Here is a 288,358-nt window from a genome sequence, read left to right as displayed (position 1 = left end):
CACAGGCTACGGACGCGCAGGCTCAGCGGCCATGGTTCATGGGCCCAGCCGCTCCGCAGCATGTAGGATCTTCCCGGACCGGGGCACGAACCCGCCTCCCCTGCATCGGCAGGCGGATTCTCAACCACTGTGCCACCAGGGAAGCCACAAAAAGACAATTTAAATCCTACACCTCTCTTTCCTTGCTCTGACCTCTTTGTGACTTATTCTCAACACAACAGCCAAAGTAATCCTGTCCTCTCTTGGTCCAAAACCCTCCAGTGTCCTCTCATATGAATCAGAGTAAAAGCCAAAATCCTTGTTAAGGTTGCCAAGTCCTGACATAATGTGACTTCCCTACTTTCCAGATATCAGCTCTTGTGACTCTCTCCTCTCTCACTCTGTCCCCAGCAACCCTGACTCCTTGGCTGTTCCTCGAAACCGTGGGGCAAGCTGGCTGCCTCGGGCTTTGACCTTTCTGGACTTCTCTTCTCCAAGATATCCATGTGTTACTGTCCTTACCTCCTCCAAGTTTTTTCTTGAAAATAACCTTTTTAGTAAGGGCCCTCTCTATCTAATATTTCAGCTTCACCTCACTGAAGTAGGTTCTAGGATGACCAACTTTGGACTAGGAGAGAGGGGTTTCCTAGGACACAGGACTTTCAGTGCTAAAACTGGGTTTGTCCTGGACCAACCAGTCCACTTGATCACCCTGTGTAGTCCCAGAACAGTGCCTGGCTCATAACAGCCTTAATAAATATTTCTGGAAGAGAATGAATGAATGGACGAACAAGTAGGTAAGAGAAATAAGCACTCTTAGAGGGGAGTGTAGGTGGGTGTATATTGCCCCTGAAATCAGAACATATAGGTATATCTGTTCGTCATAGCAACTTGTGAGGCTTCTTCAGCATGGAATGAAGCCCAACTTTCATGAATAGGGAACCAATATTTCTTAATCTCCTAATCAGAAAAGTATGATTTATCATTTTTCTGTTGCTAAAAGTAGTTTGGAATAGTGTGTCCCATATTCATCTTTTCAAGAAACAGTTAGAATGGCCATGTTGGCTTTACATTTTCTTAGACTTCAAAGTGGTTTCCATATTTTATTTTATTATATATATATATTTTTTGGTGGTACGCGGGCCTCTCGCTGCCGTGGCCTCTCCCTTTGCGGAGCACAGGCTCCGGAAGCGCAGGCTCAGCGGCCATGGCTCACAGGCCCAGCCGCTCCGCGACATGTGGGATCTTTCTGGACCGGGACACGAACCCGCGTCCCCTGCATCCGCAGGCGGATTCTCAACCACTGCGCCACCAGGGAAGCCCGGTTTCCATATTGTAAATGGCAATGATGCATTTTTAAAGGTGTGGTTTTTTCCATTGCTAATGATCCTGAGTGCCAACTCCCTCCTCTACCTTAACGCTACCTTCATCTACTCCAGCCAGGACTTTCCTGGGGTTGCCCCTGAGCCATTCTGCTTGCATAGCATGCCCTTCCGATTCCTGATGCCCCTTATTTTCTCACACCAGTCTCCCCATCTTCAGCTTTTTCAAACGAACACAATCTGATGCCGGTCTGTCATACGTCATGTACTTGTTCTTCAAAATATTTTTGGCAAGAGAATTCAACAAGGCAGCATAAGTCAGTGGCTTATTCGTCTTTGCATCCCTTGACCCTAGCTTGGTTTGTACATTCATTCACCCACTCATTCATTCATTCAACCAACACATCTTTTTTGAGTTCTGTAATGTGCCAGGTAATGGGAATACATCAATTAACAAGACATTTTCGGGCTTCCCTGGTGGCGCAGTGGTTGAGAATCCGCCTGCCAATGCAGGAGACACGGGTTCGTGCCCTGGTCTGGGAAGATCCCACATGCCGCGGAGCAACTAAGCCCGTGAGCCATGGCCGCTAGGCCTGCGCATCCGGAGCCTGTGCTCCACAACGGGAGAGGCCACAACAGTGAGAGGCCCGCGTACCGCAAAAAAAAAAAAAAAAAAAAAAAAACAAGACATTTTCTCTGACCCCTCTAGTAGGGGACAGGCAAATAAACAGGAATGATCGCGGGAGTATTAAAACTACATTGTACTTATTCATGATAAATGTAGGGTACTTTGGAAGCACATGGCAGGGGTGCAGTAACTATCAGAGGTCAAGCACTAGGAAAATGTTATTTGAATAACAAATGGATGAGTGAGTGGCTGAGTGAATAAATGAATGAATGAGTGAATATAATTGGTAGGAGAGCACAGAATCTTCATGGTATGTAGTCACCATCACATGGAAAGATGTTTCTCCAGTTTCACTGTTTTGAAGAGGCCAGTTCATATGAATCCCTATGATGAAAAATATAACTTTTACTTCCCCCTTTCTCCTCTTCTCTCCTTTCTCTTCTGACCAAATAGCAGGAATGAAATGAAATGTGACTGCCAGAGTGCCAGCAGTGCCATACATGCCCCATCTACTTTGCTCAAAACTCTAATAAAGTAACTCTGATGTCAGGCAAAATTGCACCCTTCTGAAACTCTTCAGCATTTTCATTATTGATTAGACAAAATATCCGCTCGACTTCAAGGCAGCTGGGTGTACAGCCAAAATGGGTTGCTTAACTTTGCTTACATTTGCTTAAGGGTATCAAATCGTGGCTGTGTTCATTGTGAAGCAGGAATTGTTTTTCCAACTGAACTTCGCCTCTTAGTTTCAGCACATCTCTTCGATCCCTTGTGATGGTTTCCCTGCCAGCAATTTGCCGGTCTATGTTGCTGTTTCTACACACAGCACTGCAGGGTTTATCAGAGGGCCATCTACTCTTCCTGGTAACTCTCTAGTACAGTAAACATCTGCTATGGAACCGGAAAGAGCTAGTTCAAACCAGTTTTTCTTAGTTTCACTGATCATTTTTGACTTTTTACAATGACCTTTCTCTTAATTTCTGTATACCAAATCAGAACCTAAGGAATTTTGCTTTTTAAGAAAACCTTCATTTTTATTTGTTAAAATAGTTAAAGTGAATTATAAATAGTAATTTAACATTTTAGTATGCATTAAAAATTCTTGGGCTTCCCTGGTGGCGCAGTGGTTGAGAGTCTGCCTGCCGATGCAGGGGACGAGGGTTCGTGCCCCGGTCCGGGAAGATCCCACATGCCGCGGAGCGGCTGGGCCCATGAGCCATGGCCGCTGAGCCTGCGCTTCCCAAGCCTGTGCTCCGCAACGGGAGAGACCGCAACAGTGAGAGGCCCGCATACTGCAAAAAAAAAAAAAAAAAAAAAAAAAATTCTTATTTATCTCTAAAAATTAAGGACAAAATTCTGATTCCTTAATACCAAGTCCATATTAAATTTTTCATAATTTGTACCCAAGAGGCCTTTTACAGTAGGCTTGTCAAAATTAGGATCCAATACAAGACCATGAATTGCATTGGTTTGTTTTACACACGTGAGCATTCCCAATACACGGATCTGTGGAATGGACCAGGCCAGCTAGCCTATAGCAAATATGATTCACCTGATTGTTTCGTTGTGGAGTTATTTACCTTGTTCCTAGATCACCTGTATTTCCTCTAAATTGGAAGTGAAATCCAAAGGCTTGATTAGATTCCACTCAGGCACATTTGGCTGGTACATCATTGCTGATAGAGTGTTTCTCATTCTGTATCACAAGAGGAAACTCATGATATCTGATTTTCCCTCTTGCAATCAGAAATCTTGATATAAATTTTAAAATTATAAAAATTCAAAAAAATTTATTTCATTGAAAAAGTAATAACTACCCATATTAACACATTTAGACACTAAGAAAGGTATCAGAGAAAACAAAGTCTCCCTTCTACACCATACTTTCAATCACTAGTCTTCCTTTCATAAGAGGGAAGCATTCCTCCCAGAAATATTCTACACACACAGGATGGGAGCATACTTTCATTTAGAACTTATCTGGGAGGTCCTTCCTCTTCACTACATGTTGAGCTCAGGTATTCTGTTTCTTTTTTGATTAAAAAAATTTTTTTAATTGAAATATAGTTGATTTACAATGTTGTATTAGTTTCAGGTGTACAGCAAAGTGATTCAGTTATACATATATATATATACTTTTTCAGATTCTTTTCTGTTATAGGTTATTACAAGATATTGAATATAGTTCCCTGTGCCAAACAGTAGGTCCTTGTTCTTTATCTATTTCATATATTGTAATGTGTTAGTATCTACTGTTAATCCCAAACTCCTAATTTATCCCTCACCCACTTCCCCTTTGGTAACCATGCTTGTTTTCTATGTCTGTGAGTCTATTTCTGCTTTGTAAATAAGTTCATTTGTATCAATTTTTTTTAGATTCCACATATAAGCAATAGCCTATGATATCATAGCATGTATTCCTTTTAATGGCTCCATGGTTTATCGTCCTGTACATGTTCCATAAATCACTTAACTAGTATTTCACTGATGGATGTTTTGGCAGTTTCCAGACTTGTGCTTTTGCACAAATATGAAAATAATTGTAGGCTACATTCCTAGAAATGACATTGCTCATCCAAGGGTGTGTGAATTCTAAATTTGGATAGATATGGCCAAATTGCTTTCCAAATAGCTTGTACAGGTTTACACTTCTACAAAAACCATATATATGTACGATAGTGACTTTTCTTTATACTCTCAACAACACAAGATATTATGGGTTTTTTTGTTTTTGTTAATGATAGGTGAAAAAAGGTATCTTCTTGTTTTCACATGTATTTACCTAATTTTGAATGTGTTGTATATCTTTTCCTATATTTAATAGGTTAAGGAAATCTATTTTCTTATTTATAGGTTAGGGAAAATCTCCCTTAGTATATCAAATGTATGTAAATATTTGTGGCAGGATACTAGCATTCAGATTGCTTTAATCTGTAAATTATTATTATGCATAATAATAATTTACAGATTAAAAAGAAAGAATAAATTATTATTCTTTCCACCTCTTTTTCCTGCACTGGGAAGATAAAGAGCAAATATTTTCTCTACCTCCAATAAGGGTGCCTTTAGGAAAGTGGACCTCATTTCTCCATTACTTTTGGTCTAATATCCTGTTATATCAACAGAACAAGAGGGAAAGAGGTTTTTCAGAAAACTTAAAAGGTTTTGGGCATTGGGGGAAGTGGGAAAGAGACAGTATGAGCTGCATGTGGGCCACAGGAGCTGAGAATTGATCCCCAGAAATTTCTGAAGAAGGGAGAGGACCTGCTGCCCAGGTGGAAAGAGTCAAGCTGGGCCTGTGGTTCCTTAAGTACCACATTAAGGAATAATGTATCAGTGCTCAGAAGCTGCCTGAACTCCCTGTCAGTGCCTGCAGACTCACTACCCAGCACCTCACATCATCTCTACCAGGTGCCCTGTGCTTCCTGGGGCATCTGACTCACAGAATCATGTCCCACAGTGAAAGAGTGATGGTCAAGCAAGGGTGATGATGCTAGTACTGACCCCAAGGCTTCGCTTGGTCCCTAGCTGGGTACATCTCCCTCTCAAAACACCTGTAAGCCCAAGAAAACGGGGTGGAGTTCTGAAGGCCAATCACATAGGAGAGCCTTCCTCACAACATCAACATAGGTGGGAGGATGGTTGAACTAAGACAGCTCAAGACCCCCTTACTGGAATAGTGGTTACTAACCCTCATTACACATTATTCCCATTTGACTTTACCTTTGTTTAGAGTATTTTGGGTTTTGTGCACACATTGAAATTTTTAATATGGTGAAATTTATGTGTTTTTTTCTTTTATGGCTTTTCTCTTATGGACTTATGTTTAAAACTTTGATCAACCTTGAACTTATTCTAAGAGATCCAACTTTTTCTTCCTAGGTGATTGACCAAATGTCCAACATTATTAAACAATCTAGCTTTCCTCACTGACCTGAAATACCTCCTCTATCAATCCAGCTTTCCCTTACTGACCTGAAATAATACCCCCTTTATCAATACATTAACATTAACATACATTAACATTAACATTATCATACATTAACATTTATATATATATACATATATGTTCCACTGAACTTTTTTTAATACAAGTATCCAGTGGCTTTAAATACTATGTTATATATAGTGGTTATCTGGCAAGGCCACACCTTCCTCATATCTCTCTTTATCTAATTTTCTCATAACCCCTAGAATATACCCCCCGCCCCCATGTGCACTTGAGGGTTTGCATGTCTGTTTCCCCTCAACACTCATGATTTTTTTCCCCTTGGGATTATATTACATTTATTAATCAATTTAGAATAACTTTGTATCTTAAAGTATTGTCTTTCTCTTTATGAGCATGTGTGTAGATTTATTCGTCTTATTTTGCATCATCAACTTTCCTTCAACAGCTCTTACACGTTTTTTGTAATATTACTGCTAGATATTTAATCATTTTGCTGAAAAAATAAAATAGATCTTTATTTCCACTATACTTTCAAAATCGTTGTCAAGTGTATATAGGAAGCAATGACTTTTGTATATAAAATTTTTAACCAGTCACTTTACTGAATTCTCCTGTTTGTAAGAGCTCTCCAGATGATCGTCTTAAGATTTCTAGCTGTATAACCATTTCATCTACATAAAATATAATTTTCACTTTTCCATTATTTTTAATTATCTAAATGTATTTTCTAGTCTTGTCAGACCAAGGCAATAACAGTTGAGGACTGAGCATAATTTTCTGACTTTATTTGGGGCATAATTATTAAATTGGAGTTAGAACCACATGGTTTGAAATACTTTTCCCCAATATATTTTTATTATTATCTATAATAAAATGTGATCCAATTACTATATAAATTTTGAATCTTTCCATCTAGGAAATCTATTTTTTAAGGACTTTATTTGTTACCTGTTTGTCTCTTGGAAGTTTTATCAACTTCCATCACATCAACATTCTATTCTGAGCATTGCACTTACTAACCCAAAATGAAACCTGTGTGTTTCATAAATCTAGGTTGGCTTTTGTCATATATATATATATATATATATATATATATATATATATATATATATATTTATTTATTTATTTATTTATTTATTTATTTATATGATAGAGAGGAGAGAGAGAGAGAGAGAGAGAGAGAAAGAAGCAAGAGCCTGGAACATAATAAGTAATAAATGCTTGTTGTTATTACTATTCCAAAGAATGTCTGTAAAATTTAAAGTATTCAAACACTTTTATAAAAGATAAATTATTTTTAATTTTATTGTTACAAATTGATACATTGTTTTGAAAAATAGAGAGAAATTGGCATGTAGCAAATAGCTCAAACATAAGTCAAGAAAATATTTGACCAAGATAGATTTGAACTCTGACTTTTAAAAAGGTCTTCCAAAACTGTTTATCTATTTTTATTTATTTTAAACAATCAACAATAAGTATCTCATTGAGGATCTATTAGTATGCCTGGCACAATGATAAATACTTTAAGGAAAAATATAAGAAGCATATCACATTGTCCTTGTCCTTAGTAGTTTATAATCTAGCTATTTGTGATTATATAGACACATTTTTAAAATTCTGGGACCTAACACCTTTAAGTAAAATCATCTCTGAAAGTAATCACTTTGGAAGGTTATATGATTATTTCAAAAAATACTAAAATATATTTTGCATCTTTTCCTTTGGGATTGCCTTTGGAGTCATTGTACAAATCATTTAAGAAAGGCAGACTCATTACTTTCATTTTAGTTTAGAATGCTGCTCTATCCTCCTTCTGTACCTAGTTTAGTCTCCAGAATTAATCACTGCGTTTGTTGCTCACAGACTTGGTTATTTTAAAATCCCAAATTCACCCTAAAAGACAAGTTTCACTATTCTTGATTCCCTTCAAAAGCATGTCCTGCAGTATTACTGGACAGTAAGTACCTGGAGGACGAGAAGCCTTTCTCATCAGCTTTGCATCTCCCCCAGCATCCTGCTCCGAGCTTAAGCACAGCAGGAATGCAACATGCATTCTATGTTGAATTGACAGCACATTAGCTGTTCAGCAGCTGGAGACATCAGGGTGGCCTGAGGATAGACGCGAGGAAGGGTTCCAGATGGGGCTTGAGGGGGATTTTTCCATTCTGCTATTTCAGTGTTTTCTTTCATTACTCCTTAGGCATCTGGCTTTGACAATGAAGGACAGAAAGGTCTGCCTGAAGCCGGCTGCAGATTCTCCCAATACTCCCTTCTAGCCCTGTGTTTTTAAAAATATATAGTTAATCAATTAAAAGATTCATGTCTATTTTATAAGTCCAATACTTTATATATATATTGGCTAAATACTCATAAGTTTGGTGGATGATCAGGCTAAAGTAGAATTTCAGTTTCAATATACAGACAGAAAAACTATGCCCATATCCATTAATTCCAGGAGTCTTTCTACATTTCTATCCTCAATAACAATCACTGAGTTTCATACCACCTTTCAGAAAAAGACAACATGTTTGAATTTTGCATGTTTTTGTGAATTATATTCATTCGGAAATTTCTAGCAGGGTCCTTCTAGCTCTACTCAATATTTTAACATAATGACAAGTATATGAAACCAGTTTTAAACGTAATGAGACAAAGTATAATCCTTCAAAAAGTAACAAAAAACAGAATACAAATTAATTTGTCAGTATTTGTGCCTTGTTTTTAGACAAAGAAAGAACACAAAGGTTCCTGGTCACAGACCTTTGTGTTAAATGTATTTTTATAGTTTTTTCCATTTTACCTATGAAACAATGAATAAACCAATATTTTTGGATGATGAAAATGTCAGAAATCTGGGGTGTCTACAGGTTTCTGGGTAATCACAAATTTTTGTGAACATCAGTATGTTTGGGAGTTTAGGGTACAAGGAATGTCTGGCTTTATTCTATAGAATAATGTTTTATTTGAAATTGTTAATGAATTTTAAGGATCCCTAGACAGTGTTTATTAAAATAAGCCATTTCACTTAATCTGAACTATTTTAATCATCATCAAAGTATGCTTTCCTCACCTTTTAATTATATTTCTTTTTTTAAGTAATTTTATTTAATTAGTTAACTTATTTTCTGGCTGCGTTGGGTCTTCCTTGCGTGCGGACTTCCTTTAGTTGTGGTCAGCGGGGGCTACACTTCGTTGCGGTGCGCAGGCTTCTCATTACGGTGGCTTCTCTTGTTGTGCAGCACAGGCTCTAGGTGCGCAGGCTCAGTAGTTGTAGCACGCGAACCCTAGAGCGCGTGGGCTCTGTAGTTGTGGTGCATGGGCTTAGTTGCTCTGCGGCATGTAGGATCTGCCCGGACCAGGGATCGAACCTGTGTCCCCTGCATTGGCAGGCGGATTCTTAACCACCATGCCACCAGGGAAGTCCCTATATTTCTATTTAGTACTTTTTTTCTAAGCATGAGACCTATAAAAAAAAAAAAAAAATCTTCCTGGATAAATATCCATACCTCCCAGAAGAAATGTTTGCCTAAATGATTTCTTGCCTACTTCTACAATCTAAATTAATTTACATTAGGAACGTTGTCCTAAATGTTCAAAAATGAAGACTGTTCTAAATTCTACTGAAATGGATAAAGAAGTACAAAATGGATTAAAGACATAACAGCTCTCATTAGAGAACAGCATAAATTGTGGTTAGTTTCTAAAAGATGGAAAAGATTGACAGGTGAGAGAGAGAGAGACAGAGAGAGAGAATGATTCAAAACAGAACAGTAATTCAAGGAGCCCCTAGAAAAACATCTTCAATAATAAAGTGATTGATTGTAACAAACAGTATAATTTAGATATTGGAAGACCTTAGAGAAGGTGAAGGTCTATTATTCTTTCAACAATAAAAAAGAAAGTTAATTAGAATTTCCTATAAAACCAAACATTGTACAAAGAAAGTCCAACTATGAAGCAAATTAAAGTATGGCCTGAATTTGGACTATGGATAAAATCTAAGAGGAGAAAATCAATTTGACCTTGATGCTTGGAACGTTCTCTCACAAGGGGCTCAGGTTTTGTAAAATAGGTTTATTTCTCTTTCTCTTGGTTCTGCAGTGAATAATGTTTAGAAAATAGTGATCAGGGTACCAGGCTATTAGATTGGAAATTTTATTGGTGGCACAAGATATGATAGATATCAGGTATTAAAGCAAGACAGACACTCTGCAGAAATTTCAAAGTAGGTGGCTAAGGCCAGTCAGATGACTCACTTGACTCTACACTGGAAAATCTAGATCACAGAGACCAATGGGTCAGCTACTTTGTGAGTGAAGAGAGTGTGGTTAAATTGGGATCAGACCATACTCTCAGTTTGTCTCCTTAAAGGAAGGATGAAAAGTCTTCTAGCCAGTTTTTAGCCTAATAGGAGAGAGGGAGCCAGCCTGGGCATATTGAAAATCAGGCTCAAGAGAAACACCAGGAAGGAAAATGAGACTCCCCAAAATAGTGTATATCTATAGTGACCTGCTGAGAAAGTTGGGATCTGAGGGCGAAGCAGAGAAAATTTTTCAGAGAAAAATGCAATGCCTGTGGCATGAGAAATAGACAGAAGTTCCCAGTGGCAGCCTCTGAAGTACTGTAAATACACTCATGAGGATCTGCCAGGCCCAGAGAATGTGGTCTTCCTAATAGGGTGTCAATTAAGCAATACAAGTTTACTCCCTTTTCCATCCACTCTCCTCTCTCTTCGAATTTGAAGAGGTCAGAATCCATGATTAGCAATATGGGAAGGGAGGGTTGGAAGCATAAGACAGAAAGAGAAAGATCAGACTGGCCTTCCCTGGTTTCCTACATATTGAAATCTCCTGCTGGAAAAGAAGAGGTTTTCAGTTTGAAACATGTTCTAAGTCTTTATTTCACATGGAATTGAACACTTAATTACTGAATTGCCACTGTGTTTGCTTTTACTGTGTTTGGTTATAAACCTTGATGATGTAAAAGTAATTGTATACCTTAAAGAAACCAAGAGGTAGATGAGGGAGGAAAAGTAGAGAGAAATGGAGGAAGGCAATTCTTATTTTACAGAGAGTGGAATCAAGAGACACTGCCTCGGGCTTCCCTGGTGATGCAGTGGTTGGGGGTCCGCCTGTCGATGCGGGGGACACGGGTTCGTGCCCAGGTCCGGGAAGACCCCACATGCCATGGAGCAGCTGGGCCCATGAGCCATGGCCACTGAACCTGTGCGTCCAGAGCCTGTGCTCCGCAACGGGAGAGGCCACAGTAGTGAGAGGCCCGCGTACCACAAATAAATAAATAAAAGAAAAAAATATATATATATATCGCTCCGATGTTATAGCTTTAGTGAAAGCAGAGAGATGGGATTGAGCAAGGCAGGAATGGAGGAGGGCAAGGAAACTACTACTTGGCACTGAGTGTTAATGGTGAGGCCTGAGCAGCCGCCTACCCTCTAGTGTTTACTCCCCAACAGCCTCTATCCCCCTCTTCACAGCTCCTTCTAGCTCTGCCCCTTTAATGCTAGGCTTACCTCTGCAATCAGGAAGTCCACGTTTTTCCTGACAAAAACCTCTAGCTGTAGTCGAAAAAGTTTTTTAATTCTAGCTTCATCCTGGTGGTGTTTGTACAGCGTTGTCTGGCAGATCCCCCCTGCTACCAAAGCATCACCTTTGTTGGCTACTTCTCTGGCAAGGTCACAGGCAGCGGTGTTTACAGCTTCCCACTGAGGTTAGACAGCAAGAGTACACATGGTGAACCTGGCATTTTAAAAGTGAGATATAACAGATATCAAAGGGGGCAATGAGCAAGTAGCATGAGGACAAGTCACTGGTTTAAACTGCAATTCGAGAAGACCAGCAGAGTTGGGAATCATCTCCTCTACTCCCATGAGCTTGTATTTCCATATTGTACTTACCACACTGGATTTTAGTAAATGCTCATTTGTTTGTCTCCCATACTTGACTGTGAGCCACTTCAGAATAGTGTCTATGCCTTTGTATCATCTTTGTATCTAGCATAGAGAGTGGACTATAACAGGTACTCAATAAATGTTGGTTGATTGAATGAATAAATGGGCATTAACGTTTACAAGTATTAATACTTTATATTTGCAGAATATCTCACAATACTTCCACATCCTCACCCACTTTTTTCAACAACCCTATGCATGTAAGCATCAGTTATATCCATTTGGCAGAGAAAACCAGTGCTCAATGTCGTTAAGTGTCTAACACAGTCACACAACCAATAGGTGGCAAAGTTGGGTATCAAACCCAATTCTCTTCATTCCTAGGCCAGTGCTATGTTCCCTAGGACCTCCCTGTCTCCACATGGACAAGTCAGAAAAGAAGAATGTGAAATGAGAAGGTAACAAGAGCATCTATAAAGTGTTCTCTCCCTACAGAAACATATCACAGAAGGAAGGCCATACCCTTCTAAAGGCATATTTTCTCCCAGTCCTACTCCCTCCCCTAGATAAAGAGACAGAAAATGCTTATTTATTTACTATATATATATGTTTACATCATGATTAATTACTGGATAGATATTTTATGTGGAGGAGTTTGTAATAAAGTGTAGTAACACATCAGGTCAGTTCCATGGATTCCATCAAGAGGTTATTTTTATTATAGATGACCCCTCTCCCCGCCCCTCTCTGCTCCCACCTGCCCCATTATCATTTCCCTGACTTTCCATTTTGTCCTCACTGGCTGAAAAGGTGAAAGTCTGCATGACATTTGATCCCGCTCTCAAGAATTCCATGTGAAGCTGACGAACTACAAAGGAGTTGTTTTTTCCATTGAAATTTAAAAAGTAAAAATCACAGAAGCTATCATTTTCAGCAGCAGTTCATACACTCACATCTCTTTCAATCATATACAATTTCAAACCTGGTACTTATAAAGAAATTCAGATTCAGGTCAGCAGAATTTAGGGACAAGGCAGAGTCCATACCAAATGGGGGCTGTTTACAGTAGCCTCATGTTGACCTGCCAGTGGGCCCCATGGCCTGGTGCAGTCACATGCAGACACTAAGGCCCAGTTGGCCAACTGTCCCTTGGTCTCTTGGTCTAGAGAGGGTTTATTCATTTGCTGGTGTCATGAAGGATGTAGCTCGTCTACTTACAGTCAGCACTGGAGAGCCCTCAAAGTAGGAAGAGGGAATTCTCACAGTGGGCAGAATGCATATGGGTGGCACCCCCATCAAGTGTATTCAATAGCAAGCAGCTGGGGAGATGCAGTCAGGGAGCTTTCCTTGGCCCATCAGAAACTCCTTCCTCTCTCTCTCTCTCTTCATCTCCTCCCCCACATCAGTCTTTATCCTTGCCATTTCAACACTTTCTTCCTGGTTGAGCAAAGAAGATTTTCTAAAATTAAGAATGAGTTCTTCTTGGGTCAGATGAAATCTTCCTGCTAACATCAGAAAGACAAAACTCTGTCCTACCATATAACTCTGGGTGTCTGATGAAACAGTAATCATGGTCATTGGGTACTTATATGGGCATTTCATGTGGGTTAATTCACAAGTCCTCACAACCAGCCCATGTCATGCCCCCGTGTGACAGATGAAGAAACTGATCCTCAGAGGTCAAATGACTTGTCCAAGGTCACTCAGCTGGTCAGTAGAAGGACCTAGACATGACCCCATGTTTGTCTGATTCACTGTGTATATGTGAATAAAATCAGAGTGAATCAAAAGTTCCATTCCCAGCTTGTATCCCATTTCACCCATATCTTCTTTGGCTTTATTTCCCACTTTCGTTTAGAACAGCAAATACAAAAAAGAGCAAACATAGAAATTAGGTTCCAATTTGATGTTACTAACCAATCCTATCACAGTTTCTACTTCCAACTCTTTCTTTTTCAGCCAGGAGGATGAGGTATAACTGTGTTTATTTCTTTGTCCCTCCCCTCTGCTCAACAGAACCTGGCTGTCTACTGTCTATATTCTGTTAAGCTGGTGGTTACCATTAATCGTCCCTACCAAATGTACTGTTTTAATATCGTATGCAAATTAGCCAGAAGGATGAATCTGAAGCAATAACAGTTTTACTATGTTAAGGAGACTCTTGAATATACAAGGTAAATATTCATGGAACAAATATTGGTATATATATTTTAGCACTCCCTGAATATGAAGATGCAAGTGTGTGTGTGTGTGTGTGTGTGTGTGTGTGTGTGTAGAGGAGGGAGGGAAGGAGAGAGAAGCCCTTTCTTCAGCTCATGTACTGCCACTGTCTCCACATCTTGGCAGTTATGGCAAGTGAAACAGTCCCTAGAAAACGCTCGCAGAATTTCCCTGGTGGCGCAGTGGTTAAGAATCCATCTGCCAATGCAGGGGTCACGGGTTCAATCCCTGGTCTGAGAAGATCACACATGCTGAGGATCAACGAAGCCCGTGAGCCACAACTACTGAGCCCACATGCCACAACTACTGAAGCCCGTGTGCCTAGAACCCGTGCTCTGCAACAAGAGAAGCCACTGCATGAGAAACCTGCGCACCACAACAAAGAGTAGCCTCTGCTCGCCACAACTAGAGAAAGCCCGCACACAGCAACGAAGACCCAGTGCAGACAAAAATAAATAAATAAATAAATAAAATAATTTTATTTTTTTAAAAAAGAAAATGTTCGCTTTTATTTATCTTCTCTCAGTCAGATTTTTTTTTTTTTTTTTTTTTTTTTTTTGCGGTACGTGGGCCTCTCACTGTTGTGGCCTTTCCCGTTGCGGAGCACAGGCTCCGGATGCGCAGGCTCAGTGGCCATGGCTCACGGGCCCAGCTGCTCCACGGCATGTGGGATCTTCCCGGACCAGGGCTCGAACCCGTGTCCCCTGCATCGGCAGGCGGATTCTCAACCACTGCGCCACCAGGGAAGCCCTCTCAGTCAGATTTAAGCAAAATGTCACCCAGATAAACACTCAGGGGTGCTGCTGGCACCGACCTGCATTTGAATGTTCTACTATGGCTTCTGAAGTCCAGAGCCCGGCCTTCATGTAGCCCCTCTTCTCCAGAGTTATGAGAATGCTGCCGTCTCCACCCACAACCTCCCCACTATCCAGACGTTCCAAAATGCCCTGAAGAAGAGAAAGAAAAATCACCTAAGACCCCTCTTTTTTTTTTTTCCCTAAAAGCAGTTTCTAATTTTAGGAAAGGTGGTACAATACTCTCACAGCTCCAGTTCTGTTGGAATCATCCGTGCCTAATAGTATTTCAGAAAGATTGAGAATACCCTATTATTGGACAATCCAGGTACTTGTTTTGTGCAAAGTTCTGTGACTATTTTTTCTCAAATACAATTTAATCTGAGTCAAATTGTAGTTAAAGTGCTGATTCCATAATGGTTATTTTGGTTTTTCAAGATGTTGTGGCAGACACTGCTAGTCACCTAATGTGCATTTTTTTTCTCCTCTTTGCCAATATATTTTGTTTGAGGAGACAATGTTCCCAACTTTAAAAAAAAATCCTCAGGCTCCTTTGCTGAGTGGGGTGGCCATGTGACACAGTGGTGGCCAATGGGAAATAAGTGAAAGTCTGCTGAAGATTTCTAGAAAAGTTTTGCTTTCCTGATACAGATGCCCACTCCCTTCCCTCTTGTCACTTTTTCTCTGTCCTGTCTGGAATGTCAACTTAAGCCCTGAAGGTACAGCCATCATCTTGCAGCCATGCCACTGAAAGCCACATGCTAAGCCTGGGCTGAAAACCACAGCCTGGTGTCTTAATGACATCTTGGAGTAGCTGCAGAGGCCATGGGTGGTGATCGTCCGCTAGACCTCTCATTAAGTGAGAAAAATAAACCTCTTTTGTGTGTGAACCACTGGACATAAACCTATTGGACACAACGTTTTATAATTATACCCTACATTTTCCAGCATGTTCACGGACACGTTATCTTTTGGTACTCTTAACAACTTTGGGAGCTAGGCAAGGCGGATAGTTTTTATTCCCACTTTATAAATGAGGAAACTGAGGTTCAGAGAGGCTAAGTGACTTGCTCAAGATCATAGAGCTCAGTAAGTGAAAAAGCAGACATCAGACCTTCTAAATTCCTAACCTAGTCTCTATTTACCACCTTTCTAGTCAGCCCACCCATAATCTGAATACAAGGTTGAAACCAGAGCAGTTATCCAAGGCTATGGTTTCCATTGTCTACAAAGTGCTTCCCCAGATACCTGAATGGCTCGCCCTCTGATTTTCTTCAGGTCTTTGGTCAAGTGTCATTTTTTCAGAAAGAACTTCCGTGCAATTTATAAAAACTGCAAACACCCCCATGGGGATCCCTATCCCTCTTGTACAGACTGCATTAGTTGAAGATACAGCCTTTTGTTGAAAATACCAGCCAGTTCCTCTCAGCCCTGCCTACAGCTGGACACACAGCAGTGCATGAATGGGGGGGGAAAGGCTCCTGCTGCCCCTTCTAACCAATCATATCTGCAGCCCAGGAAGGTACATTAGAAGCGGTTGCCCTGAGGCTAAGTACCAGGCCACGATCTCCACCACATCTCCATTTTCCTGTGGAGGGAAGTGGAATGGAGCCCAGCTCTGTTAACCATAAACACTATTTTGACAGAGAGAGCTCCTGACTCTGGTTATTTTTCCATGCTTTATATCTAAAGATGAATTTTAGCTGAATGTAGAAGAAATGTTCATGTATTCTATGGTTCTCACCTCTCTCCCTACTCCCTCCATAAAATGAAATTTGCTCTTTTCATTTTGGACTTTCAAAATATGAAAATTACTTAAACTTTCAGCTTTCATTGAGACCTTCCCACATGCCAGGTGCAGTTCTAGGCAGGAGGGGTAAACGCTAGAATAAGACATGGTCCCTGCCCTCAAGAAGCTCCAAGTCTGGCTACCTTGGGGAAGGCCATTAGGTCAACAGATTATCACAGCACAGTGTAATAAATAAATGTTCCAGAGGGACATAGAAGAGAGAATCGGAGGTATCATCATATTTCTAAAATTGCATATTGAAAATCTAACACATTTCAGTGAAGTTAACCAGGTTAACTTCATCAGATTTAATACTACACATCAAACAATTCTAGAGGGGAAAAATGTTAACACACAATTTGGGTGTTATAGGTTAGTCTCTTAGCCCCCACCTCCAATCTGTCATAGGGTTACACCAAGCATATCTATTCAACACATCTCACATATGTCCCCCATCCTCACTGCCGCTGGGCTATTGAAATGGTCTCAAATTCACTCTAGCCTACTCTAAACTATCTTCCATTGCTGCCAGAGCAAAGCTTTGCCTGACCAACTCTTATTCGTGATTACATCCTCCTTTGTCTCCTGCTTAAGTTCATACATCCTCTATTCCTGCATCCATCACCTGTGCTGCAGTATCTGGTTACTTTCCTGTCACCTCTGTTTGGCTGTAAGATGCTTGAGGCTCTATCTCTATCACCTCATACAGAACCTAACAAAGAGTAGGCCCTTAATAAAATATGCCAAGAGTTAGCAGATAGACAGGACTGTTTTGAAAATGGCACATACCTCACATATGCTATAAGCTTGGTTCTGACAAGGAGGAAAAAGATGATACTCTTTAATAGAAAATTAGCTAGGATTTTAAGAAAATGACAGTGCACATTTTGACTGTTGCCTTCATGATACCAAGTAAATGTAAGGCATTTTGATCTGTTATCTGGATGTTTGTCCTACATTTTAAATTTTGCCAGTTTTCTAAACAGCCATTAGCAAAATAACTAAATTATCAATATTTGAATTCAGAGCATCTTTTAGCCCCTCCTTCACTGCTAGACTTACCACCTCAGTTAACTACTACACCTGTATGATCTAAAGCCAGCTCTAGAATGACAGGACTGTGTAAAATAAAGAGCACTGTAAATTATTTGCAGTATATTTATATTTTCATTCCATCCTCCCTTTCAGTGTGGCAGTGACTCTGCCTTGGATCTGATGGTGATCTCTGAGAGGCATTTATGTCCTCTTTTTGCAGATAACAGTATCTAGACCTCTTGGATTTAAGATCTGGCTTCAGAGCACCTCTATTCATACACAGAGGAATAGACCAACTTCACCCTATGGCAGGAAGCTGCCAGAGGTCCATCTGCCTGAAATTGCCACCAGGACTGCTCTTTTGGATTAAAGAAGCAATTGGAGGTGTCCTCTGTAGCAGTTAAATGAATTCTTAAAATGCACCTGTTAGCTGAGCAGAGACGTGAGGTTAGTTAGCTCTGCCCCACTAACATTTTAAATCCCAAGTACACATTAACATGGATCCTCATATGATAATCTTGGTGTTGCAAAGAGCAGAGGCCAGGAAAAATAGAACAGGGACAGCTTATTTTTAAAAACCTTTAAAAAAAATGAACTGTAAAAGTGAACATAGTATTAGAGAAAGTTCAGAGAAAGACATCAGCACAATGTTCTTTGCTTCTTTTTCTTTTTATCATGCTCATTTGCTTCAATGCCCATATTTTACCTTTATAATCAGAAAAACATAACCAAAATATGTTTTTTTGTTAAGTTTTTTAAACCTATATTCCACATCTTATGTAACTACTACCATTATTGTGTCCTTCCTTACAGTGTGTGTATAAATATTTTTATGTAGTTGGGATCAGTCTGTGATATATCTCCTTCTGTAACTTAACATTGCAAAGCACTTTGCCTGTCCCCATACTTAGCTTTTTAATTGGCTGCCTAATAACTTATTAAGTGGATGCACTTTATTTACGGAGCCCACTATTACAGGGCATCTTGGTTGTTCCTATCTTTTTAGTATTACTAAATAAAACAGTGGTGCACATCCCCCCTTCCTTCCCCACCCTCTCTTCTGAATCAGGGAGCACAGGTGGGTTGCCTCGAGGAGTTTGGAGATGTCCTGCGTCCAAGTTCATGCCCTTTTCCTAATTTTGTTTTGTCACCCCTTCTCCCCACCACACACACATCCAGCGTAAAAATGGGGGAACAGGGCGACAGCTGGCGAGCAGATAGGGAAAGGGGAGCCAGGAGACCCAGGCAGCGGCGTGAGATGAGGCGGAGGCCCCACCCCCAGCTCCGCGCACCCCATCCTCCATCCCCGTCGCGGGTCTAAGGGTGTCCATGCCCGGAACCGGTTGCAGGCCAGTCCGAGGCTTGGGAGACCAAGCAACGGCCCTTCCCAAACACACGAGGGGCACGAGCACTGGGGCCATCTAGTCGAAGAGCTGTAGAGGTGCGGGCGGGCGGAGGGCAGGAAATGTGAGCGCGGCCTGAGTCCGAAGACTGGACTTCAAACCCCTGCTCCACCTGGACTAGATCGGTGCCCCTGAGCTAGCTGACGGACTCTGAGCCTCAGTTTCCTCACCTGTAAAATGGGAATAAACGTGAAGAGGAGATAATTTGCATGAAGCACTCGCGCAGTGCAGGGCAGAGAGTAAAGACTCCGTAAGTGCAACCCAATATTGTTATCTCATCCTGACACCTAGGCAGTACCGTCGTGTAGGCGATTCGCGAGCGGGTAAACCGAGGCTCAGAGCCGTCCAGGTGCCTCGCCCAGACCGCAGAGCTTGATTAGGGGCTGAGGTGAAGCCCCGCGGCCAGGAGGGCTGAGTACCTCACGGGTTCCCCGAAACTCACCTTCTTGGCCCCGGGGCTTCCGGCCAGTGCCCTCGCGCGGCGGCTGTGGCGGGCGCTGAGTGGCGGGCAGCGCACGGAGCCAGAATCCCGCCCATCGCCGGGGGGAGGGTCCCACCGCCTCCCGCCGGCCCCGCCGCCCCGGCTGTATGCTGGCTTGGGAGTAGTTGCCCGCGCCCTCGCCCTATGGCCTCGACCTCGCCATGTTCCGTCCGGGCGCGCTGCGGCTGCGGGGCTTCCCGCTGCGGGGCTCCCCCGGCCGCCTACGCTCTGTCTGCGGCCGCGAAGGGTGAGTGGGGCCGGGTCTGCGCGGAGGTCCGCGTCTGGGCAGCTGCGGGGTGCGAGCGCAGGGCTGAGGGGGGTCTCCGGGTTAGGGGTGCTTCCGACCCCGAGAAGTGGGTATTCGGCTTTCTTCTCGAATTATGTGTGTTCTTTTCCATGCACAACCGTTCAAAGTGAGAATATCAAATGGTTCCTGGTGCAAAGATTCTCCTACCCCCATTCCCTTCCCCAGTCAACTGTTAGCAGTGTCTTCTGTATGGGGAGGCAAACGCAGGTGTATATATGGCCTTCTTTGACTTACTTATACCTTGCGTTTTACAATGCGTCTTGGAGAAGCTCATGATCTAGCTAGGAAGACAGACATGCAAATCAATATATCAAGCCACTGAGCAATATTTATAATTAGAGAAGCAGGTACACGGTGAGAGGACGTTGAGCGAGGAAGAGCATTGTACTCCATCTGGCTCTCTTCAGCCTGGAAAACACTGGAGGGAGGAGGTGATCCAAGATTTATAGATAATGGACTTCATGATGATTATGGGATTTTTTTTATGGAATAAAATGTTTATCAGTGTGTTTTAAAAGTAGACTGAGAAAAATTATTCTCTAGATTTCTTTGAGAAAAAGAAGTCATCTGTTCAATTCTTTAGCTCTATTAGGTATCTACAGTGGGTCAGAATTAGGGGAATGGGGTTCAAATGCCTCCTCCTCCCTCCCCCAATCAAGTTACCTAAGTCAGATTGAGGCTCCCAAATGATTGTCAGCACATGTAACTCTCCCAGGCACTAGATGTTAACTACTGGAAGAATAAGTAAGGACAATCACACTAGTCAGAAAAAAACAAAAAAAACCCTATAACTATCATAGCCTAGTAAAGCTACTATTTAAAAAAATGTCTTCCAGAGAAGAAAAGCCACCCTTACCTGCAGAAACAAGATGGAAAGACAGGGCAGAAACAGTGATAATTGGAGGTGGCTGCGTTGGTGTGAGTCTGGCTTATCACTTGGCCAAAGCAGGCATGAAAGATGTGGTCCTCCTGGAGAAATCGGAGCTCACTGCTGGATCTACCTGGCACGCAGTAAGAAAACTATCTCAACACTGTCATATGCGCTGAATTGTCACTTGTGCAATTGTTTTTTTTCCCATTCACAGCTCCCCACTGAGAGCTCTTTAGAGTGAGTTCCCTTTCCATAGCGTTGGAAGGTGCAATTGCCGTTTAGTTGGTACACTTTAAGGGGGTGATCAACATTTATGATGTTGAAAATCATGAGAAGATAATCTTGAACACATGACTCTGGATTCAAATCCTGACTGTCATTTTCTACTTACGTGACTTCTGGCAACTTCCTTAAGTTTCTAGTTCCTCATGTGTAAAATGGGAATATTAATAGTACCTACCTAATAGGGTTGTGATGAAGATTGAATTAATATGTGTAAAGTTATTATGGTAAGTGATTAGTAAATGTTAGCTTTTGTACCGAAGGATAGTGGCTGGGTGATCCTGAATACAGGCCTGAGACCTTTACCTACGTCCCCTCACCTGGCTTTAGTGATCCTTTTATGTTTATTGATTTATGATTTTAAGTTAGTGCTGTGAGACAACAGCTTGGCTTCATGAGGACTTAACTATGAGGGCTGAGAACATGAAACACAGCTTTCATGTTGTGTTAAATGAAACACACGACCAAGTCAATCTTGCCTATTTAATGGTATGCATAATTGTTCCAGTGCTGTATAATAATTGGGCTTACACTGAAAGCTGCTCAGGTAAATGAGGTGATTGACACTGCTTTCATACTGCCAAACCAATTATTTCTGAAGTCAGCTAAGATGGGAGAGGAAGATTTTATGACTGCAGGTGCCATTTTTGTTTGGAGGAAGAGTTGGGATAAACAACAAGGGCCTGCTGTACAGCACATGGAACTATATTCAGTATCCTGTAATAAACCATAATGGAAAAGAATATGAAAAAGAATATATATATGTATAACAGAATCATTTTGCTGTATACCAGAAACTAACATAACATTGTAAATCAACTATACTTCAATTTTCAAAAAGGTTGGGCAGTGTTAGCTTCCGTTCCTCATCCCTTTGCATCATTAGCTTTCCCCTACTGAGACAAGAGGGAACCCTGCTTTTAGCGGCCTTTTGACACCCAGAACCTGCTCACAGTAAGGGATAGAGTTGCATCTCCTGCCTCCAGATGAGTGTCGGGGAGATTGATGCCCAGACTTAAGCCCAGTTTACCCCAGAGTCCCTGTGGTCACATAGTCAGACCACACCCACCAATTGGATGGAGACTTCTAGAAAAACGGCATCAAGCCCTGCTCCTCTTCCTTCTTTCTTCTGCCAGCCCTCTCACTCCTCCGTCTGGGAGGGAGGCCCAGCTACCTGGTCCTCCCTGAGTGTCTTTTCTGAGTCTCCATAGGCACATTTGTCTCTTGTGTCAGCAGTTCTCCCTCAGCTTGCTTCCTGCTACCTGGAGAGAGGGGTCCAGGAAGCCACTGACCCTTCTGGGTCTTCTCCCCTCCCTGAACTAGACTTTCTATGCAGATTTCCTTTTATCATGGAATAGGAAGCCTGCATTTCTCCCACAGCTCTCCTATGACTTCTTTTTAGTGGACATTATGTCAGTCTTTCAATAAATATTTATGAAAAGCCTATATTGTGTCAGGCCAGCACTGTTCTAGGAGATGAGGACACAGCAGTGCGCAAAACAAAGCCCCTGCCCTCATGGAGCCACATTCTGGTGGGGCAGATGGAAAAAACACAAATGATGCTCTAGAGTAATCCGTGCCAGCAGAGTAGAGCGGGGTAAAGGGATGAAGAATGATGGGGATGGAGGAGACTGGAGGCTACTTCGAAAAGGTGACACTTGAGCAGAGACTGGGCAGGAGTGAGGGAGCAAGGCCATGAGGCTCTCCAGGTAAGAGCATGTAAGCAGAGGGAAATTTTGGCAAGTGGGAATATCCTGAGAGGGAGGGCTTACACCCTTTTAACACTTCCAGATTGTTAAGGAGGGTGTACACTTTAATATTTTAATTACTTTTTTGTTCATTGATAGTGGATTGACTGGATGTAACCTGCAATTTAGTTACTAGAATAACTAGAGTAACCAGAACCCCTGAATATTACTTCTTAAACATCCCATGAGTAATAATAATAACAATAAAGCAACATATCCTTAGCCTAAGATCTTTTAAGAAAAGTAGGCAAAGTTTTTAAGATGATGGCTTCTTCTTAAAAATTAACTGTGCAAAATAATTTCCCCTTAAGCAGATACCAGAATGAGTGGAAAAGGCATTTTTCTGCTTTGTGAACAAAGTAGTAAGCTCTGGTTCACAAAATGAGATTCATGCAGGGTGAGCTCAAGATCGACTCAGGCATCAGAAATCAGGTTATTTGGGCCCCTACAAATAAAGGAAAAGAAAACTGGATTGCCCTAGGAAGCTGATTAGAGGATTTCTTGCAAACGAGGGGGTCTCCCACCAAAGAGCATCCTGAAGGAATGCCACAGATTAGAATTTTTTTGACATATAATTGACATAATAGTTTCAGGTGTAGAACATAATGATTTGATATTTGTATATATTGCAACATGATCACAATAAGTCTGGTTGACATCCATTACCACACGTAGTTACAAAATTTTTTTCTTGTGATGAGAACTTTTAAGAGGTATTCTCTTAGCGACTTACAAATATACAATACAGTATTGTTAACTGTAGTCACCATGCTGTATGTTCCATCCCCAGGACTTCTTTATCTTATAACTGGAAGTTTGTGCCTTTCGACCTCCTCCACTCATTTCAACCCCTCACCGCCCCTGCCTCTAGCAACCATCGATCTGTTCTCTGTATCTCTGAGTTCCATTGATTTGTTTGTTTGTTTTTAGATTCCTCTTGTAAATGAGATCATATGGTATTTGGTATTTATAGTTCTTTGTCTTGTTTTATTTAGCATAATGCTGTCAAGTTCCATCCATTTTGTTACAAGTGACAGAATTTCCTTCTTTTTTATGGCTGAGTAATATTCCATTATATATATATATATATATATATATATATATACACACACACCACATTTTCTTTATCCAATCATTTTTTAACACAGAGAAATTTTGGAGCAGATATGAGAATATGGACGTTTTGGGGGTCCAGCTGAAGGGGCAGACTACAAAAATAAAGGCAGTCTCACTGAAGAATAACGTGTGCTCAAGGCTAAACATTTCTGGAACATGCAGGAATCAGATGCGCTGGGGAGGAGGGCACAGCTTGCAATGTGAATATTCAAAATGGAACCACAAATCCAATAGTCTTGAGGTTTTGCTGGATTTTAACAAAACTGTTTTGTTAGCACCCAATACTACTGCAAATATAGAACATTTCTTATAGGATGGAAGGAAAAGGGAGAGAATGGAGCAAGAAGCAGTTTTGGCATATGGGGTCCCCAGGAGAGGCTGCCCCTGGGAATGGTGTCAAAGTGGATGTTTTGGAGGGCTGAGGACTAAGGATGCAAGATTATCCATTTGGGGTGTAGGAAGACAATGCTAGACCTTTTTGTTTATTTTTATCTAAAAATATAAGAAAGACATTAAGCTTTACTAATCTTTATAAATAGTCCTCACCTTTGATGTGGGTGACATATTGTATATGATACCAATGTTGCCTAAGGGAGAGTTTGGTGCTCCACAACCTAGAGCGTCCCCATTCTTTCTTTTGTCTTCAGCCTGTCATGACATATTGCAGATCACACGCTATAGGATATCAATGTTATGATCGATTTTATAGAAACAAGGCTTTAAATAATATTATTTGTGATGAAAGGGAGAGGGAATGACCTTGAGAGTGTTGTACTACACAGAGGTTTGTTGGTTATCCCGTAACAATAATCAAAAGAATTGTAAAACTTAAAGTTTTTCTTTTACAAAAAGACAAGTGTCCCCAGTTTGGTGATCTTTGTAGTGATGGAAGTGGCTGCCAGTCATTCTATGTAGTAGATACATACAAAACAATAGATGCAGTTTATTCCTTCAAAATCAAGGTGATGCTCACAATAAGTGAAAAATAATTTTTGGAAAATAGTCCTGTTGGAAAGAAAGCCTTTTGAGAAGGGGTGTTTGGAAATGTTGGTATCATTATTAGATTTTTCTGGCCAAAATGATATGTATCAGCTAGAAAAAACTCTCATACATGCAAGAGATAAATTTAAAGTTAAGTTTAAACCCATTTAACATTTTCCCAAATGAGGAGTTTCAGTGGGTTTGTAACCATTTTTTAAAATGTAAAATGCAGTACCTCCCAATTAAGTTATAACAGCTGATGGACAAGAGAACGTGAAACATTAATAGTCAAATTTCAGTAAAAACCTTTTGGTAGGTGGTGATGGGAATGGAAGAAGTGGTGTCAAGATACAGAGAGTACAGCCAAGAGGGGGCACTTCTCCCACTTACATCTTTGTATCATTGACAGATAGCTTCTTCAGCTATCGCAGCTATTCAAACCATCGCAAAAGAAAACACACCAAGAAATTAGACCTTCAAATCGCTGTTTTACCAACATTAATCCAACATATATATTTTAGTAATATAAAATATTATATAGCCCTTGCTAAAATATTAATAAGCTTAATATTCAGAAGCTTTTCTACACAATAAATTTTTAAAATTCAAAAACCTTTCTGCACAATCAATAAAGTAAGAATTATTTACAATATTTAATTCATTTCCAGTTGTTTTTGTGTGTTTTATGATCTCTGCTAATATAGTAATACATATTTATATGTCATGTGGGAATAAAGAAATACACATATTTTAGTGGGTATGTGCAAATGTTTTTATTGGATGTGAGTGCATGGAAGCACTGGGATATGGGAAGGCTTGAGGTCAGTCACTGGGCTTTTTGAGGCAGTAGAGGCTCATGACAGAGTGGGAAGGATTATTAAAGAGAGAGAGAACATCACTAGTTTTAGCATCCATGGATGATTTTTCTAACTGCATCATTCCTTTCATACTTATTGTTAGTCTGCTAGAAGGAAGAGCTTTCCACTCTCCCTACTTATTTATTTATTTATATCAATAAGGATTTATAAATTCTTATTTTATTCAAAGGGTTATGTTCTTAATGATTATTCTTTTTTTTAAATTGAAGTATAGTTGATTTACAACATTGTGGTAATTTCTGCTGTACAACAAAGTGATTCAGTTATACATATTTATATTCTTTTTAATATTCTTTAATATTCTTTAATATTGAGCTAAATGTTTTGAATAAGAGCTTTACAAAACAAACCGATGTGACTCTTTCAGAAGAGAGGTCATTAACTCATTCTATGAAAACAGCTTTGCAGGGTGGGGAAGAAGATTGACGTAGTGTAGATATATCATTTTTGGGTGGTCTGGCTTAACCTAGGTTAAACTTAGAGGATCTTGAGGAGTGAATGGTGAACAGAACCCTAGGCCCAGGCTTGTGAATATCCATTTTCTCAACTGACACGAGATATATAGAAAACAAAATTGAGTTCTCTAGAAGATGCCTAGATTCTCTATTATTGAACTAGAAAACTTCACATCACACTAGATACCAAGCATGTAAAGAAGGATGTGATATTTGGCTGAAAGTTAGGGAGCTGGACTCACAGTTGCCTCATTATGGGGCTGTGCTATGAGAGGACCTATGACGTTAGGCCAACATTTTTCTCAGAAAAGTAGCCAAATGCTTGAACAAGTACTTGATAGACATGGAGGATTCTGGTCTATAAAGGATCACTGATGAACTTTAATGGCGGATTTTTTTTTTTTTTTTTTTTTTTTTTTTTGCGGTACGCGGGACTCTCACTGTTGTGGCCTCTCCCGTTGCGGAGCACAGGCTCCGGACACACAGGCTCAGCGGCCATGGCTCACGGGCCCAGCCGCTCGGTGGCATGTGGAATATTCCCAGACTGGGGCACGAACCCACGTCCCCCACATCGGCAGGTGGACTCTCAACCACTGCGCCACCAGGGAAGACCGGATTTTTTTTTTTTAATTGAAGTACAGTTGATTTACAAAGTTGTGTTAGTTTCAGGCGTACAATAAAGTGATTTAGTTATACATATATATTCTTTTTCAGATTCTTTTCTATTATAGGTTATTACAAGACATTAAATATAGTTCCCTGTGCTACATAGTAGGTCTTCATTGTTTATCTATCAATATTTTATATATAGTAGCATGTATCTGTTAATCCCAAACTCCAGATTTATCCCTCCCCTGGCTCTTTCCCCTTTGGTAACCATTAGTTTGTTTTCTATGTCTGTGAATCTATATCTGTTCTGTAAATAAGTTCAGTTGTATCACTTTTTTAAGATTCTGCATATAAGTGATATCAGGAGAACCGAATGCCCAACACGAAGAACTTTATAAATATTCCCGAACAGACTTTATTTTAAACAGATTGTATTCGGATGAGCTTTCCAGGATAAATTAGCTGCTGAATGGGGCCCCAGACACTTAACTGAGAGAACCTGCTTCATATCATTGCTTAGAATTCTTTGTCTGGATACTATATTGCATCTGCCAGAGTTGATAAAAGGGGTTTGGCAGGTAATATTTAGATATTTTCCTGAGAGTGATTATTCACTATTTATTCAGGAAATGTTTGCAGGGTATAATCTATGTGCTCATTCATCAACTGGTTAAGCTATGACAAAGGTCTGTTCACCACTCAACAGGCTCTAATTCCTAGCAATGTTCCACTTCTTCAATTTTGGAAATTTCAAGAAAGAAAATAGGAGAGCCGCTCGATTTAAGGGAATGGTGGAGATCGGGAAAAGGAAAACTTTTTGCTTGCTTGTTCATAGTCCTTTTCCTTCAGGGAACAAACGCTTTGTTGGTTTGAGTCCACATTGTATGCCTTCCCCCCATATTTTTCCTAATAGCGTACAGTCCTAAGTGATTCCATCTAAGTCATTCCATTTTTGAATCTGCAAACAATCCTTTCCCTAATAACTTTTAGGGACTTACTATATATGTTTGTTGGCTGGCTCTCACATTATTTATGTGGTTCAAGTGGGTTCTTAGAACCCTCACGAGCTTTATGCAATGTGCATTCAAACTAGTGCTGATGTGTTCTCATCCCAGAGCACTGGCTGGTGCTTGTCAATTTCTTGCCAGTGGTAAATTACTTCTTAACAGATAAACTGTCCACATTTTGAGAATGTTAATTTTTTTTGGTGTTTCCTTTCCTCCCCACTTTTAAGGCAGGTTTAACAACTTACTTTCATCCTGGAATAAACTTAAAGAAAATACATTATGATAGCATCAAACTTTATGAGAAACTGGAAGAAGAAACTGGACAGGTAAATGCATTTAGCTTGAAATTGTCTTTTAGGTCAGTTTCTCAGAGATACATAAGATTACTGAAGGATTTTGATATCATCATGTATCGCTGTGTGTAGTGACAGCCATGGCATGTGAAATGTGGTAGAAGATTCTGATGAGAGTTTAAGATGAGAACCTCTAGAGCTTGCTTTTCAATCAATTTAATTTCTTGAAGTGTATTACCCATGTAATTACCTGCTCCTGATTTTTTAAATGAGAAAAGAATAAGAAGCAGCTTTCAAAAATATCTTTAGTCAGCTTCTATATCTAGAAACTAAGATATCACAGCCTTTCTGCACTGGATTGCAAAGGATCTGACAACTGTACATGCCAGATTGTCACATGCCTTTGAAAAGTACTTCATTAAAAGCCCCTCACTTTTTTAAAAAAAAAGTTTGTTTGTTTGTTTATTTATTTATTTATGGCTGTGTTGGGTCTTAGTTTCTGTGCGAGGGCTTTCTCTAGTTGCGGCAAGCGGGGGCCACTCTTCATCATGGTGCGCGGGCCTCTCACTATTGCGTCCTCTCTTGTTGCGGAGCACAGGCTCCAGACGTGCAGGCTCAGTAGTTGTGGCTCAAGGGCCTAGTTGCTCCGCGGCATGTGGGATCTTCCCAGACCAGGGCTTGAACCCATGTCCCCTGCATTGGCAGGCAGATTCTCAACCACTGTGCCACCAGGGAAGCCCCCCTCACTTTTATTTTTATCACTTCTCATTTGTATTAGTGCTTTCAAAATAAAGTGGCAGGCAAAGAGTATCCATAGACTAAGACTGAAGTCTACTTAAAATTTTCATGCTATTTTCCTTGCCTAAAACCATCACACGGCTCCCCACAGTGTACAGGACAAAAGACAAAGAAGAAGGGCCTTCATTAGCTAAGCCCTGCCTGCCTTTCCAATGTTTTCTCTTGCCACTCTTTGCTATGCTCAGATGCTTCAGCTATTCTTAATTACGTACAGTTCTAGAATGAGCTGGGCTGTCCGCCTGAGACAGCATTCCCTCTGGTCCCCATTTCAGCATTCACCTTCCACCCTTTCCCGGGGGGCGTCTCCTTTGAGAAGCCATCCTTGACTTTGTTCACCCAGCAGTCAGGCGGAGCTGAGGGCATATCTCTTGGTTCTAAGAACATGTGTACACATACCTCTTATAATACGAACCCCTCTCAATTGTGATTGTTGCTTTACTGATTGGTCTTCCCTACAGATTCCGAGCAACTTGAAGATAATGACTGCATCTTTGATCACCGTCACCCAGGGCCTTGCTGAGTGCTTGGCCAACTAAAGGACTTCAATAAATGCCAGATGAATGTTTATTTCAATTCACACTTCATCTCCTCACTGCAACATTCTGATTCTTCATGTTCCCTCTTCAAATCCTTTGTCTTTCTTTGTTTCACATAATTTTCTTCCACTCTGTACGTGAGCACTATCTCATGTTGTAATTATGCATTTAGCTGTCCATCTTCACCTATAGACTGTAAGCTCCATCCAGGCAGGATCTTCATCTCTCTTGTTCACAACAGCATCTCTGGGGCTTAGCATAGTGCCTGGCACAGAGGAGACACTTAGTAAATATTTGCAAAATGAACATCTTTTCATATGATGTAAATATGGTATATAGCTATCACTTTCACTGCATAGTGAATCTCTTTTCTTACACACCTTCATTTTCATTGTGCTGGAGAAGAACCATGTTTGAGTGCCAAATAATGATTTATTTATGAGTTTTTACTGGCATTGTCATCACAGGTGGTGGGATTCCATCAGCCAGGTAGTATCAGAATTGCTACAACTCCTGTAAGGGTAGATGAATTTAAATATCAAATGACTCGGGCTGGCTGGCATGCAACGGAACAGTATATTATTGAACCAGAAAAAATACAAGAGATGTTTCCTTTACTCAACATGAATAAGGTATTTATCCTAAGGGCATTTTTTTTTTTTTTTTTTTTACCATTTGTTGATTTTAATTAAGATCAGAAAATGTTATTTTAGAAATTTAATTAGAAAAAACTTTGTGCACACATTTTGAATGTCAGAATCAGATGATTAATGCTGGAATTTGGGTAAATTATAAGATGGGCTATTATGTTTGCTAAATACTGTAAAGGTAATGAAAAGTCTTACTAGCTTTCTACCTATTACTACTGAGGAAACATTTTCAGTACCTCTCTATTACTGTGTCCCCCAGATCTGGAGGTTTCTATATAATAAACCTTCTGTTTGAGAAATGCAGAGAAGACAATAACCAGGTGTGACAAATGTGTGTATAGAAAGACTGTGTTACTAACATTTTTTTTTTTTTACAAAATCAAAGGTACATGTTATATTGCTACACAGATATCACCTAACTCATAGCTGTACTCCCCTGACAGGTATTGATCTAACCAAATTTAGCTGAGAAAATCCACTTGGGAATTTAGTGTCTTTTTGCTGTGTGATAATCCCATTTGAATAATAATAACAATGACTAATACTGCACTACCTAACACTACAGCACATACTTAATGTACTAGGTATTATGCAAAGCCATTTACAAGTATAATCTCATTTACTCTTCACAATAATAATAGAAGGTATAGATTATTGCTAAACAGTAAATTGCAGCTTAGATAGTGTACATAGTGGGCCCGAGCCCATCCAGCTAGAAAGAGCTGGAGGAAATTTGAACCCAGGCTCTCTGACTCCTTTGTACATATGCTACCTAAGGGTACGAGGTGGAGCTGTTCAGGGAAGCAGAGATTTGTGTTTCTCCCCAGTGTAGTATCTCTGATGCCTAAGGGTTCATAGCGTTGCTCTGGGAGCTGGGTTGTTAGCCCCTGTGAGTCTTGACAGGTTGCTGGCACTCCCTTTTCAGTAGTTTTGTGTGATGCCAATGTGATGGCAGACTGGTGTTGCATTGCATTGTCTGCGTTAAAATTCTGCCACCACTGCCAGGAAGGATATTCTTATATCTGTTTATATGTCAATCTTGGGATGCTCTGCTGGAAGTTCTCACCATCACAGATTTTTCTCAAGGACATTGGGCAATGGAAATATGTGGGAAGAGTATTCTCTGGCTCTGGGCAGGGTGCCAAATCAAATAGATCTAGGGTCACTGCATAGGGGCATATCCATTATAAAACACCAAAGTGACGTTTAGAAGTCTACAGTAATTCAAATTCCATTAAAACCAAAAGTCTCTTGCACTAAACCTATAACAAGAGATTGGATTAGTAATCCAAAACTTCCCACAAAGAAAAGCTGGGGCCCAGATGGTTTCTCTGGTGAATTCTACCAGACATTTAGAGAAGAATTACTACAATTCTTCACAAACTCTTCCAAAAATAGAAGAGAATTGAACACTTCCCAATTTATTCTGTGAGGCCAGAATGTATTGCTGTGATACCAAAACTAGACAACGACACCACAAGAAAAGAAAGACCTGTATCTCTTATGAATATTGATGCAAAAGTCCTCAACAAAATACTAGCAAACTGAATTCAACAACATATAATACGAATTTTTTTAGCATAATCAAGTGGAATTTATCCTGGCTATGCAGGGTTAGTTTAACATCTAAAAATCAATCAATGCAATATTGCATGAATAGAATAAAAGACAAAAATGCATCATCATCTCAATAGATGCAGAAAAAAAACTGACAAAAGCCTCTTGACCATACTTTGTGCTTAATAGATTTTTGTTGAATGGATGAGAACTAACTGTACTATTTCAGTGCTCATCTGAGTTTTATTCTTCTTTGTTTCCCCGACAGTACCTCAAGCCGTAGCACAAAGTAGGTATTTAAGAACTAGTTGTTGATGACTGAATCAAGTATACATTTTCCTGACACCGATGTATATTTAACATGTGAGTCTATTAACAGTATTAAACAATTAAATATAAATAATTAATCAATTAGTATTAAATTTAACTGCAAATGTTAGAAACCAAAATAATAATGCTTAAACAAGATAGACGTTTATTTCTCTTTCATTTTTGACAGTCCAGGGCTGAATGGTGGCTCTTATCCGTGAAGACTTCAGGGATCCAGTCACCTTCTGGATCATTGCTTTGTCATTCCTAGGATGTGACTCCTTTGTTCTTACTCCAAGATGGCAGCTAGAGCACCAGTCATCATGTCTGCATTCCAGACAGCAGAATGGAGGAAGGGACAAAGGGCATATGCCAGTTGTTTCCTTAAAATGGTTCATGTGACCATGACACTTTCATTTGACAGTTTCATTTGCATTTCATTGACCAGAATTTAGTGATAGTTTTAGGTACCATCTGGAGCTAGTACCTGCCAACTATTGGAAACTCTTTGTTCTTAGTGGTTATGTGTCTAAATAAACATTTGGTTTCCATTGCTTTGTGGGGGAGGGGAGAATGAATGTTGGAGACAATTGCAAGCCTCTGTCAAATAGCCTGTCTACTTAACTCTCAATGTGAGTCCTGCCTAGCTCTGAGCTTGGACATAGGACAAAAAAAGTGGAGACTGATCAATCTGATGCCATGATGCATTTTTCAAGTCCAGTTTTGCTAAACATTTGCTGGCAGGATAGAGTTACACTGAGTGAGTATATGTATTCATTGAATATTGACTCTTTTGTGATCGATTTAGATTTTAGCTGGACTGTATAATCCTGGAGATGGTCACATTGATCCTTACTCTCTAACTATGGCTCTGGCTGCTGGGGCTAGGAAATATGGTGCCCTTTTAAAATATCCTGCACCGGTGACTTCTTTGAAACCCAGGTCAGATGGAACATGGGATGTTGAAACACCACAGGGATCTATGAGAGCAAATAGAATTGTGAATGCTGCAGGTAAGCGTCATTTAAAAAAAAAATACTGTTTTTTTTCAAGTGGCAAAGAAATAAGATATTTAGTCATAACGTAATGTTTTATACTGTGAACATTGTTATGAAACACTGTGGTACTCCCACGGCGAACATTTTGTCTGTTTCTAAGCTACAAAGCTCTCCCTCCATCACTTTGCTCTTGTTGTGTGAGATACAACTCTGTCCTTGGTTGTCCATAGTGAGTTGGTTTTCTTCTCCATGCTCCATTTTATTCTGCTCCGGATAATGTTTTGCCAAATTATGCTTCTTTTTCCTTCCTGTGTTCACACTTTCTTTATAATAATAACCAAATTCTAATGTTCAAATTCACGAGCATCCTCTTTGCTCTCAGTTTGCTTTTTTATTTTTTTAAATTATTACTATTATTATTATTATTTTTTGCGGTACGCGTGCCTCTCACTGTTGTGGGCTCTCACGTTGCGGAGCCCAGGCTCCGGACACGCAGGCTCAGCGGCCATGGCTTACGGGCCCAGCCGCTCCGCGGCATGTGGGATCTTCCCGGACCGGCATGTGGGATCTTCCCGGACCGGGGCACGAACCCGCGTCCCCTGCATCGGCAAGCGGACTCTCAACCACTGCGCCACCAGGGAAGCCCTGTAAAATATCTTTTGAGAAACACTGCTCTATCAGTGTTCCTACAGGAGAGGGACTGTAGGAACCATTCTTGAGCAAGCAGAGCTGAGGAACAGTTTCCGACCCTGCTGACCTCTTGGTGTGCAATAGGCTAACTTGCCTTTAGTACTGCTTTAAACACAGCTTCACTTTACCTTCCTTCTAACCTGAGCCCCAGAGGCAGCTCGAGGGCAAGGGCAGGAGCTATTCACTGTGATGCAAGCTTTTTCTTTGCATGGTGAGGAATGTTTCTCTTGACCTTGTTACAGTTGACTCGTTAAGCCCAGAGATAACTTTGTAAACTTTACTTAAGAATTTTCCTAATATGGTAAATCAGAAATGTTATTGTGTCATGCCAAGATGAAGCCCAATGTTCAGCCAAAAAAGAATTGCTTAATTTTACCAATACTTTGCATCAGAGAATGTCACTGTATAAACATCATTGTCACTGTATAAACCATCTAGTAGAAGTAAACCTGTCCACCAGCCTGTACTGTTCATTTTAACTCCACTTCTGTCAGTCACTGCATTTTTAAAAATGGGAAGCCATTTCTATTGATCACTTTTTTATTGACTCTTCTGTTCAGTGTCTTTTCAGGTGATAATGGTAGGTTATAGAGGATTCCTTCACATTTGTTTCTCTTCCCTTTGAACTTGCTGGGTGGGTGATCTAGCAAGGGTTGAAGTGTAATCCTGGCAAGTTTTATGTTAATTTGATTGACATATAGAGGAAGAGAATGCCAACAGACACCACCACATAGGGAAAAACAGTGTTGAGCTTGCTATGGGGTTTGGAGTAATATAGTTATATGATATTTATGCATACACTTCCACTTTATTTTAATGATGAAGTATGTTAATAAACAAGCAATTAGATTCAGAAATTTATAAATATATTTGAATAAGACAGGATTTATTTTCTTCAATTTATGTTTTTAATTGAAGCAAGTATATTAACCACTGCAGTAGTTTGAATTGCTAGGCTAAATATTTTGGCTTTTTATATTTTAAAACTGCTCCAGTGCATATAAGTAGAATATGTGGCTTTACTATATTATCCTACAAAGTCCTGACATTGGTAATTCACATCTTCCTAGGCAAGAATAAATTAAGTAATTAAATTATTCAAAGACCAGCAAACAGCTCTAATGCCCACAGGTAAGATTTTTGGTTTGCAAATGGACACCCATTTCTTGGGCTGTTATCCAAGTGTGACCAACTTAGCCATTAGGCCAAAACAAAACAACAGAACGCAAGAGTGATGTTTAGATGCCATATAAGAGTACAGTAGTCAGGGTTCCTAGACTCATAAGTGATGATTTGTGACTAGCTCTGAACTTCATAATGACAGAGACTTCAGAACTCCTCATTAGATTGTCAAAAAAAGGAGAAACAGAAATGGTTAAAAATTTAGAGAATGCAGCCTCTAAAGAAATAACTTAAGGAAGATTCCCTAATCATTTGAATGATTATTCAAAATTATTATGAAACAAACAAACAAGCAAATAGAACTCCCCTTCCCCCCAATAATTCGTTGATGGGTCAGGTGACCCTGCATCCCTGCCAACTAATCATTTTTATCATTTTAGATTCTCAAATACCTTTATACAAGTGAAGGAGTCTTGGATTTTTAAAATAGTCTTTCTGTAGCAAGAAAAACCAGTAAGATGTGACCATTTCAGGGTCTCCCAGTGTGACCTTGGGTGTGTCTCTTTATTGTTCTGGACTTTAGCTCCACATCTGTAGCCTGAAGAGTCACCTAGGGGGAGAATCAAGGGTCTTTCAGTCACAAATTATCTGGTTCCATCTTTTGCAAAGGAAAAAAAATAATATTCATTTCCCCCAAGAAGACAGTCCCCTTGCACACTGAAGGGAAAAACACAGGTTGTGGGAATTCCCACTTATCTATGAGCCCTCTCCTCTTTGCTGTGGCACCTCCTCCCCCCTGCTCTGGACACCAGGTGCCTTCTTGCCTTTCCAAGAAAGGATCTTCCAAACATATTCAAACTAAACTTTTAAAAGAACAAAAAACTTAAAAGGTTATCTCTCCCAAAGTGTATACATTTTCAAATGTTAAGTTAACAGAACAATTCTGCGTTTGTGGAATTTTAGGCTTCAACAATTTGGGGAGAGGAGGGTCTGGGGGATAGAGGACTAACTAGTAGGGCTTTATTATGCATGATTATTATGTTGATCACATCTACCCGGGGGCTCTTCCATTGCCTGACCTTCCCTGCTCTACAAGTAAGACCAGTCTATTACTGTCTTTCTTATCAACATTCTATACATTTGGGTTGTTTATTTTTTTTCCTTCAAATAATTTTCTTTTTTGCACACCTTTGCTTATGGGCAAAATTGTTTTTCAGGAATGGAGTTCCCTTAGATTCTTCAAAACTCTGTGGTAGTGTAAAATATTGTCTTCTCTTCTCCGGTTTAATTTTGCAATGGCAAAAAATGTCAAGTTTTTATGGACATTCTTTTTTTTTAAATTTAGTGAAGTATAGTTGTTTTACAATGTTGTGCTAATTTCTGCTGTATAGCAAAGTGATTCAGATATATATTATACATTCTTTTCCATATTCTTTTCCATTATGGTTTATCACAGGATATTGAATATAGTTCCCTGTGCTATACAGTAAGACCTTGTTGTTTATCCGTTCTCTATATAATAGTTTGCATCTGCTAATCCCAAACTCCCAGTCCATCCCTCCCCTACCCCTCCCTTGGCAACCACAAGTCTGTTTTTTATGCCTGTGAATCTGTTTCTGTTTTGTAGATAAGTTCATTTGCATTGTTAGGACATTCTTTAGACTTTGCCATGAGCACTGAAGTATTCTAAATATTTTATTTTAATTGAAATTGCTGTATCAGTGTTGTCTGTGGTATGTTTTTATATGTAGTGACATTTTTAAATGATTTTTTTATTTCAGGGTTTTGGGCTCGTGAAGTAGGTAAGATGATTGGACTAGAACACCCTCTCATTCCAGTTCAGCATCAGTATGTTGTCACATCAACCATCCCTGAAGTGAAAGCTTTAAAGCGAGAACTCCCGGTGCTCCGTGACCTGGAAGGATCTTATTACCTCCGACAGGAAAGGGATGGACTTTTGTTTGGTCCATATGAAAGTCAAGAGAAAATGAAAGTTCAGGACTCATGGGTCACCAGTGGAGTTCCTCCAGGTGGGTTCAGCAAATAGAAGTGTGTGCAGACACATCTATTTTATCTTCCTTGTAACTCTGGGCTGGCTGTAGAATAAGATGACACCATAATACTAGACTATCAGATACCTGGTACATGGGAAGTGAGGGATTCGAGGTAAATTCTGTTCTCATATCCCTTTGAACAATCACAGCAGGGGATAAGGAAAGAGAATTGATGGTGGAGAAGCTGAAAAAGGTGCTCCCCGCTGCTTTGGAAGGCCCCAGGTAATTTTTACCTGCCCACACCAACCTCCTGCACTCCCCTTTTCTCCTCACTCCCCTGCATACTTGGTCTAGTTTCTAGATTTGGATATAGCTGCTCTTGTTCTTTGACAGTTGGAAACACAACAGGTAGCAGAGATAGGACATCCATCCTGTTAAGAATGAAAGCCTCAAAGTCTATAGCAGAGTTGGTAATTTGGTACTGCGAAGTGAAGCCCTCCTGTGCTGCATAAATGGATGTGGAAGAGTCTTAGGCCTCAGTGCCAACTCAGGAGGTACTATAGTTTCTCTTTCAAGTTCTGTAAGGGAGAGAAGGACCTGTTTTTGTTTTTCATGAAACATTTCTGCAGAGCCAGATGAAGGGTTGGTTCACCTAAGGAGGTATCTCAGGTTTTAATCTATAAAAGGAGCTAAAATGTCATTGGCACACAAATATTATAGGGAATATAAAGACATGGAGGTAACTGTGCTTTCTAGAATTATACTTTGATAAGCTACTTGGGCTAGGGAATGAATCCCTCCCTCCTACTCTTCAAAGAACATCTGAGCCCACATTACTGCAAATGATAAACCACCTTCCACAGAAGTTGGGCCAGCCACCTGAGGGCTTCGGTTTTGCTGGGTGGGCTCTGCACATTTGGGCCTGAGGGGAATAGCTCCTGATCCCAGAGGGAGGGCTGATCTACCACCTGGGAGTCTCCTTCTCTGTTCTTCCCCCATGCTGGCAATCTCTCCTCCAAATTAATATTTGAACAAATATTTAATAATATTTATTGAACAAATATTTAAATAAATCCAGTTGGAAGAAGAGCCAGATTTTGGGCTGGCCCTGGGTGTCTACATGCCCTGGTCTAACCCTAGTGATCTGCAGGCCTCCCTGACCTGACATGCAGTCCACAGGAGGGACAAGAGGGAGCTGGCTGGCTGCTGTCCGGGAGCATCCCTGGTATTGGTGGCGATATTCTTTTAGCAGCTCATCTGTAGCCCTGCCTTCAATCCCAGTGCCTTTTATGACTGAGAAGATGCCTGTGCTCCAGACCCTGACTTTTTTCTCAGAGTTCCAGCCCTCGGATGTGTATAGAAGAGGGCTAGAGGAATGAAGCCTCCATGCCATTCCTTCCCCGCTAAGAGTTAAAAGGTGCCTAGAATTCATCATCCTAGATGCTAAAAGTGGTTTTTCATTTATCCCCACTGTCCTGACATGACTTTGCAAACTCCCATTTGCCCTCACCTGAGAGGATGAAGCAGACTTCTATGGTTAATTGAAGGATAAAAGACCTCTCTTGACAAACCAAATTATTATTGTGTGTTTTTTAAAATTGTGATCGGCCTAAATGCTGGAAACTGCTAATATGCATACATTAAAATTTTCTATTAAAAAGGTTAACTTTCATGATTTATTGTTTCAGGAAATAACATTATTCTTCTCAGTAATATAGTGTACTAATATAACAGTACTCATCTGTTGATAGTAAATATCAAGTTTAGACTTAAAAAAGAAAGTACAATACCTTCCTAACGGGCCATCTTTAAATGTAAGCTGATTCAGAGATTTAAATCACTTTTGAGCACACGTCAGGGCAGCTGTGGTATCCTGACCACAATGGCATTTCTCTTCAGGTTTTGGAAAGGAGCTCTTTGAGTCTGATCTAGACCGAATCATGGAACACGTTGAGGCTGCCATGGAAATGGTTCCAGTCTTGAAGAAGGCTGACATCATCAATATCGTCAATGGTCCTATCACCTATTCTCCTGACATTCTGCCTATGGTAGGGCCCCATCAGGGGGTCAGAAACTACTGGGTGGCTATAGGCTTTGGGTGAGTATCTCTGTGTAATTCAACATTTATTATAGAGTTATGTAGTTTAGAGAAGTCTTATCCCATTATCTCAGGCCAAGAATGGAAAATGGGAGAGAGGCAGAGAGTCTTCTCCCTTTTATGACCAGTGAAATGTGAGGAATAAAAAATTTTAGTCTTAAAACTTTGACTTGTATAGGTTTAAAAGATTTGTACACAGAAGGGCAGTGATTTCCTGGTATTTTCTCTTTGCATATTTCCTGCCATTTCCATTATTTATGTTTCCTTTCATGTTGTGAATGTTCAGATAGGTCAATTTGCCCCACTTTTACAAGAATGTTTTCATAACACAATGTGACAAAGATAAATCAAAATATCAAATGTGTAATGTGTCTGATTCAGTTTTCACCATAATTCATGTTTGTTCAACATGATTTTTGTTTCTTTATGATTTCTCTGTTTGCTTACTATTTATGGTTCCATTACCCATTTGATGTTTCATCTCTAATATTTGTCCCATTAATTTGGTGAATATTAACATCAAGCCTACCTTACTATCATATCAGAGTTTCTAATATTTTACTTTTCTTCCCCATTTTATTTGGCCATTTATTCAACTGATATTAGATGATTGGCCAGCTTTGTACCAGGTCTAGTTCTGGGCACTGGGCTACAACTGAGAACAAGGCATTAAGTCTCATCAGAGGCACAAGGCTGGTTGGGGTGCTCTTCTTCCAATACAGTAGAGAGGCTGGGGTCTGAACTAAGGAAGCAGCAGTGGGCACTGAGAGATAGGAAACAAAATTATTTAGATTTGGTGATTGATTGCATTAGGTCTTAAGGGAGAGAGAAAAATAGCAAATGATGGCAACCTTTCTTACTTGACTCCTGGTTGGACGCTGGGGCCAAAGGAAGAAATAATTGGAAAAATAATGAGTTCCATTTTTGACAATGTTAAGTTTAGGTCTTTGGGACATCCAGAGGGAGAAAACCAGATGAAGATAGGAAGCTGGAAGGTGTAATGTAACTGAGGGCTTAGGAAATCCCCTCTAGAGTCCATAGGTAGGCATGTTCATGTGGGAGTGTTTCTCTTGTACATCACTTATATATATCTTCTTTGCAGAAAAGTCTATTTGTATACTTTGCCCATTGAAGAAATTGGATTATTTGTCTTTTTATTGTTAAGTTGTAGGAGTTCTTTATATATTCTAGACACAAGGCCCTTATCCCATACATGATTTGCGATTTTTTCCCATTCTGTGGGTTTTTCATTTTCTTGATCATAGCCATTGAAACAAAAGTTTTTAATTTTTGATGAAGTCCAGACTGTGAATTTTTTTCTTCTTTTGAATGTAGTTTTGATATCATATGTAAGGAACCATTGTTTAATCCAAGTTAATGAAGATTTATACCTGTGTTTTCTTCTGAAAGTTTTATAGTTTTAACTCTTTGCTTTTAAATATATATTTTTTCATGTGGATCATTTTTTTTAAAGTCTTTATTGAATTTGTTACAATATTGTTTCAGTTTTATGTTTTGGATTTTTGGCCTTGAGGCATGTGGGATCTTAGCTCCCCGACCAGGGATTGAACCCACACCCCCTGCATTGGAAGGCGAAGTCTTAACCACTGGACCACCAGGGAAGTCCCTAGTTTTAACTCTTACGTTTAGGTCTTTAATCAATTCTGAGTTAATTTTTGTATGTGCTATGAGGTAAGTGCCCAGCTTGATTCATTTGAGGATAGCCAGTTTTCCCAGCACCAATTGTTGAAAGACTATTCTTTACTCATTGAAATGTGTTGGCATCTATGATGTCTTTTTTCTGACACCACTTCTGACATTTAATTCTCCAATTCTCTGACACCAGCGGACTATCCAACAATTCAATTCAATTCTGCTGCTAACTCCCAGAGTTAGTGCAGACCCCACTAGTTAAGGACTCAGTCCCATAAAACTGTCCTCACTTCAGATGCCAATTTCAGATGTCCTCACTTCCAGGGATCACCTGTAATTCTGACTGAATGGCTACACATTTGGAGGTTCCTGCAACCCCCTCCTCAGGTTTGATAATTCAGTAGAATGATCACAGAACTTAGAATACAACTCAGGAACATCCAAATGGAAAGGATGTATAGCGCAAGGTATGGGAGGGAGGGGTCTGGTGCAGAGCTTCCATGCCCTCTCTGGTGCACAATCTTCCTAGTACATCAGTGGGTTCACCAACCCAAAGGCTCTTTGAACACTGTTGTTTAGGAGTTTTTGTGAAAGTTTCATTACACAGGCACAGTTGATTAAATCATTGACCATTGGTGCTTGAACTTATGGTGACCAGCCCCTATTCTGAAGTTATCTAGTTCCCATGGAGCTATCTGTTAGCATACAAAATAATATAAATTCCAAAGGTTTTAGGAGCTCTGTGCCAGGAACTGGAGACAAAGATCAAATATTTATTTATTTTATTGTACCACATCATCCTTGTCAAAATCAATTCATCATATATGTATGGATTTATTCCTGGACTCTCAACTTTATTCCATTGATCTATACGTCTATCCTTATGCCAGTACCATGCTGTCTTGATTACTGTATCTTTGCAATAAGTTCTGAAACTGGGAAGTGTGAATCCTCCAACTTTGTTCTTTTTCAGTATTGTTTTGGCTATTCTGGGCATCTTAAATTTTTGTGTAAAATTTAGGACCAGCTTGTCAATTTTTTCAAAGAAGCCACCTAGGATTTTGGTAGGGATTGCATTGAATCTGTAGATCAACTTGGGGAGTATTGTCATTTTAATATTGAGTCTTCCGATTCATGAACAAAAGATGTCTTTCCATTTGTTTAGGACTTTTAATTAAAATATTTCTCAATAATGATTTGTAGTTATCAGAGTATAAGTTTTGTACTTCTTTTACTAAATTTATTCCTAAACATTTTATTCTTTTTGATGCTGCAATTAGCTTAATCACTGAATTATTGATTTAGTCAACACATATTTGCAGATCATTGCTCTTTATCTGTGAACAAGAGCAGACAGTATTCCTGGCCTCATGATATTCATATTTTAATAGAACACCTGTCACTAAGGACATTAGGAATTTGCTTTCTTTAGAACACTAGTTATTTATCACCTAGAAATTGTATCTACTTGTATGGGGCTGATGTTGGACTCCTGCTTTGATTGCTCTGGGTAATTTTCCCAGGTTGTAGATGTCGCGAGGTGAATGGGGAAGATAACAGGTCAGGGCAAAGTGCCACACTCTCTCTGACCAATTTGGTCTGACCCCAAAAGGCCTTCTTGTTATTTAAAAGTTGGGATTGCTGAGGTATTTCTTATGTAACATGGTGGAATCATCACATCGGCTACCCCTCCCAATTTATATCACTGATCCATCCCATGGTTCTGAAGGCCAATGATTTCCATATCTGGCTGAGCACAAGGGCTTGTTAAAAAGCAGAATCTCAACTTTGTGTTTAGTCACTTACACGTGTTTCATCCTCCTTTGCATCTTATCTGTGAAATTCTTATTAGTTATCACTAGAATCCATGAAAGGTGTGTGGAATTGGAAAACCAACAAGCAAACAGATTCCCAGACACCCCTCCTATTGATTCTGACTCAGTAGTCTGGAGAGGGGCCCAAGGATCAGCATTTCAGCATTGTCTGTTATTCTAGTCCAACCAGTCGAGAGAATAGGTATTTGCAAACTGTCTACATATATGCCAGTGCTCATTTTCCTTACTCACAGAATACCCTCAGTCAAAGCTGTTTTACTTTTATACCAAATCGAATAAGTTCTTCTGCTTCTAGGTGACTAACACAGTGCTCCCCAAATGTTTAATGAGTTGGATTGAATTGAATCTAGTTATCCTGGCTTAGAACAGATTATAAACAGCAAATTTAAAGAGAGGAGAGACAGTTTCACAGTTATCATAAAAAAGCATACACAAACACTCAAAGAGCATAGCAGCTGGCCCATGTAGAAGAAGTAGGTTCTACAGATTAATGCTAGACCTAGAAGAAGAGCTTCACTCTTCTTTCCTCTTCAAGTTCCCTTTCACTTCCACTTCACATGTTACTTCCTTATGAAAATCTTATCCATTGGGCAGAGGTATACTCTGTTGTTGGTTACACAAGGACCCATAGCCACCATGTACTGTTTGCCAACTATGTGGTTTTAAATGCCATGTCAATTAATTCTCCACCAGCACCATAAAGTGTGCACATGTGGAGACTAAAGCTCAGGGTGGTTACACAGCTTGCCCAAGGTCACACAGCTGGTAGTGGCAGAACAAAAATCCTACCCAGATCTCTCTTACTCTATGCTTTTACACTTTTAACCACTATACCAGGGGCTCTCAATAGATGTTTCATAGCATTCAGTTGTATGGGATTTTACATATAATTTAATAATGGTTATAGAGGTGAAGTTTGTAGAAATTTACTTTTTAAAAATAGATTTGATTCAGTATTATCCTCAAATAACAGCACTCAGCCCCATTTATTGGAAAGAACACGATGGTGTAGCAGGGAGACCACAGGAAACCAAAGCGCAACCCTACCTATGCCCAAGGAGTCTGCAAGGATGTAAATTCTGTTATGTGTGTCTTGGCTGAAGAAAGATTGAGAACCATTGAAGAAGTAAAGTCCAATAACAGGGAGTGTATACTGGGGGCAGAAGACTGAGTTTGTATCCTGAATCTGCACTTTATTGCTGTGTGACCTTATTTAACCCCAGAGTGCAGGCTGGTTTTCTCATTGGTAAAATAGAGTTGCTAAAGAATAAATCAGCTGGTACATGTTAGAAGGAAACAATGCTTGGTAAATGGTAAGTACTCAGTGAATATCAGAAGAACTTTAAATAGTTTCAAGTCTTATAAACAGTATCTCTAGCTCTCAAAAATGGCAAGTGTTGTATATCATACATTGGGACTGTTTAAGTGAATAAACATTTTAAGCATATATTTCACAATTATTTTGAGCATGTATTTAATTTTTTTTTCTTTCTTGAAACTTAATGAGATTGTTTGTGGGTGATTTGGAGGAGCCATGTCTCTTTTGAAAACTATCCAGAGAAGTATAAATTGCTGTCTTTTTATTCTGCTTGAGAAATATCCTTATAACAAATATAAGCATTCATTTTTATAAAGTAGAAAAACTGGTATCTTGTAGAAAAAGTTAGTTAACATTTCCAGTCTTTGCTAAGGTCCTCCCATGCTCTTAGAAGCTGCGATGCTGGCTAAGTAGCTGTCATCTAGGGTACTGGAATTTCTTGCATTTTGAGGTCTGCTCGTGTAGCTCCTTTTCCTGGTCCTCTACCGGTGACTCCCTGCTCATCCAATTCCTCAGAAGCTTCTCTTTTTTAGCGGAGCACAGGCTCCGGACGCGCAGGCCTAGCGGCCATGGCTCACGGGCTTAGTTGCTCCGCGGCATGTGGAATCTTCCCGGACCAGGGCACGAATCCGTGTCCCCTGCATCGGCAGGCGGATTCTCAACCACTGCGCCACCAGGGAAGCCCAGAAGCTTCTCTTGACTTAAACCACAGACGAACCCACAGTAAAGTCCTTCATCAAGACTTTCCTTTGTCCACAAGAATGAATGGGTAGGACTGCCCATGGGCCACGTTAAACTGTGATCCCTCCATCTGGTGTCAAATTATTTGCCACAGTCATGTTCTTGGTTTTAAAGCATCCTCATGTGGAAATAGAAAACAAGCCAACCCTCCCCACCGAGTGACCCAAATTGCAAAATACAGGAGCCATTGTTTCTTCCTCCTCTTTCCCACAAGTCCTTGGGTGAATGCCTCTTTGTCTGAATGCTTCTACGATAATGGCCCAAGATCCTTGTGCAGAGGTCATCGCTATGGGAACCTGAACTAAACTGAGTCTGAGAAGAGATGGGTGTGCCACTCTACAGTGTACTTATTTCTCCTGCAAAGTTCCTATTAGTGAGGATAATCATAGCTCAAGAGGGCTGATAAGGTACCAACCACATCTGCCTGTATGCTTCCTCTCCTCCATTTTCCTAAAGCATCCTTACTAGCTAAGAGTCGTAGACTATTTTGCAGATATACAGCTCTTGAAACTGTGGAAAGAAACTAGCTATCAAGTCAGGCACATTTAATTTGGATGCCTAAACATTTTTTTTTGAGGAAAAAATATGATAGCATAAAGATTATGTTGATTGTGTGTTCTGAATAGCAATAGCACAGAACACTGTAGCTTTGAGGCCTTGTTAAATATATGGACATGTTTCATTGTTGGAGAACAATATGTGTTAGTAACAGGGTATTTATTTCTGTATTTGAAAGGTACGGCATAATCCATGCTGGTGGGGTAGGGAAATACCTCAGTGACTGGATCCTGCATGGAGAACCTCCTTTTGATCTGATAGAATTGGATCCCAATCGCTATGGCAAGTGGACAACAACTCAGTACACCGAGGCCAAAGCAAGAGAGTCATATGGATTCAACAATATTGGTAAAGTGCAAATTTACTGTTGTCTATGAAGTGTGTTCAGAATTGACTTACATCACTTCTGACTTTAGAAGCTTTTTATTCTGTGTATCGTGGGGGAATGGTTAGGGAGTCTAAAAAGCATGTGCTTCTAAGATACAAAAAGGTATCTATATGAATATATATCTTTAATGTGAAGAATGCATAAGTGATTTTAACTTTTAAATCTATTTTTATTTTACCCTTTGATGATCAATATAAATGACAGCTTTGGGTTTTTTTAAAACATAAATTTAATGCATATATATGTATATATATTATACATACATATATATTATACATATAATATATACATATATTATATATATTATATTTATATATATATATGCTTCTAGACTTTAAGTGCTGTGTTTTCCATTTTCTGAATCCCTTCAAAATATTTTATAGTTTTGGTTCTATGCTATTCAGAGCACCAATTTTCCTCTTTCAGTTGGTTACCCTAAAGAAGAACGGTTTGCCGGGAGGCCAACTCAGCGAGTCAGTGGGCTTTATGAAACCCTGGAGTCCAAGTGTTCCATGGGGTTCCATGCAGGCTGGGAGCAGCCACACTGGTTCTATCAACCAGGCCAGGACACTGGGTACAGGTAAGTGAGTGACTTAACCTGCCTGTCATTCTCACCGCAGAATGAAATTTGGGGGTGGAATGGAGGGACCCCAGAGAAGTGCCGTGTCCTCCTCCCACTGCATCACTCCACCCCATTCCAAAGAGCATTGAGCCTTTTCCCACGAAAATCACTTTTTGTGCAGTGTAGGTCTTAGTTTATCCCACATGACATTGGCCCACATCTAGGACCCATGTGGCCTCGCAAAACCTACAATCATCCCAGGTGAAGCCTCTGCTCGGCATTTTCCAGTTGCTCAGAGAACCTTCCCCACCCTCTCCAAATCCCCACATGGCTTCATTTGGCTCCTAAAGGTGTGTCCTGGTTTAGGATGCCTGGCCAAGTCACATAGTATGGAAACAGTATGGAAATATGGATTTTCTATTTGTCAAGCAATAGCTCAAAGCAACTGCTTTCTAGTGTGTGTGCATTGAATCATGCAAATTATATGCACTGCTAATAAATTAGGAGAAAAGGTCATTTACTTACTATTTTAGTTTGAGCTAAAACGTAAAGCACATCACTAAAACAATTTTCTGAATTCCTCTAAAGTTGTTGCCATTATACTTGGATTGCATACCATTGTTGTACTTGGGATTAATAGTGATTATATATTTTTTCTCATGAGAATCCATAAACCAAGAGAAAACAAAGTTTTCTTTTCACGTTAAGTTCTCCTTTTTCTTTCTCAGCTGTGTTGGGTCTTCATTGCTGCACGCGGGCTTTCTCTGGTTGCGGCGAGCGGGGGCTACTCTCCTTTGCGGCACGTGGGCTTCTCATTGCGGTGGCTTCTCTTGTTGCGGAGCACCGGCTCTACACACGCGGGCTTCAGTAGTTGTGGCATGCGAGCTCTAGAGTTCAGGCTCAGTAGTTGTGGCACATGGGCTTAGTTGCTCTGCGGCATGTGGGATCTTCCCAGACCAGGGATCAGAACCCGTATCCCCTGCATTGGCAGGTGGGTTCTTAACCACTGCACCACCAGGAAGTCCAATTCTCTCTCTCTCTCTTTTTTTTTTTTAACCTGTCATTTTGCTTATTCAAACAGGTTTTGATGTCTACTTTAAGATCAGATCTAAAAGGTCCAAAGTATAGTAGAGGGCCAGTTGTTGATTAATCAATTTGGACTCTGTAGTCAGCCAGTGGAGATTACCTGGGGGCAAAATACTGGTTTGGTTTTTCCTAAATGACTCAGATAAATGCCAGATCTATTCTTCACCTTGTGCTATTTGGACCTGGCCTGTTTCTTCTACTATTTTAATAATTAAACCACTGAAAACTCATTTTGCAGACTTAGCATCCTGCTCTGAAGTTAAAATACCACATTAATAGTCCACTCTGTAAAGTAGAAACGACACTGCATAATGAGTTAGGAGACCTTTGTTCCAGGTCCATCTCTGTCATTAACTATGGCAAAGACCCTGGAAGTCACTTTGTGCCTTTTCTGTGAAAAATGAAGATGTTGGACCAGATCCTTGCTTACTCCAGGTGGACCAGCATGAAGCCTGTTACAGTGCAGAATCTAGGGCCCCTCCCCAGACCTGCTGCATCAGAATCAGCATCTTAACAAGTACAAGTGATGTATTTGCATAAATGTTTGAGAAACAACAGACAAGATAGCTCTACCCCTCATATATTCTGGTTAAATTATGTCCCCCAAATTAGTATTTTTAAAATGCTCCCCCCCCCGGTGATTCTAATATGTAACCAAGGTTGAAAACTACAGGATTGGTTAACTTCTAAGCTCTTTTCCAGATCTGAGAACCCACATGGCCTATCTTATTTTCTAGTTAATTAATACTTCATTCACTATGAAATAGGTCAAGGGATAGATGAGTAACTTAAAAAATCAGATTCCAATATATATGTATGATTTGTAGAACAGTTGGCACTTTTTCCCCAAATGAAATTTTCTAGGCAAATAGGGTGTATTAAAATATCCTTATTCTGTAATTTTTTGAAAATGAATAACTCTTGTTTTGTGACAAACATTGTGTTTCAGGCCAAGTTTTCGCCGCACAAACTGGTTTGATCCTGTGGGCTCTGAGTATAAACAGGTTATGCAAAGAGTAGGGGTGATTGACCTGTCACCATTTGGCAAGTTTAACATCAAAGGCCAAGACTCCATTAGATTGTTGGACCATCTCTTTGCAAATGTCATTCCCAAGGTAAATAACCTTAAAGGGGTACAAGGTCCAGGATTCTGGCCTACTTAATTCTCTACCTCTCGTTTTCAAAAAAACCAATATCTTATTTCAATTCACCTAATGATTTCTGTATGAACACCAGAACCCTTCAACTAACTAAGGGTATTCTAGCTAATTTTCAAATTTAAATTTTTGTTGAATGAATTATCATCTAAGGACCTTATGACTTTGTTTAGTTGTGTAAATGGGAACCCCCAGATTGGCTGAAGTGTAATTTTTATGACAAGTAATTATAACAGTCATTTAAACTGAAAAATTCAAAATTAATGGGTTTAGGTTTACAGATAGTTCACACAATTGATATAAATGATAGCATTCAGATGTTTTTCATTGTTGACACCCACATTTTTATTTCTATGTGGTGTTAAAAGGACACATAAGATTTTTATTTCATCCTGAGGTAATTTAAAATTCTTTTGTGTAGGTGGGTTTTACAAATATAAGTCACATGTTAACACCAAAAGGTCAAGTATATGCTGAGCTGACAGTTTCTCACCAGTCTCCTGGGGAGTTTCTATTAATAACTGGCTCTGGATCAGAACTTCATGATCTTAGGTAAGTGTACACCTAGTAAGAAAATTTTACATGGATTATATATTGACCCAGTCTTGAACTGAGGTTTTCTTTGTTTGTTTTTTGGTTTTTTACCAGTAATTGAAAGTACAACTTTAATTCTTAAAATCTTATTGTTTTAAATAAACTTCATGTCTCTTAGGGGAAATTATTTGGAGGGCCCCTCTGACCATCCCCCTCCCAAAGGTAATCCATCCATGGGGTTTACTGGTTTTAATAATATTAACTCCCATTTGTTAGGCATCACCAATATGTCAAAACCATTATTACACATTATCTCAATAAATTCTTTTAATAGATATATCTGCAAGGTATATATTATTCCCAATTTTAGGTGAGGAAAGTGAAGTTTGGGTTAAAGTAACCTGCTCAAGCCAGCCTTGTTGATTCTGATGCCCACGTTTGGTCCACTTTAGTGAACTGCCTCCCTGGTTTTTCTTCTTCCTTTTTCATGCTTTGTGCCACAAAGCTGCATCTAAATCATTGACCTGCCAAGTCAATCCTTCACACGATGCTTTAGTCTACTGTTTAGTCTACTCTAAAATCTCTAATCTTCAGTATTTCAAAAATATTTGGAATATTGTTGTTTGATAAACATCTTACGCTGATAGATTCTCACTCTAGTTGTAAAATGATGCAAATTATATCTCCAATCCAAGGTGCATTGGGAGCCATCTTAGTAGCTTAGCTTTGTGTCAATCCAGATGATCATTTTCTGATAGACTTGTGTAGCTCCAGGGACAGCTCAATAAATTATAAACAAGCCCTATAACTGGGTTCCAATAACTCATCAAGACTCAGAAATTGAAACTAGTCTTTAGAGTTTTAATCTTTTCCTTGTCATTGTCAAAGCAAGTATGTGTCTGGTGGCAGGCACATTATTAACCTTTAGCAGCACAAGCATGCCTCCTATGTACAGGTATTAGAGAAAATTTTCCCAAGATTGAATCATCAGTTTAAATGCAATAGGGCTGTCACTATTTAAAAGAATCGTGTGGCAGAGCTTGTTTAAACAGAAGGGTCCTTTTGTACTGTGAAAAATTGCCCACACATTTAAGTGGGTAGTTTAAAGAGGATCATTTAACATCGCTGGGACTCAGTTCCCTCAACTTTAAAAATTCGGTGATTATATGAAATGACATTCTAGGGACTTTTTGGCAATTCTAGACACAGAGCATTTCTTCCGAGAAATAATCTGTTACCAACATGCATTATTCAAGCAAGATTTAACACGATGTTTATGACTCTCAAATGCAGATGGATTGAAGAAGAGGCTGTCAAAGGTGGATATGATGTTGAAATTAAAAACATAACCGATGAGCTTGGAGTCCTTGGCGTCGCAGGGCCACATGCAAGAAAGGTCCTTCAGAAACTGACCCCTGAAGATCTTAGTGATGATGTTTTCAAGTTTCTTCAGACCAAGTCTTTAAAGGTTTCCAACATTCCTGTCACTGCTATCAGGATATCTTATACTGGTAAGAATTGGAAAACAACCTAGAATAAGGCTCTAAAATTTAAAAGCAGTTACCAGAAATGTGTGCACGCATGCACATACACACAGCACACACACACACACACACACACACACACACACACACATTCACTTTGGTCATTTTAACTTTGGAGAAAGATTTCTCCTGCCTGACTCTTCTGACAATTCTGTTTATTCACTCCTAGTCTGAGGGAGTCCTTCCACAGATTTCCAATTGTTGTTCCAGGCTCATAGCTAGCTGCCTACCATTTGGGAAGGTAGGTAAGAAAGTGGGAAGAAGATGGTTGTTGGAATAGTTGGAAGGGTTGACAGAATATTCAGGCCAGCTGATTCTGTTTGGGAACATTCAAAATGGTCTCCCGTTGATAGATTCTCCCATAGAGAACATCGCGAATGTATCAGGCAACGCTCTTAGAGCATTACCACTGATTATCTTTCTTTCTGATTCTAAGTGCATTAGGGAAGACTTGCTATGCAGCTAACATTGCACATAGGAGATATTTGGAAACAGGGATGAATGAATGCTCCCCATTGGTGCTCTGGGCTCACTTCTAACTCCCTCTAGATTCCCTGTCCCTTCACAGAAGGCGTACTGGGTGCCCAGACATTCACTCAATTACGTGTTGCTCACGTTCTGGTGTTTGTCCTGGAGAAGCACCTCACCATCAGCCCTTGACATGAGGAATGAGGCGAACACACAGTATAAAGGCCATAGCTCTTCCCTGGGCTTCCACTGTCCCTTTTCACCATCCTTCCTCTGCCCAACCTTGGCAAAATGGTGACCAGAATAAAACATAAGCAGAATAAAAAATAAGCAGACTCTTTGGGTTGGGTGTCATTTTCTTTGGTTTTTTGCCCACAGCTCTAATGGTGAATGAAATGACCAAATGGGCAAGAAGGGGGGAGTGGGGGGCATTAGAGACTATGGCTATCCCACAGTGAAGACTATTTGAATAATTGTCATCAGTTGCCTTTATCTTTAAGCCTTGTGATTTGGGGCCAAGGAATTGGGGGTTGAGGTGTCTAAACCTTGAACCCCTTTTCTTGATAAACTCTGCCACGCTAATTCCTCACTTAACATTATGAAGCTGAGGTCAAGGGGCAAGAGTAACTCCTGCATCACAGTCTTTCTGTGTCATGAGATGTCCTAGATGCTACCCTCTGTGTTGGGGACAGGATTGGGCACAAAAGCATCTGTGATATGGCAGGCTCCTTTGCAGTGGGGTTTGGTTGCAACCTTTTTCTGAAGTGGTCTTTTAAAACTCAACAATGTCTATATTGCATAAATGGAATCTCTCCATTTATTGATATATTTTAGCTGATGCACATTAGACTCAATGATCATCATTCTTACTCTGGTGGGCACTTGTGGGTGTATTTCAGGTGAGCTGGGTTGGGAGCTGTACCACAGACGAGAAGATTCTGCGGCACTTTATGACGTTATCATGAATGCAGGCCAGAAAGAGGGAATTGACAATTTTGGAACCTATGCCATGAATGCCTTAAGACTGGAGAAAGCTTTCAGAGCCTGGGGGTCAGAGGTTTGAAATGCTAGCATCTTTATTAAAATTTTACGTGTATTGTATCTGATTTTTATATAAGGGTTAGTTTTAACTGCATTAACATTGGCTCTGGCTGTAAGAGAAAGTATGTATTATAAGAAAAAAAATTTTTTTTTGTTTTGGCCATGCTGTGCAGCATGCGAGATCTCAGTTCCCCAGACCAGGGATCAAACCCATGCCCCCTGCAGTGGAAGCACAGAGCCCTAACCATTGGACCACCTGGGAATTCCCCGAAGTTTTATTTAATTAGGGAAAGAGGTTTTTCTCCTCAATTTCCCAGTTGCAAATTCAGTGGAATTATGACATAATGTTTATTCTGCCCTAATTCCTCCTGCTTAGCAGAGGGCCCTGGACATCTGTCTCTGACTGTGTGTGGAGCTTTGGCTATCCCAAGGGAGCCTGCCTACCCCACGGGACTTGAGGACTACCTTTCAAATTCTTCCTTCTCCTCTGTCACATTGCCCATCCTCAGTTCTTTCTTATCTTTCTTGCTACTTCTTTGGAAGTAGCAACCAAAGGGGTCTTTCTGAGGGGCGGGGGGTGGTGGTCTGGGATGTGTTGGTCCAGCCCACTCCCACCATTAATAATGGGAACTCAGGGTTCCTATTTGTGTAGTTACACACCATTTTCTTTTCTTTTCTTTTCTTTTTTTTTTTTTTGTGGTACGCGGGCCTCTCACTGTTGTGGCCTCTCTCGTTGCGGAGCACAGGCTCCGGACGCGCAGGCTCAGCGGCCATGGCTCACGGGCCCAGCCGCTCCGCGGCATGTGGGATCTTCCCGGACCAGGGCAGGAACCCGTGTCCCCTGCATCGGCAGGCGGATTCTCAACCACTGTGCCACCAGGGAAGCCCTACACACCATTTTCATAGGCATGATCTCAACTACCTTCTCAACTCTCCCTGAAGGAGGTGTTATTAGTGATTCTTGGGCAAGGGCTTGGCAGTTCTACACACAATCCGTGTTCAAAAAAACAATCACACTAAGAAATAGTAAATAACTTGGTCCAGATTACACAAAAGTGGCTCTGTTCTCTGTTTTATCTCCAATATGGCAGGCTATTTTTAGACCCCTTAATTTTTTCAGATTTGCTAGTTGTTTCCTTGGAAGACGTTAAGGTTTTAGGCCTGGGAGGTGAGATAAGGGACAGTGGTAAAAGATGTACTTACTTCAGGGTAGGGTCTCTTGGGTTCAGATGTATCCTCCACCACATACTAACTGTGTGGCCTTAACCCTCTAGAGTTTGTTTACTTCTCTATAAGATAGGGCCAATCTTTCTCTTCCAGAGTTATTGTGGAGATTAGATAGTCTACAAAATGCCTAGGATATAACAATAAATTTGAGGGCAGAGTGGGTTTGAAAGTGCAGGCAGGGTCCCTTGGACAGCTAGACCAGGGGCAGAAGCAAGTGGGCTTTGAGGTGGAGAGGGAAGCCTCCTGGAGCCCCTGAAAGAACAAGGGCCCTGGGGCAAGTCATTGTTTTGCAGGAGAGGTGCTGTGTTACAAGGACTCTCAGCCTACAAGCCGGGTGTGGGTGGGGTTCTTAGCGGAGGCTGCTGCACGAAGAAAAGTAGAGGACGGCTCTGCCTCCACACTCCACAAGGGATGAAGCAGCCTTTGCGGTCAGGCGTTTCTTCGCCTCCCTGCCTTTTCCCAGGGAACCCTCCTCTGAAATGGTTTTCTCCATCCCCGGTCCCTCCGATTTCCCAGCAGTGCCAGCACGCCCTCTAGTGTTAATACATCAATCAAGCATCTGGGCTTTGTTTTCATTTTTTTCCTGGAATTCTGAAACTTTGAGCAGGTAAAAAATAATTTTAGAGGTGCTCAAATGGATTAGGAAATATGAGGCCGAAATTTTATGTTATGTAAAACAAGTTTATATTACTCATCCAGTTCATACGAGGGCTGTGTTGTCTTTTTTTTTAAGTTTGGCTACTTTTTATGAGGTTTAGACCAGTTCTCCTGGAGCAAAAGAGACCAACGACAACAAAATAAACAAGCAAACAAAAATCAGGTCTAGTCCCAAATAGTGGCTTTAGTTCCCCTTGAACTATATTGTAATAACTCAACCAATTTGAAAAGATTGAGATTCAATCTCTATTTTTTCCTTTTCCCTCTCCTGAACTCTGTAGAAGCCATTTTCCTATCACCTGCTTTTTCCTCTACTTATCCCGATTTCTGGATGATTGTAAGATAAGTAAATTACTTAATACCTTTTCAAAACCTATTTATGTAAAATTATTAGATAAAAGCTTCTGAAAATCTTGTTTCTGGGAAGACATATTGTTGCGGTATCCCTCCGATGTTTATTATACAAAGAGAGCCTTGGAAACAAACTGTGAATTTTAGTTTCTAATTTGCTATTGAAATAACAGTATTTGCTGAAAGGCTACATTTGAATTTTAGATTTAAAAAACTTACTTTGAGGCCAGTCCACAATTTTCCTTTTTCAGAATCTATATTCATAGTGAAAAAGTGTTCTCTTCCCTAAAAAGTATATATGAAAGTGATGTTATTAAAACAATTTGCACTCATCTAAGATTTAAAATGTGTGTTTTCCCTTTTAGATGAACTGTGATACAAATCCCTTGGAAGCTGGGCTGGGATATTTTGTAAAGCTAAATAAGGTATGTTTACATTCCAAAGTGTACTTGAAGTAAATCTTAAAATTATGCTGTTTCATGACAGAGCCAAGCTTTAAAATTTAGCCAAGTATGAGTATAGGACAAATGAGTTGAACATATATAGTAAGCATTGCTCAAATGCTTCATATTAAAATTTGTCAAAATTTGATATTAGTTCAAACAATTGCAACGTGCTTGGAGATGTAAGATAGCAGAATCCAGCAACTTTAAAGGCTAGATCTAAATTCTAAGATTAAAAATCAGTAAGGATAAGATGTCAGCAGACACTCTTGTAAATCTTGGTGACTTGTGAAGTCACAATTAGCTAATGAGACATACTGCATTAATTGACTCTCCCTGGGTGCTCACAGCATGAAGCAGCCTCACCCCAGCAGATCTATCCATCTGTTTATTGAGCATCTTTGTATGTAACTGCAACATCTGCATATAAGCAAACTGACACCTTTCAAATATGTTCAGCATAAAACAGGTATTACTGAGAAGCCAATACAGGCCCAAAGAATCATAACTGATATTAACATTCCAAAGGGAACCCCTGCATCAGTGGTTCTCAAACAGCATCAGCATCACCTGGGACCTGTTACAAATGCAAATCCTCAGGTCCCTGCACAGACCTACCAAATCAGAATCCCTGGGGGTCGGGCCAAGAGATCTGTGTTTAACAAGCTTCAGGGGATTCCGACGCACCTAAAGTTTGAGAAACACCACCCTACATAATTATTGTGGAAAAGCTTATTATGAGGCCAATTTATTACAGCCTAGCTCATCTATACAAATCCCACAAATATAAATGAGGTTATTCCATTGTTATGGTCTGAATGTTTGTGTCCCTCCAAAATTCATGCGCTGAAGCCCTAAGCCCCATGTGATGCTATTTGGAGGCGGGGCCTTTGGGAGGAAATTAGTTCAGATGAGATCATGAGTTGGGACCTCCATGTTGGGATCAGTGTTCTTATGAGAAGAAGAGAGATCAGAGGTTGCTCTCTCTCTACTATCTGAGGACATAGTGAGAAGGTGCTGTCTGCCAGCCAGGAAGAGGAGGTTCATGGGGAAACCAAATTGGCCAGCACCTTGATCTTGGACTCACCAGCCTCCAAAACTGTGAGAAGTAAACTGTTGTTTCAGCTACTCCATCTGTGCTATTTTGTTATAGCAGCCTGAGCTGATTCAGACACCTATTAGGCGGTGTTTTAATTACTATAAGAGAACTTAATGGAGGTACAGTTAGCAGTAAGATTGAAGGATAAGGGATGCAGCTGCTTTCGCTCAGGATATTTGTTAGAATTCCAAAATTCCTGTTCTGGCCTGCCTTAGGTGCTAATCAGCTAAAGTAAAGGCTGTTTCCCCATTCTATGGAAATATGTGAACACATGAATATGAATCAGGCTAAGGAAACTTTTTTTCCTTTTTTTTTTTTTTTTTTTTTTTTTGCGGAGCACAGGCTCCCGGACGCGCAGGCTCAGCGGCCATGGCTCACGGGCCCAGCTGCTCCGCGGCATGTGGGATCTTCCCGGACCGGGGCATGAACCCGCGTCCCCTGCGTCGGCAGACGGACTCTCAACCACTGCGCCACCAGGGAAGCCCAGGAAACTTTTTTAATGCCCCTGAATCAGTTCCCAAATTCTAAGCTGAGGTATTAACATAAACATGTATATTTATAGCACTCGATTTTAGGAAAAAAGAACCTCCTAAAGGGTTTTAAAGGGAATATCTTTCTGTGCATTTTCCACATGACTTTTATTTTTATGATGTACCATCTGCCTGCAGACCAGAGAAAGCAGGTGCTTGAAGTTTGGGCAGAGACCCTAGCAGCAGATTGCTCCTTCTGACAACAGAAGTCTTAGTTTAGCTTTGTAAAATAAGGGTGAAAATGACCTGACTCCTGAAAGCACTAAAGTTCTGTTGTTGGTCACCAATAGGTAAATAGATAAATGACTTTTTTGCTTCAGTGTTTGGGTATTATTGTTTGGGAATAAGGCACAAACAATCTCTTCATGTTAAAAATGGATTTTTAAAACTCTCTTTAGGATTATAAGCAGGTGTAGTGTGGATTGCATATTTATTAGTTCCTTTAAATTATTTCAGTAACCAAAGCTCAGCTCAAAACTAAGTAATTTAATAGATAATTATTTTGATTTATGGTATATTTTTATGTTTTCTATATTGTTGGTTCTCATTTTGGTGTCATAAAGTTAATTTCTAATGCTTTCATTGGGTGAAGGTCCACGTAGCACAAAGACCTGGACCTAAGCAAGCCAGTTATTTTTAATTACCACGACTCAGGTCGTTAGTGGGTATCAAGCTAACTGTAGCGATGCTTGCTAATTTCCAAGACAGGTGAATAGGTTGGATCAACTTTGTTTCAAGCCTATTTGGTGGTCTCACAACAATTTAATCTTAGTTTTGTAGCAGTCTCTAATGTAAAACAGGTTCCTGGAAAACTTATTTATATTATAAACTGAACTGTGTCACTTGGTAATTCAAGTCCTGTGCCTCAAAACAAAAATGTTACCCAACCTGGCTTCATACAACATTTTAAAGAATAATATAATGCAAGTCCATATTGCTTTGGAAAATTGATGTTAAATGAAAACTGAAGCAGCAAATACAGGGGGATATTTGTATTGAATACCAATCAGAACAAAACAAAACCCTAAATCCTGACATTTTACAATAGTTTAAAATCAATTCTTTTCTTATCCTTCAAAGTAAATATGTAGACTTCCCTGCTCAGCCCTTAAGTGTTTCCACAGTGATTGTGTAAGCCATAATATGAAGAGAAATATAGAGATACAGGCTGTTTCAGAGTTAGGAGGACCACTGGAGATCACTCAGCACCACCTCTTCATTTGAGGATGAGGAAACTGAAGCACGGAGAAGTGACCTAGGTGCTGTCCTGTGGGCCCAGGTTGAACTCTGACCTCACTGCAGTGCTCTCTCATCCACCACTTTCCCCAGCCAGGTCCTTTCCCATAATGGGCTTATCGGCCTTGAAAAACTGCCCCCAAATATTCTGGCAACATGCATCATAGACTCTGCATGGCTACATTTTATCGATGAATACCTCCCACAGTTATGTTTTTGTTATAAGAAATTTTGTGTTTTGTGGTAGGATCAGAATAGCTGCTTTGGTCATTTTAAGAAGGGAAGTGGGTGGGTGAGGAGATGGATCATCTGACCTCATTAGGCTGAACTGTGTTCTTATCAAAAGTGGTACAAAAGTAGGGAAAAGAAAACTGGAGTATTGGAGACATCTCAGATCGTAAAGATGGCCTTTGCCTTCCTTAACTCTTAGAGTTGTTTGAGCCTTGGTCTCCCTATGGTGTGGGCTTATGTGAAGCAAATATGGATGTGTGTCTACATTCATTCGTCTAGTCAACATTACCTAAGTATCATTTATTAAACACCTCGCTAAGCCACAGGTCTAAAAGTTAAAGATACAGCTTCTGACGGCTCTCAGATCTCATGAAGCTTGGAACAAATGGAACTTTGGAAACTAAAGCTGTAGGATGCATTCTTAACCTTAATTCTGAAAATACTGTTATGCATGAGGAGGGTTGTGTAGTAGCACGTATCAGTACTGTCTTGTAAAGAGTGAGCATAGGGTCCTGACGGAAAGCGTTAAGCACAACTGTGAAACAGGTAAAAATAACTAAATATTTCCTTTTAAGTCTTCTCAGCTAAAACCCCTTTACCTGAAAAAAGTCATATCATTGTGCTTAATAGTATTATAATTTGTTCCAGAGGAAGTTACTTTTGGGGGAAAAAATTAGTGGCTTTTTTTTTTTTAGTTGGAAATGAAAGAAATGCATTAATTAAAAGCCAAAGGAAAATCAGCTGCCTTAGCTTGCAGTCATAAGTATTCTTGGAATTTTCCTCTTGGAATTACTGAATCTATCCATTTCCAGATAACCCCAGCCAAGAGCCACAGAGAATCAAATACTAAAGGTAATGTGTTAAGAGCAGAAGAATTTTTTTTTTTTCTATAAGATCCCCCCACCCTTTCTCTCTCTCACTCTCTTTTCCTGTCTTGAGTTTCTAACCAGCAGAAACAGAATCAAACGTGATATATATTAACCACAACTTAGAAGACGGTATTGATTCTAGAAGTTACAGGGTCTCTCTTTAAGGAAAGATGATTTAAAGCATCGGGCTTCCCTGGTGGTGCAGTGGTTGAGAATCCGCCTGCCGATGCAGGAGACACGGGTTCGTGCCCCGGTCTGGGAAGATCCCACATGCCGTGGAGTGGCTGGGCCCGTGAGCCATGGCCACTGAGCCTGTGCGTCCAGAGCCTGTGCTCCGCAACGGGAGAGGCCACAACAGTGAGAGGTCCGCGTACCACTAAAAAAACAACAAAAAAAGCATAACCATTCAGTAAGCAAAGCAAAACAAAAGGATGGTAAAGAGGCAAAACCCTCACACCAGGCCAGCTGCATGCAAATATTCAATAAATAGTAGTATTAGTAAAACATCGAAGTGGAAATAAATCGTTGTTCACAGACAACCAATTAGAAAGGAATTTCTAGTATGTGATGGTGGTGAAAGTACCCAGCTCTGGGGAAACTTTAGGTAAATGGTAATAAGATTTGAGGAGGCAAAAAATTTTCAGCGACTCTCAGTCCTGGCTGCATGTCACAATCATCTGGAGTAGGATTCCTTTATTCATGCAATTGTTTAAAAAATCCCAAGGCTCAGGCTGCATCCCAGATCAATTAAAAAAGAAGAGCTGGGGTAGAGACTCAGGCAGCAGTATTTTTTTTTTTAATTCCCCAGGTGATTCCAAAAAAGATTGAGAATGATTGTTTTTAGGCCAGTGATTTTCAACTGGCTGAACGTTACCATCTTGAAGAACTTAAAGAAAAATTACCTGATGCCTTACCTCCAGTGGTTCTCAAAGTGTGGTTCACAGACCAGCACCATCAATGTGACTTCAGGATTTATTAGAAATGCAAGTTATTGGGCGCCATTCCAACCCCAAAATCAAACTCTGGGTGGGGCTGGCAATCTGTTTTAACAGGCCCTCCACGTGATTCTGATAAACGCTGAAGTTTGAGAACACTGACCTGCCCAAACCAATTGGATCAACCCTGGGGGTAGGGTCTGGTTTCTTGTTTTTATTATGCAATGAAGATTGAGAACCACTGTCTTATTTTAACCTCATACCTGCTTATGGTCCTATGCATAAACAGGAAAGCAGAAAAACAGCCTGATCAGACAATTGGCTACCAGTTAGTATATTCTGTCCCAAATCTTTTTCTTTTTTTGAGTGAATTTTTTTAAATGTCACCAAATTCTAGCTCTGTGACCTTGGAAAAGCTATTTTACTTCATTTTCCATCTGGGATTGCTAGTCTGTAAAATGAGGGCTCCCTTCCATGTCTAAAATTCTATGAAATACCACCTTGCAGGGTGGTGGAAGACACTCGCTATATTATCTATATGAGCCACACGATTGTGTTATTTTAATTAAGCAATCCTTAGTCTCTTACCCATTTCTGTTGCTGAATGATAAAGGGAGAAAAAAAGAGAAGGAGGAAAAAAAGGAAGTAATATCTAGTCTGAGATCTAGTTTATCATTCTTGAAACATCTGTCAGAGCACATTAAACTAACAACCATTGAATCATTATCCTCATGTATATCCAATTTCTGTTATGAAACAATACTCTATTTCCAGCCTAAAAGCTTAAATGTGCTATTTAGCTGACTGCTTTCTAATTTGGAAGTCTATGGAAACCCTGGGCTAGGAATGAATTGAAGTAATTCTTCAGATTGCTTTTATGTTATTGTTATTATTTTAACAGCTTAACATGCAATAAATTGACATTTAAAGTATACCAGCTAGACACTCAGATCTGTAGAACAAATAAATTAACGTGTACCCTATCGCTAGCATTGCAAATACCTTCATGAAAAGAATACCAAATACAAAAGGTAGAACAAGTCCAAAGTCAGGAAACAAAAATAAAAAAATATTTCATATTCTAGAGATAAGGAAGATCAAAGAGTGTCATCTGCATGATAAAATGATGATCCTACTAAGTATCAAAGAACAGACAAGCCGATATCAGGAAATTTAAGAGAAATATTATTAACAACTAAAATTATAGTTGCATTAGTAGCTCTATAAACAGATGAAATGTATAGGAAAGATGAAAAATATAACATGTAAACTCAGTGCACAAGTGGGGCAAAAGGGAATAAAATTTTAAAATGGAACTTGGAGGGGACATATGTATACATATAGCTGTCTAATAGTGACTTTCAAAGAGCAGAAGTTTTTAATTTTTGAATTTTTAAAGTTCTTATCAATTTGTTCTTTAGTGGATCGTGCTCTTCACGTTGTATCTAAAAAATCTTTGCCTAACCCAAAGTCACAAAGATTTTCTGCTGTTTTCTCCTAGATATTTTATCATTTTTTTTAGAGCTGTGATTTATTTTTAGTTAATTTTTCTTTCTGGTAAAAGATATGGATTGAAGTTATTTTTTAGCATATAGATGTCCAGTCATTTACAGCACCATTTGTTGAAAAAGGCTATATGTTCAAATGGCATTGCCTTTGTACCTTTGTCAAAAAACAGTTGTCCATATATGTTTAGGTCTGTTTCCGGACTCTACTGTGTTCTGTTGACCTATTTATCTTTCTTGATAATGATACCATACTGTCTTGATTACTGTAGCTTAAATCAGGTTGTGATAGTCCCGCAATTTTGCTGTTCTTTTACAATGTTGTTTTAGTTATTCTACGTCCTTTAAATTTCCATGAATCAAAAAGCTTGCTGGAATTTTGACTGGAATTCCATTGTATCTATAGGTCAGTTCAAGTCTTCTAACTCATGAACAAGGTATATCTCTCTGTTTACTTAGGTAATCTTTAATTCCAAAGATGTTTTGTAGTTTATAGTTCTTGCATATCTTTTTACAGATCTATCCTTAAGTATTTTGTATTTTGATACTATTGTAAATGGCATTTTAAATTTCAAGTTTCAGTTGTTTACTGCTAGTGTATAGAAAACAATGGGTTTTGTATATTGATCTCACATTCTGCAACTTTGTTAAACCCACTTAGTAGTTCTAGTACTTCTTTGTGTAGTTCTCTTTTCTCTTTTTTTGTAGATTCCATTGGATTTTCTACATGGATAATTGCATTGTATGAAAATAAAGCCTTTCTTTGTCTCTTTTCTAATCTGGATGCCTTTCAGTTCTTTTTCTTGCCTTATTGTACTGGTTAGATCCTCTACTGGTTGAAACTGCAACAAAGTTAAATAGAAGTGGTAAGAGCAGACATGCTTATCTTGTTTCCTGATTTTAGATGGAAAACATTCATCATCATCATCAGTCTTTCGTCATTAAGTATGATGTTTGCTATAAGTTTTTCATAGAGTAAGCTGTAGGTTTTTCATAGATGCTCTTTATCAGGCTGAGGACATTCCTTTCTGTTCTTAGGGCTAAAAGTTTGGGTTTTTTGTTTTTTGAATTAGGAATATTAGATTTTGGCAAGTGCTTTTTCTGCACCCATTAAGATAATCATATGGTTTTTCTTTTTTACTTTGTTATATGATGAATTACATTTATTCTCAAATGTTAACCCAACTTTAATTTTGGCATAAAGCCCACTTAGTAATGATGTATTATGTTTTTCATTGTTACTGGATTTTATTTGATAATTTTTAAAAGAAATTTTGTAGGTACATCCTCCTTATAGGATATGTTCCAGCTTGCAGTTATTTTGTTCATTTTTCTTGATCTTTTGACATAAACTTCTTGAGTAGAGGTTCTGGCAATACAAAATACATCTTGTTTACCATTTTATCCCCAACACTTATCAGGGCTGGCACATAGCCGATACAGATAATGCCAGAGAAGTACTGGGACCTCATCAGGAAGGGTCTCATCTGCCAGGCTAGGGAATTTGGAGTGTATCCTGGAGAAACTGAGAAGCCTTTGAAAGATTTTGAGTAAGTAGTGACATTCTGGTGATGGAAAACAGATTAAAAGGGAATTACCCTGGTGACTGGAAGATCACTTTACCCAATTATTGAAGAAATCTAGTGGAGAGATGTTGAGGGCTTCAACCAAGGCAGTGGCCATAGGATAGAGAAGAAAGAGGTATGAGTGATAATAAGAAGGTAGGCTTGAGACCACATGAAGGACTATTTGTGAAGGCAGTGGAAAGTAGGATCTAGGATATTGTTAATGAACTAGGAAACACAGGTGGGGTGTGATTCAGCGGTTGGAAGGACTTGCAAAGTTGGAGGCTATGGGACAGCCAAATGGAGAGTCTCACTGGCAGCTGAGCACATTGGTTTGGAGACCTCTGCTCTGAAAGTATGGATTTGGATCATTGATATCTAGGTGGCTATTAAAGCCAGGGGAGTGCTGGGACCCCTCTTCTATAGCACCTTGTACTTATCTCTACCATGATATTTTTACACCCCATAATACTGGCTGCCTCCTTAGCTAGACTCTGAGCTCCTTGGGGACAGAGGCCAAGAATCCTCAAGGCTGGTTCTGTGTCCAATAATTCATACAGGTTTAGTAAGTATTGGAAGGGTCTGAACCATGGCTCTGCCACTAACCTATTCTAAAACTAAAGTTGCTTAACCTAAAAGCTCTTCAGTTTTATCAACTGTAAAATGAAGAAACTATCCACCTTATAAGTTTGTTATAAATATTAGATGAGCTAAAGAACATTTGATACCTCAATAAATGTTAGGTCCCTTCCATCTTGTTGAATGGAATCTAAAACAAATCTTTTATGGAAAACCAACTATAGATAAAAACCCTTTCAGTTTTTTGAAGACTCCAGCTTCATTTCTTTGTGTTTTTCTTATTTCCTTTAAGAAATAAATAATAATTATTTACTTTGCATTTAGGCTTGAGTGCTCTCTTTAAAACACCAAATGGGCAATTGTTCTTCACTGTAGTCTAGAGAGATGAAAGCTGTTATGAAAACTCTATGTTCTAATTGTTGCTAATACAGTTAAGCATAAAAGTACATCTGAATCCCTTTGCTGTACACCTGAAACTAACACAACATTGTTAATCAACTATGCTTCAATTAGAAAAAAAAAGTACATCTGACAAAGCCACAAGTCCATTCCACTGTTTTCCTAAAGTACATCTGACAAAGCCACAAGTCAATTCCACTGTGTTCCTGTGAATCATAAGACTCAAAGTCTGAAAAATAAATATTTTCTTAATATTGAATCTAGTAAAACTCATAAAACACATAATGGGGGCTATTTTCATTTTGAAACATCTAGTTTGGTTTGGATGCTAATTAACGAATTATTGGCCTGGCTTGGGAATCATATTTTAAATATTTTCTCCAGGTTTTACTGTATCCACACCTTTCTTTGGGTTAATAGAGTCCCTTTTCTAGTTATATTAAAGACTTTTTTGAGAAGGAATACTTAATTGATTAGTGATTTGGGTTAGAAAAATGGTAGTTAAGTTGTTTTAAATTGCCAAGAACAGAGAATAAAAACTGAATGTGAGAGTATTCATTTCCAGTCAATAATAGACTGGACTTGCTACACTCATAATTTAATATTTTGCTAATAAAGAGATAGAGAAATTGTGGTTATTATAAACTTACATGGAATGTTACAAAGTTCTGCATAGAGGAAAAGGAAGTAAGAATTGGGAAGCCTGGATTCGAGGTTTGGTAATAACTCACTTTGTCACTTTGGGCAAGAACGTTAACTCTGGGCCTTAATTTTCTCATATGAAAAATGACCTTGGACTAAGTTTTCTGCCTGCTTAAAAACTTCTATGATTCTAACTGTGTGGCTATGAAATGAATGATGGTATAATTTGTCTTGATGGGGTGGTGGGATGGTCAGATCCATTCCCCCAAATGAACGAATCCAGTATATGGCTTCATCAGTTCAACTGCGAGACAAACACAGATGCACCTGGTATTTGACAAATGACCAGAGAAAGTTAAGGTTCACATGGACCACAGGTTAGTCAGGGCCACGTGCTTACCAAAGGGAGTCCCATGAGGACTGTTTTTTTTTTTTTTTTTTTTTTTTGCGGTATGCGGGCCTCTCACTGCTGTGGCCTCTCCCATTGCGGAGCACAGGCTCCGGACGCGCAGGCCCAGCGGCCATGGCTCACGGGCTTAGTTGCTCCGCGGCATGTGGGATCTTCCCGGACCAGGGCACGAACCCGTGTCCCCTGCATCGGCAGGCGGACTCCCAACCACTGCGCCACCAGGGAAGCCCTGAGGACTGTTTTTAATGAATGATTCCTGGCCTCATTTTATTTATTTGTTTTTTATTTTATTATTATTTTTAAACATCTTTATTGGAGTATAACTGTTTTACAATAGTGTGCTAGTTTCTCCTTTGCAACAAAGTGAATCAGTTATACATATACATATGTTCCCATATCTCTTCCCTCTTGCGTCACCCTCCCTCCCACACTCCCTATCGCACCCCTCTAGGTGGTCACAAAGCACAGAGGTGATCTCCCTGTGCTATGCGGCAGCTTCCCCCTAGCTATCTAATTTACATTTGATAGTGTGTATATGTCCCTGCCACTCTCTCACTTCGTCACATCTTACCCTTCCCCCTCCCCATATCCTCAAGTCCATGCTCTAGTAGGTCTGTGTTTTATTCCCGTCCTATCACTAATCTCTTCATGACATTTTTTTCTTAGATTCCATATATATGTGTTAGCATATGGTATTTGTTTTTCTCCTTCTGACTTACTTCACTCTGTATGACAGACTCCAGGTCTATCCACCTCACTACAAATAACTCACTTTCATTTCTTTTTATGGCTGAGTAATATTCCATTGTATATATGTGCCACATCTTCTTTATCCATTCATCTGTCGATGGACACTTAGGTTGCTTCCATGTCCTGGCTATCGTAAATAGAGCTGCAATGAACATTTTGGTACATGACTCTTTTTGAATTATGGTTTTCTCAGGGTATATGCCCAGTAGTGGGATTGCAGGGTCGTATGGTAGTTCTATTTGTAGTTTTTTAAGGAACCTCCATACTGTTCTCCATAGTGGCTGTATCAATTTACATTCCCACCAGCAGTACAAGAGTGTTCCCTTTTCTCCACACCCTCTCCAGAATTTATTGTTTCTAGAGTTTTTGATGATGGCCATTCTGACTGGTGTGAGATGACATCTCATTGTAGTTTTGATTTGCATTTCTCTAATGATTAATGGTGTTGAGCATTCTTTCATGTGTTTGTTGGCAATCTGTATATCTTCTTTGGAGAAATGTCTATTTAGGTCTTCTGCCCATTTTTGGATTGGGTTGTTTGTTTTTTTGTTATTGAGCTGCATGAGTTGCTTATAAATTTTGGAGATTAATCCTTTGTCAGTTGCTTCATTTGCAAATATTTTCTCCCATTCTGAGGGTTGTGTTTTGGTCTTATTTATGGTAGCCTTTGCTGTGCAAAAGCTTTTAAGTTTCATTAGGTCCCATTTGTTTATTTTTGGTTTTATTTCCATTTCTCTAGGAGATGGGTCAAAAAGGATCTTGCTGTGATTTATGTCATATAGTGTTCTGCCTATGTTTTCCTCTAAGAGTTGGATACTGTCTGGCCTTACATTTAGGTCTTTAACCCATTTTGAGTTTATTTTTGTGTGTGGTGTTAGGGAGTGTTCTAATTTCATACTTTTACATGTAGCTGTCCAGTTTTCCCAGCACCACTTATTGAAGAGGCTGTCTTTTCTCCACTGTATATCCTTCCCTCCTTTATCAAAGATAAGGTGACCATATGTGTGTGGGTTTATCTCTGGGCTTTCTATCCTGTTCCCTTGATCTATCTGTGATCTATACTTTGTGCCAGTACCATACTGTCTTGATTACTGTAGCCTTGTAGTATAGTCTGAAGTCAGGGAGCCTGATTCCTCCAGGTCCATTTATCGTTCTCAAGATAGCTTTGGCTATTAGGGGTCTTTTGTGTTTCCATACAAATTGTGAAATTTTTTGTTCTATTTCTGTAAAAACTGGCAGTGGTAATTTGATATGGATTGCATTGAATCTGTAGATTGCTTTGGGTAGTATAGTCATTTTCACAATATTGATTCTTCCAATCCAATAACATGGTATATCTCTCCATCTGTTGGTATCATCTTTAATTTCTTTCATCAGTGTCTTATAGTTTTCTGCATACAGGTCTTTTGTCTCCTTAGGTAGGTTTAGTCCTAGGTATTTTACTCTTTTTGTTGCAATGGTAAATGGGAGTGTTTTCTTAATTTCACTCTCAGATTTTTCATCATTAGTGTATAAGAATGCCAGAGATTTCTGTGCATTAATTTTGTATCCTGCTACTTTACCAAATTCAATGATTAGCTCTAGTAGTTTTCTGGTAGCATACTTAGGATTCTCTACGTATAGTATCATGTCATCTGCAAACAGTGACAGCGTTACTTCTTCTTTTCCTATTTGGATTCCTTTTATTTCTTTTTTTTCTCTGATTGCTGTGGCTAGAACTTCCAAAACTATGTTGAATAAGAGTGGTGAGAGTGGGCAACCTTGTCGTGTTCCTGATCTTAGTGGAAATGGTTTCAGTTTTTTACCATTGAGAACAATGCTGGCTGTGGGTTTGTCATATATGGCCTTTATTATGTTGAGGAAAGTTCCCTCTATGCGTACTTTCTGCAGGGTTTTTATCATACATGGGTGTTGAATTTTGTCAAAAGCTTTCTCTGCATCTATTGAGATGATCATATGGTTTTTCTCCTTCAGTTTGTTGATATAGTGTATCACGTTGATTGATTTGCGTATATTGAAGAATCCTTGCATTCCTGGAATAAACCCCACTTGATCATGGTGTATGATCCTTTTAATATGCTATTGGATTCTGTTTGCTAGTATTTTGTTGAGGATTTTTGCATCTATGTTCATCAGTGATATTGGCCTATAGTTTTCTTTCTTTGTGATGTCTTTGTCTGGTTTTGGTATCAGGGTGATGGTGGCCTCATAGAATGAGTTTGGGAGTGTTCCTCCCTCTGCTATCTTTTGGAAGAGTTTGAGAAGGGTAGGTGTTAGCTCTTCTCTAAATGTTTGATAGAATTCGCCTATGAAGCCATCTGATCCTGGGCTTTTGTTTGTTGGAAGATTTTTAATCACAGTTTCAATTTCAGTGCTTGTGATTGGTCTGTTCATATTTTCTATTTCTTCCTGATTCAGTCTCGGCAGCCTTGTGCATTTCTAAGAATTTGTCCATTTCTTCCAGGTTGTCCATTTTATTGGCATACAGTTGCTTGTAGGAATCTCTAATAATCTTTTGTATTTCTGCAGTGTCAGTTGTTACATCTCCTTTTTCATTTGTAATTCTATTGATTTGAGTCTTCTCCCTTTTTTTCTTGATGAGTCTGGCTAATGGTTTATCAATTTTATTTATCTTCTCAAAGAACCAGCTTTTACTTTTATTGATCTTTGCTATTGTTTCCTTCATTTCTTTTTCATTTATTTCTGATCTGATCTTTATGATTTCTTTCCTTCTGCTAAATTTGGGTTTTTTTTGTTCTTCTTTCTCTAATTGCTTCAGGTGCAAAGTTAGGTTGTTTATTCGAGATGTTTCCTGTTTCTTAAGGTGTGATTGTATTGCTATAAACTTCCCTCTGAGAACTGCTTTTGCTGTATCCTATAGGTTTTGGGTCGTCATGTCTCCATTGTCATTTGTTTCTAGGTATTTTTTGATTTCCTCTTTGATCTCTTCAGTGATCACTTCGTTTTTAAGTAGTGTATTGTTTAGCCTCCATGTGTTTGTATTTTTTACAGATCTTTTCCTGTAATTGATATCTAGTCTCATAGCGTTGTGGTCGGAAAAGATACTTGATACGATTTCAATTTGCCAAGGCTTGATTTGTGACCCAAGATATGATCGATCCTGGAGAATGTTCCATGAGCACTTGAGAAAAATGTGTATTCTGTTGTTTTTGGATGGAATGTCCTATAAATATCAATTAAGTCCATCTTGTGTAATGTATCATTTAAAGCTTGTGTTTCCTTACTTATTTTCATTTTGGATGATCTGTCCATTGGTGAAAGTGGGGTGTTAAAGTCCCCTACTATGATTGTGTTACTTTTGATTTCCCCTTTTATGGCTGTTAGTATTTGCCTTATGTATTGAGGTGCTCCTATGTTGGGTGCATAAATATTTACAATTGTTATATCTTCTTCATGGATCCATCCCTTGATCATTACGTAGTGTCCTTCTTTGTCTCTTGTAATGGTTTTTATTTTAAAGTCTATTTTGTCTGATATGAGAATTGCTACTCCAGCTTTCTTCTGATTTCCATTTGCATGGAATATCTTTTTCCATCCCCTCACTTTCAGTCTGTATGTGTCCCTAGGTCTGAAGTGGGTCTCTTGTAGACAGCATATATATGGGTCTTGTTTTTGTATCCATTCAGCCAGTCTGTGTCTTTTGGTGGGAGCATTTAATCCATTTACATCTAAGGTAATTATCGATATGTATGTTCCTATTACCATTTACTTAATTGTTTTGGGTTGTTCTTGTAGGTCTTTTCCTTCTCTTGTGTTTCTTGCCTAGAGAAGTTCCTTTAGCATTTGTTGTAGAGCTGGTTTGGTGGTGCTGAACTCTCTCAGCTTTTGCTTGTCTGTAAAGGTTTTAATTTCTCCATCAAATCTGAATGAGATCCTTGCTGGGTAGAGTAATCTTGGTTGTAGGTTTTTTTCCTTCATCACTTTAAATATGTCCTGCCACTCCCTTCTGGCTTGTAGGGTTTCTGCTGAAAGATCAGATGTTAACCTTATGGGGATTCCCTTGTGTGTTATTTGTTGTTTTTCCCTTGCTGCTTTTAATATGTTTTCTTTGTATTTAATTTTTGACAGTTTGATTATTATTTGTCTTGGCATGTTTATCCTTGGGTTTATCCTGTATGGGACTCTCTGTGCTTCCTGGACTTGATTGACTATTTCCTTTCCTATATTAGGGAAGTTTTCAACTATAATCTCTTCAAATATTTTCTCAGTCCCTTTCTTTTTTTCTTCTTCTGGGACCCCTATTATTCGAATGTTGGTGTGTTTAATGTTGTCCCAGAAGTCTCTGAGACTCTCCTCAGTTCTTTTCATTCTTTTTTCTTTCTTCTGCTCTGCAGTAGTTATTTCCACTATTTTATCTTCCAGGTCACTTATCCGTCCTTCTGCCTCAGTTATTCTGCTATTGATCCCATCTAGAGTATTTTTCATTTCATTTATTGTGTTGCTCATCGTTGCTTGCTTCCTCTTTATTTCTTCTAGGTCCTTGTTAACTGTTTCTTGCAATTTGTCTATTCTATTTCCAAGATTTTGAATCATCTTTACTATCATTATTCTGAATTCTTTTTCAGGTAGACTGGCTATTACCTCTTCATTTGTTAGGTCTGGTGTGTTTTTATCTTGCTCCTTCATCTGCTGTGTGTTTTTCTGTCTTCTCATTTTGCTTATCTTACTGTGTTTGGGGTCTCCTTTTTGCAGGCTGCAGGTTCGTAGTTCCCGTTGTTTTTGGTGGCTGTCCCCAGTGGCTAGGGTTGGTTCAGTGGGTTGAGTAGGTTTCCTGTTTGGGGGTCTAGTGCCTCTGTTCTGGTGGATGAGGCTGGATCTTGTCTTTCTGGTGGGCAGGTCCATGTCTGGTGGTGTGTTTTGGGATGTTGGTAGCCTTATTATGATTTTAGGCAGCCTCTCTGTTAATGGGTGGGGCTGTAGACCTGTCTTGCTCTTTGTTGGGCATAGGGTGTCCAGCACTGTTCATTGCTGGTCCTTGAGTGAAGCTGAGTCTTGGTATTGAGATGGAGGTCTCTGGGAGATTTTCGCCGTTTGATATTGCGTGGAGCTGGGAGGTCTCTTGTGGACCAGTGTCCTGAGGTTGGTTCTCCCACCTCAGAGACACAGCCCTGACGCCTGGCTGGAGTGCCAAGAGCCTTTAATCCACACTGCTCAAAATAAAAGGGAGAAAAAATAGAAAGGAAAGAAAGGAAGGAAGGAGGGAGGGAGGGAAGGAAAAAAGGAAGGGAGGAAGGAAGAAAGGACGGGAGGAAGGAAGAAATGAAGGAAGGAAGAAAGGAAGGAAGGAAGGAGAGGAAGGAAGGGAGGAAGGATGAGAGGATGGAAGGGAGGAAGAAAGGATGGAAGGGAGGAAGGCAGGGAGGATGGAAGGAAGAAAGGAAGGAAGGAGGGAAGAAAGGAAGAAAGAAAGAAAGGGAGAAGACAAAATAAAGTAGGATAAAATATAGTTATTAAAATAAAAAATAATTATTAAGAAGAAAAATTTCTATAAAAAAATAAAGGGTCGGTCTAACCCTAGGACAAATGGTGCAAGCAAAGCTATACAGACAAAATCTCACACAGCAGCACACACATACACACTCACAAAAAGAAAAAGGGGGAAAATAATAGTATATCTTACTCCCAAAGTCCACCTCCTCAACTTGGGATATTTCGCTGTCTATTCAGGTTTTCCACAGATGCAGGGCACTTCAAGTTGATTGTGCAGCTTTAATCCGCTGCTTCTGAGGCTGCTGGGAGAGAACTCCCCCTCTCCTCTTTGTTCGCACAGCTCCCGGGGTTCAGCTTTGGACTTGGCCCCGCCTCTGCGTGTAGGTCGTCCGAGGGCGTCTGCCCTTCGCTCAGACAGGACGGGGTTAAAGGAGCAGCTGATTCGGGGGCTCTGGCACAGGCCGGGGGGAGGGAGGGGCACGGATGCGGGGCGAGCCCGCGGCGGCAGAGGCCGGCGTGACGCTGCACTGGCCTGAGGCGCGCCGCGCGTTCTCCCGGGGAAGCTGTCCCTGGATCCCGGGACCCTGGCAGTGGCTGGCTGCCTGGGCTCCCGGAAGGGGCGGTGTGGAGAGTGACCTGTGCTCGCACACAGGCTTCTTGGTGGCGGCAGCAGCAACCCTAGCGTCCCACATCCGTCTCTACTGTCCGTGCCGACAGCTGTGGCTCGCGCCCGTTTCTGGAGCTCCTTTACGCGGTGCGCTTAATCCCCTCTCCTCTCGCACCAGGAGACAAAGAGGCAAGAAAAAGTCTCTTGTCTTCGGCAGCTCCGCGCCCATCTCTGGAGCTCCTTTAAGCGGCGCGCTTAAACCCCTCTCCTCACGCACCAGGAAGCAAAGAGGGAAGAAAAGGTCTCTGGCCTCTTCGGCAGCTCCAGACTTCAACCGGACTCCCTCCCGGCCAGCCGTGGCGCACTAACCCCTTCCGGCTGTTTTCACTCTGCCAACTCCAGACCTTTCCCTGGGATCCGACTGAAGCCCGAGCCTCAGCTCCCAACACCCGCCCGCCCCGGCCAGTGAGCAGACAAGCCTCTCGGGCTCGTGAGTGCCGGTTGGCACCGATTCTCTGCGGGAATCTCTCCGCTTTGCCCTCTGCACCCCTGTGGCTGCGCTCTCCTCCTCGGTTCCGAAGCTTCCCCCTCCGCCACCCGCAGTCTCCGCCCGCGAAGGGGCTTCTAGTATGTGGTAATCTTTCCTCCTTCACGGCTCCCTCTCACTGGTGTAGGTCCCGTCCCTATTCTTTGTCTCTGTTTATTCTTTTTTCTTTTGCCCTACCCAGGTACGTGGGGAGTTTCTTGCCTTTTGGGAGGTCTGAGGTCTTCTGCCGGTGTTCGGTGGGTGTTCTATAGGAGAAGTTCCACGTGTAGATGAATTTCTGATGTATCTGTGAGGAGGAAGGTGATCTCTGCGTCTTACTCTTCCGCCATCTTCTCTACTCCATCCTGGCCTCATTTTAAATAAGGAACTTTTCAGGAATGTGTTGAGGGACAGTGGCAGAAATCTTATCACCCAGATTTTCATCTTTGCTCTGCCACTGACAGTAGTTGGTGACCACCGGGTCTCTCTGCAGCTCTCTTCAGGTCAGCAAACGTGGGAGCGTGATTCCACAACCAGTGCTATGCCTGGTCTCTAAAGGGGGCTTTCTTAGGACCCAGGATGTTACATTGATTTTCTTATGCCTTTGGAAACTTTTGACATTTAGATTAAAAGGATTTTGGCCAAAAATTCAATCAAACTGATGACTGCTTTGAATTTTCTGGTGGGTTTTGACCCTAAATATGGAACAGAAGAGGTCCAAAATTAGGTTTTTATCATTTCTCTCCTGGTCTGTAAGAGCCCACCACCCTGAGTTCGTATCAGAACCTTCCTTCCACTGCTGCTGTTGAATTCGTTTTAGCTACACATCTGAAAATTCTCCATTGCTCTGAGAATCCCAACCCCAGATATACTGGCTTAATTTATTTCATTTCCATGTGCTTTTTGATAATATGTGTGCTTTTAATAAAGCTAGTAAGAGATGAGGAGTTACAGTTCACTTAAAATCTACTTAATGTTTTCATCTATGTGGCTGTTATATTTAGGATGCATCACAGGTGGCTGCTTTAATGGCTCTTACTGCTTCTTAAAAATTAATAGATTAGAAATATAAGCCAAAACTATTTTAAGGTATAATCTCAGTGCCCCAGAAATGTATCTCAAAGACATTAACAACTATTTATATAGTTAATTTGGTAGTGACTCATTAAGAAATACATTTCTGTTCTCAGGTCATCCTGAAGGCACCAATTTTAATCACAGCACTTAACCTTCAGACACATTTTCCTCTCTCATTTATAAATAATAACTGTATGATAAAGTCTACAATCTTGGGAGGAAAGCCAAGCAAAATGAGAATGAAATGCTATCACGCCACTTTTAAATCTTCGCAAGACAGGCCCAAGGTTAGCTTGGGAAGGGAGTCAAGGGGCAGGTGTCACCTCTTATCTGTGTTTTAAGTATGTGTTCCTTACTTTTAATTAGGTTTTTGTTGTTGTTGTTTGAGTATTGTTTTCATTCATGTCTAAGAACGATATTGCTGACAAGATCACTTCCTAATCCAGGGATATACAGATACAGAGGTTAAATTTCATAATGTTAACCTTCAGGGTGTTTTCAAATCCTTTCACATAGTACAAAAATATTATTGTGTAGTGAATGTCATTCAAGATAGGTTAGGCTACCTAGAAATAATTTAATTAATTAATTTTTAAATTGAAGCATAGTTAATTTAGTGTTGTGTTAGTTTCAGGTGTACAGCAAAGTGATTCAGTTATACATATATATGTATTCTTTTTCAGATTCTTTTCTCATATAGGTTATTACAGAATACTAAGTAGAGTTCCCTGTGCTATACAGTAGGTTCTTGTAGTTTATCTATTTTATATATAGTAGTGTGTATACGTTACTCCCAAATTCCTAATTTATCCCTCCCTCCCCCCTTACCCTTTGGTAACCATAAACTCATTTTCTATGTCTGTGAGTCTGTTTCTGTTCTGTAAATAAGTTCATTTGTATCATTTTTTTTAGATTCCACATATGTGATATCATATATTTGTGTTTCAAAATAATTTAAAAGAAACATTCTTTAGAGTATTTACATCAGCTGTTCCTGCCAGTGATAGACTCCAGGAACAGCCATTTAAAAAATGCATATGGGCTTTGGTGGCACAGTGGTTGAGAATCCGCCTGCCGATGCAGCGGACACGGGTTCGTGCCCTGGTCCGGGAAGATCCCACATGCTGCGGAGCGGCTGGGCCCATGAGCCATGGCCGCTGAGCCTGTGCGTCCGGAGCCTGTGCTCCGCAACGGGAGAGGCCACGGCAGTGAGAGGCCCGCGTACCGAAAAAAAAAAAAAAAAAAACCTAAAAAATGCGTATGGATAAAATCTAAAGGTGCTGACTTACATAACCGAGCCTCAGGAAAGACCCTTAACTTTGTTGGGCCTTCTCTTCATAAGCTGGGGATAAAATGATCTGTCTTATAGGAATCTTAATGAGGATTAAATGAGCTCATGACTGTAAAGCCGTCAGCATAGTGTCTGGCACATAGCAAGTGCCTAATAAATTGTAAATATTATTAATATTACTTATTTACTACTTTAATTTTTGAATTAAATTAACTTAAATTAATAATGAATTAAATTATTTTTTGAATTTTTTACTATAACTTTTCTCTTTTAAAGGAAGTTTTCTGGGGTGACCATCTTTCCTATTTCTTATGATTAACTGGTACCTTATGTTCCTGCTTAGACTTTGGTAAAATTATGAATTTGGCAGAGTTAGACTCCCCTTCCGGCACTTCTTATTCCCCCCATCCCCATGGCATCCACCCCAGCAGTTTTCGTCCAGCACCCCCCAGAGTCCCCATTTCTGAAAGATTTGGATGCAGTTAGCTTTCACCACAGTCCCTCTGAAGGTGTGGCAGATATTGGCTTAAGAGGCTCAGTGAAGGCAGCTCAAAGTAGATGAAAAGAATGGGCCTGGGACTTCTGAGATCTTGGTTGAGTGTCTTTGGCTAAATTAACTCACTTCTTTTAGACCCCAAATCCACCATCTATGGATTGTTGGGAAGATCGACTTAAAAGCGCAAGGACTTTTGGAGAAGGGTATGCAGACAGTAGTTATCATGAAGCCTCATCTTTCAAACTCAGTTCAAGCTGCTTCCTCTATAAAACTTGCTGACAGAATGCTGCTCCAGCCCCCCTCTCACCCTAGATAGAACTGATCGTACGCCTTCTTGAGCTCCCACTGTACATGCCCCTATCATAGCAACCGTTTGTTTGCATTTCTGCCTTAGACATGCATTAGACATTTTTTTTTAAATTACCAAAATGTTGTGATTTTCACACTCTCATAAAACACACAGAAGCAACAGTGAATCATGTTTCAAATTGGTATAGCTGATTTGTATACTATCGCTGTCATATTCTACCATGTTTCCAGTAATCGCAGATCATTCTTTTTTCCTCTGATATGTGAAAACATTGAGGAGAAAAAATAATTTCAGCGCTGGGCATATTGTGATGTGGAAGGAAGGAGTCACATCTCCTCAGGGACCTCCCAGAGGCTACAAGACCCTATTGTATTTAGCTCTGAATATCCTGTATCTAGTATCTGATGCATAGCAGGGGCATAACAACAGCTGAGTAAATAATTGAAAGAAAATTCTTTAATAGGGACTCAGGAGGACTCCAAACCTTCAAAATCTAAATGAATCTCTATCAGCAAAGATTCAGATTTCATAATAGGAGGTGAGGAAGCTATTCAGGATCTCCCAGCACTCCACAAGACACACTATATAGTGCTTGGCCACTCCACGATTGTGTGCTTTTCCACACAATAAAGTGTTTTTTTTTTTTCATTGCAATCATTGGCTTCCTATTTAGACAAGAACACTAAAAAGCATCCCTTGTCATCATGTATCCATGATAGCAAGTCTTCTTTTAAAAATATACCAAGATAGCAAAAAAATTTTGTTGTAGCATTCTTTCTGTATTTATATAAACATATTTTAACTATAATGAACTTCGGTTTGTTATGACTTGTGTTACCATGAATTTATCCTACATAAGAACTCAAATGAATCAACCTCTTCCTGTGTTTGTTGTTTTGTTTTCCCCAAAAGGAAAAAAAAAAGGTTGAAAAGAGCAGCATTACAGAATAAGCTCTTTGATCAAAATGTCCGTGTTTGACTAATTTTGTAACCCAGGGCCCAGCACGATGCCTCGCATACAGTAGTGTCTCAGTAAATTTCTAGAATGAACTAACGGTGCAACCCAGTAGGTTAATGCATTCCGGGGACCATTATTCTGAAGAAGGAAAAAATGTAGTCATTTTGGAGTCGCTTTGGCATCACATTTCAAAAAAGTGAATTTCCTTCTTAGGAAAGGCTTACTTTAGGTAGAAACTGAGTCGCGCCTTGCTCACTGCCCACCAGTCCCACTGTCCAGAACCAGTAGATACAAGTGTCCCTTTCATAACCCACCATCTCAATATCATGCCTTACATTTTTCTGCCTAGGTAGTTGTGGTAAAATTGTTATCACAAGTTATTACCCTTAGCCTAACCTCTTCTAAAAGAATAGGTGTCATTCAGGGACTAAGAAATATTTGTCTAGACGTTTGATCCAAACTGTATTTTTATTTAATGTGTAATTGGCAAGAAAATAGCAAAGACAAATTTAAATGCTTGCATCTCTAACCTTGTCACAGTGTCTGAGTATTCATTCATCATCATTATCTTGGATTCCTGCAGCCAGCAGACTTCATAGGAAAGCAAGCACTGAAACAGATTAAAGCCAAGGGGCTGAAACGGAGACTGGTCTGCCTCACCTTGGCAACGGACGACGTTGATCCGGAGGGAAATGAAAGCATCTGGTATGATGGCAAGGTGAGTGCTGAGGACCCATAGCGAGGGGCTACTGCAGTGTTTCTGCAGCAGAAACTCCTTGTCTCTGTTTCCGTTTACAGTTTTTTGCTAGTTATATATCTATTGGTGAGATGACACTCTTTTGAATTTTGAAGTGACATTCAAGAAACAGAAATTACTTAACTGAAAGGAAAATGAAATGCTGCTCATTTTGGAAAACATAATATTCTATATGGTTTAATGAAAGAAAATAAACTGCAGGACTTGAAATACATTGGACAATGAGGAAGGTATGATTTAGAAGGTAAAATGACTTCTTGGCTCACCACATCTGTATCTGTGAATGCAAGAGAGAGATTTTATAAAGAATTTAGTATTCTGACTTAGCTTCTCAGGGATCTTTCAGGAGGAAGCAATTTGTACCTTAGCACATTAACAGAAAACAATTTCCAAATGAAAGCATCTATGACAAGAGAGGGTTAAACCTTAGTAAATAAAGGGAAAAGTGGAAATCCTTTGGTTCTTCTGGAGGAGTAAGACTACCTTCTTCTTCCTTTGGGATGCTACGTTTCACTGTCTCTCTTGGTCTTCAGTAAAGCCAGAGAGTTAAATAACCTACCAATAGAATTTCACTTCCTCCACTTTTTATGACTATTTGTAAAACCCAATTTGGCTCAATGTTTTGCTGTGTTTTGGCTGGTGTTATCAGGCAGGGGTTATCAGGCAGGGACACTCAGCTTAGACCATGTGGCGACCACAGGGCCTTCAAGACTCATCTAAACATCTGCTCTGTATTGAGCAGGTTCTGCTTGGTCAACACCCAAATACTCAGAGATTCTATTCCCAGGTTGTTGGGTTTTTTTCTTACGCACTACAGCCTACTTAATACTTGTTTTCATTTTCCCATCTCTTCGGTGACAAAACGGGCACTGGAGGAAGGGAGAGCCAGTGGTGTCAATCTCAGCCTTTGGATTGCTAAAGATATGGCCATTTGGGCTGAGGCAGGGGTCAGTTTGACATGGAAATAACATCTACAGAGTTCCTACTAGTGCTGGATATTTTTATGTACTCACATTTACTTTTTAAAAAATATTTATTTATTTTTTTGTCTGCATTGGGTCTTAGCTGCGACATGCGGGCTCTTCGTTGTGGCACGCAGGATCTTTCATTGCAGCGCTCAGGCTTCTCTGTAGTTGTGGTGCGCAGGCTCCAGGGCACATGTGCTCTGTAGTTGTGGCACGCAGGCGCCAGGGCCCGTGGGCTCTGTAGTTTGCAGCATGTGGGCTCTCTCCTTGAGGTGCGTGAGCTCAGTAGTTGTGGTGCACGGGCTTTGTTGCCCCATGGCATGTGGCATCTTAGTTCCCTGAACAGGGATTGAACACACGTCCCCTGCATTGGAAGGTGGATTCTTTACCACTAGACCACCAGGGAAGTCCCTCTCTCATTTACTTTTACAACACCCCTCCCAGATATGTATGATCATTCCCATTTAAAGATGAGGCTTTGGGGCTCAGAGAGATTAAGTAACTTGCTTGAGGTTACACAGCTATGACATGTGATTGACAAAGTTGATTTCTGACCCAGGTACAGTTGGACTTTGAATTTTTATCCTTTCTTCTAAACCATGCTGAATACCCTTATTTGCTCTCTTCTTTGTCTCTGATGGCCCACTGTATTCTCCTAGGCACTTCATTATATAACCACAGTTCTTGCACATCTGAGTAACAGGTGGATGTTATAGTTTTAGATTCTATGAAGCCAATAGATCTTTTCTCAGATCTGAAGCTCTTTCTCAAATGCCTCACCTTTAATTGTGTTGTTTGCTCTTCTGTTTGAACCGTTCCTACTCTTATCTCCCGGTCTCCACTTCCTGTTTCTGTTCTAGATCTCTGGTTCAGCCCTCTTTTCTTAATATGTTCTTTCTCTGATTTAAGATTTGCTCACAATTTCCACTGATAACCACCTCTGCCATTAACTAACTGTTGGAGCCTCTCTGGGTCTCAGTGTTCTCACCTACAAAATGAAGCCACTGAGTGAAATAATGTCGAAGGTTCTTTCCACCTCTAATTAATTTTTCCCTGGTTGTTACACTTCCCTCACCTCATCTTTTTGTTCTACATTTTTCACTCTATTCTCATCCAACTATGTCAGTCTTCCTAATACAGTCTGCACTCATACTTCTACTGTCTGTTTTACTTGGCCATGGAATGAACGAGAAGCTCTGTCATAACATTCTGTATGCAACCTCACATCCACCATGATCAACTGACAGATTTTTAGTCATCTTAAATGTGACCATACCCAAGTTAAAAAACTGGAAACCTGTACCTTAAACTTATACGATGTTATATGTCAATTGTATCTCAACAAAGCTGGAAAAAAAGAACCCTGGAAACCCAAGCTCCATATTTTTTTATTGAAGTATAATTGCTTTACAGTGTTGTGTTAGTTTCTGCTATACAATGAAGTGAATCAGCTATATGTATACATATATCCCCTCCAAGTTCCATTTTAAAATTTTATTCCCTTTTGCCTCATTTGTGCACTGAGTTTACACATTATAGTTTTCATCTTTCCTATACGTGCCATCTGTTTATAGAGCTGCTAATGCAATTGTAATTTTAGTTATTAGTAATATTTCTCTTAAATTTCCTGATATCAGCTTGTCTGCTCTTGGATGCTTAGTAGGATCATCATTTTATCATGCAGATGACACTCTTTGATCTTCCTTATCTCTAGAATGATATGAAATAAATTTTTTAAAATTTCCTGACTTTGGACTTGTTCTACCTTTTATATTTGGCATTCTATTCATGCAGATATTTTCAATGCTAGCAATAGGGTACATGTTAATTTATTCAACAGAACTGAGTTCTAGTACGTGACAGCAATATTCTAGGCACTAAGGATGCAGCAGTGAACAAAACAGACAAGAATCTCTGCCCCTATGGGAGCTTATATTCCAGGAGAGGGAGAGATAAACAATGAACATAAAATAAATAGCATGTCAGAGGGCAATGAATACTCTGGGGAAAAGTAAAGTCTAATTGGGAGATGGGCAGTGCTAGAGGGAGGGATTATGATTTTAAGTAAGGCTTTATATTAAAAAATCAAGGCATAAGTGTGGGCATGAGAGGGGCTTTAATTAGTTGTAAAAGCAGCTTTGCTGGGAAGTAAGTTTTGAAGAAAAGGTTTTAGAGGAAGGAAGTTTGAAGAGTTTAGAAAGTCTTCTTTTTCATTATTAATAAACTAAAACACACAGGGACAGCCAAAGAAACATAATATATCATCCAATTTAAATTATGTTGCCTCTTTCAAAGGTTATTTACCATGTTATTTTCTCTAAGTCTGTTACAGGCATCTTTAAGTCTCATAATTAAGAGAAGAATGAGACAAGGCTAAAAATAAGTGAGGATTGTTTACATTGGAAAAAAGAAGGCTGACGTTTGATTTCACGAAGAATATGAGAATCTACTAGGCAAAGGGTGAGGGTGGTTTGTTCTTGTGATTCACTGAACAAAACGAAGCAATGGATTTAATTGAATCTGGAAGATTTTAAGGTAGAATGATATAGAATTTATGCCAGGGAAAACCTTTCCCTGGAGACTTAGTAATAAGATAAAAGGAAAGACCAGTTTTCTAAAATACTTTGGACTACCAACCCCTGGATTAGAGAGAAATTAAAGGATAAATGAAAGTAATCGAGCAGAAAGCAAAGCATTCAATAAATATTTTAAGACTAGCACTCACAAAATAAACATGCTATTTCTTTTAAGTTACTAATGCAGAAATAACTGCAAGAAGAATCACTGCTGGGATCTTAAGAGATGGGAAGGCCCAAGGAGATGGGGCAGGCACGCAGTCTCTGAAGAGTGATTGTGGGTTTTTTATCCAGTGAGTTAGGGGTTTGACCAAGAGATTCGTTCAGGATTCTTCCTGTTTTCTTAAGATGCCCAAGAAAACCAGATTAACTTTCCCAGAGCTCCAAACACTCTAAAATCTCTGTTTTAGAGACTCAGAAGTGAAACCAAAGTTACCAAGAAGGTCTTTCAAAAAAGAAATGATTAAAACTCCAGCCACACTGACCCAAATCCCAGTTTTATATCACGGAAATATGATCTAGAGGAGAAAAGCCATTTTGAAACATGTGTGTTATCTCAGCAATACCTTGGCAGTTAATAATCTGCCAGAGAGAAACTTGTACTAATGAATGCATTCACTTTTTTTAAATCACCATAACAAGTTCAGAAATTATATGGAGAGCTTCTGATTTGGGGTTTCAACAAGATAACTAAAAACTGGGGCTACAGTGATAGGAGTCTGTACTTAATGTCATAAATGCCTAAGAGACTAGAAATGCTATAATATGACTGTTGACTATCGTGAGCCCTTTGCTGAGGCAGCTGAAATATCACCAGGCTGATTCATGTCCATGGATGTTTTTGAGCACCAGCTATAAGCAGCCGCTGTGCTAGACAGTAAGGCTGTAAGGATTAATGCGATGTTGCGTAGCCAGGAGAAGCCGTTTTAAGTCGGGCTATGTATCATTTTGCTTTTGTTGTCTTCTTTTTACTTTTTAAAAATGTGTTTACATATATACAATGGAATATTACTCAGCCATAAAAATAAACAAAATTGAGTTATTTGTAGTGAGGTGGATGGACCTAGAGTCTGCCATACAGAGTGAAGTAAGTCAGAAAGAGAAAAATAAATACAGTATGCTAACACATATATATGGAATCAAAAAAAAATGGTTCTGAAGAACCTAGGGGCAGGACAGGAATAAAGATACAGATGTAGAGAATGGACTTGAGGACATGGGGAGGGGGAAGTGTAAGCTGGGACAAAGTGAGTGAGTGGCATGGACATATATACACTACCAAATGTAAAATAGACAGCTAGTGGGAAGCAGCCGCAGAGCACAGGGAGATCATGTGACCACCTAGAGGGGTGGGGTAGGGAGGGTGGGAGGGAGACGCAGAGGGAGGAGATATGGGGATATATGTATATGTATAGCTGATGCACTTTGTTATAAAGCAGAAACTAAAACACCATTGTAAAGCAATTATACTCCAAAAAGGATGTTAGAAAAAGTGGTGTTTAAACCAGTATTGTAATTTTTTTACATTTTTCTTTTTTTCCTTTTCTTGCATCTTTTCCTTCAGATAAGAGGAGTTGTGGAAACCAGATCTAATCTTCTAATCAGGATTGTTATATAGATTTTTTTTGGTAGCATAAAATTATTGTTTTCATCTAAATTTTGATTCCTTGTTCAGTATTTTTCTCTGGTTTGCCATCCCAAGTTATCCTATTTCATCCTTGTTAATTTTGATCATTCACACCAAACTCCACGTCTCCACTCATGTTGGAAAGTTTTATCCCCATTCTCTACCCACCTAACTCCACCTACCTTCAGAATGTAGAACAAATCCTGGCTCACTTATGTTGCCTACCTTGGCTTCCTGGTTATTGTTTCTCGTGTCTGTATGTTAATTCCTCAACTAGGCAGGAAGCTCATGAGGGTAGGAACCAGACCTCTACTCATTCTCCAGAATGTCTAGCAAAATGTTTTGTACATGGTAGAGCTAGAGAGGGTAAAGTTAACATTTATTTAAGTGCCTAGCAATTACCAGGAATTGTTTAATCTGTATATATTCATATAGAAGATTCACTTCACATTGACTATTGACATATTAATAGAGTTTAGTTCAGCACTATTCTGGCAGGCCATTTTCTAAATGCCAGCAGGAACAGTTGACTAGATTTGCATTTGGATTTTTAGATTTTTCTCCTTTGTATCAATTATTGCCATGCTAGTTTGATGGAAGAGAATTTTTTAAAGTTCAAAATGAAAATATTTGATTCTTCTTCCTATCAGATCTCTTGGCATGAAACTGAGCAAAATAGTGCTAGGTATTAAGAAACTAGATGTAATTATTTAAAACTGAGGAATTTCAGAGCAACATGGATGTGTATTTTGAGAATTGTTTTTCATAAGTTTTAAACGTTCATTAAGCTTCTCAAAAAAGTGAAGTTTTCCTCCTAGTGTTATCCTCACAGACAACATATCATAAAACTCTGTAAGTTGAATGTATCTTTTGAGAATTTTCATCTAAAGAGGAAGCACACAAAGCTGTGACCAAGATGCTGAGGATTGTAGGGTCTTATTTTTCAGGTGGTTGGCAACACAACCTCCGGAAGCTACAGTTACAGCATCCAGAAGAGTCTGGCTTTTGCGTACGTCCCTGTAGAGCTAAGTAAAGTGGGACAACAAGTGGAAGTTGAACTATTAGGCAAAAATTACTCAGCAACTGTCATACAAGAACCCTTGGTGTTGACGGAACCAATCAGAAACCAGCTTCAGAAAAAAGGTGGAAAGGACAAAATTTGAAAAGACTTTGAGCAGGCAACTGAATTACGGTTGCTATGTGATTGTACTGAAGATTATAACTGATTTGCTGAGGAATAGGGGAAACCAAAAATTTATTTCAAAATCATCAGAATCTTAAAACTGTTCTCATTTTCTAAGCAAGATAGGATAATGGATGAGTGATTTACATTGTTGTTTCAGATGAAGAAATTTGAAGCTAATGTTTTTACTATTCTATATTGTTGTTTATGAAACTCAGAAAAACATTTAAGTGTTTGCTAACATACAATCATTATTACAACTGAAGTAGAAAACATTATATAATTTTAGAAACATTTGTATCTGGTTCTTGTTAGCTGAAAACAAATTATGTTTTACATAAAGACAGAAGCAGTATTGTTGATGGATTTACTTCATTGAAAACTACTAGTTGAATAAGGGATCATTTTAATTTTTCATAATATATCTAGGAAAAAAACAGTAAAATTTAATATTGGTATATGTAACATTTTTATTCAATTCCTTGAAATATTTACCTTCTTATTGACTTCCCCGAAAGCAGTTTTATGGGAAGTCATTATTATCCTTTCAAAGGTGGTTTTAGAAAAGAAATTGCAAAAAAGAACAGTCTTCTAAAGGAAACGGTACTTGTAAACCTTCTGAAATGAAGCCAAAACATAAATTGTGCCAGTACAAACACAGTCTGAATACTGAACACCTCTCTTTGGAAAAGAATTAATGCAAGTTGACATCACATTGTGCCGTTCTGAATATCATTTCACAAGCATTTGACAGAGCAGGTCAAACAAGAGCTTTAAGAGCTGACAGGATTGCCCTTAACATTGTGTACAGCAAGAAAAAAAAGCCATTTAGAAATAATTCTTTGATGTACCTCTTGAAATTATTTGGATTTAGTTGACAGAATAAATCAAATTTTTCATAAAAGGTAGTTTGTCATTTATCATTTGTTCTACACACACACTTGCTGCCTAGGAAAAGTTCAGTAAATATGTATTAAAGAAGCTGAATGTGAAGCATAATAAGATTCTATAGTTAGATTAGATTTTAAAATAATTTCTTAACTTTTAAGTTTTGAAAACATGCCAAATTTACATGTAAATGTTTAATAAAAGTAATCATTTATCGAACTCTTCAAGATGCCATTCATTTATCTTTGGTATATCCTCTTACATAAGAAATGAAGGAATTCTTTTTGGTAACTAACATTTGCTAATTATTAAGAATATTATCCAGACTCTCTCTCCCAGTTCTGGTATAGGGTATAGGTGCTTTTCATTCTCTGCCTCTCTGTAGCCCAATTGTTAATTGTGTTAAAATTAATGAAAGAATTGAGAAAATATAATGCTACATCAGCGGCACAATTTATTAATTACCTAAGTTGTAACTTTTCAGTAACTAGTTACTGGAAAATTATTTACATAAAATATTATTATAGCAGAGTCTAATCAAAGGAACAGTACTCAAAATTTGTGAAGAAGGCAATTGACTACGCAAACAAAAACAAAATCTAGGGCTTCCCTGGTGGCGCCGTGGTTGAGAGTCCGCCTGCCGCTGCAGGGGACACGGGTTCGTGCCCTGGTCCGGGAAGATCCCACATGCCACGGAGCGGCTAAGCCTGTGAGCCATGGCCGCTGAGCCTGTGCATTCAGAGCCTGTGCTCCGCAACGGGAAAGGCCACAACAGTGAGAGGCCCTCATACTGCAAATTAAATAAATAAATAAAAAATAAATAAAAAGTCAAATTTTAAAGAATGCCAGGAGAAACAACAAAAGATGCTGATGTTACATTGCTAGAAGAAATCAGTAAAGCAGTATTTGAATGCCTTCATCTTTTTCACCAATAATTGGGCACTTGTTCTAAAGCAATAGATCAAATAACGTCAAAGTTTGTTACCATTCAGCCACTTTCTCTGATTTTTAGCAGATGAAGAAAAACTTCAGAAGTTTTTACTGTATGTAATAGAAATGTATGATGAATTTCCTGATAACTTTTTAACTATAGACATGTTTGAAAGCCACTATAATGTTCTCAAAGAACCAAAAGCAGTATTGCAATTCTTGGAGTTTGTTGTGAAAGATTTTTATGAATTTCTGCCAAACTTGTCATTATGTTAAAGTCCTTTCCTAGTTGTTTTTACATCTTGCTCATGTAAAAGAAACTTTTGAAATTAAAAGCTTAAAAATGTTCTTCTATCAACTTTGTGCAAAAATAACTGGATAAATCTGGCTATACTGTCTGGTAAATATTAATATGCAAAGAAAAAATTCAGTGAAGTCACTGTAAAGCTTAAAAACAGGAAAGGTTTATTATTCACAGGCAACAGGCCACTCTATTACAATAGACCAATTTGTGGGTTTAAATATTTTCCTTTTTCAAAACTACTTAGTATAATTTAAAAATATTAACGCCTTGCTTTTTTATACTATAACATTTATTTCTATTTTTCTTATATATTACTGGCATGACTATATATTCTAAGTTTAATAGAAACTTTTCACTCTTTGCATTTCTTTTCTGGTTGTTATTATTTCATTTTGTGATTATTACTAAAAATAATTGTGTCGTGTAAAAGGGGCAGAGAGGGCTTCCCTGGTGGCGCAGTGGTTGAGAATCTGCCTGCCAATGCAGAGGACATGGGTTCGAGCCCTGGTCTGGGAAGATCCCACATGCCGCAGAGCAACTGGGCCCGTGAGCCACAACTACTGAGACTGTGCGTCTGGAGCCTGTGCTCCACAACAAGAGAGGCCGCGATAGTGATAGGCCCACGCACTGCGATGAAGAGTGGCCCCCGCTCGCTGCAACTAGAGAAAGCCCTTGCCCAGAAACGAAGACCCAACACAGCCATAAATAAATAAATAAATAAATTTAAAAGGGGCAGAGAATCGTTATAAAATGGTCATCCAGGGTGGCTTCTTTGCTCACAAGCCTTGGCACCTCACTAAGGTTGATGGCAACACCTGGGGCTGGCAGGGCACCTCTCTCCATGTGGCCTCACTGTGTGACTAACTTGCCAGGTAGTTCAGAGGAGGGAACTTAACATGGAGAACCAGTGAGGGATGCCAGCTGCCAAGCTGACACTAGGACCATACAGGGAGGGGCTGCTAGTGGGAGCAGCAACCATAGAAGAGATTATCCACACCGGTGAAGATGCTGCCCAAAGCAGACAGAAGGGAAGAAACACCCTGGCTTGTTTCTTCCTTCCACCTTCCAATCTCTCACAAGTGCCTCCCACTGGGTGAACCTAGCTGGGAGCCCCATACAAAAGAAAGATCATGAAATGGATTGCATCGCAAAAGACAATGACTGGCATACAACACCAACATTCTGTTCAGCCCTGGCCAAAGGGTCAAGAGGTGCAAACATGGCTACTAGGATGGAAGGAGGTCGTGGGATGGGCTAACACATTTAAAAGGACTACTTACATTACAGTTTTTAAAAAGCATGGTGTATGGACTTCCCTGATGGCGCAGTGATTAAGAATCCACCTGCCAATGCAGGGGACACGAGTACGAGCCCTGGTCCGGGAAGATCCCACATGCCGCGGAGCAGCTAAGCCCGTGTGCCACAACTACCGAGCCTGCGCTCTAGAGCCTGAGAGCCACAGCTACTGAGCCCACGTGCCACAACTACTGAAGCCTGCACGCCTAGAGCCCGTGCTCCAGAACAAGAGAAGCCACTGCAATGAGAAGCCTGTGCACTGGAATGAAGAGTAGCCCCCGCTCGCCACAACTAGAGAAAGCCCGCGCGCAGCAATGAAGACCCAACACAGCCAAAAAAATAATTTTTTTTAAAAAGCGTGGTGTATTACAATATGCAACTTGCTATCATTTAGGTTCAAACTGGAAAAAATGTAAATATTTAAATTGTATTTATATATTATAGACTATCTCTGGAAGAGTAACACTAGTATTTCTGGGGAGGGGTTGAAATTTACTTTTCACTGTATGCCTTTTTAGATTTATTTAAATTATGTACATGTTTCACTTTTTAAAAGACCGTATATATGTTAATTCTGCTTTCTTATCTAGTAAAAGTAGGTTCTTATTTTTTGGTTATATAATGTGACCCTCTTTTTTAATACAGTATTCACATTGGTTTGAGATATGTAAGGATGGCTGGAAAGAGTTGGCTTAGAACCGATTAAGAAATTGGTATACAATGTAAAAAAATTCAATACAGATAAAGTGAATGCAATTCAGTTGTTGTATGTAATATTGTGTGAACACTAAGGCTCAGGCTGGGTGAAAGCTGAGGGTAAGGAAAGAAGATACAAGACAAAATGCAATACCAACATCCTGTTTCTTGATCAGGATGGTGGTTACATGAGCCTGTTCACTTTGTGAGAATTCATTGACCTATGTACACTTTTGTGCACTGTCTTCAGCACACAGAAAATGCTATGTCAAAATCTTTTTTATACAAATGGTACTATTTTCCACTATCTACTCTCATCTAGTTGGTTTTGAGGAGGTAGGAGGCAATAAGGAGGTCAAAGGAGTTTCAATTTGGGTTGGCCATAGCTGTTTTTAGCCAGACTCTCAATTTCAGGAGTAGGGAGAATTTTCAGAGTTAAAAGAAATCTTTCCTCTTTTTTCAAACTGATCCTTTTCCTCTCAATACACACATGTACACTAATACACAGAACAAAACCAACAATAAACTGAAGGTGCTTCTTGGAGAAAATTACCTTCCTACGTGCTTGGAGGCTTGATGATTCTTAATGCCTTGGCAGTAGTTAGCACTGATAGCAGTTAATGCATATAACTGATGCATGTAACTACTGCCAACTTATACACTCATCTCTAAGTCCAGTATATGACCTCCTTACAAGCCTTTAAGAAGACTCTCACCCCCTTACTTAGATATGGTAGAAACAAACCCATCCCAGATCAATTTTCAAAACTAAATATATTTTGAAAATAATTTAATAGCTGACATCTAAAATAACAAAGTATGGCTATTCTTTCTGATATTCAAGTCTACCTCCTTCTGGACTATTCAAGGTAGTGAATGGGGCAATGAGTAACACCAACCACAATTAACCACATTTAGTTAGTAAACTTCAGTTTTTCTCTCTGAAGAAAGACCTCTTGCCATTCTTATCTCTGCCCCAATGGCTAAACCTTTAGAGATAACATGTGTAAAATTGTTTAGCCTTTGTATACAAAATTTTTCATATTCAAAGGCACTGAAACCAAACAGGTTGAGACAAGCATTGAAACACAGGTATCATGGCTTCTGAGCATAGCTTATAGCCAGTTAGCACCATGACAAGAACCTGAGTCTCTGCAAAGCAGAGAAATAAAGAAGTACAACAGAAACATCTATGTGATTTTTTCAGTGTATAGTCTTCGGGCTTTACAACCATTTTCACTGGGGGCTATTTATTCTTAGCTCTCTGTTCTAACTTAAAATGCAATATACTTTTTGTTTAAATGTAAATTATGTTATTACAAAATTGTTAATAATAATACTATTAGAAACAGATAATATACGCTCAGAGTTTAAAATTTATATGTAAGGGATATATTGTGAAAGTCAGTTTCTTTCCTATCCCTGTCTGCAGTCAACCAACCTATCCAAAGAAAACCAATGTTATCATTTCTTCTGTATCCTTCTTGAGATTCTCTGTAAGTATGTAAGCATTTCTCTCTCTCAGTATACGAATATATGTGTGTATATGTACATACATATGTATATATACACACATTTATACATGTAATTTTAAGCAAATGAAAACATACCAAGCATAATGTTCTTTGCCTAGCTTAAAAAAATTAACAGGGCTTCCCTGATGGTGCAGTGGTTGAGAGTCCGCCTGCGACGCAGGGGACACGGGTTCGTGCCCCGGTGCGGGAAGATCCCACATGCCACGGAGCGGCTAAGCCCGTGAGCCATGGCCGCTGAGCCTGTGCATCCGGAGCCTGTGCTCCGCAACGGGAAAGGCCACAACAGTGAGAGGCCCGCGTACTGCAAAAAAACTAACTAACTAACTAAATAAATAAATAAAAAATAAATAAAAAGTCAAATTTTAAAGAATGCCAGGAGAAACAACAAAAGATGCTGATGTTACATTGCTAGAAGAAATCAGTGAAGCAGTATTTGAATGCCTTCATCTTTTTCACCAATAATTGGGCACTTGTTCTAAAGCAATAGATCAAATAACATCAAAGTTTGTTACCATTCAGCCACTTTCTCTGATTTTTAGCAGATGAAGAAAAACTTCAGAAGTTTTTACTGTATGTAATAGAAATGTATGATGCATTTCCTGATGAAGATATTTTAGTGCAAACTTTTTAACTATAGACATGTTTGAAAGCCACTATAATTGTTCTCAAAGAACCAAAAGCAGTATTGCAATTCCTGGAGTTTGTTGTGAAAGATTTTTATGAATTTCTGCCAAACTTGTCATTATGTTAAAGTCCTTTCCTAGTTGTTTTTACATCTTGCTCATGTAAAAGAAACTTTTGAAATTAAAAGCTTAAAAATGTTCTTCTATCAACTTTGTGCAAAAATAACTGGATAAATCTGGCTATACTGTCTGGTAAATATTAATATGCAAAGAAAAAATTCAGTGAAGTCACTGCAAAGCTTAAAAACAGGAAAGGTTTATTATTCACAGGCAACAGGCCACTTTATTACAATAGACCAATTTGTGGGTTTAAATATTTTCCTTTTTCAAAACTACTTAATATAATTTTAAAATATTAACGCCTTGCTTTTTTATACTATAACATTTATTTTATTTCTATTTTTCTTATATATTACTGGCATGACTATATTCTAAGTTTAATAGAAACTTTTCACTCTTTGCATTTCTTTTCTGGTTGTTATTATTTCATTTTGTGATTATTACTAAAAATAATTGTGTCGTGTAAAAGGGGCAGAGAGGGCTTCCCTGGTGGTGCAGTGGTTGAGAATCTGCCTGCCAATGCAGGGGACATGGGTTCGAGCCGTGGTCTGGGAAGATCAGAAGTAGGGAGAATTTTCAGAGCTAAAAGAAATCTTTCCTCTTTTTTCAAACTGATCCTTTTCCTCTCAATACACACACGTACACTAACACACAAAACAAAACCAACAATAAACTGAAGGTGCTTCTTGGAGAAAATTACCTTCCTACGTGCTTGGAGGCTTGATGATTCTTAATGCCTTGGCAGTAGTTAGCACTGATAGCAGTTAATGCATATAACTGATGCATGTAACTACTGCCAACTTATACACTCATCTCTAAGTCCAGTATATGACCTTACAAGCCTTTAAGAAGACTCTCACCCCCTTACTTAAATATGGTAGAAACAAACCCATCCCAGATCAATTTTCAAAACTAAATATATTTTGAAAATAATTTAATAGCTGACATCTAAAATAACAAAGTATGGCTATTCTTTCTGATATTCAAGTCTACCTCCTTCTGGACTATTCAAGGTAGTGAATGGGGCAATGAGTAACACCAACCACAATTAACCACATTTAGTTAGTAAACTTCAGTTTTTCTCTCTGAAGAAAGACCTCTTGCCATTCTTATCTCTGCCCCAATGGCTAAACCTTTAGAGATAACATGTGTAAAATTGTTTAGCCTTTGTATACAAAATTTTTCATATTCAAAGGCACTGAAACCAAACAGGTTGAGACAAGCATTGAAACACAGGTATCATGGCTTCTGAGCATAGCTTATAGCCAGTTAGCACCATGACAAGAACCTGAGTCTCTGCAAAGCAGAGAAATAAAGAAGTACAACAGAAACATCTATGTGATTTTTTCAGTGTATAGTCTTCGGGCTTTACAACCATTTTCACTGGGGGCTATTTATTCTTAGCTCTCTGTTCTAACTTAAAATGCAATATACTTTTTGTTTAAATGTAAATTATGTTATTACAAAATTGTTAATAATAATACTATTAGAAACAGATAATATACGCTCAGAGTTTAAAATTTATATGTAAGGGATATATTGTGAAAGTCAGTTTCTTTCCTATCCCTGTCTGCAGTCAACCAACCTATCCAAAGAAAACCAATGTTATCATTTCTTCTGTATTCTTCTTGAGATTCTCTGTAAGTATGTAAGCATTTCTCTCTCTCAGTATACGAATATGTGTGTATATGTACATACATATGTATATATACACACATTTATACATGTAATTTTAAGCAAATGAAAACATATCAAGCATAATGTTCTTTGCCTAGCTTAAAAAAATTAACAGGGCTTCCCTGATGGTGCAGTGGTTGAGAGTCCGCCTGCCGATGCAGGGGACACGGGTTCGTGCCCCTGTCTGGGAAGATCCCACATGCCACGGAGCGGCTAAGCCCATGAGCCATGGCCGCTGAGCCTGTGCATCCGGAGCCTGTGCTCCGCAACGGGAAAGGCCACAACAGTGAGAGGCCTGCATACCGCCAAAAAAAAAAAAAAAAATTAACAGTATATCTTGGAGATTATTCCATATCATCGTTTTAAATGATTGCTTAGTATCCCACAATTATTTTGACCAGGCCCCACTATTTACCTTTTGCTAATAAAAAATAAGGCTAAAATGAATATCTTGATGCATATGATGTTTCTGACAGAGTATATCTGAAGGATACGTTCCTACAACTGGAACTGCAGGATTAAAGTGTATGTGTGTTTTGGTAGATATGCAGAATTGTTCCCGGTAGAGGTTGTGCCACATTTCACTTGTGGTTAGTGTATGAGGGCTTACTTGACCCAAACAGTAAGTTCTCACGAGTGTCAGTGGTATGTTATTGAAGTTGCAACCTGTATTTCTCACTTGAGTGACGTTAACATGTGTTCATATATTTAATAACCACTTATATTTCCTTTTCTGTAAACTATTATGTTCCTATATTTTGCCTGTTTAAAAGGGATTGTTGGTCTTTTTCTTACTGATTTTTAGGAGTTAAGAGATTTTTTAACTGTAGGTTAAATGGGTTTTGTGTGGGTTAGAATGCAAATCAGGTGTTTCTAATATCTTTTCTATGTAAAACATATATCCCAAGTTCCAAGCACCCCACCTACCAAATAATTAACTTTAATACCTACTTGTGAGCTGTGAGCTGCCTTTCTTTCAGTCCTAATTTTTGCATTTTCAAACTGATTGGAATGCTTTTTATTTCATATTATTTTATGTGATTATGTACTGGGGAAACCCTAAAAAAATCAATGATTTAACTAAAACAATAAAATAATTAAGTATTTGGCAGAATATAAATTACCATACAGAAATCAATAGCCATCATGTCCACAAAAAATAACCAGTTAAAAGATAGAGAAAAAAGCAAAGAAAGCCCCATTTCAGTAGCAACAGAGAAGATAAAATACTTAGGAATAAATTTAACAGAAAAGTACAGGGGGAGACCTTCAAGATAGCGGAGGAGTAAGACGTGGAGATCACCTTCCTCCCCACAAATACATCAGAAATACTTCTACATATGGAACGACTCCTACAGAACACTTACTAAACACTGTTAGAAGACGTCAGACTTCCCAAAAGATATACTTTTTTTTCCTTTTTCTCTTTTTGTGAGTGTGTATGTGTATGTTTCTTTGTGTGATTTTGTCTGTATAGCTTTGCTTTTACCATTTGTCCTAGGGTTCTGTCAGTTTGTTTGTTTTTTTTTAATATAGTTTTTAGCAGTTGTTTTCATTGGTGGATTTGTTTTTTGGTTTGGTTACTCTCTTCTTTCTTTTTTCTTTTTAAAATTTTTTTATTTTTAATAATTAAAATTTTTTATTTTAATAACTATTTCTTTTTATTTTCTCTCTCTCTCTCTCTCTCTCTCTCTCTCTCTCTCTCTCTCTCTCTCTCTCTCTCTTTCTTTCTTTCTTTCTCCCTTTTCTTCTGAGCCGTTGGCTGACAGGGTCTTTGTGCTCTGGCCAGGTGTCAGGCCTATGCTTCTGAGGTGGGAGAGCTGAGTTCAGGATATTGATCCACTAGAAACCTCCCAGCTCCACATAATATCAAATGGCAAAAGCTCTCCCAGAGATTTCCATCTCAATGCTAAGACCGAGCTCCACTCAACAACCAGCAAGCTACAGTGCGGGACACCCTATCAAACAGCTAGCAAGATAGGAGCACAACCCCACCCATTAGCAGAGAGGCTGCCTAAAATCATAATAAGGTCACAAACACCTCAAAACACAACACCAGATGCGGTCCTGCCCACCAGAAAGACAAGATCCAGCCTCATCCACCAGAACACAGGCAGTCGTCCCTTCCACCAGGAAGCCTACACAACCCACTGAACCAACCTTAGGCACTGGGGATAGACACCAAAAACAACGGGAACTACAAACCTGCAGCCTGTGAAAAGGAGACCACAAACACAGTAAGTTAAGCAAAATGAGAATACAGAGAAACACATAGCAGATGAAGGAGCAAGGTAAAAACCCACCAGAACAAACAAACGAAGAGGAAATAGGCAGTCTACCTGAAAAAGAATTCAGAGTAATGATAGTAAAGATTATCCAAAATCTTGGAAATAGAATGGAGAAAATACAAGAAACGTTTAACAAGGACCTAGAAGAACTAAAGAGCAAACAAACAATGATGAACAACACAATAAATGAAATTTAAAATTCTCTAGAAGGAATCAACAGCAGAATAACTGAGGCAGAAGAACGCATAAGTGACCTGGAAAATAAAACAGTGGAAATAACTACTGCAGAGCACAATAAAGAAAAAAGAATGAAAAGAATTGAGTACAGTCTTAGAGACCTCTGGGACAACATTAAATGCACCAACGTTCGAATTATAAGGGTCCCAGAAGAAGAGAAAAAGAAAGGGACTGAGAAAATATTTGAAGAGATTATAGTTGAAAACTTCCCTAATATGGGAAAGGAAATAATCAAGTCCAGGAAGCACAGAGAGTCCCATACAGGATAAATCCAAGAAGAAACACACCAAGACACATATTAATCAAACTATCAAAAATTAAATACACAAAAAAATATTAAAAGCAGCAAGGGAAAAACAACAAATAACATACAAGGGAATCCCCATAAGGTTAACAGCTGATCTTTCAGCAGAAACTCTGCAAGCCAGAAGGGAGGGGCAAGACATATTTAAAGTGATGAAAGGGAAAAACCTAAAACCAAGATTACTCTACAGATCAAGGATCTCATTCAGATTCAATGGAGAAATTAAAACCTTTATAGACAAGCAAAAGCTAAGAGAAATCAGCACCACCAAACCAACTTTACAACAAAGGCTAAAGGAACTTCTCTAGGCAGGAAACACAAACGAAGGAAAAGACCTACAATAACCAACCCCAAACAATTAAGAAAATAGTAATAGGAACATACATATCGACAATTACCTTAAATGTAAATGGATTAAATGCTCCAACAAAAAGACATAGACTGGCCCAATGGTTACAAAAACAAGACCCATATATATGCTGTCTACAAGAGACCCACTTCAGACTTGGGACACATATAGACTGAAAGTGAGTGGATGGAAAAAGATATTCCATGCAAATGGAAATCAACAAAAACTGGAGTAGCAATTCTCATATCAGACAAAATAGACTTTAAAATAAAGACTATTACAAGAGACAAAGAAGGACACTACATAATGATCAAGGAATCAGTCCAAGAACAAGATATAGCAATTGTAAATATTTATGCAACCAACATAGGAGCACCTCAATACATAAGGCAAATGCTAACAACCTTAAAAGGGGAAATCGACAGTAACATGATAATAGTAGGTGACTTTAACACCCCATTTTCACCAATATACAGATTATCCAAAATGAAAATAAATAAGGAAGCACAAGCTTTAAATGATACATTAAACAAGATGGACTTAATTGGTATTTATAGGACATTCCATCCAAAAACAACAGAATACACTTTCTTCTCAAGTGCTCATGGTTCCCAGGATAGACCATATCTTGGGTCACAAATCAATCCTTGCTAAATTTAAGAAAATTGAAATTGTATCAAATATCTTTTCTTGACCACAATGCTATAAGACTAGATATAAATTACAGGAAAAAAAATCTGTAAAAAATACAAACACATGGAGGCTAAACAATACACAACTTAATAACCAAGAGATCACTGAAGAAATCAAAGAGGAAATCAAAAAATACCTAGAAACAAATGATAAAGAAAACACAACAACCCAAAAGCTATGGGATGCAGCAAAAGCAGTTCTAAGAGAGAAGTTTATAGCAATACAATCCTACCTCACGAAACAAGAAATATCTCAAATAAACAACCTAACCTTAAACCTAAAGGAATTAGAGAAAGAAGAACAAAAAATCCCCCAAAGTTAGCAGAAGGAAAAAATCATAAAGATCAGGTCAGAAATAAATGAAGAACAAATGAAGGAAACAATAGCAAAGATCAATAAAACTAAAATCTGTTTCTTTGAGAAAATAAACAAAATTGATAAACTATTAGCCAGACTCTTCAAGAAAAAAAGGGAGAAGACTCAAATCAATAGAATTAGAAATGAAAAAGGAGAAGTAACAACTGACACTGCAGAAATACAAAGGATCATGAGAGATTCCTACAAGCAGCTATATGCCAATAAATTGGACAACCTGGAAGAAAAATGGACAAATTCTTAGAAAAGCACAACCTTCCGAGACTGAACCAGGAAGAGATAGAAAATATAAACAGACCAATCACAAACATTGAAATTGAGACTGTGATTAAAAATCTTCCAACAAACAGAAGCCCAGGACCAGATGGCTTCACAGGCAAATTCTTTCAAACATTTAGAGAAGAGCTAACAACTATCCTTCTCAAACTCTTTCAAAATATAGCAGAGGGAGGAACACTCCCAAACTCATTCTATGAGGCCACCATCACCCTGATACCAAAACCAGACAAAGAAAGAAAACTACAGGCCAATATCACTGATGAACATAGATGCAAAAATCCTCAACAAAACACTAGCAAACAGAATCCTACAGAACATTAAAAGATCATACAACATGATCAAGTGGGGTTTATCCCAGCAATGCAAGGATTCTTCAATATATGCAAATCAATCAATGTGATAAACCATATTAACAAATTGAAGGAGAAAAACTGTATGATTATCTCAATAGATGCAGAAAAAGCTTTCAACAAAATTCAACACCCATGTATGATAAAAACTCTCCAGAAAGTAGGCATAGAGGGAACTTACCTCAACATAATGAAGGCCATATATGACAAACTCACAGCCAACATCGTTCTCAATGGTGAAAAACTGAAACCATTTCCACTAAGATCAGGAACACGACAAGGTTGTCCACTCTCACCACTCTTATTCAACATAGTTTTGGAAGTTCTAGCCACAGCAATCAGAGAAAAAAAAGAAATAAAAGGAATCCAAATAGGAAAAGAAGAAGTAATGCTGTCACTGTTTGCAGATGACATGATACTATACGTAGAGAATCCTAAGTATGCTACCAGAAAACTACTAGAGCTAATCATTGAATTTGGTAAAGTAGCAGGATACAAAATTAATGCACAGAAATCTCTGGCATTCTTATACACTAATGATGAAAAATCTGAGAGTGAAATTAAGAAAACACTCCCATTTACCATTGCAACAAAAAGAGTAAAATACCTAGGAATAAACCTACCTAAGGAGACAAAAGACCTGTATGCAGAAAACTATAAGACACTGATGAAAGAAATTAAAGATGATACCAACAGATGGAGAGATATACCATGTTATTGGATTGGAAGAATCAATATTGTGAAAATGACTATACTACCCAAAGCAATCTACAGATTCAATGCAATCCATATCAAATTACCAATGGCATTTTTTATGGAACTAGAACAGAAAATCTTAAAATTTGTATGGAGATACAAAAGACCCCGAATAGCCAAAGCAGTCTTGAGGGGAAAAAACGGAGCTGGAGGAATCAGGCTCCCTGACGTCAGACTATACTATAATGCTACAATAATCAAGACAATATGGTACTGGCACTAAAACAGAAACAGAGATCAATGGAACAAGATAGAAAGCCCAGAGATAAACCCATGCACCTATGGTCAACTAATCTATGATAAAGGAGGTAAGGATATACAATGGAGTAAAGATAGTCTCTTCAATAAGTGGTGCTGGGAAAACTGGAAAGCTACATGTAAAAGAATGAAATTAGAACACTCCCTAGTACCATACACAAAAATAAACTCAAAATGGACTAGAGACCTAAATGTAAAACCAGACACTATAAAACTCTTAGAGGAAAATATAGGAGGAACACTCTTTGACATAAATCACAGCAGATCTTTTTTGATCCACCTCCTAGAGTAATGGAAATAAAAACAAAAATAGACAAATGGGACCTAGTGAAACGTAAAAGCTTTTGCACAGCAAAGGAAACCATAAACAAGACGAAAAGACAACCCTCAGAATGGGAGAAAATATTTGCAAGTGAATCAATGGACAAAGGATTAATCTATAAAATATATAAACAGCTCATGCAACTCAATAAGAAAAAAACAACCGAATCCAAAAATGGGCAGAAGACCTAAATAGACATTTCTCCAAAGAAGACATACAGATGGCCAAGAAGCACATGAAAAGCTGCTCAACATCACTCATTATTAGAGAAATGCAAATCAAAACTACAAGGAGGTATCACCTCACACCAGTTAGAATGGGCATCATCAGAAAATCTATAAACAACAAATGCTGGAGAGGATGTGGAGAAAAGGGAACCCTCTTGCACTGTTGGTGGGAATGTAAATTGATACAGCCACTATGGAGAACAGTATGGAGGTTCCTTAAAAAACTAAAATTAGAATTACTATATGATCCAGCAATCGCACTACTGGGCATATACCCAGAGAAAACCACAATTCAAACAGACACATGTACCCCAATGTTCATTGCAGCACTATTTACAATAGCCAGGTCATGGAAGCAACCTAAATGCCCATCGACAGACGAATGGATAAAGAAGATGTGGTACATATATACAATGGTATATTACTTAGCCATAAAAAGGAAAGAAATTGGGTCATTTGTTGAGACGTGGATGGATCTAGAGACTGTAACACAGAGTGAAGTAAGTCAGAATAGAAAAACAAATATCGTATATTAATGCATATATGTGGAACCTAGAAAAATGGTACAGACGAACTGGTTTGCAGGGCAGAAATGGAGACACAGATGTAGAGAACAAATGTATGGACACCAAGGCGGGAAAGTCGCAGGAGGTGGGGGTGCTGGTGTGATGAACTGGGTGATTAGAATTGACATGTATACACTGATGTGTATAAAATTGATGACTAATAAGAACTTGCTGTATAAAAAATAAATAAAATTCAAAAATTCAAGAAAAAAAATCTGCCTTTTATTCCTCTCCTCCAAAGACACAAGATAATTATGATTGTGGGTTTTAAAAGTTCTAATAATTAAAAAAATACTCTGTACTTTAAAAAAATTAAAAAAAACAATAAATGCTGGAGAGGGTGTGGAGAAAAGGGAACCCTCTTGCACTGTTGGTGGGAATGTAAATTGATGCAGCCACTATGGAGAACAGTATGGAAGTTTCTTAAAAAACTAAAAATAGAACTATCATATGAGCCAGCAATCCCATTACTGGACATATACCCTGAGAAAACCATAATTCAAAAAGAATCATGTACCACTATGTTCATTGTAGCTCTATTTACAAGAGCCAGGAAATGGAAGCAACTTAAGTGTCCATCGACAGATGACTGGATAAAGAAGATGTGGCATATCTATATACAATGGAATATTACTCAGCCATAAAAAGGAACAAAATTGAGTTATTTGTAGTGACATGGATGGACCTAGAGATTGTCATACAGAGTGAAGTAAGTCAGAAAGAGAAAAGTAAATACTGTATGCTAACACATATATATGGAACAACAAAGAAAATGGTTCTGAAGAACCTATATGCAGGATAGGAATAAAGACGCAGATGTAGAGAATGGAGTTGAGGACACGGGGAGGGGGAAGGGTAAGCTGGGACAAAGTGAGAGAGTGGCATGGACATATATAAACTACCAAATGTAAAATAGATAGTTAGTGGGAAGCAGCCGCATAGCACAGGGAGATCAGCTCCGTGCTTTGTGACCAGCTAGAGGGGTGGGATGGGGAGGGTGGGAGGGAGACACAAGAGGGAGGCATTACGGGGATATATGTATATGTATAGCTGATTCACTTTGTTATAAAGCAGAAACTAACACCATTGTAAAGCAATTATACTCCAATAAAGATGTTTTTAAAAAAGTACAAAACTGATATGAGGAAAAATTTAAAACACTTTTCAAAAAAACACAAAAGTAGACTTTAATAAATGAAAGATACCCTTTCTTTTTAGATATGGAACTTCATATCATAAAGATTTTAGTTGTCCCTAAGTTAGTTTATAAATTTAATTCATTCCAATAAAAATACCAATAAACTTTTTTATGGAATTGGACATGTTTATATTAAAGTTTATATAAAAACATGCAGGAATAGTTAGGAAAGTATTAAAAATTAAAAGCTCTGAGGAGTCACACTCCCTATCACTCATTAAAACACTGTAAAGCCTCCATAACTGAAATGGTGTGGTACTGAGTCCATGAGTCAGCAGGTTGGCCAGTGGAATAGAATAGAATAAAGAGCCCAGAAATAGACCCAAGTATATATGGAAATTAAGCGTATGATAAAGGTGGCATCTTATATCACTGGGGCAATGATGGACTTCTTTATTCTCTTTATGAGTGGAGGTGGGATAACTGAGTAACGACTTGGAAAAAGATAAACTTAGATCCCTATCTCACATCATACACAAAAATAAATGCCAATGGATCAGGGATTTAAATGTAAAAACTGAAACCATACAAGTACTAGAAAAAAAATGTGGGTGAATTTGACTTAAACATTAGTGTAAGGAAAGTCTAACTCAAATTCATATGCAATACAACAAGAAAATATTGATAAACTTGCCTACATAAAAAATAACTGGCATTTCAAATAACACTATAACAAAATATGTGACAGTTGAAAAACTGGGAGAAAATATTTGTGATATAAATCAAAAGAGGTGATATATCTAATATAGAAAGAACTCTCTTAAAACTGAGGGCAGGTCTTCCCTGGTGGCGCAGCGGTTGAGAGTCTGCCTGCCGATGCAGGGGACACGGGTTCGTGCCCCGGTCTGGGAAGATCCCACATGCCGCGGAGCAGCTGGGCCCGTGAGCCATGGCCGCTGAGCCTGCGCTCCGCAACTGGAGAGGCCACAACAGTGAGAGGCCTGCTTACCGCAAAAAAAAAAAAACAAAAAAAACAAAAAACAAAAACAAACAAACAAACAAAAAACTGAGGGGAAAATGACCAAAAACCCAATTGTCCCTTCAACATATGAAAAGATGTTTAACCTTACTCAGAATAAGAGAAATACAAAAAGAAAAACAAAAACTATACTGAGATACCATTTCTCTTATCAGATTGGCAAAAATTAAAAGCATAGTATTTTTTAATGGCTGGTGATAGTGAAAATTGATACAACCCATACACATATGGAAAAGGGGAAAATAGAATTGGAGGTGTTCACTATGAACTCATGGTTTTATATCTATACATATGTATCTATATAATATGTATGTGTATATATATATATAAATACTTAATGTATGTGTATATGTGTACACATATATCTAGTTTCCATCTTTTTAAAAATATTTATTTATTATTTATCTTTGGCTGTGTTGGGTCTTCATTGCTGCGTGTGAGCTTTCTCTAGTTGTGGTGAGTGGGGGCTACTCTGTTGCGGTGCGTGGGCTTCTCATTGCGGTGGCTTCTCTTGTTGCGGAGCATGGGCTCTGGGTGTGCAGGCTTCAGTAGTTGTGGCACGCAGGCTCAGTAGTTGTGCATCGCGGGCTCTAGAGTGCAGGCTCAGTAATTGTGGCGCACGGGCTTAGTTGCTCCTCGGCATGTGGGATCATCCCAGACCAGGGCTTGAACCCGTATCCCTTGCATTAGCAGGCGGATTCTTAAGCACTGTGCCACCAGGGAAGTCCTAGTTTCCATCTTTAGTGGGAGGTCCTAGAAGCAGTGACAGCCCAGTAACAGTGAGTACACCTATAGCACAGATCTTGGTTTCTGGAAGCCATCCTCCACTAAAAGGAATCAGGGTTCCTTGGAGAAATGGCTGATTCCAGGGTTAGGGAAGGAAAAGTACAAGATGAATCTAGACTATCTTGTTGTATCAAAAAGTAAGGGAGTACTCAAAGATTAAAGAGGACATGCCAAAAGGATACAAGAGCCAGACTGAAGAGGCTCCCACTGGCCAAATCAGAGGAAGTTGAGCACTGAAATAAAGTATTATAGCATACTGATTAAAATAATAATCTATGAGTTCAGAGTGATACAAATAAATAAATGGGGAAGAATGCAAAGTTCTTCCTTACAGTAGAAAGACAACTGATAAATTATAGAAAGAATGATAGAATTAGAAAATCACCATTTGGCAATCATCCTAATATTGATTAAAGCAAGAAGCATTCGTTTTAGCAAGTGCTAAAACCAATAAGCAGGGCTTCCCTGGTGGCGCAGTGGTTGAGAATCCGCCTGCCGTTGCAGGGGACGCGGGTTTGTGCCCCGGTCTGGGAGGATCCCACATGCCGCGGAGCGGCTGGGCCCGTGAGCCATGGCCGCTGAGCCTGTGCGTCCGGAGCCTGTGCTCCGCAACAGGAGAGGCCACAGCAGTGAGAGGACCGCGTACCCCAAAACAAACAAACAAACCAATAAGCAAAAGTTTTAGGAATGACAGAATACATACATATTCTCAGAATATCTCCCCATAAAATGATTAATTACAAGGGGAAAATAGTAACTTTACAGGGAGAAATGGTGGCCTTAACAAAGTTATCAAATCCTAAAGCAAATCAACATGTGCCTCAATATGAAGCATTGAGAAGACAACATCATTTTTGCAGTATTTCTGCTCAAACCCATAATCTGAATCTAATCATTAGGAAACAAGACTAACTCCATTTCAGAGATTTTACAATAACTAGCCAGTACTGCACATCATGGGTGTTCAATACATAGATTAAAAATAGAATTCGTTAGCTTTTTAATTAGCTGATGCGCACATTTCCAGAGCACTATTTGCATAAGCTTTTATTTGAAAATTCCGGACATGGGAAGGCTCAGTGAAAGTTTAGTAGTTTCTGGAGCAGTTGGTCAAAGGAGGAATTGTTCCTGCAGATTAGCAGCCATTGTTCCGGCAATTTGATTTCTATCAGGAAGCCTAGAGAGGAACAGTTACGGAGAGAGGGGCGTGCAAGTGCCACCGTGGAAAATTCTCAGCCCTATAAGATCTCCTACAGGGTCTTTAAATGGAATTTTCAACCCTTAACCTAATGAGAGTCAAACAGCGCTTCAAAATTTTTATTTTTACTTTAATGCTAAATTTAAAAATTTTTTCCTGTTAAATTTCATTGATTCCACCAGTGGTGAAAAGTGGATGTAACATAAACTAATCTACTTCATAAAAAGAAAAAAATAAATTCTATGTATGTAAGAGGGAAATCCCACATATTAAAGAATAATTTTCAAAAAAAGATAAAATCGTGACCCTAATACATATATAAAAATGAACACGTTAAAGATTTTATTTAACATTAATGAGAAAACGGGTAAGGTGTTAACACCAGTTCAAAGGACAATCCAAGGACCAGATCAGGAATATTAAATAAATGTGTAAGTGGAGGCAAAACTTTTTTCCGGCGGTGGTGAGGATGCCACTCCACTGGATAGAATTCATTTGCATTTGTATAAACAAGAATTAGTTTCCATTGCTACCGGTTATCTACAGCCTATAAAGTTGTAAAACGATTCCCATGGAATCAGATGCAGATAACTTGAAAGGATGCTGTGCAAAATTTCTTTCCCTACAACTGTTAACAGTTATTGTGTATCTCCAGACACAGAGTAGGCAGTCTTGATGACAATGGGAATATACTGGTCATAAAGCTAACTTCAATTCAATGAGCCTGTGGCTAAGGGAATTTTTCCTTCCATCCACAGGTTATTTCAGGCAAATTAGATACTATACTTCTTTGGTTCACTCCTTGATTCTGGGAGAGCCAGCTCTTAAAGGGCTCATGAACCGGACAAACTAATAAGCTACTCAATGGCCACACAGCACGCCAATCAAGAGCCAGGGCAGCCTAAGTAAAACTGCACCTTCAAAAGGGCACCGTGCAGTCGGAGTGTGTATTTGACCCCTTTTTGCTAGTGGGGAGGAAATGGTTTCACAGGCGTACGCTATTCTTAAATGAATCGGAAACATCACCCAGACCTCTGCCTCATCATCGTCTCCCCACCTGCACGAGGCTGGGTTCTTTTGATAGAAATAATTCTGCTAGAAATGATTCTTTCACGACCTTTAAAACCTCGTAGCTCAAGATCTGGAGTCGGAACTGGGTTTGGGTTAGGCCCAACCAACTACAAGCTTGTTTATTCTGGAAAAAAAAAGAAAAAAGAAAAAAGGCAATAATTGTGATTCCTAGCTGCCAGGGTTGCTCCGAGATTTAAAGAGATGAGGGCTGTGAAATATGCTTTGTAAGCTGTGAAGAGTTAGTACAAAGAACAAATCTGCTCCTCTTTTACGATGCCACGAGGCAAAGCTCTTTCGGTGGAAAGGTAAGAGATCTTAGCTCCTATCAAGCATCAACGGAGTTTCCACGGAGCACGGCAGCAAGGGCTGCCCGAGTTCTTCTCCGCTGGCTCCTCCCCCACCACACGGCCCCGGCTCGGGTCAGAGGCGGCGGAGGCTCCGGCGCCGGGCCTCTCCTGCCCGCGGCCTGCTGGGGGTGAAATCCCGTGCCGGGGCGTGGCAGGGCCCGGCCGCCCAGTTCCTGATTCTATAAGCGGGGCCCGGGGCCCGGGGACGCCACAGGAGCGGGCACCGCGGGCGGCGCAGGATGGGCCCGCGCAGCGCGGCGAGCCTGCCCCGAGGCCCTGGGCCGCGGAGGCCGCTCCTCCCCGCCGTCCTTCCGCTGCTCCTGCTGCTGCTGCCGCCGCCGCCGGGTTCAGGCGCCGGGACCGGCCGGCCGCCCCACCTCGTCTTCGTGCTGGCGGACGACCTGGGCTGGAACGACGTGGGCTTCCACGGCTCGGAAATCCGCACGCCGCACCTGGACGCGCTGGCGGCCGCCGGGGTGCTGCTAGACAACTACTACACGCAGCCGCTGTGCACGCCGTCGCGGAGCCAGCTGCTCACCGGCCGCTACCAGGTACGCAGCGCCCCCGGCGGCCCGGCCGGCCCGCGAGCCTCTTAGAAGTGGGCCCCGAGCCCTGAGCGGGTGCCGGTCAGCCGGGATTGGTTCCCCGAACCGGGTCCCAAAGAGGCGGCTTCTGGCCCTAGCAGAGCTGTCCTCGCTTCTCTCAGGCCCGCAGCCCGCGGCGGCCTCTGCGCATGCCTGGCTCTAGGGCGCCGCTCTTCCCCCAGCGCCCCACCTCTCCGGGTGGTGTTGCTGTCTTCCGTTTTCAAAAGGTCGGGGTGAAGGGGTTTCTGGGCAATGCCAGTTGCGGGGCACTGCGAGTCAGTAGGCTGAAGGTCCGAATGGGCTTTGCCGAGCGGTCTTGAAGTGGGAGGATGGAGAGCGAGCAGGCGGAGCACCCAGGAGTGAAGCAGAGAGAGATGGGGAGCCAGGAAAGCTGGGTGAGGAGGAGCGTTAAAACGAAGGAGATCCCGCAGTGGGTGCGCTTTTGGTTTCTGTAAACCCAGCGGTCATAGGTTAGGACTGCCCTACCAAAGATTTATTTTTCCAACTTCTCAGCAGCCCTGGAATGAAAACCAAGTTGATTTTTCTTGGGCTGCTGACTTTCCCTTCAGATGTAACCTGTATTGAACGCCTCTGAGCATCTTCATTATCTCTTTTAAAACTCTGTAGTTAACAGAGTAAAGTATATTTGTAGGGATCACGCATATATTAGATAACGAAGAATATCAAGAACATTTGCATGGTGCTTTACTGTTTTTAAAGTTAATTCTTGAAACAACCTGTGAGGTAGCTGTTATTTTTAATCCCCTTTTACACATTAGGCAGTAAACCTGTAGAGGTTCAAGGACATGTTAAGAATTATTAACTGAAAAAAGTGCACAATGTAAGAGTTGTGAATTAAATTTTATTTGGAGCAAAATGAGGGCTATAGCCTGGGAGATAGCATTTCAGATAGCTCTCAGACACTGCTCCAAAGAGGTAGGGGGGAAGGTCAGGTTACATATGATTTTAGTGAAGGTGGTGCGTGCAGTCAAGTACACGTTTTGGTGGAGGCTTGCTGCTAGTCACGAGGAGCAGGTGTCACTGTTAATGATTTTAGTGCTTTTCTAGATATGAGGAGATGCAAGAATTGGGCTCAAAATGTTCTCCTGAAAATATCTAACTATCTGAAGACCTCTTCTGCCAGTTTTTCCCAGAGCATAGAGTGCCTCATTCCTGATCTCCACCCTGAACTCCTTCCAGGGTGTGTTGAAGGTCAGCGGCTGCAGTGGCCAGTGACTTAGTCCTTGTAGAGACAGATGGCAAGTTCCAGTTTTTAGTTGGCAGTATCACACAGCTAGAAAGTGGTAAAACTGGGTTTTGTGCCTTTCCTGCATCCACTAGTCATCTCAGGCCTCTAAAATTGGACTCTTTTTTTTTCTTAATTTGAATAAGATTGACATTTTGTGATTATGACCATGTTAAATATACAATAAACAGGTAGTGTTTGTATGCACTGTTTATTCAACAGCCATACTTTGGGCCCTTACTGTGAAAGTCACAGGGATGTGCCTGAACCTTGCCCTCCCAAATCTGTGTTCATGTAGCCTTTCAGATCAACCCTAGCCTCATGTTGTCCTGAGACCAAGGGAAGGGAGGGTTCACTTGCAATAAAGATTTGCACAGTGGTCTGAAGACTTTTAGAAACAGAAATGATAGAGTTTTACTACGGACTGAAAAGTAAGTCAAGGTTTGCAGTGGAGGTAAAGGATGGTTCCCTTCACCATCAGCCCTAAGTACTTTCCACAATTCTAACTGGCTGCTACTTGGAATCAGGAATCTCTGCTCTGATACAAATGTCACACTGGACACTTTGTAGGAGTAAAAGAGCATCTGAATAAAGAAGGGAAAGGAGGGAAGACAGGGTCTGCCCAAATGGTTCTGCATTTGATCTGAAGTAAGAGAACTGAACTCAAATTGCAGAAGAATGGGAGGGCCATTCATTTCTCCAACTTCTTCCCTTCCAACAGTCTTGAACAGGAAAGCAAATACCACACTTAAAAAACTTGTTCAGACTGCTTTTGCCTCCAAACATCCTCCCTGATCAGTCACCAACATTCCATCTTGGGAAGAAACAAAACAAAACAAAAAACCGAGTATTTAGAGTACCCTGAGGTTAAGAAGTGAAGGAAAGGTGGAGGCTGCTTATCCAAAAGCATTTAGAGGCCAATCAGTGTAGCAAGCTAGCCTCCCCAAATATTTTCCTTGGCTTTTCTCCCCTGTTTTATTCTGTTTGAGTTCAAGAGACGTAATTAGAAATTATCTTTGGTTAGCAAGCATCCTCTTTTAAAAGAGTCAGTATTTCTGGGAGCCAAGGAGCCTCACTGGCCTCAGGTACTATATTCTGGTACCATTCTAGGCATTTTACATGTATTAGTTAATTTAACACAGCAACCCGATGAAGTAGGTACTACTATTATCATCCCTATTTGATAACAAAGAAACTGAGGAAGGGGTTAAGAAACTTGCCCAGGGTCACAGGGCTGGTAAGTTGTGGATCAGGATTTGAACCAGGCAGTAGCTCTATAACCACTACACTACATTGCCTACTCAGAATTATTAAAAACATCATCACAAGAGCTGCTTCAGATTTACTAACTAATCTCTCTTATTTTTTGACATATAGGTCATTCCTAAACATCTCAGTGAAAAAAATTAACCCATTAGATTTCAAGTTAGGAATTCCTTATGTTAAATGTAAAGTGAAAATGGGGAGAGAGTTTCATTTCAAAATGAGTCATGTGTTGTGCATAATTTTAGACAATAAAATGAGGAAATTTGTTGACTATTTCAAAATTAGGTACTTGAAAGAACTGCTTAATAGTCATATCTGTGAACCTAACAATCATGCTTTAATAGAGGTGCCACCTTCCTTAATCATCTAACTTTAGATTAGAAAGGCACTAAGTGATAAACAAGTTTTGACTGATTGAACTTTGTATTCCCAATAAATGCTGAATTTTAGGTTTTTAGCTTATAAGAGTATTTAGTGAAGAGGACCAGTTAAGAGTTGTAAGATGTGGGTTTCAGTCTTTGCCATGTCAGCCTTCAGACTCTGACCTCGAAGGACATCATTTTCCACGTCTGTAAAATACGGGAGTTGGGCTGAACTCTAAGGCTCTTTCTAGCTGTAAATTTTTTTGACTCTATGGCTCCTGTGTCCACTAGAGTAAGCTTCTAACTTGGCAAAAGCACATCATTTACCCACTATCTCCATCTACTGGTAGAAAGAGAGATTAATCTTGCCCAACACTGCCTTACAAGTTGCAGGAGCTGTTTGCTGCGCGGCTAGGAACTTGTTTAAAAAGGAACGTGAATTCAACCTTTTATATTGAGACATTTAATTGTTCCGAATCCTCACATTTGAACCTTTTAAAACTTGCATACTTTGGTGAAAATTTCATAGAGTTTAGATGGAGGGGAGAGGGAGATTGATCAGCAGATGAGCTAAGTAGTTACTGGTAATCCAGGAACTAAAATTCAGGTCTCCATATACTTAAGTTAGTTTTCTTCCCACAGCCTTCCCACAGACTCATTCATTCACTATTTTTAAAATCTTTTATAAAATCTATATTTTATTTACATTTTGAATAGGAAATCCATTCACATGGTTTAAAAACTCAAAAGTTTCAAAAAAATCTCTCCCTATACACAGGTGTGCGCGCACACACACACAAACACACATTCTGTTCCTTAGGCATCCAGTTACCTATCTTTGGAGGCAAACAACACTATGTAAATTGTATATATCCTTCCAAAAGTATTTTATGCATATACAAGCAAATATATATGTAGATATTCCTCCCTCTCCTTTGATATGAATGGTAGCATACTCTTTTTTTGGGGGGGTTCTTTTTTATTTCATTTTCATTGATATGTAATTGACATACAGCACTGTGTAAGTTTAAGGTGTACAGCATAATGACTTGATGAACATGCACCATGAAATGATTACCACAATAAGTATAGTGAACATCCATCATCTCATAAAAAAGAAAAGAAACAAATTTTTCCTGTGATGAGAACACTTAGGGTTCACTCTTTTAACAATTCTCATATATAACATGCAGCAGTGTTAATTGTATTTATCATGTTGTACATTACTTCCTTAGTATTTATTTATCTTATAACTGGAAGTTTGTACCTTCTGACTACCTTCATCCAATCTATCCTCCCCGCCACCTCTGCTAACCACAAGTCTGATCTCTATTTCTGTGTATGTTTGTTTGTTGGAGTATAACTGACCTATAACACTATATTAGTTCCTAGTATACGGCATAGTGATTCCCTATTTCTACAAATTCCAAAATGATCAGAATGGTAGCATACTCTTCATAATGTTTTGTACCTCATTTTTTTAACTTAACATTTGAAATAATTTCATATTGTTACATAAAGAGTATCCTCATTATTTTTTATGGCTGTATAATATTTTGTTAGATGGATATATCATAATTTATTTTTTTTAATTTAATTTTTTTTTTTTTGGTACATGGGCCTCTCACTGTTGTGGCCTCTCCCGTTGTGGAGCACAGGCTCTGGACGCACTGGCTCAGTGGCCATGGCTCACGGGCCCAGCCGCTCCGCAGCATGTGGGATCTTCCCGGACCGGGGCACGAACCCGTGTCCCCTGCATTGGCAGGCGGACCCTCAACCACTGCGCCACCAGGGAAGCCCCATAATTTATTTAACTAGTCACATAATGATGGACATGCAGGTTGTTTCCAGCCTTTTGATATATCAGAGAATGCTGAAGTCAATACCTTGTACTTATGTCATTTTGCACATGTTTGAATATATATCTGTAGGGTAAATTCTTAGAAAAGGAATTTTCTGGGTTTAAGTGTAGAGGCATTTGTAATTTTGATAAATATTGCAAAATTGTACTTCAGTAGGTTGTAGCAATCTACATTCTTACCAGCAATATATGATATACTTATTTCCCTATATAAGTATTTTTAAGTTATATTTCACATGCCATAAGATTAATCATTTTAAATATATAAGTCATTGGTTTTTCATATATCCAGAAGGTAGTGCAACTATCACCACTGTCTAGTTTCAGAACATTTCTATCACCCCAGATGAAACCCATTAGCAGTTCCTCCCCATTCTTCTCTTGCCCTAGTTCCTGGCAGCCACTGATCTACTTTCTATCTCTATGGATTTGCCTGTTCTGGACATTTCATATAAAATGGACTCATACAATAAATGTCTTTTCATCCATGTTGTAATATGTATTATTCCTTTTCATGGCTGAATAATATCCCATTGTGTGAATATACCAACATTTTACTTATCGGTTCATCAGTTGATGGACATTGGATTGTTCTACTTTTTGTCTATTATGAATAATGCCACTGTGAACATCCATGTAGAAGTTTTGTATGAACATATATATTTTTTTCTGTTTTCTAGGGTATATACTTAGGAGTAGAATGCTAGATAATATGGCAACTCTATGTTTAACTTTTTGAGGGACTGCCAAACTGTTTCCATAGCAGCTGTGCCATTTTACATTCCCACCAACAATGTATGTGGGTTCTAATTTCCCCACCTCCTTGCCAGAACTTTGTATATTCTGGATACTAAACCCTTTTCAGATATATGATTTGTGAGTATTTTTACCCTTATGTTTATCCTATGCCAGTACTACATTGTCTCTGTTAGGACAGAGTTAGGACAGTTGTGTAAGAGTACAAACTTGCAACAGATAGCAAATGAGACTTAGAGATCTAATGCACAGCATAGTGAATACAGACAAAAATATTGTATTATAACCATTGAACTTGCTAGGAAACTGGAACTTAATGATTCCAACCTGTAAAAGAAAGTATAATTATATAATATGATAGAAGTTCTAATTATCACTACAATGGCAATCCTATCATAATGTATAAATGTATCAAATTAACATGTGGTATACCTTAAATTTATACAATGTTTTATGTCAAATATATTTTAAAAAAAACCACACACATCCTAAGCCAGGGATTGTGAGTTCGTGTCCCACCTGGGGTACCAAAAAAATAAAAAGTAAAAAACACATATAATAAAGATGTTTATAAGAGTGGGAGAATAAATAAAAATCCTTCAGCTTTTCTAATAGAATTTGTATACCCCTTTTAGTTCAAACAAAAGACTTGAAAATACTGAATTTCCTTATTCTTACAAATTGACTTTATTCAGCACAAAATGTTCATTACACCTCTGCACTCCTAGTTCACATTTTAAGCGTGGTTGTCTGTTCTCAGGTCCGGCTTCTCCATGAGATTGCCTCACTTGTCTCTGACCTGGAGAAGCACCTGGTGTTGAGCAAGTCAATGAATGGATGTGCTAAGTGCTTTAACACCTGTGCGTTTCCTGAAAGAGCTCACTGTCTTAACTGCTTAGGGTTGACAGGTCATTTCTAGCGCCCTGGCTTCCTTTTTAAGAATTAAGAAATTAAAAAGGTGAAAGGGTAACAAAACTCGTAGGCCTTAGTAGAAACACTTCCTTCTGGGAAAAAAAAGAGTAAAGTAACTTTGGTCTTCACCTGGGAACATTCTTACCTTGGGACCTGAGGGGGCCACTCCACCAGAAGTCTGAAACCGTGGCAGAGGATAGAAACAATGAAAGATGATGCCGAGGTTTCATTCTTAAGGGACCCACGCCACATTTCTCTTAATCACATTGATAAATGGACAAGACACTTTCACGCCTTTTCACTCACACCTGAAGCAGAACCTTGAACAGGAAATCTAGGAAAGAGGCTGTGCGGGAGCATTGTGGGTAATTTTTGACTTTTGCTTCAAGTTTGCTTAAAGAATGTGAGCAGGGAAAACCCACGGCTGCAGGCAGAATAGGGCATTGCATACTGTGGCGTGAAAGAGGAAGCAGTTCTGCCTGGGGTTGCCCTCACCTCCCTGCTGCTTTTTCTCATTGCCTTCAGTATCCTGCCTGCCCATTCTTTATCAGCCCTCCAAGTGCTTGCCTCTCAGTGTCTCTTGTCCCTGGTTACCTCTCCCTGGCCTCTAAGATTAGAAGTGGGGCAAAGAGGAGTCAAGAGTTGAAAGAAAGGGGCGAGTCTTGGGGAAAGATGTAGTCATACGACTTCCTGGCAAAGGCATCCAAAGAGTGAGTGATAAGAGGAACATGTAGTCCAGAGGCCATAGGTGCCTCCAAAGATAAAGAACTTGCTAGTCTTTATTCCTGTGCTCATTTAAGAGGAGAAGTAAAGGATGCATCAGCTCCATACTGATAAACAAGATGGCCACCTGCTAAAACACATCAGGGTTTTAATGCAAAGAGCCCTGGGGATGACTTGCTCTGATGAGTCTTCTGTTTTGCTGAAGCCAGGTGTCCTTCCTAAGCCTAGCCAGAGCCCAGGAGCATTTTCCCAAAATGGAAGGGGCAGCTGGAGGCCTTCATCTTAGTCTTTAGTGTCTTAGTGTTGAAGATACTAAAAAAAAAAAAAAAAAAAAAAAAAAAATCTGATTTTTACCTTTTTACTTCCCAAGTAACTGGAAAGGAGGAAATAAGTTTGGGGTTGAGTGGAATATGACCCATCATTGACTTATGGGGTTTTTTGGTTGATTGACATTTGAGGTTTGTTATTCCAGGAATCACTTTGAGCATAAGCTGTTACTGTCTGGTAACTGTTTTTGTTCCCTTAAGCATATCACTTTTCTAAAAAGTCTTTTTCCTCCATATTTTCCTTCCTTTTCATTTTGGGCTTTTGGTTGGATTTATAATTTAAACAGAGGAAGGCACTAAAGCAGTTTTTGCCTTATTTATTCCTTTTACAAACAACATCCCTTTGTGGTTTAGTCACATTTATACTCTGCTAATCAACACCAAAATAAATAGACCTTTAAAACTGTTAGTGATACCAGCCAGTTCTACAGCCTGAGTTCTGAAAGACCAGGCCAGATGGCAAAGCCAGGCCCCTAACACACGTAATGTGTGTTCTGTAGCTCTTGGCTTCAGCAGCATGGGCAGCTGACGGCTTTTTAGAAGGCTTAGGGGGAAGGGAGCAGATTCTCCACTATCCATTTGTTCTTTGGGGCATCTTCAGGAATAAACCCTAAGGTGGCCTGAGTGGTACTTGACCATGGTTAAAACCTGTAGTGTTCTGTCCCAGGCCCAGGCTGGCAGTTCCGAACTCCTGGCCAGCCACCAGCATGTTCTGTGATTGTGTTCTGGTCATGAAGCTTCCCTCTAGGCTCTCTGGTGTATAAAGTGGAATAGTAGAGCTGCCTGTTTTTCTGGTTTTTCAAGTATTGCAGGAGGAGGTATTGCGCAAATACATGGTTGCAATGAGTTCATCTTGCGCAGGTCAGACTGACAGGATAGAATCTTCCTCTGTTCACCTGGATGTTGTCTCAACACTATTGAGGTTTGGAGAGAAATAGCATCCATTGCCACGTATGTAGCAGTGGGTCACTTGGCCCCTGGGAGAGTTTATTGTAAGTGTAGCTGAAATAAAAAGGTTCTGTTGTGGGATCCATCCTCCTCGTCCCCCTTCCAGGAGAGTGGTTTTTTCTTTTATGCTCATGAGACCACTCTGATAGTGTATTCCAGGTCTACAGGGGACAGAATAACTTACAGGATCAAATAAATCTTTACATGCAACAAACCATGTAAACAAGGATTTCTCATCAGTTATCTCATAGAAAGAACTCAGAGATAAGCCAGGTCCTTTACTGAATTTGTAGACCCTTTGCCTTTGTGGAGGGAATCCTTGACAGTCAAGTAAAATCTTAGGAGAAGCTGTTTTTCAAAGATTTGGTTTAGTGAGGAAGAGATAGCTACACGTGGAAGAAAGAGAGTAGCCCCTTTGGACTTTCATATATTATCTATAGGACCTCTCCATTCAATGCCTACTCTCCAAACACTGAAGGTGGGTGTTAAAATGAAAGTGTTTTAGATGCTGTTGGGTTGCCCAAGTGACGCTTATTTTTTCTTTTGATTCTTCTTGGTGCTTTGTTATCATTCTTTCCCATGAAGCATGGTGTGGCTCTCCAGTTCTGTGCTAAACTCAAGTGCTGGGTTGGAAGCAGCTCTGCATTTGCCTGTTTACTGCTTCTCTACACACTACAGTTTCCTTATTTCAAACAGTGTTTGAACAGACCAAAAACATGTTTTTGGCCATCATCCAGACTTTGGCTTCCCCTCCCCCAGTAATGCCATAAAAATGTTCTGTCGAATAAATTCTCAGGAACTGAAAAGAATGTTCCCTACTCTGTATGATTGCAGGTAATAGAGGCAGGCTTCAGCTGACTACCTGGTGTGGTGCCCATGTGGCCTCAGAAAAGTGAATCACACAGCATCCTTTGGCAGTGCATTAGAGTGATCGGAGACCATTCTCTGCATGTGATGGATGAGCTTTCCATTTAAAGAAATTTGCATATAACGTTTATTTCCACCTGGTCTTTTGAACTCCATAAAATATTATCCTTCTTTATCCTCTGCTATTGCCAATTAGTATATATTATGAAGTTTTTGAACCCAGGATTAATTTTCTATCAAGGAAACTTCTAGCGTTAACCGTGGACAGAATCCTTCTATTATCTGAGAGATGTGTGTGTGTGTGTGTGTGTGTGTGTGTGTGTATGTTTAGAGAGCAATGTTTCCCTTTCCCAGCCTGGGTATTGTAACATCCTTATTATTCAGGATCCCAGCTGGAAAAAGATGGCACATTCAAATTAGGATAATTTAGGGAGGGTTTATTTGCAAAGGGACTATTTGAAAAGGTATGAATGTGGTGGGGAAACACAAGGCATAGTGTATAACCCACTGGAGCTGTTACTACCCCTAGACCAGGGGGAAGAAAGGAAAGAGGAGTGACCAGAACCTAGAAACAGAGTCCTGTAAAGAAGGCCACCTTTGGGATGGCCTGTAGGATACAGACAGTCTGGCAGCTCAGTGCCACTCACCTCTTCCCTCCTTCCAATCCCAGTCTGGGCTCCCCATTGGCTGAACCCAGTCAGAACCAGAAGGTGCAGGAGCCCTTTGATTTAGCCCCAGTAGGTCAACTTCCCAGGCTGGAGAGAGGACAGAAGGCAGATTGGGGATTTGGAGGGCAAATGAAGGGCATCTAGCATATATCCCAATGAAAGTGTCCAATTATTTCTGCAAGGTATAAAAATCTAAATAGAAAAATTAAACTCATTTTTAAACAGCTTTATTGAGGTATAATTGACATGCAATAAACTATGCGTATTTCAAGTATACAATTTGATAAGTTTTGATATGTATATGCCTGTGAAGCCGTTACCATATAATCAAGATAGCGAACATATTATCACCTTCAAAATAAACCCACTTTAATTTAACATTTAAGATATTCCACATTGTTCTTTTAGGAGGGCATGGAAAGGTATCATGAAATCAAGCAACAGCAGGGACAATTCCAAAGGTATTGGCTCTGGACAGACACACAAAAAAATGAAATTCAAGACAATGTCAAAGCTTATGAGAAAACTATTTAATAGTAAGTAGCTTATAATAAATTAAAAATAAAAGATGGTGAGTTTGAAGGGTTTTTGTTTTGTTTTTGTGTTTACTTTGTATCTGTTTATTGCCATGAATTTAAAACAAAACGAGGCAAAAATCTGTCTGGTTTGAGTAGTCAGTATTTGAATCTGAGAAAATCAGTGATAAATCAGTATGTAATAGCACCAGCAGAACTATAGATTAGAACCAGCATACATGTCATTTGATGTTCATATGTACCACATCCCACTCCAGGGGGCAGGCCCAGGCTTAGGTGCATTTTCTGTATAGTGCCACCCCATCTCCTCAAGAAAGTGTATTGAGATGTAGGTGAGAGGGCATGATGTGTTATTGATGACAATGCTTACAGTATTACCATGACAGTTGCTGAGTGTTTAGTGTATGGTTAGTGAAAGAGCTGGGATGGGATTTAATTTTCTGAGCTTTGGGCTACTATGCTTTAAATTATAAAAGCAAGTAAATCATTTGCAAACACATTTTTTCTTTTTACCATTTATTAATAATTGCTTGCTGCCCACCTGCCAGCTGATGGAGGTGCCAGAGAGTCATGGCGGGGTTGAGAACTGGCACTGTCAACCTTTGGTGTCCCCAGAGTCCCATTTATTCTAGGGAAATCAGGAGTGCCCAGTGAGTGCTAGGGAAAGCTGGTGTCGGTGAAGAATTAAATGTGAGACTCCACCCCACTTCCTAGAGAAGAGCATCTCCCTGTCTAAGCAAGGACAAGGGATTGGGGCCGGGGGAGAGGGGTAACATTGTAGGGAAGGGAGTGTTTGGGTAGGCAATGAGGGAAGCCACCAAGGACCCCCCTTGTGCACCAGCAGTGGGTGCAGTATCATCCCTCAGCACTGGAGCTGTGACAAGGGCCACGCTGGTTTCCATGTGGCCTTCAAACTTACCTAGCAAGTTCAGGGCCTTTGCATTCTTATTCCTTATGCCTAGATGGCCCTGCCTCAAATTTTTGCAAGGCTCTCTCTTACTCTCTTATTTTATTCAGATTTCTGCTCAAGTATCTCCTCCTCAAAGAAGCTTTCTTTTGCCATCCTCTCTAAAGAGTCACCTGTCACTATCTCCCTATTTTCCTCATAACAATGATCACTGTCAGACATAACGTCCTTCTCAAACTTTTTGGTTTTAGGACCTCTGTACATGCTTAAAAATTGAAGGCCCCTTAGAGCTTACGTTTGTGTGGTTATATCTTTCAAAATTTACTATGTCAGAAATTAAAATAGAAATTTTAAACTATTTTTATTCTTGAAAAATAGCAATAATAATTCCATTACATATTAATGTAAATAACTTGGGGAAAATAACTGTATTTTCCAAAACAAGAGAATTACACAACAAGAATGACATTGTTTTATATTTTTAAAATTTAATTATTTTTATACAGCAGGTTCTTATTAGTTATCTATTTTATGCACATCAGTGTATACATGTCAAACCCAATGTCCCAATTCATCACACCCCCCACACCCTGCTTTCCCCCCTTGGTGTCCATATGTTTGTTCTCTACATCTGTGTCTCTATTTCTGCCTTGCAAACTGGTTCATCTGTACCATTTTTCTAGGTTCCACATATATGTGGCAATATACGATATTTGTTTTTCTCTTTCTGACGTACTTCACTCTTACTTCACAGTCTCTAGGTCCATCCACATCTCTATAAATGACCCAATTTCATTCCTTTTTATGGCTGAGTAATATTCCATTGTATATATGTACCACATCTTCTTTATCCATTCATCTGTCAGTGGGCACTTAGGTTGCTTCCATGTACTGGCTATTGTAAATAGTGCTGCAATGAACATTGGGGTACATGTGTCTTTTTGAATTATGGTTTTCTCTGGGTATATGTCCAGTAGTGGGATTGTTGGGTCAAATGGTAATTCTATTTTTAGGTTTTTTTGGGGTTTTTTTTTGCGGTATGCGGGCCTCTCACTGTTGTGGTCTCTCCCGTTGCGGAGCACAGGCTCCGGACGCACAGGCTCAGTGGCCATGGCTCACAGGCCCAGCTGCTCTGCGGCATGTGGTATCTTCCTGGACCAGGGCACAAACCCGTGTCCCCTGCATCGGCAAGCAGACTCTCAACCACTGCGCCACCAGGGAAGCCCTAGTTTTAGTTTTTTAAGGACCCTCCATACTGTTCTCCATAGTGGCTGTATCAATTTACATTCCCAGCAGCAGTGCAAGAGGGTTCCCTTTTCTCCACACTGTCCCCAGCATTTGTTGTTTGTGGATTTTCTGATGATGCTCATTCTAACCAGTATGAGGTGATACCTCACTGTAGTTTTGATGTGCATTTCTCTAATAATTAGTGACGTTGAGCAGCTTTTCATATGCCTCTTGGCCATCTGTATGTCTTCTTTGGAGAGATGTCTGTTTAGGTCTTCTGCCCATTTTTTGATCGGGCTGTTTGTTTTTTTAATTGAGCTGCATGAGCTGTTTATATATTTTGGAGATTAATCCTTTCTCCATTGATTTGTTTGCAAATAATTTCTCCCATTTTGAGGGCTGTCTTTTCATCTTGTTTACAGTTCCCTTTGCTGTGCAAAAGCTTTTAAGTTTCATTAGGTCCCATTTGTTTATTTTTATTTTTATTTCCATTACTGTAGGAGGTGGGTCCAAAAAGATCTTACTGTGATTTATGTCAAAGAGTGTTTTTCCTATGTTTTCCTCTAAGGGTTTTATAGTGTCCAGTCTTACATTTAGGTCTTTAATCCACTTTGAGTTTATTTTTGTGTATGGTGTTAGGGAGTGTTCTAATTTCATTCTTTTAGATGTAGCTGTCCAGTTTTCCCAGCACCACTTACTGAAGAGGCTGTCTTCTCCATTGTATATCCTTGCCTCCTTTGTCATAGATTAGTTGACCATAGGTACGTGGGTTTATCTCTGGGCTTTCTGTACTGTTCCATTGTTCTATATTTCTGTTTTTATGCCAGTACCATATTGTCTTGATTACTGTAGCTTTGTAATATAGTCTGAAGTCAGGGAGTCTGATTCCTCCAGCTCCGTTTTTTCCCCTCAAGACTGCTTTGGCTATTCGGGGTCTTTTGTGTCTCCATACAAATTTTAAGATTTTTTGTTCTAATTCTATAAAAAAAATGCCATTGGTGATTTGATAGGGATTGCAGTGAATCTGTATATTGCTTTGGGTAGTATAGTCATTTTCACAATATTGACTCTTCCAATCCAAAAACATGGTATTTCTCTTCATCTGTTTGTGTCATCTTTGATTTCTTTCATCAGTGTCTTATACTTTTCTGAGTACAGGTCTTTTACCTCCTTAGGTAAGTTTATTCCTAGGTATTTTATACTTTTTGTGGCAGTGGTGAATGGGATTGTTTCCTTAATTTGTCTTTCTGATCTTTTGTTGTTAGTGTATAGTAATGGAAGAGATTTCTGTGCATTAATTTTGTATCCTGCAACTTTACCAAATTCATTGATTAGCTCTAGTAATTTTCTCGTGGCATCTTTAGGATTATCTATGTATAGTATCAAGTCATCTGGAAACAGTGACAGTTTTACTTCTTCTTTTCCAATTTGTATTCCTTTTCTTTCCTTTTCTTCTCTGATTGCTGTGGCTAGGACTTCCAAAACTATGTTAAATAATAGTGGCGAGAGTGGACATCCTTGTCTTGTTCCTGATCTTCAAGGAAATGCTTTCAGTTTTCACCATTGAGAATGATGTTTGCTGTGGGTTTGTCATATATGGCCTTTATTATGTTGAGGTAGGTTCTCTCTATGCCCACCTTCTGGAGAGTTTTTATCATAAATAGGTGTTGAATTTTGTCAAAAGCTTTTTCTGCATCTATTGAGATGATCGTATGGTTTTTAGTCTTCAATTTGTTAATATGGTGTATCACACTGATTGATTTGCATGTATTGAAGAACCTTTGCATCCCTGGGATAAATCCCACTTAATCATGGTGTATGATCCTTTCAGTGCATTATTGGATTCTGTTTGCTAGTACTCTTGAGGATTTTTGTATCTATATTCATAAGTGATATTGATCTGTAATTTTCTCTTTTTGTAGTATCTTTGTCTGGTTTTGGAATCAGGGTGATGGTCGCCTCACGGAATGAGTTTGGGAGTGTTCCTTCCTCTTCAATTTTTTGGAAGACTTTGAGAAGGATGGGTGTTAGCTCTTCTCTAAACGTTTGATAGAATTCACCTGTGAAGCCATCTGGTCCTGGACTTTTGTGTTGGAAGATTTTTAATCACAGTTTCAATTTCATTACTTGCGATTGGTCTGTTCATGTTTTCTATTTCTTCCTGGTTCAGTCTCAGAACGTTGTGTTTTTCTAAGAATTTGTCCATTTCTTCCAGGTTGTCCATTTTATTGGCCTAGAGTTGCTTGTAGTAGTCTCTTAGGATGCTTTGTATTTCTGCGGTGTCTGTTGTAACCTCTCCTTTTTCATTTCTAATTTTATTGATTTGAGTCCTCTCCCTGTTTTTCTTGTTGAGTCTGGCTAAAGGTTTACCGATTTTGTTTATCTTTTCAAAGAACCAGCTTTTAGTTTTATTGATCTTTACTGTTGTTTTCTTTGTTTCTATCTCATTTATTTCTGCTCTGATCTTTATGATTTCTTTCCTTCTGCTAACTTTGGGTTTTGTTTGGTCTTCTTTCTCTACTTCCTTTATCTGTAAGGTTGGATTGTTTATTGGAGATTTTTCTTGTTTATTGAGGTAGGATTGTATTGCTCGAGATTTCCCTCTTAGAACTGCTTTTGCTGCATCCCATAAGTTTTGGATCATCGTGTTTTCATTGTCATTTGTCTCTAGGTATTTTTTTATTTCCTCAGCCATCTCTTGGTTATTTAGTAACGTATTGTTTAGCCTCCATGTGTTTGTGTTTTTTTACGGTTTTTACCCTGTAATTGATTTCTAATCTTATAACGTTGTGGTCAGAAAAGATGCTTGATACGATTTCAGTTTTCTTAAATTTACCGAGGCTTCATTTGTGACCCAAGCTGTGATCTATCCTGGAGAATGTTCCATGTGCACTTGAGAAGAAAGTGTAATCGGCCGTTTTTGGATGGAATGTCCTATAAATGTCAATTAATCTACCTGGTCTGTTGTGTCATTTAAAGCTTTTGTTTCCTTATTAATATTCTGTTTGGATTATCTGTCCATTGGTGTAAGTGACGTGTTAAAAAGTCCCCGCACTATTATTGTGTTATTGTCTATATCCTTTTTTTTTTTTTTTTTTTTTTTGCGGTACGCGGGCCTCTCACTGCTGTGGTCTCTCCCGTTGCGGAGCACAGGCTCCGGACGCGCAGCCTCAGCGGCCTGTATATGGCTCATGGACCTAGCCACTCCACGGCATGTGGGATCTTCCCGGACTGGGGCACGAACCCGTGTCCCCTGTATTGGCAGGCGGACTCTCAACCACTGCGCCACCAGGGAAGCCCGATTTCCTCTTTTATAGCTGTTAGAATTTGCCTTATGTATTGAGGTGCTCCTGTGTTGGGTGCATATATATTTATAATTGTTATATCTTCTTCTTGGATTGATCTCTTGATCATTGTGTAGTGTCCTTCCTTGTCTCTTGTAACATTCTTTATTTTAAAGTCTATTTAATCTGAAATGAGTATTGCTACTCTAGCTTTCTTTTGATTTACATTTGCATGGATTATCTTTTTCCATCCCCTCACTTTCAGTCTGTATGTGTCCCTAGGTCTGAAGTGGGTCTCTTGTAGACAGCATATATATGGCTTTTGTTTTTGTATCCATTCAGCGAGTCTTTGTCTTTTTGTTGGAACATTTAATCCATTCACATTTAAAGTAATTATCAATTTGTATGTTCCTATTACCATTTTCATAATTGTTTGGGATTTGTTTTTGTTGGTCCTTTTCTTCTTTTGTGTTTCCCACTTAGAGAGGTTCCTTTAGCATTTGTTGTAGAGCTGGTTTGGTGGTGCTGAATTCTCTTAGCCCTTGCTTGTCTGTAAAGCTTTTGATTTCTCCATCAAATCTGAATGAGATCCTTGCCAGGTAGAGTAATCTTGGTTGTATGTTCTTCCCTTTCATCACTTTTAACATATCGTGCCACTCCCTTCTGGCTTGTAGCATTTCTGCTGAGAAATCAGCTGTTAACCATATGGGATTCCCTTGTATGTTATTTGTCATTTTTCCCTTGTTGATTTCAATAATTTTTCTTTGTCTTTAATTCTTGTCAATTGGATTACTATGTGTCTTGGTGTGTTTCTCCTTGGATTTATCCTGCCTGGGACTCTGTGCTTTCTGGGCTTGGGTGGCTATTTCCTTTCACATGTTAGGGAAGTTTTTGACTATAATCTCTTCAAATATTTTCTTGGGTGCTTTCTCTCTCTCTTCTCCTTGTGGGACCCCTATAATGCAAATGTTGGTATGTTTAATGTTTTCCCAGAGGTCTCTTAGGCTGTCTTCATTTCTTTTCATTCTTTTTTCATTATTCTGTTCTGCGGCAGTGAATTCCACCATTCTTTCTTCCAGGCCATTTATCCATTCTTCTGCATCAGTCATTCTGCTGTTGATTCCTTCTAGTTTATTTTTCATTTCAGTTATTATATTGTTCATCTCTGCTTGTTTGTTCTTTAATTCTTCTAGGTGTTTGTTCTTTAAGTCTTCTAGGTCTTTCTTAAATATTTCTTCCATCTTCTTGATCTTTGCCTCCAGGCTTTTGCTGAGGTCCTGGATAATCGTCACTGTCATTATTCTGAATTCTTTTTCTGGAAGGTTGCCTATCTCCACTTCATTTTGTTGTTTTTCTGGGGTTTTATCTTGTTCCTTCATCTGATACATAGTCCTCTACCTTTTCATTTTGTCTATCTTTCTGTGAATGTGTTTTTCATTCTACAGGCTGCAGGATGGTAGTTTTTCTTGCTTCTGCTGTCTGCCCCTTGGTGGATAAGGCTATCTAAGAGGCTTTTGTAAGCTTCCTGATGGGAGGGACTGGTGGTGGGCAGAGCTGGCTGTTGCTCTGGTGGGCAGAGCTCAGTAAAACTTTAGTCCGCTTGTCTGCTGATGGGTGGGGCTGAGTTCCCTCCCTGATGGTTGTTTGGCCTGAGGCGACCCAGCACTGGAGGCTACAAGCTCTTTGGTGGGGCTAATGGTGGACCCTGGGAGGGCTCACGCCAAGGGATACTTCCCAGAACTTTTGCTGCCACTGTCTTTGTCCCTGTGGTGAGCCACAGCCACCTCCCGCCTTTGCAGGAGACCCTCCAACACTAGCAGGTAGGTCTGGTTCAGTCTTCTATGAGGGTCACTGCTCCTTCCCTCTGGGACCTGATACACACACTACTTTGCTTGTGCCCTCCACGACTGGAGTCTCTGTTTCCCCCAGTCCTGTTGAAGTCCTGCAATGAAATCCCACTAGCCTTCAAATTCCAGTTTTCTGGGAATTCCTCCTCCCATTGCCAGACTCCCATGTTGGGAAGCCTGACGTGGGGCTCAGAACCTTCACTCCAGTGGGTCATCTTCTGTGGTATAATTATTCTCCAATTTGTCACCCATCCAGCGGTTATAGAATTTGATTTTATTGTGATTGCACTCCTCCTACCATCTCATTGCGGCTTCTCCTCTGTCTTTGGATGTGGGATATCTCTTTTGGTCAGTTCCATTGTCTTCCTGTCAATGTTTGTTCATCAGTTAGTTGTGATTCCGGTGCTCTCTCAACAGGGAGTGAGCTCACATCCTTCTACTCTGCCATCTTGAACCAATCTCCCTGTTTTATATTTTTGTATGTGTTTCCTATTAATAGAAGATAGCTAGATTGTTACATCTGGGGCTTCCCCAGTGGCGCAGTGGTTGAGAGCCCGCCTGCCGATGCAGGGGATGCGGGTTTGTGCCCCGGTCCGGGAAGATCCCACATGCCGCGGAATGGCTAGGCCCGTGAGCCATTGCCTCTGAGCCTGCATGTCCGGAGCCTGTGCTCCACAACAGGAGAGGCCACAACAGTGAGAGGCCCGCGTACCGCAAAAAAAAAAAAAAAAGATTATTACATCTGCTTTTGCATTCAACCTGTGCAATACAGTTGCCCCTTGAACAACATGGATTTGAACTGTGACGGTCCACTTATACGTGGATTTTGTTCACTAAATACGTACTATGATGCTGCATGATCTGTGGTTGAATCCCTGGGTGTGGCCAACTGTGACGTTATACTTAGATTTTCAACTGCACAGGGGTTAGTGCCCCTAACCCCCAGTTGTTGAAAGGTCAACTGTATATTGTTTTGGTAAAAGTCGTTGAAGAACATCCAGCCTTACACAGATATGTAGTTGGAAAAGAGAGGATTTTTTTGTGTATGTTTTTAAAATAAATTTATTTTATTATTTATTTTTGGCTTCATTGGGTCTTCGTTGCTGTGTGTGGCTTTCTCTAGTTGCAGCGAGCAGGGGCTACTCTTCGTGGTGGTGCGTGGGCTTCTCGTTGTGGTGCGCGGGCTTCTCTTGTTGTGGTGTGTGGGCTTCTCTTGTCACAGTGGCTTCTCTTGTTGTGGAGCACGGGCTCTAGGAGTGCAGGCTTCAGTAGTTGTGGCTCACGGGCTCTAGAGTGCAGGCTCAGTAGATGTGGCGCATGGGCTCAGTTGCTCTGTGGCATATGGGATCTTCCTGGCCCAGGGCTCGAACCTGGGTCCCCTGCATTGGCAGGTGGATTCTTAACCACTGTGCCACCAGGGAAGTCCCCAAGAGAGGGTTATTTTAATAGCCTTTTCATATAATTGTGGGTATTCTATTTTAATATTACACCAAGACTCAACACATGATAATTTCTTAAAATTAGTTGTGTGGTGCTTGCACCCTGGTGATACTTGTGGGAGCCACTCCTAACCTATGGATCAGATGGCCACCTTTTTATTTTTTAAGGAAAAGTTGGTCACTGTCTTTTGAAATTATGCTTTATGTAAGGTAGAATAAGAAATGCTAATCATTATACTCTTTTAAAAAATCAAGTCTTTGGGCTTCCCTGGTGGCGCAGTGGTTGAGAGTCTGCCTGCCGAAGTGGGGGACACGGGTTCGTGCCCCAGTCCAGGAGGATCCCGCATGCTGCGGAGCGGCTGGGCCCGTGAGCCATGGCTGTTGAGCCTGCGCATCCGGAGCCTGCGCTCTGTAACGGGAGAGGCCACAACAATGAGAGGCCCGTGTACTGCAAAAAAAAAAAAAAAAATCAAGTCTTTAAAGATTATAAAAGCTTCTTCTAATCAAACACCAACATCTCATGTGCATAGAAATTGGAACACTTTTTCCTTTATAGATCCACACTTCATATTATGGCTACTTTTTTGAGGTAAGAAGTGAAAACTTAACAGTTTCTAACATAGTTTCTGGATAAATATTTGTTGAAACTATCTAATATTTCTTACCCTGCTTTTATTCATTTCTTTCAAATTCTTATTTATGTCTATTACCTTATTTGAATAAGTGAGAAAAATGCCTTTTAGAAATGCCTTAAACTGGTACAGAAATAGAATTAAACATTCGTGTTTACACATATGTCCAGTAAATTAGGCAACCACTTTATCTGCTTGTTCAGAATGTTTCAACATCATTAATCCATAATTTTATGTTTATCTATTTTAAGATCCACACAGGTTTACAGCACCAAATAATCTGGCCCTGTCAGCCCAGCTGCATTCCTCTGGATGAAAAACTCCTGCCCCAGCTTCTAAAAGAAGCAGGCTACGCTACCCACATGGTCGGAAAATGGCACTTGGGAATGTACAAGAAAGAATGTCTTCCAACCCGCCGAGGATTTGATACCTACTTTGGTAATGGAAATGCACATCTTTCTTTAACAGCTCAGGCAAACTGCAGCCCTCTCATAAAACACAGCCAAGTGTAATCAAATGAAATAACTGGAAACTTGAACACAGAGTAAATCAGTCAGCACTGCTGTGGGGCCACTGTCTAATGCCACCACTGTAAACATGCCTGTGCACTCAGCTCGTGATGGGACAGGCAGTTATCTTTGCCAGGGTTCTACATGCCACGTAGGGGCCTTTGCAGAGTCTGCTACCTCCAAGTCAGAGACCACTCTACTCTTAGAGAACCTTATAACCAAAGGGTGACACAGATTGATTTTTTTAAAAAAGTCCAGGCAAAACCCAATACAAGAATATTTCCTTCACAAAGGTTCAGGATATTTTTTTCTCCTCATGAATTGTGTTCAGAGGTTTTATTTTGTTTTGTATTTCCTGGAGATGATAAAGAAGACTCTTTTTCAATTGACGTCCTCTTTCCTTCTGTGAGATCTGTTTTTGAAATTACTAGACTGGGGAAGATAGATCAAATAAAGAAAATGGGAGGGTAAATAGCAAATGGTAATAGGAAAGATACAAAATAATAAGTATTTTATGGATTTGATAGCCCTATAAAAATAAATGTAAAGCCTACAGTTTTTTTAAAAAAAATATGCTCTCTTTAAACCTGTTACAAACCATTTCTTAACAACCTATTTATCTGTTTATCTTGCCAGGGGCTATATAGCTTTCTGTCAAGTTCTTTTCATATTTTGCTTTTTTTAAAAAATTGGGGTGTAGCTGTTTTACAATGTTTGTTAGTTTCTACTGTACAGAAAAGTGAAGTAGAGTTCCCTGTGCTATACAGCAGGTTCTTATTAGATATCTATTTTATACATATTAGTGTATATACATCAATCCCAATCTCCCAATTCATCCCACCTCTCACCCCCAACTTTCCCCCTCATATTTTGCTTTACATCTAGCTATTCTATTTTATCTGTCTAGCTGTTTAGCTCCCTACCTACCTCCCATTTGTCTCTTCATTTATTTACAAGCTGCCATATCCAAAAAGGAACACACAATGAAGATAAATTTATAAAAACTAAATAGAATTTAAAAATCAGGGTGAGAGGAGGCGGAGTCAAGATGGCAGTGTGGGAAGAGGTGGAGTTAGTGTCTCCCCACAGCTAGGGCGCCTTCTGGCCACTGGTGGGGGACTCTGCAAGGAGACAGGAGGAACCCCAAAGGGAACTGGTAGGACGTAAGGGGACTGAAGGGGGAGGAGAAGTGGAGACCAGACAGGATTGGCATCCCTGAGGCCAGGGAGATTAGGAGAGGCAGGTTAGGGGGGGGCCCTCTGGGAGAAGCAGGAGAGGAGTGGAGGGTGATTGCCCTGCTCACTTGGGCCCAGGTAGCCTGCTGAGCTCCCAGGCCGATCCCCTGCCCTCCAAAGCCCCCTCCAGGCTGTGTAGGTTCTTGGGGGCATAGGAGGGAGGCTGGGGAGATCAGGAGAGGCAGGCAGGAGGCGCCCTCCCAGACCAGAGGAGCAAGAGAGGAGGGTGTTTGCCCTGCCCACTCGAGCCCAGGAAGCCTACTGGACTCCCAGGTGAGGTCCCCTGCCTTCTGAGACCAGGGCTAGGGGGGCACGCCTGGGCCCCTTCTGTTCCTTGAGCCTAACTGCCCCAACCCCCGCACACTGTCCAGGGCATTTCCCAGACCTGTGGGTCCTGAGCATCAGCTCCGCCCACCACCCAAACCTCACCCTTGCTTAGCCCCCACCCTCCACAGCCAAGGCCTTCCCCCCCTTTTTTTTCCCCTTCTTCTCTTTTTTTACTATTGTGGTACTATTGTACATTCCAGTTGTTGATTCATCTATATTTTTATTTTTATATTATTCCTATCTGTTAGTTTTCTAGCCTAATTTTATTTTTTACTTTGTTATTGTTTTTTTGGTTTTTCTTTTTTTTTTTTTTTCTGCCTCCCCAGGTGGCTTGCAGGATCTTGATTCACAAGCCCAGGGTCAGGCCGAAGCTCCTGCGGTGGGAGCTCTGAGTCCAAACCACTGGACTAACAGGGAACCTCAGACCACGGGGAAAATTCATCAGGGTGAGGTCTCACGGAGTTCCTCATCTCAGGCAAGACCCAGCTCTACCCAATAGCCTACTAACCCCAGTGTTGGAAGCATCAGGTCAAACAACCAGTAAGACAGGAACACAATCCCACTTATTGAAAAAATAAAAATCAGATGGCAAAAATATATGTCACAAATGAAGGAGCAAGGTAAAAATCTATAAGGCCAAATAAATGAAGAGGAAATAGGCAATCTACCTGAAAAAGACTTCAGAGCAATGATAGTAAAGATGATCCAGAATCTTGGAAATAGAATGGAGGCACAGATTGACAAAATACAAGAAATGTTTAACAAAGATCTAGAAGAACTAAAGAATAAACAGAGATGAACAACATAATAACTGAAATGAAAAATACACTAGAAGGAATCAGTAACAGAATAACTGAGGCAGAAGAACGAATAAGTGAGCTGGAAGACAAAATGGTGGAAGTAACTGCCAAGGAGCAGAAAAAAGAAAAAAGAATGAAAAGAATTGAAGACAATCTCAGAGACCTCTGGGACAACACTAAATGCACCAACATTCGAATCATAGGGGTCCCAGAAGAAGAGAAAAAACAAGGGTCTGAGAAAATATTTGAAGAGATTATAGTTGAAAACTTCCCTAACATGGGAGAGGAAATAGTCACCCAAGTCCAGGAAGCACAGAGAATCTCGTACAGGGTAAACCGTGGGAAAAACACACCAAGACACATATTAATCAAATTAACAAAGATTAAATTCAAAGAAAAAATATTAAAAGCTGCAAGGGAAAAACAAAAAATAACATACAAAGGAATCCCAATAAGGTACTCAGCTGATTTTTCAGTGGAAACTCTGCAATCCAGAAGGGAGTGGAAGGATATACTTAAAATGGTGAAAGAGAAACACCTACAACCAAGATTACTCTACTCAGCAAGGATCTCATTCAGATTCGATGGAGAAGTCAAAAGCTTTTCAGACAAGCAAAAGCTAAGAGAATTCAGCACCAGTAAACCAGTTTTACAAAAAATGCTGAAGAAACTTCTCTAAGTGGGAAAGACAAGAGAAGAAAAAGACCCACAAAAAACAAACCCCAAACAATTAAGAAAATGGTAATAGGAACATACATATCAATAATAACCTTGAATGTAAATGGATTAAATGTCCCAACCAAAAGACATAGACTGGCTGAATGGATACAAAGACAAGACCCATACATATGCTGTCTACAACAGAGCCACTTCAGAACTAGGGACACATACAGACTGAAAGTGAAGCGATGGAAAAAGATATTCCATGCAAATGGAAATCAAAAGAAAGCTGGAGTAGCAATACTCATATCTGATAAAATAGACTTTAAAATAAAGACTGTTACAAGAGATAAGGAAGGATACTACATAATGATCAAAGGATCAATCCAAGAAGAAGATATAACAATTATAAATGTTTATGCACCCAACATAGGAGCACCTCAATATATAAGGCAAATGCTAACAACCATGAAAGGGGAAATCGACATTAACACAATAATAGTAGGAGACTTTAACATCCCACCTACACCAATGGACAGATCATCCAAACGGAAAATAAATAAGGAAACACAAGCTTTAAATGACACAATAGATAAGATAAATCTAATTGATATTTATAGAACATTCCACCCCAAAGTGGCAGAATACACTTTCTTCTCAAGTGCACATGGAACATTCTCCAGGATAGATCACATCTTGGGTCACAAATCAAGCCTCGGAAAATTTAAGAAAATTGAAATCATATCAAGCATCTTTTCTGACCACAACACTGTGGGATTGGAAATCAATTACAGGAAAAAAACTGTAAAAAACACAAATACATGGAGGATAAACAGGGTGCTACTAAATAATCAAGAGATCACTGAAGAAATGAAAGAAGAAATAGAAAAATACGTAGAAACAAATGACAATGAAAACATGACAACCCAAAACCTATGGGATGCAGCAAGAGTGGTTCTAAGAGGGAAGTTTATAGCAATACAATCTCATCTTAAGAAAAAAGAAAAATCTCAAAAGAATCTAACCCTACACTTAAAACAAAGAAAGAAGAACTAAGAAAACCCAAAGTCAGTAGAAGGAAAGAAATCATAGAGATCAGAGCAGAAATAAATGAAATAGAAACAAAGAAAACAATAGCAAAGATCAATAAAACTAAAAGCTGGTTCTCTGAGAAGATAAACAATATTGGTAAACCCTTAGCCAGACTCATCAAGAAAAAAAGGGAGAGGATGCAAGTAAATAAAGTTAGAAATGAAAAAGGAGAAATGACAACTGACACTGCAGAAATGCAAAGGATTATAAGAGACTACTACAAACAACTATATGCCAAAAAATGGACAACCACAAAGAAATGGACAAATTCTTGGAAAGGTACAATTTTCCAAGACTGAACCAGGAAGAATTAGAAAATATAAACAGTCCTATCACAAGTAGTGAAATTGAAACTGTAATTAAAAATCTTCCAACAAAGTCCAGGACCAGATGGCTTCACAGGTAAATTCTATCAAACATTTAGAGAAGAGCTAACACCCATCCCTCTCAAACTCTTCCAAAAAATTGCAGAGGAAGGAATACTCCCAAACTCATTCTATGAGGCCTCTATCACCCTGACACCAAAGCCAGATAAAGATACTACAAAAAAGGAAAATTACAGACCAATATCACTGATGAACATAGATGAAATAATCCTGAAAAAATAGTAGCAAACATAATCTGACAGCACCTTGAAAGGATCATACACCATGATCAAGTGGGATTTATCCCTGGGATGCAAGGATTCTTCAATATGTGCAAATTAATCAGTGTGATACACCACATTAACAAATTAAGAAATAAAAACTATGTGATCATCTCAATAGATGCAGAAAAAGCTTTGACAAAGTTCAATACCCATTTATGATAAAAAAAAAAAAAACCTCTCCAGAAAATGGGCATAGAGGGAACCTACCTCAACATAATAAAGGTCACGTATGACAAACCCACAGCAAGCATCATACTCAATGGTGAAAGCATTTCCACTAAGATCAAGAACAAGACAAGGATGTCCACTCTCACCACTGTTATTCAACATAGTTTTGAAAGTCCTAGCCACAGCAATCAGAGAAGAAAAAGAAATAAAAGGAATACAAATTGGAAAAGAAGAAGTAAAACTGTCACTGTTTGCAGATGACATGATACTATACATAGAAAATCCTAAAGGTGCCACCAGAAAGCTACTAGAACTAATCAATGAATTTGGTAAGGTTGCAGGATACAAAATTAATGCACAGAAATCTCTGGCATTCCTATACACCAACAATGAAAAATCTGAAAGAGAAATTAAGGAAACACTCCCATTTACCATTGCAACAAAAAGAATAAAATACCTAGGAATAAACCTACCTAAGAAGGCAAAAGACTTGTACTCAGAAAACTAAAACACTGATGAAAGAAATAAAAGATGACATAAACAGCTGGAGAACTGTACCATGTTCTTGGATTGGAAGAATTAATATTGTAAAAATACCTATACCACCCAAAGCAATCTACAGATTCAGTGCAATCTGTATCAAACTGCCAATGGCATTCTTCACATAATTAGAATAAAAAATTTTACGGTTCATATGGAAACACAAAAGACCCTGAAAAGCCAAAGCAATCTTGAGAAAGAAAAATGGAGTTGGAGGAATCAGGCTCCCCGACTTCAAATTATACCACAAAGCTACAGTAATCAAGACAGTATAGTACTGGCACAAAAACAGAAATATAGATCAATGGTACAAGATAGAATGCCCAGAGATAAACCCACGGACATTTGGGCACCTAATTTATGACAAAGGAGGCAAGAACATACAATGGTGAAAAGACAGCCTCTTCAGTAAGTGGTGCTGGGAAAATTGGACAGCTATTAGAATACTCCCTATCACCATACACAAAAATAAACTCCAAATGGATTAAAGACTTAAATGTAAGACCAGACTTAGAGGAAAACATAGGAAAAACACTCTTTGACATAAACCACAGCAAGATCTTTTTTGAACCCCCTCCTAGAGTAACAGAAATAAAAACAAAAATAAACAAATGGGACTTAATTAAACTTAAAAGCTTTTGCGCAGTGAAGGAAACCATAAATAAGACAAAAATACAACCCTCAGAATGGGAGAAAATATTTGCAAATGAAAAAACAGATAAAGGATTAATCTCCAAAATATACAAACAGCTCATGGAGCTCAATATCAAAAAACCAAACAATCCAGTTTAAAAATGGGTGGATGACATAAATAGACATTTCACCAAGGAAGGCATACAGATGGCCAAGAGGCACATGAAAAGATGCTCAACATCACTAATTATTAGAGAAATGCAAATCATAACTACAATGCGGTATCACCTCACACCAGTCAGAATGGCCATTATCAAAAAATCTAGCAACAATAAATGCTGGAAAGGGTGTGGTGAAAAGAGAACCCTCCTTCACTGTTGGTGGGAATGTAAATTGATAAAACCACTATGAAAAACAGTATGGAGGCTCCTTAAAGAACTAAAAATAGAATTACCATATGACCCAGCAATCCCACTACTGGGCATATACCCCACAAAAACCGTAATTCGAAACGAGACATGTACCACAATGTTCATTGCAGCACTATTTACAATAGCCAGGACATGGAACCAGACTAAATGTCCATTGACAGATGAATGGATAAAGAAGATATGGCACATATATACAATAGAATATTACTTAGCCATAAAAAGAAACGAAATTGAGTTATTTGTAGTGAGGTGGATGGACCTAGAGTCTGTCATACAGAGTGAAGTAAGTCAGAAAGAGAAAAACAAATACTGTATGCTAACACGTGTATATGGAATCTGAAAAAAAAATGGTACTGATGAACCTAGTTGCAGGGCAGGAATAAAGAGATAGACATACAAAATGGACTTGAGGACATGGGGTGGGAGGGCGAAGCTGTGGCGAAGTGAGAGTAGCATTGACATAGCATCTACATACGTACACTACTGAATGTAAAATAGTTGGCTGGTGGGAAGCAGCAGCATAGCACAGGGAGATCGGCTGGGTGCTTTGCGATGACCTAGAGGAGTGGGATAGGGAGGGTGGGAAGGAGGCTCAAGAGGGAGGGGATATAGGCACATGTGTATGCATATGGCTGATTCACTTTGTTGTGCAACAGAAACTAACACAGTATTTTGAAGTAATTATACTCCAATAAAGATCTATTTTTTAAAAAACAGGATGAATAGAAAAAGATGGAATAGTTGCTTGGCACCGAGTTATTTTAAAAAAAAAAACAACACCTGCCTGGCTGTAGCAGACTTCACATTCAACTCTGAAATTTGGGACTTCTTAAGTTCAAAGGAAAAAAAAAGCAGTCTATAAGAGTCACATTATTTATAAGTTAAATGGAAACCAGATGTTCAGGAAGAGTAAAGCACTTTCTGGCTCTTAGACCTGAGAGAAATTTCTCCTTTGGGAGAAGGTAAGGTGACAGCATCCTCAAAAACATCATTTTAGTAATAAAATGGTGGTTGTCTTATAAATGTTTCTTGAGACATTCTCTTATTCAAGCTAGGACCAGAGCATCAAAGTACATTTCAGTTCAAGTGATTATATGGGGCCCACACAGTGCAGTTGAAGCTCACAACTCTATAGTGCCTAGTTGGAACCACAGTTTAAGTCAAGATGTAAGGACATCCAGATGTGACACCGTGTGCCCCACTCCCTTCTGAGTTGTCTAGCAGACATTGCTTAATCAATAATGCCTTTCTTGATGAATCTGGATATATCCTCAGTAGCCTTAAATAGCTGTTAAAAACAGGACTTGGGTGTAAGACCTCTTTGTCATCTTGGAAATTCTAGAGGAAAAAACAGCTTCTATGTCCTTTGACAATTTCAATCAGGTCTTTGCTTAATGATGGGTCGATACCTGTACTCTGGCAACTGAAAGAATATTTTAATTGTTTTTATTAAAAACCAAATTTTGGGCTTCCCTGGTGGCGCAGTGGTTGAGAATCCGCCTGCCGATGCAGGAGACACGGGTTCGTGCCCTGGTCCGGGAAGATCCCACATGCCGCGGAGCAACTAAGCCCGTGAGCCATGGCCACTAGGCCTGCGCGTCCGGAGCCTGTGCTCCGCAACGGGAGAGGCCACAACAGTGAGAGGCCCGCATACCGAAAAAAAAAAAAAAAAAACCAAATTTTATATTTTAAAATTATATATTTAAACCAAATTATATATTTTAAAATTCAGTTGGACAGAGGTGGAAATAATATCCTTTTATGAGAATTAATAAGCCTAACTTGATTTAGACACCCCACCACACATTCATGGAAGGGAGACTTGCAGAGAAGGAGGGCATGATGACCATGCAGTTGTTATCACTGTTATGACTTAGATGTTCTGTTAAAAAACAGATGGTTGGGCTTCCCTGGTGGCGCAGTGGTTGAGAATCCGCCTGCCGATGCAGGAGACACGGGTTCGTGCCCTGGTCCGGGAAGATCCCACATGCCGCGGAGCGGGTGGGCCCGTGAGCCATGGCCGCTGAGCCTGCGCGTCCGGAGCCTGTGCTTCGCAACGGGAGAGGCCACAACAGTGAGAGGCCCGCATATCACACAAAAAAAACAAAAACAAACAAACAAAAAAAACCAGATGGTTGTGGGCCTGGTTGCACAACTCTTGAGTACACTAAGAACCATTGAACTGAACAGCGTAAGTGAGTGATTTGTATGATATGTGAATTATTCTCAATAAAGCTGTTAAATACAGCAGTCAGATTTAATTGTTCAAAATGTAGTTTCTCATTTTTCCCCAAAAAGCATCGGCTGCCGTCTTCTTTAGACTTAGCATGTAATTTCAAATTTGTGAATCATTGTTATGAGAAAGTTCTATGTGACTGTCACATGGTTGCTTGGTATTAGTTTGGCCAAGTATGTGAATAGATAGTTCTATTATGTGAATAAAGAGTTCTATTGGAATCCTATTTGTACTAACTTTTTAATATTTATGGTTTATACATCTTTTTATCAAGTATATCCTCTGCATGTATTTCCCCAAATGATAGAAAACAGTTTATTCTTACAGATAAAGAACTGAAGTGATTCTTCAAGGTGTTACCAGCAGTTACGAACCCCAAATAGAACACCAGTGTCCTGACCCCTTTAATTACCCATATAAGGACTGAAATTATTTTCATGGATACATTTGTTTTTCGATTACATATTAACTAGCAAACACAATGGCTTTCCCTTTCTGTTACACATGTAGGAGAAAAGATTACCATTTAAAGAGTTATCTTAAAACTAAGATATTCATTGTATTTAGGACCTTGAATTTACTGAATCATGGAAAAGGAGGAAATTAATTTAAAATGAATTCATTTACTAGGTAAAGTATGTAGGGCTTTTAATTGTGATTATAAGAAATATTTAGAACTGGGGAAAGAGGCCAATTTTATTATCTTCATTTTAATGTTAATAAGCAGTGTTTGTCAGGAGATAGCTCAGAGTCCAGCACAGTTATTTCTTTTGAATAGCTCTATTGAAGTATAGTTCACATACCATGTAATTCACCCCATTAAAATGTACAATTCATTGATTTTAAAATAAATTCACGAGGTTGTACCACTGTCACTACAATCCAAATGTAGAACATTTCCATCACCCTAAAAAAGAAACCCCATACACATTAGCAGTCACTCCCCATTTTCCCCCAACCCTCATAGCCCTAGGCAACCACTAACCTACTTTCTGTCTCTACAGATTTGCCTATTCTGAACATTTCATATAAATAGAATTATATAACATGCACACAGCTTATTTTAATATTTTAGGAAAATATGGAACATTTGCAGGAACAACTAAACTTGAGAAAACATTTCTCCCACGTTTAAGTCTAAATTGTGGGATAGGCCATTGATGCCATTTAAATTGGGGGTGAAACTGAGATCACCAAATGTAGAAAATTCTAATTTCAACGCCAAATGTTAGTTTGCTCTTTTGGTGGTTATGTTTAGAGATCCTCTGTTTGGAAATCTTTTGTGTCTTTCACCAGTGGGTGTCAGCATCTGACTAAAGATGATGCCTCCAAGAGCTACTTCTGTAAATAACCTTGAAGCCAGTCGACCAAGGTCAATATCAATGTTATTTGAATTCTGCATTCATTTATGTGATCACCTCAGAGTAAAAATTTGTAACAAATCACCTGAACCATATGCTATATTAACCATTAGATAGCTTTAAAAGATTAAAATGTCATCACCTTTACTGAATTTAAACTCTGATTTTTAAAAACATATTTACTTGGAATCACCCACTTTGAGAGTTACGTGATAGAGCTTATATTCTAAAGACTTGGCTAAGGGATGGATTTGAATTTTTTTTACAATAACATTTTAATGCCTTATGCTAGCAAATATAGAGATGTTAAGAAATGGTTCTCTGATTAGCCTGGTCATTTGATTAGCCCCGACATGGATAATCAATTGCATTAGGCAATTAAATGCTGAAATCTTCATTTGTTTAACATGTTTTATGCTATGCTGACTACTTTCATCTCCCATTCTCCTTGTAGGATATCTTCTAGGTAGTGAAGATTACTATTCCCATGAGCGCTGTACGTTAATCAACGCGCTGAATGTTACACGATGTGCTCTTGATTTTCGAGATGATGAAGAAGTTGCAACAGGGTATAAAAATATGTATTCAACAAATGTATTTACTGAAAGGGCTACAACCCTCATAACTAACCACCCGCCAGAGAAGGTAAGTCTTACTTTTTTATTGATATCAAAATTGTGTGAAGATAGCATCTCTTCAGGTGAATATAGGAAAAGGCCACTGTCCTTTAGGGAAACACCTAATAAATTCTAGGGGAGTCGCTTTCAAATTCTAGAGTACCTCAGTGTCACCTGAGAAGCTTGTTAAAAATAGAAATTCCTGGAGCCCACCTCTAAAAGTCTGATTCATTAGGTCTGGGAAAAATCCATATATCAATATTTTAAGGAAACTCAAGGGTGATTCTGCTGCACGTGGTCCCCAGATCACACTTTGAGGAATGCTGTGCATATAGTGTTTCAGTACAAATATAGTTTTATTATTTTAGTATCCTGTGTGCAGGTGTGGCAATTAGTAAATTGACTTTTTCAAAAAATGTTAGGCTTATGTACAAGATGAGGCATTATTATGGCAAACTTTCTGTTAGGTATCCACAAACTTAAGGTTCAGGGCAAGTTCTCTAACTTTGTATTTCCCACCTCTCCTCCAAGGTTATTTTGGCTATTCTAAATATTCTACATTCCCATGTTTATTTAGAAGCAGCTGGCCAATTTCTACCAAAAAAAAAAAAAAAAAAGTACCTGCTTGGATTTGGATTTCATTGAATCTGCGGACCAACTTGGGGACAATGACATCTTAACAATATTGAGTCTTCTAATCTATAAACATGGTACACTGATGAGCCTGTTTATCACATCTACCATACTGAAACTATTTGTGTATGTCATGTGCTGAAATCTTTTGACTTATTTACAGATAAAAGTAGAAAAGAGTCTGAATAGCCTTGACATTTGTTGTTGTCGTTGTTAATCTGGAGTTAACCTCCTGAACCCAAGTTTAAGCTGAATTCTCTGGATTTAGCTTATAAATGCCTTTAAATCAGATATTTGTGTGGTCAGATATTGGGCCCAAAATATGGCTTCATTAAGAACTGTATTAACATGCCCTCAAAATTAGACCTTCAATAGGACTCTAACACAGCAAATTACAGAATGTGCAGTGTTATCCAGTTTTTCCAGTTTCCTGAGCTTTGCCTCTTTGGCAGTTACTGAAGGTCCTCAGTGCAGATCACCATTTGGATTCCTGTTTAGATACCTGTTCAGACTTGGTACCTGGCTCCTGACTCCCTTTTTGACATAGTTTCTTCCTGCCTACCCTAACATAGCATTGAGTGTCTTTCCTGGTATCTGTCCTCAGCTTTACCCCACTTTTGGCTTTTTTTTACTCTTTCATGCTGACCTGTTGGAGTGGCCATGCTTGCTGTGGAACATGGAAGAAATTGGAATATTCTCTCAAATATGTAGACATAAGCAGATTTTAAATCTACATCTAAACCAGTATTCAGGTAGTTGGACAGATAACTGCTAGGTAATTGGCTTAAGTTCTCAGTTTTCTTCTGTATGCTTGGCATGTTATAGATAAGGTTAAAAACCCAAAGAACAAGATAAGGTCTTGAGGGAACTGTGATCCTTGTCCTGTCCTTTGAAGTCTGAGGTGGGCATCATTTTACAGGTAAGCAAACTGGCTTAGAGAAGTGAGGTAACTTGTTCAAGACCACAGAATCAGAAACTGTACTGTTTAACTCCAGAGCTCAGTGCACTTGACAAGCCTCCCTAGTTCACAGTTTATATCCCAGACCAGAGACTGTGAGCCCCAGTGTGTGATTCAGCTTAATGGTTCCAGTATACAATACAATGACAGTATATTGGGATCATCTGGAAAGCTTGGAAGAAATACCACTTCCAAATATTGTGATTTTTTGGTCCGGGGTGGGACCCTATCACTGGTATTTAATTATCCCTCTGCCCCTACCTCCAACCAGTGATTCTGATGTGCAGTCACTATCGATTCCTCTCAAGCACAGAGAAGCAAGCAGAAGCCAGCTGCCCTTGACAAGTTCACAATATACCACTATTTAATCATGCAACAAGTATAAGATGCCTACAATAAAAATTAGTTTCCATTGAGGAACAATAGAGTATTCTCTCCCAGTGTCCATAACATTAATCAAATAAGAGGAAGCACCTGGGGTGAAATCATTCCTGGTGGGTGGGCTGTCTCAACTGGTGTAGTGGGGGAAGGCTCAGGAACTGAGGAAAACTGTAGGCCCTAAGAGCTCACAAGCCACCCACACCCGTGTGATGAGTATGGTGCTGCTCAGAGGAAATATGGAAATTGCTGGGTGAGAGGTGGTCATTTTCCTACAGTGACTGAAATGTTCCGAAGCAGTAGCCAGCCTTTTCAGCATCCCCAAAGTCAAGTTTGAAGCATAGACATAAATGAATGAAATAATCAATGGCTGAGTAATAGCCCCAGAAAGTTTAAGACAACAAATGCCAATGTTTATAGTTTCAATTCTCAATGAAAGGATGCAGCACACCAATTACAGGACTTTCATCATTTTATTCCAACATTGAATCTAATTCTGTTCTAACTTCTCTGTGCTATCTACAGACTGTAACATAGGCAACTTGCTCTAAGATGGAAATCATTAAAGAAATACAAAGTATCCACAAGCTGACTTAAAAATGTGTCTGTTTTAAAGAGCACTCAGAGAAAAAAAGCATATGTAGCTATTTTTTAACAGAAACACAATTGGTGCTGGAATCAGGGAGATATTGCTAATAACCATTGCGCAGTGTTAAGAAGGAATGTCTTTTCTCTTTTTTCTACAGGATGATTCCCTTAGTACTAATACTACAATGTGAAAGTAACACATTCACAAAATATTGTTTGGTTAAAAATAGCCCCCCTCAAAACTTTGCAGAATAAAAATAAATGTTTTCTCCCATACCTCATCTACTAGCAGCTTCTTAAAACAAATGTGACTTTTTAGTGGTAGACACTTACTTTTTCCTGTCACAATTTGGAAAGAAATGTCTTAATTTGGAAGTCAAAGAGAATAACACTTTAAAAACATATCATATGCTTTTTTAAAAGTTATACTTTAAATTAGGGAAATGTACTAAAGAAATGAATTTAAGGCTTTCTTCCTTACTGGAATTAGCATAATGAGAAAGGGAAATGAACCCTTAGCACCATTTTAATATGCTAATAACTTTAGGTTATAATGTCATACTTCTACTTAATACCTAAACATTTGGTTGGTCATGATTCACATTTAGGATTCCATTTATAGACCTAAAGAAAGGCATACAGCTAGGGTTGGTGTAAAGGTGGCAGCTGTAACTGGGTTGGTGAGGGCAGAGATCTGGACCCAAGAAAGACCAAGGGAGAGATCAAGGTCCTGCAGAAACCCGGAGATCTATGGAGATCAAACTCGGGTCCAGGACTTTGGTGTTTTGAATCAGGATGTCAGTAAGGTCAGAATGGGCCTGAAAGTCTCCAAAGGCTAAGGGTCCATTAGGTTGGAACGCAAGTCAGTAGACAGAATAATAATAATGCGCCCATCCCCAGGATGGCGGCGGCTGCTCACTTTGGGCTAACAGTGAGCTGAGGTTGGCAGATGTAGGGAAATTGGCTACAGCTGTTTACTGGGAGGGTCTTAGGACAAGAGGCTGCAGGTGGGTTCCTGACTGTGGTGGAGAACCTGGGGGCCCAAGTTAATTGTTTTTTCCACTGGGCTACCATGTGGTAATAAGAAGAGTACTCTGTTAATTTTTTTTTCAGTTTAAAAGTAGTATAGAAATGTTTCACATCTAGCACTGTTGGCAAATGAGTTGTTCCATGAATAAAGTTCACCTTGTGAGAGCTGAAACTTTATTTTTACAATATTGGATGGAAATACTTTAAAATGTGGTACATTGGTCCTCACCTCATTAAATGGGCTACACTGTTTATCATTCTGACTCCTGGTGACCCAGAGCCGTACCGATGTGTGCAAGGATGTTTACCCATACACTAAATGGTCCTAGATCACTGTTGACGAAATGGGAACAGGCAACTTGTTTTGTTCAAGAATCACCTTTACCTGTAAGTCTAGTTGGCAGGTAGCGCCCTTTGCGGGGCCTGTAACAGTCATAGGCCAGGGAAGACTGCATCTCCCAGGGGTTGTTTTCATTTTCTCTTCTCAGTTATGCCTCTTCTGTTTGAATTAACAGGAGCCTGACCACTGGAAAAATGGGGGAATTGTTGTAGTATTATCATTTTAATCCCTCAAGAGCGAGGGTCATGTCTTCAACCACTAAAGAATAATTACAGGAAAGGTTTTCAAGTAATTTCTTGCTATATTTAACAAAGTGTGATTTCCACACTGAATATTTATAAGACCCTTTAATAATAGTCCCAGAAACATTCTTTTTTCCCCAGAGTGGTTATGAGATCTCCCCTCCACCACCCTCCCCAGCTATCGCCTCCAGGGATCACTTGTTGGCTGGAAATGACCTGCCTTCCTTCCCCCTTTCTCTCCTTAACCACGGGAGCTGCTGAGTTGCCCGTAATGGCCTGGGTGAGCACTTTCTCGTGAAACAGTGAGCTCCCTTTCTCATTTCTCCACCCCTGTCCACTGTAGAGAATCCAGACCAGGGTCACAAAGTCTAATGTTTACAAGGGCCAGGCTGCTACCCTAAATAAATGAAGTCATTCAGGTAGGACAGTGGGGAGACTAGAAAATCAGAGAGCCCTTGGGGGAGGCTGGGGGTCTCTGTTTCTCATACTCCAGCCATTTGTTGTCAGATGGAGTGTGGACCTGGAGTTGTCAGAAGTTCTGATTTTTCAAGAAAATAAAAAAACTAAACAAAACAGGTTTTCATGTGACATTTCCTGATTTTTAAAACTTCATGTGGGTTGTAGATTGTTGTAGCTTTCCAAGTTTTTAATCCGTCCCCATCCAGACCGTGGCTGGTGGCTGGGGCATGGGCTTGGTCTACTGCTGAAGATCCAGACGGCGGTTCCCACTGCAGAACCTCACTGTGCTGGCAGGTCCTGGATGCCCCTGCATATCCTTTCCCCTCCAAACGTCTTCTTCCTCCCCACCTGGGCGGGGCATCTGCTGGGATTCCCTTCACCATGGTCTGGAGGAACAGGACTTTTCAGTGTGACTTGTGTGGCTGGAGGAGAACGTGCATGTGTCAAGAACAGCAGAGGCAGAGCTAAAGCCGTGTCAGAGTGGTTAGTGTTGCCTTTTGGAGTTGGAATTTGGAATGTGTTCCCATGGAAACAATGTAAGAACAAAGCCTAGGGTCTACCTCATCATGGTTTTTATTCCATCACCTGCATCCTTAGTAAAATAGGTTTTAAAGTGATGTCTTTGATATTGAACGGTCGTTTTGAACATTTTGATTTTGGGGAAAAGGTGTTTCTAAGTTCCAAAGATCTGAACTAAAAATACTGTCTTGGGTGTCTATTTGAGTTCTATATGTATATACCCATTACTGTATCACAGTGATGTGTAATATGTAATTAAAACAACAGTAATGAATGAAATATGAGCCCACCTCCCAGTCTGCATTCTAACTTTTCTCCATTCCTTTATGAGATTTAAATGCCTCAAATACTCCAACAGAATTATGTTTTTACTCTTGGGTTGAGCCAGTTGTTGTCTCTGAGGGTTTTCAATTCATTAAAGAATTCTATAGGAGCACAGTGAAGAGAGCCTTCAGAAAGACTCATTAAGGGGAAGAGGCTGACTCAGAATATCACTAACATTAAATTCTGTAAGTTGGGTAAGAGGTAAAATAGAATCAATGTATCATACTCCTTAGTTTCCAGGAATTAAATTGTCCTATGTTTGGTCCTAGATCAAAGACTAATAAGGCATGGTGTTCACTTGTTTTCTTATAAAAATATAAACAATCCTTAAACCTCTCCTAAAAGGTGGTAACTTATTTTTCAGCTAAAGCAGAAAGCTAACCCATCTATTGGGACATAGCCACACTGTAATAGTGGGGTTTCCAATAGGAAATTGCTCTGCAATTAATATGAACTTGTGCAAGTCATATAACCTTTCTAAGCTTCAGTTAACTTACCTGTAAAATGGGTGTAGCAGGGTGGTTTTGAGTATTGTATGAGACAGAATTATTGGTATTATTATTATTATTTGTTTGGATCAGAGCATTCTAGGCCATTTTAGAACTCAAACCTTTATTTTCATAAAATTCACCCATTTAAAGTACACAGTTCAATAGTAAATTCACAGAGTTGTGCGACCATCACCACAGTCTAAGTTTAGAACATTTTCACCACCCCCAAAAGAAGACTTGTACCTGTTATAAGTCACTCATCCCTCCTCTCCCCCACAACTCCCTACAGCTTCAGGCAAGCACTAGTCTACTTTCTGTTTCCATAGATTTGCCTATTCTGGACATTTTATATGAATGGAATCATACAAAACGTGATCTTTGTGATTGGTTTCTGTCACTTTACGTAATGTTTTCAAGGCGTATCTATGTTGTAGGATGTGTCAGTACTTCATTCCTTTTTACGACTGCATCATATTCCTTTTATTGCTGTATATTGCTGAAAATATACCACATTTTGTTAATCCATTCATCAACCGGTGGACATTTTAGTTGTCTCCACTTTTTGGCTATTATGAATAATGCCACTGTGATCATCCATGTACAAGTTTTTGTGTAGATTTATGCTTTTGTTTTTCTAGGAATGGAAATGCTGACTCAAATGGTAACTATATCTTTAACAATTTCAGGAACTGCCGAGTTGTTTTTCAAACTGGCTGCACCACTTTACATCCCCATCAGCAATGAATGAGGGTTTCAGTTTTTCCACATCCTCACCAACACTTCTGATTTTCCATTTTAAAAATTATAACCCTCCTAGTGGGTATGAAGTGGTATGTCAGTGTGGTTTTTATTTGCATTTCCCTAATGACTAATGATGCAGAGCATCTTTTCATGTGCTTATTGGCCATTTGTATATCTCCTTTGGAGAAACATCTATTCAAATTCTTTGCCCATTTTGTAGTTGGGTTAATTGAGTTTTCTTATTGAGTTGTAAGAGTTCTTAATATATTCTAGATACAAGTCCCTTATCTGATATATGACTTACAAATATTTCTAACCCAGTTTGTGAGTTGTCTGAATATTACTTTTATTAACTGATAAATCTGGGCTTCTCTCTATATATTTAATGCTTCCAGGCCCTCTTAACTGATTTGCACAAACTCTCTTTCCAGCCTCTGTTTCTCTACCTTGCTCTCCAGTCTGTCCACGAGCCCCTTCAGGTCCCTGGGGAATACCTGAAGCCATACGACTTTATCCAAGATAAGAATAGGCATTACTATGCAGGAATGGTGTCCCTTATGGATGAAGCAGTGGGAAATGTCACCACAGCCTTAAAAAGCCGTGGGCTCTGGAACAACACAGTGTTCATCTTCTCCACAGGTAAGTCCGTCAATAGGAAAATCATCTCTTGGCAGAGCCTAGGACATAGTATTCAATAAATGGAATGAAGATAAATTTGAGCATTTAGCAATTCCTTATTAAAATAAATGCTACAAGAGTGGAGACATGATAATAATGGATAGAAAAATGTGTCTAAGAATTATGAGCCTTCTCCTGTCTTCCTTCAGATATCAAAATATTGTGGGAGTATGCTTGAAAACAAGCTCTCAGTAACTGAGTAAGTGAGAGTGGACAACACTCCTATGCAGGGCAGCTGGGCAGTGAATCCCTGAACTGACTTGTTTCCAACAATCTCTACAGCCCAGGCATCCTCTATGAAGAGGACTTCCGCTAACTAGAGGGGGTCTCTGTATCGGTGCAGGGGCAGATTGTGACATTATGAAGACACTTAAGAAATGGAACCATTTAAATCTAGGCTAGAGTCTCCAAGTATAGATTTTTTTATATTAAAATTTTCTGACAATAAAGTCATACATCACTGATTACAGAAAAAACAAAAGAAGGGAGAAAAAATTTTTGACAAATCATTTTCATTATGGCAATGTCATTCTGATTCCTAATCTGTTATATATATGTGGTTTTTGGTTTTTTCCCCCCTTCTCATTAGACATAGTTTTCTAAAATTTCCCTATGATGTGCTTTAGGTGTAGATTGTGGTTTATTCATTATGCTGAGTACTCAGAGAGCACTTTCCATCTGAAAATGCAGATCCTTTTGTTATGGGAAACTTCCTTGTGTTCTTTATTTCAGTATTGTTTGGCCCTCCATCCCAACTTTCTCCTATTCTCTCTGTACAAAACTCCTGTTATTTGGATATTGGATCAATCCTCTAATTTTCTTAGTTTTTTTCCTCCCCTATTTTCTTTATTTTTCTTCTACTACTTGGGAAATTTCCTTATCATTATTCTCTAATCATTCTATTGAATTCATTGCAATCGCCATTTTATTCAAGTCTATTTTATTGTTTTATTGGAGCATAATTGCTTTACAATGTTGTGTTAGTTTCTGCTGTACAACAAAGTGAATCAGCTATACATATACATATGTTCCCCTATCCCCTCCCTCTTGTGTCTCCCTCCCACCCTCCCTATCCCACCCCTCTAGTTCGTCACAAAGCACTGAGCTGAGCTCCCTGTGCTAAACAGCAACTTCTCACTAGCTATCTATTTTACACATGGTAGTGTATATATGTCAATGCTACTCTGGCAATTCGTCTCACCCTTCCCTTCCCCACCTGTGTCCACAAGTCCATTCTCTACATCTGCATCTCTTTTCCTGCCCTGCAAATAGGTTCATCGGTACCATTTTTCTAGATTCCATATATATGCGTTAATATACGATATTCATTTTTCTCTTTCTGACTTACTTCACTCTGTATGACAGACTCTAGGTTTTTCCATATCACTACAAATGACCCAATTTCATTACATTTTATGGCTGAGTAATATTCCATTGTATATATGTACCACATCTTCTTTATCCATTCATCTGTAGATGGACATTTAGGTTGTTTCCATATCCTGGCTATTGTAAATAGTGCTGCAATGAACATTGGGGTACATGTATATTTTTTTGTTTTTTATTTTATTATTATTTATTTAGTTAGTTTTGGCTGCATTGGGTCTTTGTTGCTGTTGCTACATGTGGGCTTTCTCTAGTTGCGGCGAGTGGGGCTCCTCTTCGTTGCGGTGCACGGGCTTCTCGTTGCCGTGGCTTCTCTTGATGTGAAGCACAGGCTCTAGGCGCGCGGGCTTCAGTAGTTGTAGCACATGGGCTCAGTAGTTGCGGCACGCGGGCTCAGTAGTTGTGGTGTGCAGGCTAAGTAGTTGTGGCTTGTGGGCTCTAGAGCTCAGGCTCAGTAGTTGTGGTGCACGGGCTTAGTTGCTCCACAGCATGGGGGATCTTCCTGGATCAGGGATCGAACACATGCCCCCTGCATTGGCCGGTGGATTCTCAACCACTGCGCCACGAGGAAAGTCTCTGGGGTACATATATCTTTTTGAATTATGTTTTTCTCAGGGCATATGCCCAGTAGCAGCAACCACCATATTTTTTAATTGTCAAAAACTCTTTCCTGTTTTCTGATAACTCCTTTTTTGTAAAGTTTATTTTTATTTTATAAATGTAATAATTTATTTCTCCAAAGCCTGTGCTCTTAACCATTAATTATATATATATATATATATATATATATGTATGTGAATGTGAGTGTGTATGTAGGTATGTGTATACATATACATATATGTGTGTATTAGGTATACACATACATGTATTTTTTTTTACTTTTTAAAAAATTTTTGTCAGAATATAGTTGCTTCACAATATTGTATATATTTTTAAGTTTGCTTGTACTCCCAACTTTTTCTCTTCTAAGGTCATTTGTATCTTTCTTTTGGTCTGTCTTTCACGAAGGAGGCTTTTTCAGACCCCTAGTGATCCTTGGCTAAAACCCAAAAATTTGATTGGAAACTCCAAGGATGAGGTCAGGACTTGTCATCTGGTAAGTTTTACTGTAAAGTGACTGTGTGAGAAGTATGAGGTGACACGTTGAGGAATTAATCTGGGTATTCTACTTATAGATTTTTAAAAGAGTTGTTTTGTTTTGTTTTGCTTATAATTAGGCATGGTTATGGAACATAGCATTTACTGAGTACTTACCATGTGTGGGACATGGTTCTAAGTGCTTTACATGAATTAGTTCAGTTAATCCTCACAGTAATTCTCTGGGGACTCTTATTATCCCATCTTGCAGATGTGAGAACTGAAGCACAAAGAGGCTAAGTAACTTGCCTAAGGTCACACAGCCAGGCAGAGCCGGGTGTCACCCTTTCTGCCTCTGACACGTTGATCTGGAAGTTCTTACTGGACCTCAAGATATAGCAGTGCTTTCCCCGAGGTGTGCTGCAATTTTGATTTGATGAGAAGCCTCGGCAGGGCCGGGGTAGCATCCACCCTGACCAGCCTTTTTCAGTTGCTTTAGTGCTATACAAATACTATAATTTTCTGAGTGTGTCCTACTGTGGAAAAGGTTGAGTATAGATAACATATGTTTTCCCCAAAAAACTTACCCTTCAGAAAAGAGGGCAACATCTTATACTAAAGTCCTTACAAGTTCTCTCATAGTCCGAGAGTCGTTTTCAATTTCCTTTATTTTGAACAGCCTGGTAAAGCACTTTGATCAGTGCTGGTATTGAATGCTTATAGAGGTCACTGGAAAGAATCAATTAAAAAGGAGTCCAAGACATTTAATACTGATTTAGTAATTGTTCCTGGGAAATGACCTCACTGTTTTAAGAATTGGAAGTTATAAGTTTGTGAAACAAGCCTTTCTTGTAGATACCACAATTATACAATTTAAGGATAAATTATATCCTGAAATGAACATATATATGGATTGATGTATCATACACAGACTGAGAAGTACTCAGACAGAAGTGAAAATGGTAGCTCTGGAAAACTGTTAAACGTCTCAGGGTGGCTCCTGTGACAACAGATACTGATGTCAAGTGTGCATGGTGAGAGGTGGAATACAGTTTTTTCATGATAAGTGAAGGTGGAAAAAAGCAATATTTTAAGATCTGTATATCTCTTTTATTATATGATTTCACATGTGTATACATAGATATATTTTAAATAGATAGTTGACTATTTCATAAATATCCATAATATTTATTTAAGTCGGCAAAAATAATTTTTGGAGCTTTACACTGAGAAAATGGGAATTACCTTATAATTGGGTTGCCCTATTCTGACAGTTTGGTATATTAATAGATACATTAGTCTTGGACCATCTTTGCTTTGTTGAGCTAAATCCAACTTTATAGTGTGTATGTATTTTAATTATACTGCTGGATTCAGTTTGCTAGGGTTTTATTTAGAAGATTTGCATTGATTTAAAAGTAAAAGTGGAGTAGGTGGTTTCTTTTCTCACTGTTGGGTTTTGTTGTATTGGTTATACACGTGTCGTAAAATACTTTGGAAGTTTTTCCATCTTTTTCTATGCTCTGGAACACTTTGCAGATTGTTTGAAAAATCCCTCTCGTAAGCTGGTCCCTGGAGCCGTTTTAGGAGGCTTAAAAAAATTATCTCCATAGTTTAAATTTTTTGCTTAATTATATCTAGGGGTGTGGGTCTTTAAAATATTTTAAAATTAATTTTGCCTGAAATACAGTGAGCCCTTTGATCTGCATGCTGAGATTATTTTTCACTCCAGGAAGTCTTCCTTGTTCATATTTTAGCTTATTGCTTTTGTTCTGTTTGATTTAATTCTCAAAAATGTCTTTAATTAGTAGGTTGAATTACTGACTCAGCTTTTCTTTCATCGGTTTCAGTTTTTCCATCCTTTTTCTCAGTCTGCTGGAGCTCTTTTGCATTACCAGTTAGACATTTGTGCAGTTTTAATTCTGCTCTTTAATATGTCCAGTGGAGATTACTATTGATAGTATTTTTAACATCTTTGCAATCCTTTCTTTGCCTCAATCAGTTCTTTTTTCTTTTAAGTTTGTTAGTAATAATAATGACTACTGGTTATTAAATATTTACTACATCCCAGGCCATTCTAGTGCTTTTCCTATACTTTCTCATTGTTAATCATGTTTTAATCATTAAAGTTCCAAGTAGCATTGTGAAATGGGTTTCTTTATCCCTACTTTAAAAATGAAGAAACCAAAATTTAAAGAGGTTAAGTGATTTGCCCAAGTCTACTGCTATGGTCTGAATGTTTGTGTTCCCCCCAAATTCATATGTAGTGGTGTTGGAAGGTAGGGGCCCTTGGGAGATAATTAGGTCATGAGGGAGGACCCCTCATGAATAGGATTAGTGCTTTTACAAAAGAGACACCAGAGAGATCTCTAGCCCCTTCCTCCGTGTGAGGACACAGTGAGAAGATGTTGGCTGTGAACCAGGAGAAGATTCTCACCAGAAGGTAACTATACTGGTGCCTTGACCTTGAACTTCCCAGCTTCTAGAGCTGTGAGAAATAAATTTCTGTTGTTTATAAGCCACCCAGTCCATGGTATTTTCTTATAGCTGCCGAACAGACTAAGAGCCATACATCTAATAGATGGAAGAGGAGAATGCAAACTCAGATCAACTTGAGGTCAGTACCTGTTAAAGCTAATCAGCTGTGCTTTTACATCTCATCTTTTCCTTCTGTCTCATCCCATTGTCCCTAATCTCTACTTTTTGGCTTTCTACACTTCTATCCATAAAACCCAAGATTTTCCTGAATCTTTCCAAATAGAACTTTTCTAAAATCGTCATTTCCATAGTAAATCATTTCCAGCTATATACTCTTCCTCTGAGTGTAAGCAGTCGAGGATCTATCCACCCAGAGTGCATGGCCATCTCTTGGCCTCTGGTCACTGTCCCCTGGTTAATTCCTTCTCAGATCTATAGCTTGGGGTCAGGTTGATGCACACAGATCACTCTGTTCCCAGTGGCCTTTAGGCATTGAGTGTCCTACACTCCAGTGAACCTGACTGACCTACTTAACATTTTCTTATCTTCGGGCTGCTTCTTTGGCATGGCTACCAGATTCTTCCTGTCTCCACACCTTCAGGGCTTTACTTCGGGGGGCATTTGCCAGGGCAGTGTGCCCCACTGTCAGGCCCCTTCTTCTGCCTGCCCACTGTTCTCTGGGAGTTGTGATCTCTTACTGCAGATAGGAATTTGAAGAGGTAGTAATGCTCTGGTCATGTCAGATATGAGCACTGTCCCCTCCCGGGCTGCCTTACTGCCTCTTTTCAGGTAGGCAAGTGGCTCCACGTCGAGGCAGAGAGGGTAGACCAACCCTTGTTTCTTCAGCTCAGTTTCTCCAGCCCTACAGCTTATGGAAATTTCTCCAGGGTTCTCTCTGACATTACAGATTGTCTGTGAGTCCTGGTTTCTCGCATTGTAATGAATTTTCATCTTATTCTAACTCATCACAACATGATGTTATTCATCTTATTCTATGTCTATGCAATTTTAGCAGAGTATTGGTTAAGAGAAGCAGCACTAACAGCCATTAGGAAGATACCATTTTAACCTGGGCTCCTATCACCACAGCTGAGCTTTATAGTTGCTAAACTCCAGGAATCTTCACAGAAGTCTAACCCTGAGTAAAATGAGCTAAAATTTGAGCCAACTCTGGAGCAACTTGATCATGAATTAAAACTAGGAAAACTGAGTCTAAAACCTTGAAGAGAAAATAACGATTGATCTCAACATCTTTCTGCAGCTATTATATGTTTATATTAACTCTTATCAGAATAACCATTTTCACTTACATTTAGAGGAGAGTTTGACTGTAAGGACAAACCTAATTTCCTCTGGAGACTTTTTCTGTGTTTATTGACAATTTCATTGCCTGAAGTTGAATTTAATAATGTGCTGTAGTCATGTGATTAAAACCCAAGGAAACAAGCCCTGGATCTGGCTGGTTATAGAATGGTGATTCATTTTTTCCAGTTTTCTCACTTTACTTCACTTGGCACTGCTCTTCTTCACAAGCATAAAAATACTGGGTGCGGGCTTCCCTGGTGGCGCAGTAGTTGAGAATCCGCCTGCCGATGCAGGGCACACGGGTTCGTGTCCCGGTCCGGGAAGATCCCACATGCCGCGGGGCGGCTGCGCCCGTGAGCCATGGCCGCTGAGCATGCGCGTCCGGAGCCTGTGCCCCGCAACGGGAGAGGCCACAACAGTGAGGGGTCCGTGTACCACAAAAACCAAAAAAAAAAAAAAAAAAAAAAATACTGGGTGCATCCAAACAAATAACTGTTGAATCCAGTAGTATAGAAAACCCTGACATATACTAGCTTCTTGGTATCACACTTATATTTAGTGAAGCGGAGAGGTAAAGGCATATATTTTTTAGGTGCAGATGTTTGAAGACACTTTTTAAAAAAATCTTCTCTTATAATCTGCAGGAGACCCATGAGGCTTCCTCATCCCTTGTCATCATCATCTGAGCACTTAAGGTGGTAACTCAGTGTGCCAGCTGGGAACCACTTGCAGCAGTGGAGTGTTTGTTAAAAATGCACTTGCTGAGGTGATGGCTGTACAACATTGTGGATGTACTAAAGGTTACTGAATTGGACACACTAAAATGGTTAATTTTATGTTATGTGAATTTCATCTCAGTTTTTAAAAATACAATTTCTCAGACTCTATTACAGACTTACTAAATCAGAACCTAAATGAATGAAATCAGAAACCCTGGGATCGGGGCCCAGGAATCTTCATTTTTAACAGTAATCCAGGTGATTCTTCTGTATAGAGAAATTTGAGAACTTTTGATTTAAGGTAACTTGTTCAAACCCTGGAAATTTACCTAATGAAGAATAGAGAGAGAGTGACAGAACCCAGTAGCACCACCGTAGAGGAACCCTGACCAGATCCTGTTCGATCACACATCTCTACTTGAACAAACAGAGTAATTTATTCCAGAGCCTAAACTTTTAACATTTATTATCTGATTATCTTTCACAAAATTATGTGTGATTTAATATCTTAGAGTGATAAAGATTCTTAACTAATTCCCCTAAATCTTATGTCCCTTTCTCCCTCGTATGTTGGATTCCCTTCAAAACTGGTACCAACAAATGGAGAACTCCTTCACAGTTTAAATGTACTTACTAGGCAGTTGGCAGACTTATAAATAGTATAGAAATTCTGTGCCAGGAACCAAGTAATTTGATGTTGGCAAATCAATCTCACTAAGTTCTTCAAACTCTTAAATGCATTTCTGACAAAGCTAAGGAAAACCTGTTAAGTGAATAAGTGATATAGTGGATCCACACTGGCTTTCTCTTTGCAAATAGTGCTTTTTTCAACACAACTACCATAGAGGGAAATAACACATAGTTCAAAACTATGAGACGAGAACTATCTTCTCCCTAGCCAGAGGTCATTAACCCATTTCACCTCTTTAGAATTTTCATGTTAATGTCCATGCTAAAAGCATGTCAGATCACTTTAAGGTTTTGTTAGTAATAGGCAGTAGTGCATATGGATTTGTTGATTACTTTATTGAGAGAAAATAATAATCAATACATTTTAAAGGCCCCCAGAACAAAGTCTTGCACTTGTATTCTCTGTGACAAACCATTGAATCCACAAGCCCAGAGTCTAAAGCAAAGATGCTTCTCGATCCCTATGTTTATCAGATATTCCATGTTTTATCATAATTCTACTTATATACTATAATATAATATCGTATTATTGGTGTTACGAATTTCTTAGCATGAGAAACATGAAATAATCTTTACTTTCACACTTCTATGAGAAGTGGCCTTTCCCTGAGTTTATACTTAATGGAAAATATATATTGAACTGAGCAAGCATACTTATTGACTAAATTACAAGCTTTCCAATTTGTTTGGTTTACTTTCGCCTCTTGTTTTGCACCCCATTTTAAAGGTCACATTTAAAATGGATTCATTTCTTATATTGTACATTTCTCACAGAGCTCATTAGAACCAAAAGTCCCTGTGGAGGCGAGGGGAGTGTTAGGTTGGACAGGCTGCACTGGAGAATGAAGCAAGGTGAAAAGGAGGTTCTACATAAAAATAATCATGTGGGAACCACAGTCACAGCAGGAGGAAGGGGCTGAAGTAAAGTCAGGTCACCCCAGTTATAGATGCAAATACACAGTAGGCAACCAGAGGATGAAAGAGGGGACTAAATGGCCTAGGAATTATTTGTTTCTGAAATAGCAGAAAATAGATTGTATTTCAGGTGTTTTGCGCCTGGAATTTTAAAAAATCAATGCCATTAATTATAAATGGAAGATAAAAAGTTAGGAACCAGTATTTTCAGTTGACAAACAAAAGCAGTGTATTGTTTATTTATACTCCTATCTGCCAGGATGTAATGGGGATTGACTGTGTGCTAGTTTTTTTAAGAAAACAAAAAAATGAGAGTGACTAAATTTTAGCTACTAAAGAACCCAAACAGTCTAATTCTTCCCCATTTTACTGTCCATGTGTGGGGTTCTCCTTGAGGCAGTGGTAACTGCTGTGCATGTGTGTGGAATATATTTGAAACAAGGCATTTGCTCCAAAATTGGAGCATTCCAGGGCTAGCTTGTGCCGGCATTCTGTCCCAGATTCCTCTCCACTTTGGGTTTATACAGTGATTGCTGTGGTTTTCCGACTTGATCTGAGGCCCCCTGTTAGGCAGCTGAGGAAAGGCTGCTGTCTCCCTCCTTCCCAGGAGTTTAAGGAGACTTGCTCTTCCAAGGAGGGCCTGGGAACCAGGGCCGAAGCTCTTTGTGGGAGATAGCCCTGCTGTGCTTGGCCTCTAAAAGGCTGCTCATCCTTTGCTCTCAGAAGCATGAGATTCCCCTGGCCAGGCCTAAAAACAATAATAATGATATATTTGAAAAAATCCCCATCGTGTCTCTTGCTGACTTTGGCAGTTAGGTACCAAGCATCAACAAAACACTGTATACAGAAATCTGCCTTCCAGGCTTGTTCCTTTCTTACAGAATAATCCTTAACCTAGTGGGGGCTCTTTTTTCACGTGTCCTTAATGAGAAAATATTTCAGAGATTATTGGCACCACGGGTTTGTTCCTTTCTGGCGGCTGTCACCCTTAACCAACTGTGGTCTCTATGATCTCGTTCCTATTTTTCTTTCACAGTATGGTCCACACTTAATCAACCCCTCCTAGGATGACTGTGCCAAGTACAGTGATTTGTTTCTTTATTGTCTCTACTCCAGAACACTTTCTTATTTGGGCAGAGTTTTTAAAAAAGAAAAATGGCTTCAAAAAACTTAGCAAACATTAAAAATGGCATCCACTTCTGTGGAGACTACCAACAAAACCCAAAGCTGTATCTGTTTTCGAAACAGCCTGTGATCTGGTAACATGTTCTGACATCCACAGACATATACACGTTTGTCAACAGTGTACAAGAAGGAAGGGAGTGCTGTGTTTGGACTAAGAATGTTGGCTTTATGGTGCTGCTTTAAAATCCCGTTTTGGTGTCATGTTTGATGTTAGAAGGTCTTTCTCGAGTCCAGAGGTAATAGAGCAGGCTAAATGGTGGGATCTGTTGAAAATCCACTTCCCAAAAGTGCCCTGTGTGCAGTACATACAGCTCACATCGGGGAGTCCCTGAAGGGAGGGGCATGATTGGTATCTGTGGTGGGTTGTGATCATCACGCTATCACCAGGTGAGGTCACCTGACCATGTGCATCATCATTTTCTTCCTGACAACAAGAATTAGTCAGTTAATAAGCATGACTCTCGATTTTATTTAGGACAATGTGTTGGTCCTGAGGAGACCAGAAGCTAAAGATGTGAGGCATAAGTATCACATTCCCTTGGGGCCGAGGCAGGGGCCAGGCAAGCGTATGGCTTGGAGAAGTCCTTTCCCTTGTCTGGGTCTCTGACGCATGCACTAGAAGGAGTTGTGCGTTTTCCCTGATCTCCAGGCTGAAAATCACTTAGTTCAAGGAGAAATGTTACAGAGGGCAGTGTGAATGGTCACAGGGAAGACAAAAAGTCTGTCGAGCCACTAGTCCAGCACAGTGCCTAGCACAAAGCTCAAGAAATATTTGCAGGTGGAGGAGTGTGCTTGCATTCGAGATCCAGCAACACACCCACCTACCAACAGGCCACAGGTCTAAGTCAAGTGAGTGGAACTGAAAGATGAAGTTTGGAAGAGAGCCTCTGGATCAGGGTCAGCAGGAGAGGCTTCATGAGGAGCTAGGATATAAATTAAACTGTGCTTGAATGATGGATAAAATATCAGCAGGTGAATGGAAAGAGAGGGCAGGGCATCTGGGGCATGGAGAGTGGCATGAGCAGACGAGCAGGGGGAGGGAAGCAAAGGTGTGTTCTGGGTGTGGTGACTAGGCCAGTCCAGCCTTCCCATTGGTGTTCAAAGGGACATCCAAAACCATGGATGTGTCCTCCTGGAATGTTAATTTTGCTTGAATGTAGAGAAGGAAAATTATTTAATTTAACTGGCTAGTAATTTAAAACATTTTTATATTAAAAGAAATGGGGCAAGTTATGGAACAGAAAACATTTAATTTCATGGATTTTTTTTTTTAATGTTCAAAATCTCAGGTTTCCACTCTTGATCATTTAATGGAAGAATTTAAAGTTCTTTAAAGGAGATCAACTCCATTCATTCACCAAAAATTGCCCACTAATCCTTACCTAGAGCTTGAGGCAAGAGCTGTGTTTCCTCGAAACTGCCAGTGGGAGGTGGGGCAAGCAGTCTAGCCCTTGGCCACATGGCCAAGGATTTTGCTTATCTGTGAGAGAACCCCATGTGACACTGGGACACTGCATGTCCTGGATGGCAAATCTTGATGGTGGTTGGTATGGCTCTTCTTAAAGGATGTGCGTCCGTCCCACACAACAGACATGAAGTACCTTTGTGCGCAGGTCTGGGCCATGGAGTCTGCACTCTTGCTGAGAATGAATGCAGGGAGGCCTGGCCTCCTTGGTCTCCCTGGATAATGGAATGAAGGGTCTTCAGAGGCACTTCCTGAGTCTTCAATTTCCTTTCCTTTCTCCCCTGCTGTTCCTAAGCTCTAAATTCCTGTCTCAGCTTCTCCAGCCCCTCTGGCTCACTGCTCTCTCCAGGTCCTTGCCCCCTCGCTATTCCTTTGTTTTCAGCATGTTTGGGTTGTGAATGATTAGGCAACTTAGATCACAGGTTTTGTTTTTCCTAGGCAAAGGCAAACCCCTCCCCTTGAAAGCTGTCTCCAGCTTTTCCCGGTTTTGAGAAAGCCACAGGCAGCCTCTCCAAGCTACAGTGGCATCTCAGAGGCCAACCAGAGGCCAAATTGTTGGTGGGTGAAAGAGCTTCTAGACCTTTCTTTACCATTTCTGTTTTAATTTCCACTTTTTCTGGCATAGGTCAGATTGACTTTGTTATAGCTTTTTTTGTTATAATGCCAAACTCTGCCCAGTGTTACAGACAGCTTTCTTGTACCATCATCATCTACTCACAAGTGAAAGGAATTAAGAAAATGTCAAGAAGAACTCAGTTAATCCAATACGAAGTAGCTCACTAGCCTTCATTATTTGGGGAAAAAAAAGATCCAGATCTGTGCTGTCCAATAGGTGCCCACTAGCTGCAGAGGGCTATTGAGCATCTGAAATGTGGCTAATTTGTATTGAGATGTGCTGTAAGTATAAAATACTGAATTTCAAAGACTTGGTATGAAAGAAGAATGTAAAATAATATCAATAATTTTTTATATTGATTACATGTTGAACTGATTGGGTTGAATAAAATATATTATTAATTTTAATTTTAACTGTTTCTTTTTACCTTTTTCAAAATGTGGCCACTAGACAATTTTAAACTACATATGTGGCTCAGGTTATATTACTGTTGGACAGTGTTGCTCTAGATTGTAGCTTTGCAGTAATTCATTCCTTGTGAGAGTTCCCCAGGGATTACTTACCAAAGATTTTCTCTCTTAATGATCATGCTAAGATGAAAATAACACATAGTAGACTGTAAGGTTCTACAAAGCAAGAGCTGTGTCTGTTAACCTCCTTCTTTGGAGGCAGGAGTGGTGAGGTCATTTTGCTTAGGAGGCTTGTAAACTGGCTCTGAAGATGTTTCCAAAAACAGCCTTGAGCACTGACAGCATCACTGAAATAAGGGTATTGCCTCCCAGTGACTCTACCGAAAGATGTGATTCCTTTGGTTGCATAAATCAGGGGTTGGAATATCGAAAAAAGAAAGAAGGCAGTCTCATTACTTGAAGTCCATATTACTCCAGTGGGTCTCAGCATGTACAGAGGCACTTGGGCAAGAACCATGATCACCCCTATTACCATTTTATAAATGCAGAATGCAACATGATGGAAGCAAAGGTGGGAAAGAAAGTCTTTTCTAACTGCTCTAAAGAAAACCCAAAATATTTAACTTGTTTGCTGTGATGTGATAACACTCCTCGTTGGTGCCAGAAGAAATACTGTTACAACATAGAACAAATAGGATTATGAGATCTGGGATCAACGTTTTTTTTTTTTTTTTTTTTTTTTTTTTTGCGGTATGCGGGCCTCTCACTGTTGTGGCCTCTCCCGTTGCGGAGCACAGGGTCCGGATGCGCAGGCCTAGCAGCCATGCCTCACGGGCTTAGTTGCTCCGCGGCATGTGGGATCTTCCCGGACCAGGGCACGAACCCGTGTCTCCTGCATCGGCAGGCGGATTCTCAACCACTGCGCCACCAGGGAAGCCCTCAACGTATTATTAAATGCCCATGCTGTATAAAAGTTTCTTTGAAATTTTAATCATTATGACTTATATAGGTCGAAGATACTCTCAAGGCTTCTGTATCCATTTTCAGCAATCTTTTTTAAGATTATAAAATCTTTTCTTTTTTTGGGGACAAGTTCACTATTAGGAAAGTATTTCTCCATAAAATAGAAGTAATATTTTCCAAAATGGAAAGTTTTGGTTTTTTTTTAAGATTTCATTTTTTAAGAGCAGTTTAGGCTCACAGCAGGATTAAGGGAAAGATAGAGAGATTTTCTATATCCTCCCTGCCCCCCACTCATGGTGGCCTCCTTGCTTATCACATCCCCTACCCACCAGGGTGCTGTTGCTTCTTAAGGTCTTTAAAATGTTCCCTTTGTTTTAGTGCCCCATTGTCTTCTAATTCTCTGGGGTAGATAAGAAATAATTATCACCTTTTTGTAAATAGGGATATAATCCCAAGGGAGGTGATTTGTTGAAAAGCATAGGTGACCAGTAACAGAAATGGTTTGAAAACTTAGATTTTTGCTTTGCATTCCAGCTACTACATTCATAGTATCACATGGCTCTTTGAGAAATCGAATCTTTTGTCCACAATAGAACATGCTGCTCTGAAAAGTGAGGAGGTATATTCATTTTTAGTTGCACTTCTTTTTATCAAATTCTACACTGCACTTTGTTCAATAATGTAGTTATTTATACAACGTTTAGAAAGTTAAGAGAAGTAAATTGAATTCTTGATCTTGGTACTTTTACTTTCTTCCTAATAGCAATAAAAAAAAGATTTAAGCATCCTTGCTGGCTTCTTGGAGGCCGGGTTGCTGTGAAGCTATGAAACCTTCGTTATCACATTCCCACTGCTTGAATTGTCAGCTCATATTCTTGAAGAATTTAATCAATCTTATTGCTGTGTATGACAATGGCATTTATTTTCTCTGCAAGAACTTATTTGCTTTTTCTCTTAGATGGCTCTCCCTTTGTTGATAATCTTTTCTCAAGTTCTGAAGCACTGATTGATTTTGGAACTTCAGGAAGATCAGTGGTTACATGGACTGAGGAAACGGTGTTTAGTGCATAGTCTGTGTAACCATCAACGAGGGATCCTGCTGAGAATTGTAAATAAGAAAGATGTGATAGGTTGTGAGAATAAGGGGCTCCAAGCGTGGGGATTCAGGAAGGAGCAGACATAAGCAGTCTCTTCCTTGGAGACACCCTACAGTCAGCCAGTGTTTGTTTCCTTAAGCATTCAGGGCTTGAAAAATGTCAAGAATCTTGAGAGTATGTTTGCAAGTGCAGAAATAATGGTCAGTGGATCTTTCCTACACAGTGTGTGAAGAGTAAGAAGTAAGAAACAGTTTGGAAAAGAAAAATGATTTTAAGTGTTGGCATTTCAGGACAATGCTTTGTTTTTAAAGTTACATGTGATTATCTCACCTCCAGTTCAGTGTATTCCATGAAGCCCATTCAACTCTTGCCCTTGTGCTCTTTTACTATTCTTGGCCTTGGGCATATATCGCTCATCATAGGAACTTAGTAATGGACCTAGATTTTCTCCTAACTCAAAAGAACACCCAAAATTGATATTACATTTTAACTCCAAAAGACTGCCCAAGTCAGATGCCTGATAGAGCAACATAATATATGCCAACAAAGATTCCAGTTTCAGTCCATCTAGAATCCCCTGGAAATCAACTACTTGGCATAGTGGGAACAGGGAGAGGTTAGGAAGCCAGATCTGGGCAAAGCCAGGAATAGGGGCCTAGGCTGCCTACAGGATTGTCTTCTGAGGTTGGGGCAGAGTCTGATTTATAACAGACCAGAAGACGTGGCAACTCAGGGGCCCATCTTGGAGAGACAGTGTAGCAAATGGTTAAGACAGAGCAGGGGCTGTCTAATCAGACAAACCCGAGTTCAGATCCTCGTTCTACCACTTACTAATTGGGTGACTTTGGGTAAATTACTTTTCTGAGCATCAGTATTCTTGTCTGCAAAATGGGGGTAACGCTTACTTACAAGACTATTATGAGAATTAAATAAGATCATTCATGTAAAGTACCTGATACCAGGCCTGGTGTAAGGAAAGAATTTGATAAATACAGCTATGATTATTATTATCATCACTATCTGAGCTTTTTACACTGGTTGACCAGGACACCACAGCAGTAATCTCTGGGCAATATGTTATTGTACAAATATTTTATGTGTGTTTAGGTTCCAAAGGTCCAGGAACTCTCTGTACTACATTCACAATGTTCCATACCTCTAAAACTGTTCTAAAATTAAAAGTTTTTAAAAATACATACATACATATAATACATATACATATATGTGAGAATAAGGGGCTCCAAGTGTGGGGATTCAGAAAGGGGCAGATATGAGATATATATATATATATATATATATATATATATATAAAATATTTGAAAGACCGTTAAAAATCAAATCAGATGAAGTCTATAAACTGAAAGGGAATATTCCTGAAAAGTTTCCGTAAGTATAATTCCACTTAAAATAATTCCACTTTAATTGACAATATGTTGGTATTGGTATTGGTAGTTTTAGTTCCTAGTAGTATCATCAGAAAACCCTGATGTGACAATATTTAACTATGAAATTGCATGTGGAATTTTTAGTTGCTATATAGGAGATACCTTTCCAAGGGGAAATAACAAATCTACCCTTTACTAATAAATCTACTCTATACCTCAAACTTACAGTTATAAACTATGAATTAATTGTCTTTAGGATTGAAAGGATATCTCATGAAGGTGATGGGCCAGCATGAGGAAGTGTGGTGACAGTTTGAGCTGTGCCTTTCTCTTGGTTTGTTCCATTATAAGTTTCTAAGAAGTTAACTGACTTTGGCCAAATTTGATTGAAGAGCATTCGGTTTTCCTTGATTCTGGTCAAACCTGTGGTTTAATTTGCCACCTTTAAACACAATTGCATTCAAAAAAGGATTTCAAATGGATATGTATCCTATCATAAATACATTTCAATGAAATTAAGTAGGTGGGTGGCATAGATAATGGAAGAAAAGTGATGATAATTACAAAATTTGATTTGAAGTTTCTTTGTGGTTGATTGCCAGGCATTATTTAGCTTATGTTTTTCTCGACAACAGAAAATTATTAGGAATATAGTTAATATAGTTTTTTTTTACACTAGGTCCTCATTGGTTATCTATTTTATTTTATTTTTGAATATTTATTTATTTATTTTTGGCTGCATTGAGTCTTAGTTGCAGCACACTGACTCCAGAGCACATGGGCTCTCTAGGTGTGGTGTGCGGGCTCAGTAGTTGTGGCGTGCAGGCTTAGTTGCCCTGTGACACGTGGAATCTTAGTTCCCCGAACAGGGATCAAACAAGTGTCCCCTGTGTTGCAAGACCGATTCTGAACCACTGGAAGACCAGGGAAGTCCCTGGTTATCTATTTTAAATAGGGCAGTGTGTACATGTCAATTGGTACATGTAAATTGGTATAGCCACTATGGAGAACGGTATTGAGGTTCCTTAAAAAACTAAAAGTACAGTTACCATATGATCCAGCAATCCCACTCCTGAGCATATATCCAGACAAAAACATAGTTCGAAGGGATACATGCACCCCAATGTTCATTTCAGCACTGTTTACAGTGACCAAGACATGAAAACCACCTAAATGTCCATCGACAGATGAATGGATAAAGAAGATGTGGTACATATATACAGTGGACTATTACTCAGCCATAAAAAGAATGAAATAATGCCATTTGCAGCAACATGGATGGACCTAGAGATTATCATACTAATTGATATTCCAATCATACTAATTGAAGTAAGTCAGACAAAGACAAATATCATATGGTATCACATATGCAGAATCTAAAAAGAAAATGATACAAATGAACTTATTTACAAAACAGAAACAGACTCGCAGACTTAGAGAATGAACTCTGGGGGAGTGGGAAGGGTCGGGGGAGGGATAGATTGGGAGTTTAGGATTGACATGTACACCCTGCTATATTTAAAATAGGAATATAGTATTTAATTTAAAAGAAACTTTGGGGGCTTCCCTGGTGGCGCAGTGATTAAGAATCCTCCTGCCAGAGCAGGGGACATGGGTTCGAGCCCCGGTCCAAGGAAGATCCCACATGCCGTGTAGCAGCTGGGCCTGTGTGCCACAACTACTGAACCTGCGCTCTAGAGCCTGTAAGCCACAACTACTGAAACTGCGTGCCACGGCTACTGAAGCCTGAGTGCCTGGAGCCTGTGCTCTGCAACAGGAGGGGCCGCCGTGATGAGAGGCCCACACACCCTGTGAGGAGTGCCCTCGCTCGCTGCAACTAGAGGGGGCTCGCACACAGCAATGAGGACCCAACTCAGCCCAAAATAAATAAGTACATAAATAAATATATACTAAAAAAAGAAAGCAACTTTGGTACAATGTATCCCACTGTCCTAACATTGTATTAAAGAGGGCCTTTGAACTTGAATTCCCTCTGTATGGAACTCTCTTCATCTTAACCATCCCAGGGCTGATGCCTTGTCATTTTAAGTCTCAGCTAACAAGTCAACTCCTCATTTGACGTTGCCTTCCCTGCCCCCTCACTCACTGTCTGTCCCATCACAGCGTTGGTTTTCTTCGGAGCACTTATCACAGTGGGAATTATCTTGTCTGCTTGTTATTTTTCTTGTTTATCAAATTAAGTTCCAAGTGAGCAAGGGCCTCGTCTGTCTTATTCATCACTATATCCCCTGTGGTTGGAACACTGCACATAGTAAACTGATACTTTAAGTTTGACTTTGCAATGCATATGTGTAGACATATATGCATTTATAATTCCTGGTAGAAAACGGGCCAGAAAGATCCCCCCCCCATGAACGAGTAGCAATCTCCAGTTACTAAGTCCTTTTCTCATTCCTTACTCTGTTACTGATCTCCTTAGACACTTATATTGCTTTTAAGGCATGATAAATGATACAATTTAATAGGAAAATGATAAATCTCAAGAAGAAAACTTTGCATTAAGATAACATTTTATCTGCAGAACAAATTGGTATTTTAGCTGCCTTCTTATCTTTTGGTTTTTGTCAGTAAGAGAAGAATGACTTGGGATAACATGGGCAGTTTGGGGGTGGGATTCCTGGGGTTATCTCAGTGACCTCTTGTTCTACCTAAATATTCCCAGAAGACAGGCAAGTTTAGTGTTTTACCACAATAACCCAGAAATTTGATCAAATCTGCTCTTGGCTTTAGACTAAAAAAAGCTTGTCCATGTGCCCAGACCCCGACTTCTTTGCTCTGGAATGGAACAAGCCAGGGAGAAGCTTTCTCTTTCTCCCCAGAAGTCAGGGCACCTTGTTGTAGTTGGCCACTTATCTGCCTTGGAACTTGCATGGGAAGCCTTCACAGAACTGCTGAGATCCTGAAAAGAAATGTAGGGTAGAGTGTGTGTTTATTATCACCTATTCACATGTGAGATGTACGTATGTGTCAGGAATATTTTGAATTTTGTGGGAGCCATGCCTCACTTATCACATGGCATCCTCATCCAAGATTTCAGTTTCCTATTAAAATTATAATAGCTCATTTAGCTTAGAGGATATTTGTAATAAATGCTGATCTCAGAATATAAATGAAGTCACAGACTAAGATTACATAGGGGCAAGTCAACATCCACTTAGATCTGACAGATGTCAGATTTCATTTTACCTTCAATTTTACATCCTCTCCCTTCTTTTCTTTTTTTCCCTAGTGAATAGTCTTCTTGTTTAATAGAGAGCCCATTTGACCTTCCCCATTACTGCCTCTAGGGCATCTTTTCTCTTAGTGTATAAAGGTAGCTTGCCTCAGACTGACCTGAACAAATTGCTTTACTTATCATGATCCTCAATGTAGAGGGTCTTTTCCTGGGATCACTGGTTTCCTTTTAGGTACAGTATCTATAGAGCTCAGAAGTGTCCCTTATGCCATGACTGATGAAACTCAAAAAAAGAAGCCAAGGGCCTAGATATGTCCGCTGGATAAATTGTGTCCGTGTTAACTGAAGTGGCAGCAGTAGTTAGTTGGTCAGGTAGTTATCAGATAACTCAAGAAGGTATCCAGGAAATGAATGGGAAACAGAAACCAAACAGATTGCACGTTGATCATAAAGACCATATTTATTTGGCAAAAGGGAACGTTTCTACCAGAATTGAACTGTGTCTCTTCTGGTCAGGAATACACAAGTAAAGAATGAAGAACATGCTCAGGGGCTGAAGAAACTAGTCTATTGGTTGGCAAATTATGTGGAAAATTAATAGGAATGTTTAATATCCATCAGAAGACTTTCTTGAAATATAATGAATATAAAATGTCTCAGTGGCATCATATGATTCCAAGTATTTGGGGGCCACTCCATTCAGGTATGTGGGCCACCCTGTTCCAACAAGGTGGGGCTTAGACAGGGATTGGTGGAAACACTGAGGGCTTGTTTCACTTTATAATTTTTAATAATTTGGCTCTAAAATGTACTTTTCTCTCTAAAAGTACTTCTCCATTCATTAATTTCTTCTTTGTAAATTAACATTTAAAATAATACATTCTAACCTTTGGATTCCAGAGTAGACTTTATTTATACAATGAGCCACACTTATTTTAGATTTAATATCAGCTTTTGAAAGAAATCCTTAGTATCCTCATTAGTTTGTTTAAAATTAATCATGCTTCTGATAAAAAATTATACTTGATAATGGTAGAAAACTAGAAAACTATTGAAAGGTATAGAGAGGAAACTAAATGATCCATTATTCTACTACCCAAGGTAAATACCTAACTTTCTATGGCAACAATTTTTCTGATATTAAAAATTATTTAAAAACATGATTTTTAACAATAGCAGTCATTTTAAGAAATCATGCTTTGGGTGACTCCAGCTAGAAAAGAGAGGGTTTTGGGGGGGTTTTCATTTTGCTAAAATTTTGGGTATCTCAATTTGATATTTTGGCATATACACTTACACATAGTGACAGAGAATGGTTGTGATGTATCTAGGATGGCAGGTCTGTAAATTTCAGCTCCAAGCGCAAATATACAACACAGGGCCTATATTGAAATATGGATAAAGAGACTCAAATGCGCTTTTGTAAAATAAACTGATAGGAACCAGGACATCTGTGTCAGATCCTAGCGTGAGAAGCATGAGACTCAAATGAAATAAATAGGCTCCATTATACAATAGGACATGAAAACTACCAAGTCCACCCCAAACTGCTGCTTTTGTCTGTGACTCAGCCTCCTTTATGATGCTCAAAGTGAATTAAAACTACCCTTTAAAAGCCTGCTTCCCATCATAATTTGGCAAGAAATTGGACTGGTGAAGGAGGCACTGCTCTGGCTGACCAGGACACATTAGTGGATCCCAGTGACGCCCTGACTCCTGTCCCCAAGCTCTCAGTGTGTTTTCAGTAACCATGAAAAAATCTTTTAGTGATGAAAATGATACGTTGATTCTTCTTTCTAATGCCTCAAATATTCTTTCAGCATAAGCTGCTTTAAAAATTATTTTTGATTGTATGTTTGGTTTTTATCAAGAAACGGGAATGGATAGTGGGAATGTGAATTGATCCCAAGAGAAAAAAGTTCCCATAACATGTAAGTGCCTTAGTCAGATAGTTGGAGAAGCTCCTGCCTGACCCGCTGTTCCATATTCTGAGCTCAAAACATACCTTTCCCTCGGCCGTGTGATGTCATGTTGTCTGGTTGAGTGAAATGTTGCTGTTGCAATTACTTGGATGGGTGCAGTGCTTTCTGACCCACCTGCTGTGTTGGTAAACCCGAAACCATCCTGGCAAGTATGTTTATTTGCTTTCCCCTGAAATGTGCTGTCCCTTTTTACCTCCTGCCGATAAAAACTGACAGGTCCTTTTCCTGCTAGCCAAAAGCAGTGATGGGAACCAGGTGGAAGATACAGCTCTTAAAATGTAGTTTTAATTCATTTTAAGTCCCATAATGTAGGCTGAGTCACAGACAAGCTGGGGGCCTTACCAAATCACTCCATGACCTCACTTTCCCTCTGGCAAACCTCTCTCAGTGCAATACGGTGATCTCGCAGATGGAGTATCAGAAACAGCTTGCTTGAGAAGAGCTTGCCTGTGAGCTGTTAAGGCTGCCAGATGGCATCGCTCTAGTCCATCTTCTCTCTTTTTCTTTATTCTTCAAATACATATGGTCTTCATGTACTACAACAATGTTATTAACCAACCTCACCACAACCACTTAGGTTGTAGATAGCGAAGGCCTGGTTACATAACCATTCATTAAAAGTGTGGTTTCAGAACTGATGAAAGCTGTATTGACTCCTCAGTTTCTTAAAGTGGATACTTTGAATGAAACCACTGGAATCTCCAAGATGATTATTGACCTTACTGTTGTGTACTGAGATCTCTATTTTAAAATTCTCCCCGGGCTTCCCTGGTGGCGCAGTGGTTGAGAGTCCGCCTGCCGATTCAGGGGACGCGGGTTCGTGCCCTGGTCCGGGAAGATCCCACATGCCACGGAGCGGCTGGGCCCGTGAGCCATGGCCGCTGAGCTTGCGCATCCGGAGTCTGTGCTCCGCAACGGGAGAGGCCACAACAGTGAGAGGCCCGCGAACCACAAAAAAAAAAAATAAAATAAAATAAAATAAAATAAAATAAAATAAAATTCTCCCCAATTACCTTATTTTTTTTCCTATCTTTCAATTTATTATTGCCATTGTAGTCAAATAATATGATAGACAGAGATTTGGATGGGCTTCAGGAAAAGAGTTTTTATTGTGGCTTTGCTTCTAACTCGCTGTGCAGTTTATCGCATGCTATTTAATCTTCCTTGACATCATCATCTTTGTGTTGATTTCCAAGATATCATTTGAGACTTTGTGGTCCAATAATGAATTCAAACACCCTTTTCTACAGGGCAGAACACCTTCTAGGCAGGTTTGCCATCTTCTCTGTATTTCCAAAGCACCTTGAAAGCCCTCTCAGAAGATTCTGGTTCCCCAAGTGATTCTGTAGTGTAGCCAGGGTGAGAACCACTGTGTGTGGAGTCTAGAGTAGGGGCTCATTATTATAAAAATTTCTCCTTTGCCACATTTTTTTATCCTTAAGTAAAGGTCAATTTTACCCTTCAGAAAATAACTGCTTTTATAATTCTTTTATAATTTAATCCTCACAAAAGTTAAGGTCCAGCCATTTTCTCTTTGTGTGACTTTTGTGAATATTCTGCATGGATTCAGTACCCATTTGTGTTCTTGCTTATTTTTCCGCTCTCACTCGTCAACCACACTTGACCAGTGATTCAAAAGAACAACAAAAAAGATGCATAGTAAAACAGGTTGACTTTAATGTATCAGCCATTCAGCCTCTCTCTGGAGAAATGGTTTTCAAAGTGTGGTCTCAGAAGCATCATCATCACCATCACCAGGGAACTTCTTTGAAATGCAAATTCTCAGGCCCACCTCTGGACCAGAAACTCTGGAGGAGGGACCCAGCAATCTGTGCATTAACATACCTTCTAGGTGATTCTGGTACATGCTGCTGTTTGAGAGCTGTTCTAGAGAGATTTTCATATTTTCAGAGAGTTGGATTTTTTTAAGTGTGCTTGGATATTTTTGAAATAATCATTGTCCAAACTTACATGCTCTGGAAATAGAAGGGATATTACATTTCTAAAGGGGATATTTCTCTGCCTTCCTTTTTTAAAAAAAATATCTTTTAGAAGTGTTCATATTCCTTTCTGTTCTTAGAAAGCCTATCCATATCTCTGCCTATTTGCATGCTGAAATTTGAGTCTTAAGTTAGTTCTTTTATCATGATCTGTTGTGACACAGGATACAATAGATGGAAAGTGACTAGTAAAACATTTATTTCTACTCTTTTATTTGTTTTTTTTTAAATTGGATCTTCCAAATGGCATTCTTCTTCCTTTAGAACATAGACAAGGATGATTTTTTTTAAAGTTATCCTCAAACAAATGGAATTGTTTCATAATAGACCCAGAGGTTGTCTATGTCCCTTGTCAGAGGGACATTTTTACTAAGTCGAATGCTCTCTGGAAGAAGGTGTGAGCAGAAGCTAATATCATGAATTAGAGGATGAAGAAGAGGATAAGGGCATCTGGTCCTCAGTGAGGAAACTTTGACCCAGAAGCCTTTTGTGGTGGCAGAAGTAGACTTCCAGTCCCAGGCTCTACTCTTCCAATCCAGTATTCTCTGCACGAAACGTCACTGCCTTCAGGACCATGCCGTTTACCTAACTGGTTGAATTTTTGTCAAAAGCTTGATCCAAGTGAGGTTTTCTTGTTTGTTTTGATATATAAAGCGTTTGCAAGTTCTTTCAAGGGCAGCACATAGCTTTATTTAACTCCCTCAAGCCCTCTCATCTCTGTCAAGCTGCACCAGGAAATTCAAGATCTAACCAGAGGCCCCCAAAGAGTTAAAAAAAGACAACCCGCCTGCAGAGTAGAAGAAACTGATGTCAAAAACATATGTTCCTCTGTGGGGCCTCGCTGGATTCCTAAGTCTGGATAAAGCCAGTGTGTATGCATGCACGTCAAAAAGAAAATAACACAGTCTTGGCCAGTGTCGTGGAGCAGTGAAGTGTTGTCCCTCATCTGCAATTCCTCTTGAGTCCCTGCTGCATGGGAGCCCTGCTGAAGGGCTCCCGGGAAGCTGGTGGCCCTCACACTTGAGCCATTAACTCAGAATGCCAGCGAATCCCTTGTTTTCCTTGTGAGTGTTCCGGCTGAGAGGCCCGTACAGACCCTGCCCGTTTTCATTGGCTTCGGGGGTTGTTTTTGGAGTGGCTGACAGCTGTCTGCCAGGCTGTCTGAAACCGCCTTCCTGTGCTCTCTGCCTGCTGCTCAACTTCACAGAACTATTGTTCCTGTTGAGCCTTTTTCTTAAAATCTTTCCCAGCTGTATCCTGATATGGTAAACCACTTAAATTAGCTCCAGATTGTTCTGTTTATTTTGTGTTAGATAAGCGACAAAATACAGTCCCGGCAGCCAGCCAGGAGGAGGGTGGAAGTGGGGGGATGGGGATGGAAGGACACTAGCAAAGTCTTTTACAAAAGGTAGAGTTCCCAGACAGAACTGTGAAAAGGAACAAATGTGATACAGTCACGGGTCCTGCCATTTACATGTGATCCTGGTGGGCTGGCCAAGTAATAACTTTGGATCTGAGCACACCCCAGTTCAGAAAAGAAAACCAAGACCCCAGCATTAAGTCACACAAGCAGGAAGCTAAATTTCTATTATTGGAAATAGATACAGTATCTCTGTCAGCCACAGGTCTGGTTACCATGGCAGCTGTCCACATACCATGCTTGATGCCCTGATGGTGACAGGGTCTCTTTTGTTTATTTATTTAATCATCCGTTGGTATTGCAACGCATGGTAGCTGATGGGCTCAAAACTGGCTGACGTTCACCAGCCTCCCTATAGGCTCAGCAATTGAAAACATTCTCTGCCGTGCTGTAATTTAAAGCTAGAAATCCAAAGATGTTGAGTCACCAGCATAGGTATTTTCCACACAGCTGCAAGTGAAAATTCACAATGGACTTGGCCATCTGTGCAACCGTTCTACCCGTGGCCTTTCCTCCTCTGTGGCTGTCTGCTCACAGGGGCTCTCCGTGCAAAGCCTTCCTGAATACTTAACAAAAAGTATTTTCAAATATAATAGATGCTGTCCTCGAATGAAGATACTGCCTTTGTGATTGTAGGAATAAACCCAAATAAAATATGAAGACTAAACTTCCGAATGTTTTAACTCAGCTGAAGCACACGAACAGTGCCAGCAACCAGCTGAGTTACAACCATTATTGAGAATTTTGTCTGTGGTAATTCAAGACTCCCCAGGAAAGATCCCATGACTCACTCCAGCATGACTGGGCCTCCAGTCCTCACTCTGAACCAAAGTCCTGGAAATGCTTTTTACCAAGTTGAGGGAAGGGGAGGGAAGAACAGGGTCAGGAGTAATAAAATGCCCTGAGAAACTGCCTCTTAGTTTTCCTTTGGGCAAATAAACTCAATGTGTAATAAAAATGTACAAAACCAACTTTGGAAGAATAATTACCCCATCAAGCCCTCTCCCCCTTGGGTGGAATGTGCCTTTTCCTCTCCATCAAGGTCTGGCCCAAGGTTGAACAGCCTCCATGTCATCCTCTCTCATTCCCCAGTTTTCATCTCTCTTCTTTCTCTGTATCCTTTTTAACCCAAATAGTGGACAGTCTTTTATCTTTCACCTGGGCTGGGCTTCTCATGTCCCTTGAGAGCAGGGACCATGTATTGACCCTCTGTCGTCTTTTTCCACAGTGCTGACAGCAGTCATGGGCACTGAGCAGGTGCTTAATTAAGGCCTTTCAAATAATAGTTTTCTTTTTTATTCTTACCTGGCATGAGGCGTCGTTCCTTCTGTTTCTATATAAATTCAGGCAAAGGTAAAAACAACAACAAAGTAAAAACGAGCACCAACAAAACCCAGGACCAGATATCACAAGTCCCATGGGCCTATTCTCGTTAAAATCATGATGGTACCCTACTGGTGCTGGGCAGGATGGAGCAGCCACGCAAAGCCTATCTCTCTCATGGATTACAACTAAAAACTCTGGAAAATACAGAAAACAACTGCCTGGGGCACCTAAAAAGTAAACAAAAGCAAGCAAATGGTGAACAGGGATGAAGTTAAAGCATCACCAATCCCCTCTACCCGGGGTGAGTTTTGTGGGCTTTGTTTTCACTCTTCTGTCTCTTGGCTTAGACCCAAGGGCTGATGGAATTATGAAGCAGGTGTTGGCAGCAGGATCTACAGGTGAAACCCCCTATTTCAGAACAGAGGTTTGGGAACGGAGTCTTTTGCTAGAAAATGTAGGGGAATTCACATTTTATTTGTTTCTTTTTTCTTCTCTCTCTTTTCTCTCCTGACCCTGCCCCAAGGCCAGCCCCACTTGAGGATCTGCATTGCTTTTGTGGTAGGGGTTTGGGCTCCTAAAACGCAATAAGAAGGTTCTTTCTGACCACAGGACCAGGGAAAAGGGGCCCCTTTTGTCCAAAGAGAGTAGGAGGATCCTATTACTTTATCTCTCTCTCTGTCTTTTTGCTGCTTTGCTCCAAAAGGCATCCTCAGTTGTGTTTTTAGGAGGCTAAAACCTTCGAGAAACCTGTCTTTCTGACCAGAGGAGCCAGGAAAAGGGAACGCTGGGGGCTGGAAAGTATAGGGGAATCTCTGAGAGGAAAGAGCTGGAGAAGAAGATCCCCTGATTCTGTGTGTGAACTGACATAAGTCCCAGGCTCAGCTCCAAGATGCGCAGGTGTCACATAGACCCAAAGAAGCAAAGCAAAGACTTCAGGAACTCACCTGTGATGTAAGTCACTGCCCGAGTCCCAGACTAACCCCTGGGTTGGGCACACACTGGGTAAACCCAAACGTCATTGCAAAGACTTTAAAAACTAAACTGATATTAGGACCACCATCCACAGACAAGACAGACTTGTACTCTGAATCTAATTGGGTTAGTTATAACCATTCTCCATGAGATAAAGTTGAACACTCTTGAAATGAATGGAAAAATAAAAATTGTCAAGAGAAATAGAAAGGGAAAAAAAGAACCAAATTGAAATTTTAGAACTGAAAAATACAGTACCTGAAATTAAAAATTCACTCTATGGGCCCAATAGCAGAATGAAGATGATAGAGGAAAGGGTCAGTGAACTTCAAGATAGATCGGTAGACATTACACTGTCTGAAAGACAGAGAGGAAAAAGATGAAAACTTGAGCTGAGGGACCTATAGAACAATATTGAAAGGTTTAACATTTATGTCATTACAGTCCCAGAAGAAAAGGAAAAATATTGGTGCAGAAAAAAGTACATGAAGGGATAATGTCTGAAAACTTCACAGATTTGGTGAAAAATACATGTATAGATTCGAGAAGCTCAGTAAGATCAGATCAACCCAAAGAAAACCACATCTACATTGTAATCAAACTGCTGAAAACCAAAGATGAAAAAACATCTTGAAAGCAGAAATTCTGATCATGGGGATTTACCCAAGAGGAATGAAAACATGTTTGTACAAAAACCTATGCCCCCATGTTTATAGCAGCTTTATCAATAATTGTCAAAAACTGGGAAAAAACTCAAATGTCCTTCAACTAGTAAATAAATGAAACTGTGGTACATCTGTACAGTGGACTATTACTCAGCAATATAATGAACCATTATACATGGGCTAACTTGCATGAATCTCAAATGCATTATGCTGAGTGCAAGAAACCAGACTCAAAAGGTTACACACTGTATGATTCTTCCTATATGACAGTCTGGAAAAGGAAAACTTTGAAGATGGAAAAAACGTCAGTTGTTGTCAGGGGTTAAGGGTTGGGTGGAGGATTTGACTATAGAGGGGTAGCACAGGGGACTGATTCTGGGGTGATGGAGTTGTTCTGTATCTTGTGTTGACCTTAAAAGTTATTTTACCAGCAAAAATGAGTTTATTCAGGAATGGCGAGGAACTGCACATTCAGGACAAGCAAGATATAGCAAAAGAATAGGCAAGTCCAACAAAGGAGAGGGGTATTATTTTATAGAGAAAAAGGAAGAAGTTGGGAAGGGTTGTTTTGAATGAAAGTCCATTGGAGAAAAGTGAGAGTTCAAGGTGAATGTGTTTTTTCATTGGCTGAGTAGCCGAGGTGGTCGATTTCTTGTAAGAGATGCAATGTATGTCTTTTCCCGTTGAGGTCCCATATTTGATGATTCTTTCCTGTTGGTGATTCTTCTGTTAGGGTCTGTAATTGACAATTCTTCCTGAAATTGACGTTGACTGGTACTGTGTGAGAACTTCCCCTTCTGGCCTTCAACTCCATTTTAGTGAGTCTTCCTTTTATTAATTTTCACATTTAATTGTGGTGCTAGATATATGACTTCATTTGTCAAAATTCATAGAACTACACACCAAAACAAGTGAATTTTACCATACACAAATCAGAAAATAAAAAATAAATCACTAACAGTATTTCATATCTGATAGGGTTAATATATCTTCATATGACTACATGAAGTATGGAAAGATTCATGTAATCTCTTATCTATTTTGAAGTTATTTTCCACTTGATTCAACATTTAAACTTGCAGGAAGCCAAAAATGGAATAAATAATGAAGCAGTCTCTTTGGGTACATACAAAAAGCTTTCCAAAAGAAAATTTTGTGTCTCACATGCCAGGCAGATGTTTTGTAGAGTCAGCTTACCACAAAAGGCCCTGATGAAAAACTGAGGTATAAAAAGTAAGGGTCTGTAAGAGAAAGAAAGACACATTGATTCTAGAAAAGATCTACTGTTTTTAAAAGAAGCCAAGTCAATTTGATAGATTGGTGAAAACAAGAACAAAGAATCTGCCATGTCCTGGAAGCTCCGGGTTTTGATAATTAGGGTGGTGTTGAGAATGCCCTGTCTAGAAGACTCACATCTGTTGTACTGAGGTATAACCTTGCCTGTGCTCTGAAATATACATGGAGTGGGCAGGCTTGGACTATTTCCATGAAGCAGATCATATACATTTTAGTGACAACAGGAAGAGTTTTCCTGAATGTAGGGTTTCTTCCTTAACCCACCTCTCATCCAAAGGGCAAAAAATGTAGAATGGATGCTTCATTGCAGTGAGATCCCACCGGCTGACCAGAGCTGCACTTTACCCCACTGCTTATTCTGCCTTTGAAGTTATATTATCCCTCTGTTTCATCTTACACTATTATGGGTCTTATCAATTTTAATACATCAATGTATTACCAACCCTGTTGATTTTAAGAACATTTGCCTACCTCCAAGTCACAAGATATTCTCTTATGTTTTTCTATAAAAGATTTATGGTTTTCGCATTTACATTTAGGTCTTTGGTCCATCTTTTTCTTCTCATACAGTTTTGTTTTGTTAAGATATAATTCATATCACCATCAAATTCATCCTTTGAAAGTGTACAATTCAGTGGTTTTTAGTATATTCACAGAGTTGTACAATCCTCATCATTATCTAATTTTTTTATCACCCCCACAAAAAAAAAATCCTGTACCATTAGCATTTTCCCCTTCCTCCCAGGCCTTGGAAGCCACTAATCTACTTTCTGTCTCTATAGATTTGCCTATTCTGGACATTTCATGTAAAGGGAAAAATACAGTATATGGCCTTTTTATCTGGCCTCTTTCATTAGCATGTTTTCAAGGTTCACCAATATTGTAGAATGTGTCAATACTTCATTCTTTTTATTGTGTTCCTTTTTTTCCCTGTATATTGCTGAAAATGTATCTTATCCATTCATCAATTAATGGACATTGAGTGTTTCCACTTTTTTTGGCGGTTATGAATAATGCTGCTATGAGCATTCATGCACAAGGTTTTGTGTGGATGTATGTTTTCATTTCTCTTGAATACACACCTAGGAGTGGGATTTCTGGGTTATGTGGTACCTTTATGTTTAACTTCTTGAGGGACTGCTAAACTATTTCCAAAGCAGCTGTGCCATGTTACACTCCCACCAGCAGTGTATGAGGGTCCCAGTTTCTCCACATCCTCACCAACACTTGTCCTAGTCTTTTTTATTATAGGCGTCCTAGTAAGTGTGAAGTGGTATCTCTTGTGGTTTTGATTTGCATCCCCTTGGACATTTTTTTCATGTGCTTCTTGCCCATTTGTATATCTTCTTTGGATAAATATCTGTTCAAATCCTTGGCTCATATTTTAATTTTTCTTTTTTACTATTGAGTTGAAATATGAGCCATCTTCAATTAATTTTTCTGTAAGTTGTGAAGTAGGGATTGGTCAAGGTTCTTTCTCCGCCCCCCCCCATAGATATTCAGTTACTCTAGAATCATTTGTTGCAAAGACTTTTTCCTTGACTGGCTTATTTGGCACCTTTGCTAAATATCAGATAATCACTAACAGGTGGTTCTTTTATTAGGCTCCCTATTCTAGTACCAGGCTGTCTGGATTACGGTAGCTTTATAGGAGGTCTTGGAAGTTGGGTAGTGTAATTCTCCCAGCATCATTCTTTTATTTGAAAATTACTTGCAATCCTAGGATAAGCCTCATTTGCTCATCATGATTGTGGTAGGCAGGGCAATGTTCCCTTTGCTTCCCCCAAAGATGTTCACATCCTAAAGACCTGAACCTCTGAATATCTTATGTTATATGGCAAATGGGAACTAAGGTTGCAGATTGAATTAAGCTTGCCAATCAGCTGACCTTAAGATGGGAATATTATCTGACAGGGCCAAATAGAATCACAAGAGTCTTTAAAAGTGGAAGAGAGGGGGCTTCCCTGGTGGTGCAGTGGCTGAGAGACTGCCTGCCAATGCAGGGGACACGGGTTCGAGCCCTGGTCTGGGAAGATCCCACATGCCGCGGAGCAACTGGGCCCGTGAGCCACAACTACTGAGCCTGCGCATCTGGAGCCTGTGCTCCGCAACAAGAGAGGCCGCGACAGTGAGAGGCCTGTGCACCGCTATGAGGAGCGGCCACCGCTCCCCACAACTAGAGAAAGCCCTCGCACAGAAACAAAGACCCAACAAAGCCAAAAATAAATAAATAAATTAATTAATTTTAAAAAAAATAAGTGGAAGAGAGGGACAAAGAGGAGGTCAAAGTAATACCAAGTGAGAAAGACTCAACTGCCATTGCTGACTTTCTGAAAGGGAATGCAGCCCTCCCAACACCGTGATTTAGCCCAATGAGACTTGCTTCAGACTTAAAACTATAAGATGATGAACTGGTGTTAAGTGGCTAAATTTGTAGTACTTTGTTATGGCAGCCATAGAAAACTAACATAATCACGTATTATCATTTTTATACATAGCTGGATTTGATTTACTAAAATTTTATTGAGGATTTTTGCACCTCTGTTCAGTGTAGTTTTCTTTTTGTGTAGTGTCTTTGGCAATGGAATCACAGTAATGCTGGCCTCGTAGAATGAGTTGGGAAGTTTAGGATTCTCTCTGTTTCCTTTTTTTTTTTTTTTTTTTTGTGGTACGCGGACCTCTCACTGTCGTGGCCTCTCCCGTTGCGGAGCAGAGGCTCCAGACGCGCAGCCTCAGCGGCCATGGCTCACGGGCCCAGCCGCTCCGCGGCATGTGGGATCTTCCCGGACCGGGGCACGAACCCATGTCCCCTGCATCGGCAGGCGGACTCCCAACCACTGCGCCACCAGGGAAGCCCCTCTCTGTTTTCTGGAAGATAAATTCTGATTTTTATTCTCATGTTCATCCCCGCTCTCTTTCATTCTTCTGTATTTCTAGTGTGGAATGGCCTCCTTTAAGTCCAGTTGTATTCATATATAGTCCAGGCAATTATCTAACCACTTTGCTATATTTTCTCTGCCTGCATGTTTTCATATGAAATACATACTATTTTATTATCAGTTGCCATTTTTCCTTTATATTACATTTAAAGTTATTTTAAAAATTAGGTGTGCAAGTGTAATGTGTATGAATTCCATTACAGGGAGTCAAAGGAGCACAACAAAACATTTGTTATAATAAGGGAGTGTTAGGCTTGAAAGACTTGAGAACCATGATATAGAAGCTTTTTTTCCCTATTTCAGAACTTTCCCAGTTATTACAGGTGCTATTAGATAAAAAGGTAAAATCTGTGAATGAGCCTGCAGGCAGGTCACATATTACCACATCCACAATAAAAACCAAATAACCACAACGGTAAAAACACCTTCTATCTCACCTGCAGGGTAACTTAACACAACTATTCTAACCACCAAACACAGGGTGTCCAGCCATAATGCTCACACATATGCCTGGTAATCACACGTTTCAATCCACGAAAGTAGACGTGCAAAAAAGTGTAACTTGCTCCCTCCCCTCCCCCGCCTGCAGCTGAGCTCAGTCCTGCTGGGGTCCCAACTCTGACCTGGAATCATTTTCTCTCTTTTCCGTGTATAGGCTTTTAACTCTATGCCATGACAGTAAAAGTTTTTGCATGCCTGCAGTTGTGACCTAAAAATGACAGGTGGAGGTGGTCACATTATATTGATCTAGGTGGGATCAGAGACGTGAATATGGGCTATAAACCTTTTTCTAGGTCTAAGCTGTCCTTAACTATACCCCGAGCCTCTTATATACGTCTTAATGATGTAAGGTTATCATTTTAATTTTTTCATTATTATGTTATGCTTCATACAGTGGTGTCCTTAATATACATCAGTGTAGATCACTTAACACTAGAAAACCAGGGAAATTCTTTTTTTAGTTTTAAAACTAAAATTCATATTTTTTTTCTTTTAAAATGCGTATCTTTTCTGCTCCTTCCCTCATTCTTAGGAGACCAACTCCAGCAGTCTGCACCTACCTAACCTGCTATGAAATTAGGAAGCCAGCCATCATACGTATTATTAGAATCGTGTCTGAAACCAAAAGGACCCTGAGTTAGGATCTGATTGCAGGGACTTGGTGATGCCTATTGTGGTCACTCGGGGCATTTATTTTGATTTGTTTGGTTGTTTGGTTTTGTTCTTTAACCCTAGCTCATGGCTGATCAGAAGACGTTGCGTTTCCCAGGTACCGGACCTCTCTCTCTCTCAGCATCCTTTGGTCTCGCTAAAGTGCCTCTACTTCACTACTTGCCTCTCATTGGGTGAGGGACCCAGGCTGCCTGCCACGCGTTCTCTTCTCCTCCAGCTGCCTTCACTCCCAACAGCTAGCACTGTCTTCCCCTGCCCTTGGGATGGCCAGGGTCACCTGGACCTCCCCTCCCTCCCACTGTGTCATCCTGGTCAGAAGGGGTACTGCCCACCTCACGTGGTCAGGAGGACCAGGAGTCTGAGAACTCAAAGTTTGTTTCACTCTGCCTTTGGATCAGGTGTTATCTGCAGATCTGAAGGGAATCTTGTTCTCATACCTTTATTAAGTATGCATTCAATATTTGAAATTCTTTTAACAAACTTCTTAGTATTTAGGTGTATTGAATTTTTTTGGTTTGTTTCTGCAATTAAATGTTTCGCTCTTCTTTTTGTTCTTCTTCTTCCAGCTTTATTGAGATATCATTGACACACAGCATTGTATAAGGTGTATGGCATAATGATTTGAATTATATACATCATGAAATGATTACCACAATTAAGTTTAGTGAACATCCATCATCTTGTATAGGTACAAAATAAAAGAAAAAGAAGAAAATATCTTTTTCCTTGTGATGAGATCTCTTAGGATTTACTCTTCTGTTTTTCTTCAAAGAAGATTGTGCTAATCAATGTTCTCATTACCTTTTTCTTGGTCTCTCCTGCCATAATTAGACAATCACATACTAGTGAGATCCTTTAGCAGTTAGCAAACTTCAGAGAAGAGCTTTGGGGAAAGAAAACTGCCTGTCCACTCAGTTTGGTTTATTGATTTTTTCCAAGTAACCCTAAAAGCAAATCTTGCTACTTATGAAGTAGAGATCCAGTAAAATGTTGTTTCTGCTTCAAGGGTAAATTCAGAACGTTTAACTTGTTTTGTAGATTTGGAAACATAAAGACAAGTTAAAGTAGTTGATGCTTGCCCAAATAGAATATGTGAGCTTTCTCTAGTATCATTCTTTCTGAAAAAAATCATTGACCTCAATTCCCATCTTTCTCACCATACAAGTAGTCCACTTACTATTTTGCAACCCCAATTTTACTTTTTTCTACCTCTTGATGATATTTTCACTTCTCTCCTGATGTCTTTGAACTTGCCAGACTCTAAAGCACTTTTGTGATACTTTTTTCATCTATCACTTCTTTATTGGTGTTAGTGACAGATAAATAGCTATCTAGTAAAAAATTATCTGGCCACCTTAAAGGGGTTTCAAGTCTGGAAGGGGAGCCAAGTAATTTGTGAGTAAATGGTACTCCGTAAAGATGTCAAAACATTTTAGTTTGCCCTGAAATTCATAACTTTATTAGCTTAAAAAAAAAAAAAAAAAAAGCATTCTTTCAAGAGCGAACTGCAGGAAAAGCAAGGAGAGCTTTAGTTGTTAAGAAAGGACTGAATAAACATTTGGTACTTTTCTTGACCCTAAATATTCCAAACAAAGGGCTTCTGTGCTACTTGTTAGGGGATCCAGAATGTGGAGATCAAAGCTAGCATTACCCTTGCCATCTAAGTGTGAGTGACTCATAACATTTTGTGCTTACAACTTTCATTTAAGGATCTCCAAGATCTGTGAGTACCTATGATTTAAACTTCAGAAAAAAGTTCAGTTATTTGCCTACCAATATGTCATAAATTAGGACACTGTCTTCCAGTTTCCAGTTCCATTTTAACTTTTTGAGACCAAATGTTTTCAATCTTTCAACAGACTTTTGAGACTTTTCATCCTTAATAAGTTTTAAAGGAGAAGATAAAATCCCATTGGTATCTCATCATTATAAACAATGACATTAGTCCCATTAAAATCAGGAAATCTTTTACTACAACGCTATGTAATTTTTTTTTCTTTGTGACCCCCATTCATTCCTGATTTTGCCCTTCCCCTGCATCCGTCTTTCTTTATCTTTAGCTCTTTTGGTGGCTGCATCAGTTATTTGACGTCTGGCTGCCAATTCCATTCCACCAGAATCCCCCTTAATGCTAGCTCGGCAGGAACACTCCCCTTGCTGGTTCTTTTAATCAAGATGTAAAGTATGGTTGTGTCTGACTGGGAGTTGGGGGGGGTCAGAGCGTTGATCTGCCCTGAATGCTGCAAACCATTTAAAACCCCTACAAATATTCAGATGAATATCTGAATAAAGATTCAGTTTCTGAAATTTAATTTGAATGACAGGCTATGGCCATTGTACCTCTTTCTTTGATAATTGATATGCTTTATTTAAATTCATGGAAACAGAAAGGAATCGTAACAAAACCCCTCACAATTCTTCATGTTCTTATGATGTTCAAGAAATTACATACAGAGAAGAGAGTGCTCCTTGGAAGGGTCTATGCTTGAAATACCTTCTTACAAAAGCATGGCACTTCAGAGTATGGTTATAAAACCTAAATCTAGCATCTGTTTAATAAATACCCAGCTGGGAGCCTGTTCTGCTCTGCATACTTTGATGCTGCTGCTGGTGGTGGTTATCATCAATGAAAATTGCTAATATTTATTAAGCACTACTTCTGCGCCAGGCTCTATGTTAAGATGGGTATTGTTATTATCCTCATTTTTCAAATGGGGAAACTTAGGCTCAGAGAGAGAGTGATTTGCCCAAACTCACAGCACTTAATTCCTATCCCTTGAGTACACTTCGATAAAATTAGAAATGTGACTGTGGTAATGATAGGAAAAAATAATATTAGTCATAAAACAGACACCTTTTTGTTTATATCTAGTCATCGTTCAGCTCAAGTTTTCCTTAAGTTCAGAGTGGTTCTTAAGAGTACGGTTAATTTAGTCTTTACTTAAGAAGCTTGACACAGAACACCTGCCATCTAATGTGTAATTGAATCAGGCCTTTGAGCCTCCTGCTCCTCGTGCCTGGGTTCTCCTCTCTCTGATGGTGGTTGCCTCTACCCCGTCATTCCGGTTACAGGTTCTCTGAGAGGCCTAGTCACCAGTTACCACTAGTAGCATTTCCCCAAAGCTAGAGTGGTCCATGGGCCATGAAATCCAGAAAGATTTGTTAAGGGGGTGAGTGAGGACTCTCTTCCCATCCAGGACCGTGCTTCCTCAAATGCACTCCAACAACCCCTTTGACTTTGGGTAACTGATCCAGATTGGACAAACAATTCTGGTATTTGTGGGTTGGATTTGTTTAAATCCTCATGGGGTTCCAGGAGTGCCGCTTGCCAATATCCTGTAAAATAAGCAGCATCTGTGTGCAGAACAGCTTCCTAAAAGTTAAGGTCATAGGGTGGCTGGATGAAGGCTCAGAAAACCCTATGCAGTAATCAGAGTTAATTTTTAGTGTCTTCAGCCTCCCATTTTTGTTGGCCTTTTCTCCATTCACTTATTTGTTCCCCCCTCTCCACCCTCAAATCTCGACCTTCCTCTTTGGCACATCCTGTGCTAGGTCTTGGGGAATGCAAAGAAGAATGAGACATTGTTCTTGTCCTGGAGAGCCAGAGTTCTCGGGGAAGAGAAACCACGAATAACTAATTAACACCATACAGAGATAAATGTGACAGAAAAGTATAAAGTGCAGGAGGACAGTGAAGAGACAGAGTTTGTCTGGGGGGAGTAAGTTAAAAACAGCAACGTGACATTTAAGTCAAGGAGGAAAGATGGGGAGGGCATTTTAGGCAAAGGAGCCAACATGTACCCAGGCAACGTCAGCATGTTGTATTCTAACAACAAGAAGTAAGTTCTCTGTGACCGAAGCACAGTGCCTGCTTTGTGGGGAAGGGCAGGAGCTGATGCCCCAGAAGTAGTTTGGAGCCACATATGAAGGATTCCATGTGTTGGACTGAAGTTTGAACTTTTTCCTGATTGGGAAGCAGTTAGAGGTCTTTAAACACGCTTGTGGCCTGATTGGTTTGGGCTTCACAAAGATGCCTCTGATAGCAATGTGAAACATTCTGTATGTTACCCCAGGGGTCCAGGTGAGACCGGTGATGGAGATATACACTGATGGTTCAGGGCAGCCTTCTAAAGCCAAGCCACAACGTTACCGTTTGGGGAGTAGTCCTAAAAACTAATGCTGTTGTCATGGTTCCATCTTAATTTTTATCAGCTGGATGCGAATGAGGCTTCACTGTCATATACTTAATGTGTTTGCTCGGATCTTTGGCTAACCAGTGTTTTTCCATGACTTTTTGACAGCTATTTTTGTTCAATAATGTATAATAAAGTGAGATTTACCATCTGTAGATGACATTTGTTTTAGTTTGACATTTATTTTCTATACGGCACAGATTTTATAATTAGGTTTTCCCCCTGCCAAAAACATTGCTGAAAAATGATTTCCCCCCAAAAAATGTTTCATAGCTTCCTTTACTAGTTGGAGTCATCTTTTTTTTTTTTTTTCGGAAACCAATTGAACTTGTACTGACACCAACTACATGAGTCTCCTCAGTAGCCTTATGGGAACGGATAAAGTGGCTTGACCCAAGATAACACTGATTGGACTTAGCGATGTTACTTTTAAATAAAACCAACCCTATTTTCCCCCCTAAGGTGGCTTAGAGTTCATAATGGTCATAAACTAATACTACAGATAAAACATTTAAAATTTTGATCCAAGCCTTTTCTATCCTCCCACAACTTGAAAGGTACCTGATGAACACCAATTTCCCAATCCTAGCATCGCTAGCTTACAAACGTTAGGGTTTAAAACTCCCTTCTCATTTACCTAGTGTTCAATTTCCATCAGTTTCTATATATACTAGTGTAAATACCATGACTATTTTGCATGAAGTTAAGTATTCTACAGATCCCAGAGTCATAGGATTGAATCAGGAACTCCCACCTTTTATGTGAACTTTAGTAGTACCGTGGAGGCCAAGGCAATTTAATTTAGGTTAACCAGGATTTGTTTCAATTTGTAAGAGAAACATCTTGGAACAGGTTTATTCAATTCTCTTAAAAAATGGTGGCATTCCTTTATTTTTCACCTTTTGGAAGCATCAGTTACATAAATGGAATAGTAGATTAAGTCTAAAAAATGTGGGCCCTAGTCAACTTTCATTATGTTTCTGCATATGATCATGATAAAGGATCACGACATCTTTCACATTTCCAAGGAAAACCCAATTTAAAGTTTGTCCTTGCCAAACTACATATAACAGCCACTTTAGAGTAAACCAGCAGAGCACTGCATCACCCCAGTAAAGCTGTAGATTTCATCACATGCACCAACAAATCGACATGGCTGGTTTCTGCACTCCTCTTTTACAGAATTTTACACCTATTGTACCAAATGGCATTTTTTAAAAATTTTATTTATTTTATTTTTTTGGCTGCGTTGGGTCCTTATTGCTGCGCACAGGCTTTCTCTAGTTGCGGTGCGTGGGCTTCTCATTGCGGTGGCTTCTCTTGTTACAGAGCACCGGCTCTGGGCGTGTGGGCTCAGTAGTTGTGACACGCAGGCTCAGTAGTTGTGGCTCACAGGCTCTAGAGCGGAGTCTCAGTAGTTGTGGTGCACGGGCTTAGTTGCTCCGTGGCATGTGGGATCTTCCCGGACCAGGGCTCGAACCCGTGTCCCCTGCATTGGCAGGTGGATTCTTAACCACTGCACCACCAGGGAATCCCCTAAACAGCATTTTAAACACGGACGTATCAACTCCCTAATAAAGCAAAAACAAAGGCATTTCCCTTATTAGAAACAAGGTACACCATCACTTAAAGTCTTCAAACATTATTGCACTTTAACTTTCAGAATTTGACAATGCATTCAATGAACAATCTGCTCACAACTAGTTTTAAGAGACATTAAAAAACACTTTTAAGCAGACATGGATGTCCTAAACTGTTTATTAGGTAAGAATTTTACAAACATTACTTATATTAGCAGTAGCAGTGGAGCTGGAGAGTATTGCGCCTTCTCCAGGCTGCGCAGCGAGAACCACCGATCGTGTCGTGGAACTTGTGGCCCTTGCCAAGGCTGCAGCTCTTCCTGCCTGCAGACGTCAGCCCCCGCATCTCCCTGTGCTTGTCGACTGGTTTGGTGATCCACTGGGTGTCAGGGTGTCTTCTGATAGCTTTATGGAATGTATCAATGAGGATAACCTCAAAAAATTTTTACATAGAATCTTCACCAACCCAGTAAGAATTCAGGACCCACAGGGCTCCACAGTGGCGTCCAGCTCGCTCCTCGGCAACAGACTGAAGGCTTTGAGCAAACGAGCTGGTTGACACCATGGTTGACAGGCATGCTGTAGGTGGCACCCTTAGGAACTGGGCGTTTGCGGCCACCGCGGCGCACACAAATCCGACATATGGCATAACCTTGCTTGGCCTTGTAGCCCAGCCTGCGCGCCTTGTTGGGCCATGTGGGGCGGGGTGCCCGGAGCAGTGCCGTACTGCCGGCAGCGCACCCTGAGCAAAAGCGCATCGCATCCGGCAGCTTCCTCCTCCATAGCTCCTGGAGGTACTTGTAAGCACGCATCTCGGCTCACCTGATGGCTGCTGCCAGACGGAAGGGCGAGTCATCTTATTTTGATTTGAAAGTTTTTTCGTAAGTCAGCCAGGAAATGAAACCTGAAAATTTTCTCTTGAAAATTAATTCTTAACAAGAACAAAAATTAACTTTTGCCCAAAAGAAAATTGGGAGAGAAAATGAAAAGAAATGTGTTTGAAATGGTGGTGGTTCCATTGTCTTTTTGAACTTTATGTCAGACTTAAGTGAACGACATTGGAAGCCCCCTTCTCTACCTTGTTTCAAATGAGCTGATTTTATTCTTGCTGTTACTGTGATCCGTTTTATGTCCAACTCCTTGAAATACCTAGGCAAATGCACTAGAACCAATGGACAGCACCCTATTTCTCAAAGGCCTAAGTCTGTGGATGTTTGCTGATAAGTGGAGACCATCAGCCAGTGCCGCCTGGCCAGGTCCCTGGCAAAGCTGAATTGTCCTCTTCATGCAGTGGATTCTGCAGTTGGCTTTGTGACTGGGGAGCCCAAGAGAATGAGTTGCAGGTGTGTCAGTTAACAGTGGTTTCTCCCTGGAGTGCTCTCAAAAAAATGATGGAGGAAGCCACATCAGTAACAGATGATAGAATCGCTTATCATTGCTAATGGGGAAAACATCACAGAAGCTAATGCAAAAATAGTCACACGCACTGCATCAGCACCTCCCAAATAAGATGTGGAAACACCTTCCAGCTCCTATGGTAGCAGCCATGGCCAAATTCTCGTTACAGCCCAGAGTATTTTCCTTCCTAAGTCATACCTCAAGGGCCTAAGATCAGATTCCAGACCCACCCCACGCTTCTCCCCATCATCTCCACTCTTGATTCTACCATCTTCATCATCCACCATTTTTGTACTGACCACTAACAAACAGGTGGAACTGAAAGAGACATTATCTAATATTTCAAAGGAGTGTTATCTATCAAAAATGGAGACAACAGGCATCTTCTACAAGCCCTGATCCAGTATCATTTATAGCAATACAGACAACAGAGGGAAATGGTAGTGCTGTCTTAGCCATTCGTGACTTCACAGGTAGAGTGTAAACACTTCTTTCCAGTGTATTTTTGTATCACATGAATAGCACCTTCTTTTAAGTTTTTTTTTGTTTTTTTTTTTTTTTGTGATATGCGGGCCTCTCACTGTTGTGGCCTCTCCCGTTGCGAAGCACAGGCTCCGGACGCGCAGGCTCAGTGGCCATGGCTCACGGGCCCGCTCCGCGGCATGTGGGATCTTCCCGGACCAAGGCACGAACCCGTGTCTCCTGCATCGGCAGGCGGATTCTCAACCACTGCGCCACCAGGGAAGCCCATTCTTTTAAGTTTTGATACAGTGGTTATTGGTGACTGATACTCAGTGGAGTGTGAGGAATTCCCTTTATCTAAAGATGGTGCCCCCTGTTTTGAGTGTGCAGGTCTGCTCATGTGAAATAGAATGTGTATTTAATAAACTGGCTTGGGTGACCGTTTGCTTTGTCAAGAAGAGATGTGAGGTTTAAGAAAAGGTTCTTGTCTGATAGCAAATGATGAGATTGATTGTCACCCACCTGTGTTGAAGCACTGTTACCTTCCTCTAAGGTAGCTCAAGACTCTTCCTTCTCCCCCTCACAAAGTACAGAGAAGAACTGAAGACCTGGTGTGTTAAGGGCTTGATCAGAAGCCTCCTTGACAGTAGAGCCTTGAATTTCTTACCCACCAGCAACAGAGGCTCCTCGTAAGGGAATTATCATCACCTTGAGATAGCTCTCCTGCTGTATCATGGGAAGAGTGTAAACTTAGCTGAGATTGACCTTATGTTTTTCATAGAGAAGTAAAGTTTTATATAGATATAAAACTCACTCTATGCCAGGGACCTCAGGAGCAGGGCACTCTGGGGGCAGGAGGAGCCTGGGAGTCACACAGACATTGTTTGAATCCTAGCTTTGCCACTTATTAGCTGTTTGGCATTTTCAAGTCTCTCTCTCTCTCTCTCTCTCATGACAAAATAGTTATAATACTAGACTATTTGTATTGTTATAAATATTAGCTACCATTTATTGAGCACTTAGATTGTGCCAGGTACCCAGCCCCAAACCATTATTATAAATGATGTCACTTAATTCTCACCATAATACATGAATGAGGTAGGACTTATCTCTACATTAAAGATGAGAAACTGAAGCAGTGTATTGCCCTGGGTCACACACCTAGTGAGTGGCTGGCATCATCCTTCAATTCCAGAGTCTGTGATAATGTGAAATTAAAAGGGTGCCTGGTAGGGCTTCCCTGGCTTCCCTGGTGGCGCAGTGGTTGAGAATCCGCCTGCCGATGCAGGGGACACAGGTTCGTGCCCCGGTCCGGGAAGATCCCACATGTCGCGGAGCGGCTGGGCCCGTGAGCCACGGCCTCTGAGCCTGTGCGTTTGGAGCCTGTGCCCCGCAACAGGAGAGGCCACAACAGTGAGAGGCCCGTGTACCGCAAAAAAAAAAAAAAAAAAAAGAGGTGCCTGGTAAAGAGCGGGTGCTTAACAAATACTGGTTCTTTTTCCTTCCATGAGCATCCTTTGGCTTCGATAGAGCTTGATTTCTCTGTTAGGTTTCTTTATACATAATGTTCTATAGAGCACATCTGTCATACTGCCCTCCTGTGGTTCATTTGGATAACAGTGGCTTTTAGAAAACATTTAATCGGAGTGTAATGCACATGCAAATAAGTGATATTTAAAACACATCTCTAGGGCTTCCCTGGTGGCGCGGTGGTTGAGAGTCCACCTGCTGATGCAGGGGACACAGGTTCGTGCCCCGGTCCGGGAAGATTCCCACATGCCGTGGAGCGGCTGGGCCCGTGAGCCGTGGCCGCTGAGCCTGCGCGTCCGGAGCCTGTGCTCCGCAGCGGGAGAGGCCGCAACAGTGAGAGGTCCGCATACCGCAAAAATAAATAAATAAAATTTTAAAAATTAAAAAAAAAAAAAACACATCTCTAAAGTCACCTAAGTGTATGAGTACTTTTAGAGATAATATGATTCTACAACCTCAGTATGTAAGAAATATGACTTTTTACTTTCTACAGTACAACTTAATTTCTAACTCTGAGCCCCACCCAGCTGGTAAGATACTGAAGTCACTTTTGTATCTTCTCTGGCTTCCCCAATGTCCTCCATTCCCTTGGCTGTCTTGGGAGAGAAACCTTCTCTTCCCTGGCATACAGTATACTATGAAGCTTTGTCCTGCCATCCTGTCAAGAAGGGAGGAATTTTTCTTGCAATTATTTTTTCCAATCAACTGTTCTGTGTACAGAGACATTTAACCCACTGGCGAAGTCTTCAACTTTCACACTTAAGAGTTCAGATCACCAGGGAGTCAAATGTTAATTCTGTTACCAGTTTAAATGCTAGAAAAATTTTCCAGGAAGAAAATTAAAAGGTTCGCTATCCCCACTAATTAGGAGCCTTAGGTTCCTAAGTGAAACTTATTCAGAGGTGTCTTTTCATGTACGGGGAGGGGCTCCACCTACCTGGGTTCACTCTCCTGTGTTACACAAAGTTGCATGCATGCATTTGAATCCTAGTCATTGCTCAGCACAGGGCTCTATCCCAAGCAGTTCCCTTCAGGGGCCTTCCTTGTTTTTCAGTGGCCCTCTCCATGGAGGATTTAGAGGTCTAGTGTCAGACATGTGCCATGCTGAGCCCTGGTTTTGTCTGTGGGATGGAGGGTTGTGTTGGGTGGGAGGAGGGTAGCTGGTATGGGAGAGGGGAAAGAGGAATTTTCTTTCTTAGTTCCTAAGCACCATTTAATAATAACATGCATCCAAGTCTTCTGCTCTTAAATGTATCTAATAGTTAGCCTTGTCCTCATGCCATGACCTAATTGTGTTTCAGATAACGGTGGGCAGACATTGGCAGGGGGCAATAACTGGCCCCTTCGAGGAAGAAAGTGGAGCCTGTGGGAAGGAGGCGTGCGAGGTGTGGGCTTTGTGGCCAGCCCCTTGCTGAAACGGAGGGGCGTGAAGAACCGGGAGCTCATCCACATTTCCGATTGGCTGCCGACCCTGGTGAAGCTGGCGGGGGGCAGCACAGAGGGCACCAAGCCTCTGGATGGCTTCGATGTGTGGAAAACCATCAGGTACCTGCCCACCTGTCTCTTTTCCCTCCCAAGATAGAAGCTCTAAGAACAGCTTGACTTGATTGAGAAGGATCGCTTTTGCATGAATATGATAGTTCAGCTTGCAAATAGATGATTAAAAAAGAAGAACGGCCTTTAGAAATACTGTAATTATATATGTATATATTTTTAAGTTCTGGATTTGAGATTGGGGCCTGTGTTTTCTATGAAGAGCAAGATCGTCCTCCGTGGCTCACGCTCCATGAGAGGTCTTGAAAGTGGAAGCTGTGCTAAGAAGGATAGGGTATTGTTTGCTTCCTGCAGAGGGCCAGGGGACCTGCCCTATTGCCTGCTAGGAGAATGGAGGACCAAGCAGGGGGAAGAGCTGGAATTTGAGTGGGGGAGCAGCTGTATACCCTTATTACATAATAAGTATCTAATGAGCACCTACTATGTACCAAGCCCTTTTCTAGGTGTGGAGGAACTAGGAATGAACAAGACAGGCACCATCCTGGCTGTCATGGAGCTTATATTCTAGTTGGGGAGTCAGGGGGGCGGGGGGTAGGAATAAACAAGTAAACCCATAAATAAGTAGATGACGTTCCATAATGATCTGCACTAGGAAGGCAGTAAAACTGTGTGCTGTGGTACCGAGAGCTGGCAGATGTGAAGGAGGTACACAATCTGGGGAGCAGGATGCAGACTCAGCTTTGGAAATGGTGGCAGGGCCTTCCTGTTTAGCCACCGCCATGCCGAACAATGGCCCCCCAAATGGGGAGATGTACACACCTGCAAGGGTGCAGGAAGAAAACTTTAAAACTTGTATTTGTAGTTAATTTTATCTCATCTTTTTTTAAGTGTATATTTTATAAGATATATAACATATTAGTGGATTAGTACATATATCCAATTGATAAACAAATATTAATGTACATATACTGGAGGTATTATTTCTACTGATGGAGTGACAATGTCTAGTGTAATCGTTTTAAACCTCTGTGGGGTTTTACAGCAAGGGGTAGTGGCTGATTGACTGGTCCCCTAGTGACCAGGGGAAAATGACCTCCTCTGTTTACAGTTTGGATTTTCCCCTTAGATATAAGTGAAATTAAATAATTGAACTAGAGAATGGCCATTTTTATTTATTTATTATTTTTCTCTTGCTTTTTTGTTCAGAAAGCTTTTTTCTCAGCTTGAAATCTGCTAAACATTTATATTTTCTTCTAAGTGTTGTGGTTTGATTTTCTTCCATGTAATTCTTGAACTGTTGTAAAATGATTTTTTTTGTTACGTGAGGTCAAAATCTAAATCAGAGGAATGTGGTTTTTCTCAGATTTTTGAATCACAGAGCTCCTTGGGACTCTGAAAGCTATGAGGTTACCAAACAAAGTACCTAAGCATATGTACAATAATTTAGATAGAATTTATTTTTATGATGTTAGATATTGATTACACATTCTTTTCTATGTACACATAGAAAAATATGACATTCTTTGAAAACCTTTGCCTCTCACTCATTTTTAATGCAAAAATTAATACCTACTTTATGATAAAAAGGAAATAAAAATTTCCAAGCAAAGCAAAACTTGAACTTCAGCTTATTGCCAACTTCCACCATGAAGGCTGTTGATGTTTGACTTACAGAAGCAGGAGAAAGTTTTGAGTGGTTTTGATATGATAACATGTGTCAGGCTTGCCATCCAATCAGTTTTGATTTTTTTGTTTTGTTTCATTTTGGTGGCAAAAAAAAAAAAGCACACTTGGCTTATTGTGGCTTATAAAAGCACACATGAGCAACTGGAGCTATCGTGGCATACTTGGCCAAATGAGGGTAGGCTTGAGTTGAGAGACAGTTGAATTTATTTTGAATAATTTCCTCTGTTCCCAGATTCACTGAGGTTCTGATCTTTGGCAAAGTGCAAGTCATTGATGTTCATCCATATCACTAATTTTGGACTATAAACCCACATTTCAATCTTAAAATTATCTTTGTCAGAAGTAACGTTTAGGAGTTTGGCACATACTTGCTTCTGCCTGCCGAGGAATTGGAAGAAGTTTTGCCACCTTTAACTCCAGACTGCAGAAGTTCTTTCCTCAGTGTCAGAGGCATGCTGAACTCCTAGTGACCCATTTTGAATAGAACAGGAGCTCTGCGTCCTTCAGCAGCAGACATAATGTTGACTGCAGAGCTGTAACTAGAATATTACCACCAAAACTATTGTCCAAGTACGTGAAACCATGAGACAGTGGCTTTCCTTTTCTATTTGAAAAAATGAAAATTTCTGCCCAATGTCTAATCAAGCATTTCAAGACTTTCCTCTTGAAATTCAGCAAATTTCTGTTTAGTAAGTGAAGAACTGCTCTCATTCTGCTCCATTTTCCTGATAAAAGATCCTGAAAGCAGTGATTCAGCCCCCACTGTCCCGATGAAGTTGATGCTTCTCACAGCACTAGGCAAGCGTTCATTCAGTACCAGTGGCAGAGCATTTGTCACCCATGCCGGCCGATGCAGAAAGCAACCAGTCACATGGACGTCAGGAGCTTCTCTTCCAAAGCAGTAAAAACAAATGGACAGCCAAATGTCAGAGATTCTCAGTCTATGCCCAGAGTTCTCGACCTTTTTTTCAGTAAGATATTTACTTGGAAATACCATTTTCAAGATGATGGTAGTTTCTGAAAATTTCAAAAAGGTCTCATGAAATAGGAATGCTAGTAATGGCAGTAACAGAGTCAGCTATGCTGAGAGCATCTGTTTCACTAGTTGTGTAGTTATCAATTCCTCTTAGGTCTGCTCCAAAATATTAAATTTTAGAAGAAATAACCATTCTGGAGTGGGTGACATTCTTTGCAATCTGAGTTCCTTGACTGCTTCAGTTTTTCATCTGTTCGAAGCCACAGAACATGTTTGTCAATTCTAGGGAACATGGCTTCTCCAAGTTCTTTCTGATTCTGTATGGTTTCTCTGCCTTTCAACTTGATAAGCAGCCTATAGGTTGTTTCAAGACACTTCGAAGGATTTTTAAACTTACTTTATATTTCATTAAATTTATATAACCAAAGCAGAACCCCTAATCATAATGGTAGGAATGTTTTTCCTTTCTAATCAATGGGAAACTCTTCTAGATGTTATAACATCACAGTGGGGACTTCCCTGGTGGCGCGGTGGTTAAAAATCCTCCTGCCAATGCAGGGCACACGGGTTCGAGCCCTGGTGCAGGAAGATCCCACATGCCATGGAGCAACTAAACCTGTACACCACAACTACTGAGCCTGTGCTCTAGAGCCTGCGAGCCACAACTACTGAGCTTGTGTGCCACAACTACTGAAGCTCACGTGCCTAGAGCCCGTGCTCTGCAAAAAGTGAAGCCACCACAATGAGAAGCCCATGCACTACAACGAAGAGTAGCCCCTTGCTTGCTGCAACTAGAGAAAGCCCAGGTACAGCAACGAAGACCCAACACAGCCAAAAATTAATTAATTTATTTATTTATTTAAAAAAAACATGACAGTGGTGACAATTGAATATTACCTGATGATGTGAAATATCTTAAAAACTTAGTATGAAACAATAAACATTTTCCCCACCTATGGTTTCAGTTTCAAGAGGAATTTTGAAGGAAAGATAAGTCACTTTTCACCTCATTTTCACAGATACCGTGAAGCCCAATGAAGTATAATTCTTAATGAGCCAAAGTTTAAGAACCTCTGAACTAAAATGATGCTTTATTTCAAATATTACCAAGACAACCCAGACTAATTTTTGAGTAATTATTATTGAATAATAATTTCATTATTATTATTGAATATTTCCTTTTTCACTGATTTGTAGTACCACTTTATGTTCTAAGTTCTTATTAGTGCTATGATCTGTCTTGGTGCCATCTATTTTAGTGCACTGACTTAGCTATTCTTGTGTTAGCACCTCACTGTTGTAATCTGTAATCTGTTGTAAACATACCTTTTAGAGTATATTTAAATACCTGGCAGAAATAACTATCCACCTCCCCATTGTATTTCCTTTACAAAATTTTCTTGACAAGTCCCACTTTTTAATTTTTTCTGATGAACTCTGGAATTATTTCATTAAAAGAAAAGCTTCTTAAAAATTAAATGAGATTAACCATGAAAATTAATTTGGGAAGAATGGAGATATTTAGTCTTCTCACCTGGACACTTGAAGTTGCCCTCTGCTTGCTGATGTTCTTTTCGTTGTTGTTGTTTTTTTCTTAATTATTTTTTCTCTATGTATTTCACTTTGGATAGATTCTGTTACTATGCCTTCAAGATTATTAATTATTTTCTCAATTCCTAATCTTCTATTAATTCCATCCAGTATATTTTTCTTTTTTAAATCTATTTTTAAATGTGATAAAATACACATAACAAAACTTACTGTCTTAGCCATTTTTAAGTGTACAGTTCAGTAGTGTTAAGTGTATTCATACTGTTGTATAACTGATCTCCAGAAACTTTTATATCTTGCAGAACTAAAACTCCATATTCATTAAATAACAGTTCTCTACTTCCCCCTCCCCCAAGCCCCTGACAACCACCCTTCTATTTTCTGTCCCTATAAATTTGACTACTGCAGATACCTCATACAAGTGAAATCCTACAGTATTTGTCTTTTTGTGACTGACTTATTTCATTTACCATAGTATCCTCAAGGTTCATTCATGTAGCATGTATCAGAATTTCCTTCCTTTTTTAAGGCTGATTAATATTCCATTATGTATATACCACATTTTGTTTATCCATTCATCCATTGTTGGACAGTTGTGTTGTTTCCACCTTTGACTATTGTGAATAATGCTGCTATGAACATAGGTGTACAAAACTCTCTTTGAGACCATGCTTTCTATTCTTTTAGTTATATACCTAGAAGTGGAATTGCTGCATCATATGGTAATTCTATTTCTAATTTTTTGAAGAACTTCTGTACTGTTTTGCATAGTGGCTGTAACATTTTATATTCCCACCATCAATGTGCAAGAGTTCCAGTTTCTCTTCATCCTCACCAGCACTGATTCTTTCCTTCCCTTTAAAAAAAAAATTTATAGTAGCCAGTCTAATGGATGTGAAGTGATACCTCATTGTGATTTTGATTTTTATTTCCTTTTGTATTTAGTGATGTTGAGCATCTTTTCATGTGTTCGCAAGCCATTTGTGTATCTTCTTTGGAGAAATATCTACTTGAGTCCTGCATCCATTTTTTTTTCTTTTCTTTTCTTTTTTTTTAACATCTTTATTGGAGTATAATTGCTTTACAATGGTGTATTAGTTTCTGCTTTATAACAAAGTGAATCAGTTATACATATACATATGTCCCCATATCTCTTCCCTCTTGCATCTCCCTCCCTCCCACCCTCCCTATCCCACCCCTTTAGGTGGTCACAAAGCACCGAGCTGATCTCCCTGTGCTATGTGGCTGCTTCCCACTAGCTATCTATTTTACGTTTGGTAGTGTATATTTGTCCATGCCACTCTCTGTCTTTGTCCCAGCTTACCCTTCCCCCTCCCTGTATCCTCAAGTCCATTCTCTGGTAGGTCTGTGTCTTTATTCCCATCTTGCCCCTAGGTTCTTCATGACCTTTTTATTTTTCTTTTTTCTTTTTTTTCTTAGATTCCATATATATGTGTTAGCATACAGTATTTGTTTTTCTCTTTCTGACTTACTTCACTCTGTTTGACAGACTCTAGGTCCATCCACCTCACTACAAATAACTCAATTTCTTTTCTTTTTATGGCTGAGTAATACTGCATTGTATATATGTACCACGTCTTCTTTATCCATTCATCTGTTGATGAACACTTAGGTTGCTTCCATGTCCTGGCTATTGTAAATAGAGCTGCAATGAACATTTTGGTACATGACTCTTTTTGAATTATGGTTTTCTCAGGGTATATGCCTAGTAGTGGGATTGCTATGTCGTATGGTAGTTCTATTTTTAGTTTTTTAAGGAACCTCCATACTGTTCTCCATAGTGGCTGTATCAATTTACATTCCCACCAACAGTGCAAGAGGGTTCCACAATTTTTATGGAAACACAAAAGACCCTGAATAGCCAAAGCAATCTTGAGAAAGAAAAATGAAGCTGGAGGAATCAGGCTCCCTGACTTCAGACTATACTACAAAGCTACAGTAATCAAGACAGTATGGTACTGGCACAAAAACAGAAATATAGATCAATGGAACAGGATAGAAAGCCCAGAGATAAACCCACACACATATGGTCACCTTATCTTTGATGAAGGAGGCAAGAATATACAGTGGAGAAAAGACAGCCTCTTCAATAAGTGGTGCTGGGAAAACTGGACAGCTACATGTAAAAGAATGAAATCAGAACACTCTCTAACAGCATACACAAAAATAAACTCAAAATGGATTAAAAAGCTAAATGTAAGGCCAGATACTATCAAACTCTTAGAGGAAAACATAGGCAGAACACTCTATGACATAAATCACAACAAGATCCTTTTTGACCCACCTCCTAGAGAAATGGAAATAAAACCAAAAATAAACAAATGGGACCTAAAGAAACTTAAAAGCTTTTGCATAGCAAAGGAAACCATAAACAAGACGAAAAGACAATCCTCAGAATGGGAGAAAATATTTGCAGATGAATCAACTGACAAAGGATTAATCTCCAAAATTTACATGCAGCTCAGTATCAAAAAAACAAACATTCATTTTTAAATGAGATTGTTTGGTTTTTTGTGTTGTTGAGTTGCAGGAGTTCTTCATATATTCTGGATATTAACTCCTTATTTTATATATATATATATATGGTTAGCAAATATTTTCTCCCATTCTGTAGATTGCCTTTTCATTCTAATGAATATGTCCTTTGATATATAGTTTTTTTAAAGGATTCATGAATTTTGTATATTTAAAATATTTGAATGCAAGTTATTACCTTAATATTTGTGAATCTTGTACTAGTCATCAATAATCTTATAAATCATGTAATTGAAAATATTCAGAACTTATAATATCACTTATTTATTTAAATAAAATACACTTGATTTACAATATTGTGTTTCTGGTATACAGCAAAGTGATTCAGTTACATATTCATATTTTTTCAGATTATTTTCCATTATAAGTTATTACAAGATATTGAATATAGTTCCCTGGGTTATGCAGTAAATCCTTGTTGCTTATCTGTTTTATGTAGAGTAGTTTGTATCTGTTAATCCCATACTCCTAATTTATCCCTCGCCCCCTCCCTTCCCTTTGGTAACCATAAATTTGTTTTCTATGTGTCTGAGTCTGTTTCTATTTTGTATATAAGTTCATTTGTATTATTTTTTAGATTCCACATATAAGCAATATCACATAATATTTGTCTTTCTCTGTCTGACTTCACTTAGTATGATATTCTCTAGGTCCATCCATATTGCTGCAAATGGCATATTCATTCTTTTTTACAGCTGAGTAATATTCCATTGTATACATATACCACATCTTCTTAAACCAATCATCTGTAGATGGCCACTTGGGTTGTTTCCATGTCTTGGCTACTATGAATAGTGCTGCTATGAACATTGGGCTGCATGTATCTTTTTGAATTAGAGTTTTCACCTTTTCAGCATATATGCCCAGGAGTGGGATTGCTAAATCATATGGTAGCTCTACTTTTAGTTTTTTAAGGAACCTCCATATTGTTTTCCACAGTGGCTGCGCCAGTTTACTTTCCCACCAACAGTGTAGGAGGGTTCCCAGAAAGGGGAACCACTATTTATTGTTTGTAGACTTTTTCATGATAGCCATTCTGACCAGTGTGAGGTGATATCTCATTGTGTTATTATTTGCATTTCTCTAATAATTAGCGATGTTGAACATCTTTTCATGTGCCTGTTGGCCATCTGTCTGTCTTCTTTGGAGAAATGTCTATTTAGGTCTTCTGCCCATTTTTTGATTAGGTTGTGTTTTTTTTTTTATATTGAGTTGTATGAGCTGTTTTTATATTTTGGATATTAACCCCTCATCAGTTGCATCATGTACAAATATTTTCTCCCATTCTGCAGATTGTCTTTTCATTTTGTTGACAATTTCCTTTGCTTTTAAGTTTGATTAGGTTCTATTTGTTTATTTTTGCTTTTATTCCTTTTGCCTTGGGAGACTGAGCTAAGAAAATACTGCTATGATTTATGTCCAAGAATGTTTTGCCTCCATCCAGTATGTTTTTCATCTCACATGTTCTAGGTTTTCACTTGTAGAAGTCCAATTTGGATCTTTTATATCTTTTTTATATCCAACATTCTAAACATACAGAATATAATTTATAATAACAGTTTTAATGTCCTCTGATAATTCCAACATCTATGTCAGTTCTGGGTTGGTTGTGATTGAATGGTTACCTCATTATGGGTCATGTTTCCATGACTTTTAATCTTTGATTTGATGCCAGGCATTGTACACTTTACCTTCTTGGATATTTATTTATTGTTATGAATCTTCTTACTTTGTTCTGAGATGAAGTTAAATTAGTTGAGAACACTTTGAGCCTTCTGGGTATTGCATTTATGATTTATTAGGCAGGTCCAGAGCAATGTCCAGTCTAGGGCTACCTATTCTTCACTGCTGAGTCAAAACCTCCCTAGTAATCTACCAAGTGCCCTGTGAATTTTCAGTTTTTCCAATCTGGCTGTTGGGAACAGATACTATTTTTCCCAACTCCATGTGAATGTTGGGCACTGGTCCGTTTAATCCTTTCAGATGGTTCTTTCCCTAGTTTTGGGTAGTTCTCTCACATACATCTGATCAGTGCTCAGCTAAATATTCTGAGGGGGCTCTCTGCAAATCTCCAGGGTTCTCTTTCTGTGCAACTTTCTCTTCTCTGGTACTCTATCCTATCAACTCTAGCTCCCTGGATCTCCCTGGGCCCTCAGCTCTCAAATCAGGGAGTCCATTGAGTTATGCCTCAGTTCCCCATCCCTATACCAGGGCTTAGAATCTTATTATTCTCAAGGTAGTAAGCTAAGGCAATGATAAGACTCACCTCCTTTGTTTCCTGTCACTCAGGGATCACTGTCCTTTGCCTGATATCTCATCTTTTGAAAATTGTTGTTTCATATATTCTGTCTGTTTCTCTTTAGGTTGTTTTAGGTAGGAGGGTAAATCCAGTCTGCCTGTTACTCCATCCTGGCTGGAAGCAGAAATACCCAAAGAAAATTTTATTGTGCCTTTACTTTTTTGATCAATATTTTCCTGTTTATTTTCTACTTTCAAGTGCTTTTTAATTCAGTCTGGGATCATAGACCCAGCTTTCTGAAATATAATATTGTAAATCTTTTAACTCTTCTAAAGAGTTTTTCTTCTGCATTCAACTTTGTAATAACATATAGAGAAAGTATGTTTATTGATCTATATGTTAATTACTTTTTATATTACAAATACTCCTTAACTTTCACATTCTCAGTTCCTAATTGTAATTAATCTTTTGATCATTTGGTAAATACTTTAATTTTCATAGAGGCACATAAATGATAAGTTTTTTTTTAAAAAAATCTTTGCATATGGAAGAATATCTTTCTATTACCTTCAAACAAAAATAATAATTTGACAAAGAATTCTTGTCAAATCTTTTCTCCTTATGATTCTATAGACACTACTTTATTGTCTTTCTCACTGTTGTGGCCTCTCCCATTGCAGAGCGCAGGCTCCGGACACACAGGCTCAGCAGCCATGGCTCATGGGCCCAGCCGCTCTGCGGCATGTGGGATCCTCCCAGACAGGGGCACGAACCTGTGTCCCCTGCATCGGCAGGCGGATTCTCAACCACTGCGCCACCAGGGAAGCCCTTTATTGTCTTCTGATAAGTACCTTTACAGCAAAGTGTACCAAGTTTACCTGCAAACACAGAGAGAGCTGAGATTACAATCTTGGTATATCTGACAAGGTAGAATTTATGTCAAAATTATTGTTAAGAATAATAGTGGAAATGGTGCAAATGGTGACTTCTTCTTTGACCCATGTGTTTAGAAGTGTGTTGTTTATTTTCCAAATATTTCAGGTTTTCTCTGTTAGATTATTGATTTCTAGTTTAATTCTGTTGTTGTCAGAGGACATACTTTTTATTATTTCAATCCTTTTAAATTTGAGACTTGGTCTACTTTCTTGGAGTCTATGCCATGTAGTCTTGAAAAGAATGTGTATTTTGGGGCTTCCCTGGTGGCGCAGTAGTTGAGAGTCCACCTGCCGATGCAGGGGACACGGGTTTGTGCCCTGGTCTGGGAAGATCCCACATGCTGCGGAGCGGCTGGGCCCGTGAGCCATGGCCACTGATCCTGCGCGTCCGGAGCCTGCGCTCCGCAATGGGAGAGGCCACAACAGTGAGAGACCCGAGTACCGAAAAAAAAAAAAAAAAAAAAAGATGTATTTTGTAGTTATTAGGTTTTTCTTTGTGATCCAATCAGAAAATATTTTATTTCAGTAGATGAGTTTGTATATATTGCTATGATTTTTAGTCTTAGCTTTGTTGTATTGTTTTATGTTATATTTATTTTGTATCTTTGATCTTATATTGGTTCTTTTAATATTTAGAACAATGTATAGTTTATTCTAATATCTTTATATAATTCTCTAGTCCCTTTTTAGGTTCTGCTATTTGGTTTGTCAGCTTTAAATGTCATCTTCGACTCCCACTTATTACCTATAAGGAAATCAACAACTTATTCAATTTTACCCTTTCTCTTGCCTTTCTCTTTCAGTTTTAGTTTTAGTTCTATTATTTCTACTTTGTCAGAGCATATAATATATAATGCTGTTCTTCTATCCTTGTCCACAAGTTTGTTTTTGTCTTAGGTCTATAATAATATATTCTGTGTGAACCACTTGTCCATTTAGAAAGTGTTCTCAATTATCTCTTAGTTGGAGGAATTCATTCTTTAATAGGTTTCTCAGAATTCTTTGGATTTTTACCTGTATATTAAAACTATTCCTAGAGTTTTGATAATAGCAAAGCAGTTCAACTGATATAAAATCCTTGTCTCATACTTTCCCTTCCTTGAGTTTCTGGAAAATGTTACCCCACTGTATACTTGTTTTGTATGTTGCTGTTGATAAATTTAATGTTACCCTGATCTTTTCTTTTTTAAAAAATACATTTATTTACTTTATTTATTTATTTTTGGCTGCGTTGGGTCTTCATTGCTGCATGCAGGCTTTCTCTAGTTGCGGTGAGCGGGGGCTAACCTTCATTGCGCTGTGTGGGCTTCTCGTTGCGGTGGCTTCTTTTGTTGCAGAACACGGGCTCTAGGTGCCTGAGCTTCAGTAGTTGTGGCACATGGGCTCAGTAGTTGTGGCTCACAGGCTCTAGAGTGCAGACTCAGTAGTTGTGGCACAAGACTTAGTTGCTCCCCGGCATGTGGGATCTTCCCAGACCAGGTCTCTGGAGGTCTGAAAGATTTTTATTATCACTATTATTATTTAAAGTCTAAGACTTTTTTACTAGGTATGTCTCAAAAGTGACCAAACTGGGTCAAGTTCCCAGATGCACAGTAGGGTACACTCAGATCTTTTATTTAAGAGTTTGTTTTAATTATAGTTTTAAATTGACATTCTATTGTGTTTCTTTTTCAGGGACTCCAATTACAGATATTATTGAACCTTGTTTGCATATCTTTTGCTTCTTTCAGTTCCTTTCTGATCATTTTTACTTCTTTTCTTCACTTATTTTGAATTAATTAGCTTCTCTCTTTTCATTTTCATTCTCTATATGCTTTCATATACATTTAGTTATATATAATGGCCCTTCATTTCTGAGATTTTGTTTTTTCTTTCAGTTTCTTCCCCTAGTTTGGTACCTGAGTTTTTAAATGTTTGATTCATGGTAACTTTTTTAATATCAGTGTTTGCTGATTTTGTTATATTTAATTCATGTTGAAATATTATATAAATGTTTTCTTCTGCTTTGTGACTTTTTTCCCATATGGGAGAATATTTTCATTTGTCAAAATTTTGAATTCTCATTTGCTATTTTAAAAAATTTCTATGGTAATTTTGTTTAGATGCTGAGCTCTTTTTGTCATGTTCATGTATGTTAGCTTTTCCTGGACTCACAATAGCAGGTGATCAGTGGGGGTGGAATTTGGATGGTTTAATTTATTTCTTAGTTCAAGAGCCCCTTCTTATGTTGCTCCAGTGAAGTACAGTTTCTTTAGTAAATGCTGCCACTTTCTTTCTGGTCCACCTTCTCATGATTTTATGATAGATACCATGTCATTACAGGAGGACCATGATCTTTTGCCTCTGCCTCCTTTCCCTTTACCATCCATCTTCCAGAAGACACCTGTTCTTCAATGCTTCCCTCAGAATTGGCACCTGCCCAGGACTGCCACTCTGCTCCTGCACATTTTCCAAGCCACTCCCTTATGACTCTCCGGTAGCCAGTCATCCAGTCCACCAGGTACCAGATCTTTGGTCACTCAGGGTGGGGCCCACTTTCTGGGTTTATTTAATCAGATATGATCTGAGTCCCTTCCCCTCTTGTACCCTGCACCCTTTTTGGCATGATCCCAGCCTGACCCTTCCCTAGAGTGAGCACTGGCACTGACCCTTCAGGTCTTAGATGGTTATTTCCTCATGTCCATCCAGGTTTAAATATGTTCTCTCTCCTGCTTATGTTGTAGTCTTGGGTGTTGGGTGACTTTACTTTCTTTCCTTTTCAGTACATTTTTTAAGGGAAGCGGGTGGAGAGATTCAAATGTAGATGGCCACCATTATTCTATGGAAATCTGGAAATTCACATGTTCTTCAGCTTTTGCTCCAGTGTAAGAAAAAGAGCACTAGAAACTGGAGGTGGAGCATTATAAAAATGGCTTATGAAATAAAGATGATAGGGAACACCGACCAGTAGCCCTGCATTCAAAGTCTATTTGTGTAGTCACTGCAGTCAAGTAAATATACATATATATATATATTTTTTTAAGTTAAAGCAAAATGTTTCCTACTGTATAACACAGGGAACTATATACAATATTTTGTAATAACCTATAAGGGAAAAGAATCTCAACTGGAACATTTTATATATATATATATATATATGGCTGAATCACTGTGCTGTATACCTGAAACTAACATGATATTATAAATCAACTATACTTCAATTTTAAAAAAAGGAAAAAAATGTTTAAGAAGAAATGATTTTTTTTTGATTCCCTACTTTACCCTTTTGGGGATTGTTTTTTTTTTTTGTTGTTGTTGTTGTTTGTGGTATGCGGGCCTCTCACTGCTGTGGCCTCTCCCGTTGCGGAGCACAGGCTCCGGACGCGCAGGCGCAGCGGCCATGGCTCACGGGCCCAGCCGCTCCGCGGCACGTGGGATCCTCCCGGACCGGGGCACGAACCCGTGTCCCCTACATCGGCAGGCGGACTCTCAACCACTGCGCCACCAGGGAAGCCCCCTACTTTACCCATTTTGACAAAAGAGCTTCTACACTATGTCCATAGTTATGTAGTGCTCTGAGGGTTGTTTCAGACATTTTCTGTCTGGCTGCATCACATTCGCGGATGTGACACATCTATCTAGTTTCTTCTGTTTCCTCCCAGGTTGGTCTGGTGTTTGCTGTCTGGAGGGACATAGAGAGGGAAGAAACTAGCAGTGAGAGAGAAAAGGCATGATGGGCTACCTCCGGAAGACAGCCTAGAGGAGATCACTGCCCACTTTTGGTTTAGTGCAGCTCCTGAGTTCTATAGCTAGAAGTAGACAAAGTGAATCCATCTTTTTCGATTTTCTTTCAGGCTGGGTTTTGATTCTTATGGTAGAATCCAAGAATATGTTGTTAATCTCTTCAGCATTGACATTAGTGAAAATCCCCTCAAGACTTTGGCATCTGGTCTTCTCTTTAGTTTCCAACACTGTTGCCAGTTTTCATCTTTTTGTAATTCTTCACAGATATTATAATGGAAATTGGAAAAAAGGCACATTAGGTTCTGCTGATTTGCCCTGATACTAACCCAGAAGTTCTACCAATTATTTTTTAGTAATGAATAGGAAAATATTGTAATAAGGGCATGATTCAGTTATTAATAATATTACATATTTCTCAAGTAGCCTACATTAAACATTTAATGATTCCTTAATAAAAATGTACATGAAAACTTTCTCTCCTCATATAAAACTCTTACAACAGATGAATTTAAGTTACGTATTTCCTCACCAAATTTAGTCAAAAGTTTATAATTTCTGTGGCTAAACACTTTATTCATGGTAATGTTTGCATGTTAAAATGGCTTTTGAAGGAGCATGGAATTCACACAAACCCAATACCACCTTCACCCACATAACAGAGAAAATAAGTCCTGTGGGGAATTTCAGTAGTGTAATGGTTGAAAATGTGAAGTATGTGGTTAGATCTGGTTCAAATCCATCCTCTTCCCTTTATTACTTGTATGATCTTGAGAAAGTTACTTTACAACTCTTAAGTATCAGTTTCCTCATGCGTAGAATGTAACATTAGTATGCCCACCTCATAGGCACTTGTGTGAAGATGTACTGAAAGAATATGTATGAGACACTTAGCACAGTGCCTGGAACATAGTAGCAACTCAGTAGCTTGAGGGGAAGATGATAAGGATGATGATGATGATGATGCTTACAAAAGGTAAACAGGGTGGATGTTACTCTGTGGGTGTTTCTTGAATTTTTTAGTCAGTAACTTTTTTTTTTTCAGAATTTCATCTCAGGAAATATTGCCATGGCTACTTCTGTTTCTAAAAATTTGATACTGCCTTCCAGGGTGTGTCTTTTTTTATGACAGATGGTCAGCAGCTAGTGGTAAAAGAAGTGCGGAGTATCATAGTACTTCATTTATTTATGGGAAATGTTTTACTGCCCCACCCTTCAACTAGTTGGAAAATGAAAGTCAAAAACTGGAAACTATTTATAAATGGACAGTGCTGTGATCTCAGTGTCTGAAACTGTAGACTTTTAGAAAATATTTATAGCATATTGGAAACTAGTTACTGATCAGATCAGTGCATCCTTGCCCCCTTTTTTAAAAAAAACTAACCCAGAAAACATGAAATTGGGTTAAATTAAAATTGAATACTGAAATGGCATCAGAGACAATTAGCTATGTATTATTTTATGTAAGTCTTTAAGAGAAGAGGATGGAGAAAATTATTAACTCTTTTGTTAATAGAGGCATTTGAAGTGAATAGAGATATTTGTTAATTCAGCCTAAAAAATAAGGTGAACGGGGACTTCCCTGGTGGCACAGTGGTTAAGAATCCGCCTGCCAATGCAGGGACACGGGTTCAAGCCCGTGTCCAGGAAGATCCCACATGCCGTGGAGCAACTAAGCCTGTGCACCACAACTACTGAGCCTGCGAGCCACAACTACTGTGCCTGCACGCCACAGCTACTGAAGCCCGTGCACCTAGAGCCCATGATCTACAACAAAGAGAAGCCACCACAATGAGAAGCACGCGCACCGCAACCAAGGGTAGCCCCCACTCGCTGCAACTAAAGAAAACCCATGCACAGCAACGAAGACCCAACGTAGCCAAAAATAGATAATTTTTCAAAAAGAAAAAATAAGCTGAACGAATGGAAACATTATACATTTATAAAGATACTGAGGCCATGTCTACATTTGACCAAGGAGGCAATTTAGCATAGTGGTTAGGAGTGGGGAATTCAGGAGTTTGCCTGAGTTCCAAACCCAATTCTGTCACCTGCTCAAAGAGGTTATCTTGGAAGTCACTCAACTGCTCTGTGCCAGGGTGTGTCTACGTCATAATGTTGAGGATTAAGTGAGATAGTACATGTAAAACATTTGAAATGGTGTGTGGTACATAATAAATGCTCTCAAAATTCTAGCTACTATTCTTCTAACTAGCTTGGCCAAAACAAACACTCTCCCCTGCCCCTTATTACTCCAGTTTGGTTGTTATGAACGTGCATGAGACAAGCCCATTTCACTGGTTTAGAGATAGGTCTCTGCATTAAGTGGTCAATGTGAACATCTTACAGTTCTTTTTTATTGTGTAATTCTTACCACCATGGTTCTTACTGCCATGACCATTAATGTATGCCAGGGCGGGTAGTGAACATTGCAGGAAGGAAGGGTCTCTGAACAGTCCCCTAGGTGCCTATGTTAAAGAAGCTGATTAGAGGACTCTGCTCCTATCAGCCTGGAGCCCAGACTTTTGCCCTAATAAAAACACCCATTACCTTGCCATAATAAAACCAGGGCATTTCATGAACTTGTGTGATTATTGAAAAATCATTTTCCATGAACATCATTGGTCATTATTTAGAGCTTGACATTTTGCAAGTGGAATCAACAATCTAATGAAGATAATATTGCTCATACAGCTAAACTATACCATATGCTTAATCCAAAAAATAGGGGAGATTCATAGATAACAGATTGCAATGTATCTTTTTTATGTGCAGTTCGTGAGTGGACTGTGTGACTTGGCTGTATTTGGCACTGATAATTTTCTAAAAAGAGATCCTCACATGGAAGAGAATATCGTAATATATCTTGGAAATTAAAGTTATAGCTACACCAGTGTATTTCATAAGGAGAACTCTTGCCAGCAAGAGGGATGGATAGGAATATTAATGTTCCATTTTATCTATATATTATTCTTGTATCTGTATCTAGGTTATAGTCCTGTATCCGTGATTATATTCTTTCCATGTTTACAGAATCAGGATCCGAATTTTGCAACAAAAGGTGTTGTCATTGTTTTTAAGCTGTCAGCTTATTTAGCACTTAGTATATAGCCCAAACATTTTACATACGTTTCCCCATTTAATTCTCATAACAGCAGTGTATGTAGGTGTTTTTTATCCACCTTCTGCTAGAGAGAAAAACAAGGCTCAAGTTTATATAACCTTGTGGAGTTGAGATGCAGACCCTGAAAGGTTATGCTCTTAACGACAGCTCAGGGCTGCATGTGAGAGAGTGAGGCCTTTGGAATTGGTGGGAAAAAAGACCATAAACTGTTGAAGCAATTGACATTTTCCACTTTCTAGTGCTTCATTTGTGTGGAAATGAAACTTTGGAACAGGATGATATACAAAAGAATCATGAAATGCCACAATAATTGTAGCATTACCTGTAAATACATAGATACATATAGAAGATGAAAGTTAACACACTATAATATAGCAATAATCAATCCCATGAACATTTTATGAGCTTCATGAGGCCACTATTTATTCTACAAGATTGTGATAATCACACAGTTGATATTGCTGAAAAGTGTTATGAATATAGGAAACACACTTTTTTTTTCCCTCTAGCTCACTTTGGTACACACACCTTTGAGGAAGAAATTGTATCATCTGCTAAAAGTTCGTGTTCAAGGTACTTATACAGGGACATATAAAGGAAGTGAATGTAGGAAGTTGTCAATAGATTTCTTAAAGTATTTTCTGGCACACTGACTTCCTTTCAAGAGGAAGTCATTATCGTTATATATGGACTCATTACATAAGCACCCTAAAAGATTAGCACCCATCTTTTGCTCTACAGAAAAAAAAAATCAAGAATTTAGAACATACAATCAAAAATGGTGACCTTATATAGCAAGGCTTGAAATTAGCAATCCTTATCCTAAGCTGTGTGTTAGAATCAGCTGCATTTGTGTGTGTGTATGTTTGTTACTGAAGTACAGTTGCTGTACAGTATTACGTATAAGTTACAAGTGTATACTATAGTGATTCACAACTTTTAAAGGTTACTCCATTTATGGTCATTATAAAATATTGGCTATATATTGTTGTACAATATATCCTTATAGCATATTTTATACAGAATTGTTTGTACCTCTTAATCCCCTACCCCTATATTGCCCCTCCCCACTTCCCTGTCCCCACTGGTAGCTGCTAGTTTGTTCTCTATATCTGTCAGTCCATTCCTTTTTTGTTATATTCACTAGCTTGTTGTATTTTTTTATTTTTTAATTGAAGTATAGTTGATTTACAATGTTGTGTTAGTTTCTGGTGTACAGCAAAGTGATTCAGTTATATATCTATAGATAGATAGATAGATAGACCGATTTTCTTTTTCAGATTATTTTCCATTATAGGTTATTACAAGATATTGCATGTAGTTCCCAGTGCTATACAGTAGGACCTTATTATTTATCTATTTTGTATATAGTAGTTTGTATCTGATAATCCGAAACTCCTAATTGATCCCTTCCTACATATTTCCCCTTTGGTAACCATAAATTTGTTTTCTATGTCTGTGAGTCTGTTTCTGTTTTGTATATAGATTCATTTGTATAATTTTTTAGATTCCACCTATAAGTGATATCAGATATTTGTCTTTCTCGGTCTTACTTCACTTAGTATGATAATCTCTAGGTCCATCCATGTTGCTGCAAATGGCATTAGCTTTTTTTATGGCTGAGTAATATTCTATTGTGAAATATATATATATGTGCATATATGCCACATTATATAAATATGATTTGTATACCACATCTTCTTTACCCATTCATCCATCAGTGGACATTTAGGTTGCTTCCATGTCTTGGCTATTGTAAATAGTGCTGCTATGAACACTGGACTGCTATCTTTTTGAATCAGAGTTTTCATCTTTTTAGGATATATGCCCAGGAGTGGGATTGCTGGATCATATGGCAACTCTGTTTTTAGTTTTTTAAGGAACCTCCATACTGTTTTCCATAGTGGCTGTACCAATTTACATTCTAACCAACAGTGTAGGAGGGTTCCCTTTACTCTACACCCTCACCAGCATTTATTATTTGTAGACTTTTTAATGATGGCCATTTTGACCCGTGTGATGTGATGCCTCATTGTGGTTTTGATTTGTATTTCTCTGATAACTAGCAAAGTTGAGCATCTTCCTATGATTATCGGCCATTTGTATGTCTTCTGTGAAGAAATGTCTATTTAGGTCTCATGCCATTTTTTGATTGGGTTGTTTGCTTTTTTGTTATTGAATTATATATTGAGTTTGTATATTTTGGAAATTAAGCCCTTGTTGGTTGCATCATTTGCAAATAGTTTCTCCTATAATTTAGGTTGTCTTTTCATTTTGGTGATGGTTTCCTTTGCTGTGCAAATGCTTATAAGTTTGATTAGGTCCCATTTGTTTCTTTTTGTTTTTATTTTATTGCCTTGGGAGACTGACCTAAGAAAACATTGGTATGTTTTATGTCAGAAAATGTTTTGCCTATATTCTCTTCTAGGAGTTTTATGGTGTCATGTCTTATATTTAAATCTTTAAGCCATTTTGAGTTTATTTTTGTCTATGATGTGAGGAAGTGTTCTAACTTCATTGATTTACATGCAGCTGTCCAGCTTTCCCAACACCACTTGCTGAAGTGTTGCATTTTTTAAGATTCCATATAGAAGTGATATCATACAGTGTTTGTCTTTCTCTGTCTGACTTTTTTCACTTAGCATAATACCCTTCAAGTCCATCCATGTTGTTGCAAATGGCAAAATGTAATTCTTTTTTAGGGCTGAATAGCATTCCATGACATATATACACACCACTTCTTCTTTATCCATTCATCTGTTGGTGGTTACTTGCTGCTGTCAACATTGGGTGTATGTATCTTTTTGAATTAGTATTTTTTTGGATATATATCCAGGAATGGAATTGCTGGGTCATATGGTACTTCTATTTTTAGGTTTGTTTTTATTTTCGTTACGTGGGCCTCTCACTGTTGTGGCCTCTCCCATAGCGAAGCACAGGCTCCGGACGCACAGGCTCAACGGCCATGGCTCACGGGCCCAGCCGCTCCATGGCATGTGGGATCCTCCCGGACCGGGGCATGAACCCGCGTCCCCTGCATCGGCAGGCGGACTCTCAACCACTGCGCCACCAGGGAAGCCCCTATTTTTAGTTTTTTGAGAAACCTCCATACTGTTTTCCACGGTGGCTGAACCAATTTACATTCCCACCAAAAGTGTATGAGGGTTTCCTTTTCTTCACATCCTCACCAGCATTCGTTATTTGTGTTCTTTTCGATGATAGCCATTCTGACAGGTGTGAAGTGTTATCTCATTGTGGTTTTTATTTGCATTTCCTTGATGATTAGTGATGTTGAGTATCTTTTAATGTGCTTGTTGGCCATCTGCATTTCCTCTTTGGACAAATGTCTATTCAGTTCTTCTGCCCATTTTTAAATCTGGAGAATCAGCTGTATTTTTGACAAGGATGCCAAGATAGTTCAATTGGGAAGAAGAATCTTTTCAGTAAATGTTACTGGATAACTAAATATTCACATGCAAAAGAATGCAGTTGGATTCCTACCTCACAGAACACACAAAAATTAACTTAAAATGGATCATAGACATAAATGTAAGAGCTAAAAGCATAGCAATCTTAGAAGAAAGCATAAGAGTACATCTCTATGACTTTGCATTAGGCAGTTATTTCTTAGATAAAATACCAAAAGCAACAAAAGAAAAAATAGTTAAGCTGTACCAAACCAAAATTTAAATTTTTTTTTCTGCAAATGATACTATTAAGAAAGCAAAAAACAACCCACGGAATCAGAGAAAATATTAACAAATCATGTATCTGATACAGGATTTGCATACAGAATATATTAAGAATTCTTACAATTCAATCATAAAAAGACAAATAGCCCACTTTTTAAATGAGCAAAGGATCTGAATAGACATTCCTCCAAAGAAGTTATACACATGGTCAATATGCATATGAAAAGGAAAATGTAAATCAAAACCACAACGAGATACCACTTTGTATCAGCTAGGATGGCTATAATAAAAAACATAGACGTCCATAAGGGTCACTAATAAGAGGATGTGAGGAAACCGGAATACTCATACATAGCTGGTAGGAGTATAAAGTTACCATATGATGTAGCAAGTCTACTCCTAGGTATATACCCAAGAGAAATGAAAACAAATGTCCATACAAAAACTTATACATAAATATTCATAATAGCATTATTCATAATAGCCAAAAAATGTAGAAACAACTCAAATGTCCATCAAATGAGTAGATAAAGAAAATGTGATACATCCATACAATGACATATTATTCAGCCATATAAAGGAATTAAGTATTGATACATGCTATAAAATAGATACACCTTGAAAACATTATGAATTGTATAGTTTGTAAGTTACATTTCAGTGAAGCTAATTTGACAAAAATCAGCTTGGGTACTTTTATAAATTTTTATGCCTAGGCTGAACCTAGATCAATGAGATCACTGTCTTATAGTGGAATTCAAGCATCAATATTTTTTAAAGCTCTGCAGGTGATGGCATTGTGTAGCCAAGGTTGAGAATCATTGCTCTAAAATTAGCTCTAATCTAAATGAGTTTCTGATTTAGGAAACTCCAGAAGAGTTTAGATCCGATGTAAGAAGACTCTAGATTTCCCCATCTCTCTACTCAAAGTGTGGTCTTCAGACCAGCAACATCAGTATCACTTGGGAACCTGTTAAAAATGTAGATTCCTGGGCTCCCCTCACCCCCGGCCTTTGTAAATCAGAATCCAGTTTAATGAAATCCCCAAGTGATCTAAATTTTGAGAAGCACTGCTCCAGGTCAGTGGTTCTCAATCTTGGCTGAATGTTGAAATCATCTGGGAGTTCAAAAAAAATATTGACGCCTGGGTTCCACCCCCAGTGATGCTTCTGGTATGAGGTACAGCATCTGTATTTTAGAAGTTCCTCGGGTGATTCTAATGTGAGACAAAGAGAGAATAACTGATGTAAATATACTGTTTGGGGGACATTTAATGGTGAAAAGAAGAAAAGCTAGTTAAAAATAAAATTTATTTATTTAGTTTTTGACATAAAGGTAGAGGAACATGCGTAAGCAAGTGGAAATTATTGATGACAAAAATTTGCAGAGGTGTGGCGAAGGAACGGGAGTACAGCAACAGTAGGGAAGGTTTGCCCTAAAAAGATACAGGGGGGCTTCCCTGGTGGCGCAGTTGTTGAGAATCCACCTGCCGATGCAGGGGACACAGGTTCGTGCCCCGGTCCGGGAATATCCCACATGCGGCGGAGCGGCTGGGCCCGTGAGCCATGGCCACTGAGCCTGTGCGTCTGGAGCCTGTGCTCCGCAACGGGGGAGTCCCGCGTACCGCAAAAAAAAAAAAAAAAAGATACAGGAAAAGAAAAAAATGACCAAGCATTGCATTTTCCCCTCCAGGTACAGGAGTGTGATCTTTTATATGATTATTAGAGACTACTCAGATTTAAGTGGCCAGTGGTTTGTGAGTTCTTTTTTTTTTTTAAGGACATTTTATTTATTTGTTTGTTTGTTTGTTTATTTATTTATGGCCGCGTTGGGTCTTCATTGCTGCGCACTGGCTTTCTCTAGTTGTGGCGAGCGGGGGCTAATCTTTGTTGCAGTGTGCAGACTTCTCATTGCAGTGGCTTCTCTTGTTGTGGAGCACAGGCAGGCAGGCTTCAGTAGTTGCAGCACATGTGCTCAGTAGTTGTGGCACACAGACTTAGTTGCTTCGCGGCATGTGGGATCTTCCCGGACCAGGGCTCGAACCTGTGTCCCCTGCATTGACAGGCAGATTCTCAACCACTGTGCCACCAGGGAAGCCCCTATGAGTTCTTAAGGGAAGACTGTCTTTAAACCGCACTGGAAAATATGTGGCTACTTACTGAACTTACCTTTCTTTTAATATATTTTTTTTTAAAAAGAGTGTTTATTAATCCAGTGGTAGATATTCCTTCCCAATAACCAGATTACCAGTGTCCCAGTATCGGTGTCCAGTTTCTCAGTTCTGGGGAAATTGAATTCCTACAGACGGTGGGAGCTAATCTGAGTCAGAGGTGTTCTTCCTGGGTGTGTCATTTGGGCCTGTAGGATTCCCCTCACCAACAATGGGCCTCACCTTGTAATGACCAGTGCCTCTCTACCCGTAACTGGTCTTTGCAGAATCACTTTAAATACTCTAAAGTATTCCCTAGGCAAAGTTATGAAGCTTGCAGAGCAGGTCTTTGCGATCTCTCATTTCATCCCGCACCCTCCCCATCCCTCCCACCACCCTTATTCTGCACCTGTTCTTCTCCAGGTGATTTGGGTCCACTTCTTTGTTCCAGCATCACTATACTGTGCCCTTGTCTCCGCTGAAATTAGCCACATGGAGTTGATGTGTGTAGTGTGTGTGCACGTTTAAGTGCTTTAGTGAGTCTCTGCTAACTTGGTGCATAACTATTAAAGGAAACCCACAGTCTCTTCTCCCTTTCCTTCTCCTTCTTCTTCCTCCTCCTCATCTCCCTTTTCTCCCTCCCTCCTTTCTCCCTAACATCTCTCTCTCTTTCCTCTTATTCCCTCCGTCTCAGGCACTGAGGCTCTGAACCCTTTACCAAAATGAAAAGAAGTGACTTAAGTGGTGAGACATGAGAACCCAGTGACCCTAAAACCATTACTGTTTTTTCTAAGGGCAAGCCTGATCTTAAACATACAGGGAAATTTCTACACTCCTGAGAGGGAAATTACATGATCAGTTATTATCAGTATATGATAGCACATACGTGGGTAGCATGCAATTAAATTCCAAAAATCAACTAATGCATTTAAATACTGCAGAACTACCTTGTAGTTCTGGATAGTTTTCCTGTCTTTAAACTCCCAAACTCTGTAAAATAGCTGAGTTTTCTCTTTGTTATACTTTTTAATGTCTTTATGGAAGCATAGAAATTTTCACAAGTTCTATACTTTAAAAAAGATTAAAATTTTCCTGATTACAATAATAATGCATGCTAGTTGTATATTTTTTTAATTTTTTTAAATTTTTTTTTTTTTGTGGGGGGGCGATACGCGGGCCTCTCACTGTTGTGGCCTCTCCCATTGCGGAGCACAGGCTCCCGACGCGCAGACTCAGCGGCCATGGCTCACGGGCCCAGCCGCTCCGCGGCACGCGGGATCTTCCCGGACCGGGGCACGAACCCGTGTCCCCTGCATTGGCAGGCGGACTCTCAACCACTGCGCCACCAGGGAAGCCCGCATGCTAGTTGTATAAAGCACTGTAGAAAATAAAAGTCTTTTGTAGTCTCACCCCACCCATCCCCCTATCCCAGCTAACAGTTTGCTGTATATTTTTCCATATTTCCATTATTACCATCTTCCCTTCCCATGTATATATGCCTCTTTTAAAAAAATTCACCTGGAAATATTTCTAAAATCCATCACTTTCCAAAGGACTAGTTCCAGGGAATTGGTACATGACCTTCTCTAGGGATTTTAATAACTTTTAACATTTTGATGTGGAGTAACCCAAGATTTATGATACTTTATTCAGTTCCCTTAAATGTACATTTGGTTTTCCTGATTTATTTAATAACTTGGAGTCCCTAGGGTGTTTGGTTATTGTTTTAATCACTTGTCTTCTATTGTATTTCCTTGGCATATATCTCCAACCACATCCTTGTCAAAATATTCTGATTCGTACATTTTAAAAAGTAGCATCACAGCATGCTTAGGAAGGTTGGTTGGCTTTTGTTTTTTTCATCATGATTTGTATCATGATGATTCTGCCTGTGATGAAATTTCCCAGCAAATAATTCATCACTGGGATTACTCACAACCTTTAGTGTTCAAAATTCATCTCATCTTATTAAGTTCCCTTATTTTGCAATATCTGTGGCTCTTCTGAATAATGAAAAACTGAAATAAGTGAATAATATACAGATAAACTTTCTTTAAAAGTTATTAGAAAAATATGTTTTATTTAACCATGCCTAATACTTTGGGGGTATTCCAGTGAGCTCTGCTTTTAAAGATGAGAAATTTGGGGGTTCCTCCTTCTTTCTTGCATTTTTTTTGGATTTAATGAATTTTGTTTGGTCCTATCTTTGTTTTTAAGTTACCTTAAAATTTTAACATGCAAATTTTACTTAGCTAAATCTAAATTTAATGAACAGCTTTACCCTCTTCCAAACAATACAAAGACTTTAAAATGCTTTCATTCTGATTTCCCCTCCTGACTTACTTGCTATTTTTATCATCCAGATTTTAGCTCTGTTTGCTTGTTTTTAACCCCACAAATTAGACACCATCATCATCATTCTGTTAAGATTTTCTCACATTCACCATTTTCTTTGCTCATCACTCCTACTTGCATTCAGAGCTTCCAGGATCAAACCCTAGTTCCTGTCATTTTGGACCGGTTGACAGTCTCATGGTATACAGGTAGTTAGTTAAATGCCTCAGGAAGAAAATGAGAAGTCCAGGGAAATATCGCCCCCGCCATAGTGCTGCCCACAGGCCTAGAGGCATCCTTGCATATTTCCCTCTCACTCTCTAGTTAGTGGGTTTTATGGAATAGAGAGGAAAAAGGAAATCTTTTAGAATTCTAAAGTTAAACATATTCACTTTAAAGGACTGTCACTTATTCTGAGATTGTATTCATCCTACCTTTTGTTGCTATTAAAATTACCTTTATTTTATGGTGATGGTAGTTGAAAGTTTTTTGGTTTTGTTTTTAATTCATGAATTTTGTTTTAACATTTCCTTACTTGGCAAATACAACGTTGCCAATCACAATCCAGATTTTTTGAAAATTTATGGGTCCTTGAAATCCCAAGCCACTGCTATAGACAACTAGCTGTGCGTTTGGGGTGTGGACATTGAACCACCTGAAAACATGTCCTCTTATTTTCAGGGGCCTTATTGGTTATTCCTATGTGGACAAATCCTATGGTGTTAACAGTACTTTGCAACCTTTTATTGGATTATCAAGTAGTCCAACGATTGAAATTATATCTAACAACTTCTTCCATAAGGCTGAGTCTATACTAGCAAAATGACATGGGTGCCTCATGCACACCCGGCATACACCTGGTGGTGTTTATGCTCCCAATTTTTAAAAAACACCCACTACCCATTGTTTGGCCAGTAACTTACTATGGGCCTTTCTCATTTGTAACATGAGGGCGTTGGACTAACTGATCTCCAAGTTCTTTTCAACAGTAATGTAGGTTGTGATTATATTTGCACATACAATTTTAAAAAATCTTAAAGAAGTATTTCACATGTATTTGTATTACATACAAATTTCATGCTGTAAATTCAGACATGGAAGACATTCGTTTTTCTCACGCAGGCTAATATTTAAAAGGCATGTTGCATCTGTGATATGGGCGCTGCCATCTTGACAGATGCTCTTTCTTCATTTCCCTGTGACTGTTCAGCATGAAGTCTACACTGGATGACTTGAGTTCTCATTTCACTGCTGTAACGAATGGTCATGTTTAAGTACAGCCAGATTATTTATTGCAAAGGGTCACAGGACGCATTTTTTAATTGTCACGTGCTTGACCTTGAAGTTGTTATGTAAACATTCAGTCACTGTGACAGTATAGACAAGTGTTGACTACTTGAAGATGCATAACCACACATTCTGGAGGCCTCTGAATTCATGACCAAGTTGTTAACTGGCAGGTTTGTTATTTCCTGTAAATATGAGGAAAGGAAGTATTAAAATCATCAATACCCGTTTGAGAGAGGAAATTAACATTTTTTTAAAAATTCTTTTTTAGTGAAGGAAGCCCATCCCCCAGAATGGAGCTGCTGCACAATATCGATCCAAACTTCGTAGATGTTTCACCATGTGAGTACCTTGTTTATTGCTACTAATTTAAATACTGTTGGCTCACAAAGACAGTTTTATTACCTAGTGTCTCTCTAGCCTAATTCTCTTTCTCCAGTTGAGTTTGCTATAAAGGTAAACAGTTCTCCATGGCACCTGTTGTACCAATCTCACTGTGGCTTTGGTGCCACAAAGGGTGAATGCTGCTTAATGGCTTATATGACCTTATAAGCCATTTCCCTCTCCATGACTCAGTTTTCCCATCTATAAAAGGAGAACCCATGGGATCTCCGAGCCTCCTTCTAACTGTAAATGTCATGCTGTTGTTGCCCTGTTCTTACCTGAGAGTGTCAGAGCCTCCTTCTAGAAAACTCAAGGTCAAGTAAGCCACCACATCATCTGATCAGGCTGGTCAGGTGCTGCCAAGACCTGCTGGGTCTCATAAATCCATGATTTCCCTGGCAAGGCTGCAGTTTAGCTTGATTCTGCCTACTGCCTAAATTAACCCATAGGGAACCCTATTAATTCCTGCAGGAAAAGAGGCCATGTGGTGCTTTCACATCCCCACAGGTTGTAATAGTCCTATATAAATACCATGCTAGTGGCCCTGATATCCCTACGTCATGAGTTTGGGCCTGGAAAACCTTAACTATTAGGCCCTTTGCCCAGGTTCCATCATAAGGCCTCATCGTAAGACTGTCTGCAGAAAACAGTGCTCTTATACTCCCTTCCTTCACTTGGGTGCTCACATCTCCTCCTTTTAGACATACTGCTACCCCATCATTCAGGCTCTCCTTACTCTTTTATCCTCTCCAGTCTGTGTTACAACCTGCCTTAAGATTCCCCCTTCTGGAGAATGACCCCCAGTAATTCTGAGTATGTCTTCGGGCATTTGAGGTCCAGCTCACCTCGCCAGCCTCACTCCAGGCCCTCCTTGCCATCTTCTTGCCCTACTAGCCACTTGCCATTTCCAAGCATGCAGACCGTCATACTTATGTCTTGAACATGATTTTCCCTATTCCTGAAACACCTTTCCATGCCTCTCCACAATTTTTCCTCATCCCTTAAAACCCAGCACAAATGTCCCACCTCTGTGAATGCTTTCCAGAAGCCCTGGAAGAAGCAGTACTCCTTCCTCTGTGCACCCCCTTCATATGTATCTCTGTATAGTGTTCACCAAATTCTCCTGTATGTGCCTGCATTTCCCACTAAGCCGAGAGCTCTGGATATCAGGGTCTATGTCATATTTATCTTTACATCCTCATAAGTTAACACAAACACCCGGCACTTGGTAGGTACTCAGTGATGATTACTTAATGATTGAATGGACAGTTGGAGGAGAGTTGAAATGGAATAAAGACCCCCTAGAATCACTAGACCTGGAAAGGAAAGTGCCCTGAGATAGGTAGGAATGGCTACAGGATGGAGAAGTTTCTATTTTTATTGGAGTAAACAGACATCAGTGAGAGAGGCAAGGGTAGTAATATGTTCGATACGGTAGCCACGAGCCCTGTGTGACTACTGAGCACTTGAAATATGGCTAATTGTGGATCAAGATGTGCTGTGAGTATGCGCACATCCGATTTTGAAGACTGAGTATGAAAAATATAAAACATATATACATTTATTACTTGTTGAAGTGGCAATACTTTGGCTATATTGGGTTTAAATATATTGATTGCAATTTCATGTTTCCTTTTCCTTTTTTAATATGCTTTATAGAAAACTTAAAATCACATGTGTAATTTGCATTACATGTCTCTTGGTCTAGAAGAATTGTTCTAGAAAATGCTTGGAAATGATTTGATCAGCTGTGTGAGAGGATCACAGACCTATGATTAGTTACTGTGGAGCAACGTCAATCGTTTAAACTTTTCTCTGCCCCGGCACACCTAGGGATATGACACATTCCAGTCTGTAGCCGGCTCACTGCAGAAGTGATTGCTAACCAGGAGCCAGTCATATCAGAATCCCTCAGGGTGGCCAGAGGGAGGCAGGAATGATTTTTACAGCTTCTGAGTAATTTAATGCACTGCAAAGCCCAGCATAACCTCCAGGGATGTGCTGAATATGCTGCCCACATTACAGTGCTTTTGAGCTGTCCTCATCCACTAAGTTCCATCTACAAGTGAAAAGCCTTAAGCCCCCTTCACTCACTAAGCTGCATTTTGTCATGGCATCAGAAATGGGAGCTTGAGAACTATACACCCATGTGACCCGACCATAGTGCTGCTTGCCACGGGCTTCTTAGCACAACCTGCTGTGATTTTTGTGTCCCCTCAAGTGCCTCTAGCAAAGTAATAGCACAGGCAGAAAGTTTCACCAGTGTAAGAATTGGGGCATGGAAATCAGAAGAGAGAACTGTCTTAGCCTTGCCCCTCATAGAGTGTAAGGTCTTGAGCAAGTCCCTTCACTTTTCTTCAGCTTAGTTTCCCATATGTTAATTGCTGGACTTACTGAGATGCTTTGCTGCTGTCACAAGTTCAGAGACACTCTCTGGCTGCCTGCTGCTCCTTCCCTGCTCCTAGGAGTCCACTCCAGGCCTTCCTGTTGGCCTTTCCTGCCAGCCTGGGGACTCTTGCTCTAACCCTGAATGTAATGAGGGACGTTGTCAGGCCCTGCCATTGACAAAGAGCCACATTCACTGTTGGTTCACAAAAACAGGGTGTCCCCTACTGTGTGTACCTGCGGGTGGCAAGGTGCCGCCTCCTCCTTATGCATGGGCAATACCGGGGGGCCTTTTCTGCCCGCTTTTCATATCCATTTCACACCACTGTGTGGCAGAATTAGGAAAAGGGGGAGTTATCTTTGGGGTCCTGCACCTCCAGAAGATGGTGATACAAGCCCAGTTTCTTTTCTGGGCAATTAGTTTGTGGGGGAAAAATTAAATTCAGCTATAAGAAAATATGTATTTATAGGACAGCCAAGTCTGCATTGTTATATTCACAGAATATGTTTTATGACTATGTTCTAGAGGCTGTTGTGGAATAAAATCAGAAAGCAGCCAATCTAGGGTGTCAATGAAGGATTGACAATTGAGTCTGTGTTATCATAGAAACAGTTCTTTGGTTTCTAACTCCAGCACTTCCCAGATGATGTGTACTTACTTATGGGAGAAGAGAGTAATATTCCACCTCCGCCTTCCCCAAAGCCACTTCGTCACTTCCTCATCTGTGAGATGAAGACTGAATTAAGTGACCTCTAGGATTCCTTCTAGCTTCAGCATTCTGTGGGTTTCTGTATACACAGGACCTCAAGGGAGCAAGCTGCTTCCTCACTTTCTCCTTTTTCACCCTGCTGGAAAAGGTGCATGTGTTAATAAGCAGTGGTGTAGCCAAAGACATGGCTGTAAATAGATGAATACATGTGATAATGTTAGAAACATTATAAGCACTACAGTAATATGAATATTATCTGATTTTGCTGTTACTACATCCTGCCCACCTTTCTGATCCCCGTTCTAAAACATCACTGCATCATTCCAGTTTTTCACCTGCACTGTCTCCTTTAGCTGGTCTTGTTGGCAGTGGTGGACCAATGTCTCCTCCTGTCATGAATTAGAGGAATCAATGTTAGACTTTTCCCAGGGAAGCCCTTCCTTCCATGTAGGACCAGATCCCTCAAAATCTGGCCTCTTGGGTTTTAACATCTATACCACCTCCCTCTTATTCTAAGAGTAGAGGGCACCCCCAGAGGCCCTTCCTACTTGTGGAGTTAGGGTTTTTTCATGGCCACATACTCTTGGTAGGTTGTGGCTTGGGTACTAATAGTAAAAATATTTCCAAAGAAGACTAGTGTACACACACTCACACAAACACACCCCAGAAGTCATAGGATCTCCCATAGACCAGGATAAATAAAGCATAGAGATGTCTCGAAGAACCATAGATCCTACCCATTGGAATGGCTATAGGCAGAAAGGAAGGAATGGAGGAAGGAAAATAACAACTATTGATGAGGATATGGAGAAACTGGAACCCTTGTGCATTGCTAGTGGGAATGTAAAATGGTATATATAGCTGCTATGGAAACAGTATAGCAATTCCTCAAAAAATTAAAAACAGAACTACCGTATGATCCAGTAATTCCATATCTGGATATATACCCCCAAAGAACTGAAACCAGGGACTTGAACAGCACTATTCACAATAGCCAAAAGGTGGAAGCCACCCAAATGTCCATTGACAGATGAATGGATAAACAAAATGTGTGACATACATACAATGGAATATTATTATTCAGCCTTAAAAAGAAAGGAAATTCGAACATATGCTGCAACATGGTTAAAACTTGAGGACAGTATTGTAAATGCAATAAGCCAGTCACAAAAAGACAAATACTATCTGATGATTCCACTTACAGGAGGTATGTAGAATAGTCAAATCCAGAGACAAAAAGTAACATGGTGGTTTCTAGGGATTAGGTGGAGAGGGGAATGGGAGTTGCTGCTTTATAGTGGGTATAGAGTTTCAGTTTTACAAGATGAAAAGAGTTCTGGAGATGGTGGTGATAGTAGCACAACAATGTGAATGCACTTAACGCCACTGAACTATGGTGGTTAAGATGGTAAATTTCATGTTATGTATATTTTACCACAATTTTAAATATTAACAGTAAAATGTAAAATCCAAATAAAGCATAGAAACTCCATGAAGACAGGATCTATACCCTTTTCATTTACTGCCACATTCCCAGTGCATAGCACAAGGCCTACCATCATACTAAGTTCTCAATAAATATTTGTTAATGATGAACAGATCAACAGGTTAAAGTCTCTGTTTTATTGTCTCTTAGCCTTGAACCTAAAAGTGCCTCCAGATGGCAATTCACATTCTCCTCTTAAACCCTGAACTCCCGTCCTAACCTTTCATGCCTAAAAAAGAAGTAACACTCACAAGCTAGTTTTTATTTTAATTAACATGATCACATACAGATATTTGAAACGATTTATTCAGCATATAAATGCCCACCCTCACCCTTCCCCTAATTGAAACTATCAGATGATGTGGCATTTTCCCTGCCCTCTTCATTCCTTTCCCCTAGACCGCCTTGATGGACAAAGCCCCTGCCCCTATTTCAGCTCAGCCTGACTTCCCCTCTGAGTTAAGGGCGCTGCTTCTTCTTCCTGTTCTTTGTGCTCTGTTCCCATCCCTGCCTTCCTGGAAGGCTCCCTTTCATTGTTGCATTGGTCACGGGCTCTCTCAGTGCCCCCAAACCTGGCTCTACTTTTATCTCCCCCGCTGCCGGCCCCCATGGCCAGTGTCACACATGTGGGCTGGAGTTGCTTTCCTTTGTGCTTTGAGGAAACTTTTTATTCATCTTCAGAGGCTTTGTTCTCAGGTGACCTTGCATGGACACGTTCTCACGTAGTATCTTTTTCTTCCCTCCTTCCTTTCTAAGATCCTAAGATTTATTCTCCCCCTGTGGACGCCCCCCCGCCCCCGCATTTCTTTAAAGTGTTTCTTTCTAGCAGGCTGACCTGACTCAGTGTCTTTCTTCAGCATTACAGAGTGGGCGGTGGAGGAAACCCGTGCGGGAGCCTGAGGGAAGGGAGCCCGAGGGAAGGGGACGATACCCTTTAAGCTGATGTAATGGGAAAGCCTAAAAACATCCAAAGTGGTGGCGAGCAGCTGTGATCCCAGATTAGGCTCCGAGGTCCCACAGGTATGAATTCCACTCAACCTGGTTCTGAGGCACTCCAGCTCCAAGCTCTGTGGCTCCCCTCCGTTCTAGTCAGCCTGCCTCAAACCAGGAGGAGAAATGATTTCAAAGGCATTAGTTTGCCTTAGAGAAGATATATATACTGATCCTACAGGCCCCAGGCTTGGCCTGGGCTGTTCTGAGGTAAAGATGCTACGACCTCCATCTGTGAGCACAACTCAACTTGGAAGTCAGACGTGGCATATTCTGTGAATCGTCAGAATTCTCACATCTGTCCAATTGTGTAATGTGTACGTAGATACCCTACACACACGCACACATAGAAAGCACTTAGACTCTGCTGGCAGAAGCTTGATTAGAGATGAAGGGCCCTGACAGATGTTAGCATTTTCCACACCAAAGGCCAAGTCTTCAAAGTGATTCTATACAATGTTGTTACTATTTCATTGAAAGGGCCTCTTCTCTTTAAAGGTTATAATAGGATGTTATTTCTGCTCGTGATTACAGGGTGAAAGAACAGTCTTTGCTCTCTCCCCTCTCTCACGCATGCATTTCCTGTGCTGAAATCGCCAGATCCATACTCGAGATCCAAGAGTCATCCAGGTTTGCATGCTTGGCACTGCTCCGTGTTTCCGCTTAAGAGCAAATTCAAATCCATTCCCTGACATTAGGTTGCCATTTCTGAGATGATTCATTCAGGAGATACTGCCTGCCCACGACGTGCTAGGTACAGTTGTACGTACTGGAAATCACGTAGGCTTTAGGTTTTGTTGGAAGAGAACACAGACACAGCCCCTCACTTCCCTGCTTGATGGCTGTCAGTGGTTGCCAACTGCCTACAGCCACAGGCAGACTCCTTAGCCTACCTCTTACAACCTCTGTCTTTCTGCCAAAGCAACCCCTCAGCACCATTGCAATGCCCTCCGCCATCTTCCTTTGCTTCTCTCACCCTTCTCGGGGGCCCAGGTCACATACTGCTCCATGAAGCCCTGCCTGATCCCTCCAAACTAGAGTCCCTTGAGTTTCTCCAGAGAATCCTGAGACACTGAGCTCTTGCTTCCTCATACTGTAGTTATTTATATTCATGTGTATATTATATTCAAGAAGGGCAAGGTTTCATCAGCATAGCTCTCTCGATGCCTCATGTATAGGAGATTTAGACATACTGAAAGAATGAGTGCTAATAAACTAGTCATTTAAGTTCGTTATCATCCACTCATTTAATTAGAATAACTCTAGCAAGAACAATAACCTTATACATGATTTTCAAAGCATGTTCATTTCTTTCTGGGCATATTTGAGAAGTCGCAACACAGGACAACTTTCTGTCTTTCAGCCTGAAATGAGATGTTGAGCAGAATTTTAGAAGTTAGATGGGATACATGAGGCCAACCAGCCATCAGTGAGATTGCCCGTCATTCTAGCCGCTAGAAGGCACGTTGGCAGTCTGTTCATCTACCCGCTTTACAATCCAGATGGAGAAACTGAGGCACCAGGTCACAAACAACTAAGAGATAACAGACCTGGAACTCGGGGCTCTCCAGGTCCAGGCCTCACATATGATATGATCTACTGACTTCAGGGGTCTCTTTGCTTTCTGTTCTACACTGTTCTTTGTTTTTTGTTTTGTTTTTTTTTAAAGAAGATGTTAGGGGTAGGAGTTTATTAATTAATTTATTTATTTATTTTTACTGTGTTGGGTCTTCTTTTCTGTGCGAGGGCTTTCTCTAGTTGCGGCAAGCGGGGGCCACTCTTCATCGCGGTGCGCGGGCCTCTCACTGTCGTGGCCTCTCTTGTTGTGGAGCACAGGCTCCAGACGCACAGGCTCAGTAGTTGTGGCTCACGGACCTAGTTGCTCCGCGGCATGTGGGATCCTCCCAGACCACGGCTCTAACCCGTGTCCCCTGCATTAGCAGGCAGGTTCTCAACCACTGCGCCACCAGGGAAGCCCCTCTACACTGGTTTTGATGGAAAAGTATAATCATCTCACTCAAATAACAGCATGTTGATGGAGAATTATACATTTAAATGAGGCTGGGAAAACAGATCTCCTTGTGGCACTAACCTTGCTATTTCGCATGTAACCTGACTCTGTGGATGACGGCAGCTTCTCTTTGTAAAGCTAGTTATGGAAACCCGGCTGGTGCATTGTAGTAATTACTTTCGAGGCTGGTGGTGGGATGAGGCAGCAGGGTGTGGGGATAGGGCAGTGTAGCCTAATGGAACATACGGAGCTCTGGGGTGTCAGAAAGACCTGAATTTGAATTCCAGCTTTGACTTATTTCCTGTGAGCCGGTGGATAAGTTCTTTTGAGTTATCTGTTTCATCACCTATAAAATGGAGACAGTTATAGCTATCACCTGTAAATATGTCCAAACAATAACTAACAGCCTATATCCTGGCTGTCGGATTGGAGGTGCAGTGTCTGCACTTTTTATGTTATGTATTTCTGCAGTTTTATTTTTTAGTAATGAGCACGCATTACTTCCATAATCGGGAATAAAGCCATAACGATTTATTTCTAAAAACCAGCTTAGAGGGTTCTTATGAGATTGTAATATCTAGAAGGTTGCTGGGTTCTTAGTGAGTGGAGGTATGGGCCATACAGAGTTCTTGGTCTCTATGCCCACCTGTCCTGGGTCAGAGAAGCTAGCATGTGACAGCATTTGTCCTCAGCTATTAGCCCTGATACCCTGACTGCCGGAGTTCCATTCTTTCTCTCTATCAAATATAGGAGCTCATTTTACAGCTTGTCACAAAGTTAGCAGAATTTTGTGTCTTCTCTAGCTGCCAGTATTTTTCCGTAGCAGCTCGTCAAATTTTCCTTGGTCTGGGTTGGTACATACCCTCAATCCCAGAGCCTAAACACAGATAACTTTTCTCCTTTTGAATTTTCAAAGGCTTTTATTCTGCCCCCTTCACTTTGGGGAGTACTAAATGTGTTTGGAAATGTGGCCTTTCTGATGCCAAAGGCAGTCCCACAAGCCTCGTTTCCCATCCGCCCCACTTCACACAGTGCATCTCAAGTAACATACATCAAACCTTCGCTGTTAACACTTGGTGCTGGCGTACTGGCTTTCGTCCTGAGAAAATAAATAAACCAAACCAAACCCACAGCACTTTAAAAACACTAACTAATCCTCACCACAGGCCTAGACTACACAGAAATGGCAAATTCCACTGCCCCAATTTTATGTTTGGAGAAATCAGGGTAAGCACCTTTTTTAAGGCTTCTCAGGGCCAGATAACAGAAACTGACTTGAAGGGCTTGGGCTGGGCCTACCTCTGGGAGAAGGGCATCTGGCCATGTGGTTACTTGTCCAAAACCCCATTTACACATCAGCTTTTATTTCTCCCCCCAGGGTTACGATGATGCCAAATCCTCTCATTTCCAACTGACCGCTTATTTATTTGGTTACTTTTCTTTAATTCTGGTAGAGCTTAGAAATTTTAGCAATGGCTTCCAAGAGTAGCCTGACAATTCTAGTTTATTAGAAGGTCTATGCTGATTTTGATACTCAACACAGAAATAGACTACCGTCCAAATAGTCCCTTTCAGATCCAGCCCCTGTGCCCACTCCACCCTCCACACTGGAGCCTTCTTTGTACCCAGGCCTCTTCAAGATTTGGGGATGGCCAGACTGTCTCCTTTCTCTCCCAGTCTAGACCAGACATCTTCCAACCTCAATTCCCCAGTCTTACAGCCTGTAAGGGTAAAGATATATACCATTCTTGAAATTGTCAACCGCAAAATTCTGGAAAAACATAAAACCTCACTAAATTTTATGGAACAAATCCAGTGGAATTAAAGTGTATTAAGTCCACTTTCTAAATGTTGACTAATCTGGTCAGATTTTTTACGGGCTTTAGGGTGTTTATGTATAAGGCTGAAATGAAATTTTTTAAAGCATTTCTGAGAAGTACGCTGCAGAAAGCTGAGGACATGGTCTGCCTTAAGTAACCCATAATATAAGATGTTAGTAATCAGGCATTTATAGAATAAAATCTGCTACCACTGGCAGCAAATACCTAGAAGAATAAATACATGGTCCATGCTTCTGAAGAGCCTTTTGAATCAGAGGAAAAATATATATGCCCATAAAATGGTATTAACACAATTATAAAATAAAGTAGCAACAAATGATAAGTGATAATAAATCAAATACATAGGCATAAGGAGAAATGAAGAAATAATGAGAGGCATTTGGGGTGATTAAGGTAGACTTCCGCAGAAAGTATAGTTTTAAATTTATTATTTCAACAACTTTGGTTTTATCTTTCTTGATTTTAATGTGAATGAAAGAAAATAATAGTTAACATTGTATTAATTTTCTATTGGTGCTGGACCAAATCACCATAAAATGAACGACTTAAACCAACAGAAATTTATCTAGGTTAAAATATGGATCTCACTGGACAAAAATCCAGGGTGTCAGCAGGCCAGCGTTCCTTTCCGGAGGCTCTAACGGACAATCCATTTCCTTGCTTTTTCCAGCCTCAAGAGGCTGCCTGCCTCGCTGGTCACGTGGCCTCCTTCTTCCATCTTCTCCTTCTTCCATCTTCAAAACCAGCAGTGAAGAGTTGAGTCCTTCTCAGAGCACATCACTCCAGCCTTGCTTCCATCATCACACCTCCTCCTCTGAACTCTTCCATCTGTCCCTTCCACTTAAGAACTCTTGTGCTTACATTAGTCCCAGCTGGATAATCCAGGATACTCTCCCTATTTTAAGGTCAGCTGGTTAGCAACCTTAACTCCATCTGCAGTATGAATTCCCCTTTGCCATCTAACCTCACATACTCACAGGTTCTGGTCACTTGCTTACAGGTGATATCTTTGGGGGACCATTATTTTGTCTACCACAGATAACTACTCCGTTGCACTAGACTTGATGAAAAATACAAAAAGTGCTTATAATCGAGTTGAAGAGAAGAACAAAAACATACAAAAAGTTAAAAGAGAATCAAATACACTTGAAGTCAAGCATGGTAGAGATGTTACCAGTTCTGCTTGATTAACTGCCAGATCATTGCCCTAGAGTCTGATAGAGAGCTGCTGTGCAAGGCTAGTTCATGAAACGAAGGGAGCCTTGCTCTGAACATGGTTGTAAGATTTCCTGAGGTGGAGATCAATCCCAGGACGAAGTGTGTCAGTAAAAGGGTGTGTGAGTAAAATTGTTCTGGGGGCAAAGGGAAGGCAGGAAAGAAGAGATGCAAAAGATAAATAAGGATAGGGTGTTAGACAAAAGAGATTAGCCTTGATCCTGTTTGCAGTGGGAAGTTCCCTGTTTTTTACACAAATAATACATGGGAGGGTTTTTGTTTAGAAATTCTGAAAAATATAGAAACGCTCAGGGATAAATGTAAAAAATCACTCTAATTCCACTATCCTGTCACCCCAAAGTAAGCATTGTTAATATTAATGTTTGGTGTGATTTTCTCTTCTCTCTCTCTCTCCCCTCCACACCCTCGCTCACAGACTGACATACACATACGCACACATTCTTACAGAATGCAGATCATCTGATATATTATTTCATTGCCTAATTTTTTTTTTACTTTTTAAATATTATTTTATTTTTATTTTTTAACATCTTGATTGGAGTATAATTGCTTTACAGTGGTGTGTTAGTTTCTGCTTTATAACAAAGTGAATCAGCTATACATATACATATGTCCCCATATCTCTTCCCTCTTGCGTCTCCCTCCCTCCCACCCCTCTAGGTGGTCACAGAGCACCAAGCTGATCTCCCTGTGCTATGCAGCTGCTTCCCACTAGCTATAGGTTTTACATTTAGTAGTGTATATATGTCCATGCCACTCTCTCACTTTCTCCCAGCTTACCCTTCCCCCTCCCCACATCATCAAGTCCATTCTCTACTAGGTCTGTATCTTTATTCCCATCCTGCCCCTAGGTTCTTCATGACCTTTTTTTTTTTTTTTTAGATTCCATATATATGTGTTAGCATACAGTATTTGTTTTTCTCTTTCTGAGTTACTTTGCTCTGTATGACAGACTCTAGGTCCATCCACCTCACTACAAATAACTCAATTTTGTTTCCTTTTATGGCTGACTAATATTCCATTGTATATATGTGCCACATCTTCTTTATTCATTCATCTGTCAATGGACACTTAGGTTGCTTCCACATCCTGGCTATTGTAAACAGAGCTGCAATGAACATTTTGGTACATGACTCTTTTTGAATTATGGTTTTCTCAGGGTATATGCCCAGTAGTGGGATTGCTAGGTTGTACGGTTGTTCTATTTTTAGTTTTTTAAGGAACCTCCATACTGTTCTCCATAGTGGCTGTATCAATTTACATTCCCACCAACAGTGCAAGAGGGTTCCCTTTTCTCCACACCCTCTCCAGCATTTATTGTTTGTAGATTTTTTGGTGATGGCCATTCTGACTGGTGTGAGGTGATACCTCATTGTAGTTTTGATTTGCATTTCTCTCATGATTAGTGATGTTCAGCATTCTTTCATGTGTTTGTTGGCAATCTGTATATCTTCTTTGGAGATATGTCTATTTCGGTCTTCTGCCCATTTTTGGATTGGGTTGTTTGTTTTTTGATATTGACCTGCATGAGCTGCTTCTAAATTTTGGAGATTAATCCATTGTCAGTTGTTTTATTTGCAAATATTTTCTCCCATTCTGAGGGTTGTCTTTTTTTTTTTGTGTGTGTGTGTGTGTTATGCAGGCCTCTCACTGTTGTGGCCTCTCCCGTTGCGGAGCACAGGCTCTGGACGTGCAGTCTCAGCAGCCATGGCTCACGGGCCCAGCCGCTCCCCAGCACCTGGGATCTTCCCGGACCGGGGCACGAACCCGTGTCCCCTGCATCAGCAGGCGGACTCTCAACCACTGTGCCACCAGGGAAGCCCTGAGGGTTGTCTTATTGTCTTGTTTATGGTTTCCTTTGCTGTGCGAAAGCTTTTAAGTTTTATGAGGTCCCATTTGTTTATTTTTGTTTTTATTTCCATTACTCTAGGAGGTGGATCAAAAAAGATCTTGCTGTGATTTATGTCAAAGAGTGTTCTTCCTATGTTTTCCTCTAAGAATTTTATAGTGTCCAGTCTTACATTTAGGTCTCTAATCCATTTTGAATTTACTTTTTTGTATGGTGTTAGGGAGTGTTCTAATTTCATTCTTTTAGATGTAGCTGTCCAGTTTTCCCAGCACCACTTATTGAAGAGACTGTCTTCTCCATTGTATATCCTTGCCTCCTTTGTCATAGATTAGTTGACCATAGGTGCATGAGTTTATCTCTGGACTTTCTATCCTGTTCCATTGATCTATATTTCTGTTTTTATGCCCGTACAATATTGTCTTGATAACTGTAGCTTTGTAGTATAGTCTGAAGTCAGGAAGTCGATTCCTCCAGCTCCATTTTTTTCCCTCAAGACTGCTCTGGCTATTCGGGGTCTTTTGTGTCTCCATACAAATGTTAAGTTTTTTTTTCTGGTTCTGTAAAAAATGCCATTGGTAATTTGATAGGGATTGCATTGAATCTGTATATTGCTTTGGGTAGTTTAGTCATTTTCACAATATTGATTCTTCCAATCCAAGAACCTGGTATATCTCTCCATCTGTTTGTATCATCTTTAATTTCTTTCATCAGTGTCTTATAGTTTTCTGCATATAGGTCTTTTGTCTCCCTAGGTAGGTTTATTCCTAGGTATATTATTCTTTTTGTTGCAGTGGTAAATGGGAGTGTTTCCTTTATTTCTCTTTCAGATTTTTCATCTTTTGTGTATAGGAATGCAAGAGATTTCTGTGCCTTAATTTTGTATCCTGCAACTTTACCAAATTCATTGATTAGCTCTAGTAGTTTTCTGGTGGCATCTTTAGGATTCTCTATGTATAGTATCATGTCATCTGCAAACAGTGACAGTTTTACTTCTTTTCCAATTTGTATTCCTTTTATTTCTTTTTCTTCTCTGATTACCGTGGCTAGGAATTCAAAAACTGTGTTGAATAATAGTGGCGAGAGTGGACATCCTTGTCTTGTTCCTGATCTTTGAGGACATGCTTTCAGTTTTTTACCATTGAGAATGATGTTTGCTGTGGATTTGTCATATAAGGCCTTTATTATGTTGAGGTGGGTTCCCTCTCTGCCCACTTTCTGGAGAGTTTTTATCATAAATGGTGTTGAATTTTGTCAAAAGCTTTTTCTGGATCTATTGAGATGATCATATGGTTTTTCTTCTTCAGTGTGTTAACATGGTGTATCACATTGATTGACTTGCGAATATTGAAGAATCCTTGCATGCATGGGATAAATCCCACTTGATCATGGTGTATGATCCTTTTAATGTGTTGTTGGATTCTGTTTGCTAATATGTTGTTGAGGATTTTTGCATCTATATTCATCAGTGATATTGGTCTGTAGTTTTCTATTTTGTAGTATCTTTGTCTTGTTTTGGTATCAGGGTGATGGTGGCCTCATAGAATGAGTTTGGGAGTGTTCCTTCCTCTGAAATTTTTTGGCAGAGTTTGAGAAGGATGGGTGTTAACTCTTCTCTAAATGATAGAATTCACCTGTGAAGCCATCTGATCCTGGACTTTTGTTTGCTGGAAGATTTTTAATCACAGTTTCAATTTCATTACTTGTGATTGGTGTATTCTTATTTTCTATTTCTTCCTGGTTCAGTCTTGTCTAAGAATTTGTCCATTTCTTCCAGGTTGTCCATTTTATTGGCATAGAGTTGCTTGTAGTAGTCTCTTAGGATGGTTTGTATTTCTTCCATGTCTGTTGTAACTTCCCCTTTTTCATTTCTAATTTTATTGATTTGAGTCCTTTCCCTCTTCTTCTTGATGAGTCTGGCTAAAGACTTATCAATTTTGTTTATTCTGAAAGAACCAGCTTTTAGTTTTATTGATCTTTGCTATTGCTTTCTTTGTTTCTATTTCATTTATTTCTGCTCTGATCTTTATGATTTCTTTCCTTCTGCCAACTTTGGGTTTTGTTTATTCTTCTTTCTCTAGTTCCTTTAGGTGTAAGGTTAGATTGTTTATTTGAGATTTTTCTTGTTTCTTGAGGTAGGCTTGTATTGCTATAAACTTCCCTCTTAGAACTGCTTTTGCCACATCCCATAGGTTTTGGATCATCGTGTTTTTGTTGTAATTTGTCTTTAGCTATTTTTTTATTTCCTCTTTGATTTCTTCAGTGATATCTTGGTTGTTTAGTAATGTATTGTTTAGCCTCTATGTGTTTATGTTTTTTACATTTTTCCCCTGTAATTGATTTCTAATGTCATAACATTGTCATCAGAAAAGATGCCTGATATGATTTCGATTTTCTTAAATTTGCTGAGGTTTGATTTGTGACCCAAGATATGATCTATCCTGGAGGATGTTCTGTGTGCACTTGAGAAGAAAGTGTAATCTGCTGTTTTTGGATGGAATGTCCATAAATATCAAGTAAATCTAGCTGGTCTGTTGTGTCATTTAAAGCTTGTGTTTCCTTATTAATTTTCTGTTTGGATGATCTGCCCATTGGTGTAACTGAGGTGTTAAAGTCCCCCACTATTATGGTGTTTCTATCGATTTCCTCTTTTATAGCTGTTAGCTGTTGCCTTATGTAATGAGGTACTCCTATGTTGCGTGCATATATATTTATAATTATTATATCTTCTTCTTGGATTGATCCCTTGATCACTGTTTAGTGTCCTTCCTTGTCTCTTGTAACATTCTTTATTTTAAAGTCTATTTTATCTGATATGAGTATTGCTACTCCAGCTTTGTTTTGATTTCCATTTGTATGGAATATCTTTTTCCATCCCCTCACTTTCAGTCTATATGTATCCCTAGGTCTGAAGTGGGTCTCTTGTAGACAGCATATATATGGGTCTTGTTTTTGTATCCATTCAGCAAGCCTGTGTCTTTGGGTTGGAGCACTTAATCCATTCACGTTTAAGGTAATTATCAATATGTATGTTCCTATTACCATTTTCTTAATTGTTATGGGTTTGTTTTTGTAGGTCCTTTTCTTCTCTTGTGCTTCCCACTTAGAGAAGTTCCTTTAGCATTTGTTGTAGAGCTGGTTTGGTGGTGCTGAGTTCTCTTAGCTTTTGCTTGTCTGTAAAACTTTTGATTTCTCCATCAAATCTGAATGAGATACTTGTCGGGTAGACTAATCTTGGTTGTAGGTTCTTCCCTTTCATCACTTTAAATATATCATGCCACTCCCTTCTGGATTATAGAGTTTCTGCTGAGAAATCAGCTGTTAACCTTATGGGAGTTCCCTTGTATGTTATTTGTCATTTTTCCCTTGCTGCTTTCAATAATTTTTCTTTTTCTTTAATTTTTGTCAGTTTGATTACTGTGTGTCTCGACGTGTTTCTCCTTGGGTTTTTCCTGCCTGGGACTCTCTGAGCTTCCTGGACTTGGATGGCTATTTCCTTTCCCATGTTAGGGAAGTTTTCGGCTATAATCTCTTCAAATATTTTCTTGGGTCCCTTCTCTTTCTCTTCTACTTCTGGGACCCCTATAATGCAAATGTTGGTGCGTTTAATGTTTTCCCAGAGGTCTCTTAGGCTGTCTTCATTTCTTCTCATTCTTTTTTCTTTATTCTGTCTGTGGCAGTGAATTCTACCATTCTGTCTTCCAGGTCACTTATCCTTTCTTCTGCCTCAGTTATTCTGCTATTGATTCCTTCTAGTGTATTTTTCATTTCAGTTATTGTATTGTTCATCTCTGTTTGTTTGTTCTTTAATTCTTCTAGGTGTTTGTTCTTTAATTCTTCTAGGTCTTTGTTAAACATTTCTTGCATCTTCTCGATCTTTGCCTCCATTCTTTTTTCGAGGTCCTGGATCATCATAACTATCATTATTCTGAATTCTTTTTCTGGAAGGTTGCTTATCTCCACTTCATTTAGTTGTTTTTCTGGGGTTTTATCTTGTTCCTTCATCTGGTACATAGTCCTCTGCCTTTTCATCTTGTCTGTCTTTCTGTGAATGTGGTTTTTGTTCCACAGGCTGCAGGATAGTAGTTCTTGCTTCTGCTATCTTCCCTCTGGTGGATGAGGCTATCTAAGAAGCTTGTGCAAGTATCCTGATGGGAAAGACTGGTGGTGGGCAGAGCTGGCTGTTGCTCTGGTGGGCAGAGCTCAGTAAAACTTTAATCTGCTTGCCTGCTGATTGGTGGGGCTGGGTTCCCTCCTTGTTGGTTGTTTGGCCTGAGGCAACCCAACACTGGAGACTACCCTCTCTTTGGTGGGGCTAATGGTGGACTCTGGGAGGGCTCATGCCAAGGAATACTTCCCAGAACTTCTGCTGCCAGTGTCCTTGTCCCTGTGGTGAGCCACAGCCCCCCCCCACCTCTGCAGGAGACCCTCCAACACTAGCAGGTAGGTCTGGTTCAGTCTCCACTGGGGTCACTGCTCCTTCCACTGGGTCCTGATGCGCACACTACTTTGTGTGTGCCCTCCAAGAGTGGAGTCTCTGTTTCCCCCAGTCCTGTTGAAGTCCTTCAATCAAATCCCGCTAGCCTTCAAAGTCTGATTATCTAGGAATTCCTCCTCCCGTTGCCAGACCCTCAGGTTAGGAAGCCTGATGTGGGGCTCAGAACCTTCACTCCAGTAGGTGGACTTCTGTGGTATAAGTGTTCTCCAATTTATGAGTCACCCACCCAGCAGTTATGGGATTTGATTTTATTGTGATTGTGCCCTTCCTAACTTCTCGTTGAGGCTTCTCCTTTGTCTTTGGAAGTGGGGTATCTTTTCTGGTGAGTTCCAGTGTCTTCCTGTCGATGATTGTTCAGCAGTTAGTTGTGATTTCAGTGCTCTTGCAAGAGGGAGTAAGTGCATGTCCTTCTACTCTGCCATCTTGAACCAATCTCCTATGTTTACTCTTTTAGTAACTTTCAAGTATACAATACAGTATTGTTATTTATATTCACCATACTATACTTTAGGTTCCCAGAGCTTTTGAATCCTGTAATTGGAAGTTTGTACCTTTCAACCACCATTCCCATTTCTCCTACTTGGTTGGAAGCAGTAGTCCTCACCTTATAATTTTCAAGGTTAATTTCTTTTTTTTCTTTAATTTATTTTTATTTTATTTATTTATTTTTTGGCTGTGTTGGGTCTTCGTTGCTGAGTGCAGGCTTTCTCTAGTTGAGGCTAGCAGGGGCTACTTTTGGTTGCAGTGCGCAGGTTTCTCATTACAATGGCTTTTCTTGTTGTGGAGCACAGGCTCGAGGCACAGGGGTTCAGTAGTTGCAGCACATGGGCTCAGTAGTTGTGGCACGTGGGCTCAGTAGTTGTGGCTCACGGGCTTAGTTGCTCTGTGGCATGTGGGATCTTCCCGGACCAGGACTAGAACCCATGCCCCCTGCATTGGCAGGCAGATTCTTAACCATTGCACCACCAGGGAAGTCCCAAGGTTAATTTCTTAACATATCACCAATGCATTTGAATTTTTTTCTTTTAAAAATAAACTTATATAGCTTGTTTTGCTGTTTTGGGAGGGAGGGTCTATTGAGATTTCTAGTTCACCATACTGCCAGAAATGAACATTTACTATGAGGCATCAGTTAGAGAACTATTTTTTTTTATTCGGTTAATTTTTCAGCATCGTGTATTGAATTATTCATTCTTGTTCACTGTCTTAGTTTTGGTTCACGAAAAAGTAGAACATGAGACAAAGACTTGCATGTAGTCAGTTTACTTGGGAAGTGATCCCAAGGTGCAGGAGTGAATAACAAATTTAATTTTATGTAAATTACTTATAGATGTCAATGTTTGCTTCCTTTTACTATAACTAATTTTTCTTGAGATAGAAATTTCATTTTGATTCTTTTTTTGGTTGGTTTAGGTACATCTTTGAATTATCTTCTTTCCATGGAAATTTCATGGGTGGTGTGCTTTCTGAGGCCTTGAATATTTGAGAATCTTTCTGTTACTTTCATGCATAATGACAACTTTGTTGGGTGAATAATTCCAAGGTCACAATTTTTCCCTTCACAATTCTTTAGACATTGCTTATGGTCTCTGACATTTATTATTACAGAAAAGTAACCTCAGTACACCCTGATAGCCTTACTTCGCAGTATCCAGTTTTTCTCCCTCTGCCTAGATAATTATAGTGTTCTGTTTTTGGTACTGATAGTTAAAAATATTTACATCACCAGTGTATTTTGGATTTAGTTCATCAGCGTTTCCTGGTACACAGTGAGCGCTGCACAAGTCAGGGTTTGTTTGTTTGTTTGTTTTAAATCCCAGAGAGGGTTGTTTTGGGGGTTTTTTTGTGGTACGCGGGCCTCTCACTGTTGTGGCCTTTCCCGTTGCGGAGCACAGGCTCCGGACGTGCAGGCTTAGTGGCCATGGCTCACGGGCCTAGCTGCTCCGTGGCATGTGGGATCTTCCCGGACCAGGGCACAAACCCATGTCCCCTGCATCGGCAGGCAGACTCTCAACCACTGTGCCACCAGGGAAGCCCCATCCCAGGGAGGTTTCTATCTGATATGTGTTTGGATTTTATCTCTGTTAAATGTGCTCTGGTCTTTTGGGCAGTAACACGACTTATATGTGTGTTAGATAAACTTTTTCCTTCATGTATATGTTTTTTCACTTCTCATGTTTATGTCTTTGCCCTTTTCCTCTATAGTCTGGGGTGAGTTCCACTTTGCTGATTTTATTTTATTTTTTCACAGATCTCATTCTACTTCTCTTTTATGCTTCCAATGGCGTTTCAAAATTTAAGATGGCAATTATCTTTCCTCACTGCCTTTCTATAGACTTCCCAGCTCTTTTTGTTAAGAAAAAAATTACCAGATTTATTGTTATATCTTTTGCTTCTTCCTTCACAGAGTTAATATTTCACTTGGTTGTATGAAGTACACAAAATTAATGCTGACAGCTTCCTCTTTCTCTTCAGTAAATAGTTTTCAGGTGTGCTGTGCCTCTGCCTCCAGTGATATGTTCATCTCCTTCTTTTATGTTGTGAAATAGGTTCATATTTCTATATATTTTAATATGTTCCATGTTGGCATTGTTTTGTTACTGAGTGTAAATTAGCTGGTTTTTGCTAAAAATGGCATAGATGGATTATCTTTGGGTTCCATCTCTGTATGTTGTTAGAATAATCTCAACTATAAAAACAGAAGAACTAGTTTACATGAGATATAGAGAACTAGTTCAGTGATCTAATAGCCAGTGGATGAGGAGGAGTGGTCTGGTGCACTGAGCCATCCTAATAAGGGAAAATAATCTTTAGGTGATCTCTTTGTGTTTGATGTAGCCATTGATGTGGAGAGTCAGTTTTATGGTCATTTCTCGTCTACCCAGATTCTGTTCCAGGTATGCAGGTTCCTTTCCTTGTGCTACTGTACCCCATATTAGGATGGACCCCCTGCATGCAATCTTCCCATCTAGTGTTCTAGAGATGCTCTTGGGCTTCCTGGCATAGGTGATTTCTAATACTCTTGACCCATAGTAATCAAAGAGGTTCTCACTTGGAGGCTTCCTTTCTGTTCTTCTGACCTGCCCTGATTTCCAAGTTAGAAATGTTTGTTAAAGTCTGCTACTGTGTCTCTTACTTATCTCCGGGGGCACTGGACTATTTTCTCAGGAAAGGAGCTGTCAGCCAGCTTTAACTCCTCCCTTGAAAATGTGAGGGGTGTTAGATGCCTGTGCTAGTTGCCCCCTTTCCTAAATGTGTCCACATAAGCAGTTTTGAACACGGTACACACATGATTTAAGTAAGGGAATTGAGAGAAAGCACATGAAGGAAAATAAAGAAAAGAAACGAATGTTGACAATTCACTGTGTTCTAGGCTCTCTCTAGGCAACCTCCGTCCCCTCCCCCATACCTGCATTTCTTTTCTTTAGAGTGCATATCACCATCTGGCATAATTATATTTTAAATACTTATTTGTTTATCATCTTCCTCTCCCATTAAAATATAAATTCCACAAGGGCAGAGAGTTTTGTTTTTCACATTCATAACTGTCCCCAAGTGTCTAAAGCAGTGGCACAACAAAAAGCAGTGGTCAAATACATGTCCTTCTTTATTTAAAAACAAGTGGAAGGGCTTCCCTGGTGACGCAGTGGTTGAGAGTCTGCCTGCCGATGCAGGGGACACGGGTTCATGCCCCGGTCCAGGAAGATCCCACATGCCGCAGAGTGGCTAGGCCCGTGAGCCATGGCTGCTGAGCCTGCGCGTCCGGAGCCTGTGCTCCGCAACAGGAGAGGCCACAACAGTGAGAGGCCCGCGTACCGCAAAAAAATAAATAAATAAAATAAAATAAAGTAAAATAAAAATAAAAACAAGTGGAAAAAGGAAAGACTTGGGAAAGACTTAAATATCTTGTAAAAAGAGATTAGATAGATATCAGAATACTTGATTTGTAATAGCTAATGTTTGTTCATAAAATAAGACCAAAACCTTAGATTTGGCTTAATTGATGGTAAATAAGAGTCTGACACTAGTATAATTTATAATGACTCAAACAGGAAGTCACGATTATTTTGACCACTTAGAAAACTTCGTTTCAGTGCCTTTCTTCTATATCATTTTGTAAAAACTCCTTCCAGATAATAATTTGGTACTTACCTGACTTTTAGCTCTTTTCTCAAAAGAGAAAATAAGAATAAAAGAGGAAAGAGAAAGAAACTCAGCTCAAATACCACTCTCCTTTATAATCATTTGCCTGAGGTGTAAGAATTATTTGTAAGATATATATTTCATTTAAAGAAAGTCGAGGGTTAGATTTTGGTTATTTCTTGGACAAGTTAGAATATAGTACCTGATTTCTGTTAATAACTAAGTTTAAAAATTTTAGTGTTAGAGACAGAAAAATCTAAACTTCTCTCTTTTTTCTAATTTCAACCATATCTTCAAATTTATGTGAGGTTATTTTTCTTAATCTTTCTACAAGTTACAGAGGGTCATTTTTATTCTTCATTGAGCTCAATACATTCTTTTAATATGAAAATACTGACAGTGGAAACCAAACTAGAAAAGAATGGAAAAAAATGTACATAAATCACCAGACAATTGGAAGAGCATGTAAGCAAATCTAAGAACTACATGTTTTTCATATTTTATATTTTCCCTTTAAAAAAATTCACTTTCCAAATTGTTGATGATTTGGCAGTTCCAAGGATGACATCAGCTCTTCCATTGTACAGTATCTGCTTTCTTTTAGATAACTTGATGGCACTTCATCAAGTTTTGTGATAAGGTTGAATTAAAAACCAACTGGGTTATAATTCAAAAAGAGTCATGTACCACAATGTTCACTGCAGCTCTATTTACAGTAGCCAGGACATGGAAGCAACCTAAGTGTCCATGGACAGATGAATTGATAAAGAAGATGTAGCACATATATGCAATGGAATATTACTCAGCCATAAAAAGAAATGAAATTGAGTTATTTGTAGTGAGGTGGATGGACCTAGAGTCTGTCATACAGAGTGAAGTAAATCAGAAAAAGAAAAACAAATACCGTATGCTAACATATATATGGAATCTAAAAAAAAAAAAAAACGGTTCTGAAGAACCTAGGGGCAGGACAGGAATAAAGACGCAGACATAGAGAATGGACTTGCGGACACGGGGAGGGGGAAGGGTAAACTGGGATGAAGTGAGAGAGTGGCATGGACATATATACACTACCAAATATAAAATAGATAGCTAGTGGAAAGCAGCTGCATAGCACAGGGAGATCAGCTCCGTGCTTTGTGACCACCTAGAGGGGTGGGATGGGGGGGTGGGAGGGAGATGCAAGAGGGAGGAGATATGGGGATATATGTATAGCTGATTTACCCTGTTATAAAGCAGAAACTAACACAGCATTGTAAAGCAATTATACTCCAATAAAGATGTTAGAAAAAAAAAAAAAAAACTGGGTTTGAGTTTAAATTCCCCCAACTTCTAAACCAAACATATTCTTGAGCCTAGGCCTGCTTGTAAGCACTCTTGAAAACTTATATTGCACATAGGCTGCTTTATTTCTAGAAGCAGAAGTAAGCAAGAGAAAAACTCCTTAAAGTTCTGGATCTTATCTGTCAAAAGGCACTGTATTATCAGTGGAGTACTCCAGCCATTCAGATGCTTTCACACCAAGCATCCTCATTTCTCTCATTTAATCTGACCCCAAATCAAAAGGATAATCATCTTGGCATTGTTTTCCCACCTCAGAAAATCACAGATCGTTACCTGAGCTATAGTCTCTCTCAGCAGTCAGGGTTAGCTTCTGACCATCAATGAGTGGTGATGAAAAGATTAAATTAGGGCTTCCCTGGTGGTGCAGTGGTTGAGAATCCGCCTGCCGATGCAGGGGACTCAGGTTCGTGCCCTGGTCTGGGAAGATCCCACGTGCCGCGGAGCAGCTAGGCCCATGAGCCATGGCCGCTGAGCCTGCGAGTCCGGAGCCTCTGCTCCGCAACGAGAGAGGCCACAAAGATTAAATTAGAAATTAAGTTGTTAATGGGGAAGAAAAACGCAGTCTGTGAACAGTACTAACAACTTTCCTGCATCACCTGAGAAGTCATCTGTGACCACCAGGTGACAACACTTGCATTCGAAAGTCTGGTCTGTTACCCGAGTCTAAACCAGTGCTTCTCAAACTCGAATGAGCATGTAGATCACTCAGCTCAGTTGGGCTGGGATGGGGCCTGAATCCAGTGTTTCTAACAAGACCTCAGGTGGTGCCAATGCTGCTGGTTCTCTGACCATCCTTTGCATAGCTGGTCCCTAGGCTAGGAAGGAGTTTTACTGGATTTGAAGTTCAACATTTACAATTTAAAATGTTTGCATGAATATTTGATTTAAGACTAATTAAATATTGTCGTGAGATATGCAGTTAAAGACAGATACGAGACCTTAAATCTTAGAACTGTTTTATAGGTCTTTATAAATTTCCCCCCAAGTTCCTATTTAGGCTAGTTGGATAGCAATTTACATTGTCTTTCTCATTATCCAAATGCCAAATTGTTTTCAGATCCTAAAGTAATCTGGTGTTTGATGAAAAAAAATTTAGAATATATTCAAACCAGTGAGGCGTGAAGATTTTAGAACTAACCTCAGAAACTTGGTTCCTTTTCCCCTTTGTTCCTGATGTTCTCATTCTGTCAACATTCAGGAAGAAAACCCAAGCTTCCAAAAAATGGTAGTAAACTGAGCATATACCACCCAGGAAGTGGTTCCCAAGTCAAGAATGGGGTAGCCAGCTTCTTTCACCCAAATTCTCTGAGACCCTGCCTTGGTTGTGGGTTCTAACTCCTTCTAGGTATTGCTCTGATCTTGCAGACTATTGGGGATGAGTACAGAGAAACTCCAGTGAACCCCCAGAGAGACCATGTGGAGAAACTCAGAGGCTAAGGGTGCTGTGTGGGAAAGAAGATGCCCCATGCTCACGCCTTTGTAAATGACTGAGAGGTTACTCTGGTGTGGGTTTGGACATGCATGCATCCATGTGGCTGGTCAAAGCAGGGGCTGGGAACCCTGTTGCTCTGTCACTCTGCCTGCAAGGAACACAGAGCATCCTCACCTAGTGTCGTCATGTGAGCTTGTCATGCATCCTGGACTCAGCAGGTTCGTTTTCTCTTATCACCTCTCAAAATTAAAAACATAGACATGTCTATAATTTCAGAGCACCTGAAAAACATATCATCACTTACCACATTTAGAGGTAAAAATGGTAGAATCTGATGTTCCTATCATATTGTGAAGAAGAAAACCTATTCTTTTTTTCCCCATGAGTTGATGCCTTTTTTTGGAACATCCTAAGAGGACTCAGTATAGTTTTTCTTTAAAGTGTTTAGAGATGAGAAACAAAACATTATATGCATATTTAAGAGAAAAAACACAGAATATAAAATTTTATATTCAGTATCATCTCAATTGTACACGAAATATAGGCATCAAAATAGGATTAGAAGGAATACGCCAAAATGTTATGATGGTCCACTAGCTTTGGTGAGATTATGGATGATTTTTATTATCTTTCTCATTCTGTTCAGTATAGGCCAATTTTTTTTACAAGTTATACTAATACTTTTGCAATAAAAAAAAAAAAAAAGGAACAAAGGAAAAGGAAACAAAGCAACACTGTGATCAGGCTGACACTCCCTGAGCCTATACCTCCTCGCACCAAACACGCCTAAATCTCTGTTCTGGGACTTGGGTCTGTAGTTAATTGTTTGATGTTTCTATGTGGTATAGATCTGTGTACTGCTCTGGTGACAGGAATAAATTAGCATGTCTCTGTAAAGACCAAATTCATCAATTTTCCAAAATCTGTATTTGATTAATTCTACAAAGGTCCCGGTCAAAGTTATTCCTCAAACTTTATTATTTTAATAAAGAAGCCCAAAGTTTCCATGTGTGTCAGGAAATTCATTATCACTGTAAAATAGCAAAAGGTCACAAAATGTCTCCTTCCATAATCAAATAGCATATAAGAAAAATTTCTTTTTCTCAACAATTCATTACCCCAGCAGAACCAAGAGAAACCTCTGACATTTGCTTCAGGGGAAATAAATGTTCCATAGATCATGGAGAAAAATGACAAACAAATTAATGAAAAACAAATACACTCCTGCAGTATCCCCAGCCATGCCAGACCAAACACAAGTCAAAGTCAGCTTTTATTCTCAGGTCTTTCCAACTCTGAAGAGTGACAGTTTCCATAATGGCATCAGCACTTTACTTACAGAAAGCTGTACACACACCAAAGAAACACAAATTAAAGAAACATGCAGTGGAAAAACAGAAAGAGAAATTCTATCATTTCATGCATATTTAACTGTAGTGGGAAAGTCATTGCTGGCAAAGCATTATTGAAATCTTAAGCTAATAAGTGGAAGCATTCTAGAAGTTACCCCCCCACCATAATGCTCTATACAAAATTGTGACTTAACCGAAGTCAGCAGTGCTCAATTTTCCCACATCCTAAAAATTCCTTCCTTTAATTCTGCCTCATTCTAGCCAACTTTCTTTTCATCTTTAAACTTTGTCAAGGAGTAGCATGCATGTACTTTCTCCATATCTTCTATTTCCATTCATTTACAAACTATTTAATTTTAACACAAAGTATATTTTCATTTTTTAAAGATACAAGAAGTACAAATAAAGCCAAAATTTACTGTGACCCCTCCAGCCCCAGGCCCCTTCCCAGACATGACCACTGCTAGCAGTTTTGTCCTTCTAGACCACTGAAGATGTACATACTTATATAATATGGAATTATGTATGTGTGTATATATAGTACCTTTTTTACATAAATGGTATCATAAAATGTACTTCTTTGCCACATTTTTTTTTTTGGTACCCAATGATCTACCTTGGACATCTTTCCAGGCCAGTACATATAAAGCAGTGGTCTTCAAATGGGGGCAATTTCTAGAGACATTTTTGATGATCACAGCCTGAGCGGAGATGCTCCTGGCATCTAGTAGGTAGAGGCCAGGGATGCTGCTAAACATCCTACAATACACAGGCAGCCCCCAAAACAAAGAATTATTCACCCCAAATGTCAATAACGCCGAGGTTGCAAAATACTGATATGAATCTACTTTATTCTTTTAACTGCTGTATAGTATTCTGTAGTTTCTTTCAACAGTCATGTAACAATGTACATTTAGATGAATTTTTTAAAACATGCTTATTTGTGCCCATTAGTGAGTGTTTCTCCCATTTACTTTTTACCCAACTGCAATCTGCCTTCTCCCTCAAATACCCTCTAAGTCACCAGTAGCCTCCTAATTTCTAAATCCATTGGCTCCTTTTCGGGATGAGATGACTTGGTCTTTCTGTGACATTCATCTGGGCTCATCTCCCTTCTCCTGGAAGCATGCCGGCTGCCCTCCAGGCACCGTGCTAACCACTGGGGATGTGAAGATGCACTGAGAAGGTCCCTGCCCTGGAGACCCTCTGGTCTAGGGGACAAGCACATACACCAGCTGCACAAAGTGAGACACACCCTAATCAGGGTATATGCTGAGTTTGCTGAGTGACTGAATAAATGATTAAATAAAGTGTCAAAGATTTTAAAGGACAATAGAAAATGTTTTCCCTTCACGGTTCTGAATTTACTGCATATTTGATCTTCATGACTTTTCATCCACCACATAGATTTACAAAAATAAATCAGGAAAAATGCTTTCCTCACATGTTCCCACCACCACTCTTTTTTTTCTGCTTTGAAACAGCAACTGCATTGTTTCACACTTGCTCTACAGGGAATGCACTTGGCCTTGGCCAAGGCAGAGAAAAGATCAAATTAGAGAGCAAGCTGGCTTGCTGCTGGACCAGGCGGGAAATGAGATTGGCTCACCCTCCCCTGCATCTGGAGCCTCCTTCCTCCCCCCCCCCCAACCCCGCTTCATGCTTTGCACCTCCTGGGGCTGTGAGCCCTTCCCTCCTGTGAGGGGTCTCTGGAGTGGGCTGAATGCAGCTGCCGCCTGGTCCTTGTTTCTCTGGATCAAGGAACCTTAAGCCCCTACCTGAAAACTGACAGCAAAGCAAAGCTCCCCTATAAATCCAGTTCAGTGCTCAAAGTGGACTCCTTAAGCAAGGACTGAATGGTCCCTGGGCGGACCCTGAGAGGTACAAAGATAAAGGGGATGTGGCCCTGCCCCAAGGAGCTGGAGGGAGCTGTGGGTAAAGAGCATGTATAAATAGCCACTTAGAATGCAAGGCAGAATACAGTTAGCCCTAAAAAGAGGACTGAGCCAAGTTGCTTAAGGAGAAAGAGGGGATTAGTTATGACAGGGGATCAAGCAAGGCACTTGAAAATCATTTCCCCTCTCTCTTAGAAATACAAGCAGCTTTGTTTGATGAATTCTTTCGATTTAAACACAAGGGAGGTAGGATTCCAGAAAGAAGGGATGAAGTGTTGTCTAGAGAACTAGATTCTAGAGTGCCGGTCTGCCCAGCGCCATGTAGTTTGGGTAAGGCCCCTGAACCTTAGATGTGAGAGTTTAATCTCAGATATTTATCTCAAGACTCAGTAAAAACATCCAGGATGGTGGCTGTCTTTGCCCCAAATACTCAAGTCTAAGCAGCCCTGGTGGTATGTCAAGGATCTTACTTTGACTCATTTCCATTCAAGACCATTTTATGCAAGTCACATTATCTAATTCTTAAAGGCACATCCACTGCATTGCTCCAGATCTGTGTAGATCTGTAGACCACTACAAGAGGACAGAGGTGACTTTTTTTTTTTAATTTGAAAAGATTGCAAAGGGACAATGAAGTTTTTTAAAAAGCCATGTCCAAACCCATCTTCATGGATAGCTCAGAGGCATCCTCTTTTGCCTCTCCCATTTTAACTTACCCCATCCCAGTCATAGTGGGGTTTTTTTGTCTTTCTATTCCACAAAAGTTATTGTTCAGATGTTGGTCTTGGTCGTTTTCCAACCAATTTTAAGATAAAAGGCACTGAGCATAATTTGCAAAAAAAAAAAAAAAATCTTCTATATTTGTATTTCTAATGGCTTAGGTTGAAGCCGTGTGGGGTCCCGAGTGCATAAAGGACACAGCTGGAGCACAGAGGCTTTCACTGTAACGTACAAGCCCAGCTAGACAGAGGGCAGAATGGAAGATTTGACAAATGTGCAGGTTTGGGGAGGGCAGCGCTAAGAGGGGAGAGAATGAAGTAGTTGGTTGAGTGGGTCAGTGAACAAGGACAACAATAATAAGAACCAGAGCTGGAGTTTGTTTTTGGTCTATGAATGCCCATTCTTTATCTCCCCAAGTAGAGAAGCAATTGAACTAGAGTCGGGAGGCATGTGGAGGAGCACTGCTCCAGACACTCCCAGAGGGCTGCTGGGTTCACTTCCTGTTGCTGTGTAACAAATGACCACAAATTTCCCAGCTTCAAACAACACCCATTTATCATCTTCCAGTTGTCAGGGTCAGAGGTCTGGGCAGGCTCAACTGGGTTCTCTGTTTAGGGCCTCACCAGGCTGCAGTCCAGGTGTGGGTCAGGCTGGGCTCGCACCTGGAGGCTCTGGGGAAGAATCTACTCTCAGGCTCTTTAAGTTGTTGGCAGAATTCGGTTGCTTGTAGTTGTAGGATTGAGGTCCCTGTTCTCCCCGCAGGGCTGTTCCCAGGTTCTAGAGCCCGTTCTCACATCTTTGCCCTGTTACCCCAGAGCCAGAATCTTCCTCTTGTCGAATCCCTCTCAGGTCTGGAATGTCTGATGTCTCTTCTGCTGTGAGTCAGAGAAATGTCTGTTTTTAAAAGGCTTGTGATTAGGTTAGGCTGCCCAGATAATCTTCCTATCTTGAGGTCACTGATTCATAACCTTCATCACATCTGCAGAGTACCTTTTGCCACGTAAGTCACATAATCACAGGAGTAACACCAGGGAGTGAAGGTCATGGGACTGAGAATTCAGCCAACCACAGCTGCCCAGGGTGTGGTTCCATCTGACCTTGAAATGACACCTGGAGATCCAGGACCTAGGGCCCCAAAAACCCGTGACTGAGGGTGGTGGTGGGGAATGGTGAGCGACACAAGGAAGGAAATATCCTCCAGGAGCCAAACAGAGAAGGACTTTTGGAGGCAGAATTAGAGGAGGAATTCAGCTCCTTTCATCAATAAGCATTTTTGCTGAGAAGTTTCTTTGCAAGGCACTGTTAAGCGATAGAATAATGAAGGAGAATGTGGGGTCCCTGCCATTTAGGAGTCTACAGACTAGTGAGATTATGAGATATCTCCTAGACTGGATATGCTATCCTGATCAAATCTGTACCCTGAGAAATCTACATATCTTCAGGAAAGTACTTTATATATTTTACAGACCTCCCTGAGTACCTGCTGCTATTGCAGCCACCACCAACTTTCTACTCAAGGGGGTAACTCAGGCCCTGAGAAGCAGGGACTTCAGAACCAAGGTTGTGGTTCTGAAAGGGACCTCAAGACCTCAGGGGGCTCCAGCAGAAGTGGCAGCACAGGCAGGGACCAGAAGCTTCACATTATAGGGAAAGGGCCTTCATGGAGAAGAACGGGTCCCAGGAGGCTACCTTGCTCAGATCAACCATAAACTACCGAAGATGGATCATTCCCTATATTATTTCAAAACATCTCCAGAGATAAGAATTCCTCAGTCTCCTTCATAAGGCTAAAAGTTCTTTACCTTTTCCCAACCTGTAAATTCTTTTCCCTTTGTTCATTCCTCTGTGGAAATAAAAAGCAAGTGCTTTACGCTAGTTTCAAGATAATATGTTATGCAGCTTTCTTCTGAGAATTCAAATGAATAATGTTTGGAACTTTCCTTATTACTTAATAGCATCTGGACCTGAGCAAAAAGAGTAAAGTCAGGTAAAAATGGAGCTCTAGAAAAACTCTCTTCAGGAAAATGTGGGAACAAGGATAGTAGGTTCAGATGCTTTCCTCCTCGTTTTTTGACAGGCTGCCATGGACAGTTTCTCAGGTTGCTAACTGCACAAGGGCACAGCCTGTCCTCCATCTGCCAAGTTATGCTTCCTGGCACAGAAAGTGTGTCTTGTTCTAATTTGAATAACGTACTCTGTAAACTTGTAGAGCCCTGTTCTTTGCACCTGCTCTCTCCTTTTCTTGAGCTTGTGAGTCACAGTGAAATGGGTGAAAAGTAATCAATCTCTTGGACAAAAAGCAGGGAAGGAGCATTGGAGACAAGAAGGAAAGCCAAGGAAAAAATTCTTAGGGAAAGGTAATAGGGAAAGGCAAAGAGGGGAATGGGAGGTGACCATAAGACCTCCTAATTAGAAGTTTAGGAAACATGGTTTGCCCTGTTCAGCAACCATAATACTAGAAAATAAGCATTTTCTTTAAAATAACACTTCATTTTCAGTCAACTTCATGAAAAGATAATTGCATTGTGATTAAGCTTATAGACATAAAATTAAGCCTAGGGCTTCCCTGGTGGCGCAGTGGTTGAGAATCCGCCTGCCGATGCAGGAGACACGGGTTCGTGCCCTGGTCCGGGAAGATCCCACATGCCGCGGAGCAACTAAGCCCGTGAGCCATGGCCGCTGGGCCTGTGCGTCCGGAGCCTGTGCTCCGCAACGGGAGAGGCCACAACAGTGAGAGGCCCGCATACCGCAAAAAAAAAAAAAAAAAAAAAAAAAAAAAAAAAAAAAAAAATTAAGCCTAATGCCTTTAATTTCACACTTTTTTTGTTCGGTTTGTTTGCTTTTGCTGTTGTTGTTTTGGTTTGGTTTGGTTTAGTATGGGGTTTTGGGGTGCCTTTGTATATTCAACAGATATTTCTTGGTACTGATTATGTTCACAGCACTCTCCTAGTTCTTATATGTAGTCCTTGTATATAGTGGTCCTCAATCTTTACAGTGCATAAAAATCACCTGGGCAGCATGTTAAAAATGTAGCTGCCTGGGCCCCCTCTCCATATAGCTGCAGGATCTCTGAATCTATGGTGTGGTCAAACACTCAGGCAGTTCTAGTGATACAAGGATAACACTGACAAAGGTTGCTGTAGGGATGGAAAGAGTATAACCCAGAGTTCCTTGTCCACAAAGAGCATGTAAGAGTCAGGGAAACAAAATGTAGATATATTTCAGTGGATGCTGAAGATCTAGATGAGTAATAGAGAAGACAGATAATAGGGAGATGTTATATGGGGAAAAGAAGAATATTCCTAAATAGAGTTCTCGGGAGACTTCAGGAAGGAGATTGAATTTCAACTGGGCTTTTAAAAGAGGGGAGAAGCCATTTCAGGTGGGGAAAACAGATGAATAAAGGCACTGCGATTTCATGCAGTGACAGACAGCTCAAAGCAACTTAGGGGACACGATATCTCCTCATTGCATCGTTGGTGATCCCTCTTGAACCACAACCTCATTCTTCTTCCTCATGAGGTTGCTTTTAAGAATCCTTCATAAGAGGTTGCACATGTACATCTAAAGAGAGATTAATCAGAATAAAGACTCAGACATAGAGAATGGACTTGAGGACACGGAGAGGGGGAAGGGTAAGCTGGGACGAAGTGAGAGAGTGGCATGGACATATACACACTACCAAATGTAAAATAGATAGCTAGTGGGAAGCAGCCGCATAGCACAGGGAGATCAGCTAGGTGGTTTGTGACGACCTAGAGGGGTGGGATAGGGAAGGTGGGAGGGAGAAGCAAGAGGGAGGAGATATGGGGCTATATGTATATGTATAGCTGATTCACTTTGTTATACAGCAGAAACTAACACAACAGTGTAAAGCAATTAAACTCCAATAAAGATGCTTAAAAAAAAAGAGAGAGATTAATCAGTGTTTAAATATATGCATGAGTTATGTATAATTACAGCCTGATTTGTTTAAGTGTCTCTAATGTTGAAAAACAATATGGATTCCAAATGGCATCTGATTATTAAATTCAGATGCCAGAGCCTTTCATTAACAATGAACTTTTTATTCCGTGTACTTCGTTTGTTCTTTATATGTTCCTTCAGAAGTGGCAGGTCTACAGACATCTCAAACTATACTGCCAATCAGTGAAATAAAGGCAGTGGATGTGAAGACACGCTATCAACCTTTTGTAATGTGGAGACTTTGTTTATTCGTACAACCCATATTTGGAGTTCATTCTTTTTAAATGGATTTAAAAATCCCAAGTGTTGTTACTGAAGAGTGTTTGATACTTGTGTTTTCTAATTCTTTCTCACTCAAGTAATTTTGAATATCAGAACACAATTTCAGAAAATATATTTAGTAAAATCAGAAAAAAACGAAGAGCACTCTCTCTTTTGCTGATACTCACAATAAATACAAAATGAAAAAAATAGGTATTTGTGTAGTATTGCATGACTCTATTATTTAGAGTACAAATCATTGCTGTGGCTTTTTTAAAGTGATAAATAAATGTTGTGTGGCTTCTGCTAGAGACTGTATCTAAAGTTTAATATGTATAACTGCATGGATAGAAAAACTATTAGTGGAAATACATTTATTTATTCTTTAGATGTACACTCATAATTTGTAAACTTTTTTTTATCACCATCATCAATTATTATATTCATGTGTGCCCAGGACAATTCTGAGCCTTCTAAGCTGCAGCTAATGCTATGTTGTGTGAGTGATATTGTGTATTTGAAAAAAACTGTTCCTGTGACTTTGCTTCTAGAATGTGACCATATCAAATATTTGGGATTACTTTAAACATATTAGGATTAATTTCTACCAAATTGATCTTGACTGTTACATTGCCATTCCCAATCTAGTACATATATATGTGTATGCATATATGTGTGTGTGTGTGTGTGTATATATATATATATATATATATTTTTTTTTTTTAACACGTAGATCATATTTGAAGTTTCCTTGAACAACTTTCCCAGCCTGGTTTCACATTGGTTGTTCATTAAGGAGTTGATCTGCTCTCTCTTCTCCTCCTCACTATAAATACTTTTCTACTTTTCTCTCAGGCCAGGTGGTTGCCCCCCAGAACACTATGCTTTCCTTCCTGGCTTGCTGCCTGTGCTCTTGTTTGTGATTCTTCTGTGCACTTCCCAGGACCTAGCAGACAGCACAGCACTTGTCTACTGCTCTGTAAGTTCTGACCCATGCCTCGAGTGGGGCAGCCTTTGAGCCCTTTCCTATCTCCAAACTGATGAGCTTGTGGATCCCAATATGTAGACACACACGCATAGGCCCCTGGTGTACTCTTTCCTGCTCACAAGGATGTGGCACTTTTCTAATTGCTTGAACAGTTAAGTGGATCTCAGTTCACATCTTCCAGGCAGTATTTGGCCAAAACTTCTGAATATTTAATCTCTGGTGCAGGTTTAGTTCAGTTGGCTGATATCCTTCCAGTTTGAGAAGAAATTGTGGATGAAGTGTGAATACACTGTTAGGTTTTTCATCTGCATTAATAATTAGTATTTTCCAGATATTAAGTTTCTGCTTTTTATATTGCATTTTTAGGGACATAGTATGGTCAAGAGTCTGTACTCATTGCTTCACACAATATGCAGTTCCTGAGATAACTATATAATTCCGAATGTTGATACACCCATAAGAGAGTTTGCTTTTCCTTCTCACACATCTGTTTTGCTTTATGCAAGAGAAATTTCTCATGCCAGAATGACTTTCAGTGGATATAGGCAATCTGCTTTATGTTGAGCCTCTGCAATTCACAGATGCAAATGTTTAAAAAGCAGTGAAGTTAACATAGTTATTTCTTCATCTGAAACGTCGCCAGTCACTACTTTTGTCCTTAAAAAAAATCTTATTGTGTTATAAATCCATTGTGTGTAATTCTTATAGCCTTGCCTCATAATTCTCATATAAGAACTGAATTAACTCTTTAGTGGCCTCCTAGGATGAATTTCAAGGTCCCAACTAGTTTATATCGCTAGTTTCACTGTGTCTTCTTGATAGAACTTGGGTTCTTAGGGAGGGAATAAGGGATGCAGTTTCATCACCCAGAATAGAATCCCACTAACCAAAAGAGCCACCCCTAAAAGTTTAGCCTTATCAGTATGTGCCCTCCATTATTAAATCAACAAATACGAACACCCGTTGCCTCAGTCTGCGAGGAAGTGTGGGCAAGCAAAAATATATGGATGCCAACCTCAGGAAATGTGCAGTCAGGCTGGATGGATGAAACCTAAAATAACAATGGCTGGCAGTGCATGTCAAGTGTCAACTATCCTGCTTCTGTGCTCTTGCTGCCCTGCAAGAAGGGAGAGCCCTCAGCTTATCACACCCACACATACAGACACTTGCTCCAAACCTTAAACTGAACCTGACCCTCCAGAACCTGAATTTTCCAGATAAATTTACCTAACTTTTCTTGTATTGCTAAGTTGTTATATGGTATAAAGCCATCTGCATAGCAAGAAGTTTAAGTACATTAACAGTAGGTCAAAGATTCAAAGCCTTTGAGAGCTTGACAGAAGTCCAACCGCAATCATTTTCTGGTGCAATGGAACATGGGAGGGTTTGGTGGTTGAAAGTTCCTGAAACTCTCAAAGCACAGGAAGGCCGAGTACAGATCCTGGTTGAAGACTGTAACTAATGGAGTCCCTGGTGACGCCGAGTGTTTGCAGAAGGAAGCTCTTGTGTTTTCTGAAAATGAGTCCTCAATAAAAGCTCAAAAGCCATTCATTCCATGCTAATTACAGTTGCAGGATTGAAGGTACAGCTCTGTTGGTGTCTAGAATTAGAACAGCAGAGTGCGTCCCCCAGCACATGAGCTCACGTGGCAAAAACAGACAAAATCCACCCCCGCCCCCGCCAAACTGACTGTCTGCAGAAATCTGGGTCTGCTTTCTGAAATGGAATGTAGGTTTCCAAATTCTGTAGACAATCTCTTTCCAAAGCAAAGAGAAACAAATAACTCACAGGCACCCACTTCATTTTTCAGTTCAAAGCAAGGGGAGTTTTCACTATGCTGTTTCTGTCTTTTCACAACTGAGTTCTCCCCAGAATCCCAGTACCAATGGTACTAGAAATTCATGGGATCAGAGATCTGGTTTGGGACATAAATGGAATCACTTCCATTCTTATTTCCCCTCCTGTTCTGACTTCCTGCATAGCAGGCTCTGTCTGCATCTGTCTCCAAAAGAGAAATGACTGTCCTACTCTGAGCACTTGAAGGACAGACAGATTAACATTCATTCTGCCTCAGTAGGGAGATCTGTAGGGGCGGGGGGCAGTGAGGCATAGGGCTGACAGGAAGTTGGAGAAGTGAATAGAGATTAGGAGAGCAGGTTTGCTAAGGGTAAGCTGGGGTGCAGCGCCTTTTCTTCTGGGATAGCAGATAGACTACTGGCTGCCTAATCCAGGGATCGAGGAGAAAGCTCGCCATGCTGCATCACTAGACTGAGGTTTCTCAGTGGAGGGAGGGGGATAGGCCTGAGATGAACCCTGCTTTTACAGTCTACATCTTCTGCCAACATTCAGCTGCACCGATTCCTCCCTGAGACCGGGGGTGCCCGGGTCAGCTGGAATCACAGAACCAGGCAAGTGGGCCTGGAGCTTAAGAAGTAAGTCGATGGGATGGGGTTCAGGACCAGGCCTACAGGCCTGTTGTGGGCAGAACAAGGCAGGCCCCAGGTCTCATGGGCAGGTTGCCAGGCCATGGTTATCAGAGCAGGAGCCCAGGGCTGAAAGCCTACAGGCAGCAAGTGTGGCCAAATGCTTTGTCCCAAACAGCTGCAGGGCTGCCCCTGCCTGGTGTCAGGCCTGGTTTGGGGCTCTGGCCAGCCTCAGCCTGACCGCAGCATGGATCGCGCAGCTCCAGCTGAAGGGCAAGAAGTGCTGCTGACTCTGGAGCTGAGCCAGACCTGACAGCCTCTACCCTCCTCCCCAGACATGCTCCAGATCATCTGTGTCCTTGTTTGTTCCTCACTTGTTCCAGCTCCTCCATGGGACTGGCCCTCGGTGTAGACACACGAGAGAGTCAGCTACAGTATGTGCCAAAAGGTCTGTCACCAGATGCTTCTCCTGCTGGCTGGAGGTGGGCCTGAAATCCTCTCTATAAGAGTTACTTAGCACTGCTCAGTGAGACCCCAGTGCTGCTGCAGAATAGAGCTGGGCTCAAGTCCACACTGTAGAGGCCCTGCCCAGGTGAGGCCCAGCCACAGGGTCCAGCCCCATTTCCTGACCCTCCCTCCCACTGCTCAGCAATGCTGTGTTCTTCCTGTCCCCCCCCCCCCCCCCCAAATAATGCCACATGCTTTCCTGCCTCTGAGCTTTTCCTCATGCTGTTCCTTTTGCCTTGACTGCCCTTTCTTGCCTTCCTCTGCCTGGTAAAATCTGGCTAATCCTTCAGTTCAAATGTAACCTTCCTCGGTAAAGCTTTCCCAAGCAGCACCACCACCTCCTTAAGAATTAAGTCCTTATTGCTCCTTCCTCAGCGACCACTCAGCACCTCTAGCCCATTATGGCAGGCTAATTCATGTATATTTTTTGTTAGATTCCAAACCTCTCAAAGACAGGGAGCTGGATGTCTGTTCATTCATCTTTGTGTCCCCTCCCAGCACATCGTTTGTAATTTACACAGTCTTATTGCAAATCTGTTTGTAATTTACCTGGAACATAGTTTGTAATTTACACATCTTATTACAAATCTGTTACCTAAGATGGCCGCCTTTAGCACTCATTAACATTTTAGCTCTGACTAGTTGAGAAAGTCAAAAGGAGGGCAAGTGGAATAGCTAATATTTATGCCTCTCTGTGTGCTGCCCCCCATCACTCCACATCCAGCAGAAGTGTCAGCCAGGACATCAGCCCCAGCAGGGAGGGACTGGACAAGGGGGGCAGAGTCTGTCCAGTGACACTGCAAACAGGGCGGAGGTGTCAGCTGATTGAGTACTGAGCTGTCCTGAGGGCGGAGTGAGATTGGTCCCTGGTGGCCTTCCAAAGTATTTGGCTTTCTGAAGCTGCCTGGGGCTCCGGAAATCAGGGAAATGCTTTAACGGGAGTGCTTCTCTGTGCTGGGGGGTATAAATGCAACATGAAATGAATTTGCCTCCACCCAGTACAGGATATGCTCTGCGAGCATGTACCCCATGCCAGCTACGCATACAAGGATGTGCACTAGGACAGTGTCCTCCCAGCCACCCTGGAGGTGATGCAGGCCTCATCAGAAGAGTGTTGTAAAAACCATGTGGATATATGTGGAATCTAGAAAAATGGTATAGATGATCTTATTTGCAAAGCAGAAATAGAGACACAGACATAGAGAACAAATGTATGGACACCAAGGGGGGAAAAGCAGGGGGGATGAATTGGGAGATTAGGATTGACATATATACACTATTGATACTATGTGTATCAGTGAGAACTAATGAGAACCTACCGTATAGCTCAGGGAACTCTACTCAGTGCTCTGTGGTGACCTAAATGGGAAGGAAATCCAAAAAAGAGGGGATATATGTATACGTATGGCTGATTCACTTTGCTGTACAGTAGAAATTAACACAACATTGTAAAGCAACTATACCCCAATAAAAATTTTTTTAATTAATTACTTAAAAAAAACACACAGAGTCAGACATCTGAACGCTAATTGGATATCTTAGTCCATTCAGGCTGCTATAACAAAATACCACACACTGGGTGGCTTATAAACAACGGAAATTTATTTCCCACAGTTCTAGAGGCCGGGAAGTCCAAGTTCAAGGTACTAATGGAGTCACAGCCTGGTGAGGGCCCACCTCCTGATTCACAGCCATGACTTCTCCCTGTGCCCTACAAGGTGAAAGGGGAAGGGATATCTCCGGAGCCTCTTTTATGAGGGCACTAATCCCATTCATGAAGGCTCCACCCTCATGACTTAAGCACCTCCCAAAGGCCCCGCTTCCTAATACTGTCATCTTTGGGGGTTAGAATCTCAATGTACAAATTTCGAAAAGACATAAAGATTCAGACCACAGCACTGGATATGTGAAGCTATTAGAGAATTACTGTTAATGTTCTAGGAAACATTGCTCATCTCTGCCCATTAAATCACTATTAATGTGATGATGGTATTACAATTATGTTTTTTTGAAGAAACCTTGTCTTTTAGAAATATATACTGAAATATTTACAGGAGAATTTTATGATGGCTGGGATTTCCTTTGACACAATGTGGGGAGGAGGGGGAAGCAGGTAAAGGTGGAAGAAGATTGGCCACAGGCGGATTATTGCTGGAGTTGGGTGCCTTGGTGCTTGTTATACTAGTCAGTTTACTCTTTTGTGTATTTGAAATTTTTCATAATAAGATGTTTTTTAAGTATGTAGGAGAAAAGGTGGAAATAAGTTTATTTTGTTCTCATCCTCTCAATTCTTGGATTCACTTTATTGTGTTTCTTTGCCTTGCCCAAGATCACCTCTGAAGATTAGGGAAGAGGACCCAAATTATTGGCTTCTCCACCCCTCCAGCACCTTCTTAAAAGACCTTTCCTCAGGTTTCTCAAATATGTTTCAGGCCTTGTAAAGAAGACTCATCTCCTCCCATTGGTCAGGTGGCATTGGGGACAGCCCTGAGTTCTGGACAGCATATCTGCGCCCAGAGCACTGGGCTTCGCCTCCTGCTGGGATTAAGCACTTACCTCTCCCCAGAGGTAATGGGAGAGATGCCTCATTGATGACAGGTTATAGAAGAGAAAGTGCCACTTCATTGTGCTTGTATCCCAGGGGAGCTGGCAAGGGCACCTTTTAAAAGAAAGACAGCTTCATGGGGCTAACTCTGCTTGGAAGCCAACTGATGAAGACTTGTTATCTGATAGAGTCTGGGGACCACCAGCCACTTAGGAACAGACAGTGTGGCGGGCAGGCTCAGCCCTGAATTATTTAATCTCTCAAACGTTTCCATTTTATCTCCCTCCACAGACTGGATGCTCTGAAGTCCATTAGCTTAATGTTCTCCAGAATAGATTTTCACTGGTCTCATTTCCACCACCCTCTTGTTTCTAAAACACACCCCCCTTTGCACGTGCACACACACACATAAACACACACACACACACACACACACACACACACACACACACACACTTCACCTTGGGATGCTCTGTGCTCACGCTATGGTCCTCAACCACTTCCCAGCTCCCTGGCCCAGCTTTCCTCCTATGCAGCCCACAGACATAGTTGCAAGGGAGCTGAGAAAGACTAGCTCATTCAGGGTGACAAGGAGTGGAGGAGTAAGCACGGCAAGTGTGCACCAACTGGTGGAGTCTTGAATGGAACCATGTAAAACTTAAGAGTTTGGGGAGATTTCCCCTTTTGAGTTAACATCTTGTCTAGCTTCCTGTCCATGTTCCACTTTCTAGTGGTGTGACTTGGAGGAAGCTGCCAAAGCCATATTCACATTCCAGATGCCATAAGAGCTGTGGTTGAGAACGAGTACAGTGGACAACCAAGTTTGGATACAGGAGAAGCCGAGAGTCAAGAATAATGAGACAGGGCTTCCCTGGTGGTGCAGTGGTTGGGGGTCCGCCTGCCGATGCAGGGGACACGGGTTCGTGCCCCGGTCCGGGAAGATCCCACATGCCGTGGAGCGGCTGGGCCCGTGAGCCATGGCCGCTGAGCCTGCGCGTCCAGAGCCTGTGCTCCGTGACGGGAGAGGCCACAACAGTGAGAGGCCCGCGTACCGCAAAAAACAAACAAACAAAAAAACGAATAATGAGACAAATCTAACAGGCTGGAATGCGATCTGGGTAAATGTAAAGAGCTGTGCTTGGGGCCCTTTGCAAAGAGCAGGGTGAGAAGGAATCTCAGACTGGGAACTTAATATGAGGCAACAGAATGATGGGGCTGCACAGACCCACAAACACATTTTTTAAAATCCAGTTGGGTGGATAATTGAGATAGAAAGCATCGAAACCATAACATGTCCAGAAGGGCCAATCCAGATACCATGTTTTGTTTCCTGTAAGTTCTGGAGGGAGCCATTACAATAAACGTTACCTGTTAGTAGGAAAGGTGTGATTATTTCTGTGATGGTGCCTGATGACTGTGTGTTGCATGCAGAAGTTGGTCCATAAAGATCTTTCCTATTGACATCCTCATGGCATCCTTCAAGTATCAAATTGTTATGTGTGTCAGGGGGCGCTGTGACTCTGTTGTTGTTTTTCATTTCCTCTGAGTGGTGGTTAGTTTTGTTGCCATTGCTGTTGTCTGCTTTAAATTCCTAAGTTACACAGAGGGTGGTAGAAAGGAGGATGGGGCCAGAGTAGATTTTATAATAATAATAACGATCACAATGAAGGCCACCATATTTTCCCTCTATTTGGTGCCAGGCACTGGCTCAGCACTTTGCATTCATTGGCCCCTTTAATCCTCACAGAAACCCCAAGAAGATAGGTGGTGGTGTTATTCCTATTTTATAGAGAAGTAAGCCTTAGAAGAGTTAAGTCATTTGCCTATGCTGCACAGCTGGAAGGGGTCAGAGCTGGATTTGAGGTTCTGTTATTGCCAGAGTCCAGGCTCTTCCTGCCTTTCCAGTGCTGCCCTTTGGACAGCCTGAAGGGACTGTTCCTTGATGTATTCCTTGTGGGGCTCTGTGCTTTGGTGAGTGCCTCAGACATCCTTTCTGGGTGTGTGCATATACCAGAGCCTCGGAGCTGGCGGTGCTCTGGCAGTGATAACCAAAACTTGGGAAATTTGCCTTGAAGTGGACATGCCAGCTCACCCCACCGTTTTCCTGATCAGAGGACAAAGCGGTGTTGAGCATATATTTATCCTCACTTATTATCATTCCCTCTCTTTCCTGTTTGCTTTTCTAGTCCAGGTCAGAAAGAGAGTTTTGCTTTCTCAGAAATAGTTCTTACTGCCATGGAAAAGAGAAGACAAGTTTGCATTTGCCTATGCCTTCTGCAGTGGAAGATGGATAGAAGGAAAATAATTAGAAATAAAATTAATGCATGGAAACAAAAGGACATATTTCTTCCTAATCACTTCATTATGTTCTCCTTCTAGTCTTATTAAATCTTCATCATGTAGCCGGTATAAAATCACATATCCAATATAAAAGTGTAGGTTCTAACAATGGAGTAGTAGCTGCCTATGGGCTTCGCTGGCTTAATTCTGCTCTGGCATGTAGCTGAAATGTCAGATTCCCACCACTGATAAGGGGCAAATACAGAAAGTAAATCAGCATACAGGTAAACCTGATATGACTCTAGGATTCAATTTGATGCTTTGGTTACATGATCCAGCGATCATTAGGAAAAAGCTTTGGTGTTTTCAACTGTCCCTTTGAAATGTGATTTATAACTTAGTTGGGGTTTCACTCACCAGCGTGCATCCCTTTGAGTAAATCGGTGAGGAACTTCCCATTTCTAAGAAACCATGTCTGTGTGTTCTTCTCACAAAACCCTGGCAGCCGATGCTGAGACCCCACCAGTGGTCCCTGGCCAGGAGGTACAGGAATGTTGCAGGGAAGGATCAGTCACTCAGCAAATACTTATGGTGCTCTTACTGAGCTAAGTCCTAGTAATTTGAAAGGAACTTAAAGGTCTAGTCCCTGCCCTCAAATGGTCTTGATTTTATGAGACTTGACAGGGGCCTCTGAGGACACAGGAACACCTGGCCATATTGTCCTGATGCCCCACGAGTGCACAGCTGTGGGGACTGCTGCCCATGAGCAGGGAGGTGAGGATAGGCCGACAGCTGTAGCCAACCCCATGGGGACAGACGGGCCATCCCCACTGGGCCATCAGCAGCTGTGAAAGTAGGGACCGCCCACTTTATCTCCTCTCGAGGGCTCACTCTGAAAGCACTTGGGTAATTACAGCTTCCATTTCTGCCTTTGGTTGTGAGTTTTAGTGTATTAATTATCTGCCATGGCAAGAGATTTCCCCTGATCCCTGTGAACTGTCGCCCTTGTCCTCCCAGTGGCTGTTGCACCCTGCTTGTGAAGTCAAAATAGTTCCACGGCTTCTGTTTCTTCTGTCACGTGAAAATCAGGCAGTTTCCAACCATCCTCTCCTCTCTAACTTACCCTCTCCCTTTTTCCTCTGGAGAAGCTTATGTGATTACATCAACCAAATTCTCTAACCTCAGTGGCAGGTGGGTTTGGAGGAGGTGGCCAGGCATGGAGAAGAATGAAGCCGTTTTGAAAAACTTCACCAGAGCTAGGGTGAAGCACTCTTTTTCTTTTCATTTCACAGTTTGGTTACATCTGTGTGAGCACTGACTAATCCTGAGAGAGAATCTCTCCCCTGGTGTTTCTGTTTCTTTTGGCAGGAGTCTAGCTCTGCATGTATCTTAGGTGAGCTCCTTGAAACTTAGGGGCTTTTCTTTTCTATTCTCAAAACATTAATGGCTAAAGAGTCTTAGAGCCATTCGGGCACTCTGCTTGTACGCTTGACTCACCAGGACTGCCAGGCAGCCTGTCTGATTCTGCCGGCCTCCTTCGAGTGCGGGGTAAGGCCACTGAAACAAGCAACAGGCCCTTTGCTAGACATAGAGCTCCTGGCCTGCAGGGAATAGCATTGGAGCATAGCTCCCTGCGCCTAGTAGATGCTCAATAAATAATCACTGAATGGAATAAAACCAGTTCCTGGTATGGCACCAGGTTTAGAGTAAATGCTCAATAAATGTTTGTTGAAATATGAATAAATTACAGTGTTTCATGGAGGAAGAATTCCAGTCTTCATAGAGCTTGCCTCATTTGAACCTCTGAAAAGGACTCAGGCTGGGTAAAATAGGAAAGCATCCAAGCCCTCCAGCCAAGGAGACCAGCACTGTTTCTGTGGGAACTTGGATGCCCTGACCTCACAGAAGCTTGCAAGAGTGGAGCAGGCCTGGGGTGGTGCAAATCTGGGGGCTTCCTCTCCCACTTTGGCATTCTTAGCAACATCTCATGTTTTGCTGTGCCAGGTCCCAGCTTCAGCAGCTTGAACAGCCCAGTAATTATCTCCTGATCAAGGGAGGCAGGGATGTGTGTGGAAATCACTTTTTAGTAGCAAATATTTCTTTTGGAAAAGCCCCAGTAAGCTGCCAGCTTTCCCTCAAGTGTTCGCAGCATACCAGAGGACTGACAAGCCAGTTTAATTGTATTAATACAAGAAGTGTCCTCAGCGCAGAGGGAAATATGTGATAGTGAAGTGTCAGTTTCAGGGCTGGAGCTCCAGCTGCCACAGGTGCGTGAAAACACTCTGCTTGAGAGCAGAGGAGTCGGGGAGGGGGAAATGCTGCTTTCCAGGTCCCAGGGTGCCTGCTCTTTATCCCTCCACGGCAAGCTATTTATCTCATCCCGGTAAGGACTTGTTTCACTCTCAGGAGAGCAAACACAACCAAATAAGGATGTAGATGTGTCCTCCTCATGCTTGCAAACAGCCCTCCTTCTCTTTGACCATTCAGGAGAAAAGATCCTGGAGATACCAGTTCATTGAAATCCATCACAAGAACCTCAGGAGACACCCTTAGATCGAGAGGTAGGGCTGCAGGTTCATCCTGGCCACAAATTCCCTCTCAGCTATCAATGCAAAAACAGAAGAGACCAAACGTTTTTAGTTTGGCCTAATGCAGAGCTGGCTACCTGACCACAACACCCTCCTCGGACACCAACTATCCAGGTCAGGGAGCTTAGCTTCCATGCCCTCATCTCTGCAAGCGGAGCTCAGGCTACATGATGTCTAAGGCCCCGCGGGAGGTTTAACATTCTTCATTCTATAGTAATTATCTCCTTAATTATTCTAGTGTCTTTTCTCTACACCTTATTCTTTTGGGGGTGTGAGATTGAGATACAGATGCTACCCCCGCATGTATATTTCCCACAGTCGGATCTTGGCCGCTGCTCTCTGTCCAACTGTCCCTACTTAGCTCTCTCTCAAGTCTAACCATCCCCGGGAGCTCCAGCTCAGTCACTTAATCAGTAATGTTTATCAGCTCACAGCGCTCGTGTATGGTACGCTGCTGAACAAAATAGTCATGGTCCCTGCCTGTTTCGGGTCTTATACTTGTAGAGGGAGACATAGAAACAAAGAAATAAATAATTACAGATTGTAATGTGGGTTACAAAAGATGAACAGGGGTTGACCTCATTTCATTTCAGAGGTCAAAAAAGGCTACTCTGAGGAAGTATTACTTGATCTGAGACCTTGAAAGGGAGTTAACCAGGCAAAGAGTTGTAGAAAAAAAAGAAAGGTTGTTCTGTTTCTAGAGAGAGGGGGGAGCAGGTGCAAAGACGCCTGCAGCAGGGAAGGGCCGTTCGGAGGAGCAGAACTCAGTGTGTCCAAAGAACTGAAAGAAACCAGTGTGGCTGGAACATACTGACAAGGGGAGTAGATAAGACCAGAGGAGGGATGGACTCACTAAGATAATGCTGGCATCTGGCACAAACCAAAACTCTCTGATAATCCAGACATTTCTCATTCGTGTAGAGTACAAGGTAAGTATTCCTAATCAGTAGACAGCTCTCTTCCCAGCAGTGTTTCAAGGACCACAGCTCCTGCTATCTTTGGCTCTGACATCTGTAATGAGCGGCCAAGGCAGCATGCTTGTCTGCATGGAGAGTTGTGCACAAGAGGGTTTTCTGGGCCCAGGCCTGCCTGGGATTTGTGCTCCCAGCCCATCCGCATTCCACTGGCACAGAGCTAACTACAAGGAGGCCAGGAAACTGGTGGGATTGTGATCCCCAGAAGGAGGCATAGCAGATCGTGCAGGCCCCTTGGGCCACGTTGCAGGACTGAGGCTCTATTCCTGGAGCACCTGCGGTACATCCATCATCACGTCTAAGCCTACGTGTCTGCTTGCTTGTGTCATACAACGTGTCTAAACCTAATTCATCATCCCCCTCCAAAAGCAACCTCTCCCCCGCGGTGTTTGCTTCTTCTTTCAGTGATGCTGTTCCAGACCTCATAGTCCTTTTTTCCCCACTCTGCTGTCTACAGACTTCCCTTCTGCCTCCCAGACCTGGACTGTTTGTTTCAGTACTCTCCCAGCGAGGCTGTTTGATTGGGTTCTTCCAGCTCTGCTATGGAATGCTAATTTACACATCTGCAGTGTGGACTACCCCTTCCCTGTTATTCCTGGCTGCGATGTTTTTGCAGTATCGAGTCATCTGGGAAGCTTAATAATCAGGTCATAGTGAACGTGGAAATGAGTCTTCCTAAAATGTGCCTTTCATGCCTGCTCAAAATTACGTTACTGGCTACCAGTTACCTACTGCAAAAAGATCTAACTTCTATAGTTTGGGGCAACTCAGTCAACCTATCCTTTCCAAACTGTTCTTATCCCAGACCCCCTCCAGCCAGCCAGGGTGTCCAACTATTATCCCCCCCCAAATTTATTTTTTTCCAAGTGCTCAGTGTTTATTTGATTCTCTCTCTATGCCCTCAGGCAGGACAGACATTTCATAGATACTGAGGTCCTATGACTTGAAGGTCACAAGCCTATGTCAGAGGCAAATGCAATAACCAAGTTAAAGTGGACACACATGAATCACTACCAGTGAGGGCTTTCTGAGAATCAGAACTATCCTCCAGAGTCAAACAGACTTGGTGAATTCCCATCTCATACTATTCCCCTCTGCCTGGGACATCCTCTTCCTGCCCACCCATCTCTCCAAATCCTACCAATTATTCAGGGCCAGCGCTCATGCCCAAGTCTTACCTTCTCTGGGAAGCCTTTCTTTACCCCACCAACTAGCAAATAAGCTTTCTGTCTTTGGAGTCCTGTTACACTCCCCAAAGTCCTTTGCATAATGGATTGCAAATACTAGGTGCTTAATTAATGCCTATTTATATTATATCTTAGCACTTCTTTGGCATTTATCATGTTTTACCTTTTATTGACATTTATCCTTCCAATCCATTCTAAACTTCTGAAGCAGAGCTACTTTTCTCAATATCTAAAACAGTACCTGGCACATCCTCAAAAAAAGAAATAAGTAATTAATGCTTTTCTATAATTCCTAAGACACATAGTTCCTTCAACATAGCAGATGCCCAGAACATTCTTTTTGATTTCTTGTGGTGGTGGCCATTGTTGCTGTTGTTTGAATATATGATCTCTTCTAAAATGTAAAGCCTTAGCCAGTTAAGGGGGAATGCTTCTTCTGGGAATTCCAGCCCCAAAGGGAGATCTTTGGGCAAAATATTTGATGGGTAGCCATGCCTGCCAGTGAGTCCCTAGCCGTCTGTAGGCAGCTTCCTACTTTGTTTCTTCTGCCCATTCAGGAGGCCAACTCTGGGTTTGTCCTGAAGGGTTCAGTTACAAATATTCCCATTTCCCTGTTTACAATACTCGTTTCCCCCAAGAAAGAGGTTGCAGAGAATAACAGTATTGCCCTGGAGGTCTGTCTTTTAGATTTTCCATGTTATCAAGATTTTTCACATGAAAAACTGTACAAGAACCAGAAGACGGCATCAGACCAAAGGACCATATGTGCAGAATCTCCCTGGCTCTCTGGGGTTTTGATCACCTAAACCATTGTAGGGCACCATCCTCTAGTTAGATGAGCCCCTGATAGGATAGCTGGCCCCTCCGTTCCATTTCTAAATCTGCCTGCTTCTCAACAGTCTTATTTGAGTCAGATGGGAAATTCGGTACTATCTTGGGGTTTTTTTCCCCATCTTAAATGGTTTCCTGTATGCAGGCGTCAGAAACAGGGCTTTGCTGTTCATATCCTCCCTTAATGTGACGGAGGCTGACACTAGTGTCAGGGGAAAGAGAAGTGGGGAGTGACATCTAGAATGGAGTCCCTCCTACCTGCTTTGGGCCTCAAAAAGGCATCCTGACTACTAGGAAGAGAACGTCTGTCCAGACTGGGACGGCCACCCCTGAGTCACACTCTGCCCCTTCTGTGAGTCATTTCAGGAATTGTGTGAGGTGCCTAACAGCCAGCCTTCTTCAGGAAGCACTTTCAGGATTATGGATGTGACAGTTAATACGGGGTTTTCAGGGAGAGGACCGAGGCTTCAGGAATCTCAGGATATCTGTCTGGTGGACTCCATAATCAAGCTGCCAGATTCAAATCAGCATCTGCAGATTCATGAATCTTTAAGGCAGGTGCTCCCTGGAACCGAACGTTTTCAAGTTGATCTGAAGAGTTATTGGCATCTCTTGACCATTTCATTCTCTCTAACTCAGTTGGAGAGCAAAGACACCATCTTTGCTTACTGTCTCCGATGCGTTTCCAGTCTTCCATGGAAAGGGAGAGTGTGCTCTGAATCCTGGTTCCTGTGAGAACCTAATAGTCTCAAAATATAAAACATCCTTCGTTTCAACTGGGCTGCTGCCAACAACCCGGGTAGTCTAGAAAGAGTTGGCGCAAATGTTTGCTTTTTTACCTTTGGCAAGCAGCACCTAGTGTTCCTCATTTCAGTGATTATAGGGTTTGTGTAACATGCTGGAGTTTGGGCCATGGAATAGCAAAGCTGGGAAGGGCTGTCCTCAGAGCAGTGCCAACCAGCTTCAGTTTCCTGCACTGTAATTGTTGCCCCTGCTGCCCCAGTTTGAGCTCCAGGGTCAGGAGGGGTGGCATCACCAGATGCCCAAGAGCAGCCAGGCCCACCTGATAGCCATCATGGGCTGATCCCATGGGCAGGGCCCCCATTCCAAATTAAGGATTAAATTAGCATTATTTCATCCTTATCCAAAAATGTGCTCAGTGCCTAGACGTGGCCTTCAGTAAGGCATCTTGGACCGTGAGGCTTTGTGGTTGGGATTTCACTAAATGCCATGTTGGGGGCAGGGGAGTCTTTCATCTTTCATCCCTAGCCAGGGAACAGATGACTCGGCCTCGTTCATGCTCATCATCTTAATCACAGGCTGAAGATGAATATTTTTGGTTAGTTTCCCTTTTTTTTATATATACACGGTGCCTATTTATAGCTATTTGCTGACAGACTCTACCAATTACTTGAAAAACTTGTACTTAGAGAGAGACAGACTAAAAATGTGAATTCAGTGGATAGCCATAGTTCTGCATAGATGAGCCCATTGTGGGGCAGGATCAGAATGGAGACGGTGGCTGGCACGTGAACAATGATGCCAGAACTGGAAATGATTGTCCACTGTCACATTCTTTGGAGGCTGATTAGAGAAAACACACACTCTTCTATGTCTTATCTTTGTTATTACAAGCTCACTGGACCCCTCATTCATGTTTCTTACGGCCATTATATGTTCTAAGCCCAGTGAAAGTCCATCTCCACAGCCATCAGTGACATCCTATTTGCCAAACTCAGGCTCTCTTCCCTGCTTTCCCATACTTTCCTTCTCTTTGACATGAACTGTTTTCTCCATGGAATATTTCCCCTGGCATCTGAAGCATTCTTCTAGTCCAGCTCCTCCTCAGTCTTTTGGAGGCTGCTTCCCTTTCTGCTTTGCCTTTCAAGTGATGGTTCTCCCCAGGGTTCCATCCTCCACCCCTTTCTCTTCTCAGTCTGTATGTTTCTGCCACTTTATCTGCAACAGGAAGATGTGGAGATAAAGCACCAAGCTTGGGAGTCCAAGACCTGGCAATGGGTGTGGAACATCACAGAGGAGCTGCCTGTAGAAGCTGTCCTACGGGCAGCCGGGTCTACAGGATCGCTCTGACACCTGTCCCTCCTCCTCACCCCAGTCACAAGGCTGAAGAACGGCAGGGTGGCTCATGGGGGCAACTGAGAGGTGGTGGAGCCAGAGAGAGTACTTCAACTGTTGTCCGTGGAGGAGAGGGGAGGAACAAGCTGTTTTGATGCTCAAGGCCATAAATAGGGGATGCATGTCAAATTCCCTGTCTCCAAAGGCAGGATTGGAGTGTGATGGGAAGGGCAACGTGTGAGTGAGGCAAGGCTGGGCTCCAGCTTCATGGTGCCTGGGCAGGTTGGCCTGGGATAGAGACATGCGGGATTGCACAGACAGAAGAATGTCTGGGTAACAGATGAGATTGTGGAGTCCAGCATACCCAGGGGAATGTTAAGCATTGACCCTGGGGAAGGAAAACACTTAAGAGATGAACAGAGAAAGAAGAAGCCAAAGAGGCTGAAAAATGATTTCAGGTAGGAATAATAACTAACTCTGATGGAGCAGTTTCTCTGTGCCAGGCACCCTGGTGAGTGCATAAGGACTCACAATAGGGAGAAGAAAATTTCAAGAAGACACTCCCCGTCCTTGAATCATCTTTGTCACCTTTTCTTTACTGTCACGTCATCCTGTCCTTTAGGGCCCAGCTCAGAGAGCACCACCTTTCTGGATCCTCCCAGGCAGCTAGCATCTCCTTTGGAATCACCCAGCACTTTGCGCATTTTATTCAGTCCGTCAACACACGTTCATTCCACTAGTTTAGAATTTCTGCTGTTTTAACAAAATTCTTTTATTATTACCTGCTGGACTCTAGTTTTTACATGCTGAAGATTTAGTATCTAACACGTAGAGTGATCAACAAAGAAATATTTGTTTAATAGGCAAATGAGTGATTAATGTAAAATAGGATAGTTATTCAAGATCCATTTGAACCAAAGTATGAGAAGATCTCTCATCAATCCATTTGCCGTATAAATTGCTTAATTGACTAGGACAGTTGTGACTTGAGGATTCCCTGAATGGTGCTTTTCTGTGGCTTTGGTTTACACTGTTCAATTGACACTCTTGGTTAATGTCAGACATGGACCAACTGTTGAAGTTCCCTGTAACACAGGCACATTCTCGAATACTTATTATGCACAATTCAATAATGATTAACATTTGAACTCTGTCTAGGCTGAGCAGGCCACATCAAAGCTCTTTTTTTCACTAGGACTTTTAAAATATCAAATATGGACTGAATGAGTAGGTGTTGGAGAAACTGACTTTGTAAACCAAAAATCATAAACCTAGATTCATTTGAAATCTGTCATGTGGAGTGCATATATAAAAATTATGAGCATTTTGATTTTTCCCTTGTAGGCCATAAATAACGTCTGTAATATTCCTCCTCACCTTTTTCCGATTAGCTTTATGTCTGGCATATTTTCCCCAACACTCCTGTTTCCTGTTGTAAGGATTTCACCAAGGAGAGATGAGATTCTAAACAAGTCCTGTGGGTGTAACAATGAACTTGCAGCAATCAGGGTTAAGTCCAGAGATAAGAGGCAGGATGAGTTTGGTGAGGAATTTTTAATGGTGGTCAGGCCTCCCTATTTTTCCCTTCTCTGGGTACACACCAGCAGGGCTGCACAGGCCCCGAGGGGTGGAGGTGGCCCTGAAGAGCAGAGGACACGTGGCCCACTGTAACCCAGACTCGCTAAACAGAGCCACCATCCGCCAGTGCTAACATGCTCCCCGGGCCCCCAGCCCCTCACCTGTAGCACCTGTGGCCGCGTGGGTGCATCCGGCAGAGTGCTCTGAGAAGATCAGGCACGTTCTGGGTGGTATGGCCGTAGACCGGCAGAGTGCTCTGGGCCGCTGCCTTTTACCCTGGGGTCTGTGGCGCCCAAGGGGTCCTCTGGGGCCTGCTGACAGTGAAGCCAGGTGGAGACCGGACAGCTCTGCGTTTAGCTCTTTTATATGATGGGCAGCTCCACAGAGTTTGTTTGGAGGGAAGAACTATGTAAGACCATGGCAAGCATAATAGATGCTGCTTGCTGACGATGGTGATTTCACGTCGTTGCAGACTGGGCAGTCCATGTTGGCAGATTGGGCCAGGCAAGAGACCAGGGCTGAGCTGCATGGGGCTCAGGGAGCAGAGTTCAGTACTAAGATGACTACCGGGGTCAGGTAATCCCATTGTAGAACCAGAATTGGGAATCCCTGTTCTATCTTTCACTCTATTTCCACAATTTTGGCCAGACCTCTGGTTTAGCATAAAAAATTTAGGTGGTGTCACAACATTTTTTTCATATAAAATTTTTTTTCTTTCTTTCTTCATTCATTCCTTCATTCATTCACTTTGAAACCACTTTATTAAGGTATGATCTACATACAAAAAGCTGTATGCATTTAATGGATACAACTTGGGTTTTGAAATACGTATACATTCATGAAACCAGTACCAGAGTCTATGCCATAAACACATCCATCACCTCCAAACGTTTCCTCCCACCTCCTTTATTTATTATCATTTTGTGTGTGTGTGTGTATGAAATAAGAATGCTTAAAATAAGATCTACCCTCTTAGCAAATTTGTAAGTACACAACACAGTATTGTTAACTGTATACATCATGCTGTACAGTAGATCTCTAGGATTAGTCTTGCATAACCAACACTTTGTACCCTTTGACTAATACCTTTGACTAATTTCCCCATCCCCTTCTCCCTATAATTGTCTAATAATACCTTATTCCAGCTAGTTCAGATCTCTCAGTAATTACAGGGGTGGGTAGTTGATCACACCTTGATTTTGATGGCTGTCAATCCAAGGCCACAGGTTCAACTTGACTTGAAATGATTTTTTTTGAGTTGGTCAGTAGGTTTTGTCTCTGTGCCACAATTGTCTCTGTGGCAATTGCTGTGGAAATTCAAGACCTGTAACCAGGCTTTTTCTACTTATACTCACCATCAATAGGATCTCATTTCATCCTCACAATCATCCTGGGAGGTAGGCATTATTTTTATCCTCATTTGACATACTTGGAAACAGGAAGTCAGAGTGGTTAAATGATCTAACAAGATAATAGAAAGAGATTATTCTAAAGGCCACTGAAATGCACAGTGGTTTCTCTGAGTTCCTTTTCAGATCTAGAGAGTAAGAGGGATTGCTGCTGCGTTCCTAAAAGCTCTGTGGATCCCAGCTTTTGAGCTGGGAGGGCCGTCCCTATGGTTGTTAGGGGCTTTTTTTTCATCTCTGAAAATTAAGGAAAGGGGGTCAGTAAAGTGTCAGCTCAGAGTGTGGCGGTTCTAACCAGTGTTTTTCAGGAACTATTTTTAGAGGAAAAACTTCTATTTTTAGATCCAGAATGATTTTTAAAAACAAACTCAAGACAACAATGAGCACATTGGCATCTGGATATGTAAGTCCTTACCACACAGTGAGATGGGAGGCAGCTATGGCCTGAGCTTTCAGGACACGTAAAACCGTGAGCAGACTGGAGATTTGATCCACATGTGCACCCCGCGTGTCTCTCCACAAGTAGCCCGAATGCACCATGATGTGGGCGGAGGTGCGGGCAGTGGGGCAGTGGGGCTCGGACTGGCCGGCACAATAGGGACCTTAGTGATTTGAACTTCACCTTGAATTCGGGATCCCTTGAACTTCTATTGGATTGAAGAAATCCAATCAAATGTTTTGTGTAAATGAAACTTTAGTGTAATAAACTTTAAGAGACACGTTTGACTCACATAACAAACTGACAAACAAGCTACTTTCAAGAACATTTAAGGGCTTCACCGGTGGTGCAGTGGTTGAGAGTCCGCCTGACGATGCGGGGGACACGGGTTCGTGCCCTGGTCCGGGAAGATCCCACAGGCCGCGGAGCGGCTGGGCCCGTGAGCCATGGCCGCTGAGCCTGCGCGTCCGGAGCCAGTGCTCCGCAACGGGAGAGGCCACAACAGTGAGAGGTCCGTGTACCACACACACACAAAAAAACATTTAACCACGAAAGTTAAAGGTAGTTGTTGCTAATTAAACTTAAATCCAACTTGTTCACTAAAAATATACCTGAAAGGATTGCATTTTAGAAAACACCTTGATAACCAAATACCTGGAAAAGCTGGGGATTTTCCCCGGTAGCCCAAATGATTAAGTTTGCAGTAAGTATATATGCACTGTCATCAGAGTACAAAGATGGCGTCACGCTAGCATGAGGAATAAAATGGGTCATTAGAGGTAGAATGAAATTTTAAACTGATCTCTGTGAATTATAAAACAAACAAAGCAAAAACAAATGGAGCTCAGTGGGAATGAATGACAGGCCATATAACAGGGCAGAAAAGGAACTAAACCCTCAAAGTGACAAATTAATGCTTCCACTATAAATGCTTTTCTCCCCAATCCTGTTCAAACTCTGGAACAACATGGATGGGGGAACAAATAGGTCCTCTCCAAACCCAGACCAGAGAAATGATTTGTTTTGTTTTATTTTTTGTTTTTTTCTGGTGTAATAATGAATTCTGTCTACTTTCCTCTTCTTTGTAAAGTCTTGAGAAGAACAGTATATAAAAGAAAAAACCTATTTTAAACTGATAATAGCTAGCTTTCAGTGACCTTTATTGCCAGACATTATTACCTATTTCATAGAGCTACTGTGGGAATTAATGAGTTAATTAATGAGTTACTATACATAGAACACTTAACACAGTGTTTTATGTTTTTCATCATGTAGTAAGTGCTTATAAGTATTAGCTGTCATTATCTTTAATGTTGATAGTGTTGACAACATACCACATACTATGCTAAGCACTTGTATATGCCTTATCTCACTTGCTGTTGTTCTACTAATTTTATTGATAGTAAACTGAGGCATGGGAGGTTAAGAAAGTTGCCCAAGATTGCATAACTGGAAATAATAACATTTATTGTGCACCTACTATGTGCTAGACATACTGCTAATAAACATTTTCGATGTGTCATCACATTTAGGCCACACAACTAGTCTGTGAAATATATTAGGTTATCCTGGTTTTACAAATGAGGAGACACCTAAGATCACAGCCAGTGAGTGATAGAGCAGAGATTCGAACCCAAGCAATCTAGTTCCAAAAGTATGTGCTCTGTACTGCTATGCACCGTGGCCTTCTGGGAGAGGGATATAAGGAACTCACTTCAATCACCCAGCCCTTTCCTTTTGCCCTCATTACCATTCCCAGCAGTGCTTTCCTTTGGGGGTTACACATTACCTCTTCATAGGCCCTGTTCTCCAGCCATAACCAGTCCATTCTACTCGGACGTTACAGAGAGGAAGAGACCCCAGCCCTGCACTGATGCTGGAGACTCCTTGCCCCCCTGCCCAATTTTCTCTAAACCATGGAAACTTTGTTTTCTATGAGCTTTCCTCTTCTTATTTGCAAGTCAGCTAACGTGACTTAACATTTTATTTAAGCCTTGTATAGTTTAAAATCTCAAAGGTTATACACCAGAATGTTAACAGCAGCTAATAAATTTACAGGTAGCTTTAATTTTCCTGTTCATACATTGTGTTTTCCAACTTATATAACAGTAAACATATAAATTACATAGAAAAAATAATGTATTTTATAAAATACTATCATAGACTATATCAGAGGGTAGTTTCCCAAGAGTCAGGAGGATCTGTTGTATAGCCAAGAGGACAAGATTGCCTTTCTTGAACACCAGACCATCAGAAGTGTCCCAAGTATCCCTCAGTCCCTTCCCATTTAGTGTCTCTCAAATTATCTCAGCCACAGACCCTTTTATCAAAAGTGTAGAGAAGTACAATATATTTAGCAAATACATATTACAGATTCTTCCTTAAGGGTTAAACTGCGCTGATTGAAATGGAGATGGGACCCTGGATCCTCACCCATTAACCCACCATCCCATCTAAAGGCAACTCCCAAGGTGTGTCTGGAAGCCCTTCTGGCTCTGGAAAATACAGTTCTCCACTGAAACTGATGGTCCACCTCATTCTGGAAACTTGAACTCCTTTAGATTTCCAGAGTTTGCTCAGATAAGGAGCTCTGTAAGTTTACTATATATTATGTAAGATAGTGATTTTCTTCATCTGCCCTAAATTTTTCTGCTGATCTCCTCTTTACATCCAAAATCAATGCACATGACTAATCCATCTTATAACTGAGTATATCTGTCTGACCGGAAAGCTTTATTATCTATCTCAGAGGTGGCTTTCAGCTCAGAAGGAAAGGAGAAAGATGCGTTTGTTTATGCTTCTGTCTGAACTCCCTTGTTTCTGCCCAGAGGTTAACAAATTTTATGCCCTTTTCTCATTCATCAAGATGATGGATGGTGGCTTCCCTGGTGGCGCAGTGGTTGGGAGTCCGCCTGCCAATGCAGGGGACACGGGTTCGTGCCCCGGTCCGGGAGGATCCCACATGCCACAGAGCGGCTGGGCCCATGAGCCATAGCCGCTGAGCCTGCGTGTCCGGAGCCTGTGCTCCGCAACGGGGGAGGCCACAACAGTGAGAGGCCCGTGTACCGCAAAAAAAAAAAAAAAAAAAAAAAAGATGATGGATGGAATATTTGGTACTTTTGAATCACAGTCCGAAGCCTTCTGCTCTCTTGACTTCTCTGATGTCCTTTTGAACCGGTTTTCTTCCTCATGTTATTTTCTTCTCCTCTGCCTCCTTTGCCTACAGTTTTCCTTTGGCACTAGTCTCTGTCTCTGGGCTTCTGCTTTCCTCTTACTTCACTCTCCAAACAGCTAATCCATTTCCAGGATTCCATGATCACTGTATTGTGTATGGTGCTTGAATCAGTGTGTGCCTTCAGTCTCTCCTATAGAGTCCAGTGTTTTAGCTCCATGGGTAGTGGATATCTCTCTCTTGAGTTCATATTAATTCTTCACAGTCAGCATGCCTAACTCCAGGGTCATATAATCACCACTATTTCCAGCCCTAACATCTCTATTCTGCCAATATCAACAATATTCTCTCAATCAACAAACTTGAAACCTTGGAATTTTATCTTTTATAACCTTTAGTCACCAGAAATCTTAGGTTTTACCTTCAAAACTTCCCTTAGATGTGTCTTTGCTCATCACTTCATGTCATAGAATTTAAGAACACAATGCTCTCTTATCACATAGTTGTTAATAAATATTTTCTAAATCTGGATGTAGTCCAACTATGTCAGTAAAATTCTGAAAGTCATTAACATTCTAAGAAATCTCTGCTTCCTGTCCTTTGTCTCAACAGTGTGTCTAATACACTGTCAATTTAATAGTGAAAACACAAATTTAATAATTCTAAACACAAATTCTCTTATGTATATAGATACAAAAAATCCTCAACAAAATACTAGCAAGTGGAATTTATATAAAGAGGATTATACACTATGACCAAGTGAGTTTATCCCAGGAATGTAAGGTTAGTTTAACACCTAAAATCAATTAATATAATGCACCATATCAGTAAAATAAAGGACAAAAAATATTTAGTAATCACGATAGATGCAGAAAAAGCTTTTGACAAAACGTCATACTTCTTCTGGATAAAAACACTCAAACTAAGAATAAAAGGGGACTTACTCAATTTGATAAAGGGCATCTACAAAAAACCTACAGCTACCATCATACTGAATGGGGAAAGACTGAATGCTTTACCCTAAGATCGGGAATAAGACAAGGATGTCTGTTTTCATTATTTGTTTCAGCATTATATTGGGGATTCTAACAGGGCAATTAGGTAAGAAAAAGAAATAAAAGATATCCAAATTGACATGGAAGAGGTAATACTACCCATATTTGTAGATGACATGAGCTTGTATATTAAAAAATCCCAAGGAGGGCTTCCCTGGTGGCGCAGTGGTTGAGAATCTGCCTGCCAATGCAGGGGATACGGGTTCATGCCCCGGTCTGGGAGGATCCCACATGTCGCGGAGCGGCTGGGCCCGTGAGCCGTGGCCGCTGAGCCTGCGCGTCCGGAGCCTGTGCTCCGCAGCGGGAGAGACCACAACAGTCAGAGGCCCGCGTACCACACACACAAAAAAAGATCCCAAGAAGTCAACTAAAAAACTATTAGAACTAATAAACAAGTTCCACAAGGTTGCACAGTACAAGATCAATGTACAACAATCAGCTGTATTTCTGTGCAATGAACATGAAACATGAAATTAAGAAAATAGACCCATTTGCAATAGTATTGAAAAGAATAAAATACTTAGGAATAAATTTAAGAAGTACAAAAGCTGTATTCTGAAAACTATAAAACACTGTTCAAAGAACTTAAAGAAGGCCTAAATAAATGGAAAGATATCCCATGTTCATGGACCAGAAGACTTAATACCATTAAAATGGCAATACTCCCCAAATTGATTTATGGGTTTAATATACTTCCTAACAAAATCCCATCTGGCTCTTTGCAGATATTGATAAACTGATCCTCAAATTCATAAGAAAATTCAAGGGACTCAGAATAACCAAAGTAATCTTGGAGAAAACAAACAAACAAACAAAACATTGAAGGACTCATACTTTCTGATTTCAAAACTTACTACACAAATTATAGTAATCAAGGTACTGGCTTAAGAATGTAGACATATAGATCAGTGGAATAGAATTAAGAGTCCAGAAATAAACTCTTACATTTATGGTCAACTGATTTTCAACAAGAATGTCAAGAGAATTAAACAGGGTAAGAATAGTCTCTTCAACAAATGGTGCTGGGACAACTGGATATCCACATGCCAAAGAATGAAGTTGAACCCCTACGTCTCACCACATATAATATAATTCAAAATGAATCAAAGATCTAAACATAAGTGCTAAAACTACAGACCCTTAAAAGAGAACATAGATGTAAATCGTCATGACCTTGGGTGAAGCAGTGGTTCCTCAGATATGACACCAAAGCATAAGCAGTGCAATAGAAATTAGATAAACTGGAATTCATTAAAATTTAAAACTTTCGTGTTTCAAAGGACACTGTCACGAAAGTGAAAAGACAATCCACAAAATGGGAGAAGATATTTGCATCTGATAAGGGACTTGTATCTGAAATATATAAAGAACTCTTACAACTAAATAATAAAAAGACAAATAACCTAAATTAAAATGGGCAAAGGATCAGAATATACATTTCCCCAAAGAGGATATACAGATGGCCAATAAGCACATGAAAAGATGCTCAGCTTCATTAGTCATCAGGGAGATGCAAATCCAAACCATAATGAGATATCACTTCACACCCAATAGGCTATAATCAAAAGACAGGCAATAATAAGTGTTGACAAGTATATGGACAAATTGGAACCCTCATACTCTGCTGGTGAGATATAACATGGTTCAGTCACTTTGGAACAGTCTGCAGTTCCTCTAAAGATTAAACATAGAGTTACCATATGACCGAGCCGCTCCACTCCTTGGTCTATATCCAAGAGAAATTAAAACATGGATCCATACAAAAACACGTACATCAGCGTTCATATCATTATTCATAATAACCAAGAAGTGAAAACATACCATATGCCCATCAACCACTGACTAGATAAATAAAATACAGCATATTTATACAATGAAATATTAGCCATTAAAAGGAGTGAAGTACTGCAACATGTTACAACATGGATGAAACTTGAAAACATGCTGAGTGAAAGAAGCTACATATTATATGATTTCATTTATAAGAAAGGTCCAGAATAGGTAAATCCAAAGAAACAGAAAGTAGAGATTAGCAGTTGCCTAGGGCTGGAGGGTGTGGAATGAAATGGGGAATAACTGTTAATGGTATAGGGTTTCTTTTAAGAAAATGTTCTAAAGTTTATTGTGGTGATGATTACACAACTCTATGACTATGCTAAAAACCATGTAATTTTATACTCTAAAGCAGTGAATTGTATCATATGTGAATTGTATCTTAATAAATCTGTTAGAAAAAACAGTTCAATCTTAAAAAAACATATTTAAATTCCTCTTGTGTCTTCCTACTGATGAAGGGGGAAAGCAGCAATTTCTCAACCTTGTATTTAGTGCCTTGACGTTGTTTCACCCCATATTCCAACTGTCTCACCCAAACTTCCAACAGCAGTTACATCACTATGCTTCAAATGCATTCATCATTGGGACTGTTTTTCTCATTCTTCAGTCTAAACTTCCCTTTTCTACCTCCAGTTTATCCAATTTTTAGTCATTTGTTGATTCAGTAAAGCATTGTTGAGCACTTATCATTGATGTGCCAAGGCACTGGGCTAACCTTTGGGGTTATAGAGATGAATCCGACTTAGGCCATATCCTATATTGTTTTACACTAGAAATGGGGAGGAGTGGTGGATAACAAAGGGATGCATCTTTCAAGTCTTTACCTAAAGTCTCACTTACTTCCTCAATCTTTTCTCTGTGCTTCAGCCTTCATCAACTTCTTCCTACTATGACCTTTTTATAATATTTACTGTTTGATTTTAATCATATTCTGTATCATGCTGTTATTTAACCATTTCATATATAATCTCCTTTCCTCCTAATTAATGTGTAAGATTACAAATAATAGAGCCCTTGTGTGTTAGTTTTCTATTGCTGCTGTAACAAATTACCACTAATTTAGGTGGCTTAAAATGACACAGATGTATTATCTTTCAGTTCTGTAGGTCAAAAGTTCAACACAGATCTCACAAGGCTAAGATCAATGTATCAGCAAGGCTGTGTTCCCTTCTGGAGGCTCTAGTATAAAATCCATTTCCTCGCTCTTTCCAACTTCTGGTGGCTGTCCACATTCCTTAGCTTATAGCCCCCTTTTCCATCTTCAAAGGCAGCAATGTTGCCTTTGGACAATCTCTCTCACTCTTCTTCTGGCCAAAATTCCCTCTGACTATAGTCAGAAAATAGTCCCTGCTTTTATGGACTCATGTGATTAGAATGGGCCCATCCAGATAATCTGGGATGATTTCCATATCTCAAGGTTCTTACACTTAATCCTATCTGCAAAGTTTCTTTTGCCAAGTATGGTGACATATTCACAGGTTCCGGGGACATTCGGCCATGGGCATCTTTAGTGGTCATTATCCTGCCTACCACACCCTTTTTTATACTTCTTTGTATTGCATATGAGCCTAACGCTGAGAAGATAGATGGAAAAAGATATACTATTCAAAGACTAACAACAACAACAGCTAATACTGCAGTATCTATACATCAAAGTAGACTTAAAGAGAGAAAACATTATTAGAGATAAAGAGGAATTTTTCAAAATTATAAAAAGAACAATCAGGGACTTCCCTGGTGGTCCAGCAGTTAAGACTCCATGCTCCCAACGCAGGGGGCCCAGGTTCAATCCCTGGTCAGGGAACTAGATCCCGCATGCCACAGCTAAGAGCCTGCATGCTGCAACTAAAAGATCCTGCATGGCACAACTAAAGATCCCACACGCCATAAGGAAGTTCCTGCACGCAGCAACAAAGATCCCATGTGCCACAACTAAGACCCGGTACAGCCAAATAAATAAGTAAATAAATAAATATTCTTTTTAAAGGGGGGGGTGATAAACCAGAATTTTGCTTCTAAATTTGTAAGCACTTAATAATATAGTCTCAAAATGTGTGAAGCAAAAAATGACAGAACTAAAAGGAGAAATGAACAAATTCTAAATTATTGTGAAAAATTTTCAACATAACTGTCAGTAACTGATACAAGCAAAGAAACCAAAAAGTCAGTACAGATATAAAAGATTTGAACAGCATAGTTAATAAACTATGATATTGTACCCAACAACTTGAGAATACATGTTTTTTCAAGTAAGAATGGAATAGTACACAATTGACCATGTGCTGGGCCAAGAAGCAAATATCAACACTTTTCAAAGGATTTAAATCATATACTGTACATCTAAAATGATTCTAAAATTTAAAGTTTATTTTTAAAACTCAGAAATACATTTTCTAACCATAATGGAATTAAACTGGAAATTAATAACAAAAGGATAACTAGGAAATTCTTAAATGTTTGAGCATTAGACAATACTTTCAAATAAACCATGAGTCAAAAAGAAAGTCACAATGGAAATTAGAGAATACGTTTATCTGAATAATGAAGATGCATATTTAAAACTTGCATGATAAAAAAATTGGTGCTTGGATAAAAATTTATAGTATTAAATGTATATATCAGAAATGAAAATCATGCTGAAAATCAATTATTCAAGAAGTTATAAAAGACAGCAAATTAAGCCCAAAGAAAATAGAGGGAAGAAAAGGATAATGATAAGAGATGTGATTAATGAAATAGAAAAACATACTACAGTGAGGATCTAAAGCTCAAAAATAGGTTGTTTGAAAAAACTAATAAAATCAATTAACCTTTAGCAAAATTTATCATGGGAAAAAAGTGAAAAGGAAAAATTGCTAATATCAGGAATGAAAAGATGGTATTACTACAGATGCTACAGGCATTAGAAAGAGAATTTAAAAGCCAAAAGTTTATATGAACTAGGCAAATTCCCAATAAAATACAATTTATCAAAACTGACAAAAGGAGAAATAGAAGATCTGAATGGCCCTATATCTGTTAAAAAATCAATAATTTAAAACCTTCCCCAAAAGAAAACTCTAGGCCCAGATAACTTCACAAATGAACTCTTCAAAATATTTAGGGAGTAACATTCATTTTACACAAACTCTTCAGGGAACACATCCCAATTCCTTTTATAAGACTTATATAACCTTAATTCAATAACATGATAGGAACATTACAAGAAAAATTTTAGAGAAATTTCTGTGTTGAGCATAGGTGCAAAAATCTTAAAATGTGAATATTTGCTGGCAAATATAATCAGTCATAAACAAAATGTGAATCCAGCAATATATAAAAAGGATAAACATCATGACTAAAAGCAGTTTATCCCATAAATGCAAGGTTGGTTTAGCATTTAAAAATCAATAAATACGGGCTTCCCTGGTGGCGCAGTGGTTGAGAGTCCGCCTGCCGATGCAGGGGACGTGGGTTTGTGCCCCGGTCCGGGAAGATCCCACATGCCGGTGGAGTGGCTAGGCCTGTGAGCCATGGCCGCTGAGCCTGCACGTCCAGAGCCTGTGCTCCGCAACGGGAGAGGCCACAACAGTGAGAGGCCCGCATACCACACACACACACACAAAAAATCGATAAATATAATTCATTACATTAAAGGATAGAAAAGAATAATTATATAATATTCTCATTTTATGCAGAAAAAGCATATGATAAAATTTAACAATCACTTATGACAAAATACAAATTCTTAGTAAATTGGAAATAGAAAGGATCTTTAATCTGATAAAGTGTATCTACAAAAATTTTATATTGACATCATACTTAACAGTGAACTATTAAAAGCTTTTCCTCTGAAATCAGGAATGAGACAGAAATTTGCACTATCACTACTTTTACTCAAAATTATACTGGATTTTACCACCTATTTTACTTTGCCATAGATTTTTTTTTTTTTGACTGAAGTGTGGTTGATTTGCAATGTTGTGTTGGTTTCTATGTGCAGTAAAGTAATTCAGATATAAAAAAAAATTATACTGGAGATTTTGTTCAGTGTCATAAGGTAAGAAAAGGAAATTAAAAGATGTAAAGATAATACAGGGAGAAACAAATGTTGTTATTTGCAGATGATACGATATCATGTGTAGAAAATCCCAAGAATCTATAAACAAAGGGTTAGAATTAACAAATGAATTTGGCAAAGTCACTGATACAAGGTCAGTATGTGAAAAAGTCAATTGTATCTTTATATACTAGCAACAAACATGCAGAATGTGAAATATATCTTAGAATTTGTATTAGTATCAAAAAACATCAACCAACTGGGAGTTAACAAAGGATGTGTAAGACCTCTACACAGAAAATCATAAAATGTTATTAAGAGAAAAATTTTAAAACCTAAATAAATGTCAGGATCCACCATACTCGTGGACTGTAAGTCTCAATGTTTTAAGGCATCAATACCCCCAAACTGATCCCTGAAGTCAGTATCATTATAATCAATATCCCAGCATCTTGTCTGGGAATTTGACAAGCTGATCCTAAAATGTATATTGAAAATACAAAAGGCCAACAGTGATGAGATGACTCTTGAAGACCAATGTTCACTGTGGGATGGCTTATGCAGTTGACCCTTGAACAATGTGGGGGTTAGGGGCGGCAGCCCTCAGTGCAGTTGTGCAGTTGGAAATTCGCATATAACTTATAGTCAGTGCTCTGTACCCATAGTTTCTCCGTATCCACAGTTCCACATCCACGGTTTCAAGCAACCTCGTATCCTGTAGTATTGTAGTATTTACCCTTGAAAACAAGCTGTGTACAAGTGGACCCATGCATTTCAAACTCGTGTTGTTCAAAAATTTTACAATTTGTATGGAAACACAAAAGACCCCAAATAGCCAAAGCAATCTTGAGAAAGAAAAACGGAGTTGGAGGAATCAGGCTCCCTGACTTCAGACTATAATACAAAGCTACAGTAATCAAGACAGTATGGTACTGGCACAAAATCAGAAATATAAATTAATAGAACAGGATAGAAAGCCCAGAGATAAACCCACACACATATGGTCAGCTTATATTTGATAAAGGAGGCAAGAATATACAATAGAGAAAGGACAGCCTCTTCAATTACTGGTGCTGAGAAAACTGGACAGCTACATGTAAAAGAATGAAATTAGAACATTCCCTAACATCATACACAAAAATAAACTCAAAATGGATTAAAGACCTAAATGTAAGGCCAGACACTATCAAACTCTTAGAGGAAAACATAGGCAGAACACTCTAGGACATAAATCACAGCAAGATCCTTTTTGACCCACCTCTGAGAGAAATGGAAATAAAACAAAAATAAACAAATGGGACCTAATGAAATTTAAAAGCTTTTGCCCAGCAAAGGAAACCATAAACAAGACAAAAAGACAACCTTCAGAATGGGAGAAAATATTTGCAAACAAAGCAACTGACAAAAGATTTATCTCCAAAATATACAAGCAGCCCATGCAGGTCAATATCAAAAAAACACAACCCAAGCCAAAAATGGGCAGAAGACCTAAACAGACATTTCTTCAAAGAAGATACACAGATTGCCAACAAACACATGAAAAGATGCTCAACATCACTAATCATTAGAGAAATGCAAATCAAAACCACAATGAGGTATCAACTCACATGGGTCAGAATGGCCATGATCAAAAAATGTACAAACAATAAATGCTGAAGAGGGTGTGGAGAAAAGGGAACCCTCTTGCACTGTTGGTGGGGAATGTAAATTGATACAGCCACTATGGATAACAGTATGGAGGTTCCTTAAAAAACTAGAAATAGAACTACCATATGACCCAGCAATCCCACTACTGGGCATATACCCTGAGAAAACCATAATTCTAAAAAGAGTCATGTACCACAATGTTCATTGCAGCTCTATTTACAATAGCCAGGACATGGAAACAACCTAAGTGTCCATTGACAGATGAATGGATAAAGAAGATGTGGTACATATATACAATGGAATATTACTCAGCCATAAAAAGAAACGAAATTGAGTTATTTGTAGTGAGGTGAATGGACCTAGAGTCTGCCATACAGCGTGAAGTAAGTCAGAAAGAGAAAAGCAAATACCATATGCTAACACATATATATGGAATTTTTTTTTTTTTTTAAATGGTTCTGAATAACCTAGGGGCAGGACAGGAATAAAGGCGCAGACGTAGAGAATGGACTTGAGAACACGGGGAGGGTTAAGGGTAAGCTGGGATGAAGTGAGAGAGTAGCGTGGACTTACATATACTACCAGATGTAAAATAGATAGCTAGTGGGAAGCAGCCGCAGAGCACCGGTATATCAGCTCCGTGCTTTGTGTCCACCTAGAGGAGTGGGATAGGGAGGCTGGGAGGGAGACGCAAGAGGGAGGAGATATGGGGATATATGTATATGTATAGCTGATTCACTTTGTTATACAAGAGAAACTAACACAACATTGTAAAGCAATTATACTCCAATAAAGATATTAAAAATAAATAATTAAATAAAAGTAAAATAGGATCATTTGAAAAAAAAAAAAACCCATATTGTTCAAGGGCAACTGTAATAACAAAAATAAATAAGTAAAGTAACCTAAATTCCCATTAAAAGGGGAATGCATAAATAAAATGTGGTATTTTTATGTAGTGAAATATTAAATAGTTAAAAAGAATATATATATATACATAATTACTGAGCTTTAAAAACACAGTAGTAGGGCTTCCCTGGTGGTGCAGTGGTTGAGAGTCCGCCTGCCGACGCAGGGGACACAGGTTCGTGCCCCGGTCCGGGAAGATCCCACATGCCGCAGAGAGGCTGGGCCCGTGAGCCATGGCCACTGAGCCTGTGCGTCCGGAGCCTGTGCTCCGCAACAGGAGAGGCCACAGCAGTGAGAGGCCCGCATGTGGCAAATAAATAAATAAATAATAAATAAAAACACAGTAGTGGATGAAAAAGCAAGCTGCAAAATATGTATAGCATAACACATACATGTACATTTCTAAAGTATAAAACTACTGTGTATTATTCCTTGACACACATATGTGTTACTGTATTTCTAAATGTCTGAAGGAGGCACTGAAGTCGTGACAGCAGCAGCCTCTGGGGCAGTGGGTGAAGGGACTGGGATTGAGGATGGAGAAAAAGGAGTCTGTCAGTTCATCTTAATTGTCCTACTTCCCTTATTTTTTAAAAAAAGGCAAATATGACAAAATGTTAACATCTGTTCATTCTGGGTTACAGCTCACAGGGTGTTAGTTATATTATTCTTTGTGCTTTGCTCTTTGTTTAATTTCTCAAAATGAAAAAAACTTAAGTTGAGATAACAACATCTTTCATCATTTAGTCTTAGACTTATTTATTGTTTAGGTATTTTATGTTCCTGTTTGTTTTAAAAATAAATGTATATAAAGATAAGTATAGCTGAGACAGCTAAATTTCCCTTCTTTGTTTATGTTCACATAGCGTACTTGTTTTATTTAACATTCTTTGCTATCAAAATGTGGTCTTTATATATAAACTTGTGAGTAGTAAATCATGAGGGCTCACAGTTCTGCCACAGTCTGTATATTAAGAACATACTTCCTATGGTAGACGTCCTCATACACCTTGATTGCTAGAAGCATCCGTTTGCATTGGAGCCAAAATAGCCACAAGCAAACAGAGAAACAAGAAGTCCAAAAGATTTCCTCTTTGGTGCTGTTGATTTGTTGGTACTGATTGTTAAGACTGAAGGTCTGAAACCACCAATGTTTATTGGCTCAGCCTGCAGTATGCGTCTCCAGGGTCATTCCCACAAGATTGACAAAAGAATGAAACTCCCTGCCTTTTCCACCACTGACAGTGCTTTCCTCGTTAAGCTGCGTGCAGCACAGAAGTCCCTCTCAGGCGGGGTGGAGGGCACTCTCACAGTCCTTTATCACATGATGGTGATGCTGGACAGATGGTGGTGAGGGCGCTTTTACAGACACATAGCACACTACAGCTATTAGTCATTGGACAGGTAGTCTGACAGCCTTTGGAAGTACACCCAAGGTGATTACTATGACCATATTTGAAAAGCTGACAGATAAATGTGGATTTAAAACTGACTAAATATTAAACAATTAAGCCCCCAAAGTTGAGGCTTTTAAACATGCACAGGTAGGAGTGAGGTGGGGACCTCCGTACCTTGCCTTCAGGGATCCACCAGGGTCTTCAGCTAGAATAGAACTCAGGTCTCTTTCACCTTATTCGCTCCTCCCCACAAGCAGGTGCAGACAGAAGTTATCCGAAAGAAGGAACTGAGCATGCTCAGTTCAGACCCTTTTGTCTGTCTAATTTTGCAGCCAGCCTGTCCCCAGGATATATGTCAACACACAAGGGTCAATTATTAGCAAGGCCTCTCTGACACAGATCTGAAGTTATGTTCTCTCCAATCAACTTTATCAGTAATAAAAGCAATATTTTTAGCTCCATCTCTCTGGCCTCTACCTCTCAACTGGTTCCAAAGTCAAGAGGGGAAGAGCAAGCAGGTACTATTAATTATTCCCCTCAAAACCTGATGATCAATTAATATAAGATCTCAAGATGATAAATTAATATAATCCATGATTCCAACCAATAATTTACATACCAGAATTATCTTGTCTGAATAGTTAACTGAGCGTTGCTCACTTACTTTTAGATTTCATAAGTGTGGTTAAAAAAATAAATGTATGTACTATTTATCATGGCATGCTTGAACTCTCATAGCTTGAGACAGACTCCATTAAAATGTGCATTTTATAATGTATTATATTATCTGCATAGGTGTACAAGTATACACAGAGAATGGATTTAACTCAATCATTTAGCAGCAAAAACAAAACCTACCAAAGAAACAACCCCACATGCTGTCACAGAACACAGTTCTGCATATGGCCAGCTGTCCGTAGGCAGAACATAGTGGTTTTAAGGATGAATTAGTGTTCTAATCCCTTTGGGATTTCCTTTATATTAGTGGTGGTTTATGACTGACGTTTAATGTAACTGGAGCTTTCTGTTTATATTTAATAGAAGATTCACTTCTGTGGCAGGATCCACATTTACACTCCAGTGTTGAATAAAAGCTACTGTTCTGCAAGAGGGATGTAAAATGTTGATTTATAACGACACATTCCAGTAACAGTGATCTAATTCTTCCAAACCCTCTCACCAGGTCCTGGGAACAGCATGGTTCCGGCAAAGGATGATTCTTCCCTTCCAGAATATTCAGCCTTCAACACATCTGTCCATGCTGCCATTAGACACAGGAACTGGAAACTCCTCACGGGCTACCCAGGTAGAAGGCTTAACATTTCCCACTAGGACAGCTAGGAAAACTTTACCAAAGAGCAACTGCCTTTTGAAAAACATGATTTCTGGGGCTGCTGAATGAGGGAAAGGAGTGTCATCTGGTCCTAAATTTTTAAAAATTAAGAATTAACTGTAGAGGTGGGGGGAGGGTGAAAGGAAGAAATGCAGCTCTAGTGCTTCATGGAAAATAAGGGTTTCAGATATGCACGGCCGTCAAGCACAGCACTTCTAGCTAGCAAAGAGCATCTCTGAAAGCTACATCTTCAACCAATGGTATAGCGGGGGGAGGAGGTTGCTTCCCCTGAGCACATTCTCTAGAAGTGACATCTTTTAAATATTTTTATGGTATGTGGTATGATGGTTAAGATTGTGATGCAATTAAGCAGTGTTTATAATGAGGACATTCTTGGCGTTTGCTGCAAGACAATCCTTCACCGTTTGTGACTGTCCCATACGTTCTAAGATATTTTAGTATCCCTGGCCCAGACCACTAAATGGCAGTAGCACCCCCCGACAAGTCACTGTGACAACTAAAAATAACCACCACCACCCCCAGACACACCCACATGAGACATGTTTAGTTAAAGCACCAGAAGCCAGAGTCGGAGACAGATCTAGACATAGCATCAAGGGCCAGATTTTTTTATGTGTCCATACCCACAACAGAGCTCAGCCTTGTCCCCCAGACTCCTTCCTTGAAATTAGAACCTGCCTACAATACTCCTCCTCCAATAAACTTGTATTTCTTTGCCAGGCTGTGGTTACTGGTTTCCTCCACCATCTCAATATAATGTTTCCGTGATACCCTCCTCGGACCCACCAACCAAGACCTTCTGGCTCTTTGACATTGATCAGGACCCACAGGAAAGGCATGACCTGTCAAGAGAATATCCTCATATCGTCAAGCAGCTCCTTTCCCGTCTGCAGTTCTACCAGAAACACTCGGTGCCCGTGTACTTCCCAGCACAAGATCCCCGCTGTGATCCCAAGGCCACTGGGGCTTGGGGCCCCTGGATGTAGGATTTCAGGCAACCTAAGGGGCAGCTAGAAAGCCTTTCTGTTGCAAGTTGGACTTCAGGCCTTTACTTTGTGACTCTTGTCTCATTTGTTCTCCCAGCCTGGGTTCACCTGGCCCTTCCCTTGCTCCTAAACCACACTGAGGTGTCTAATTTCAACCCCTAGTACATTTGAGATGCTGATAAAACCTGAACACTTCTGCTGTTGACTGGGGCGTGTGTCTAGGGGAGAGGGTGGTTGGCTTCATTCCCTCTTTCCTGAGCTGTGGGACAGCGGGGAACACGATTTGAAAGAGGAAGTTATTGAGTCCTGGAACCTGGAGCGGCTGGCTCTTTTTGCCTCACAGGTCAGATGTTAGATTTCCCTGTGCTCATAGCTGGGTTTTATTGGAGTGATTCACATTTCTTTGTAACATATGAAAGGGTCAGACAGTTGTTAATGGTTCTGTTGGCCAGGGGTTCTCCCTGTCTGTGAGAGATCGTGTTTAGGCATCCCATGTGAATACCCCGGCTTGGTTCACCCCTCGCTCATGCGTCTCTTCACTCACCTCGTCACTCATCCCGTCCTGGAGCATAAGGCTTGTTGCTTTATTAAGATCAATGTGGCACTAGGCCTACTCCTTGGTTTTGGTTTTTTACAATAAAGAAATTTGTTTTTTCCCCAGTTTTTTCCAGCCACTGCTCGTCTTGTCTGGACTGCCTGCTACCCGACTCCCTTTGTGGTTCTTTTTCTACCCTTTCTTCTGACTTAGGTATCCCATGCCTGGGAAGGCTACTTCGCTTCTCCACTATGAGCACCACTGGTTTTTGGAACACTGCTGAGGCCTGCCTTCTTTTGCTCCTGACACTAAAGCTAGAGCCCTGCCCAGAAAGGGCAGTGTGTCTGGCTCTGTGGGCATGCTCATGGCAGTGCTTGGGTCTCTGTCATCTGCTTGATAACTTTTTTTCTAGTTTATTCTCATGAGTGTAGCTATGTCTCATAATATATTCAGTTGCACCGCTCTTCGGTAGCAGTGAGGAGAAACCTTGGGAAAGGATAATATTGTCCTGAGACGATGCAAGTAGGCAATTTGAAAAAGGAAATGGCCGGCATCCGGGATACCGGTCCTTGGTAACACAGATGAAGGCACATCCACATTTCTCTTTTTCTCTCAGTTTTACTGCTTGTATTGAGGTTCTGAAGTTGGGGAAGGAGGATGCACAGTTTGGCCTGCCAGCTCTTTCTTTGCCCCACCAATGTCCTACTAACGTAAACCAGTCCAGATTAGCTTCAGGAGTGTCAAACTCAGAGAAGTATGTCCAAAAACTATACTCTTTTTTTACATTAGCTCCACTGTTTCATTCACTGCCTATCACCAATGCCTGGATCAATGCATGGTACATAGAAGGCACTCAATACACTTTTAAAAAATAAATGAATGAATGAACAAATGAGTAAATGAGAAAGTCTCACACCATAGAAGGTGATAGTCCAATGAGCTGAATACAGGGCTGAATATAAATATCTTCCAACCGTCGCTTTTCTGTTCTCGAGCTGCCCTCCTGGGGTAGGAGCACAGTCTGCATATCTGGGAAGTCTAGGACATGCCATAGTGAAGTTGTAATGTCCTCTCAGAGGGAGAGGGGCAAAAAATATGCCTACTGAAGATACTCTTCTGCCGATAATCCTCAGTTCTCTTCTGCAGAGGACACTAGAAACTAAAACTACCAAGCCATATGATATAGGTCATGGTACAGCCATTTCTTCAATTCAGTAGCAATATTCTCTGGTTATGACTAACTTGTATTAAAATACAGTGATTGGAAAGAAATGGTGCTAGAACTAATGACACCTCTTACCAACCTATACCCTACTCCTGGGCTGGCATGCATCTGGCCAAAATGCTACTAACTCTCACTCCCAAACCTGTGGCAGATATTATGAACTAACTGAGCCCAGAGGTTCCTTCTGGAGCCTTCTAACCCCAGGGCTGTAGGTACCATTAATACTATAAGATTGGAGGCCATCACTACATGACAGGTACCTATTTGCTCCCCCAGCTGTCCCAACAGCTGTTCCCAGTTCTAGTTTCTTTTTTTTTTTTTTTTTCCTGCGGTACACAGGCCTCTCACTGCCGTGGCCCCTCCCGTTGCGGAGCACAGGCTCCGGATGCGCAGGCTCAGCGGCCATGGCTCACAGGCCTAGCCGCTCCGTGGCATGTGCGTCCTTCCTGGATCGGGGCACGAACCCACGTCCCCTGCATCGGCAGGCAGACTCCCAACCACTGCGCCACCAGGGAAGCCCTAGTTCTAGTTTCTTGATCTCTATGTACGATGTGGATGTTCTGCACTCGATGGACCTAAAGGGAATTTTAAAGACTGATTTTTTGGTAAAACTTTTGAGATTTTATGTTATCCATAGTAGAATGTACTCATTGAATTTTCTTATTCTGTACAAGAATGTGAACAGATTCATATGCTGTCATTAGAAGTATTAATGGTGTTTCTCTCTGATTTTGTTTACCTTTAAAGAAGTTTTGTTTATTTGTTTTTCTTTTTACTACCTGATTGTGCCAGATTTGGGGGACAAAAAAATTAAATTTATCTTTGAAAATGTGTCAGCTGTGAGTATGAGGTTTCCATTTGGGAGATGAAAAAGTTCTGGAACTCGATAGTGGTGGTGGTTGCACAACATCATGAATGCACTTAATGCCTCTGAATTGTATACTTTAAAATGGTTAAAATGTGTAGTTTTTAACCACAATTTCAAAAATGTGTTGGCCCATTTTATGGCATGTGAATTATAACTCAAGAAAGCTATTAAATAAATAAATATAGCAAAAAATATCAGATCTAAAAAAGATGTGTCCATCATTGCCCCAAAGACACAAACTATAAAATAGGATATTGGAGGAAGGTCAGGAGATGGTCAGAGTAAATATAAAGTGATAATAAGGGAGTGTATTAGTTCTCTATTGCTATATAATAAATTACCCCCAAATTTAGCAGCTTAAAGCAATGAAGATTTGTTACATCACACATTACATGAGAGTCAGGACTTTAGGAGTGGTTTAGCTGGGTGGCTCTGGCTCAGGGTCTCTCATGAGGTTGTAGTCAAGCAGTTGACCAGGGCTACAGTCATCTGAAGGCTTGACTGGGGTTAGAGGACCCACTTCCAAGGTGACTCACTCACAAGGCTCTTGGCTGGAGGCCTCAGTTCCTTGCCCTGTGGGCCTCTCCATGGGCTGTGTCATATCCTCACACATGGCAGCAAACTTCCAGCAGAGCCAGAAATCCAGAGAAAGAGGGAGCTGCAGTACCTTTTATGACCTGGTCTCCAGAATCATACACTATCCCTTACACCTTTTTTCACTTCCTTAAAAAGGAGTCACTAAGTCCAGCCCATATACAGAGGAGGAGAATTAGGCTCCGCCTTTTAAAGGAAGTGTTAGACTTGTGGACCTACTTGCCACCACCACAGACAACAGAGGAGAGTGGACAAATGTATTGAATACTAAATGTATTGAAGTAGTAATTATCCTTCCCAATCACCACTTAAACTTAAAATCTATATTTTGTCCAAGTAGAGAATAGTCATCGCTTGTGTAGATTGGTTAATATTCAGGCCATTCCAAGACCAGCCTGCTCACCCTGGCAACACCCTTACCAATCACCAGAGCAGGTAGATTTGACGTAGAGGTACTGCCACATCTCTTTCACCTTTGCCCCATTGCCATGGGAGCCACCCACCAGATGGCACAAAGCCAAGGAGGAGAGCAGTGACTCACACTGTACTGAGCCTGACATCAGGGCTCTGTGACCATCAGGAAACTGGAGAGACAATTTCATTCTCAAACTAATTCACTCAAGTAACCAGTCATTGAGCTTAAGATATTTCATTTAATAACCGTTATCACCCACCCAGAGTTAGCCACCATTTACCTTTTTTTTTTTTTTTCCTCGGTACGCGGGCCTCTCACTTCTGTGGCCTCTCCCATTGCGGATGTGCAGGCCCAGCGGCCATGGCTCACCAGCCCAGCCGCTCCGCGGCATGTGGGATCTTCCCAGACCAGGGCACGAACCCGCATCCCCTGCATCGGCAGGTGGACTCTCAACCACTGCGCCACCAGGGAAGCCTGAGATGCTTTTTTTTACCACTGTGGTAAGGGGAAAACTAAAATCCTGGGTAATCATAAAATACACACAATGAATACTCTTAATAAATATGCACAATAGGTACTCAATAGATAAATAAATTGCTCTTGCATTGGATCTAGGAACTGTTCCTGACCTGGAAGGAAAGAGTATTGAAGAGCGGTTAACTTTTTCACTAAATGATTCATTGTCACGGGTGCCAGGGCTGTGAGTTTGGCAACACTGGCCTGGAGACAAGGAAACGGCCCGAGGGCCCGCCTCCCGTTCAGCATGTGCCCAGGGCCCCGGCGGTGCTGGGTGGCGCTCCATGTGACTGGTAACTCTGCTTGCTGATGCGCTGCTGTCCCCTTCGCCTGCCATGACCTCCAGGAAGAATCACAGCTGCACTCTTCTCCCAACAGCTTGTCTTGCTCGTGTGCCAGGAGACCCCAAAGCAAGGCAAGCATTTGAAATGAGGTAAACATATAAGCACAAAGAAGAAATTAACATACACATCCTCTGCAATACAGCAGGAAAATCACAGAGGATCCGACCACAGGAAGAAGCCAGGAAAGTCAATAAACAAGTTGGAGGAGATGCGACATACGGAGATGAAATGTTTAGAAGAAATAAACACTGAGGGGAGGAAAAAAGAGGCAACCTGGAAGTTCTGGGGTTAAGAAGCTCCCTGAGCCTTCATTTCCAGGATTGTAATCTGTGGTCCCAGGGACTATAAAGCCACCCTCCCAGGAGACTCTGTGTCACAAATGCCTAGAAATTTCTCCTGCTCTGCCTCACAGCCCTCTCACACCCCCTAGGTGCCCACGTGGGCCTCATCTAGTACTGTAACGGAGCTCATCAGGGATATCATATCTTGCTAATTATAGAGGCAAGGCAAGGAATTAACCTTCCTTGAGGACACGCTGTATGCCAGACACCGTTTGACTTTTACAATAGCTACTAAACTCCTCACAGTAATATCTAATCATTAGGTAAATGGCTTTACCATTTTCGAAACTATCTTGCGTGAAGTCACACAGCCAGTAGAGCTGGAATTGGAGCCCAGATTGCTCTTAAAATGCCCCAGCTCTCTACTCAGCCTCCCTGCAACCTCTAGTACTCAGCTTCCTTCCCTTCCCTCTGTCCTGCGCCTTTAAGGATCATTTGTAGCAAGTCCTGTTCTGACCATTTAGGACTGGGGAGCCTCAGGTGAGTGATACTCAAAGCTAGAGTTGAGAACTCAGCCCTGCAGAACGCTTGGGATGCGTGGAGGGCAGGGAAGCCTTGAAGAGGCTAGTGTAACAGTTCAGCAAGAGGTATGAGATTAGTAGGGTAAAAAGCTAATTGGAGGCTTAGAAAATAAAAAGCATTTGAAAGGAGTTGGAATTACTCAGCCTGGAGAGGAAATTTATTAATGTTTTTCATGTATTTCGTAGGAAAATCGCCTTCCCCCACGCAGGTCTCTGAGGCTGGAGACCATCCTCGCCGTGAAGGCAGAGACAAAACGAACAGCACAATGCTAATAGGAGGAGGAGAGGAGAGTGACAGGTGGGTTCTCAAAACACACTGCAGCTTCTGAGGAGGGTGCTGGCTGGAAAATGGAATGGAATGTCCCATCTTGTTCTGTGACCAGTTGGCATCAACTAGTCTCTAGATGCAGTTACCATCTTGCTGAATTTTGGAGGAGGAAGTGGTTCTTATCGACAACCCTGACTACTGTCTTTTATATATTGTCAGTAGAACCTCATTCCCCCTCTGTGTTTAGGGCTCTGAGATGAAGCATAACAAACACTTAGATACATAGGCTATTTTGTACAGTTCTGTTTGTAATGATTTATCTTTGGGGGTTGGGATGAAAGAAGGTAATGCAAAGGTTAGCCTGTGTATGTGGCCTTTCTTATAAGGAACATTGCTTTGTGAGGATCTCTCCTTGAAAAGAGGAACACAAATAATGACCATGTGGTTCAGATGGTATATTTTGGTTTAAATCATTGTATAAATGAGAGAGCTCCGTGTTGGTCAACAGGACCTGGTTAGAGAAATGCTTTGATTTCTATAGTTAAACATTGTTGCCTTAAGTCAAAAGTTAAGTGGCTGAGCCATGGTAAATTATGCTGACAACTCCTCTTACCGGTTGGGAAGGAAAAATGTCTGTGAGAGCTAGTTCTCTGCTTCTCACGCAGCCGCAGCCCGTGGAAGCTGTCTGCCCCTGAAGGCAGGCTCTGGTCTGATGCTGCAGGAGGGCTGGGCTGCTGCGGGGCTTCTGCCGGCTTTCAGACTAAGTCATCCCACTGATAAAGCCACCTAGTTACCAGGCATGGCCAAGCCAAGGCGTAGCTAGTCCATCCCCAGACGAGGAGGAAATGCCCTCTTGGGACAGGGAGGGCAGGATGAAGTGAGCAGTTAGTGCCATTGCCCTCTCCTCCTTTGTACACAAAACACTGGCAGTGAAGAGAACTTGACCTTTTCTCGGTACTTATTATTATACAATTTAAAAATTCTTGCTGGTTTGATTGGCTTTAAAATGGAACATTATTGTGTGTTTCTTTCAGTGCCGGGAGATTGGACTTTTCCATGTATTGATTGGCCCCTATGGCTATTTTTTTGAGTGGCCTGATCGGCCCATCCCGCCCTCCCCCATCTCACTGGCCCTGTCATGGGTTGGGGTGTGGGTAGAACAGTAGCCCCCGCTGAGGGTAACGCAAGGCAAAGCCAGCCTTTGTTCGGACCTGAACCATTATCTCAGCTGAGGCTGCTAGTCTTTCCGTTTCCAGGTGGTGCTTTTCAAGTTGTCAGTTGCCTCTGCTTTGTATTCCGTCTTTGGAACTGTGTCAGGGGGCAGGAAAAAGTAAGGAGGAGGAGGGGGGACGGGCAAGATCCTTTTCCTTTTTTATGGGCAGAGTCAAACTGAGACTTGTGAGCCCCCTGCGAAGGCTAAAGGCACTGCTTCCAAGTGATGTGGGTTTTTTTGTTTGTTTGTTTGTTTGTTTTCTGGACGCGCAGGCTCAGCGGCCATGGCTCATGGGCCCAGCCGCTTCGCGGTATGTGGGATCCTCCCGGACCGGGGCACGAACCCGCGTCCCCTGCATCGGCAGGTGGACTCCCAATCACTGTGCCACCAGGGAAGCCCCCAAGTGATATTCTTTCAATATTGGAATATTAATATTGAAATAAGAGCACTGGAGGTGGGCGGAGGGCTGGAGCTGGAGAGGGAAGGCCACTGGCAGCTGCCCAGTCACTCCCCTGTGATCCCAAACTCAGCAAGTCTGGTCCCAGTGGCACACCCATTTTTCCCACTTGACAAAACAAAAGCCCTACAGGTAACTGAGCCACCCT

At 40.2% G+C, this 288,358-nt stretch overlaps 3 protein-coding genes and 1 pseudogene across 4 annotated transcripts in view; 2 read left to right on the top strand and 2 right to left on the bottom strand.

Moving 5' to 3' along the window:
* LOC131754720 (betaine--homocysteine S-methyltransferase 1) overlaps nt 1-8,157 on the bottom strand; it is a 49,608-nt gene extending 41,451 nt beyond the window's left edge. Inside the window, exon 1 of the mRNA XM_067033352.1 lies at nt 7,850-8,157. The gene's annotated coding sequence lies outside the window, so the exon portion shown is untranslated. The remainder of the gene's footprint in view (nt 1-7,849) is intronic.
* An 11,395-nt stretch (nt 8,158-19,552) lies between these two features.
* DMGDH (dimethylglycine dehydrogenase) lies at nt 19,553-83,853 on the top strand. 2 transcript variants are annotated; one of them, XM_059060659.2, is made up of 16 exons: nt 19,553-19,761; nt 20,658-20,832; nt 27,996-28,094; nt 29,863-30,027; nt 32,720-32,924; nt 36,503-36,751; nt 38,615-38,813; nt 45,097-45,266; nt 45,733-45,886; nt 47,904-48,069; nt 48,533-48,663; nt 49,939-50,156; nt 51,557-51,714; nt 54,299-54,358; nt 76,425-76,559; nt 82,714-83,853. In XM_059060659.2, the coding sequence occupies exons 1-16, from the start codon at nt 19,676-19,678 to the stop codon at nt 82,927-82,929; spliced, it is 2,586 nt and encodes an 861-aa protein (XP_058916642.1). In that variant the 5' UTR covers nt 19,553-19,675; the 3' UTR covers nt 82,930-83,853. The 2 variants fall into 2 exon arrangements, with proteins under 2 accessions (XP_058916642.1, XP_066887299.1); XM_067031198.1 differs by lacking the exons at nt 76,425-76,559; nt 82,714-83,853 and adding an exon at nt 61,490-61,538.
* A 19,838-nt stretch (nt 83,854-103,691) lies between these two features.
* Nucleotides 103,692-281,103, top strand: ARSB (arylsulfatase B). Its single transcript, XM_059061387.2, has 8 exons — nt 103,692-104,152; nt 124,244-124,430; nt 135,088-135,278; nt 142,384-142,591; nt 185,755-185,998; nt 212,468-212,538; nt 279,757-279,879; nt 280,648-281,103. The coding sequence occupies exons 1-8, from the start codon at nt 103,841-103,843 to the stop codon at nt 280,911-280,913; spliced, it is 1,602 nt and encodes a 533-aa protein (XP_058917370.1). The 5' UTR covers nt 103,692-103,840; the 3' UTR covers nt 280,914-281,103.
* Nucleotides 181,270-181,875, bottom strand: LOC131755155 (large ribosomal subunit protein eL15-like; annotated as a pseudogene).
* Nucleotides 281,104-288,358: the final 7,255 nt, after the last annotated feature.

This window comes from Kogia breviceps, chromosome 4 (genome assembly GCF_026419965.1).
Source record: "Kogia breviceps isolate mKogBre1 chromosome 4, mKogBre1 haplotype 1, whole genome shotgun sequence".
Lineage (NCBI taxonomy): Eukaryota > Metazoa > Chordata > Mammalia > Artiodactyla > Physeteridae > Kogia > Kogia breviceps.
The sequence above is the reverse complement of the archived record's forward strand: the minus strand, read 5'-3'. Positions and strand labels throughout refer to the sequence as shown.

Bases quoted from the DNA above. Each gene is read 5' to 3' on its own strand.
- DMGDH (XM_059060659.2), top strand. From the start codon at position 19,676: ATGTTCCGTCCGGGCGCGCTGCGGCTGCGGGGCTTCCCGCTGCGGGGC. The intron at 28,095-29,862 runs GTAAATGCATTT...TTGTCATCACAG, and splicing joins TGGAAGAAGAAACTGGACAG to GTGGTGGGATTCCATCAGCC. The intron at 48,070-48,532 runs GTAAATAACCTT...TCTTTTGTGTAG, and splicing joins TTGCAAATGTCATTCCCAAG to GTGGGTTTTACAAATATAAG.
- ARSB (XM_059061387.2), top strand. From the start codon at position 103,841: ATGGGCCCGCGCAGCGCGGCGAGCCTGCCCCGAGGCCCTGGGCCGCGG. The intron at 124,431-135,087 runs GTAATGGAAATG...TTCTCCTTGTAG, and splicing joins AGGATTTGATACCTACTTTG to GATATCTTCTAGGTAGTGAA. The intron at 142,592-185,754 runs GTAAGTCCGTCA...ATTGTGTTTCAG, and splicing joins AGTGTTCATCTTCTCCACAG to ATAACGGTGGGCAGACATTG.